The sequence below is a fragment of the Choloepus didactylus genome, chromosome 9 (genome assembly GCF_015220235.1).
Source record: "Choloepus didactylus isolate mChoDid1 chromosome 9, mChoDid1.pri, whole genome shotgun sequence".
NCBI classification, from domain to species: Eukaryota; Metazoa; Chordata; class Mammalia; order Pilosa; family Megalonychidae; genus Choloepus; species Choloepus didactylus.
Genome location: NC_051315.1, coordinates 105,662,384 through 105,950,741, shown reverse-complemented (window position 1 = coordinate 105,950,741; position 288,358 = coordinate 105,662,384). Strand labels below are relative to the sequence as shown.

General features: G+C 35.6%; 1 protein-coding gene and 1 pseudogene across 6 annotated transcripts; one reads left to right on the top strand and one right to left on the bottom strand.

Annotated features, from left to right (window-relative positions):
* Nucleotides 1–48,332: 48,332 nt before the first annotated feature.
* Nucleotides 48,333–214,684, top strand: IKZF2 (IKAROS family zinc finger 2). 6 transcript variants are annotated; one of them, XM_037848591.1, is made up of 9 exons: nt 48,866–49,057; nt 50,174–50,240; nt 51,798–51,846; nt 52,658–52,762; nt 158,391–158,579; nt 165,301–165,468; nt 192,412–192,549; nt 201,106–201,249; nt 206,362–214,684. In XM_037848591.1, the coding sequence occupies exons 2-9, from the start codon at nt 50,238–50,240 to the stop codon at nt 207,084–207,086; spliced, it is 1,521 nt and encodes a 506-aa protein (XP_037704519.1). In that variant the 5' UTR covers nt 48,866–49,057; nt 50,174–50,237; the 3' UTR covers nt 207,087–214,684. The 6 variants fall into 6 exon arrangements, with proteins under 6 accessions (XP_037704518.1, XP_037704519.1, XP_037704515.1 ...); XM_037848587.1 differs by having other exon boundaries at nt 48,867–49,057; nt 50,174–50,277; nt 158,391–158,657; XM_037848588.1 differs by lacking the exon at nt 48,866–49,057 and adding an exon at nt 49,867–49,881 and having other exon boundaries at nt 50,174–50,277; nt 158,391–158,657.
* Nucleotides 214,685–250,350: 35,666 nt separating this feature from the next.
* Nucleotides 250,351–250,883, bottom strand: LOC119543819 (annotated as a pseudogene).
* Nucleotides 250,884–288,358: the final 37,475 nt, after the last annotated feature.

Below are 288,358 nucleotides of genomic sequence, written 5' to 3'. Positions count from 1 at the left end.
AAAAAAAAAAAAAAGATTAGGCTGTTCATTTCAAACAGGTCAAATGTGTGTATTCAAATGTTCATGTTGTTTAATAAAGCGCACTCTATCAGGAATAAAGAAAAAAAAAACCTTTAGTTTGAAACCAAGGGTGTTTCCCCCCCCATGGCACTTTATGACATTTGGCAGCTCATTATCACACTTCACAGAGTCTTGTGTCAGCATGTCAGATTTCTCTAAATTTTGACAGCATTAAAGTAGTGCCATTTGATATAATTGATATTGTACAGTTAATCAGGCAGTGGCTCCTTCACAGAGGAACATTCTCAAAAGGCTTAATTACTGAACTGTGAAGATTTACTGCCATCTGGAAGTTCCTTTCCAAAGTTCTGTTCCTAAATTTTATGTAGGGTTCACAAAAATAACTTGGTCCATTTAGAAATCATGCCCTCAATTTGAAAATTAAAATTGTTATTTTTGGAATCTCATTTGGACTAGAGATCATAGAAGCTTTATGAAAAATAAAGGAGCAATGGCAAATGAGAAGGAAAAAAATCAAAGTAGAAGCTCTGGAAATTATTTTCTTCATGTAATGTGTAAGAATGCTGATTCTGGAGTCAGATGGCTAGATTTCAACCCCCAGTTTTGCCACTTACTAACCATGTGACATTGGGTAGTTCACTTAAATTCTGGCTTACAGAGTTTGTCTATAAAATGAAGATACTAAAAGCATCTACATTATAGGGTTATAGTGAGGATTAAATGTGTTAACACTTGAGAGGTGCTTAAAACTGTCATTGGCCCATTGTAAAAGCAATGTAAGTTCTTGCTGTTCTTGTTGTTATTGTTGTTGTTATTATTATTCAGATTTGAAAATTGCTTTCTCTTCAGGATTGTTTTCACCCTAAGAGACAAAACATTTGGAAAGTTCTTCTGGAGTAGTAAGCTACCTATGTTTAAAGACTAGTAAGTACAAACAGCACCATCATTTCTCCACTCCCTGCTGTAGGAGACACATTGCTAAGACTTGAGAAATAGCACTCCCACCTCTGAAGTCCAGAAAGCTTTTCACTCTTCACAGAACTGTCCCATCTATTGCTTCATCTGATGCCTTCAAGAACTCCAGGAGTTATGGCAACTGTGTACTGTTATCTGACACATGTATATCCCACTTTGTAGTTTACAAAACTCTTATCATATCCACTATCTTCACCTTAACCCACAAGACAAGTCAGCTATAGGCAGAGCAAAAGTAACTCATTTTACAATGAGATTCAAATTTAAGGAACCTACCTGAGATCCTACCAGTGATGTAAATATATGAACTTGTGGGCCAGACTCCCTGTCACACCGTTTGTTGCACCAGTAACTTAATCAGCTCAAAACTGTGACTTCAAGTAGGAATCTTACCTATAGACCAAATGATATAGGGGGAAATAAATTGGGCCACAGATGGGTCAGTACAATGATTTGGTATTTGCTGAAAAATGGACTGGTGGCTGCATTACAGCATCACTCAGGGATAACTTAAATGAGAGTGGTGAAGGGAAATTCTCCCAGTTGTCACAACTGTGAGCACTATACTTAGTTGTGCTCCTCATATTGAAGGAAAAGTGGCCCAGGGTAAGGAAACACATAAATCCCTTTCAGTCTCATCTTGCAGTAGCAAATGGTTTGCTAGTTTGTCAGGGACCAAGAAGGAACAAGGTTAAAAAATTGATGACAAGGAAATCTGCAAAAGCAGCATGCAATCTGCCCTATTACACTAGGCGCAAAGCATGAGGATTTTTGTCTAACACCACTTCCCCCAGAGCACATCCACCACAAAGAAGAGGATAACTCTTGCAATGGCTGTCAACTTGACTTTCCTTGTCCACACTCATGCTAGGTATGCAGTGGCCATGTGGCAGGAGTGGAGACTATGCATGGACCCAACAGCATGTCTTCCCACTCATCAAGGCTGACCTAATTACTGCCACTACTGAGTGACCAACTTACCAGCAGCAGAGATCAACCTGTGATATAGCATCATTCCTTGAGGAGATAAGCCAGCCAGTTTTCAATAGGTTGATTACATTGGATCCCCTCCCTCATGGAGAAGGCAGTGTTCTGTCCTTATCAGAATTGATGCCTACTTTATGTGTGGGTTTGCCTTCCCTGATTAAGGGCTCTCTGTCAGTATCACCATCCTAGAGCTTACAGAGTGCTGATGTATGGGCATAAATTGCTACATTACGTAGTTTCAGATCAAGGACTCATTTTATAACAAAGTTGGAGGCAAAAAATGGACATATGATCACAGTTTCCATTTGTTTTACATGTGTTTCATTACTCAGAAGCACTTGGACTAACAGAATGGTGAAATGTTCTTAAACACTCAACTAAGGCCCAACTCGTTGCCAACACTTCATAGGGTTGGGACATTGTCTGTTAGAATATGTCTGTGTTCAGATGATGGCTGGTGGAATGAATAACTAAGATTCTACATCTGAAAACTGAGGATAATACTTCAACAAAGCAATCTTATGTAGTGGTAAAAGGGCTGTGAAAACTGTAAATTGGTATACAAACACAAGTTGGGAACCAAAGAAACAAAGTTGTAGTCACAAATGATTAAATGAGGGAGTTATTACTTCATAGGTTAAAGAAGAAAGTTTAACCATTTACATATTGAATTTTGTTTAAAACTCAGTAATTCTCAAGAATAATTTTGAGTTTTTAGACATTTAACTTGGGATTTTTTTCATTGGTACTCAAACATGTGCTTATGATTTATATTCACAGTTATTTCCATCCAACCTTTATATTTTGTGACATTCTCAAGTTTAGAAACTTTCCTTTGTTTAAAAGGTTATATTATATCAATTTTTTTTCACAAGGCAATTTCATCAATTACCTCAAAAGAAATCACATTCTGAATGCAGGTCTGAAAATTTTGAATATGTATGTTCATTTGGGTTCATATTTAAAGGGCAAGTATACATTCTAAGTAACAAGTTACATATATTAAATGAATATAGTAAAGTCTGAAAGACTAATGATAAATGTCTAAAGTTGCTGACATTCTTATCACATAAAAAGGGGCATGCAGAAGAAAGTTGTAAATACTACCCATTAAAAAGCAATTTATAAATGGATCCAGAACTTATGATCTCCTAAAACTTAACAAAGTATTAGAGACAAGATTTTATGTTAGCAGCTGTACCACACTGATATATAGAGGCCATTCAATTCTGCTTAAGTCTTCTAAATCTTTTTCTTTAATAATATGTTTACATATGCATGCTTTAATATATATAAATTTTGTTTTGGAATTCTTTAACAGGTATTTTATTGCAACATGGTTATGATAAATTTATGGGGGACAAGGTTTCTGATGTTTAACTTAAGAAACAGGAGTAATGTTCTGAACCCTGTGCCCATTAACACATGTTTATTGATTAAACTTCCATCCAAAATGTTCAGAAAATTTTCATAAGAACTCACTCTCTTCTGATTTTCTTCAGTTACGATGTCCCAAAAATGTATATTTCTTCCCATATTAAATTTTAATTTTGAATTGTCTGTATCATTCCTATATTTTTTGCTTCCTTTTTAGTTTCTTAATATCTTAAGCAAATTGGCATTGCTTTGATTTCTCTTTTGAAAACCTTTGCTAATTTTAGATCTGCATACAATGTATTTGAAGCAACAGTTTTTATTTTTTGTAAAAGAAATACATCTATAATGGAATTTTTTAATGCCATGTTTAACTCAAAGTGTCATGAATTAAAATAGTACATTCTTCAGAAAAAGGCACATCTGTTGGATGTGTGTTAGGAGAAAGGATGGACAGTGGTTGTACTTATGAGGCTTCCAAGTACTGGCCTTCAATTTCTTACCAATCCCTTAAACCTCGTTTGTTTGTTTTCTCTTTCTGGCTCCCAGGGTTTGCAACTCACCTCTGGGGCCTGAAACTCTTACATACTTTATTCTCTTTCTTATTAATTCCCTCATGCAAAATTCCTGGCCCTTTCTTACTGCATCCTTACTGCCAAAACATTTTAGCCAACAGATACGAAAGAAAACTTGATCAAAAGCTAATGATTATTTCTTTCTTGTTGATTTCTTTTTCAATAATAAATGCAAAAGTCATACATGTTGATACTTACATGGACTCATCATGATCAATAAAGGATATTTTTCATCATTCTGCACAAAACTTGTTGAAAGTAATTCAATATGCTGTTTTGCTCCCATTTGAAATGCCAGCATGGAATTTTTAGTATCATGGCTAGGTTGTGGGAACACATGATTGAATATTGAGTCCATGAAAAGTGAACTTTGCATATTTTAAAGTCTACTTTTTACTTGTTAGGAAGAAAAAAAAATTTTAAACTGGCAAAATCATATAAAGTAAGATTTAACAAAGAACTTCCCAAACCATATATAGTATGGACATTTTGATCTTTTGAAATCCAATATGTCCTTTAAAAAATGAATAATAAAAAAGTTTGCTTAGTGAGCAATCTTTAATGTAGTAAGCAAACACTAGTTCATGTAGTAAGAAAGAGAAATTACTTGATCTTAATGGCTAGTGTTATCAAGTTTTGAAAATCTGATGCACACTTCTCCACATTAGGGATAGATCTCCACTTTAAAAGATATACTTTGCAGACAAACCCTTTGTTGGTAATTGAATACCTCCTCCTACCAACCTATGCTTTCCCAATAGTGTCAGGGGGTCCTTCTCAGTTACCATATTCCATTTATAGACAGAGTAAAATGTTCACAGGAAAGCTCTAAGCTGGTGTTTCTCACATTTTTAAACCCATAGACCTTAAAAGACTTTTTACTCTATTTTCTGAGTCTCCTCATCAAGCAAGACTATTTTATCTACTTGCATTTTATGTCTTTTAAAAAATGTTTTTGTCTATGTAGAATATGCTCTTATCATTTCTACCAATGGTTGATTTTTTAAAACAAAAATAGTTGATTTTCTGATTAACAGAATACTGTTTGCCAACAATTCAGAAACCACTTATAACCACTTTTCATCAAATGTACTTCTAACATTTTTTTCATAAATGGGAAAATATACATATGATCATGTAAACTACTTTTTTCACTTATCATTTGTTTTTGTTTCCTTGGCTGCTCAAGCTCATACCATGAAATGGGTCAGGTAAAAAAATGGGAATTTATTCACTCATGGTTTGAGGCTGGGTAAAAGTCCAAATCAAGGCATCATCAAGGCAATGCTTTCTTCCCCCAAACTGTGGTGTGCTGGGGCTGGCTGCTGGAGAGTCTTGGCCCTTAGTTAGGCACATGGCAGAGTCCCCTGGTCTCTCCCTTCTCTTCTACGTTCTGTTATTTTCAGCCTCTTGCTGCTGCAGCTTCCTCTCCTTATGTCTAAATTTCATTCTGCTTATTAAGGTCTCCAGAAATAGGATTAAGATGCATCCTGATTGAGGAGGCTGCACCTTAATTGAAGTAGCCTCATCAAAAGTTCTTACTTACAATGAGTTAACATCCACAGGAATGGATTAGATTTAAGAACATGTTTTTGTGGGACATACCACAGTGTTATATCTGAGAGAATCTATGTTCATATCTAAAGAGGAGATCTCCTATATATTTCTTAACTGCTGAAGAGGATTCTGTTGTATAGCTGGTATCTTAATCAGTTTGTCTTCATTTGATTGTAGGTATTTACTAATTTCATTATCTTGTTTTCATTATCTGAAACAATCTTACATTCTTATATATACATTTTTGCTCACTCACTGGACTATTTACTTAGGATAAAATCTAAGAAATGGAGAGGCATCAACACACATTATTTTAATATATTACAAATTACCAAATTGCTCTACACAGTACTTATAACAGCTTACTCTTCTAGCAACAGTGTATATGTGTATTTGTATCCCCATATTCTCCCAATGCTGGGACTTATTAGTATTTAATTAAAAAAAAATCAATGAAAAATGATATTTTTATTATTTTATTTGAATTCCTTTGATTCCTAGTTAAATGAATGACTGTTTTCTAATACTTAGAAAATACTTCCCCACCTAAAGATTATAACACTATAATGTGAAATTTCTTCTTGTACTTTACGATCTTATTTTTCAATTTAAATGTTTAGTTTTGAGTCTCAAAATAAATTTAGGATTAATTTTACTGTAAGTGGGAGGTAAAGTTAACAACTTCATATTTTCACAAATGCTAAGCCATTTATTCCAAAACATTTTTCAGAAAATCAATTCAATACACAGATTTGAAATGTTACCTATAGTAGTTGCTAACTTCCCAGGTACACTAGAGTCTGCTTCTGGACTCTTCTATTGGCCACCCATACAGCCTCACACTTTTTCAATTGTCACACTTTAATAATATGGTTTAACATGTTATAGGTAAAGTCCTACTTCTTACTCTTCGTTCTCAGAATATTTGTGGCTACTCATACATATTTAGTCTTCCAAATAAATGATGGTTATGTTTTCATGTTAAAAAAAAAAAAAAAAAAAAGAGTCCCTGTGTTATATATACAAATAAATTTGTAGAAAATTCATATCTTTACAATATCTGTCTTCCAAGGATACGCAATGTCTCCCCATTTTTTCTGATATTCTGCTATATTCTTCTTTTCATTGGTTGGTTCATGTTTTGTTTTATTCATATAGTTTCAATACATTTCTTGTCAAATTTATTCCTAGCATTCTTTGTCCTCAGGCCTCAACTTTGCAGGGTGCATTAGGATTCTCTGGGGAAACAGAACAAACAGGAGATATTGTAAATATGAGATTTTATAAAAGTGTCTCATGCAACTATGGGGATGCATGAGTTCAAGTACCATAAGGCAGGATGCATGAGTCCAAATTCCGTAGGGCAGGCAGCGAGCTGGCAACTCCAAGGAAAGTCCTGGATGAACTCCCCAGGAGAGCCTGGCTGACTGAAGAGGAAGTGAAAGTTCTCTCTTTTCCCTTAAAAATCTTCAACTGATTGGATCAAATCCAGCTGATTGGATTCTCTCATTGCGGAAGGCATGTCCTTTTTTGATGTAATCAGCCATAAATGCAATCAATTGACTGATGATTTAATAAACCAGCCTTCTGGTTTATTAAACAGCCATAAGTGTCCTTGCAGTAACGGTTAGGCCAGTGCTTGCCTGATCAGACACCTGGGCACCATCATCTGGCCAAGTTGACACATGAACCTAACCATCACAGAGGGGTATATAGGATGTCCTTTGGTGTCAATTTGAATCTGGAACATTCCTCATTCTCAGTCCTAGTTTACTTTTTAAAACACCACTCTTTACCCAGTGTATGGGTGGATGAGTAGAAAAATGGGGACAGGGACCAAATGAAGATTAGGGTGGGATAGAGTGTATGATTCTAGTGTTCCTTTTTACTTTCCTTTCTTATTCTTATTTTTATTCTTTATGGCGTGAAGAAAATGTTCAAAAATGGATTGGGGTGATGAAGGCACAACTATGATGGTACTGTGAACAGTTGATTGTATACCATGGATGATTGTATGCCATGTGAATATATCTCAATAAAACTGAATTAAAACAAAGCAAAACAAAAAAAACAAAAGACCAGTCTTGAAGAACTTTGATAGGCTTCTGATGAATTTCATTCTTGAGAACTCGGTGGTTTAAAATAGAGAACCAGATCCTGAAATGAGAGGCTTCTGTCTACATCCCTATAGCCACCTTGTCACTGATTCTCAATAGCTGCAAACGTGACCTGAGAAAGTGGCCTGCAAAGCTTAGGTCGCTTAGCAACAAATGGCACTAGCTCCTCCCCTCCCCATTCTTCCAGAAATAAAGGCTTAAACCTCAGGGCCCTGAAAGGAAACATCGATTACAGCTAGCAGCAAAGGGCCTTTCTTCCCCAAGCTGCCTTTGCTTACTCGCAAAGCCCATGCTGCATTCCACGCCTTGGTCACAGGATGGGTTTATAAAGGGGGCTCTCATCACCCCTGAGAGGGGACTTGCGCTGGAAATTGCTTCCAAGAGCCCAGGGACCCTGGGGATTCCCGAGAATCCCCAGCTCTGCAGGATATTCTACAGGATAACTGCTTCTCTATCAGGGTCCCAACTCTAACCACATAAACATGGCTCAGAAAACGCTGCTGCCGTCATTCAGTGGTTTCGAGGCAGAAACCAGAGGCAGAAAGTGCTTCCAGAAACAGGCACATGCAATGCCCCTGCATTTCCGGGTTCGCCTCCTGGCAATCCCGGACATGCGTAGTTCTCGGTGCCCCCTTTATAAAGATTGTACTTCATTTAAGGCTACAAAAAGTTACTAATTCATTCCAACATCTTTCCATTCGACCCCTTTACCCAGTTCCCCAACTCTAAATTTCTAAAAATAAAAAAATTAAAAAAAAAATGAAACTAATCCTCTCCCAAACCTTTTTTTTCAGTTAAATAAGCAGAGGCCACTGGACAGACCATGAAGTTACTAGGTGTTCATTGCTGGTTCTATCAGCTGTAGCCGGGGCAGGCCAGAGGCAGAGGATAAAGAATATGGCCTTTATCCTCTGGTTGGGATAAACATTACAAGGGGCAAATGTGACTGGACACCAGCCATGAGCTTTTCTAGCCTACTGTCCTTTTGTTTTTAAATTTTGTGTCACTCTGTTTCAGGTTAATTTGTCTCTCTCTTACTCACAATATATACTGTTATTTTGACCTAAAGCTTGTTTAATCCCATTTACATTTAGATTTAATAATAGTGATTATTTAATAATTTAAATTTAATTTATTGCTATTTGATTTAATGAAATCGATTAGCACTTATTGAGCAAACACTTAGTATATGCTAGGTGTTGTCATAATCCCTTTTCTTATAAATGACATATCATTTAATCCTCACAAAAATGCTACAATGTAGGTTGGTTATTATTCCCATTTAATGGATGAAATTTAGGCACAAGCAGGCTAAGAAACTTGCTCAGTAGCCCACAATGAATAATCAGTGAACCAGGATCTGAATCTGGGCTAAATGAGTGCACAGTGCAAACTTTTTTCTATCATCTTTGTTTCAGCTTTCTGTGTTTTATGCTGTTTCCTCTATTTTTAATTTTTTGCATTGGGTTGATATTTTCTTCTCCACCTCCTCTTTTCTCCCTAATTTCTGCTGCTCTCCACTTCAGACCTCCCCCCTTTATGTTACGGGGTTCTCTTCATCCCTTCATCCAAGGGAACTCAGGCAACTATCAAAGAGCCAGATCAGAGAAACAAAGTGAGTAGGACTGGGTGCTCACTTTACATTCCAGGGATGCCAGCCCAGCCTTGGAATGTTGTTGAACTATGGTGGGAAAGAGGCTCAAAGCCCTATCATTTGTCAGTGCCTGCCTGCAACTCCAACCTCTGTTCAACCAATATTAGCAGAGTTTGCCAGAATTTCCTCTACTTCCCACAGCACTATGCTACTCTCTGAAGAAAAGGCATCTTCCTTTTACTTGGTTCTAACCTCTACTATAGTTGAAAGAAATACTTTGAAGCCTGTGGTCTGTGTTTGGTATCACTTCCAAAGTCAGCCTTATCCCCCATCCCACTCCATCTCACCCCCATTGTTGCTTTTCTTTGATCAAACAGGTACTTTCTTTGGTTGGGGATAAAATATGTGCCATTATGCTGCCATCATTCTGGAATTAACTGTCTTCTGATTCAGCCTTTTTAAGGTAATCTTTAATTCATTTCTATCCACATAAGGAAAATTATTCAGCTATCCAATAATACCATTAAAACTATGCCTAAATATTTTAGGAATGAACCACTAGCAAGAATTTAGTGTTTCTATACACAGACTCCATTTAGTGAGGGTTCTAAAAAGTAACTTTAAAGAAAAATAACAATAATTATGATAATAAATGGTAATGTTAATATTTTATACAACAAAATCATTAAGTATATGTATATATTATCAATTAAGACTTTTCTGCCAGGAATCTAAATGTCATTATAAATGCTACATATTTATAAAAACATCCCATTGAGACCAGGAAAAACATTAAAAGAACATTACCCTACTCTATGGCACAAAGTTTGCCAGTTTCTCGTTTGTAGCTTGTATTCTGGGATGTAGCAATGAATTAGATTCTGGATGTCTGACAAAATTTCACTGACTCCAATAAAAGTCAATGGAAGTCTTGCATGAGTCAGATCATGTTCCTTAAGTTATTTAAACACTAAGTATAAATTTGGACTAATAGATAGAAGTGAAATTGATTAAGGTCAAGCAGTTTATAATTAATGTGTAGTCCAATAAACAATGCAGGAAGTATAATCCCAAAAGTAATGCCAAAGTAGAACAAATAATTTAAAGATTAACTGGGAGATTCCTCAGTGAATCTTACATTTTATTGAACAAGGTAAACAGACAGAGTGGTGCAATGATATCCTCTTTTAAAAGTATCATAAAATACAAGTTGAAAACTGCTTATACTCCAGGTGGAATCATCTGCCACAAAAATATATTCCCAGGGTTTTACTAATAAAAAGAGAAACACACACATACACACATACATATATTTCATTAATGTTTCACAAACTAGTATAAGAAAAACTTAAGTCTTCTTTCTGCTACAGAAATATGGCAGTAAAAATCACAGTCTAAATAAGATACTACTAAACCTCATAAAATACAGAATCTTTTCTCACCACTGAGATCCTATACGGGAGATGCAACACGGTCAGAATTATATCTGGATTTGGAAATATCGATTATGAAAACTATTAGGATTTCATCTTTACCAGCAACTGCTTACCACGTATCTGGGAATCTGGTATAATTTTCACAAATGAGGTTGCTAAGGCAGTTTTATGCTAAAACTTACCTAAAAATAGTACCATATATCTCAAGGAGCATACTAGGTCTTGGAGACAGATCACCACACAGGAAATTTTATCTACACTCTATAGGGAAAAAAGAAAAATATCACAAGATGTGACACCTTTGAAAGAAAAGAGAAGGAGAGCAGAGAGAGAGAATAAAGAAAGAGGAATGAAAATTTAAAAGGAGGCAAAATTATGACTACTATTTGGCTATAATGTGATGATTCTAGTTTTAATGTGAAATATTTCATTGCTTTTTAGTTATGCTTCATACTTCTTCCAGAGTAAAAAAAAAAAAAAATCACTTAAAAATTATGGCATATGTTTGAAAGCTAACCTTATGCCCCCAGCAAGAGGGCAATTAATTCAATGTTCAGCATTCAGTTGTAACCTGGTGATCCTTCCATTCACCTACTGACAAATCTGGTTCATGGCTATTCAGTGTATAATTTTTTCTACATTGAATTATTTCTATAATAAATTTTTGTGGCTCTTTTCATTATATCTTTTCATCATTTCTGAAATTATTGTTTTACTTTAAAAAGTAAGGTAAAATGAGTCTTCTTACCACATATTGAAAAGGACTTTCAAAATCTCTTTCAGCATTTCAACTTTAAGGGCTGACCAAAGCTAATATATTGATATTCCTCATATTCCAATAATGTCTTCTCCAATATGATAACCAATGCATATATATTATTTTTATAGGCAAACTGTTAATTTCCCTTTAAAAAACACAACTATTGAGCAACCCACACCGCAGCAGACACAAGTGGTTTGCAAGCTTTATAGTTCAAAAGAAGAAACTAAATAATTTCAAGATGGTGAAGAATAATCTTTACCTGCATTGAAAAACACATTTAAAAGCGAAGTATTTCTAGCTTGTCCTTTCACTGCCACAACTGACACTGAACCAAAAATAAGGAAGCTGGGACTAATGACACACGATTCTCAACAAAGATATAGCATTTGAGACAAATGGCATGTAACATAGCAAGGAGTGAATAAACAAAGTAGAAAGGACCCTGAAAAAGGATTACTACTGGTTAACAAACTCCAGTGTCAAAAGGGCCAGGCAGGTAATAAAGATGAGTTAATCAGACTCATGAAGTTCATAGGCATAGCTGAGTAGGTACTGAGAGCTGTGGCAAATTAGAGAGAACAAGTTTCAGGCCAGCTGATATAAATGTATACACATTTTTGAGTGTGTGTGGAGAGGTGATTGTTAAATATTTACTAGAACATTCCCAATCTACACTCGTTCCCAAGAATCTTCAGTCTCGTAGCTTTAATATCAATATGCAAATAACAGCCAATGTTATATCCCAGTCCAAACTACTCACCTGAATTCCATACTGTCCTATCCAGATGCCTAGGTATCTCAGACATAATAGATTTTTTTTTTTAACTCTGAACTTCAAACAGGATCTTTCCTTATTCTTCCATGTCTCAATGACAGATTCTGCCAATTATGCAGTTAATAAGATCAAAATCTTGAAGTTATCTGGAATTGTGGGAAGGTGGTAGAATAGGCAGCTCTAGGAATCAGTCCCTTCACCAGAATTACCATTAAATGTGCAGTAACTGTCTCAATCAACTATTTTCAAACTCAAGAGTCCAGTAGAACACTATACAACATCCCAGAAGAGTGGGAGAAAGAGGCAGGTAAAGTATGGTAAGTAGCAGTAAATTGCTTATTCTGCATTGTGGTTATCATGTGCAGCCCCACTCACAGCAGGCAGCAGTGGGGTCTGGCCCCTGGCCTAGCATGCTGCTGCCAGAGAGAGACATAAAAATCCACTTTCCCCAAATGTGTGCGTGTGTGCGTGGAGGGGGGGGGGGGGGGCGGAGCAGGAGGAGATCACTGATCACTGCTTTTGATTAGCTACTCTGGATCACTGGAGGCCCAGCTCTGAGGGCAGCCATTGTTCAAATCTGTCCTGGGCCAAGTTGGGAGAGGAGTCTTAGAGATGGTACACTTCCTCAGAGCTAAGGATAGTTGCAGGGGCTGCATTTGCTGGGCAGGTGCTGAGTCAAGAAAGTACAGCATTGGGGAGCCATGGAAGAAGCTCCTGGTGTCCTTCTTGGTCCCTCCCTGATGCCCTCCCTAGGGCAGTATGGAACCTGCTGGAGTTCCCTTTGCAGGTCCCTGGCCTTGTTCTGGCTGGGAAAGACTGATTTGTGAAACTCCTCTTTGGCATGCCCCTCCTCCTAAAATTTACCCTCAAGGCAAAAGCAGCTTGAGACAGTGAAAGCAGTGTAAGACACAACTGAGGCAGATGTCTTGGGGCAAATGTTTACCTGCTTTAAGTTCACAGTGAAACAACCAGGAGAGGGAGAAGTTCTGTCTCCTGGTAAGTAGAAGGGGCATTCAACCCCTGCAAACAGGGCAACTCCTAAGGCGACTATCGTGTACAAGCCTGGGACAAGGCACAGAATCAGAAAAGACAGGGAAAACCCACTTTGCATTCACCTTGGCTGACATTCTTGTTAGGAGGGCTGAATTCTAAAGGAGAGCAACAGCCAGTGCAAAGCCAATTTACAGACTGTGAAAAGTGGTTTTTGCTTTGGTTGCTTGGTTTTGTTAGCTCCTGATCAAGAAAATCTCTGCTGTGTCACCAGCTTGATACAAACTCAAGAAACAGACGTCTCAGTGAATAAATCCCAGAGCTAACATTTTAAAACATTAAAGTGCACAGTAAAATAAATAGATAAATTAATTAATTAATTAATTAATAAAGTGTACAGTAGGCAACAAAAGATTGCAGGACAAACAATGAAATAAGAAATGATGGCCCCTTCAAAGGAAATGGATAAAAATCTAGAAAATATCAATGAAGAAGACCAGACTGTGGACATTCCAGACAAAGACTTTAAAAAAATGATCTTTAGTGTGCTCAAGGATATGAAGGAAAATGCAGAGAAAGAATTAAAGGATATCAGAAAAACAAGGAGTGAACAATATGAGAATTTCAATAAAGAGATAAAAATCTTAGAAAGGAATCAAACATAACTATGGAGTTGAAAACCATACTAAATGAAATAAAAAATTGCCAGGAGGGTTTCAATAGCAGATAGGAGCAGAAAGAAGAAAGAATCAGTGAACTTGAAGTTGAGACAAGACAGTTGAAATGAGTCAGGCTGAGGAGCAAAAGGAAAAAAGACGTATAAAAAGTGAAAATAGCCTGAGACCTATGGGATACCATCAAGCATACCAATATACACATTATGGGAGTCCCAAAGGGAGAAGAAATAGAGAAAGGGGCAGAGGAATATTCAAAGAAATAATGACAGAACACTTTCCAAATTTAGCAAAAGATGTGAATATGCACATCCAACAATCCCAGAGAATGCCAAACAGGATAAAGTTGAAGAAAAATATGCCCCATCACATACTGATCAAACCATCAAATGCAAAGGACAAAGAGGGTTCTGAAAGCTTTAAGAGAAAAGCAATGGATTATGTACAAGTGTTCTAGTTAGCTAATGCTGCCAGAATGCAAAACACCAGAATGGATTGGCTTTTATAAAAGGGGGTTTATTTGGTTACACAGTCCCAGTCTTAAAGTGTCCAAGGTAACACATCAACAATCGGTACCTTCACTGGAGGATGGCCAGTGGCGTCTGGAAAACCTCTATTAGCTGGGAAGGCACATGGCTGGTGTCTGCTCCAAGTTCTGGTTTCAAAATGGCTTTCTCTCAGGATGCTCCTCTCTAGGCTGCAGCTCTTCTTCAAAATGTCACTCTCAGTTGCTCTTGGGGCATTTGTCCTCTCTTAGCTTCTCCGGAGCAAGAGTCTGCTTTCAGCAGCCATCTTCAAACTGTCTCTCATCTGCAGCTACTCTGTCAGCTTCTGTGCATTTTTCAAAGTGTCCCTTTTGTCTGTAGCAAGCTTGCTCCTTCTGTCTGAGTTTATATACTGCTCCAGTAAACTAATCAAGGTACACACTGAATGGGTGGGGCCACACCTCCATGGAAATTTTCCAATCAGAGTTATCACCCACAGTTGGGTGGGGGACATTTCCATGGAAACAACCTAATCCAAATGTTCCAACTTAATCCCCACTAATATGTCTGCCCCCACAAGACTGCATCAAAGAACATGGCTTTTTCTGGGGGACATAATATATACAAACTGGTACAACAAGGGAATTCCAATTATATTAAGTGCCAGTTTCTCATCAGAAACCATGTAGGCAAGAAGACAGTGAGTTGAAATAAAAGTGCTGAAAGAAAACAATTGGCAACTAAGAATTTTTGATCTGGCAAGACTTTCTTTCAAAAATGAAGGAGAGATTAGGACATTCCCAGATAAACAGAAGCTGAGGGAGTTCATCACCACCAGATCTGCTCTAAAAGTAATGTTAAAGGGAGTCTGACTCACAGGAAAAGATACTAGAGGGCTTCAACGTGACATAGAGAAATAAAGACCTTTAGTGATGATAACCATTTGGGAAATTATAAATGTCATTACTATTTATTATATTTTCTGGTATGTAATTCCACTTCTTACTTCCTACAGGTGCTAAAAAGCATATGCATAAAAAGTAATGATAAATCTATGGTTTTAGATGTACAATGTACAAAGACATCAGTGGTGAGAAGTACAAAAAGTATGTGTGTGGGGACGGAGGAGTAGGGCAACAAAGTATGTGTATACTATTGAAGTCAAGTTGGTATCAAATCATATATGATTGTTATATATTTAAGATGTTAAATTTTAATCCCATGGTAGCCACAAGGAAAATATATGAAAAATAAATCAAGATAGAAATGAGAAGGCACTCAATATGGTACCATATAAAAAATCAAATAAATATGAAAATAAGCATTAATGGAAGAATTAAGTAACAAAAAATGCATAAGACTTAACAATGACCAAATGGCAACATGGCAGAAGGAAGTCCTACATTATCAGTAGTGACTTTAAATGTAAATGGATTAAACTTGCCAGTCAAAAGGCAGAGGTCGACATAAAAAAGCATTACCCAACTCTGTGCTATTTATAAGAGACTTAAGAGACATCTTAAATTAAAAGACATAAGTAGGTTGAAATTGAAAAGATGGGAAAAAATAGGCCATGCAACTAGTAACCAAAAGAGAGCTGAGGTTGCTATACTAATATCAGATAAAATAGACTAAATAAAAAACTGTTATGAGGGATAAAGATGGTCATTAAATACAGATAGAGGTGTCAATTCAACAGCAATGTGTAACAATTATAAATATATATTTATCTAACAGCAGAGCCCCCAAATATATGAAATATATACTGACAATTTGAAGGGACAAATTGGTAGTTCTACATTAGTAGTAAGAGACTTTAATATACCACTTTCAAGAATGGATAGAATATCTAGACAGAAGATCAAAAAGGAAATACAAGACTTGAATGGTACTCTAAATCAATTAGACCTAACAGATGTATATAGAAAACTTCATTCAACAGTACAGAACACACATTCTTCTCCATTTGCAAGAGAATGAAGATGGACACCTACCTCACATCATATATAAAAATCAACTAAAAATAGATCAAAGACCTAAATATAAGAACCAAAACTATCAAACTCCTGGAATAAAACAGAGAAACAGCTCCAGGACATTGTGTTATATAATAGTTTCTTAGATTTTACACCCAAAACACAAGGAACAAAAGAAAAAATGGAAAAATGGGACCTCATTAAAATTTAAAACTTTTGTCAACAAAGGACTTTATCATGAAATTAAAATGACAACATACACAATGGGAGAAAATATCTGGAAACCACATATCTGATAAGAGTTTAGTATCTAGAATGTGCCAATTTGAATGTATTATGTCTCCCAGAAAAAGCCATATTCTTTGATGCAATCTTGTGGGGCAAGCATAATAGTGGGGATTAAGTTGGAACGTTTGGATTAGGTTGTTTGCATGGAGATGCGCCCCACCCAACTGTAGATGATAACTGATGGGATATTTCCATGGAGGCACGGCCCCACCCATTCAGGGTGGGCCTTGATCAGTGGAGCCGTATAAACGTGCTGACTTAAAGAGATGGAACTCAGTGCAGCTGTGAGTTACATTTTGAAGAGGAGCAAGCTTGCTAGAGAGGAACGTCCTGGGAGAAAGCCATTTTTGAAACCAGAACTTTGGAGCAGATGCCAGCCACATGCCTTCCCAGCTAACAGAGGTTTTCCGGACGCCATTGGCCATCCTCCAGTGAAGGTACCTGATTACTGATGTGTTACCTTGGACACTTTATGGCCTTAAGACTGTAACTGTGTAGCCAAATAAGCCCCCTTTTTATAAAAGCCAATCCATCTCTGGTGTTTTGCATTCTGCAGCATTAGCAAACTAGGACATAGAATATATAAAGAAATCATCTGACTCAATAACAAAAAGGTAAACAACCCAATAAAAAAAACAGATAAAAGATTTGAATAGATAGTTCTCCAAAGATGATATACAAATGTGAAAAGCACATGAAAAGATGCCCAACATCATTAGTGAAATGCAAGTGAAAACCACAATGAGATAACATTTCATACGCGCTAGAATAGCTACTAATAAAGAAAAAACACAAAAATTACAAGTGTTGGAGAGGATGTTGAGAAATAGGAACACTCATGCATTGCTCGTGGGAATGTAAAATGGTGCAGCCACTGTGAAAAACAGTTTGGCAGTTCCTCAGAAATATAAGTATAGAATTACCATCTAATCTGGCAACCCCACTTCTACCCAAAAGAATTAAAAGCAAGGACTCAAACAGATATTTGTACCCTGATGTTCACAGCAGCATTATTCATAATTGCCAAAAGATAGAAGCAACCCAAGTGTTCATCAACTGACAATGGATAAACAAGTGTGGTATATATAAACAAAGGAATATTATTCAGCCCTGAAAAGGAATGAAGTTTTGATGCATGTGACAAATGGATGAACCTTGAAGACACCATGTTGAATGAAATAAGCCAGACACAAAGGACAACTAATGCATGATCTCACCAACATGAAATTAAATAAAAATAAGCAAACTCATGGACAGAATCTAAAATATAGGTTACCAGAACATGGGGTTGGGGTAGGGAATAGGGGGCTAATGTTTAAATTATGCAGAGTTTCTATTTGGGTTGGATGGAAATGTTTTGGTAATGGATGGTGGCGATGGTTGCACAACTCTGTAACTGTAATCAATAGCACTTGAATGTGGTTAGAAGGGGAAATTTTAGGCTGTATATATGTTACTAGAATAAAACTTTTTAAAACACCTTTAAAAAAACCTAAAATTGTCTTCCACACTTCTTTTTTTTCCTATTCTCATGTCAAATCCATCAACAATTCCTGTGAGCTCTACTTTCTAAATATGTTCAGAATCACACACTGTTTCACCACTGTTCCAGTTTGCTGCAGCTGCCATTATGCAAAATACCAGAAATGGATTGGCTTTTATAAAGGGGATTTATTAGGTTACAAATATACAGTTCTAAGGCCATAAAAGTGTTCAAACTAAGGCATCCACAAGAGGATACTTTCACTAAAGAAAGGCTGATGGCGTCCGGAACACCTCTGTCAGCTGGGAAGGCATGTGGCTGACGTTTGCTGGTCCTTTACTTCTGGGTTCCAGTTTCAAAACGACTTTCTCCAAAATGTCTCTGGGCTTTTGTCTCTCTTAGCTTCAATCTCTCAGCTCCTGTGCATCTTGACTTGCCCCAGGGCATTTCTCTCTAAGCGTCTGGGGGTCCTCTCTTAGCTTCTCCTGGGCAAACTCTGGGTTTCATCTTTTAGCTTAGCATCTCCAAATGTCCTTCTGTCTGTATGTCCAAGTGTCTCCAGGGGTCAGTGTCTGTGTTGGCTCTTGAGCTCTCTTAAGTACTCCAGTGAACTAACCAAGAGCCACCCTGAATGGGCAGGGTCCACATCTCCATGGAAATAATTTAATCAAAGTTCTCACCAACAGTTGGATGAGCCACATCTCCATGGAAATGCTCAATCAAAAGGTTCCACCCAACAAGATTGCGTTAAAAGATCATGGCTCTTCTGGGGTCCATAACAGTTTCAAACCAGTACAACCACAATCACTATTAAAACTAGTACAAGACTGTTTCTCTCTGCCCTGGATTGTGGCAGTAGCCCCAAATCTCCCTCATTCAACTCTTGCTTCTTCATAGTCCCTTTTCTACATAGTAGCTAGAGAGTTAGAAATTGTTTTAGATAATAAAGTGAAAAAAATCTAAATACAAAAGGGCCCCAATTGCTTATGAGAGAGACAGAGAGAGAGAAGGGAAAGGAAGGAGGGAAGGAGGGAAGGGAAGGGAAGGGTGAAAGACAAAAGGAAGAAAGAAAAAGAAAGGGTGGAAGAAATGGAGGAAGGGAGGAAGAAATGAAGACAAGAAGGAAGCTAACATTTAAATCCAAGTATCAAACCTCAAAGCTTATGCTTCACCACTAAACTGGGATGCTTCCAGGTCATGAAGGGCTGTATGAGTCACAACAAAGAATTTCAATTCTATTCCCAGGGCAATAAATTACTGAAGAGTTTTAATGAAAGAGTAAAATGATTAGAGTCACACTTAAGAAAGATTGCTTTGACAGTATCATAGAGACTGTTTTGGATGGAGGGAAATAACTTAGAAAGATTTGCAATAATCTAAGCAAGAGACACTAGTGGCCTTGAATAGGATTTTGGCAACAGAGCTGGAGAGAAAAGAACCAATTAGAAAGTTATTTGTAAAATTCATTCAACCAGAACTGGTGATGGATTGGCTGTGGGAGATAAGCAGAGCAACAAGTTAAGGCAGATTCACTGGTTTCAGGGTGACTTTATCTGCAATAGGTACTAGCAGGTATGGGAGTGAGAGGGTATGTAGTTCTGTGCACATGTTGACTTTAGACATCAATAGAGCATCCGTGTGGAATTATCCCATGGTCATTCAGATATACTTGTAGGAGCTCAAGCGGGAGGTCTAGCCTGGGGGTTTAGATTTTGGAGTTATGTAGCATATAGATTATAGCTGGAACTATTGAAGAAGAGATCGTCCAAGCAGACCACGCAGACTGAAAGTTGACGAGAACTTCAGACAGAATCATGAAGAATAACAACATGCAAGAGACAAGCAGCAGACAAAATGCTTACAAAGGAGGATAAGGGTTCGTCAGAGGGTAGAAGTAAAACTTACTTTGCCCAGAAAGAACTAAAGCAGCTTACTGAAGTGCCTAATACATTCCCGAGAAGTTGTATGCACTGGCAGACTCCGAATCTAATTGCAACATCATTCAAAAGAGCTAATGTGTAAAACCATCAGAATAGATTAGATGGACAAGCTGGAAAGACATAATGGGTTGATCAATACAGTGTCATACTTGGTATTAAATATGGTATATGATAAATAAGCAATAATGGATAGTGAGGTGCTGGGAAATGTCGAGTACAGAAATGATGACACAGGAAATAAGAGGAAATGGAAGATCATACCAAGGCTGACAACCTATAGACCATTCTTCCTTAAGCTTCCTTCTATGCTTAACATTTACTTGTAAAATTTTTGCAACACCTTGAACTCTCTGGGGATTGCTCCTTATCAATATATGAGAAAAGAACTTCAGTTCTTTAGTAAAACTTGAAATGAGATTCACTGTAATTCTATTGTTTACAGCGGGTCCCTCATAGTTAACTCATGATGAAGTAATTCTATGGCAAAATCAGCTATTTTTTAATGATTGTTTCAGGGTTTTATTTCAAGACCTTTTGGGTTATTCTTTAAACAATTGTAAATTCAAAATTTTTTACTATAATTTTACATAATTACAATACTCAAGGTAAAATTGCTATTAGGAATTAGGTTTGTTTAGTAGTAACACATTTATTGAGCAAGTATTATGTACTTAGGAATCTTTTAAGTGCTGTAAATGTATTAACTAATTTAATCTCACAACAGCTCCATAAAGTAGATTTTATAGTTATTGCCATTTTATAAATGATGATGCTGAGGCACACAGAGACTGAGCATTTTGCTAGTTGAGTGGCAGAATGGGGAAACCATGCAGTCTGACCCTGGAACCATGTTCATTACCATTATGTCATTTTTGCTTTCAGTTATATTGACTGACTCCAATATTATCATGCTGGCCATTCACTTATCAACTTTTATTTTGTGGTTAGTGCTAAATCTCACAAACTGCAATGCACAAAATGACAAAGAGAGTCATCTCTGTCATTTTATATGATGCAGCATTAATTTTTTATGTTTATAGAAGAAAATTCTGTGTTGCTTTTTGAGCTGCACAATCAGACAGAAACTGAACTCAATAATGAAGCACTTACATACAGATTTTAATATGAAATAAATATAAAATTTTGATCAATATTTAATCTCTTACAAATAATGGGCTTATTTCCATTTCCTAGTGAGAAAACCTCCAGAGACCTGCTCAGCTGGCAGAGCCAATGACTGGGAAGAGAACACAGCTAGGTCAAGTATTCTCCAAAGTTGTTTCTGAATGCCTATTCTCTTTGCACTAAAATTATTTAAAGTGTTCACAACACATCTTCTGAATTCTTCTTCGTACATTTCCCCTTTGTTCCCACAAATGTCAACTTTTCTGTAATTCTCACACCTTGATTAATGCATTTTCTGGCTAATAGGCATTTCTGACTTTAGTTTTTATTTTTAGAGGATATTAATAATCCAGACATAATCTTTCTTTGCATAGTGTATGTTTTATTTTAACATTTTATATTTAAAATACATTTAAAATGTCTTTATATTTAAAAATAAAATACAGTATATATTTATAACTTCATATTTTCTACAAACAGACTTTAACATTCTGTACATCTAACAAGTGTGGATAAAATGCTATATATCAAAGGTGAAACTAGGGCTTGTAGTGATTAAGCCAGATAGCAGTCACTGCTTTGATTTTACGATTATTAGATATTATTATAAATAGACCCCATGTCATTCCAATAAATGACAATTGAATGTGGAGTAAAGAAATGAATGTCCTTGTATTCTCTGTTTTACTGTAGGCAGGGAGATAAACATGTCTAATGATGTTACAGAAATGTATATACATTCACAAAAATACATTCTTAGATGTGCCTGTTAATCAGTGTTGGTAAGGGAAATCTACCTCAAGGTTTAAAGTTAAATGTATGACTATTTGCCAGTAAACTCAGTCATTTGTAACCTGGTAGTGGAACAAACATGTGGTAGGGGTGCTTGAATCATAAAGGTTTTTTGTTCTGTTTTGCTTTGTTGTTTTATATTTATTTTTACTTCAAAAAGTAAGTATAGGGAAGGCAGGAGGGAGGTGGGTGTGGTGTTAGTGTTGAGGTGGCAGACACATAAACACAGGTGATAAAATTGTACAGAACTTACACATGCACATCCCTCCCCCACCCCCACCGCCCCCATCACACAAATGAGTACAAGTAAAAGTAAAATCGGAGAAATCTGAATAAGATTGTTGCATTGTATCAAAGTCAATATCCTGGTTGTGATATTATACTACAGTTTTGCAAAATGCTACCATTGGGGGAAACTGAGCAAAGCAGACAAGAGAATCTCTGCATTATTTCTTACAACTGCATGTGAACATATGCTATCTCAATAAAAATTTCAATAAAAAGTAATTTTATAACTTTAAAAACTTCATTGAACAGTAAATTAAAATGAAAATGAAATTAATTCTTTTAAAAACCTTTCTTCAAATAAAAAAAATTATTTATTATGTTTAAGTTCATTTTAAAGACTATTGTACTTTATTTTTAAAAGCTCTTTACAGTAACATAATTATTTTATTTTTGATAACTTTCCAAAATTCTGTCTTCTAGGGCAGATCTCATTTATTAGTTTTCACATATGTATACCTTTGTTGCACGGTCATGTGACTGAAAAAGAAACCAGCCAGATTTTATCTACAGCAGGTACGTGGAAAGATTATTTTTTACTGTGAAGCAGCAAATGCAATGTTTTATTGTATCTCAAAGTAGAAAAAATAATTCTTAGATGAAAAAATCTAAAATTGTTTTCCAACTGGGATGGTAATAATAATAGCAGTAGGATGAAAATAATACGAGCAAGAAAAATAGCTAGCACTTAAGTATTTCCTACATGTAACATTTTTCTAAGTGCTGTGCTTCTATTAACTAATTTAATCCTCATAACCATCTTATGAGTGTTACTGTTTTTATCCCCACTTTATAGATGAGAAACTGAGACCAAAGAGAAATGAAATAACTGCAGGTCAAACATCTAGTAAATGTCATGACTTGAATTAAAACCAGAGCAGATTTTTTTTGGCTTCTCAATATCCTCAATGTATCCAAACCCTAATATAAATCCCTCCTTTACTCAAGATAAGTCTGAATTAACTAAAGTACCAAGATACTCAGCTTTTGGCTAGAATTACATCAACAGAACTGGTAACACTGATTATTTCTTGCTAATCAGAACTTCTGACGAACTATCCTGACATCTTAAGAATTTCTGTGGTCCATGACGGAGAAACAGAAAGAAAGAAATCACTGTTAAGGATTTCTTATAGCTGAGAAGAGAAAGAAGCAAACAAACAAACAATAAACCAATGATGCTTTCATATTCAACAGTTTTATAATTAGTAATGTGTGTTAATTACAGCATGGTGCTAATGAGATCATAAGCACAGGTTCGTAAGTTTGATTTATTTATTCTGCAAATATTTATTAAGCACTGCTATATGCAAAGTGGCGTTTTGAAAGCTAGGAGAAATATGGAAATATGTAAATTACAATCCTTGCCCTCAAGGAGCTGAAAATCTGTGGGAAAAGACAAGAAATGTAGGCAAATAAATTCAGTACAAGGCAGCATGTGCTGAGATTCAAATAAATGGTAGATGAGTAGAAATGTAATTAGAAAAGTATCTCAGATATGATACATAACTGGCTTTGAGAATAAAGGGAATTTATTGGCTCACAAAACCAAAAAGATTACTTGTAGAGCTTGGTATCCACCAAAGATACTCCAGTTCTCTTTCTAGGGTGGAAAATTTATCTGAAGGCTGGCTGTCCTTGTAGTTACAAAATGACTATCAATAACCACAAGAGATAGGGGAGAGAGAATGAGAGAGTGAGAGAATAACTGAATGATGAACTTCCTTATCCCCCAAATCAACTAAAGTCCTAGTCTTCCTTCTAACTGAAGTCCTGTGTTGACCCTCAGCCAATCTCTCTGACCAGGAAAATTCCATGTATTATAATGGCTTAGGCCTGGATTTACACAAGCCATCCATGAGCCAGTCTCTGCTGTAAGGGAGCTGGTGACTATAACACTGGAATTGTTGTAGGCGATTCAGAAGTCAATCTTAGAGAGTTGGACTGGTTTAATTTTACACAAAATATGTGCCTGAATGGTTTTATTCTACCCAAAATATGTGGCTGCTATATACTGAGAGTGTTTAGAAGAATATCAGTGGCCAGTGGTCAACCAATCCCGTCTATTCCATGCATCTATGAATGCCTTCCTTCCCCTACCAAAACCTTCTTGGAAGAGGCAGCCTTTGAGGTGGCCATTGAAGAACAGGACATAAATGCACAAGTCATTCTCATCTTGGTGATTTCAGGAGACATTTCAAGATCTTTTAGTACCTTAAGGACAGTTTCAGGTAGAGAAAGTGGTTCCTAGAGGTAGAGTTGTTTTGGATCCCTACATCTTATCAGGAATTTCCCCTCCCTGTGCTCTCACAAGGAAGCTCTAAAAGCAGAGAGTTCCAAAACTGGAACCCAGATCAATTCCAGAGGTGGGAGTGGGTGGTTAATGCACATGAGATGTTCTATTCTAGATATTGATCCTGGTCCTGGTGTGCCAATGTGTGTAGAGAGGCTGGCCTCTGCTGGCTTCTCCTGACAACCTCTGCTTGAAAACATCTTAAATGTTCTTTCGAGACCTCTGAAGAAATTTCTTCCCCTAATTCCTGTTACTCACACCAGCTATTTGAGGTACAAATCTTTCCCTGCTGCTACTTCTCATCTCTCAAATTTGATTCTACCTTTCTATGTTTCCATTTGTCCACAGTGAGTCTGTTCTTTCTGCTGTGTCTTGTAAAACTTTGACTTCACTGTATATAAACTTCCTTTGCATAGTTCCTTACTTATAATTTTCACAAAGTAAGTATTAAACAGAGTGAAGTCATCATTTTCTGAGTTTATTTCACTGCCTATTCCCTTTAAAAGAGATTTGATTTCTTCAGAAAATACCACAGGACATAATTAGTCTCTTGTGAAGAGTACACTTTACTTGCCCTTTATCTGCCCTTCTTGTAGCTACTTATTGAAGAAAGGGAAATTGACTGATTCTTTGGTCTCCAAATCCTTAACTCACCATCATTATTCCATTTTTCATCCTTTGATACATAGAAAATTCAGACATACCATCTTTTAATCTTTTTCCATCATCTTCTTCCCTGACTCTTCCTTGTTATTTTCAGAATTTCAAAATCTGCCTGTCTTAGTTTTCAAGGGCTGCTGTAACAAAGTAAATTGTAAAAAATGACAGGAATTTTATTGTCCCACAGTTCTGGGTGCTAGAAGTCCGAAATCGAAGTGTCAGCAAGGTCCTGCCTCCTCTGAAGTGTGTAGGGTTCTGGCAGTGGCTTGCCAGCAATCCAAGTTTCTTTGGCTTGTGGCATAAGTCAATCTCCGCCTCCACCACACGGCGGTCTTTTCTGTCTGTCTGTCCAATTCTCCCCTTCTTATAAGGAAACCAGTTGTATTGGATTAGGGTCCCCCCTAATCCAGTTTGGTCTCATCTTAACTAATAACATCTTCAAAGATTGTATTTCCAAATAGGGTCACATTCATAAGACTGGGAGCTGGTATGTGACATATCTTTTTGGGAGACACAATTCAAACCATAACACTGCTTCACATTTTTCTCCTGGTATTTAAAACTGGGTGCCATCCTCAACAGTTTTAAACTCTTGGATGAATGTTCTCATGACAACCATCAAAATTTAGAACTCTTTGCTCTCTTCAAATCCACTAAACTATATGTCTTCTCTACATTGGTTTTCCACCAAGATAAACAACTCTTGGCAGATGGCATCCTCCCAGGGTTCAGACTCACCAATACGTCAGTCTTCATCCTTTCCTCTTTAACCATGAATTTACCTACCACTTGTCCCTCTCCCACTGAACCTGATCTTCCTCTCAACCCACAATGTCAATCCTTTGTCCCTCCCACTTCACCCAGTCCAGTTTACCCTTCCTGCTCCATCCCTCTAAGCCTGGACTTTATCATGCTTTCTCCATGCAGAGTTCTCTAAAACTCTATGTTTCCACAGGGCTAGTTCCTATCTTTAAATCATTGCCACTATACTGCTTCTCACCTCATTTTTCTCAACTCCCATCCTATTTACCACTAAAAGTCTTTTATTGGTAGTACTACTTGTTTTAATATTTTCCTCATCAAAGTCTTTAGTGATTTTCCATTACTGATATAACACTAGCTAGCATTTATTGAGCAATCACAAATAGATGGTACACCATATATAGATTAATGATAATCATCTACCACATAAATACAGGAAATCAAACTTAGGGAGAAGTTTAAATTTTGTCTAGTGTTCCACATCTAGTGAACCAGGGAGCGGAGGTCAGTCCCAGGCCCCTTCCACCATCCTCCACGGGTCAGTCATTGCCTGCTCTTCAAGGCTTTCCTTAATGTTTCTAATTTCTGATTTTCTTTCTTACTGTTCCTCAATATGAGTTATATATATTTTAGTTAAACTGGTTTAATTTCTACCTCGTAGACACAGCCAGTGATTATTTTCGTCTTGTAATCTTTGTTCACTCTTTTTTTGTGGGCTATTCCTACTTCTATATTTACCCAAAGCCTCCTCATTCTCTAAAGAATAATTCAATTTCCATCTCCATAAGACTTCCCCTTATCTACTCAAGCCCACAGTGGTCTCTCTCTCTTCTAAACTCCCTTGGCACTCATCTCTACAACTCACTTGAAACGTTAACACATAGATTTCATGATTATTTAATTTTCATAAGTCATATCATTTCTCATTCTCAAGAATGTAAGATTACTGAGGCCAGGGCTCTGTCTTATGCTTCTTTGCATCTTCTGCACAGTACTAACTACATGGCCAAGTCATAGTACAGAAATACTGAATGAAGTAAATGAAAACAAACAAACAAACAAAAAAAAACTTGGTTCTAAGGCTACCAGATGCCCAACTAGGCCTCCTATCATATGAGTTACTATTTTTATTTATACTACATTGCTTATTGATAGAATAATGGAACAATGTAAAAAGAAAGAACACAAGTTACTTAAGCCTTGTATATAAGATACTGGTCAAACTTACAAGCTCATGAATCAACAAGACCTGGGTTTGAATCTAAGCTTATTAGATGTTTGACCATTAGCAAGTTTCTCTACTTTTTCTAAGACTAAGTTCCTCACCATTAAAATGGAGATCATAATAATAGCAATAATGTGAGTTATTACAGCAATCAGAACAAAGTAACAGCACTCTGCTGAGTGCTTAGTAAGTGCCCACAAAATATTAATTATTGTTATTATCAGATATCCATGATATAAAGGGGACATATTGTCCATATTGTCCTAAGGGATTATTATATGGCTAAGTGACTATGCAAGAACTGAAATACTCTACAATGGTGCACACTGACCCTAAAGCATCCAAAATATTATTACATGAAATATCAACAGATATATTTTGCAAAAGATATCTTGAAAAGACCTAAAGGCCTATATCTAACAATGAAATTCTCCAATGTGTAGAATCATTTTATACCGAGGTTCATCTCCCAGTACGAGGAGCAGCAAAGCCTTTCTAAGTAATATGAATCCTCAGTGAAGATGTTTACTCATTCAGAAATGATTTCCCCTGCATTCTAGGCAGAGTTTATCGTTTTTTGTTTGCTTGTCTCACTATATGTGTATTTCCTTGGCAGAACCCAGAGGTTTAAAAGAGGGTGCTAGATCATGAAGCCATTAAGCCTTCTCTCCTCTGCCGGCAGCTCAGCAGTCTCTTTTTGCTCTTTACACAGACTAGGAATCACCAAATTTCTTCAGAGTCAGTGAACAAATATTTATTGGATGCTAGCTATGAGCCAGGCAAATCTGGTGACCTTCTTAGCCCTTCAAAATTGGTCTACTCTTCGAGATGTATTTCCCTTCTTGTCCTGGGGCTGAATAGGAACTCTAGTGGACTCCAGATTCACTCTCATTAAGCAATAAATAGTAATTGTCAGTCACTTGGGTATCCTGATGACAAGCAGTACCTTAAATGAAGCTGAATGAATGATCATTAGCCCCTAAGATATTTGCCCAGAGGGGCAGTTTTAAATACGCCTCTATTTACTTAAGGATGACAGACATCACAGCTGTGAATCCTTATTCTAACTAAGCAGGGTGTTTTTATTACCCTAAACTCCTAGAATACTGCAGCAGGTTCTTATGCAAATCTTGGTCTTATTGCTCCAGTCTGCTGAAGTGTCATAAAATGCACGATTTCAAAAAATAAAAAACAAAGCAAATTAACCATCCAACCAAACAAAAATTTTTAAAAATGTTTTTCAAACTGAGTGTGAGGTATACAGGTCACTGTGTACTATCTTTTTAACTTCTATATAAATCTAACACTATTCTAAAATCAAAAGTTTTTTAGAAAATTGTTTCTGGCAAGGAAAAAAAAAACAGAAGAGATCATAGAAGTAATTTGTCTCCCATTTTAGTCTGTCTGTTGCTTCAGATCCTCTTTTACCATGAAGCCATTATGCAGGAATATAAAATCCTATTCATTTATAAACTGCATCATAAGATGATCTTTCTTTTTCTTTTTAAAACCTCTTGCTTGATTTCCTGAGTCAATCAGATTTAAAAAAAAAACAGAAATAATAGTCATTCTAACCTTCATAGCAGACAGAGAAAAGATTTAAGAGCATTGACATAATGTGTTGTCCTTCATATTTAATCATAAAGCTGACATACTGTCAATAGCACTCAGCTTCGAGCTGAGTACTTGTGGCAGGTTGATGCTGAGGTACCCACAAAGAGCAGGAGAACATGTTCAGTGGAAGATGAGCCTCAAGCTTGGCTAGATATGGGACTGGGGCTAAACCTGTTTCTGGTACACCTGGCAAGTTAGAAAAGGGTTAGGCAGGCTTTGCTCAAGGTATAAATTTCTTCCTGACTTTTACAGGATGTTTGCCAGGAACTCAGCCAGGAATAAATTTGCCAATTGTGGTCCCATATTGTCTTCTTTACCCCAGTGGTGTTCAAAGTGGCATACAGACACCCTAAGATGTCTGCAGAGCAATCTTCTGAAGTTAAGGGATGACAATATTAGAATTTACATTTATTTTTCTATAAAAATAGATAAATTAAACTTTACTGATATTTGATATATGGACTGACCCTTAACCTTTCACAAATGTTTGTTAAATTATATTTTGTAGAGGGGAATGTTGTTTCCTCATGTGTTTTTTTTCCTATTAGAAGGGACTTTCCCTAGGCAAACGTTGCCATCTACCTCCAACTCCCATGATGTCAGTCTTACCTGGGCCAGCTTCTTTCTTGGAGGAGTCTGCTCCAATCGAGAAAGGCCTGGAACTGGATGGGTAAATCTGCTAATTCTGGGCTCAGTTAGTAGGCCCATTTGGCTCTCACCATAAGCTACATTCTCTAACCTAGAATAAAAATTATAATTTGTCTTCATAAGGTCACATTTTATTTCTCAATTTCTCCAGCACCTAGAAAGCCAAGAGGTCCCTTCAAAGACCCTGAACAGTCTTTTATCACATATGATAAATAATATTTTCTCACACAAGGGTAGGAATTCCACATCTTGAAGGCTTGATATTGCTTCCCCCATTCATTTCTTCACTTTCAGTCTCTTACAGTTCAGGGGTGTAGGTAAGTGATTTTATAGGTGTGCCAGATATATTTCATTGGCCCGTCCAAGTACATTCTTCCCCTCTCTTCGTCCCGCCTCTGGCCCTGTGAGACTGACCTCAATGAGCTACATCCAAGGGCTCCCTTAACCTTCGGCTTCTACTTGGTGACATTTTCTGTGATGACCAGTTGCTAAAAGATTAGTGCCTAGAAGAGAACAGCAAAATATAAACAATCTATCCCTTCATGCTAAAGGTAATGTTATAACAATGAGTAAAACAGTTTTATTTATTTATTTTATTTATTTATTTTTCTTTGCAGCTGCTCAATATTCTATTGTATGTATACACTAATTAGTTTTATTTTAAAAAAGAAACCTACTATGGAGGGTACATTTTGTAAAAGAATTTGTGGAACAGTTTCTAGTATAATGTGCTTTTGTGGCTGAAACAATGGAAGTCAGTCAGTCTGCAATCTTTAAAAACACCTCTCATATCCTGATACCTAGAAAATTTAAAAACAATTTTCTGACATGCTTAAGAAGGTTTTGGTGGTTTGAAGTATATTTATCAAAAAACATAATAGTCAAACGTTTGATTAATTTGCAAGAACAATTAATTTAGATCGGGAAAGATGTGGAGAAAAATTTTAACAAAATCTTTGCTTAAATTAGTGGACAGGATTGAAAATTGAGTATCATGATTTTTTTTGAGTGCATCTGGATATATATTTTTCCATTTGGTTCTACTTCTGACTGTGGGGATCTTTTTCTATGACAGTCATTAAATCTAAGTATTAAAATAAGCTCAACTTCTAAATAGACCTTTCACATGCCCATGAGGCCAGTTCTGACTGAACCTGAGGGAGCCACAACAGACATGACCTGGAGATTCTGGACTTTGAGCTAGATAAAAGAATAGGTTATTGTGCTCTTGCTCATCAAAACCTGTTTTTGTTGTTTGTTTTTTGTTTTTCCCTTCAGGACATACAGACTACATTTCCCAGCCTCCCTTTTAGTTAGGGGTGCCATGTGACTGAGTTCTGGCCAATGGAATGGGAGAAGTGATGCATAGCAGCCCCAGGCCTGGCCCATGAAAACTTCTGTGATCCTCTGCTCTGTCCTTCCCTTGTCTGCCAGGTAGATGCAGAGGACTCCGGTCCCCAAAAGGTGTGAGTCAATCACAGTCTGGAAAAGGTGCTAAAACTCACCAAACTCTTTGAGCAACAGAAAAACATCCAATTTGTTAAACCATTGAGATCTTGGGGCTTGTTTGTTTCAAATAAGAAACATCCATCCATATAACAAGCTATTTTCAAAGCAGGGACTAATCATTATCCAGGCTTAAGTGGCAACAAGACAAATCAGGTCATCTGACCTTGGAGACTGGACAGACATGAGGTAATTCAGGAATGCAGAGGTTTTGTAGGTAGAAATCCTTGGATGCAGGAAAGTCACTGGTTGATTACAAAACCTGTGACTGGGCTATCCCTGGATGTGTGTGTTAAGTAGTCTGAGTTTTAAATTTGGTGGGCCACAGTGGCTGGGGTTGGGGATGGAGTCAAGAAGATTGTTTAAAAATCAATGTTTATCTTCTCCAGAGGCCTTCAGTGATACCTAAGTAGTACCCATCCATTCCCCACTCTTATTCCTTATCATGACACCTTGTTTATTTCCTTCATAATACATGCCACATTTTAATTATTTATTTGCTGAACTACCTTTTCACTGTATTTCACCCAGTATTAATGTGTTTCATGAGGTCGACTTTGTCAGTTTTATTAACTTCTTGATCTAGTAGAATGCTTGGCACTGAGTGGATGAATGGAAAAATAAATGATTATATACATAAACCATGTTCACTCATTGGGACATTGAATACTTTAGATCCTCCTAATTAATTTTCTACTTTGTGCCCTGACACCAGTGTAAGCATATGCTAATTCTGAACATAATGCTTGACTGAGCCCTTAATTCATGCAGTTGGACCTCTATAAACTGCCTACCCTGCTGCTTATACCCCTACCATTTGCCTGTCATTTTGACCCTTGACTATCACTTGCCCTACCTCTGGGCTTTCTTCCTTTGCCTCCTTTTACCTTGGTATTCACACCCATCCTCTCATTCCTGACCTAATTTTAAACTCACAGTTTTGTGTGTTTGTCACTGGGATAAATGAAACTGGCCTCATACCCACGTCTTGGACCACATGTTCTATTGCTATCTTTCTGAATCCGAGTGTGCTCCGTAGCTGACTCTGAGCCCTTTCTCTCCAAATTTCCTTAGTATTCAACACTGAACAGCTTACTTGGACTCAGCTAACCAACTCCCCTGAACCTATTGTAGCTCATACAAAACATGTACACTTTAAAAAAAAAAAGGGAAGAGTCTGAATTAAAGAGAAACATTTAATTCAGTAGTGCTTACTGAAAAAAAAGGGGATACTAATGACATATTAATCTCTAAGAAGGGTTTAAGAGATCAGGGATTGTGTCTGTATTTAGATCTCACCTGATCCCCAGTACAGTGCTTGCATATACTAGGTACTCAATAAATATTTATGGATTATTTGGTTATTGTGACTAAAACTTCATAATTTTGACAAATATTGATGTAGTAGAACATGCCACAGTCTGTTCGTAGTTCCAGTCCTCTTTAGCAGCCTTGGCTTGCCATCCAAATGATTATGTTGGAGGTCTTTCATAGCCATATTTCATCACAGTAGTGAAAGCACTGAAGTGGCTGAGTGAATGTAGTGGCTGTTCATAAAATATTTTAAGTAAAGGACTTCAAAACCTTCCAGCTGTTATTCAAATCTATTATCATTATTTACTGTAGAACATAAAACACCAATGTCCCATATATTTTCTCATATATTACCCCAATGAAGTTAACACCAACCAAGGCAAATGACAGGGCACTGAGGTACAGTAAAGTTGGTTACTTCAGAATTTGTTTCCTTAAGCACTCTATTCTTTCACTAAATTGTGGATAACTAGAATTGACAGTCACATGGATTTACAGAAATTAAATGTAAGAGCTAAATAAAGCTTTGGTGCTTTGATATGAATGTGCTACATGCACTGGGTGGAGAACACTGGGAAGTTATCTGTTTTGAGATAAACACTGTGCAACAGTTGACATTATGTGGCTTTTTATTTTACACACTCACACACACACACACACACACACACACACACACACACACAGATATAAAGTAAGTCGAACCGGTTACTGCGCAAATGATTCTGATGTCACGGAGGAAGATGACTTCTTGTAATCTACAAGCAACAGCAGATGTGCTTGTAAGAAACAAGGATCTTGTTTCCATACAAATGTTCTCAAAATAAAACACAAAAGAAGAAAAATACCCAGAGCACATAGTGAAAGGAAAAGTATTGCTTCTAAACAGAATGTTTTATAAAGTTTTCCATAAAGCCTCAGCTGCTCCTCAAAGCACAACTAGCTTGAACATGGATAGCAGACGTGAAATTAAAGTATAATAAAATTAGTATTCAGATTGTACAATCTTTCTTTTCAAAGGCTTCAAGATAGTTTATGCATGCACAATTACAGAAGCAGGTAATGAGAGAAATTCTGATTCCTCCCTATTGTTGTTTTTGAACTGAGATAAGTCTTGATAAAATTGCTTTGTTATTAAATCTAAGCAATAATTTATGAATTCTATTGAAAATATTCTTTGGCTCTTATTCTAAGACATTGGATAATTTTTCTAAAACATACATTATTCTGTCCATGGAGAAAGACAGCAACATATCGACTTTTAGTAATCAAAGCTCAGTAACAATTAATAATCTGCAAGCTATAGAAATTTTTGCAATTTCATTATTCCACATCACAATTAATTTCACTTCAATTATTAGGGATTTTTAAAAAGGATATTCAAACTTTATGAGTCTGACCTCCTGAAATACATAGATATGATAAATAATATATCAAATGAATGAGTTGTGTCAGAATATATTACAATGCTTTCATTACATCACTTTGAATTTAATTTTATACCTTGATGGTCACTGATATCCGCTTTAGCTAATTCTTCAGATTTGCAAATATCTCCCTCAGTAACCTAAAATATTTCTTAAAATTAATCAAAGTATAAATAATCAAAATGAATTATAATAAATTTCTCACTCCCTGTAATAAAAACCCCCAACCAACCTGCAACATGGATTTGCCAATAAAATCTTTAAAGTTCTTACATAAATGAGAGATATGAATTGAGTGGAAAGGAGATACACTAGACAATTTTAACAATTCTTAACATATACTTCTCTTAAAGAAATCTACCATAGAATATAATCTTTCAAATGAAAATATAAAAGATTAAGATTGAATACACTGGGATAGAATTCCACATTACTATTAAATGATAGTGTATGAATCTAATTGTACTTTCAAACTAATGTCCAAATTAATTTTTCATTATTCATTAAGAAATGCAAAATACTAGAAAAATTACATAAAAAGAAAAACAGAATGAGCAAAGAAAAAAAATAAAAGCTCATCCTGTTTTCTAGCCTCAGTTAAAAGAAACTGAGAATAAGGAATAGGTGTTTCTGAAAGCTAGACTTTAATGCTAGTTTTAGTGCTGTGATCATATCGAAGTCATATACTATTTTAAGACATAAGATTGCTTTTTTAAAGCACATAATATGAATACAGTCTCTAAATGGACATCAATGATTAAGGTGTATAGCGAGAACTGAAAGACTATAATATAACTTCTTTAAAAGAGGGCTGTAAACACTTGAGAGGCTTTTTTTTTTTTTTTTTTTTTTTTTTTTTTTTATAAATACTGAGAAGATTTAGGAGAAACCAAAAAGATTTTTGCTTAATAACTGCAAAGGCCATAACAGCTTGGTTAATTTAGCCAAAGTGCGAAAGTCTAAATAAAAAATAGCATAGATATTTAAATATAGAAAAAGAGAAAAAAAGGCATAAAAGGTCCTTTTTAATGAAAGAATGACTAGACAGCATGGGAATATTTTATAATACTTTATTGATAAAGGATTCCATTTTTATTAACAAAGATAGTACCAAATCTGTATGAATCACTGTATTGAGATAGGAACATCAGGAAAAAAAAAAGAGAATGACCCAGTTCTTTCTTTAAAATTGCTCTAATATAGTAGGGGAGGTAAGATATACATGCATGAAAATATACTATATGTTTAATTGTGAGTTATATGGAAACATTATTGATGTAGACAGTAGGAACTACATAATTTAACTTAAATGGCATTACAAAGTATGCCTTTATAAATTATGATACAGTCCAGAGGCAGAAAGACAAAGTGTGGAATAATTCAGCAGAATGAAGGCTGTTTATAAATAAGATGTGATAGAATGTGTTGTCTTTTCACACTCCAAGTTTTTTGTCTAGACTTAGTTGTGTTTTTTTTTTTTTTTTTTTTGGTATCTGATTTAATTTCATTAAAAAAATGCTTAAACCAAAATTTTCATTTTGAAAGCCTTCAAAGGAGGGCAAACAAAAACTGAAAAGTTTTTGTTCTTTTAGGAGAGACAACTTAGTTTGCAAATCACATTAAACCTTGAACAAGAATGTGGGTTAGTTTAGCGGACTGTTGCTAAGTGAGGTTTTTCTAGGCAATGACACAGATGCTCTAATTTAGTTGAGTCTAGATAGAAAATTTTGATTTTCTATTAGGAGGAGTACATTTTGAAAAGCAAGCATGAGAAATAGGTACTTTGATTCATGTGGTAGAGATATTTTTTTCTGATTTTGCCTTTTTAAAAAAATGACACCAGATATTTGGAAAAAGATACAAATATTGGGAAAGAAAACAGTATAAAAATAAAGTAAAATGTGATGGTCAGCGTTTATGTCTCCACATTAAATAACAGTACTAACTGAACAATCCTGCTAATTTAAGAATATTTTGCAAAACTGCTCTTCAGAATATTTGCTTGCTTAATTTATTAGAGAAATATGATACAACCCTTTCCAGGGATAAGGCATTGTTTTCAGTCTTGATTGGGTCAATTACAAATGTTAACTCATTTGATCCTTATTAAAAACAAAATGCAAACAAAAAAACTTACCAGTAAAGTACCATTATCACCATCCCCTTTTAATAGATGAGGAAACTGAGGCACAGAGAGATTAAATAAATTGTCCAGTTGTTAAGTAACATAGTAAGTGGTAGAGCTGGGATTTGACCCTATACTTTGGGACTGAAAACTTTCAATCACTGTATCACCAATGACACTTTTGTCAGTAACCCCTGGGGCAAATTCCTCTTGGAGTACTGAGCTAAAAATTTTTGCTGTTTGGGCTGAGGATTTCAGTTAGAGCTATGTAATCTACAGTATGTTTTCTCCTTTGCCTGGTTGCTATGAATTCAGATGTAAGCTTTGTGTTCAACTGTGATTTTTCATAACCAAAATTTCCTGATATTTTTATTTTCCTTTTGTTTCTCTTATATATGTAATATATATATATGTATTTCTTTTTGTTTTCCAAATTTACTATGAGTTCACACAAATTCTTTTAGGAAGAATTGGGGGATCAATCAATCAATCACCAACTTCAAACAGTAGCGGAAGATCAGTGTTAAAGAGATTTCTTCCTCTTTTACAATTTATAAATCTGAGTCCTAGAGGAGACTAGATTTGGCTACCATCACTCATTTAAGAGAAGCCATGGCTAAGATCAACTGAGACCAGTGATCATAATTTATTTTAATATTTAACAATACACACACCCTACTGAAATTGGCCTTTTCAAAATTCTCCTTCTTTCCTTATGTAGCCTTAGGGAGAACCATTGGTTATAAGGCCCACTGTACATAGCGAAGATGAAAATAACGGTAATCTCTTGACCTGATCATCAAAGATAAAATGATGTTGTCCTTTTATCATTCATCAAAGATAGAGTAATATGGTAAAGAGAATGAAAGACTATGATTCCAGATGTCCAGATGTCCTGCCTCTATCTAGCTTGAATTCTGCCACTAACTAGCTGGTTAATATTGAGGAATCATTTAAATTCTATGGGTTGAATATTACATGATTAAAATATAATTTCATCATACAATTCCACCTCTCCTTCAAGCTTGACCGTTTTTTCACTCCCTGGTATAACCCCTTCCTTTCACACATGAAGAAACAAGGACCAGAGACATGAAGTGAGCCAAGGAGTAAAAGAGTCAGTTAATGGCAGTCAGAATTAGAACAAAAGTCTCCTGACTTCTAGAATTTTGTTTATTAAGAAGTAAAAAAAATGCAAATACATTTCAACCTCTTTGGTATTCAAATGTATCCTACCCTCCTACCTTTCAGCTGAAGTTACTGCAATTCTGAAAGTATTGCCTTTCCTTTCCATTTTATTATACTTTCACTACATATGCATATACAAATAAACAACACATAATATTTTCCCCATGTCTTGAAGAAGGACATTAAAAATTAATATAAGAATCCCTTTATTACTGGCTGGTTTCACTCAACATATTTTAGAGATTTAACCATGCTAATATACAAGGTAGTATACACCCCTCATTTCTTTTCCCATTCACTTGAACAGTGGCTTTCAAACTTTTTTGACCACGCAATCCATAAAAAATAAAATACATTTTACATGGTAACCTAGTACATAGATGTGTATCTCTGAAATAAAACCTTTACCTTTCTATTTATCCTTATTATGTGTGATGCACCCTATTCCATGTTTTAAGATGCTAGTTATGACTCAGTAAACTAAACTTACAACTCACTAATACTTTACTACTGGACATGTGAAAAACACTGTTCTAGGGAGATACTCTTTAAACTGCTTCCCACTTCCAATACTCTTTATTCCTCCAGGATGGGGTGGGAGGCTGGGGGTAGGAGGTGAGTCAGCTTAGAATTTTGCAGTCAGTGAAAGATGTAACTTAATAAGAATATGTTAAAACATGTGGCTTGTTTAGGGGCAGAAAACAAGTTTGTGAACCAAGGTTTTAGGCAGTGATGCTGATTCTCACTATGAGGTAATTCTGAAAAACTGTCTAAACAGATTTTTAAATAAACTGATTCATATTTTTAAACTGATGCTGTAAATGCACTACTTTAAGGATTCCTATGGACACCCATTTAAAATACATGTTTATGTATTTTAAGTTTATTTGTTTATAAGTTTATTTGTCATGGAGTTAGATGAATGCACATAGTCCAGGGAAACGGCTTTGACTACATCTTACTTTCCCAGATGTTAAAACAAATACCATACAATGTATTGACTTAAACAATGGGAATTTATCGGCTCATGGTTTGTGGACTAGAGGCCCAAAAACCCAGGCGTCAGAGAGGCGGTGTTTTGTCTTCAGAGTTTGTGGCCTTCTGGGGCTGGCTGCCAGCGATTCTTAGGGCTCCTGGGCTTTTCCATCATATGGTGATATCCTCTCCTCTCTTCTGGGTTCTGTTGACTTCTGGCTTCTTGCTTCTCCCATGGCCTTTTCTTCCATGCCCAATTTCCTTTGCTTATAAAGACTTCAGCCGTATGAGATTAAGGTTCACCCTCATTCAGTTTGGGCACATCTAACTAATTAACCATCCTCAAAGGTCCTATTTACAAACGGATTTACAACCATAGGACCAGGGGTTGGCACCTGAACATGCTTTTTGTGGGCGATATGGTTCAATCCCTAAAAGCCTACATTTCTGTAAAGTTACATCAGTGAACTCTATGCCTCAGTGGCATTCCAGGATAGTATTTGCAGAGTTACATACAAATGGCTTCATTCACTTAAAGGCCTCCTAGGAAGATGACGTATTAGGATATCTGTGTTTAGTGGAAGTGAGATTGTTTCTTTTTTAAAAAATGTAATCTTCAGCTCCAATATAGCTATGTGTCATATTGATCTTTGAGAGTGCATTTAAACCTATGGTTGTGGCTAGAGAACCAAGAATATTTTGCTTTGAACAAGGTTGGTAATTTCTATGTACTTTTTGGTACTGTCATCTGACTTAAGAATTCTAATCCTTTCACCATCATCTCTCAGTGTACAATGCTTGGCAAAATCTAGTGACTTTGATGAATAAACCAAAGTCTCCATATGATCCAGAGGATTTGAGTTGCCTTGTTTTCTTACCTTGATTTTAAAGGAAGAAATGGAAGGGTTGGTGGAAAGCGAAATCTGCCAAGGTTCAGAAGAATTCAGAACATAAGTGCAAGGTGAAATGAGTGTTGGGAGGTTATCATCCTACTGGAGTCATTGTATAGCAATGATCTATAGAAACTTGGACTCTGGTAAACTTTCATATAGCCCTTGTCTTAGTTTCCTGGCTGCTATGATAACACAACAACAGGGGCTGGCTTAACAACAGGAATTTATTGGCTCATGGTTTCAGAGACTAGAAGGCTTGCTTACTCCCAGGGTTGGTAGCATTCTGGCTGGCCAGCAATCCTTGGGAACCCTTGGGTACCTTGTCATATGGCGATGCCCTCTCCTTTCTCTTCTGGCTTCCAATGACTTCCAGCTTCTGTCTCCTCCCTTTGGCTTTCTCATTATAAGGTCTCTAGTATATGGATTAATACCCATCCTGACTCAGTTGGCCACACCTTAACTAAATATAACATATTCAAAAGGTCCTATTTACAATGGATTCACACCCACAGGAAAGGATTAACACTAGGAACATGTGTTTTTCTGAGGTACAAAACAATCTGCTGTAGGCCTCTTATCTGAATCTTTCACCTTACAGTACAATCACCACTGCAATACCTAGCTATAATGTAAAGGTGGTTCACAATTTAACTATAGATATATTTAACCTATGAAGATTTGGCTGTACATCTGACTCTAGATTGACATGGAAATGGAAATGGAAGATAGTAGCTACAGCTGAGGTCCATTCTTCTCTTCCACACTCTCAATTCCAGCACTACTAGGTAGCTTCTTTCCTCTGACCCAATATCCTACTGCTCTATCCTCTCCCAAACCCTCTTTTACCATGCCCCTGGAATTCCTCTCTTAAGCAAAACAAACAAGCAAGCAAATCCATCCTACATCATCCCACTTCTTTAAAAGATATTTATTTCCTAAATAAAATAGCTCTCCCTTGGGGCCACTACTTCTGCTCTAAGCTAGAGCGACCATATAATTTAACACAGAAACCACGGCACTTTTAAGAGTAAAAGGAGCCACTGTTAATAATTATGTCAGGACCACAGGTGTAAATCCAGCAAACCATCTCAGATCATAATCCTATCGCTCTCTCAAGTGACGGCAACTCATATTCCTATGCCTCAGCTAGGCTGGGGTTAGAAAGTAGGGTTAGCATCCCTTTTACATACAAAGGCACTTTCAGAAAACTATGTCTCCACTTCCATGTAAAACTCGAGTTCCTCTGAGGCTTAGGCTTTCCTGCTACCTCCTTAGTACCATTCCTCTGTGCTGTTATCTGCCTCCATAGACACGCCCCCACATTTTTTGAAGACTTTGTCAGCTCATTCATTATCTTCCTCTGTTCCCCAAGACCAACCACCTCTTGGATAACCTATCACTTTTCTGATAATCCAGCCTCTAGTGGCCATGGCTTCTCAATCCCCATTCTGGATACTGGCACCTTGCTCTCCATCAGAAATATCAAATTTCTGTTCTTAATCCTCTATGCTTTCACATCTTTTAGTATTCCCTCTTTCACATGTTCTTCAGCTGTGGGACCCGCGGGTTCTATTTCCCTCTATTTCTTCCTATCTGTCAGTATCCTACTCTATAGAACTTATTCGATGGTCCACTACTTCAATTTATTTCTTGCAATTAAATTCAACTTCTTTGATCCACCATCTTTCAGCTCCCCACCTGGAAAAATTGTTACACTCGATCAATCTAGTTGTCTTATTCTTTTCAGGATTATACCTGGGCTGTGAGTTCAGTTATAGTTACAGCACCATGAAGCATACTGATGCCTTTATTTGTGGTCACCAGACTCAGTTAGGTTTTCTATTCTGTTTGTCAATTTTTCCATATCTTTTCAGTTAGCATCTCTCACACTCATCATCAGAGCTATTTCAAGCTTATTCACTCTTCATAAACTTTTGATCCAGTCATTTTCCCCTGCAATCAATAAATAACATTGACAAACCCTTCCTCAGCTTCCCATCATTAACTAACAAACCTGCCTGCATCTGTACCCATTACTCTTGGTTGTCTAACAGTATCTCCCCTCCTGTCTGAAGCAAATCACTCCACTTGTGCTCTAGATCCTTTCCTTTCCTCCTCCCTAAGGGACCCCATTTCACCAATTTTTCTCTGTATTCAATCTCTTAATTGCTATTGACAACTTTCCATCAGCAGTGAGGCACAGTGAAGCCTTACTTAAAAAACAACAAGCACTTCCCTCAACCCTACATCCTCCTCCAGCTACTAGTTTCTGCTTATCTTTTTATGGCTAAATTTCTTGAAATTACTGTCTATACTTACATCCTTTGCTTCCTATTGTCTCAACAACTCTAATCAGTCCTCTGCTGTCATCACTCCAGGCAACTTATGATGCTGTTAATCTCTCACTTCTCCTTCTTAGGTCACCTGGCTCTCAGATCTCTGAATGGTTCCCTTTAGACAGCTTGTCTCAAAAATGCTGCCATTCCTCATGAATCTCCTTATATAGGCTCGTTGGTTTAAGGTAGAATGATACATCAAAGTTCTAAAGAAAGCAAATGGATGAATCCATGATATTTTCGAGGGTCAGCAGAGAAGTCTGGCCAGATGACAAGAGAGGTGGAACAGCATGGCCTTTGTGAGTTCCAGTGTCCAGGGTCTGACCTTGAGCTTTCTGCGGCTACAGAAACTCAAGTTCATAGTTGAATACTGTTTTTAGAAAGGACAACTAAAAAATCTAACTCATAAGAAATGGCTGTATAATAAGAGAAATGTCATTTATTTTATAAAGAGAAATATAATTGTCAAATATATTCTCTCTAAATAGGAAAATGGCACAGAAGGTGAAAATTTCAGAAAGTAGTTAATGTTGAATTTGAAACTGATCAAAGGGGCTCTGTGTATGATATGACTGTCTAATGGCACCAGGCCTTACCGCCCATGAGGTCCACTTCCACATCAGGAATGGCCTCTGAAGGCAATATTACCAAAGACGTGGGTGGGGGTTGGGGGGCAGAGGACAAGCCCCTAACAGCCATATAAGAATGTGAAGAAAGACAATTCCTGTTTAAATATTTAGTCTTCTGTCAAGCACTCATTCTCTAACATAAATATTGGGAAGTATTAAAATATTTTCAAAAGCATATTATGAATATACCTGACCCATGTTCATCTTATTTGTTGGCTATTTCTCAATGTTTTGTGACACTCTTCTGGATTCAGAATGGTTATTCAAATACCTTAAAACAAAGTTATCCCAAAGACATCAATCGGCTTCCTTCATAAATACTGTTCCTTGTTATCAAATAAAAGCTGCTGTTTTTAGTAAAAAAAATCCTGCTTGGAGAGAACAAATATGCAACTTCCATAGCTATGCAGAATGAGACAGTACGAAAACCAGAAAAGCCTAATTAAGATAATACAGTTGTGTTTCTCTACTCCAGTATATTTGTAAGTTAAAATGGAAAGAAAAATCCAATTCTCATGGGTTTCACTTAATGGATACTAGGAAAATGTTCTATATTTTACCATAATTTGAGAGCTGCTCTCCATTAGAAAAAATATGGCTTCTGAAAAATTCAAAATGCCATTTACAAATGCAAAAACCATTAAAATCACAATCTCTATCATACAAAAATCATTCATTCTTTGCATATATAGGTGAAGTAGATCTACAAAAGGAAGGAGTATGATGCATGTTTCTGGGAACAATGAATCAGAAATGATCTCCTTTGAAACAAAACATGCAAATATGCTTGGTGACCCAGAATTTAAAGTTCTTGTCTGTATCTCTCTGTCACCATTAATTGTTACTCATTTCTTTAAAGGATGGTTATCTTTTAATTTACTTAGTGACTCTCTCATGTCATTCACTTGTTCAGAAAAGCTCAAGTTAGGTGTTGATGAATATCTGATATTAAAATGTTAGATATAAGATAGGTCATGTATCACACATACACAGCCACTGTAGAGAAATCCATATTGATACCACATTTGATTAACCTTCTAAGAACATCCTGGATCTTTAGCTTTCCTTTCAAGTGGTCAAAATTAGACAGTGTGTTACCTTTTGGGCTAGATCTAATTACAGCATCAGGTTTGTATGAATAATACAGATATTTAGCTATTTAGGAGACAGTTTAGAATGGTGGTTATGAACATGGACTTTCCAGAGCTTAAAACATGTATTTGAGCCCTGGCTCTGACACGGTGGGACCCTGGACAAGTTAATAATGTCTTCAAGCCTCAAATACTTCATGTGAAAATGAGGAAAATATTATCTCTGTTAGGGTGTCTATGGGGTTAAATGAGATAATGCATGTAACTTGCTTGCCATGGTGTGTGGCACAAAATACATGCCTATAGTGTTGATGACTTTATATAAGGCTTTCCTGTCCTGCTGACCTGCCATCTTTGTTGAAATCAGTTACAGCATCAATCTAAAGTGCTATAGATTCTGCATGTAGATTTATTTCTTCATAATGGTATACTTCAAAAACTATATTCCGATGTAGCAGTTTCTGGAATATAGTTTATAGGACTTTTGATGACACTTTTAGCCTACTAAGAGGGACTTTCCCAGGTATCTAGTAGCTCACCATGACGTCAATTTTTAAGTACCCTTTTGAAGCATGAACACAGCTGCTAAGAGAGGATACTGCTGATGTTATTCTCTTCTTCATACATCATGGCTTCAGACTGTTCAGAATGCCACAATAACCTCCATATTAAGCTAACCTTTCTTTAAACCACAAGTTGTAAGAACTGAGGGAGGTGACATTTGACTTCATACCTGTAAATGATCTTTGATTCTTTTCCCTCTTCCCTAGCATACTCCCTCTTCCACAGTATCAAATGGGAAATGGTTTCTCAGTTTTGTTCCTATACAGCTTTTAATTCCCTAGATTGCCACCATCTGGCTATGGAAAGTTGAGGCCCTGGATTCTTTTCCTTCACTCTCCGTTGATGCTATGTTCCTCTATTTGGTTCAGCATATATAGGATTATTCAAGCACATGATTAGACTTTGCTGTACTAGGAAAAAAAATTGGTTTACAAAATTCTGGGCATGTAATTCCATGAGCTTTTCACAGGATTAAAACACAGGATCATACTGCTATTGATTCTGGTTTAACTACCAAATGTTTCCCTTAAGATGCTCCCTGTCCTCACCCTGCTTCAGACCATGGATCTCTTGAAGAAACAGACCATTTATACATCTTTAGGCTACTGTGTCCTATTTTCACCTCCCAATTCCCAAACCAGATGATCACTTTTGGTTTTCCTACTTATCCCTAGCACAATAAGGCTCTTTTCAATCTCCTGCGTTAAGCTGCTGAAAAACATTACACATTGCAGAGAGCAATCTCTCCCATATTTGAATTAGTGCTGACCAGGCAATGTCTTTTTCCTTTTACCGTTATCCTCCCCCTATCAGTAGGCTGTGTCTTCACAAAGTTAGAGCATATCTTTTTCTTTTCTTGTACTAATACTTTATTAGGGATTCCAATACCCTCATTGTACTTTTTGTGCCACAGTGTTCTATAGATTTATGGTTTCTTAGAAGAAATGCCTTTTAGAGTTGTTTTCTGAGCACCCCTATCTACAAGTAACCCAACTCAAAGTTCCTTCGTTTTTCATTAATGGAACTCATTTCTTCAAATGTAGAACACACACAGTTTAAAAGCAACTATAAAGAGTACTAATGACTTTTTGTGTGCTTTCATTTTATTCGTTAACCTCACATCCTTGGTCTAAGTTTAACTCCCACAATTTATAATTCTCACTTGAGATAGAGAAAGCTTATCATCTCCTTTATATCAAACAGTGCTCTCTGGAAGAAATCTGATATTATCCTATCAAAGGGTGAATTCAAGTCATAATGTTACCTTTTCAGGGACATGGGTATTTGCACAAGAGCCTTATCTCTAATTTGCAAAGTGACACTCTTAAGAATTGTTAAAAGAAACAACTGTTCAAGATGGATGTAATGAGAAGACCCTTACCACTTGGAACTTACATGCCAGCTGGAGAGACCCTGGACTACAGATGTACTCAGAGAGGCAAAGTTGGTAGGTATTAATATGCCTTACTTATGAACTGGATTTCGTATCTTAGAATATTTTCTTTGAAACCATGGCTCCATTTCTGGCTCCCTTGCTTCTGTACAGTGCCAATCCAGGTCGACGGGAGAAAGTGAGCCTATTGTTCTATATCCTGCTTAAGAAGAGAACACCACTTCAAAGAGGAGAATACCACCTGACAAAAATAAAACAAATCATCAGTTTTAAAACATTGTATCTGTGTATGCTTTGTTAATCTTAACTTTTTTCAGGATTCAAACTACTTTAGGGCACTGACTCTGGTGATTATGTTCTCTATCTGGAATAATAAGGCCACCTAAATAAAAGAAAGTAATATGTAATTAGTTTTCACAAAAATTCTTCTTTTGTATTAGGAAAGAATTATAATTTTCCAAATTACTCCCTCCTCCCCTCCCCTCATGCTGTCAAAAACCAAACAAAAACATAAAAACATGGATTTTAATTCCTTAAACAAACAAAAATAAGCTTTTATCCAAATTCTTTAAAAGGGTATTTAAGGCTTTTAAATTTAAAACAGGTAAAGCAAAACATCCAAGGAAGACCAAAACAATACTTGATAATGTACCTTTTAGCTACAATGCCTTTTAAAATTTTCTTGTATTAATTGCTCTTAGTAGTTGTAAAATTAAACCTGTTGCATTCCTTGATAGTCAATCTGATTCATGAATTATCAGGTATTAACATGTTTATGGAATAGAGGGGTAACACATTTTACTCTAAATTAATATTTTATGTACAATTTTAACCACCTTTGTTGTTTACATTTTAAAAACTTATTTCATAAAAGAGGCTCACTTCTTTTAGGTGGACCATAAGCCAGAGCTGATTGGTTAAGGATATTTGTGACACATTTCATGAACCAAGATCTGACCATTTCTTTATGGAATCAGAATGTTTTTTTGATATCCTTCCCTTTTGGTCCCTTGAAAATAGATTTTAACACATGGAAGCTAGGTGAGTATGCAATTTCCTCCATATTCATTCAGTGACTGAGTACCAACTTGCGCCAAACACTGTGTTTTTCTGAGAAAACAATGCAGGGCAGGACAGACATGGGTCTTGTCCTCTAAAAGATCATATTCTAGAGGGGAAGACATTAAAAAAAGAAACAAAAAACCTCAACACATGAATAAAATATTTACAACTTAAGTCATAAAGGAAATGTGTAGGATGCTAAGACAGATAAGCAAGGGGTTGGTGCTGGGAAGGATGGAAGTTTTCGTAGGATGGTTAGAGAAGGCCTCTCTGGGGTGACAGTGAAGATGGGACAGAAAGGATGAGAACCAGCTACGAGAAAAATGGTGAGGTTGGGCATATTTTCTCTTCACCTTTCCACCCACTTCCCTACGTAAACATTTAATTATGCAACTGAAAACAATGACCAAAGATCAATGACCAATGACAACGACCATTTCTCTGGTGGCATACATATATACATATACAGTATATCTATATATGTATTTGGAAAAATTGTACACTGTAGTTATTGTAAAGGACAAATATAAGTACATCCTCTAACCACTATCAAAGTACTGTCAAGAAAATTTTGAACAAAATTAATTGCCACAGCTTACATAAGAGTTCCTTCCTATGTGGAATTCACTGCATCTCAGATCAGGACTATCAGACTCCAGAAACAAGAAATACTGCCTCCAATTTTAACTTCCTTGGGGTGAGTTGCATATAACACTTTGATCTGCAAATGAGAAAGGAACATGAGATGTTACAAAGAGGGAAACATTTTGCAAGACGGTCCCAATTCTCACAGGTGGTCATGAGATCTTCGGCATTCTACAATCTGGGATCTACAATCTGGGATCCATTACCCTCTCAACCCCTTCATTCTTGGGGAGACAGAGTCAGAATCCAAAGTATCTGAATGCTTAGCCACTAGAGGGAGAAAGTGTACCTCTGGTAACCGTGAGCCAATGAAACGCCAGAAAAGGATAGGTTTACAAGGAAGCTAAATTAAGCACTAATCAGCCAAGGGTAAGGACTATGTCAAAGGTTTAGCTTGGGGGAACTTAAAGATGCATCCTTGAAGAGAACATGTTCTCTTCTACGAAAGGATTAAATTGCCTAAACTGCCTGGATATTTTACCTTAGTTTTGAATGTTTTAATTCATCTTTTTGAGGACTTCTACAACTTTGCAGATACCTAAACACTTAGACTTAGTTTTTAGGAAGCATTTATGCCAATTTAGAGAAGTTATATTATCCTTTATGTATTGGGTGTTTATTGAAGGGAACACCATTTTAATTTTCTGAGATAATTTAAGATTAAACTCTTCACTATCTTTTAGGATGTTTAGAATGATTTGTGGAATTCTCTGTTCAGTCTTTCCAAAATATGATTTTTGGAAAACCACTTTCATTTAGATAACTGGCAGAAAGTTTAAAAATCTACCTTACCAATATATAACTAACATTATAAAATTTAAATATATACAAGTTATATGGTATCCATTATTTGGTGAATATCGATGTGAATGAATTCCTCCTCTACCTCAACATCAAAAGAAAAGACATTCTTCAAAATTTCCCTGACACACAGAGGGGCACTTAAGATAGAGTTGATAATTTCATTTCAGTATATCATTTCTCTTTCCTCAGGAGGAAAATAGAAAAACAAAAAACCCAAAGACCCCAGCAACTATTTCTGGGATTCTTGAAAGGAGGAATGCTGTGCCTATTTCAGGAGCATTGATTTTCTTCACAATCTGTAAAATGGTTTCTCAGAAATGCTGTTTGGCAGTCCCGATTTCACATGTTTTCAAACTTAAGCCACCCAGACTACACAGTTCAGTATTTTCAGCTCCTTTCATTTTCCTTTTCCCTTTAATTATAGACGTATTCATTCCCTCTTTTTATAAATGTGGTCAAGAAAGACTAAATGCTACTATTTGTCGAAAGAAACTGCATTTGTTTTTCTCACGATTAAAAGTTCTTCCACAAACAAAAAAGCCGTGCTATAACTAACTGGTGATATTGATGGGCAATGCTGAACGCCTAACTTAACTTTTTGGACACACATTCTTTCCTTTGACTTTGGTGGATGTGGCACATACCGGGGGAATAAAATGCAAGCGAACACTCTAATTTTAAATTTGCACTGCAACGCATTTTCAAAACAGTAATAATGGAGCTTCATTTTAGACCCGAATTTTCTTCAGTCCATTCTGGAAGACCCATGTCTCCTGATTTGTGTCCTTGTCTATCGGGCGCAGTTTTCTGAAATTGCGCCGCACAGTTTTCAGCGAAACCTGAGTGGGTGGGTCCACGCGCACACCCTGACCCGGGCCAGGACACCGATCCCGGAGCTCTGCGTCCGGCGCCTGGATTGCCGTCCCGCTCCCTTCACCCGGCCTCACCACAAATCCCAGTTGGAAAGAAAACTTCACGCGGCCGAAATGCACCTCCCCTTACTATTCCAATTCTTCCACGCTGGCAGCAAACGTAAGATATTATTATGACTCGGGAACAGTGGAAGGGGGTAGCGGCAGCATGCTGGGAAGCGGTTACCTGGTCCCCCCTTTGGGGGCGGGGTCTGCGGTCTGGGGGTCGTCGGGCGGGGGGCGACGAGGCCGGGCGCGAGGGAGTGCGCGCGTCGCGGAGTCGCGGGGCAGCACTTGTCCTGTAATCGATTGCCGAGCGCAGCGAGCGGCCGAGCGCGTAGACACGCGAACACGCGGCATCGCGCGCCCGGCCGCGCGCACACACACACGCACACACACACACACGCACACGCACACGCACATACATGCGCTCACGCACGCCCGCGCCCCAGGTCCCGCCGCCCGCCACCCGCCACCGCCCGCCTGCCCTCCGCCCGCTGGCTTCTGCGCGAGCCGGGCCGGCGGGGGAGATGTGCTCGGCCTCCGCCGGATCGGTTTCTCGGGGTTTGACCAGCTGTCCCGGGCTAACCCTGCTTCTCGCTGAAGATGGAGGAAGTAAAAACAGGATTACCCTTAGCTACAGATCCACTGCCTTAGTTTCCACTACCAACTGCAGTGCACAAACACACGTTAGGCACAGGAAAGAAAGAAAGAGAGAGGACACACTAACAGTAAACACAAACAAAAGGGTGATGGGATTATTTTACTGCATGCACTGCTGAGGTAAATCTCCGCTTGGCTTTTGCGTGGTGAACAGCTCGTTTTATTTGTCTTCTGATTCATAGATTATATATAAATATGTGTATCTGATTTGCAAAGGGGGGGAGTGTTTTCAAAGTTAAGTGTAATTATATAGCATCTCGTTTTGCACTGTGATGTGATCAAATGACTTGTTGCTGTTAACCAGTAATAATAATAATAATAATAGTAATATTTTCTCTGGGAGGGATGGATTGTGGTTAATGATGAGGGCAGTGATTTCTGTAAAGGGCGCTCAGAGAATCGGTGAAGATGATATCCTCTGCCTTAATTTCTCGTAATTTCTTTCTGGGATGTTGATCGATTAATCAGTTCTCATCTCTATAGCTGTCATGGATTTGGTCTTGTTTTGCTTTGTTTTAACTTGAATTCCAAGAAGCTTGGGTAGCCTGGAATAAATCTCAGCTTTCCAGATAGAAGGTAATACCCAGATCCTGTCGGAATTAAAAAAGGAAAAAAGCTGGTATGACACATGTCAAAAGGCAGCAGTTAAATCACTTTGACAGGTTCTAGTATGGGCGAAAGAGATGGAATTAAGATTTTTTTTTTTTTGCCAAGGGCCAAAAAACTGTCCTGTGAAGTTGGCCTAGGTTCCTTGCTGGGTTCTGCCTGCCTGTCCCTCCCCTCCTACCCCCCGACCCCCCTTTTCTTTCAGTTTTCTTGTCTTAGCTTTTGGTCGATTCTTAAGGAACCGGTGGATCAAGTTTTTTCTCTTCTTGTTAATCGCATTGCTGTAGCACTGACTGACCTCTCTCTCTCTCTCTCTTTTTTTTTCCTCTTTCCTGAAAGTACGTGGTGCCATTCCTGAGTGACTTTTCCTACTAGACCATCCCAAAGGGAGAGGGGGAGGGGTAGAAGGAGGAGGAGGAGGGGGGGTGTTCCTTCTCTCTCATTTCTTGGTTTTGTTTATCAGCCGATCTGTTTGCTGGATTTGGGCTCCGAATGACCCACCTGTAAAGTGCTTTTCCTTCTCCTCGCCTTGAACTCTGCAGGGGGCTTGGCTTGGAGGGGGCAAGGGAGGGAAAGAGAGAAGGGGAAAACACAAAAAACTTCTTTCTTTCTCTCTCCGTTTATCTTCAGCCCGACATTGTCACCTCCTCTTTGAGGAGTTAGAAGAAGCTGAGATCTCCCGACAGAGCTGGAAATGGTGATGAATCTTTTTTAATCAAAGGACAATTTCTTTTGTATGTACATTTCGTTTCTCTTTCTCCTTTTCTTTTTCTTTCTTTCCTTCTCCGAGGGTTAATAACCATTTCATTATGGGGCAGACTTCTTTCCCTTCTCCCTGACGTTTCTTTCTTTTTAATGTGTGTGTTAAATGTGTACATTTTTAAAGAAATAAACTCATTTGTAAAATATGAGAAGAAACTGCTCCCCTTTTAAACTTTACGGATCCTTTTCTTTAAAGTCTTATGTAATCATAATTTGAAAGAATGTGATAACAGTAGAGCAGGTTGAAATTTAAGTGCTATGTAGTGAGTAATTTGGGAATTTGATCTGATTATTCCATAAAGAAAGAAAGAAAGAAAAGTTTTTTGGGGGGGGGCGCAGAGGGTGGTGGTAAAGAAGGGGAGGGGAGGGAGAAGGGAAGTGGTTTTGGAGACAAGAAGTGAAGCTGCCTGTTTTCCAGTAAGTAATGGAGAAATTCCAGGAGCCAGGGCTAAATATACTTGGCGATCAATACAGAAATGGCTCATTGTGAATAATTTAGCTGCTGGTGCAGTGAGAGTTTTGAAACTAAAGGCAAAAAGGACCAGGGCCAAAGGGAAAAAAAATAAGTAAAAATCTCCCCAGGTCATGTCCAATTCTTTAAACTTTTTCCTTCAAAGAAAACAGTGAGATTATTGATCTTTTCATTATGTGAAATCAAATCTAGGGGATGTCATCTCATGCAATTTACTTTTGGTTCTGAGAATTAAGTTCTTGTTTTGTGTTAAACAATTATTAAAACAGTTATTTCCCTAAACTTTAAAAAGTACCCCCCACCACCACCACACAGCACAAAAGTTTATGAAATTTTCAGAATCAGAATGTATTAAGTAGGTTTGGCCTCCACATCCATCCATGATCTGGCAGGAAATTAAGGTTACATTGAACAGGTGCTTACACAGAACTTGGGGTAGGCTAAAATGCCAATACAAGTCAGAGAGTTGGGTAACTGCTGCCGAAATCTTTTGAGACACACTTGGTCACTAAGTTTTTTTTGTTTTGTTTGTTTTCCTATGTTTGTTTGTCCTCCCCCCACCCTCCCCATTAGAACATGATGAACCAACTTGCAACAATTGTGAATAGAGCTATCTGTATACTGGGGAAGTACTCAAACTGCAGTGTGATTGTGGGAACTAGTGAATGGTAAAATAGTTAAATCCCAGTTAAGGTTGACACATTTGAGGTGTGCCCCCCCCATTTTTTTTTCTTTAAACCAAGTAAATTCTGATTAAGAGAGTCATTCCTTTCTTGCTACAGCCCATCTCACAGCACACTTATCTTTCCTATCCTATCTCCAGCAGGAATCAGATCATTTGCAGGAAGAGTTCAGTGACTTGCAAATGAGCACATACAGTACACTGTAGTATGTTTCTTGGGCACAGGTTGCAGCAGTAGCAACATGGGCTAACTGCTTGGAGCTTCAAATAAGTTAAGCATTTAATGGCAAATACTGAAAGGAATCTTTGTTATAAGGGTATAATCTTTTGTTTTCCAGCACTGCACTTTGACTATGGAAACAGAGGCTATTGATGGCTACATAACGTGTAAGTATTTATTTTCCTTAGATTTTTATTGTTAATAAAATTACCTTCATATTCCTTGTATTTTAGTACTTGAATTATAAAACTTTATCAAAAATGCTGGACTCTTATTTTCTCCTGTTCACAATTTCATCTTTAAATGAGATTGAGAAAATAACAGCACAGAAATGAAATCAGAAGGAAATACAGACATATACTTACTACTTACTGTATTAAAGATAGTATTTAAATCATTAATAGCCTAGCAGATCAACCTTTTCCTACTTGATTTTTTCATTTACTTTAATGTAAATTTAGAATAGGACAGGTTACATATATGTCTACTAAGAATGGTGTATACTAAATATTTACCACTCTGTAACCTAATTTTGCAGTCACATAATATGAAAGATAATTTTGCTTCCTTAAGATGACATTTTCCTAGTCAACTCTTGTTTCAAATGTCCACCTTTAATAGGCAGCATTTTGGAAAAAGCTCATTATAAACACTGTATGCTTAATAATTAAATTAGATGTTAAAAGGAAATTTTTTTGAAATAAAAGATACTTTAGAAATCAACTACTTTAATTCCCATTATTTTATAGATAAGAGTATTGCAATAATGTATTTTGTTTGTTTTTAAATTGTGGATTGGCTATGGCTTTTAGTTGTTTTGTTTCTAAATGATATTTCCTTATAGCTTCTTTTAAGGGAAAAATGTATTACATTAAAATTTCAGGGCTATGGATACCACGGCATAAATGAAGAAAAGTTAGTAATTAGATTTTATGTGACCGTGAACAGAGACCAAAAGATTTTATTTTGTGAAAGCAGGTGACAATGAGTTTTCACCTGAAAGGGAGCACTCCAATATGGCAATTGACCTCACCTCAAGCACACCCAATGGACAGCATGCCTCACCAAGTCACATGACAAGCAGTAAGTCTTCATTTTATGATTTTTTTCCCTCATTTCTCTTCTGACACATTTGAATTTGTTAGGTCTGTGGGGTCCTTTCACATTGTGGTGTAGCTACTGCTATAGATTCTACTAAAGACAGAGCAACACAGATTTATTTCTGGTCATTCTAAGTATAAAACATGAGCCTGCTTACTAGCCTGAACTATCCCAAGGTGGCATTTGGGAGCTGGTGCTTACCTGTATCAGGTAAGAAATGGTAGGATTTGCTAGTTATTGTTTTGACTTGCTAGGTTTATATGACTGTGTTTGTTGTTGTTAGATAAAAAATATGGAAACAGGTAATTTCCAAAGGACTCTTCACAGTAAAAGAAATGAAATAGTTTTATATTGCCTTAGTACAAAGCTAGTTCATCAGTAGTGGATTTACAGCACTACCTGATTTTTTTTTTCTATTTTTTAACATGTGAAAGTTTCTCCTCTAAAGTGTTGGAAGTGAAGGGTAATTGAAAATTTATGAAACTCGTATACATCCATTTGTCTAACAAAGTGAAAGCATTTTGTTTTACGTTGTTTGGAGAAGAATTGAGAAAATTTGGAAGGATATTTTGAGCTTGCAGGAATAGACAGTTTCGGCAACTATTTTTAATAAAGGCTCATTTGTTGATGTAGTAAACTTTGCTTTTGTGTATTAAAAGAGCAGTTTACAGGCTGTCAGTGACAGAAGATAAAATACTTTTCTTAAGCATGTGATTTGTTTTTTTCTTAATTGTAATGTTTTATCAGTTTAGTTGTCAAGCACAAATGCTCTATTACTTGTACACAAAAGTAATTTGGAATCTTGTGTTTCCCTTATACTTTTGGTATGTGTTATATAGAAAGGATACCCTGATTTATATGTAAATATAATCAAAAAGTTTTCTATTTGAGTGACGTGATGGAAAGGCATTTATTTCTTTTCCTTTTTTTTTTTTATGACATGGGTTTAATAGCAAAAGAAAACTGTATTATCTACTAAAATATGAACATATTGTTAAGTTAATTATGATTTTCTGGAGAGAATAACTTTTTCTTTCCACTTCCCTCTTACAGTTCTCAAAACTAAGTTATTATATATCTACAAGCTTTGTAAATAGTAAAGAATTCTGAATTATAAGCAAAATTATACTATTGATGAAGCCATCATCTTGACTGTATTTTGCAGTTCATTAACTTTAAATGATTCTATCTATTTACTTTAAATTACTATTGAATTATGTGAATTTACCTTATTTATTTAAAAGTTTTCTTTCTTTCTTTAATGGAAAGCGCTTCCTAAGAAAATTTCATTCTAGAAACAGTTGTTGATATTCCTTTATCATGTAGAAACAAAAAGCAACTACAGTTAGTGTGTATTTGTATACTAAATTAAAGTACATTACTGATCTTTTATAAGGGATCTTGTAGTATTAATTTTTATTTTGCTAATTGGCTGTTGATTTGCAAAAGTTATACTACTGCAATATATGCAGTAGAGTTTCTGCATTTAACAAGTTAATGTTATTAGTGCTTTGGTAGAATTGGGTTTTTATTTCTCAAATAACTTTCATGTAATTTCCTAAAAATAGATTTATATGCAGTTTCTATTAGTTAAGTCTTTAGCTATTGGCTTTAGAAACTTTGAATGTATGGGATAGATAGTAACTGCTGATCGAAGTGTTTTGACTGTCATTCCCTAGCCACCAGAATATCAGCAGGAAAATGCTTGTTAATTGGTTAATTGGCTCCTTTATTTGTGAATTTGATTTTGTTATTGTATGTACTTGCTTCAAAAAGACAGTTTACCCATTTATTTTAAATAAACATTTCAGAGTGTAGACATGATCAGTTTGAACAAATAAGAATTATGCTTTTGACATTCTAGCTTTTCTCACCCAACAACCGTAAAACTGTGTTTGGTAAAGAGTTTTGTTTTTTTTTTTTCTTAACTTATTAGCCTGTGGCAATTCCATGTTAATACAGTTTTTGGCTAAGCGGCGCATGTTTTCAGATTCTATTCCAAAAAGGGTTGCAGGTTAAATATTTTGGCTTTCACTTCAGAGCTGTCTGTTGCATCCTTTATGTAGCCTCTATTTACAGTATCTAGGTTACCCACTTAGGTGTTAGATGGAAAAGATACCCATTTTTCCTCTCTGTTAGATCTAGGAGAATATCAGCATTTTAGATTGCCAAAGCAAATAGTGATAAAGAAGGACTCTTGTGTGTTAATTAGAACAAGAGACCTAGAATCGGTCACTCAGGTGTTTTGCTATGACTTGAAATAATTTTTGTGTGTGTGTGTGTGACCTGTAAAATCACTTGTGTCCGTGATCACTTGTTTTCCTAAATCGTTTTATGTGCATTGTTGATTTTATTAAATGAAGGTAACTTATTTATTTTCTGCCTTTTTATATCTTTGAGTATACTTCCTGGAGGGCCACTGTTTTCAAAATACTTGATTATAAGTATTGAAGCCAAAAATAAATGTGAAAACCTTTATGATAGAATAAGATAATCTCCAGTAGCAGCAAGGAGAGTACAGGAGTATATGTGTAAAGAGGAAAAAGTTACTTTAAAATGGTTTAGAAAAAAATAAAAGCATTGAAATCTTTGATTTTTATGAAATAACTAACATTCCGGCTGTAAAATGTCAATAAGCTGTGATAATGCACTTATTTTGACTTTAGGGCAGTGTTCAGTATCACTCTAAGTTCCTAGTCATTTGTTTAGGTTATTTGGCAACTATTCTAAGATGAAGGATATCTGCACAACTTGCTGCCAGCCATTGTATAAAAAATAATGACAGCAGCTATCATTATTTGACAGTGCAAGAAGACAGTGCAAGTGACTTGGGAGAGAACTAGAAATGTTATAATGCCTGACACATTTTGGTTTTAAAATTCGGCATGTAAGATAATCTTGAAAGGAAGTAAGAAGTGTTAGTGATCTTAACATCTTATGATGACTACTTATGTTTTAGGATGAATTTTCTTAGAGAACTTTAGACATTTCTTCTGGAATAAGGAACACTTTGATAACAAGATAGGCATTGTTGCCTGCAATCATTAGTGTACATACTGAGTCTGCTGACAGTCTTCGGTGTCAGGGCTGACACTATATGCCTTGATGGCTACTGGAAATACACAATGTTAAGTGATTTTAAAAGTAGAATCTGGAAGTTAGAATCTAAGGCAGACAACTCAGACAGAACAATATAAAAATAATCCATATTGTATTTTGGCCCGCCAGATGAGATATTGTGATTCCTTCTGTTTCTGGGTTAGTTCATTTCCAATTCTTGCATCGTTGCTTCAGTATCAATTTCAAACTGTTCTACACTTGCTGCTGAGTATTGTGAAAAATTTTTAGGCTCAAAAAATTGCAGTTAATCTTACTTGTTTTATACTTTACTTTTATAATGCTAATCAGTAAATATTTTTGCAGATAGTTAAATAGTATGAAAATATGTCGTGACAAAATTTATTTCTATTACTTTAAAACCTTTCCATGGGTCAACTGCTCAGTCACTACTATTTATCAGTCAATTTGATGGGCATGTGGCATGTATGGAATTAGGAGAAGTAGTAATTCTAGTTTTACAAGGCTCTGACCAATAATCAGGTCAGGAAATCTAGTTTATTCTTTTCAGAGTGCTTCACATTCGTTTTCTTTTAGCTAGTTTCCATATTTAGCACCTAGTGAAGTAGAAGTATATTATGGTTCCTAATTTTCATATGTGAAAATTGAGACCTGAAGAAATCAATTGACTCTGAGGTCACTTAACACAAGGATAAAACTGTGAAGGCTGGAACATAAAAATTGTGATATTAACTTGCGGGTTAGTTAGATCACTGAACTGTTGTCTCTCTACAATGCCATCTTCTCAGGCTGCCTGCCATGCCCAACACTCACTCAAGTTTAGTGACAAAAATAGCATTTTAGATGTAGGAGAGTGTTATTATGAGGGTGGAGTGATATCGGAGAATCTTGTTAAGCAGGTGCTCTAATGTATTTTTTTAAAATATAGCTTATGTTATGGGACTTACCAACTTTCTGAGTTGTCTTCTGTAGCTTAGTTTGGCAGTCACCCTTGGTTGGATTTCCATGGGACACACCCTAATATAACACCACATGGGCTTGATGTAAAATCTTGCTTGTTTTAAATCATAGTACTAAGGTTTGTGTATATACCCAACATATTTTACGTTTTGTTCTCAACTATTGGAAAAATAAAACAAAAAAAAAATCTGGTTTGATTTCTTTATAGCTATCAGAGATGTCATAACTGTGTATCAAAATAAAAACTAAAAGGAGGAAAAGAAAGAAAAAGAAGTATGTATATACGGGAATTAACAGAAAAAGCACTGTATTTTTTCTCTGCCTACCCCTCACCTCTGGCCCCCATATTTTTTAGGCTGCTTAGAACTGAGAATAAAGGTCTATATTAGAAAAACAAAACAACTTATTATAGAAGGGCTATCTTTATTGCCTTTCTCTTTGTCTAAATTGGTCTCCCCACTAGAGGTACATTCTCTTTTTTAATGTAACATGATTGATTAGCTTCTATTGAGAGTCTCCCTGCAAGTCATAATGAATTGAAATCTCTGGGTTCCATGCTATTCTCTTCTAACTTTGGATATTGATGTATTTTGATGTTATGATGTTCTGAAAGATCATTAACAGGGTCACAGTCCTAAGATGAGGTAGAAAATGTTGTTTTTCTTTACAGATTTTTTCTCTATATATCTGAGTGTTTATACCAAATGTATTTATTGATCTGGTAGTCTTTTCCTCTCATGAATTAATTGAGACTCAGAATATCTCCATTTGAAATAGTAAAGTGTATTTAAGAACTGTTTCCCTTTTTATAAATCTTGTAATCACCACTGGAGTGAGAAAAGGTAGGGGAGGAGTGTAAATTATTTAGTAAACATTGGGTGCTTAGTATTATACTAGATGGTTTCCATATTGTTTCACTTCATCTCAACAACTCGGTGAGGTATACTCCATTTTATAGTATAGAAAATTGAAGCTCCGAAACCATATATTGTAAGCGGTTAAAACTATGGACTTGGGAGTTATGCAGACCTGTGTTAGAATTCCTGCTCTGCTACTAACTTGCTATGTGAACTTAGGTATGTTTCTTCACATCTAACTCCAATTTCCTTGTCTTTAGGATGGGAATAAGCAACACGTATCTCAAAGGGCTGTCGGGAGGTTTAAATGAAGCAATATAGGCAAAAGGCTTAGCACAATTCCTGGCACATGCTAAAACCTAATAAATAATTGCTGCTGCTACTCAGAGCGGTCAAAGTACTTTTTCATGGGGTCATGATTCATAAGAAAAATGGTCTGTTTTCAAATCTAGGTCTTTTGTTCTTTGGTTACTATACTAATTCCTGAAACAGAGACAGGGATTTCTAATAATTTAGGGTAAAATTGAAGAAAAAAGTCCTTTACTATTTATGGTATATATGAAGCTTTGGGTTAAGAAAGTAGAGCTTGTCTATATGTCAGAACTTCTTTTTTTAGGTTTCAGTGTTTCTGACTACAGGGTTGTAGTTTTGGTTATATGTAAAGAAAGTATTTGCTTGACATTGGTACCCTAAAGACATTTGTAATTAAGCATGAAAAAGAAAGAAGTCTTCCTGGTACAGTAGCCTGTCCATATCTAGACCCGTTGTTTCTTAGAGAGTCCCTGTCTAAAATTGAACGTTGACTCTTCTGGTAGTATCGTAAATTCTCGTTTGATAGTACCTAATCTAGATGTAGGCCTCACTGTTGTTAATTTTTCATTTTGAGGGTAATAGTTACAGTGTTTTACATTTGAAGAAAGCTTAAAATATAATTATTGCTTATGGACATTTGACATTTTGCTGTATTGTTCTAGTGGATTAATTCACCAGGTATTTATGGATGACCTTTTATGTGCCGGGCACTGTAAGGTGAATCCAAAGGTGTATAGAATACAGCCCTTGCCCTCTGGAAGCTCACACTCTAGTGTGAAAAACTAAACTAAAAGTGAACCAGCATTATATTAATGGCAGTGTTGCAGGATTCATGGGAGAAGTGGAAGGGTTTCTCGGTAAATGGCGCACACATCATGAGCAGCAGTGAGAATTATAGGAAACAATCTGGGAAATACAAGCAGTTTGTTATTTCTGGAGTGTAAAGCTGAAGTCTAGAAATTTGAGGCTGGAGGTAACTCTGTAGAGTTAAGCAGGGCAAACTGATGGAAGATCTCATATGAAGAGGAAACTTGAATTGCATTTTCAAGGGTTTTAAAGCGGGTGTAGTCTTTTGGTTGATATGGATCATACTGGCTACAGTTGTGGGGAAAAGATTGTGGATGGGGACCAGGCTGGAGGCAGGGGGGATAGTGATTGTGTGAGAAGTTATAAGAGCTAGCAGAAAAAAAAAGGAAGAGAAGAATTTGGGTAATATTTAATAGGTTAAAGTGGACAGGGCACGGATAGTAGGGTTAAGGAGAGGAGGGAGTTAAGGATGATGATTTCTGTATTACTGGATAGATGGTGGTAGGTTCCATCAGCTAAACTGGGAAATACTGGAGCAGATTTCCAGGAAAAGATTTAGTTTGGTTTAGTTCTGGATGCAATTTGAAGCCGCAGTAGAATTTGGGAGGGGATAGCAATCAGGCAGGTAGATAGATTAGTGTGAATTTTCTTAGTGAAAACTAGTGTGTATATTGTGGTTCCATTATTTTATTTCTGAATTACTTTAACAATAGTTTAGTATTTCTTAAAAATTCTTTCCTAGGTTATTCCCAGCACAAGATCAGTGATCTTATTTCCCCAGTTGCCCCATTACATAAAAATTCTGTATCGAAATGTATGAACACAGGCTTCAGTGAACTCTCTTTGCTTGAGTCCTTTTACACTAGTCTCAGTAGTTGAATTAATTGGTGTGATTGGCTCACTGACTTTTAAATGAAATGTATCAGTCCATCTCTTTGAAATTTAGTAGTGTATTTAGCATCATAACTTTTATGCTCATGTTTTAAAAAAAAATATAAGGTTAATATCTGTCATATACTTCAATGCCTCTATTGTAATGATTTATCTTTATTTAGTAGCCTATTTCTTTATAAATAAATATGTAATTTGAAATATGTGAGGAAGGCTTTAATTAAATGCTTACTGGTCAGGTCTGTGACATTCATTACCAAGGAATCTAATATTCTTAGATTCTTTTTGACAACTTTGAGATAAATGTACATACAAAATATATATTATTTGAAAATAATTTTGCACATTCTTAGTTTTTTTTAATTATATTGTACTTCTTGAGGTAAAATTTTATACAGGGGGAAGTATGGAATAGAAAACATCTTAAATAACATACTTACTGCCTTAAAATATTTTTGGTAGAATTCCATCTTCAAAATGTAAGCTTTGATTATCCAAGACATCATGGAATTACAAATGAATGTTAATGATGAAAATATTTCATCTCAGATTTCCTGAATGTGGAGATTCAGAATGCTCTCGAGAGATTTTTCATCCTTCAATCATTTATCCAGCAAGAGCTTATTAAACACTTCATGTGATGTGCTGTTGATGTTGGGGTACAAAAAATGTTACGATGTTTTATAGAGAAGGACGTTATCTTTGGGGGTCCAAATAAATTTGTAATTTATTTGAGAAAGTAATTATCCTGTTGCATTAGAATTAACTATGTGATGTGCTCACCGTGACTTACATAAAATAAAGTGTTTCTTTCCTGATACCTCTAAAAATTCTTCAAATGTGAGTAAATTTGAAGATGTGTAATGAAACAGAGAAGAAAGGGCAACCAGCTATTAAGTGGTTCCTACATGGTAACATTTCCCTAGGAAATTTTTTATAATACAGGATTTGGCCCTCAGCCTCAAAGTTCTGAAATGTGACTTTTCTGCAAACTGAGAGTGGATCCGTATCTCAGGGTTGACTCACATTAAACAAGTTTACAAAATTCATATTTAAAATCCGAATGCCAATTTATGGCTTTACCTTGCTTAAAAATGAAATCAACAACAACAAAAGACCTAACCAACTAACAGAGGATCTGGATCACTTCAGTTATCTTATGTTTTTGTGAAATGTTTTGTGAACTGACCTCTGTGGGTGATCTGAACAAAGGGAGTTAATTATATAATTCAAATGTTTAATGGCATCAGACTGAGAGGGCCTAATATGTTCAGCATCACAAGAGATAGCATTGCTATTTGGATCACTATGGTTGAAGTCTTTTGTGAAATTCCTTCTCCCCTGAGTGGACATGCATTTAGATCCCCAAGATAAGAGTTCAGCCAAAATACCTCTGAGAATCATTTTTTTTCTCTGCTTCCCCCAGATTCAGTTCTTAACTTATATTAATGCATATAATAAGGTGACAACCAATTATTGTTGGCCTGGGATCTGTTTGTTTTCTTTAATGTGTTTTTGCATTACCGATTTATATATACTTGATGTTGATTTTCTAGCTTAACTCTCTGAAAGTAATCTTATAATGCCTATAGAAAAATACCCTAACTTCTATTGCCATTATTTCAAACTTCCATTCACAGAAATGTTGACAAGTGATGTGGTCAGCAGTTTAAGAGTTCTTAATATCCATTTTACATGAAGATGGAAAACAGCACTGCCACCTGAGAAAGATACCTTAGGTAACTGGCGATCTAGAAAGCTTCCAGTTTATAGTCAGGGGGAAAAAAAATCACACTATTAAAATAGTCTGACCACAGCAAATTATATTTTATAGCAAAATTGTAGTAATTCAGATTAGTTAAGAAGGAAGGCTATCTTAATTATTGAGTGTGAATTAGAGGATTTTAAAAGCATAAAACTTTATTTTGGGACCATACAGTGATTACAGAGAATTTAACTGAAGATCTCTAGATGTGAATTTTTGAGAACCATGGCCATACCTTCTTTATCTCTTCATTTCCAGCATACATTATCATACTGGGACATTGTGGAAACCCAGTCAATATTTGTTGAATAAGGATGTATTTTCTTCACTGAATAGATAAGAATTATTTATGATTAGCAAATTGCATATGTGGATTTAAATGTGCTTATGACCTGTTTGAGGAAATTTGGAAACTTGATTTCTTAGATGCTGAAATAATTCTGAAATCCTAATTTTCTCTGTTTGGGTATGTGTTTACCGTTTCTCACTCTAAAAAGGATTTTGTAATCTTCAAATAAGAACCAAAAAGATGATGTTTACGGTTCTAAACAGCTCTTATGTTTTTTGATTCTAGTAATTATGGGTCTAGGGAAATCCAATTAACATAAATGTTTCCATGAATATTTTATAGTCATGATCATCATCATCTTCACTACTACTACTGCTATCTTTATATAGCACACATATAGTTTACAGAGTGAATTCTACATTCTTTTAACTTTAAAACCAGTTCTTTATGACTTATTTAAAACTGCTTTTAGTAGGGTGTACAAGATGGAATGCTTCAATTAACTTTTCTTATGCACTCCAGATATTTTGAGGAGCATATAATTAATCAGGGTAAAGTCACGTTCTAATAAATTAACATTCTGGGTGTCTACACCTTTGACATTTTTGTCCTTGCTCTCTTATTATCATGGAAGCTGTAGTTCTCTTTGCACCTGTCTGTATCAACTCTACCTCCTTGCTAAGACATCAGTATGCAGGGCTTGGTCATATTTTGATGTGCTGGGGTACTACGGTGCTTTGTTTCTGGGGTTGTTTTAACATTGAGAATTTCTGGTTGAATTCTCAAGAGGCATCATTTCTTTTACACATATATAAAACATTTTCTGCTACGGTCGTTTTCATAAATTTTGTTTTATTTTTGTTGTTTAAAGCATATACATTTTAACAAGTAATATTTTCATATGGAAAAATATTTATTTTATAAGACTTATGTTTTTTAAACCTTTTAATCTGTCTGTCTGCATCTTTATTATCCGGATGTTCTGATGTAGTTTGCTTTATTTTAAATATAATTGCTACTTTTTTTTTTTGGCTGATAAGCAGCTTTTCTATAGTTTTTAGTGCTGAGGATATATGTTTCATTTCTGACTGTAAAAGTTCCTTTTATTTCTATTAGAAATGATTGCTTAGATCTTTAGCTCAATATCACCTACAGCTTGGGAGTTTAGCTATCTAAGAAATACCATTTTTCAGTACTGCTTTAAAACTTAAGAACACATTAAAAATACTAATTTTAATATGGTATTTTGAATTATAAAATGAAATCTCTTACTTTGCTGGAAGTTCACAAAATATTTGAGAACAGTAATAGATTTTATTTGGACATAACTGAGAACTAGAAAGAGAAATATGAGATGTTTTCTGTGAGTCTGCTGTTTATAAACTCTCCAAGTCTGAGTTACATTCTGCCATTTGTCTGAATTATGACAAATTAATGACCTAATGAGAGTCTTTGGATTCAATTTTTTAGAAACAAAAACAAAAAGAAAGTACCCCTGCCCTCCAAAAAAATTAAATTATAGTTAAATAAATTGCTATCACAGTGGGGCTGTTTGTATAAAAATCTTTTGATGAGCTTCAGTAATTTGAGTTGGCACCACAGTTTGAATATAATAGCTGGTCAGAAAATTAAAGAGAGGTTATTTTTTTCAGCAAATCAAAGGAGCCAAAGTTATCTAATAATTGCTTGCATATAACTGTATATATGCGATGATGCCATTTATGTTTTTGAAAGCATGGTATGTATGTTTGTGTATGTGTGTGCATGTGTGTGTGTATATGATGATGCAAAGAATAAGGCCAAGGACATACTTCAAACTATTGGTAGAATTTACTTTGCAATATTTGAGAGTGAGTAAAGCCTTTTATATTTTATTCTCAATAAGTCTGTATTCTTTGGATCTTTCACAAAGAATAAATTAATATATTACTTGTATAATTTAAAAAAACCCAACACATCCAGTAGTTCACCTTTTCAAAGAATTTAAAGCATGGAGCTCTTTCAACAAGAGAGTCAGTGATAGCTATGATCAATAGGTTTAACCTTAAAATTTCAGGGATATTATAGATTCATGAAAAAGGGCAACACCATTGATGATAAACACAGAAGTCAGGAATATTTTCATATATAAGCATTATCTTCTGACTTACTATATACTTTTTTAGATTTAGTCTGAATAAAGATACTTTCTTAATTGGTATAATGCAGTGGAATTTCCAAATAAGTTACATATGCTGAATTGTTTTATGAATAATATTCATTCATAGCAGAAGATGCTATAAACTAAATAATGTATATATACATAATAAAAAGACTTATGGCAGTGGTTAGGAGACACTGTAGCATATGATGGCAAAAAAAATCTGAGTAGAATGAGTTATAACTTATATTTAGGTTTTCTGTTCTTTTCTTGTATATGGCAATCTAGTTTACTTTTTAAAAAGAGCCTTAATCTCTTTTTCATGTTTATCAGTTTAAACCATTGAGTGTTACTAATTTTTTACATTAAAAATTTTAAAGAGAATGTTTTTAACAAGACACCTGTGGTATGTTGCTAATAGGGATAGTGCCCATGAAAATAACTTGAGGCTTATGAAAGAGTAGAGGTGTGAAGTATAGAGAACATGGAAGAAAGCTGGCTCAAGAAGAAAGAGAGAATAAAAATGACAAATCCAGAACTAGGGGCAAGCCACAGAATCCACTTGAGTCACATAGATCAGTAGAACTAGTGATGGAATAGGGCAGAAGAAAAATACAATTCTTACTTCCTTCCCCACCCTTCATCCCTCCTTCGTCCCTCCCTTCCTTTCTTTCCCTTTTAGCGTAAAGAAAGATAAATCAGAATTTATAAGTTAAACATGGTACCCTCTGCTTGAATAACGAGGATGAGGCAGTAAGATTAGAATGGTTTTTGGTAGAAGCTAAATGGATAAATAATGGGATTCAACAGAGAGAAGCACAGTGCTTAAGACATCTAAAAGCCAAGGAGTGGAAGAGGGATAGAGTTGTTAAAATAACCAGAGTCCTAAGGGTTTGAGCCTAAAAGGTTGGCAGATTGAGGCAGTGTAAGATCAGTAGCACCCAGACTAGATTGGTTGCCTTCATCAACCATTGCTGTTACCCATGTCTACCTTGGGCTAATCTATTGCTTTTATCTTTTGCAAAGGTAACTGAGCAACATATCCTGTGGGAAAGAGATAACCTAACTGGTTGTATTCTTAAATTATCATTTACGCAGTAAACTTTTGTCTTGTCCCTAAGCTGCTTTTTAACTTCACTTCACTGAGAAAGGGGCTTGGGGAGTTAGGGAGACCATAAGCCTGCCAGAAACAGTAAGAAATCTCTCTTTTTTTCTTCATGGGAGATGGTAATAGACTAAAGAACTTGGTATCACTGAGCGTTTGAATTGAGGTTCTGCATCCAGTTTTTGTTCTCTGATTTGTTGTTTTTCCATTTTCTTTCTGAAGTGTCTGAGATATAGGCACTTAAGTGTTTTAAAAGACTTTCCTGAGATCATACTCTGTTAGAGATTCAGAATCCCTGGGTTGGCTCTTACCCATTGGAACACTCTTCTAAAATTAACCTTGTGATAATACTGCAGTAAAAATTTACCAGACATGAGGTGAAGTTTACGCTCATATTATTCTTTGCTTAACCCATAAATAATAAAAATGAGATCAAAGCATATGTTTAATTTGCTTACGAAAACAAGCTTTTTAAGCCTGTTAAAAGTGACATAGTTTATTTGTAAGATACTTCATGCTATTGAAAATACTTTCACATTGAGCATATAGTGTGCCAAATAAAACTTGAGCTCAGTATTCATGTAAACAGTTTCAGAGCCAACTACTCTTTCTGGCTGTATTTTGTTAGCATTTTATTTGTTACCAGAAAATAGTAAATATATGTTAAAATAATAATTGTAGAATTGAATGAGTTTTCTTCTTCCTTTCCCTCATAAAGAAATGGGCCCTGATATTTATCAAATGTATGGTCCCTTAAGAGACAGTTAATCTCTTAGATCCTCAGCTTTATTTGTAAAATGGGAGCATTAATATCTGTCTTGTCAGAGGAGTAGTGAGCATTAGAAATAAAATATAAAGCTTCCAAAGTGGTGACTGACGCTTGGTAAGTTTACCGGTATGATGCTTATTATTTTATGAGAAAAAAATTGGAACGAAGAACTAAGAAACAGATTCCACAGTCATATGTTATATCCAATAGTTTCCTAGGAGGCACCTGCCTTTAGTCTGCTTTTAATCAACAGCAGCAACAACAAAGTAGTCTAAGGTATTGCCTATAAAACACAAGATATCTGGATCATCTCTCTGAGTGCTGTCAAACAGATTAAAAAGTCCTTGTTTGAAAAGAAATGTGTATGCAGATATGAGGCTAATATAAATTCTGTTGTATTCAAATCAATTACCAAAGAAATGGAATGAAAATTACCTAATTAAAGCAAATCACAAATAAACCTGCTCTGTTTGTGAGGGGTATAATTGAAATGGTAATTATGCAGCGATAATGCATTTCGTTTGAAGATAGCAAATCCCAAGATCTGTTTGATGGCAGGATTTGACGGTGTGGTGTGCATTTCTACAGGACCTTGCCCAGAATGATCTTTTAAGAGTAACTTGTTTACTTGTTTACTAGACGCATTGGTGAGTGAATTCCTCAGTTGGTTCTGAAATCTCATGAATTTCCATACATGTGGTGCCCTACATTCTACCTCATAACTTATCTATCTATTGCATATCTGGAATTCTTAGGGCTATGTATCACACTCAGACAATGTCCTTGTTTTGTCTTATCCTGTGAACAATCAAAGAGAAAACTGGATATTCTTTTTAAAAAATTTTTCAGCTGAGTACATAAAAGCAGACTGCTATGTACAGGTCATTTGGTTAAAGGGTGCAGAAATCTTTGTAAATCTCAATGAGATATTTTTAAAGATACGCATTTTCTTCTCATGTCTGAAGTTTAACTTTTCTTGGGTTAGGGTAACTATTGGCATCGTCATAGTGCAGTCAATCCGGAAAGCTATTGCTCCTTTTCATCCAGGAGTAGTTTCTTCTCCAAAAACTTGGAAGCCTTTATCACTTTCTATCTTGTTTTACCATGATTTGATTACTTAGGCCCATCTTATCTCCCCTCTCTTTCTGGAAACTCTTTGAGGCTAGGGCAAATGACTGTAATCTCTGCAGCCTGAGGGTAGCAGACAGAGCATGACTTTAGTGCTTAGCAGACTTGAATTTGAATCTTGTCTGTGCTATATATTAGTCTTAATTTGCTCATTTGTAAAATACAGAAAGTTAGTGCTTATCTGTTAAGGTTGTTGTGAAGATTAATAGCTTTAGTAAAGTGCCTGTTACAGTGCCTAACATACACCAAGAAATAATTGAGGAAACATTTGTTGCCCTTTCCCACAGCAGCTAGTCAGCTCAGTTCCCTATACATAGTAGTCACTTGACTAATAAAGGTTGCCTATTAATATTTTAATATTATTATGAGTTACTATGTATTGCTTATGTGTTAGAGACATCTCTGATATCCTGGGATGTTATTAGTCAGATTAACCCCACAGGTTTGGTCACTTCAATTATGCTATCCTTGTTGAGGATGCCTGAGACCAAATTACCCAACTAGTCCTTTTACACACAAGGCAGTTTTAAAATAAATGCTTTAAAGTTAGCTCCAGCTTAGACTTATTTCTTAACTCTCTTCCCAACACTCATTCAAGCAGAATGCTACACTGGATTAAAAGCTTCAGGTATTTAGATTTTAGAAGCTTTACATGGCTTTTTAAAAATACGTCTTTTCAGGCCTGTGTCAGATACAGAGATGGATTTTACAAAAGACCTTCAGAGATCTAGAGAATCTTGATACAGTATAGATCTCTCTCTCTCTCTCTCTCACACACACACACACACACACACACACTCCAATTAAATTCACCCCCAGACATTTTGGTTATTTGTAGGTAAGAGATAATTGGTATGGTTGGGAAACTTTATTGTTATTTATTATTGTTATTACTATTGCTATTTTGACCAATGAAAATTTCTAATCCCCATGATCCAAGATCTCTCAAATCATAAGTTGACTGTTTAGTAGACACAAATAAAAGTGGAATTAATACCACTGTTGTTTTTAGTCAACTTCTAACCAGTAGCTAAATCCCAAAGATCCTTTAGAAATCTATAAATCAAATGATTCTTCCTTGAGGCAGTTCTGCTTATGCCAGATTGTTGGAGCCAGACCTTAAATTTTTTTAGAGCAATTGTGATAATTATCACATTCATCCCTGATATAAATATTATAACAGTATTTAGAGCAGATACAAAACATTTACCAAAGTGTTTTTTTAATCTCTGAACCCTTTCTTAAAATATAGTTTAAATGTGTTTGAACAATTTGTTAGATAGCATTCATTATATAGTTTTACAAACATTTGTTTGTAACCATTCCTGTTGCTATATGCATTTAATGGCCTGGGGAGTACCAAATATTCTCATTGTTTACATTGTAACAGATCATCTTCTTAAGAAATCTTTTTATTCCTTATTTATTCCTGGTTTTTCTATTTTTTTTTCTTGTTAAAGTTACAACAAAATTGTACATTATTTGGAATCTCATGAAATGTAGTTTGCTGGGTATAAGGCTCTACGGATTAAGCCCATAATATTGAACTGGCATATAGGAAGGGAATGTACTTAATCCTAACTGAACTGAGTGTTGATTCCTGTATATCCATGGTAGCAATTTAATGATGACCGGTCATATGCATTTTTTTTTTTTTTTGGCTGGGTGCAGTGTGCTCTCTGAGCCCCTTCCCCTTCTTCAGGGGGTCTGGGATTGAAGCTGTAGAGGAAGGGCAATTCTGTGTTGGGCGATTGAGTTGTGGCTTGGACTCCCCAGCAGGTGACTGCCTCTCTCTTCTTCTCATGCTGTTGCTGGGGCTGGTGATCCAGGGGACACTTACTCCTTGGAGGCCATGTAACTCTGTTGCTGTAGCCAAATTCATTGTCATACCAGGAAATGAGCTTTAACAATTTGTTAGATAGCATTTGTTTTATATTTTTACAAACATTTGTTTGTAATCTGTTAAAGTTGCAGGAGACAACCTGGTCTTCATTGTAGCCCAGGATGCCCTTTAGGAGGCCCTCTGATTCCTGCTTCACTACCTTCCTGATGTCATTGTATTTGGCCGCTTTCTCTAGATGGCAGGTGAAATCAATAGTGGACACATTGGGGGAGGGGATGTGGAAGGCCATGCCAGTGAGCTTCCCATTCAGCTCCAGGACGACCTTGCCCACCACCTTGGCAGCACCAATAGATGCAATGATGAAGTTCAGGACAGCTCCATGGCTGTCATACCACATTTTCCCAGAGGGTGCCATCCACTGGGTGGAAGTGATGGCATGGATGGTGGTCATGTGTCCCCCCATGATGCCCAAGTTGTCATGGATGACCTTGGCCAGGGGTACCAGGCAGTTGGTGGTACAGGAAGCATTGCTTGAGGGAGTTGTCAGACTTCTCATGGTTCATACCCAACACAGACATGGGGGCATCAGCAGAAGGGGCAGAGATGATGACTTTTGATGCCACCCTCAAGTGAGCCCCAGCCGTCTCCAGGGTCGTGAAGACACCAGTGGACTACAAAACATATTCGGCACCAGCATCACCCCAACTGATGTTTGCAGGATATCACTCATGGAAGATAGTAATCAGATTCCTATTGATGACAAGCTTCCTGTTCTCAACCTTGACGGTGCCTTTGAACTTGCTATTGGTGGAATCATACTGTGTGACATATAGTTGAGGTCAGTGAAGGGGTCATTAATGGCAACAACCTGCACTTTGCTGGAGTTTACAGCAGCCCAATATGGCCAAATCCATTTTTTCTGACCTTCACCATCATGTCACAGGGATGCAGCTGGCACTGCATGAAAAGATGTGGCTGTCTGTTGAGCAGGGAAGAGAAGCAAGCTGGTCATATGCATTTTTGTGCTGAAAAGAACCTTTTGTGGTAATCATTCTGTAATATTCTGTTTGACATATTTTTCCCTATAGCGTGTAAGTGTTTGGAGTTGAATTATTCTCAAACCCTCTGAGCTGTTAGCTAGGTTTTCTCTAACGACAATTCAACTGATTTTTTTTTTTTTTTTTTTTTTTTGCCTAGTTGGGTGGCTTTTTAGCATTATGGGGTACTTTGACTTGCCCCCAAATACTTGGTTTTCAAATGGGGAGTTCATGGATGTTTTGGATTCTAATGTGTTTTCAGGATCATATGTCTGGATGGGCACAACTCTGGTGATTGATTTTTATTAATTGTGTTAATCGCTTTCTGGTACATTGATTTAAAATGCTCCCATGTTTTTGGATTTGATTTTACATCTTTTCTGCCTATGGAGTCCTGGGTTTGGTAATTGGAGCTTATTCCTGAGTTTCTACTTTAAACACATTTTGATTTTCTAGATTACTGACTATTGAGATAAAGGAAATGATCCAGTCAGTTAACATCAGCAGGCTAGAAGCTTTTGATAGAAAAGTGAGATGCTTCTAAAGCATCTACTGCCCCTATCTAGGAGGAAAAAAAGAGAAAACAAAACTGGAGAAAGAGTGTTCCTATTAGAACTGTCGTATCAATGGCTGCCAATTATTCAGTGAACAGAAAACATCAGGTACTCACCTTCATCTGTTAGCAGCCCTTATGTCTCCATCTGTAGGTTCTCCTCTTTTTCAGTTTATTTCTTTAGATACCACCCATGCTTTGGTATCCATCTATTATCATTTTTTTCCCTTGAGAATACGGTATACTTAACTGCTCGTTTATTCCCAATGCACCTTTTCCCCCTATTTCTACCCTATTCTGTTCCCGTGCATGTCTTTCCCAATTCAGCGAATGACACTATCATCTGTTAAGTTGCTCAGGTCAAAAAAGGTTGGAGTTCACAGATTCTTCAAACCCCACATGCAATTCATCAGCAATCATTGGCTCCACTTCTAAAATACATCTTGATTTGAGCAATTCTCACCATGTTTATTGCTGCAACTTTAGTCTGAGCTACAATCATTTCCTAGTCCCCTTAACCTAAGTATTACAGGAGTTTATAAGTGGTCTTTCAGACCCCTCCTACTCCCCTGTGCCCATAAACCACAGAATAGAGCTGAACTCTCTAAACCCTAAGACATTACGAGAGTCTACTGCTTTGAACACAAAGGCTTTTCATTGAAACTAGAATAAATTTAAAATTCCTTTCCGAAGTCTACAAGATCCTAAAGGATATGGCTTCTGCCTCCATCTCTGACCTACTCTTCCTCTGTTCTTCTCTTTGTTCACTAAACTGTCACTACACTTTCCATTTTTCCTTTCCCAAGTACAGCCTTTGTACTTGCTGTTCCTTCTGTGTGAAACATAATTTTGTATGAAAGCCCACTTTTCTGATCTTAACTCCACTGTTGCCTCCTTGCTGAGGCTTTTCCTGAGCATTGTACATAAATAAGCTCCTCCCCAGGCATTCTATGACAATACCTTATTGTATTTTCTTTATTGTGCTTACCAGTATCTGAAATAATCTAATTTATTCGTTTGTCTCCCCTCTACACACGCACTTCAGGAAGAGTCTTTGTCTTGTTTACTGGGTGTAGTTCCACCACCTGGAATTGGGCAATAAATGTGGATTCATGGACTGACTGACTCCCTCTCTTTTCTATTCTTTTCTATTCTGTGAATAGAATTCTGGGTGAGCATGTGTGTCTGTATGGCAGTCACAGCATTTTAAGATGTAATATTCATTGAAAAGCTGTATTTTAGGGATGAGTATATTGAGACCCAAGGTCACATGGAGAGATTGTGGTAGAACAGTGGTTAAAAATCTTGTCTTCTGGCTCTTGACCTAGTGCTCCTTCCTTTACATGATATGCTCATTCCTTATTTTCATTCCTATGTTTACTCCATTTACAACAAACATTGGGAACTTGTTTATGCTGTGGCTTATAGTAGCCCCTAGGGGTGTGTAACTGGTTTTGTGTTTGGGGTGAAGCCCTGTGAAAGTCAAGAGATTAAGAATACTAACTTTCAAGTTATATAGATTTGAGTTGAAGTCCTGACTCTGTTCCTACTATTAAGTTAAACCATAGGAAATTGTTAGTATTTGGTTGTTCTTCAACCTAATAACTGTATTACCTTGGGAATTTCTTGGATTTTCTACATTTTGTTCCTTCAGCTGTAAAGTGGGTAAAATAATACCTCTGTCATAAGATTTTAAGAATTGTGTCTAGCAAAATTTGCTGCTGTTGTTTGTAGATTATAAACTGTTTGCATATGGTTTTTATACTTATTAGATATGGTTCCTAAGTTTTGAAAATTAAAATTAAATAATGCCAGCTCAGTCTAAAGTTACCTCTTGCCTCTAGAGAATATGTTTATTTTTCTGACTTATTTTTTTAAAAATAAAAATATTTTTAGAATATTTTTTCCATTAAACAAACAAACAAATAAGCTGGCCATCCCCAAATTTCAGTTTCAAAACTCTTATTTTATAATGATAACTTTATTTAGATTTTCTATTTGATTTTTATCATACTTAATATTATTTTAATTATTATGATTGATTATCATGGTAATTTAATAGTCTCTTTGTACTTAGGAAAGGGGATGCTTTATGAAAACAATGAATCTTCTTAGGAAATAGCATTTCTTTAATTCCTAGGATGCTTTGAGAATACGTCCTTTTTTTGTTAGTTAGGTAGAAAAAACTGCATGTTACAATTTTTACAAAAGAAAATTGATGTATCTAACCAAAAACTTTTATGATAGATTAGGACCTAAAGAGAAAATGAAGACAAGTATACAGTTGCTTTCAAATTACATTATCGGGTCAGATTAACTTGCTTCCTTCTATGACCATATGTGCATAATATGGATCAAATGAGATATTCAGAATGGGATTAACTAACTGGAAGGAAATAGTGTTATCTAAACCCAACAGCTGGAAAATATGAGAATTAGACACTTAATTAATTCTAGATTACATCATTGCTCAATGAGTAAAGATTGCTAGGTAGAAATGACACTGTTTTTTGTTTTTGGAAAATAATATCTTAATTGTACTGGTGTTCCACTTGGATTTAGTGAAATCACAATTTCCTGAGAACACACTTAGAGGTTAGAGAAAGACGTAACCTTTATAGCTTAGTGTTTTCAGAGCTTCTGATGCAGAATTGGGGAGGGGTTTGAAATTAAGATGTACTGTTAGAACAGCATGACTTCAGCTAATGTACTGTCTGTCCTTGACCCTTTCCCCACAACCTGCCAGTAATGAGAAGTCTTTGACAAGTGTAACTGCTTTATACCCATTTTATTTACAGTTTTCTCAGCTAATGAATAATAAGAAAAAAGTCCACCAGGACCTGACTGTTTACCTCTCTAATAGCAATTTACAGATGGTGCATGCTGTAGCTGTTACAAGCTTTGTCCTATAATGGCATTTGATGTAAGTAGCTGCTCACTATTCTGTATTGTGGTTGGAGCCAGAGAAATAGAAAATTGGTCATTTCCCGGCAGATAGCAGTAACTTTCAATTCAGGCAGAATGCTGTATGTACTGTGATAGGTTTATAATTATTACCCAAAGATTGATGGTTTTTTGGTGAGTGTAAATTTGTGCAGCAGTAATCCATTAAGAAATCAATAATCACTCCATTCTGATATGTAGTTCCTATTCACTGTTATAAATGTGTACCCAGAGCTGAAACCAATATCTTTTTTTTTTTTTTAAATTGTAGTTGACACTATTGGAAACTAGAGGATTATGATAATATTTTTTCTTTAGTTAAATTCCTTTTTCTGTGTCTTTGCTCTCTTGCCCTACATGGCATACCTCCCGAAGGGCTACAGACTAACTGCCCCATCTCTCCCCTATTTTATGCCTCTTTTTAAGTTGGGTAGTAGAACCAGAGAAAGATAGTGACAGGATGCAAAGATACAGCGGTCTTGTCTTCTTTTCTCCATCTTTTACTTACTTGTTTGATAATGGAAAATTATGTAGAAGTTTCAAGTACCTAGTTTTTCTCTCTGTAATGTAGAGGTGATTTATTACTAAATCTAAATGATTGGGAAAGTGGTAGACTCTTAACTTTTTAAAATAAAATTTTAACCCTAAATCTATCATTGACTCATCTAAAACAGATCTAATACTAATTACCCATACCTGTTAAGTAGTGTGCTAAATGCCACTGGGGAAGCCAAGATTAATACAACACTGGCCCTGCTCTCAGAAGAACTTATATTTTAGAGAGAGAGTGGGGTAGAAGTCAACAAAAATAACAGAAGGATGTGAAGAAAGGAGGAAAGTGGAGGGGGAAATGTCGACTGTGAAACTATCCGTTATGTAAGATCCGAACTGGAACATCAGTGCTATGGCCTGATAGTGCTGGGGATGGGGTGTGGGCGGTGAGCTCCATCCCACAGGGGATGTGGCCAGTGTTACAAAATTCTCCCAGGGTCTGGGGCTGAAGGGCAGTCTAAACAAAGAGTCTCAATAAAGTGCTATAGGAATATAGTATAAAGTTAAAACAGTGGAGAAAGATATAAAATGAAAGGTGTAAAAGCCCTACTACCCATGTAATCCCGTCCTGTTTCTCGTGTTACCAACTTAAGTATCTTTCCAAATTTTTTAGTATATACTAAATGCTTAGTGCCCACGCATGCACATTCTCTCTCTCTTTCTCTCTCCCCCCATATATATTTTTTTCAATTTCTATTAACAAAAATAGGAATATTTTTTTCTAGCATATTGTTTTCTAGCTTGATTTTTCATTTCGGGATTTTTTTTATTCAATAGAAACAGTTTATCTCATTCTTTGTTTATGACTGCATATAATTCCATTGTATGGATACACTGTGGTTATTTAAGTAGTCCTTCACTGATGGACAGTTAGATTGTTTTCAGGTTTTTGTTTTACATAAACAATGTTACAGTGAACATCCTTGTCTATATGTTGATCTTTTCATACATCTTTAGGATAATTTATCTGTTGATTCACTGCATCAAGAAGTCTGTGTGCATTGACCATTTTAATGGGTACTACAGTAGTGTGGGAGTCTCTGTTAGTACCTTTGATAGCACTGCATTTTATCAATTTTTGGTTAATCTGATAGGGAGAAAATGGTATCCATGTATATTTGGCATTTCTTAATTATGGGTTCTTAAACATCTTTTCATATTGTTGGTGGGAAAGTCTGTAATGTCCCAGAAGATCTTTCCTGTTTCAGTGTTGAGGAGAAATTATACTTTAAAACAAAACAAAACAAAAAAAAAAACTTGTAAAAACTAGGAGGAAAAATTATTTGAGGATGTTGCCTTGAGGCAAATTTATTAAAGGATAATGGGAGGATACTGATTGTATGATATTAGATAAAAACTTCCCAATATTATACACATTAGAACAGAAGATGTAGCTTTTATTCCTGGCTCTGCTTCTATTTTACTGGCTTGTCCTGGTTTGTCACATAAGGAACCCTTTCAAAGTATTTAGCGTAGCATTTCAATAAACTTCAGAGATTAACGAAATCTTAATTGTTATACTATGCAACCTGGCCATCCACGTAGCAGCTCTTTTAGGAGAAAAGAGTATGTATCTAAATAGTAGAAGCAGCACACAAATAAAAGAGAAAGAAGAATACAGCCCTATTTAAAAATTATTTGATGAATTACTTTTAAGTTGCCAGGTGAAGGGAGCCTCCTGTGAGGCAGGAGAGGACCAAATTTCTCCCTCTTACCTATTTCAAGACTGGTAGATATCTCTGAACCCACCGATTGATAAGCAGGTTGAACTGTGTGCAACCTCATTGGCTAAGCCTGCTTACGGGGAACTCCCAGGCTTGAACTCACCCTGTGCTTTCTTCACGTGGGAAATTGAAATAGTTAAGAACAGAGAAGGTTCACTGTGTGACATACATGTTTTTGCATGAGCAAATTAAAGCCAAGAATGTTGTGTAGTGGTGTAGCTTTTGCTGATAGTTCCCAGTCACACCTAGATACTGGATTGCTTTCAGACTGTTAAAGAATATGCTAGAAGGTATAGACCGGGGTTTTTTGACCTGGGCTTTTTTTTGTTGTTGTTGTTATTGTTGACCTAAAGGAGATCCTGGGGTAGAACAAATTTGTACTTCCTTCTTTTTCCTCCTTCTCCAGAATGGTGGTTTAGGGACATGACTGAGACCTCTTCCTTTTTGTTTTGCTTGTGAAACCACATTAAAAAATGTGACTTTCTAGTTCTCTTCTGGGGCTACAATTTTTTTTTTTTTTAATTTTCTTTAATTTTTAGTGCACCCATATCATTCATCTCACGACTGAAAGTAACCTAGATAAATCAAACATTCTTGGAAGTGACCGTAGAGGTCATTTAGAACAACTTCCTAAACAAAGCAAGAATATCCTTGACAGCACGCATGATAGGTGGTCTTTGGGATTTTGCTGAACTGCTTCCATTCACAGAGGAAGGAAGCTCTCTGTTGCATTGTTGATCAGCTCTAATTCTTAGAAAGCTCTTCCTTTTATCGAGCCCTCATCTGCCTTTCCGAAATGTCACTGCCTTTTTTCTAAGACACGGACTAAATATCTAGAGGCATTTAAGAGGCTCTGTTAGGTATTAGTGCTTGGGATTAGGTTTTGATATTGTCTTTTAGAGAGTTTTGCATTGGCCCTTTTGTTTAAAAAGACTGTCCTAATTTCCTCTGAGGAGTAATGTCACAGGTATAATGCTTTAGCCTGCGTGTCCTGTCTCTTTCCATCTTCCCCAGATAGCTACGAGTAAACCATGTAAATATGGTTAGGTAACAACCAAAAATAAAACAAAATTAAAAATCCAGATTTTTTTTTCAATAGAATACATCTTATTAAGGTTACTTTTAGGTGTTTTATTTATATATAATCTTTAAGTCTTTCATTTAGCAACTCAGGTTAAATTATGGTTAAAATGATATTTTGCCTGCAAATTATGCATGTTTTGAAGACAGAAATTCATTAGTTATGTTTCCATTTCAAATGTAACACAAAATTTTGACTTTGTACATGGAAGTTTGGGCAGTTACAGTGTTAACTCTAAAACTTGATGCTTTTGAGTTGGTTACTTTGGGAAGTAAAAGCGAAGAGTGACATAAAAGATATTGCAAAACTCATATAAAGGAAATGGAATCATCTTTCAGGGATTCAGTTATCTTAGGATGTGGGAAAAATTTTCAGCTGACATTTCTTGTGAATGATTCCTAGGTGAAAACGATAATATGAGGGCTCTTAAAAGGGGTTCTGGACATCCAGTTTATTCCTCTGAGGATATTAACAGTAGTTGGATTGGTGTACAACTTCACGTTTCTCCTTTGTCTGACTGACAGTTTTACTGTGCCTTTATTGGATTCACTATTATAATTGGTTATGGAATTGTGCCGGGAAGTATATATTTCAATATGTGCAACTTAGCAATCTGAATCATTAGAATGGTGACTCACTGACTTTAACAGGAAAATTGGCTGGCTTCCTCTCTGTGTGAATATTTGGGAGGAGCCGACCCTAGTTGTACCAGTGTTCCTGTGTTCCAGGTCAAAATCTCCATGTGTGCATGTGGGGATCTCTCTTGGTCAGCTTGGCTAGATTTGTCGGGCATCTTTGCTTTAGTTTAGAGAATTATCTAATTAGGAAATTAGCTACTTGACAAGTGATTGAATATAAGTTTAAGAGATTTGTTAGCCCATTTAATTATACCACTGCAGATTTGATAAGGATGTGTCAGCAAGTTCACATTACTATGAACCCCATGATTCTTCCGTCATGTCAAGGGACATTATAAAGTTCTGAGGAAAGAGTAATTCTTGCAACCAAATTATTTTAAAAATAGTTGTCATATAGCACCATGTCCCAAACTTACTTAATCATAAGAATCATTTGGGATGCTTACAAAAATAAAAATTCTGGATATGTACTGAATCAGAATCTTCAAGGCAGTAGTCTGAAACTCTGTGATTCTGACAACCAGGAAAGTTTAGGAAATACTATTAGTATATATGCAGAGAGTGGGGAAAGATTGTGTTGAGAGAAAAGATGACGGTTGCTCTAAGGAGCATGGCATTACTGCCTGTTATCATCTTCCAACACTAAATTGTCCCCTGCCTGCTTTTCAGCAGGTGGTAGAAGAACATGACTGAGCTATACCTGTAGGGGATGTGGGGTGGAAGGGGTGGGGAGTTCTGGCTCTTTTCCAGGAAAAAGTAAAATGCATAGTATTATTGCAGTATGTACAAGTCCTTTATACTCTTTCTTTTTTTCTTTTTCTGTACCCACCTCTGGTCATTTTCTTCTTGGCCTTCCAGGACATTTTGTTTGGAACAATTATAAAAATGTGTGAAATATTTTCATATTGCATTTTGTGAGGCTGAATATTTCCCCTCTCTACTTCTTTTTCAGTTGTATTCCTTCAGGCTGTCTATGCAAAATAGATGCTTGTTCCTATTTCTGCCAGGGAACTTGTGCATCTGTTGACACTTCACAAATAATCAGTTTAGATTTCAACAGCTGGTTAGTGCTCTGTTCTGACCAACCTGAGAAGAAGATCTCATGAAGGGTAACAGAGATTATTCTACCTAATTTTCTGTGTGAAAATGGAAAAACCAATAAACGTTTTAAACCAGTACTGTGGTTCTAAATGCCTTTGTTATAGTTAATGTTTTTCTTTATTATACCTCAAAGAAGTCATCAAAACACTTAGTGACTTATCTGCCAAGAGTAATATTCCACAAGTAATCATAAAAATTTCACTAGGGTCCCTTCATTTATAGTGACTCTGTGAAAGTTAGAAAGAATATTGGTGGAATTCCAGGAATATCCTACATGATCTGCTTAATGGTTTCACAGAGACTCTAACCTCCACATTGAATTACTACTGAATGTAGGAAATATAGCTAATGGTGTCACTGTGGCACCCAAGAACTGATTTGCCTAAGATAGGAAGCCATCTCCCCATGATCTGGAGCCAAATAGAAAGAAGAGATGCACGTTTTAAATGCACTTGTGCAAAAGCTTACCTGGTTGACCTTATATTTCTCCAGTAGTCTGCAGGAATAGAATAGACATATAATAAGAGAACAAAATAGAACTGGTAGAATAGAATAGATGGAATAAGTATCAGGAAGCACAAATCTGATTTCTAGAATAGATTCTGTAGGATAATTATTATGCATCTTGATCAATTAGCAAGTGTTTACTGAATACTGACTTAATGAAAAATATTACATGTAAGACAAGGAATAAGAATGCAGTTCTCCTTTTAAAGACAATGTAATTTAGCTGAGAGGAATCATAAATAAATAAATATCAATAGAATATTTTAGAAGTGAGTTTGAGACATCCAGGCAGACTTAATGGAGTTTCACAGTTAAATCCATATAATTAAAGCAGAAGATACATTATTGCTTAGGAAGAATTGGAGATAGTTTGCCCCTGGTTAGAGTCATAGAATTAGTCTCTTTATCTTTTTGTAGTCTTGTCACCTATTTAATACAAATCTGTGTATCATCCCCCTTCCTATAAACCTTCATGACTCTCTTTACCTACAGAATGAAGTATAATAACCTTCTTTTTTTTTGTATTTTATCCTATATTCTTGATTAACCAGCCCTATCTGTCTTTTTATTGTCTTCTCCTGAAATTCCCTTCCACATCATCTATGCTTCAGTCAAGTACATTTGCTTGCCTTGAACATAGTATGTTCTTTCATATTGCCTTGCCTTTGCATAAACTCCCCCTTTTCCTTGAATTTCTGTCCCCTTTTCTCAACCAGACAAACTCCCAATCCTGCTTCAAGACTAACCTAAACATTGCTGCTCCTTAATGCTTTGGTTACTCCCAGTATCTGTAGCACTGAGTATGCATATATCTCTATTATAGTATTTACCACATTTTATTGTTATTGTTTTCAGTCGTTGTCTCTCATGCTGGACTTGAGATCTTCCAGGGCAGAGGCTGTGTTTTGTTTATCTTTGTATCTGCATTCTTGCACTGTACTTGGCACAGTGTTTTATGAACAAATGTCTAAAGGGCAAATGGGTTTTTGGAAGTAGATGAGAATGGGGCTGCCGTTGAGGAGAGAGATGGGGGTGGCTACTTTAGCAGGGGGAAAAAAGAGAAAGATAGGGAGAGAGAGACCCAGGCTCATAAAACATATGGTCTACTTTCAATAGCAAATCTTTTTCTCAAGACAAATAGATGCCATTTCACTGAGGTCAAACAAATGAGACTGCCCCCTTCCTTCGCCATGTACTTTTCCTCTGTGGGCATGGTACTTATTGTGATTATTTACTTAATTAATTTTTCCTCTTCCAGATGCCAGTGAAGGCCAATTTTGATCTGGTTTTACCTGTCCTTATGTGAACTGGATGCAACTCTAGGTTCTGCAGTAGGGATGTATATAGGATGGTGACCTCTGGACCCTTATGTGTACAGATGGACTTGTACTCAGCATTCCAGTCAATCAGGCCTTGCTTCATGCTTATTCCTGTGATTTGGAGCTGACCAAGATGGCTATTGTCTATAGCTATGCCTCATAGTAGGCTAGAGTATTAATAAGCAGAATCCCTATGGACTTCCTTATATGTGTCATCTGTAACAGAATAATAGTAGTGGCACACCCTTTTTTCTGTCCTTCTCATATTTCTCCTCTCTCACACTTTCATCTCTCCTATTTGTGCTGGCTCATGATTTTAGACTTCTAATGAAACTTCCCTTGGCTAAACTTAGGGAAATTTGTTTCGGCTCAGTCATTTGCCCTTTGTCAAGCTGACCTATTTCATTAAAAAAATGAGGTTGTGGTTGGACCAGTACTTAGAATGCAGGAAGGGGCATGCCACCATGAGTGCCCCAGTGGAGGTTATGCAGATAGGGCTGACTGGAGAGAGGTATATGAATTGTCTTTGGGCCCCTTTCGCTATTCTTTCTTCTTTCTTCTTTCTTAGCACCCCCATTTAGAAACCCACTTCCCTTATGAGCACATTCTTGCAGCTTCACTGTCACACTCAGTCCTGTCCTTCCTTTCAAGGTTGCATGATTCTGTTGTGTCTTCACAATCCCTCCTCATCCAAATAAAAACCTGTCTATGGGCACTAGGAATCCTTCAGTCAGCTTACTGTCCCATCATAGAACAATTCAAGTAATCTAGTTCAGGCTGAGGTTTTAAAGATTGACGGTACTTTTAAAAATCACTGTCTTATAGTAGCATATATTCTTTAATAGAACTTTCTTTAGAAATCTGGACTTAAGTTGTAGTAGTAAATCTCTAATGGAGTTTCAGGCACCAGTTCATGGTGGGGGTGGGAGGATGGAAGAGAAGTTGGGAGTCATGAATATTATTCTTTTGCTTTATATCAATAATAACATTGAAGTAACTGTCTTTGGACCCCAACAGTAGTACCAGAGCTGAGTGGAGATACATATTTTGTCCCTGAGTACAGAATATCATCACTAAAAACACAAGAGACCAACTTTATTATTAGAATAAGTGTCAGAGAGCATCAGGATCTGGAAGTGACTCCTTGGCCATTCTTTGACCCTGTACCAAATAATTTTGGGAAAAAATATCTCAGATGGCATCTATAAAGGCAAACAAGAGCTTGAGCTAATAATGTTTGAAATTACCCTTTCCAGTTTGTTGGGCTTAGTGTGTTTTACTTTTGTTTTGTTTTGCTTTAATATTAGGGATTTTTAGGCATAGTTTAAAAATACAGAACATATTTACAAATGTTTTTGAAAACTGCATAGATATGTACTTGTTAACTTCAGGCTGGAGACCTCGACCCAGTCCTTCTTAATGGATAAACAGTGTTGCCATGTAGTGATGAAAAGATGTGCTCATTTCTTCATTTCCTTAGTTGTTGAAACTGTCATGGGCAAGAATTTCAACTCTTTTGATAAGTTGCCTACAAAACAGATTTGAAAACTTTTAAAGATGAAAATGCCACAGGTAAAAAAAATATGTGTGTGTGTGTGTGTGTGTGTGTGTGTGTGTGTGTGTATGTTTACAATATATTTTATTGTGGTTTCCAATATATTTGTCCTGATCAGTTGGAAGACACAGGGCAAGAAGTCTTTAATATAGCAGAGATTGTCTTTTGAAAGTCCGTTTTTAAGCCATTTTTCTTTTTTTGTTAGCACATTTTTATTCTGTTTCCTGATTATGGTGGTGGTTACACAAATCTATACATGTGTAGAACTGTATACCGAAAGGAAAAATAAGCTCAGTTTTTCTGCTTTATTATTTAAAAAGTAAAATAAACTAATGGAATAAAAGAATGCACTTTACATTTGAAACAGTGGTAAAAAAAATAGGGGTTAAATTCCCAGAATAGCCAATGAAAACCTTAGTTAATGTGACATTTATCTAATCTAGAGCATTAATAGTATTATGCAACATAATACCATTTATGAGGAAATGCTTTTTAAATAGGAACTTCAGAATACCTTTCTCCCTATCCATAGTCAAGAGTGGGAAACAGGGCTATGGCTGTGACAATGCCTGTGGCAGGGTGAAGGAGGTAGCATCTTCTGAAATTAGGGTTCTGGTGGTTGTGGTCATACATGCAGTCATGATGAATGCAGTGCTAGTTGTAGGGGCTCAGAAACAGAGTTGAAGGAAGATAGATGGAGAGTAACTGTTAGAGACCCTGGTCTTAACAGGACAGAAGAGTCTTGAGTATTGGGCAATCATCAGTTCCTGATATTGCTAGCATTTTACCTTGCACATTGTAGGTACTCAATAACTAGTGACTAAAACCCATTTCCTAGGTTTTGCCTAGGTTCAGATCTGGCTCTGCTTACCAGCTGTGTGATCTTGGACAAGTCACTTTACCTTTTTGTGCCTTACCTCCCTTAGCCCTCAAGAATTGGAAGAAAACTTCTCGTAAGGCTTTTGGGAAGATTAAATGAGATGAACCATTTAAAGCTATTAACAGAGTGTGGGGCACATAGTAAGTGTTCCAGTAAATGTGAAATGATATATTAATAACTCTTGAATGAATGACAGTAGCATCTGTGGCTTACTGTGTTGGGGAAGCATTGTTGAAAGACAGTTCATTCATATGTTGCTTCATTTTTTGGAATAAGGAACTTTTGTGAAATTGACTTATTTCATAGTACAGCACATAAAATTCAGATGCCTAATATTTTAATATTTGTTTCTCCTCTTTCTCATACACTTTAAATTCTGAGCTGGTTTTTCTATCAAATTTTTACTTTAAATGCAATTGATGAATAAAAATTATTAGGTACATCAGTTGCTTGAAGGATTTATAATATGGGTTAATTTTCTTGGATTGTGATTATTGGATGTGAAAAAAAGATGATTTTAGTAAAAGATATTTTAATGCTATTTGTTACAAACATTTTTATAGAATAAATGCAAGTTAATTAAAGGGAAAAGAAAATGTGCATAATTTGACAGGGAGAGTTTAGCACTTAAGATGTAGATGATATTTTTGTTTTTCCCACAAATAATGTTATTAACCAGAGAGTCAAGGAAGTGTAATCTGTTATTCCTTCATATTTAGAAGAGGTTTGGGCAGTGCTTTTATATATTTAAGAGTTGTACTCTGTTTTTGTTTACCTACAAAGTTCTTATGTTAGCTACTTTTTCCTTCATACTCCATACAATGAGATAGTGAGACAGATATTTCTTTGCTAAAATGTTTTAAAGTAAAATAAGACCTAGGTATTTTTTTATGCCATGTAAATAATTTGACTTTCTTGGTTCACTGACACTTGTGGTGTTTCGTTTCTGTTTCTTTTGGTTTTGATAGGGAAAGCATGGTCTAATGCCAATTATGACAATTCCGTAATAGTATATTGGGCATATTTGTTGAGATCCACATAGTTTGACTCACCTGGTCCTTTAATTTACCTGTCCCTTTAATTTATTTTTAAGGCGGGATTTCAGAGTGATGTATTAGTTTCAGGGTGTGACACCAGTGTCTGATTATAATTGGGAGATACATGGATCTGAAGTTGATTGGCAGGCCGCCTGGTTAGCCAGGCAAGCTTCTTTTATCTTAAGAACTTGCACTGATTAGTCTATCATTTTGAGAGACCTCACTAGCAATCAGATATTTTCCTAGGGTGGTGGAGAAATAAACAGAAATTTTCTCATATTGGGGTCTAGTCTTCTGTTTTTCAAGGGTATAGAATTTCATCTTATAAATAGTATAGCATGTTTATCCAGGAACTGATCAGAAGGGAATTTCTTCTCTGGCCACCATTCCCTTTCTTCCTACCTCATATTAGGACCATTTCATACCTAATAAAAGGCATTCATACCTAATAAAAATACTTTTATTTTCTAGGCCAGTGTCTTGTATAAACTGAATGTTCAAAAATTTATTGAATACTGAATGAATGAAATTAGATTAAGACCTATATAGCAGCATGAAGTATACTTTGTTATAATTTATGTGATTGTATATATTTATTATTCACAATTATGTAATTTAGCCTTGATTTTTGCCTTCTTAGAGCCAGATTTAACACTGCTCTTTTGTAACTCTTAAGCATTAACGTTTATTTGCCTTGATTCTAGAAAGCTTTCACCAAATAGATTTATACTTTTGTTTCTTAAGAGGTTTATGGTTTGATCAAAGTCATTTCTCTTACCCTGAGTTTCACATTTTCTGTCACACACTTTATTTTGGAAAGACATTTGGTTCAAACAGTGTCATATATCACATAGCCAATTAACATGATCACTAATAATTAAATTTCTCAACTACATGCAACAGTAATTAAATAAGTGAAAAGTGAAAGAAAAAAACCCTTGTTTTTCTTACTTAAGATTTTATTTAATTAAAAGTACCATTTTAGATTTTTTTCTGTAACAATATGTAAGATCTATCAAAGTAAACTATCAGAGTATTTGTTACAGTCGAAAACACCCCCATACACACGTCCACACACACACACTGTTTTATTTTAGAGGAAGAATAAATTTTAGAATTCTCTGGGAAAGATAACATTTTTTCAAGAAACCCTATTATCATTGTTAACAGATAACACTGAATCTATCTGAAACATTTCAGTCAGCTGAAAATATCTGAAACATTTCAGTAAGTTATTTAAATCAAAAATTCGGAGTTGAATATCAGTGATGAAGGAGTTCAGGAAGATGTTCAAGGGCAGAGAACCAGGCTCAAGCAGGTAAATTAGTCAGGGTTGATTGTTACAGTCCTATTAGGAGGAGGGTAGCATTGCAGTTGCAGTGGGAGATAAATGTTTTGCCAGGCTGCTAATACTTGCCATCTTGTGGTAAATATAAAAATATCCATTTCTCTTTATTCTGTTAAACTTGTGTGTACCTTTGCCTCTCCTTGCTGAATCGTTGCCAACTTTAAGAATATAATTCCAGTAAGATTTAGGAACATGTGAAAACAAAGCAAAGCAAACATCTCCTCTCCTCCTCTCACCACAATTGGGAACAACAACAACAAAAGGCTCCATATATCAATACAGGTACAGTTGAAGAGAAGAAGAAAAAGGGGAAAAAACACTTTTTTACCTTTCAAACTGTCTCTTTTGTTTTTTGGAGAAACGGAATACTTGCATTGTTAGGGGGTTTCTTTAGATTGTACATGAAATTAATGTAATGTATCTATCAGAGATAACCTGAATATTAATACCATTTGATATGTATGATGTATAAATCCCAGCAAGTTGACCAGACAGTGAAATTATGTCTAGTAAACACCTATTCTCCATTTGCCCCAAAGTTTACTTTGGAGAAGCTCTGGAATACTGGGAATTGAGGAGATAAGATCACTCTTCCCTCCAGGCTGGATTAAGGTGTTTTGACCTCTAATCACCAGAAAGATTAGGGTACAGCTGTGCTGAGAGCCAGTTGGGTGTGTGTTAGTCTTGGTGGATGAAACAGAAAGACTCATTTTTCTATCATTTGGGAATGGCCATTTTTATAGTTGTGGCTTTTACATGTCTTAATTACATGCCTGTCTCCACTCCATTTAGAATCCCCAAAGAATTAGTGTATAAATTTGGAGTAAAAAGCTCTCTTCTGCTCCCTAAGTGGATATTTATTTAAACTAACTTATTTAGTGTCACCAACCTCTCCGATGGACGTTCTGGGTAAGGGACATTGAACCCATGGATTGTAGGAACTTGGATATTGGGTTCCTTATAACATACCTATGCTTATTTTGTGGGCACTGTTACCCCTTTCTCTGATCATTCAGAATCAGTAGGGCAATAAGCCAAAAGGTTTTCATAAATTATTTGCAAGAAACCTAGTATTAAAGTATTTCTTTATCAAGTTTACAGATTTGAAAACCTGGAAAATAGGATTAAATATACCAGTAATGCTTATATGTTTTTCTTGAAGAGTTAAAAAATATATAATTAAGAGTTCTAATGTATAGTAACTTCTTCAGGATGTATTAGGTAAATTATAATTTTTTAGCAGGCTTAGTGGTTTTATAAGGCCCTTAAAAGGATTTAAATATATCTGCATATTTAAGGGGCATAAAAGAGTCCTTAAAGCTTATTTAATTCAGCAGATATTTATTGATTATCTATAAAGACTTGGAAGGGAAGACAGAGTTCCTGATGCAGTTTTAGAAGAATCAGACATTTAGATCATATTAGTATGGTCATATAATTATTTTTAATAGATGATGGGAAGTTTATACATTTAGTGATATTTTCTTGTTTCCATATTTTTCAAATGCCTTTTTTTTTATTTTGTTAACTGCAGGGTTAAGGGAAATATTTTATAAAACCAATCAATCATATAATGGCAAACATATGTTTACCTGTATCAACTCATTTAATAGGCATAAAATGATATGAAGTAGATATTACAATTACCTTCCTTTTATCGAAAAGAAACTGAGATACAGTTCAAAGTCATTAAGAGGTAGAGTGGGAATTCAAACCCAGGCTGTCTGGTTCCAGAATGCTTGTTCTTAGCTAGTATGACAATGTTTCCAAAAGTGCAGATTGCAACTTACTATGGATTGGAAAAATCAATATAGTGTGTTGAAGCCAGCCCTTTAATAAAAGTTATATGGATTAGGAAAAAAACAGAATGTAAAATATAACAGCATGTTGTGTGTAGAAAATTTAAGTATTACTTTATGAAATTATTTTTCATTTTTCATAAACATTAATATATACCTAGATACATGTAGATGTGTATGCATATATTGTATATTGAGTCATAACATAAAATGTGTTTCTTATTATGTTTCTAGGTCAGAAAAGTTTGAAAGTCCCTGAACTACACTAAAAATCCTTTCAGTGCCTTGAAAATAATAGTAGATGCTCAGTAAATATTTATTAAATTGAATTAATGTGTTATTAAATAAAATAATCATACACAGTGGTAGGCTAAGAGGCTTCTGCTGAGTATGTAATTTCCATGTGGAGAAGGACTCAAGATGTTATTTCCACAGTTCTAATAGAATTCTAACAGATCAATATACTCAATTAACTTATACTTGCTTCCCAACCTAAAATTAAGTTCTCTTCCCCAAATATTTCTTTCTGATTGGTGAATTTTATTGCCCTTTGAGGCTTGGCTTCTTGTGCTTTAAAATTATCAAATAATTATAGTCCAAAAATAAGTGACAATTTCTAAAAAAAATAAAATAAAATTGTAATTCAGATTCCATTCATTATGAACAAGTGGGGTGTATTTCATTAATGCAAGGATGGTTCAATAGTAGGAAATCTAGTATTTGTCATATTAAACTAAGGAGAAAAATCATATGATTATTTCTATAAGCATTGGAAAAACATATGACAAAAATACAACAACTGTTCTCCACGAAAACACTCAATAAAATAGGGAAAAAGGGAGACTTCTTCAGTGTGATAAAATATGTTTCTATTAGCCTAAAAGCCATTGTACTTGATGGGAAAGCACCTGAGGCATGCTTACTAAAGTCAGAAACAAGACAAATTTGTTCAGTTTCTTCACTATTATTTAATGTTGCACTGGATAAAATGGCTAATGCAGTTAGAGAAAAGAAAGAAAATAGAGATATACAAATTAAAGAGAGGTGAAACAATCACCATATACAGATGATATAATTTTATGCCCATAAACCCCAGATAATAAGTTGAAGTACTAGTACTACCACAAGCAATAAAATAATTCATTTCTAGCAAAAGTTGAAAATTAACATGTAAATTTCATGTAATTGAACAATATTTTCATTAAAGATATGCAAAATAATACTTAAAAATGTAAAGGCACAATGTTATTATTTGATTGGAGACGCAACACCAAAAAAAATGTAAACGTCAATTCTCCCTGTTAATTTTTAATATAACATGATTCAAAGAAAAATGCCAGCAGTTTTTATTTTGGGGGAAACTAAACAGACTGATTCTAGAGTTTATGTAGAAAAACATTTAAATAGGAATAGATGGAAAAATTCTGAATGAGAGTAACGAGAAGAGACTAGCAGTACCAGGGCACTAACTATATTATGTCTTCAGCGATTTAAAAATGTAGCATTGAGTGTGAATGGAAAGAACAGCGAAACAAAAAAGAAAGTCTAGAAATAGACCCAAATACATATGGGAATATGGTATATGATAAAGTACATACTTTCAGTAGGTGGAGTCCATACTGATTTTTCCACAAATGGTGTTGGCATGAACCAACCGTACAGGGGCATAGTCACAAGCTAAAAAAAAGGTAAAAATAGTTCCATATTTCATACTCTACATCAGGATAATCATCAAGCAATTATTATCCCAAAATGTGTGTAAGTGGCAGTTAAAAAAAAACCATTGTAACAAAAACCACGACTAATATTCATTTTAAAAAATCTGAATGTTTTCTACTCAAATGCATCTCTGAAACCTATATTATTTAAAATCCTTATATATATTTTACCTCATTTATTATCTCCTTGAAGTTAAATATTGGCAAGTTGCCATGCTGTAACATGATGGTAGTAGTAGTGGTAGTTAGGCTTTTATTTTTATTAAAGTGGAGTAAAGAGAACATCTTCATTGAAAATGAGGTATAGATGTAATTTTAAATGAAAACATTGAGTATCTGTTCAGATATGAGATTCAAGAACTACTTCTTAAGTTTTGATAGGATCCATTGGATTCATTTAACTAGCTGTGTGAATTATTTAACTTTTCAGAAAATTGGTTTCCTCTTTCTTCATCTGTAAAAAAGGGATACTAATACTTACCACACGGGGTTGTGTTTGGTCGAAATTGGAGTGAATGTCTGTAAACCACCTAGCATAGTGTCTTTCACGTAATAGATACTGAATACAAACATTTATTATTCCTGTGGTTATGTTAATCATGACATGGGGTCCTAAAATTCCAAGACAGAAGTTGACAAGGCAATATGCACAGTTCGCCACTACCTATAATTTTGATTTATTTGAATGAGATAAAGGGGGCTGATTATAAAAATTTTCACTCTTATAAATTTTTTCTACTTGCATTTTTCATTTACTGAGAGTTTGATGGGACCAACTGTTAAAGTCACTTTTAAAATAATCACCCCAAATTGAGTATTCAATACGGAAAATTAACTGCTTGATTTAATTTTTTTTGAAATATTTTAAATAATAGTGGATTGTTTAAAAAACTGGTAAGTCCACTGGATAGGATAAAATTATCATGTGCTGTAAGAATAATTATGGCATAGGATTTTTTCAAAATATTTAAATTAAAAAGTTTGCCTGTCTATATAATATGATCCCAGATTTATAAATAAAACATCACCTGACACAAATATATGTATATTTCATAGGGAAAAGATGGAAAGAATATATACTAAATATTAATAGTGGTCATCTTTGAGTGCTTGGATTCTTTGTAATTTTTGTTTTTGTGTATATTCCTTTGTAGATTTTTCTAATTTTCTATAAGGAACATGTATTGCTTTTATATCAGAAAAACAGCAGTTTGTTTTTAAGTCAAAGAAATAAGCTGTTTGTATGAAACTGGATTTCAGAATGAGTAGAATCTAAATATGTGTACCTCCTTTTAAAGAAAACTAGCTTAAAGCTATATTAACATTGTTAGTGGAATCTTGTTCCAGTAGAGTAGAAGTTGGCACCTGGAAGCACTCTTGGCACATTTTTGTATTGAGGAGGGGTTTATTTTGGTAAAGTAACACTACCACTATAGCCTGATGGCTCCTGCAGTGGGATCAGATCTCAGGTCACATCAGTTCAGTAGCTCGGCGAGTAGTTCAGCTCTCTGACATTGTGTGCCACGCTAAGAGTTTTTTAGAAGATGATCCCTGTGTCTTTTCATGCTTGTAAATCCGCTTATCAAGACCAAATACAGATCACACAGGGCATCGAGGATGTCAAAAGTAGCACACTAAGCTAATGTAAGCAGCTATTTTGTATTATGTAAATCTAGGAGAAATTTAAAAGAAAATGTGTAAAATCCTGCTATACTTAAAATCACTTACTTTTAATGAAATAATCCTACATCTTACGTATTCCTCATTATTTCATTTCTTAGCACTTGTTGTTATTCTAGTTGACATCAGACATAACACCCATTTTGGATTATTTGGAGAATCCTGCTAAATACTGAAAATAATAATGTCTTGTAGGTTTTTATATAGTAATTTTGTTTATTTTCCCCCAAATTATATTCAGTCCATCCTCCTGACAATTCAATTTGGTGTCACTGTTTTTTACTTTTTGCTGAATTTAGTATCATGCCCCTGATTATTTACATTTCATAGAATCATAGCTTTTGAGATGCATTCTCAACCCCCTTTGTTTTAGAAAGGTGAAAACTGAGACACAGAAAAGTTAGTGAATTGTCCAAGCCTACACAGTTAGCAAATGGATTTCAAGTCTTTTGATTTCATTTCAGCATGTATTATGTTCTACCATGTTCCAATATTCTTCACAGTTCATTAAAATGTCTATGTTTTTTGTGAAAACCTTTCCAAGGAGTTTAGAAATATGTATCTGTGATGTGTGGTTTGTGTTTTTTCTCCCCTAAGTATTTCCAAGAAAGATAACATATATTAGGACAAATGTATAAATTATCCCTGAAAACTTTGACACGTGAAGGTAGAAATGACAAAAGTGAACCATGATTCAGAAACAGTATCTAAGTCCCAATCAGGTTCTCCCTACAAATTTGCTCTTTCTTTAGTGAGAGAAACGTTTAGGGACATTTTTGTAATTCCACAATTAGAATTTTGAGATTCTAATGAACACTGGGAAAATGCATGTATACACATACATATTTAAAATGAGGCATACAACTGAATGGAGTTCAAAGATGCCTCCCTTCAAAAATTACAACCTTGAAGCCATGACATGATAATTATCATCTCTTTGTTGAAATAAATGGAATAAATTTTGCCCTAGTAAGAAATAATTCCTCATTTTTTTCTGCCTCACCAAGTTTTAAAGTTTTCTAGAGTAAAGGATTAGAAAGTATCTTCTGAAGACCATTTCTGATTCTTTCATTAACCATCTATGTGCTTTATGATGGCCTTTTTCAGTGTGTGCTTACAATTTTTGGTCTGAGGGAATCCGAAGTATTGTTTCTGAATCTGAAATGTGACTAATTTGTCCATAATAGACAAATGAACATATTCACAAATGGGTACATTCTCTTCACACCCTCCCCCATATGTGATACTATTACTTTCTAAATCCACGTGTTTTTGGTTTTCTTTCTTTTTTTTTACCAATATAATTAATCAACAACATGGCATGCCTATTCTTTACCACCTGTTTATTGTTTGATGGGTAAAATGTTAGTAATCATTTGAATTAAAATGACATTAACTTTTTTTTGTCTTCTAATGCTAACATATTTTTAAATTGGAGAGATGCTTTTTACTACCTTTGTCCTAGTATTAAATATTAACTACGTCCTAAATTTGTGTATTATTTAATATGCTTATCATAGTACTATATATGAACCACAGAGATATGAGGGTGAGACTTGAGATATTTCATTTTAAAAGTGACAAAGGACTTTCAGTTATTTGAGATCAGAAATGAAAAACTGCTGGAAACAAGTATTTTTCTCTTAAAAATATTTAGACTACTCATTTAAAAAAAGCAAGGATCTGTTAAAGAGGCAAATAGTTTGGTCTCTCTCTTCCCATAAATTATATATATGAAACACACAAAAGAAATGATGTTAAAAATATTTAAATACTAATTATTTTGATTTATTATTTTTAATCATTTAAACTTTTATTTTTTAAGAGGATTAGCCAATTATGAAGTTTAACAATTTAAATAAGGGCTGTTTAGGGGACTTTATATCTCAAAAAGAAAAGTGGAATCAATTATTATTACTGTATTTCTGGTTATAAAAATATATAGATTAAAAAGATGTTATTGAACAGATTGGACATTTATGCTTTGCCCAAAGGATGTTTTTATTATCTGAAGTAAAACAAAAATTAAATACTGTAAAAAATTTGTTTAGAGACTCTCAAACCTTAATGCAGACATTGCAATGAAATAACAGAGTTTTCTGATAGAGTTTGGTTAGGCAGTGAGTTGGAGCATGGCATTCTCACAACAGAGGTTTTGAGCAAGATGTCAACCCATCAATAGTTTTGGCTGAAGAAGCAATTTGTTTTGTTTTGTTTTTTTTTTTTTGTTTTGTTTTTGCCAGAATTCTGATTTCCTGTGTTTGATAGGCAGGAAGAATAAAAGGATCTTTCCACTTCAGTCTTTTAATTTTGGCCACATTTGTTTTTTTTTTTTTTTTATTAGTAGGCTCTTTGTAAGTTTTGTTATTTGTGTTAAGGGGGAAAATATACACACACATACACACACACATATGTCCTTCTGTAAATGTCCGAGATAAAATAATTTTATCAAGTTATTTGGGAACATTTGAGTGTATCAGAGGTGGTGAGTCGAACTGTGTATAAACAAAACTTTTAGTTAACAGAAAACAAGTTCAGGAAGGAGCATATCATTCCTTCATCATGTATATATATGTATTTTTTTTCCTATGCTCCAGTGGTATTTTCCCCCCAAATCTCTAGTGTATTTTCACTAATAGTGATGTCAGGTTCTTTTGGGAGCAGTTGGAAAGGAAAACAGCAAGGGAGAAGAGGACTGGATCTTTGGGGAATGATTGGGAGGGAAGGCAGACAAGGGAATTGGTTTCTATGGGTAGCTCATGGGAGCAGCTTTGCAGTAGGAGAGAAGTCAAATCTTTTGGGAGGTTCGGGGGAATAAAGGGTCAGGAATTGTACATTTCAGGGAGTCTTTAGATTTGAAAGAAGCAGTTAGAGCAATAGGGAAGTCTTTTGAATACTTTTCATAGGAGACCAGTGAGGGAAAGCAGCGAGTTCCTTTGAGAAAACTCTAGGATAGAATCAGGAGGGAATTCTCTCAACTACATCTGTTGTAGTTCCACTGGATCTCTGCTCCACTAATGTCCCTGGTGTGAGGAATGATCTAGGTAGCTGTAGTTACAGATGGGTTGGCCAAGCAAATCTATTTGTATATGTGAATGCAGTTCTGATTCCTTCTTCTTTTTACATGGTCTTATCTGAGTATGAGAATGGCTGACAGCTTTGTTGCTATCTGTGTGTTGCACGCTATGTGGATCTTTTAAGGCGTGACTTTATCAAAGTTGGCATCTAAATGCAAAGGAAAATGCAGGACAAGCTTGTTCTAGTTAGGGTTCCTGTCACCAGACCTTAGCAATGTGGAACAATGGATACATTACCTGAATTCATTGGGTGCAAGTAGAGTCCCTGCTTCCATGCATGCCCTTATCAGTGTTTTAAATAGTGACCTAGTACTATGTGTACTATCTATAAAGAGAACACCTCCTTCCCATTCTCTTCTTCTTTTCCCTGTCCTTTATGAATATTTGTGGGGAAGGCTTTTGTTTGAATAGTCAGAAAATGTGGAAAAACAAGATTACAAGGTCGGGGTGAAAGTACTACAAGATTGGAAGAATGAAACTCTTTTTCTTCACTCCGAGAAAAATGATACTCTTGGCTCAAGACCAGGGAAACCTAGGAGAGTTAGGATAGTGCAGACAGGACTAGCAACAAGTTTGTTAAGGAATGGGCAGAGAGCCTTGTCTCTACTCTGTGGTTACGGTCGTATTTCAGTTTTAACTCTTTGTTTTTTATCCTTTGGAAGCAGTGGTAGAGAGATTACACTAAACAGCGAAACAAAATTCATAAAACATTTGTAGGGTAACCTAGGGAAGACAGGTTAACTGCTTCTGTTTTAACTGTACTAATACTGATTTTTCTCAGGTTTTACAATACCTCTAGGCATGGAATAGTTAACTGTTTTTTCGCTTTCCATTTTATCTATATTGAGAATAGAATCTGAGGTTTGTGAGCATTAAAAAAAAAGAAACAAAACACAGTTTTTATCCAGAAAATATATACCTTTATGTACTGAAAGTCTTCTGAATGTACCGTTTATATACCATGATTAAACTTGCATTTATCCAGTACATTTTGAAATATATTTCTCTTTTCAGCAGATCCAGAGTAACTTTTTCCTTAAAAATCATATGGCTGTTTTTAATTACTAAAAAACTTTGCAATGGGACTATTTGAACTTTGTGTAGTCCTATAATAATTGTTCTGTTTTAACAATTAATATCTTAACAAATCTATGTGCATCCTAAAAATAGCTCATTCTTCATTTAAACCATCTTCAAATATTGTATTGCATTTTTATTTTCCCTAATTATCCACAGTTTGCAAAACAAACATTTATTGAAGATGAAATTTTTGTTTTGCATGCTTTGTCTTAGTTTCTGATGAGGAGATATTGAAATCTTATGAAAGATTTAAGGAATGATGATGATAATAAGAAAGGTTAAAAACAGATTTTCCATTCTTTCCCTAAAAAAAAAAGGCCTATTAATCTATAGCTTATCACCTTGTACTCATTCCTTCACTCATTCATTCAGTGTACATTCATGAAGTACCCACTAAACTTATATTAAGCCTTTCCTTTTTAGTATGTTGATTTGATAAATCAGAAGATTATCTTTTGTAAGCATTAATAAAATATTGTTATTAGCCTTTAATGATTGTCTCTCGATTAAGCTGTCAGTCCGTGCTTTGGAGACAGTCAGTCCTAGATTCAAATCCAAGCTTTGCCATTAGCTGTGATATGCATGTGTACATGTCTGTCTGTCTTATCTGTTATCATTTATCACATTCTGTCATCGTTCACCCAAAAGAATAGCTAGCTGCTAAGTGACCTTGTGTGAATAAATTAATACTATTGAGCCCCAATTGATACACCTGTGTAAAGAGAAGTGATTATACTTGTATGCTAGGGTTGTTGGAATTAAATTAGTTATATATTTAAGCTCCTTATATAAGATTTGGAGCATTATAGGAGCTCAGTGACTTATTGTGATTATTTATATTGTCATTATTGTGATCACTGTAAGGACTTGGGCCTCCAATCGTTTCCTTGCCTCTATTCCATCTTATTTCTCTTATTTCTCCATTACTGCTTATCCCATAACATTCTAGAGTGAAAAAGAACTGCTTTTAGTTGTCCCGTTTGTCCCAGTTGCTTCCATTTAGATGGCTTCATGCATGTTGTTCTTTTGCTTAGGATTCTGTTGCACCTCAGAAGAAAATGCTGAGGAAGTGCTCCTCCCTCCCACCCCCCTTTCACTGGTGCAATTGGGAATGGGACAGAAAGAGGTGTGGGTTATTGGATTATTAGTTAAATCTACAGCCTATTTTTCTGTAGATTCAATATTACTAAGATCCCACTTCCTCTAAATCTTATAGTTAGTCTTATTAAAACTCATTTTGCTATGCTGTGAATTTTTGTTTTGCATGCTTCTTCTTAGTTTCTGATGAGGAGTTATTGAAATCTTATGAAATTGACATCTTCTCCCTTTTATAAAATTTCATATTGCTTCCATACTGGAAACAAAAAAGAAGAGGTGAAAAAACAACCCGTAAACTTGTCTTGGTGAGTTGGTAACTTCTTTAGTTTATTTTTGTTTGTATTGTATTAATGGTCAAGTACTGTACTGCACTATATATTTTAACTGAGTATTGAAAATTCAATCTGCAAATTTTCTCTTTTTCCACTTTCTCTTTATGCTTCAAAAGAGCTTATTATCTCTGCTCCAGATGGATAAAAGTTGGACAAACAGGTACCTTGACAACCACCAACACTATTATGCATTCGCTTTCCTGGGTTCAGAAAGTAATCGATTATTTCTGGGATTACACATCCGTCCCATCTGAGAGATCCAGTCGCAAATTCCAATTACAGCATATTGTAATTGAAAAACTGAAAATGTTAAAATATGTATTGTATGTGCTTTTTTCCTGTTTAACCAAAAAGTGAAAGATCTATGAAGCAGATCCAGGTCTATAGCCTAGAAATCGCTTCCTTGTGTGCGTGCATGGTGACACTGTTTTTCTAAGTGCCAGTTTTAAATACTAGTAACTAGTCATGGATCAGTTATCTAAAATGACAGTTTTATTTGTTAAGGGAGGAATGCCATTATTTCCTGTCCGTTAGAGTTTAAATGAGAATAAAGTGATAAGGAAGACTGTTCTTTTGCACGTTAGGTGTGAACGTACTATCACTTGAACTACTGATTTGATTGCCACAGCTACTATCATTAGCATCTTGGACTAAACATGGAACAAGCTGTACTGTATCATTCCATGTATGATCGAATACAGAGACTGATTAAAAGTACTCGGATGGGAGCTGGATTAGTCATTTGACAGCAGATTGTGGCCTTATAAATGGGGATCTTAAAGTTATCTTCATTTCTGGAGGTTAAGCTTTTTTAATCATTGCTTTTTTAAATGAAGTATAAATTTAATTTGGACCTTGGGAAGGATTTTGTCCATTTTAAACTAATTTGTTTTTATAATCTCAGAAACATTTTAAGAGTAGGTAGTGTCAGTTGCTTGAAAAAACCTCAATGTGAAGTGATCTTCTGTATCAGAAGTCCATTTTCCAGGGCATTCTTAAAGCAGATTGGAGCAAAGATATCTATTCCATTTTGACTCTGGTGCCTTTTCTGGACTGACTTTAAGATATTTTTAGTTTGACATCTGAAAGAAGAAAAATTCTTCCAGAATGGAGAAAAAATGAGTAGTGCTGGTTTAAAGAGTACCTCTTATCTTCCTTTCCCACCCCAATAACTATCTAGTATTTTAAACAACCAGTGAAAGCATTTTCATGCTTTCTGAAAGATTTTTTTAAAAAGTACTCTTGAAAGATATGGCATGATGCTAACTGGTAAACCAAACTTTATTATCATACACACTAGAATGTTTTCTCTCCATCTCACTTTGTTTCATTGTATTGTTTTTCTCCTCTTAGGGATAGGGAATATAGAAGATTTTGTTTTACCAAAAAAGGGCTATGTCTCTGCTGTTTACTCTCAGCCCTAATAGGGTTCAGCTGTGTAGTTAGGCTCTGAATTGTTCACATTCATGCCCAAACTGATAAGAGGTTGTGTTAAAACATTGAAACAGGGGAAAAGAAAATAAAATGAGCAATTTATATTTTATTAGAAAAACTAAACATTTTAAGAGATTTTAAAATATTATTATCATTATTATTATTGTTCCTATTTAAGTTAGCATTGGATTTTGGTATGAATAAGTAAATTTGCTTGGTCTTTCTTGGCTTTATATTATTCGGACTGCTCTTTAACTCTATACAGTTACCTAGCACTTTTTAAAAAACACTACCTGAAGTAGCAAAGTACTCTTTTAAAGTTGCCAAGTATGCCAAAATACATTGCAGTTAGAGTAGTGTGAAGAATTTACTTTAATAATTTAAATGTAAACCTAGAAGGTTACTCTTATTGTTTTCAGTTTATTTAGTGACTAGGAAGTAATTCTATATGGCTCCATATTAAATTAGTATTAAGTTAAAATCCAGTTGTTTGATTAACTATCCTTTTGGGACCTTGTATGCAATTTTTATGAAGGGACCAATATGGCATATCAGCTATTTTTCTAATTTTTCATTGATACCTAGTTTGAATTGAAATCTATGTAGTTGAAACATCATCAACAGGAAAAAAGATTTTTAGGTTTTAATTTTAGTTTTATTTATTACAAAACAGTCTGTATTCATCATTCCTAAAATTAGGTATTCTTTATAACAGTTCTACTCAATGTGTGGTCTATGGACTGGAACGTGTTTGGTGTTTGTTACTAGTTTGCCTCCATATAAATATGGAAACTTAGTAAGTATTTAAAACTTCTATAGAAATTTGACCGAATAATATAAACTTGAGGCTTGTATTTTGTTTTTTTCAAATTTTATGTTTATGATATTACACAAAGGTATTTTTGTCTGTGACAAGTTGGAATTTTTTTGTTTTTTTAAAGGTCTTTCTCCACAGATAGTTTGGGAAGCACACAACCTCAGGAGACTTAGGAAGAGCCATCTATATGTTCATTGTCAATTAACTTAAATGCTATACATTAATATATAAACATATCTCAAATGAAGTTATATTACCAACCTACTTATATAGATAGATCATTTTTATAAAGAAAACTAAAGTGAAAATGAAAGCCAACACCTTACTGAATCTAAAGCAGCAAAGCTTTTACTCATATACCTAACTATCATTTAGTAAGTATTTACAATGTTCCAGGTACAACAGGACTGCTTTATCTCACTTAATCCTATTAAAACTTAAGGAGGTTGGTTCCCTATCACCCTCATTTTAAAGATGTGGAACTAAGGGTCAAAGAGGTTAAAAATGAGCCAGTGGTCACGTAGCTAGGTAGCAAAGCTAACATTAAAACATGCTTTTTCTTTCTTCATAATATGATTATACACCCATTCTTCTCATTTTTTCTTTTCTTTTCCTTTTCTTTTCAAAGAGGAGATTATAGCATGTACTGGGTAAAAGACATTGTTTTGTGTTTGTGGTAGAGGCTTTTTTATTTTAGTTAAAAGAAAAAATATTTATGTTCTTTAAAATTTATTGCTGTAACGTAATTACCTGCATAAATTCTGTTATTTTGTACTCTGAATTAGTTGATTTATTTTAGGCAGAAGACATTTTTAAGCTATTTTACATAGGTTGAGTTACATAATTAGTAGTAGGTTAAATTTGTAAATTGATTACGTAATTAGTAATTGCAAGTCCTTGCAGGCATTTTACAAATTTACCTCAAATGTTCCAAATGATCATTTAACTTTTTCAGGAAGTAAAGTTACCGTAATAGAGTACATACTTTTGCAGATCTTTTTATTTTGAAAATTTTTTTTTCTGGTTATAAAGGAATACCTGACCATTAAGAACAAAAAAAAAAGAAATTATTCTAGTTGGAAAAGATAAAGAAAGGACAGTGAAAAGCAACCATATTCTTACCTCTCAGAGGTAGCTACCATTAGTATTTCCTTATATAGCTTTCTAAACTAAAAACGTATATATTTAGATTTTTGCCAAAAGGGAATTTAGCATACCTACTAACTTATAATGTTTCATATTTTCTATTGACATATTTTTTCCAATAAATATAGATCTGTAGCATCAATATAATGGCTATATAATTATTGTAAATTAATTATTAATTAATTGTATAAATAATACATAACAATCGTAACCACTTCTGTGTGCTTAGTGTGCACCATGCTCTCAGTAACGTCTGCATTCATTTTCTGCATTTTCTCATTATAGTCTATAGGGTAGTTATCATTATTATCTCCCTGTTTTTGAATGAGACACTGAAGCTCAAACAGATTAATTACCCACAGTTATTTAGCTACTAGATGGTGGAACCGAATGCAAACTGTATAAAATACATTGTACAGAATTGTACACTTTGGAATGCTTGCTTAGCAGAGGTGATGGGGGATTGTTAAAAGGTGTATATATCATGTCAGAATTAGGGATCACGGTATACAATTTATATCCCAGATATTTAGAACTTTCTTTTTTAGTGATAGAAGGAAAGAGATATGTTACATTTTAGTCTCTGTAGATTTCAATATTTTTATGTGTATCACGCTATGAAATCAGTAACTCATTAGAGGCAGAAGAAGAAGGTTCAAGTATTTACAGATCTTCAGTGGTAAATTGGTAGGAAAATAAGATGAGGCTTCATAACAAATAGTGATTTTGATTTCAGAAACTATTACTAAAATTATTGATAAATGCCAAATTTTAAGGATAATGTGTTAAAGTTATAGCTGATAATGCTCATAAGGTAAATCCCTTTCCTAGAAAGCAGAGGAGATGTGATATTTGAATGGATAGCCCTGCTCTCCAAGTAGGTGTATCAGTTACTCGGCTCTCAAGAAGCATGTATATAAATATTTGTACCTAATAAAGTAATACTTAAGATATTCCTTTTTTTCCTTCTCTAATCTCTTCACTTATCTATTTTCTTTTTATCCTTACAAATAAGAAGGAAGGAAGAAAGGGAGGCAGGCAGACTGGCTTTTCTCATGTAGGGTCCTCAACTAAATCAGCCTTCTGATCTTCATCAGTAGACTAACAAACTCCATTGGTGTACTAGGAGCTTTTTTTCTCTAAAATTCTACAATTCAACTAGCTTACATTTATTTGTGTTTATATTTTTTGTTTTAATTTGGTCAATCCCACTGCTGATCATTGATGCCCATCTGCCTGATAACTGTTGGACAGTGTTTAAGGTTTGAGAATGAAAAATATCAAGAGCAAGACTGAAACAGGTGACTGATTCTCTGCTGCCCTTGAAGGCACTGGATAATGGAGAAACAAGTGCCTACATGTGTTGGATTTTGTTAGTTGGATCCAGCTCCAGCAAAGAGACTACTGAGGTCACGTCAGCACCTTGGAAGGTTGGGAAAGCTGGAACTGGAGAAGCTGAGCCAGTCCCCAGACAAACTGGTTTTAACCAGGACACAGTGAGAGAGTGCTTTTGCTTTGGAGACTCTGCCTATCACCTAAGGCAGTGAGGTCTATTCGTTTTTCAGTAGAATAGATTAGTTAGGAAGACTTATTTATCTCACACAGCAAAAGCAGAATTGCTAATTTTTAAAATCAGGCTTCGGCGTTTTTTGTTTTCTTCAGGGTAAGAAGCAAAGGAAATGTTAGTTGTGCAATTAAGGAAGCATGATGGAAGGACCAAATTGTGGCAGTGACCGTTGGTTGGCTATCAGCATTTATGCTAGACTGAATGCAGATTAGCAAATTAAATGTGATGCCTGCCTGAAAAATGTGTTTAAATATTTCCAGATTATATAATATCAGACACTCAAAATTTTTTTTGACTCTAGAGTGAGATTTTCTTACAATCCTAAAAAAGGTGACTTGGATTCTGGTCTAAGCTTCTTTGTTGATTTCCTTTATAAATTTTTGCAAGTCACTCTATTCCTCTGTAACTTATTTCCTCTTAAGTAAAGCATAGATCAGTGGTTCTCAACTGTGGCTGCACTTTAGAATCATCTGGGATGTTTAAAAAATACTGACCAATTTTACACAGATTGGTTCAATCAAAATCTTTGGGAGTGGGGCTCAGGTATCTATCATTATTTTTTAATTTCTCCAGATAATTCTCATGCACAGTGAAGGTCTAGAACCACTGATATGGAATGATATAGCTGATCTAACTTCTAGGATTTTCTGAGGATAATTAAGACATAGTAACTGTTTTAATTTCCTTTGTAAAAAAGTACTCTAATTCATACTGTCTTTTGTTTTTCAATATTGAATTGAAACAGAGGTCTTTTGATGTGATCTTGTACTTTGGCAGATTGCATTCAAACATTAATAGAATGTAAAAATGTTTCAAACAAATTGATTTGTCAACAACTATATTCTGATAAAGAGAGGATGGGGGAGCGGAGAGTGAAGGGAATGGAAATAACATTTATTGAACACCTCTGCATGCAATGTACCACATTCTGTAATACTCCTAATAATCCCTAATTTAGGGATCTCTGTTCTCCCTCATAGATGAAGAAGTCAGTGCTTAAAGAATTTGTTAATTAAGTTTAATTTTACTAAGTCATGAAACTCATGGGTAGGAGTGATCTTAAAAGTCATCTGATGTAACTCATCTGCACTAACTGTGGAGGTTTCTGGATACTTTAATCATGTGAAATCAGGAATGAACCTTGGAATTTAAAACATTTTCTGCAGGAACAAAGTAAACAAAGTAAAGAAATAGTCTAGAGAGAGATATTTGGTAATATTTTATACAGATAACTATTTGCTTAATTATTCATGGTTTAATTTTTATTTTATCTGTTTGGTAATTATAGCAGAGGTGCAATTTTACTTTAAGTTCCTTGGATATGAATATTCACTGATAAAATGTTTTAAAATATTGTGTGTCAATTTACATTGTAAATTTGATTATTTCCAATTACTGCATAAGTTTTACAACTACAATAGTTAACTTGAACATCTAAAATGATTCCATTGTATTAATTAGAACAATAAGCCGTGTAATTATACGCCAAAGGATCTTATAAAGCATGCCATCAACGTTGATTTTACTCATATTCAATATATTATTTCTTAGTCTTAAGACATAAAAACAATAATAGTTTAGTCTTTCAGTGACTTATATTAAGTTGACGTTTTTCAGTTTTTTTTTTAAATCTCAGGAGTTAATAGCTTGCCTAACAAGTTCATCTTTATAATGCTTTAAAAATAAGAAAAAAGAAATGTTCATTTCCATTTGCAATCTGTGAAATACACATTAAAACAATAAAATACTTTGTTTCACCCATGATATTAAAAGAGATTAAAAATACTGAGATTATTTTGTGTGATGTGGGTTTTGTAAGATTGATGCTTTCATGCAGTATTCCTGGAAGAACAAATTGGTGCCTCATTTTGGAAGGAAATTTTATAGTATGTATCAGGACCTTTATAATATGCATAACATTTTACCCAATAGTATCTCTTTTAAGACTTCAGTCAAGAAATATAGGCATATATGTTATATTTCACAGTAAGGAAATAACTGAAACTTTGGAACTGTAACCCATAGCATTCTTTGAAACTTGCTCTCTAATGACTTGTTGAATTGCACTTGGAAAGTTGTCACTTCTATGTAAATATGTTGTATTCTACACACACACACACACACACAAATATTGACAGAGATTTATTCATAAATATGTTCACTGAAGCATTATTATTGGAAATTATATTTTGGAAGCACTGCTTAAGATATTATGGTTATTCCATAAGATGAAGTATTATGTAGCATTAAAAAATTATGTTGGTGACGAGTTTCTTAATGACATGGGAAATACTTAGACTGCTATAGGATAGATAATATATATCATGTTTATCTGTAGATATAATTTATTTATATGTATATGTATATAGTCTCAACTAAGCTTGAAAACAATAATATATAATTTATTTATTTATACATATATGGTTTCAAGTCTGCTTGAAAAGAAAATGAACCCCAGAAAGGGACATACTAAAATGTTAGAAGTAGGAGGAAGTTTGTAGGTGTTGGTTTATATATTGCTGTATTTTCCAACTTTATATAATGAGGAATTGTTGTTTTGATAATCAGAAAAAGAAAAAAAAAATCAAACTTTACTTACGATTATCAGTAGTTTTATTTGGGGGTGAGGGGTTGGGGAGGGGTTGGGGGTAAGCGTGCAGGCCTGATATCCGAGAATGGAAAAGTAACATTTTTAAAGCCAATTCTTTGTATCAAATCTTTTGGCTATTAAACTTCTGTCATGTGAAATTCCTATCAAGTTTAGAGTATGGGGCTCTCTTAAGCAACATTATCTTCAATTAATGACTGCTGCTTCTTGAAATTTAAGCTATACCTTCCTTTCCAGTACTTCTCCTAGGTTCTTCTGGGCATATCGTCCAGGTTACTTTATCACAGACTGTGTGATACTTAATAGTCATAGTAACCCAGAGATGGGTTACTTCTGAGTATCATCTGCTAGTTAGTAAACTCCAAACGGGAGACTTTATTCCAAATCATGGTATTTAAATTTTATTTCAAATACCTATAATTCTCTCTTTAGTAAATGGAAACTATATCCTTAAGTGAGCTAGAAATACTAAGTTAGGGATTTTTCTTGAGTTTTTCTTCTGCTGAAATAAACACAATAACTTATTTCTCGTTAGATCTAGTGAAATAGCAAAGTGCACCCCTTAGCATAAACTGAAATGTCAGTTTTTTCTTCAACCTTTCATTAATAGATTTCAATAAAATGAGATAAAAAGCCATCTCAAAGTTACATTATTTCCATACAAATATTTTCGTTAACAAATTAATCTTTAAAATGTTTCTTGTATACCACTGAACAATTAGAGTTCATTTATATAATTAAAATAACTAATATATGCATGATGTTTAAATTTATGACCCTAAATATTTAAACTGTTTGCATTGTCTAGATGAAGCTTCATTGTTGTATACCTCTTCATTAAAGATCATTAAGTTTTTGTATTTTTGTTAAGTTTTTGTATTTTCTCAGCTTGACTTTTTGTATGTTCTCATACAGGATCATTTTATTCGATCATGCATACATGCATACATGCATGCATTTCTCATTCATTCATACATTTGTCCATGCAACAAACATTTATAGAGTGCTTACTGTGTGCCTCTAGACACCTTTTTCTTAGGTCACAGATCTTTCTATTAAAATAAATTAATTAAATTAGTTGGATGAGTTAATTAGATATTGTCTTACTGTACTTTATGCAATCTTAGAATATATTTTAATTCAGCAGTTCTCATTTAACTGGTCCAGTATCAGTATAATTTTTAAAAGTCACCCACATTATTCTAGTGTGTACCCAGGATTGAGGATCACTTTGTAAAAATGAATCTAGGGCTTGTTGAATGGTATGGTCAGTACACTATTCTATAATATCCTAATTTTAAATTTAATGTCATATTTTGGTCAATTTTAATTTACTTTTCCTAAAATCACTGTCTATCTCTATATATCTACTTATCGTTTTTCTGTCTTCTATGCAACATTCATTATAATGTTTTCTTTAAAGAGCTTATCTACAACTATCACATTTATACCAGTTTTCCTTAGTTTTACCCAAAGTCTGCAATTTTTAGTTCAAATCTGAACCTAAGGTTTGTATTTCCAGCTGTCTGTAGGATGTCTAGAAATAATGATCAGTAACATTTTAAATTCAACAGTTTAAGATCCCAGAATTCTCATATATGATAAGTCAAATTTACTCTTTCCAAAATGGCTTATGTCTGTCATTCATAACTCCTCTCCCACACATGGTTTTCAGGATCAAATCTTGAAATCATTCCTGTATTTCCTTTAAGTTTTCTCTCTGTTTTACCCTTTCTTCTCTTTTCTTCCTATTGCTGCTTGTCTCATCTAGGCATTCTTCACTGATATTCACCCAGTACTTATACGTACAAATTATTCTGGTTGCTAAAATATTAAAATAGTTTTGTACAGGTTAGAGAAATAGCCCTTTCTCCAAGTCCCCTCCCTGGTGCCTCCTATGCCATCAGCTGGCTCATGCATACCAGCCTCTACCTTCCCACGGAGCTCCTTTCCCAGGACAGTGGAGACCCACATTCCGTCAGGGAAGATGTCGCCTCCAGGACAGTGCTGGCACCTCCAGCAGTTGCTGAGTACAAATCTAGGCCTCGGAAGCTATGGTAGCTTCTTGCCAAGCTCTCTCCTATTTTTGTTTGTAGGAACATTAGCCTCTTTGCTGTGTTACCAATTTATGTAATTGTTATGTAGAATATCACCCTGCCTTTACTTAAAGCTTCATAATTATTATGGTAAATTAGTAGCCCCTAATTGGCAATTTACCTCTAGCACTTTTTCCCCTAACATATTCAGCATAGCCAGATGAACCTCCCTAATTTCATCACCCCCCTGACCAAGAGATGGAAATTAGAACCCAGCTCAAACCCAGTGTCAGCTGACCTTACCATGTCTGCTTAACCTGTTGTTTGATGCCTCTCTTCTATGAAGTCAGGTTGATCTTCTCACACAAGATGTTTTCATTTTCCTTTTTATACTTCTCTCTGTTCATTGTATGCCTCTGAAATTCTGTCTTGTGTCATTTCAAGTGAAACATTTCCTTCAAGTTCTATTTCAATTATATGTGAGATAATTCCACCTTGAAACTTTTACTAACTTCCAGATTATAATGACCACCTCTTTTTAGAATCCATATATATGCAGCCTATATCTTACAAAACATTACTTCAAGAACTAGAAAGTTAGAGGTCATGTAATTGATGTTTCTTCCTTAGTCAAGAATCCTTTCTGCAAAACCTCTGAGGTACAATGAAGATTTTTTTTCAAGATGTAAAGCTGGTGATTCTATTGTTGTAGACTTCTAATTATTTCTTCAGTCATTTAATAAAACATTTCCTGGGTGCTTACTATGTGCCAGGCACTATACTAGCTATACAGCAATGAACAAAACAGACATGGCCTTGTCCTTTCTGAGCTTGCAGTCTAATGTGAAGGAAGATATTAAAAATGTATGCACATACATAAATGTGTAATAATGATTTATGATAGGTGCTGCAAGGGAAAAAGAACAGGTATATAATGAAAAACGGTCTCAGGACTTGTATTTGTATTTAGAGGGTTTATATTTAGAGGAGGTGAAAATTTAAGATGAAGAGTAGGAGATTTTAACACAGTACTTTTGGCAGATAAAAGATAAGTTAGGATAAAAAAAGATTTGAATAACACTGTTTACAAATACCAAAATAGTATGAGTTTATCCAATACATAATTTCTGGAGTGCACGAAGCACATAAGCATAAACAGATCATGTTCTAGGTCACAAAAGAAGTCTCAAAATCCAAAGAATCAAAATAATATAGACTATGTTGTTAGATTAAAAATATATGGATATAGGAAGCTAAGATAGCAGCTAGGAGAGACAGGGCAAAAAAAACATCTCCATGAAAAATACTAGACAAAAGCCAGAAAGTGACCCAGAACACGAGTTCCAGTGATGCAGCAGCCGGATAAGGTATGCTAAATCCACAGGGACTGTGCATTTGGTGAAACTGGGAGTCTGTGTTCTGAAACGAGTGAGTGAGCTGGCTGAAAGTCTGGTGACCACATTGTGGTGTGGGGAAACTGTGGGTTGGCGTTTGGAGATGGACTAGTTCTTTAAAAACAAAAAACCTGGGAGCTGCTGCAGATATGGCGGTGAGAACCACACAGTGAAGCACGGCAGGAATGGGCTGTGCCACGCCTCAATATCTGGCATGGAAGATAGCCCTTCCCATACCCGCTGCTAATTGTCTGGGAGCCAGGAGGGCAGAGGGGAGCCAAAAGGAGAAAGAAACCATGCCCCTTGCAGCCATCTTTCTGGCGGGCTGGGGATGGTCCTGCCCAGGGATGGAGCCACAGCCCAGAGCTGCGCCAAGGGTCCCAATGTGATGGGGAGTGTTTCTCGCAGCACCGCACACATGCCACAATACTGGCCATGGACAGTGGTCTTTAGTGCATCCACAGCTAATTGTCCTGGAGCTGGGAAGGTGGAGCTATGCAAAAAGGGGGAAATTAACACGCCCCATTCATCCATCTTTACAGCAGGCTGGGAATACCCCTGCGTGGCCCGGTGGCCTAGGGCTTCCCTGGAGGGCCGGTGCGCACTTGTGACGTAGTACAGCCTTCCCTCAGCAGAGGTCCTGGAAGAGCACGGCTGAGAAGGGGGACCCGCTCGGAAATCCCAGGGACCCTATGCCAATACCAAGGACTTGTGGGTCAGTGGCAGAGACAATCTGTGGCAAGACTGAAATGAAGGCTTAGACTCTTGCAACAGCATTAAACCTCTGGGAACACCTGGGAGGTTTGATTATTAAAGCTGCCCTGCCTCCCTAACCACTCAGACACATGCCCCACATTCAGGGCGGACAGCACCAACAACACACCCAAACTTAGTGCACCAACTGAACCCCACAAGAATCAGACCCACACACACCACAAAGACAAAGTTGGGGAGAACTGACTTGAGGGGAATAGGTGACTCGTGGATGCCATCTGCTGGTTAGTTAGAGAAAGTGTATGCCACCAAGCTGTAGATCTGACAATTTAGAGATTGGTATTTTTCATATCCTGAAAGAGCCCTATCAAGTAAAGCAAATGCCAAGAGCCCAAAAACAACAGAAAATTTTAAAGCATAAGATAAAACCAGATGATATGGAGAACCCAAAACAAAACACCCAAATCAAAAGATCAGAAGACACACAGTACTTGGCACAATTAATCAAAGAACTAAAGACAAACAATGAGAGCATGGCACAGGATATAAAGGACATAAAGAAGACCCTAGAGGAGCATAAAGAAGAAATTGCAAGAGTAAATAAAAAAATAGATGATCTTATGGAAATAAAAGAAACTGTTGACCAAACTAAAAAGATTCTGGATACTCCTAGTACAAGACTAGAGGAAGCTGAACAACGACTCAGCATCCTCGAGGTCCACGGAACGGAAAATGAAAGAACAAAAGAAAGAATGGGGAAAAAATTGAAAAAATCAAAATGGATCTCAGGGTTATGATAGATAAAATAAAACATCCAAATTTTAAGACTCATTGGTGTCCCAGAAGGGGAAGAGAAGGGTAAAGGTCTAGAAAGAGTATTCAAAGAAATTGTTGGGGAAAACTTCCCAAACCTTATACACAATATAAATACACAAAGCGTAAATGCCCAGCGAACTCCAAATAGAATAAATCCAAATAAACCCACTCCTAGACATATTCTGATCAGACTGTCAAATACTGAAGAGAAGGAGCAAGTTCTGAAAGCAGCAAGAGAAAAGCAATTCACCACATACAAAGGAAATAAGACTAAATAGTGACTACTCAGTGGCCACCATGGAGGCAAGAAGACAGTGGCATGACATATTTAAAATTCTGAGAGAGAAGAATTTCCAACCAAGAATACTTTATCCAGCAAAACTCTCCTTCAAATTTGAGGGAGAGCTTAAATTTTTCATAGACAAATGATGAGAGATTTTGCTAATAAAAGACCAGCCCTGCTTCAGATACTAAAGGGATCCCTTCCAACAGAGAAACAAAGAAAGGAGAGAGAGAGATAGAGAAATTTAACAGACATATATAGAACATTACATCCCAAATCACCAGGACACAGATTCTTCTCTAGTGATCGCAGATCTTTCTCCAGAATAGACCATATGCTGGGACATAAAACAAACCTCAATAAATTTAAAAAAATGGAATTTATACAAAGTACATTCTCTGACCACAATGGAATACAAATAGAAGTCTAATAGAGACTTAGAAAATTCACAAACACCTGGAAGTTAAAAATGAGGGGGAGATGAAAACAATCCCAGATAATCAAAAGCTGAGGGACTTCATCACCAGTAGATCAGTCCTATAAGAAATGCTAAAGGGAATTGTGCAGGCTGAAAGGGAGGGACACTAAACAATTGACTGAAACCACATGAAGAAATAGAGATTTCCAGTAAAGATCACATGGTAAATATAAATACCAATACTACTGTATTTTTGATTTGTAACTCCACTATTTACTTCCTACAGGATCTAAAGTACATAAATTGTAATGATAAATCAATGTAAAATATGTAATTTTTGGCAAGAACTAAAGGTGGGGGAGTGGAGGAGTATAGAAACATAGTTTATGTGTCCTTTTGAAGTTAAGTTGGTATCAAAGAAAAACAAGATTGTTATAGATTTAAGATGTTAAATTTCAGCACCATGATAAACACAAGGAAAGTATCAGAGAATATGACCATAGAGATGAAAAGTAGAGTATGGGTTATGAGAAGTGGGGGAAGAGGCAATGGGGAGTTAAGAAATGAATGTAGGGTTTCTGTTTGGTGTGAAGGGAAATTTCTAGTAATGGATGGTGGGAAGGTGATGGCATTGCAACATTCTAAATGTGATTAATCCCACTAATCACTAATGGAATGCTAGTGAGGGGTTGGAATGGGAAGATTTAGCCTGTATATATGTTTCCACAAGTTAAAAAAAAAAAAAAAAAAAAAAAGTCTAAATAGATAATGACAATTAATTGCCAAGGATGATCCTGGATGGGATCTGAGGATGGAGGAGAGGAGGCTCAAAGGGACACAGCTGGGACATAAGAAAAAAAAGACACAGGAAATATAGAATGTGAGCTTTGTATCAATGTTGAATTTCTCGAACTTCTTAGCTGCTCTTAATGGGATTGCATAAAAGAATTTTCTTGTTCATGGGAAATATATATGTGAATTATTTTGTTTGTTCAAGGATGTGTGCAGCTTGCTCTCATGTGTTCAGAAGACAGAGCAATGGATGATGGATGATAGGGAGGGAGGGAGGGAGGGAAAGAAAGAAATGGTGGTGTGACAGGAAGTTAAAGTTGGTGGATCCAGGTATCGGGGAACAGGGATCAGGGTATGATGGAGTTCTGTTTATGGGGTTTGTATTGTTTTTGCAACTGTTCCTGTAAGTTTGAATTTATTTCAAATAAAATTAAAAAAAAAAAAAAATATATATATATATATATATATATATATATATATATATATATATATGTAGATTTAGAGGAAGTGAAAATTTAAGGTGTTGAGTAGGTAAGGAGAGGGATACTCAGCAATAGCATCCAGGCAACCAATGTATGTGTGCAAAGGCCCTAAGGAAGGAGAAAGTTGATTTTGTATTTGCTCATCAAAGAAGTGAAAGAAGGCAAGTGGGTCTAGTCTGTTGTGAGTAAAGTGAAGACACATTAGGTGGCTGGAGGGGTAGAAAGGAGCCATAGAACAGGGGAAGAAGTTTGGATTTTTATCCTACGCGCAATGAACAGCTACTGAAAGAAATTTGAACACTGACTTGGCAGAATTTGATTTATTTTTGGTGGGGGGCAGGTTTCTAAACCTAGAAAGGCAGATTTTCTTTCTTACCTAACTTTCTTAGTTAAGCAAATGTACATCTAGTATACAGCTATTATCTTCAATCATAATGTTTTCTGACTTCATTAAAAGGCTGCATTTCCTGAAAATGCAGTTGTGTTCTGCTCTGTAAAGCTGGTTCCTAGGGCTGTCTGAGAGAGAAAAAACTAATACCTTGTGTGTGTTGGGATGAAGCTATGTGCATCTGACCAAAACCCAGTCTCATAAAGGAGGGCAATGAGACTCCTGAAATAAAAAATACCTTGAGGAAAATTTTATATGAGGCAGAAAGAGGGAACCCAAGCTGGGAGTCAACATTCTGGAGAAGAGCTTTTGAACTCATGGATCTGATGCTGGAAAGTTCTACAGATTCTGTCATTAGTGTAGTTTATGCTCTGAAGAAGAATAGCTGAAAATGATAATATAAACCATAGAGGAAGCCCTGGTGTTGAGCACCTTTGGCTGAGCTGGGCACCAAGTGAAATGGGTTCATCAAACCACTGTGGCTTGAATAGGGAGCCAGGAACATATCATCAAAGAAGGGACCAGCATTTCCAGGTAATAAAAAAAACAGTAGCCTTGGGAGCAGCAGACTAATCGGTGCTTACCACCCCTCCTTGGGATATGTTACTCAAACTCAAGCCAGTTGCAGTGAATGTAAAAATGTAAATATGACTATAACTATACCTTGAAATGGTAGTACAGGTCATTATGGTTACAATTTGTAAAAGATGGCTTTAGCTGTTTGGGGGAATAGGGATTTGAAAATGAAAGAGAGGAGGACTTCAGGAACTACTGGATATGAGGAGACCAGCAGTAATTCAGGAAAAGACCATGGTAATTTGAACTCGAATGATAGAGGTAGAGGGAAGTGAAATAGTTTTTTTTTTTTTTTATTAAGCTCAAATCTTTCCTGCAATAGGTACTTTGGTCCTCCATCATCCATATCTCTAGCCTTGAGCTTCATATCTACCTTCTCTTGTTCCTCTTCTTTCCCCAAACACCCCAATTCCTTCATTGATTCCTCAGTAAGATGATATCTGGAATCAAAACTTGGCTATTCAGAGGATCAGGTATCCTTGTCAGCTCTGTGTCATCCACAAATTTGATAAGCTTGCCTGGCATATTTCTTTCCAATCTCTTTAAGTAGCATTACTTATGGAATTACAACTTGAGATCTCTCTTCATGCTCACTTATTTTCATTACTCAATGCACTTTGGGTGTGATTAATCAATCTGTTATGAATGCACTTAATTGTCATATTATTTACTGCATATTTCTCCATTTTGACCTTAAGAATATTATGAGAGGGTCTCCAAATGTATAATTATATTCAGGATTAATCAAGTCTACATTTTTCTTATCTAACAGTCTAATAATTCATTTAAAAAAATATTATTCTTAGCAAATCCATATTGGATCATGCCTTTTTCAAAACTGTTATACAAACATTTGCCTACTTATTTTTCAGGGGGTTGCTATAAACCTACTTACCTGAGACGTACGTAATTCACATTCTTTGTCTCCCCGAATTATAAAATTATCCCACCTCAACCACCTTTCTTGTCCTCAGAGGTATTTCAAAAGGTTCTTACAGTAGTCTCTTGATCACACCTGCATCTCCTTTGAGGTCCCTGGAACATATCTCATCTGAGCCTAAATGTTTGAACTCTTTTTAAGTAGCCTGGTGCTCTTTTATTATCTTCTTTCCTATCTTGATTTTATGCTCCATATTGATGATCTTTAGTCTACTCTTCTATGCTTGCCTTATTGGAGAAAATGAAAGCAAAATTGGAGATAAGTACAATAGTTCTACTTTCCCTCTTCTCTTAATATTACCCCACTGAGTATAGTGGAAAAACAAAAAAAGCCTATCAAATCTTCCCAATTATTTGCAAACTCAGTTCTTTTTTAACTTTAATCTTCATTGCATTATCACTATTGATATTTATTATTATTTTTTCCTTCAACTTTAGTTATGAGCCACTGCTGTTATGTTTTTTTACAAGGAATATTTACATCTGAGTTCATCAATGAGCTACTAATATAACATAAATTTCTTGTGATGGTTCTACTTTTTTTCTTTTTCATGCATTATGATTATTCAGTCAGTCCAGTGAGAATTTCATTTGTGGAACCTCCCATTTCAGCTAAGTCCTAAGATCTTTTAGACTCTTTGTCTAGTTGAATCATGCCTTCTTTTATTGCAATAAATTTTTTTTTAAAGTACCAAGATATGAAATCATTTCTTTAATTTCTTAGAATTCCTAGATGTTGTAGTCACTTTCTCAAACTTTCTATTAGCAATATAAAATCTGATACTTTTCTTTGATGGTAAGCATGATTTACCGAGTTAACCATTTTCTTATTTTATATGTTTAAACAGAGGAATTTTCACCAAGTCAAGTCAACTGTGTAAGTCCTCTGTTTTTAGCATAATGAGATTTTCATGCAGTTGAAATCTCCACTGGTCACTATTGATTACCTTTGGGTCACTTTTAAACCTGCATTTGAAATCATTATCTATATTCTTTTTTGTGACTGGATTGCTAATTATCCCTTTTAAGATTAATAAAATCTTAATGATACTTAAACCATCATGTGTTGATTTTCATACATGTGTAAACCTTCTTAATGTAATGTAGCCTTGGGTTCTTGCTTTGTTCATTATTCTTTTTCTCTCCCTCGTCCTTTCTCTTTGATTGTCTTGTTGCTAGATTAAAAGTATTCCAAGAGTACAACCATGTTTAGTCTATGCTGTTTTTAGTTTGATCTTTCTACTGGTAACTGAGCTCCACTTCCATCCCTTCCTTAGCCTCTGCTGACCTTTGAGGATTTTTCTATAGTATTCTGTTCTTTGGTGTGGGTGTGGGTGAGTGTGTACTTTCCCTCTCTGTGACTTCACACAACCTATATCATATCCTCCCTGCTAAGTTTTATGAAATATTTGGTCATTTCATTTTTTCATTTCCAGATAAACTGGAGATTCTTATAAGACAAGACTCTATCCACATGTGTGCTCTTGTGTTGAAGGTGTTTGTGCATTTTAAATTTTATCTAACATCTTTTACACATGACTGGTAATCCCTTTTAGGAGGACTAGATTGAAAATGAAAGTGAACGTAACCTGTTTCTTGAAATTTGGTGTATAATAATGTTGTTTGCTCCTTGTCAAAATTAAAATCCTAGAATTTGTTTTCTTATTTGTGTGACATTGGCTCTGGATATATTTCTACTTTTGACATCACATTGTCTTCATTTGAGCAATGATACTTTAGAATACTCTGTGAAGAAAAAAGTAATTTTCCTTGTATGTCAAATATATATCTAGAATCCTTAGATAGTTTTTTATGTTTACATACTAAAAGGGACAGAATATATATATTTGAAAACTTTGATTTTCAAATTGTCCTATTTCTTGATGAAAATGGAGTATGATATAAAACCATTTCATTGTATTATTCTCTTCTGCTTGTGTATGGTCAAATAAAAGTGTGAACATCCAAAATAAATGAGCCTGGAGTTAGGGACACACAGGACTATGTTTGTTTATTCTCCACTAGAAAGCTTAGCAGAAAAGAAAAAAAGAATGTTTCATATATAGGCAGACCCTGGATATTACAGCCTGTGACTTCCACATGAAGACACACATTTTTTAGTGAGCAAATTAAGGTAGCTTGGGCTCCCTGCTCCCAGCCCCACTGGTCTGATTCATGGAAATTAGCCTTCTTCACCCTGTTCCCATTATCTTTGGAAGTCCACTAATATTTTACGTATGTTCAGAAACCATTCCCTTAACTATAGGCACTACCAACATTGCCTGCCATTCCTCCCTGTGCTTGTTTGGAGCTGTTATGTACCACACAAAAGGCCGTGTTCTTTAATCCATCCCTCTGGGGGCAGACCTATTGTTGGGTGAGAACTTTTTATTAGGTTGTTTCCATGGAGATGTGCCCCAGCCCATTCAAGGTGGGTCTTAATCCTCTTGCTGGAGTCCTCTATGAGAGGATACAAGACAGATGAAACTCAAAGAGCTGAGAGAAGCTAAGAAAGAAAACACCCCAGGAGAAGCAAGAAGGACCCACAGAAACAGAGAGCCATTTTGAAACCAAGGCCGAGGAGAGAAGGACCAGCAGACATCTCCATGTGCCTTTCCATGTGACAGAGGAACCCTGGATGCCAGCAGTCTTTCCTCAGAGAGGGTATCCTCCCATTGATGTCTTAATTTGAACATTTTCATGGCCTTAGAATTGTAACTTGTAACTTAATAAATCCCCACTGTCAAAAACCAATCCATTTCAGCTATACTGCATGCCAGCAGCTTTAGCCAACTAAAATATGCCCCTGGCTCCCAAATGTCCACATCTACAGTTCAGGAAGTTCATTGGCAAAAGCACTTTTTCACCAGCCATCAGGAGAAAGCCAATGTCTATGTCAAGGATGCCACATGTGGCTTCTGAGTTTTTTTGTAAGAGCCTTCTCCCCAACTCTGGGTCACCCTCATGTGGCCCTTAAGCTCTACTAGTGCCCAGAACATCAGGAAATACTTCTTGATCAGTTTCTGGCCATAATCTCTTTTCCAAATTTTCATTTCTCATGAAACACAATTCCATCACTTTTTGGCCCTCATTCCTGTACTACAATCATTTATCCCCACGCAAGGACCAATGGAGAACTGACGCTAGGCTTTACTTTTGCTTCTGTACTCATCTGTTCTAACTCTGAGTTCCACTTCCTCCCTCTTCTCTTTCCGAAATAAAGGATGTCATGCATATGATTTCTTACAAACAGAATTGGGGGCAAGAGAGTGGAGATTAATTTTTGGGCTCCATATCTGTCAGCCAAAAATGTCTTGATACATAAAGTATCAGATTTATGAAATCAAGATGTATTAGGATCATTCTTGTGAACTGTAAATCTGTGCATATTCAGTGTATTTGACTAGCGACAAGACCAATGTGGTCTGAGAGGTGTGAATTAGAGGAAGGGTTGTAGGGGGTGATATATATTTCAAAGGGAAATCTCTGGATACTCTGCAGAGAGTGGATGAAGGAAGCAATAGTGCAAGCAAAGTGGCATGTTTGAAGATCTGTGTGAAAGTTGTCTACATGTGTTCCGGTTTGCTAAAACTACCATTATGCAAAGTACCAGAAATAGATTGGCTTTTTTTTTTTTTTATTTTATTTTGAAATAAATTCAAAGTTATAGGAACAGTTGCAAAAACAATACAAACCCCATCCAGCATACCCTGACCCCCCTCCCCCGATATCCCAATCCACCAACTTTAACATGCTGTCACACTGAGATTGGCTTTTATAAAGGGGGTTTATTTGGTTACAAATTTATAGTCCTAAGGCCATAAAGTATTCAAACTAGGTCATCAACAAGAGGATACCTTCACTGAAGAATGGCCGATGACATCCGGAAACTTCTGTCGGCTGGGAAGGCACATGGCTGGCATCTGCCTGTCCTTTGCTCCCGGGTTGTGTTTCAAAATGGCTTTCTCCAGAATGTCTCTGGGCTTTTGTCTTAGCTCCTCTCTCACAGCTCCTGTGTTTCTTGCTTCCCTGTGTTTCTCTAAGAGTCTGGGGGTCCTTTCTTAGCTTCTCTGGGGCAACCTCTGGGCTTTTCTTAGCTTAGCATTTCCAAACGTCCTTCTGTCTGTATCTCCAAGCATCTCCAAGCATCAGCAAGCATCTGTGTCAGCTGTTGAGTTCTCTTAAGTACTCAGTGAACCAGTCAAGACTCACTGAGTGGGTGGGGTCCACACCCCCATGGAAAAAAGTTACTCAGAGGTATCACCAACAGTTTGGGTGAGTCACATCTCCATGAAAACACTCAATCAAGAGGTTCCACCCAAGATTGGATTAAAAGATCATGACTCTTCTGGGGTCCATTACAGTTTCAAACTGGCACAACATGCAAGAAGGTGGTTGATTGAACTAGAGCAGGAGCCAAGGAGATGAAAAGAAGTGTTCAAATAATATTTTGAAAGTATAACCTGTTGGACTTGCTGATGGATTGGTTGTGGCATTTGAGGAAAAAATAGGTGTCAAGAATGACTAAGAGTCAAGCCAATGAATGGGTGAATAGTGATGTCATTTACTGATACGGGGAGGATTAGGAGAGGAATGAATTAGAGGAATGAAGAGCTCTGTTTTGAATATGTGAAATTTGAGATTCATTTCTATAAGACATGTAGATGCAGATGATTGAGTCTTAATCAAAGGGTCTTAAAGCATTGGAGAGCCAGAATGCTCTTGAAGGGCAGTGCAGTTATGAAACCCTGCCAGCTGCCAGACATTTGAACATTGTGCATAACTTTCTTTCTGACATGTTTGGCAGATCTTTGTATACCCTCTTATTTTTTCTTTATGTGTTTTCCTCTTTCCAAATTTTTACTCTTCAAGACTTTCACTATTTATTGACAATAAGATTTGGCTAAGTTACTTCATTTTTTAAGACTTTATGTCCTCATTTGTAAAATGGGGATATTACTTATTTCACTGGGTTGTTTTGAGAATTATAGTGTTATGTTTGTGAAACTCTTAACACAGTGCAGAGCATGTATTTACCACCTAATTTCATATCTTCAATTATTATTTTTAATGAAAAGTATATTATTTTTAAGAGGGGGAGCAAGATGGCAGCATAGGGAAGTGTAGAATTTAGGTAGTCCTTTGGAACAGCTAGCATATAGTCAGGAATAACTAGTAAATAGTCTGGAAAACTGCTGGAGGACATCTGTGACTGAACAGACATCATACTCCAGTCTGGAACGGGTGGAACAACTGAGATTTTAGCATAATAACTGTAAGTAAAGCTCTCCAAACTGTGGACCTGGCACCCCTCCCCCACCAGCACGGTAGGCTGAGCTGAAACATTTCCCTATGGGAGAAAGAAGTCATCTACTAGGAGGAAGGGAAGGTAGCTCAACCAGGATCCAACTGTGGTTTTAGTTAACAAATTTGGACTATTGAATACAAGCTATGAGCACAGATAAACTCGGAGCAAGCAGGAAAGGAACCTGACGGTTTCTCCCGGCAGAGAGGAAGTAGGGCTGATGAAAAAAATTACATAAATAAATAAAAACAGAGGCTTTTGGAGTCGTCTGAGCTCAGAATACTGAAAAAAAGGGCTGTGTGCTGAGAAAAGGGGTACACAGAACTGGGCACCAACTCTGGTTCTTGACTGGTAACTGTGGGGCTGGGGACTGACTCTGAAAAGGGGATTTCTTTCTTTTTTTCCTCTTGCTTTCTCTCATTCTAAGTAGCTTATTAGAGAAAGCTTCAGACATTTTCAGTTGTCAGCATTAATCCAGGCAAGGGTGGAGTTAAGATAGTTAGAGAGACAAAGGAAGAAGTCAAAAGTAGGAGGTAAATCCCTAAAGGGCTTATCTTCCCTCAGAAAAGGGGAAGGTGGGGCCCAGCTCTAGTGGCTGCCCTCCATCAGAGAACTCAGACCCCAGGACCTGGGGATAAACAACAAACAAACAAAATAACAGAAACAGCTTAAGTTTGGCTTCTGGCACTCTCAGATGCTGGCAGGGACAGGGTCTACTGAGAATTAAAGGCAACTCACCTCTTTATGCCAGTGGGGGGCTGTGGGCTTAAAAGTGCCACCTGCTGGGCAGGATGGGAAAAGCACAGTGTCTAGGGGCCTCACAGGAAATTCTGACAACTTTCTGGGTCTCATCCTCAGGGAAACTTGATACTGATTACACTCACTTCCTGAGATCTGGGCCTATCTAGTCTGGGAAAATCTGATTGGGTTAATCAAGGAAACCAGATGCCTAGAAAACAAAAAATTACAATTCACACTAGAAAAAATGAAGATATGGCCCAAAGGAACAAACTTACACTTCAAATGAGATACAGGAGTTGAAACAACTAATTAAATATCTTCAAACAAATATGCTAAATCAATTCAAAAATCAAATCGACAAATTGAGGGAAGATATGGCAAAAGAGATGAAGGACATAAAGAAGACATTGAACATAAGGAAGAATTTGAAAGTTTGAAAAACAATTGGCAGAACTTAAGAGAATGAAAGACACAATAGAAGAGATGAAAAACACAATGGTGACATACAACAGCAGATTTGAAGAGGCAGAAGAAAGGATTCAGGAACTAGAGGATAGGACATCTGAAATCCTACACACAAAAGAACAGATAGGGAAAAGAATGGAAAAATATGAGCAACGTCTCACGGAATTGAATGACAACATGAAGCATATAAATGTATGTGTCAAGGGTGTCCCAGAAAGAGAAGAGAAGGGAAAAGGGATAAAAGCAATACTGGAGGAAATAATCACTGAAAATTTCCCATCTCTTATGAAAGACATAAAATTGCAAGTCCAAGAAGCACAGCGTACACCAAACAGAATAGATCCAAATAGACCTAGTCAAAGACACTTAATCAGATTATCAAATGTTAGAGACAGAGAAAATTCTGAAAGCAGCAAGAGAGAAGTGATCCATCACATAAAAGGAAATTCAATAAGACTGTGTGCAGATTTCTCAGTAGAAACCATGGAGGCGAGAAAGCAGTGGCATGATATATTTAAGATAGTGAAAGAGGAAAACTGCCAACCAAGAATTCTTTATCTTGCAAAACTGTCCATCAAAAATGAGGAAGAGTTTAAAATAATTTCAGACAGACAGACTCTGACAGAGTTTGTGAACAAGAGACCTACTCTACAAAAAATGGTAAGGGAACACTACAAGCAGATAGGAAAAGACAGGAGAGAGAGGTTTGGAGAAGAGAGTAGAAATGAATAATATCAGTGAGAATAAGAAGAGAGAAAGACAGAAAATAAAATAAAATAAAATAAAATAAGGTTAAAATAAAATAAAATAAAATAAGGTATGACATAGAATTTCCAAAATTCAAAATGGTAAACAGTAGACATTACATTGAGTGAAATTAGCCAGAAACAAAAGGACGGGTACTCTATGGAGTCACTAATATAAACTAACATTGACAAGTGAAATTTAAGAGTTAAGGATGAGAACACAGGTTATCAGGATATAGAAAGAGGTTAGAAATTGGGCATTTGATGCTGAAGGAGTACATAAGGGTAAACAGAATAGATTGTATAGATCCAAAAATGGATAGCATAATGCTGTGTGATGGTAGCACAATACTGTAAGTACTTTGAACAAAGATGAGTGTGAGTATGGTTGAAAGCAGAAGGCTAGGGGCATGTATGATACCAGAAGGAAAGACAGACGATAAAGACTGGGACTGTATAACTTAGTGAAACCTAGAGTATACAATGATGGTGGTTAAGTGACAAATATAAGAATGTTTTTAAATGAGGGAGAACAAATGAATGTCAGCATTGCAAGGTGTTGAAAATTGGATGATACAAGGGGAAAATACAATCAATGCAAACTAGAGTCTGTAGTTAATGGTAACATTGTAAGATGCTTACATTAATTATAACAAAGGCAATAACAAAGCTAAATATCTGTAAGGGGTTATAAGGGAGTGATATGGGATTCTTGGTGGTGGTGTTCTCTAATCTTTTCATTTTATTTTACTTTATTTTTATTTTTCTTCTATCTTTAATATTTTTATTCTTCATTTTTTCCTCCTTTTCCTCTTTCTTTGTGGAAGAAATGGAAATGTCCTCATACAGGTTGTGGAGGTGAATGCATAATATGTGACTATACTGGGAATCATTGATTGTTTACTTAGAATGGATTGTATGGTGTGTGAATAAAACTGTTTAAAAAGTAAACAGAGGGATCAAGTGCTGGAGAAAATGAGGAGAGAGGGATCTACCTATTCTCTGTTGGTAGGGAAGTATAACAGTGCAGGCCATCTGGAGAACAGTGTGGTGGTTCCACAGGAAGCTAACTCTGGGGTTGCCATATAGTCCTGCATCCCCATTATTGGGTATATACTTGGAAGAACTGAGAGCAGGGACATGAATAGACATTGCATACTGGTGTTTGTGGAGGCAGTATTCACGATTTGTGATGGGTGGAGGTGACCTAAGGGTACATCGACCGATAAACGGAGTGGTGAACAGTGGTGTAGACATTCAATGGAATATTGAGCAGCAGAAAGAAGAAATGAAGTTGTGAGGTATGTAACTAGGTGAATGGACCTTGAGGACAGTATGTTGAATGAAGTAAGCAAAATTGAAGAGATAAACATTATAATGCCTCACTAATATGAGCTAATTATAATGTGCAAACTCTGAGAATTGAATCTGAGAGTATAGGTTATCAGGGGAAGGCTTATGATAAAGGTTTCTAGATTGTAAGCTTTTACAGCAGTCACATCTATTCATGAGTTGTAGTGTTTATTTCTAAATTCTGAGATGATGAGCTGTTTGTGTATAACCTGGTCAGTCCCTAGAACCCATGGGTATCTGTATAACACCTGAGACTCAGAGCCAGAGTTCAGCAGCTGTGTATGTCAGCATTACCCCATACAGCAAATGTTAGAAGAAGCTGAAGAAGAGATCAGACTTTAAGTAGAGACATGAACAAAATAGACATGGTTAGGACTAAGGTAAACCAGACTAAAGGAAAAAGGATGATACTGACTGTTTTAAAACTTCAGCTATGTGAAACCAAAGGAAGAGGTGTTTATTTGGTGCAAAATCTATATTTTCTGTAGCACGCTATACAGTTTATCTTGTATGGTCAGTTTATTCAAACAGCATAATTACATGGAACCTTGAATAGGGGGTGAGATCTGGTTGGTTTGTACTGGTTAGCGTGAAACCCTGAAACATCCCAGAATAATTTGGGCAGAGAATAAAAATGTATTCGCAAAGCTCCCTTGAGGGACTGGGGAAAAACTGGAAATATTAAACTTCCCCACCTGGGGAATTCTTGATACTCTCACAAGCACTGGGGACTACCATTGTAACAGGCCACGCCCTTATTCTTGGGGCATGCCCTTAGGAAGCTTGTTTCTGCAAATTGTGTGTAAGTGTCGCCTCCAGAGCACCTCTTTCCTTGCACAGATGTGGCCTCTCTCTCTAAGCCAACACTGTGGGTAAACTCACTGCTCTCCCCACTATGTGGGACCTGACTCCTGGGGATGAGCCTGGACCCAGCATCATGGGATTGAAAAAGCCTTCTTGACCAAAAGAGGGAAGACAAATGAAACAGAATAAAGTTTCGGTGGCTGAGAGATTTCGAATGGAGTCGAGAGGTCATTCTAGAGGTTTTTCTTATGCATTTTATAGATATCCCTTTTTATTTATTAGTATTAGAATAGTTAGAAGGAAGCATGATACTGTTGAACTGCAATCCTGTATCCTTGATTCTTGAAGGTAATTATATACCTATATAGCTTATACTGTGTGACTATGTGATTGTGAAAACCTTGTGGCTCACACTTCCTTTATCCAGTGTATGGATGGATAAGTAGAAAAAAGGGGGACAAAAACTAAATGAATAATAGGGGGAGAAATGGAGTAGGAGATGTTTTGGGTGTTCTTTCATATTTTTATTTTTATTTTTATTCTTATTTTCATTTTTATTTCTTGGAATAAAGAAAATGTTCAAAAAATTGATTGTGGTGATGAATCCACAACTATATGATGATACTGTGAATGACTGTACACATTGGATGATTGTATGATATGTGAATATATCTCAACAAAATTGCATTTAAAATGTATATATTTTTAAAGCTGTATGTATTTTTAAATGTATATATATTTACATATATATTTAAAATATTTTGAAATTAAATACAGCGTATATAAATAATAATGGATATATATCTATATGGCAAGTGATTTTTTTTCATATTTAAATGAGTTGCATTTTTGCACTTCATAGAAAGAATTATAAAGTACTAAAATCAGTATTTTAAATTTTATAAGCACATATTGAGAAGTTTCCTGAATTTTAAATATAATTAGTAATGTGAGTTAGTGTTTGTTGCCTCATAAAGTCCTCCACACCTTTATGCAAATCGAAGTCCCCACAGAAATAATGAGTCAAAAATGCAGCAACAGGCATTCTTGGATCACATTGTTTTCTCTGCTCTACTAGGGTTGACCTTATCATACATTCCATAGAAGACCTTTAATTTCTGCAGGTGTTCTGTTGATTTGACTTCCCCTACTCCTCAAGGATTGCTGGTTTTGCTTGTTGAGGGCCAAAGCCATCCATTTACATTCTTTCTGAACTATTAAAAAAAAAAGTGTACTGGTGTTATGGAGGTTTTTTTCACAACAGAGAATATTATGTTGAGTCTCTTCCTAGTGCATTGAACAGAGAGATCTTTCAGGAGCAAAGGTTACATCACTTAATAAAACCACAATCTCTTCTTTAGCAATAGTGTTGAGCCTGGAGGAAAGATAGATATGGCCAGAATAAAGTTAGATTCTTTTCCATCAGTGTAATAGTTAATAATAGTTGATTGACAGGGATGTGAAGGGTGCCTTCTTTTCCTTCCCCCTCCACCCCCATTCGCACTAACCTCTCTAGGGAATGTGCCATTCCTTTCCCCATTCCTAAAATTCTTTGCTTGAGCACAGCCAGGGGCTCCTGGACTGGTGCCCGAATGTATAATTGTGGGGTGGGGGTATCTCTGAAAGAGTTGTTAGTCGCTGTGTTTACTGCTGAGAAAGCCCAGCAATCTCCAGACATCTTTGGGGATATGAAAGAAAGGTGAGCTTCCCTTCTGTGCTTAGCGTTTATGTGTGAAAAATAACCCTACTCCTGTCACTCACCTGAACTAACTTAATACCACATCATCAAGTTCACTTCTGCTTCCTGTCGGCCACATGTGACATTGTTGTCCACATAATTTTGTAGCTATTTTAAACAGTGGGCTTTTTAATTGGCTAGTAGAGGACATAGCATGAATCATACCTTATGTTGAATATTATTTTGCATTGTTAAAACTATGTTTTCAGGGTCCAGTACTGATAAATCAGTAACATTTGCAGCATTTTTCCCAGTGTTTTTTTTTTTTTTCTTTTTTTTGAGTGCAGGTATTTACAGGATGAGAACTATTCAAACAGCTACAGCATTCCAGAGATTCTTTCCCTGGATTCTCTTTGCTTACATTCAGAGTTATATTTAAATCCTGTGGAGCATTGCTGAATATTACTGAACATAAGGGTTACAAGTATAGTTTTAGGTGAAAAGTCAAAAGTTTTTCTAAGTCCAAGTAATTCCTTTTCTTAGTGGGGCAATAATTCTATATTGAACAGTTTCATGTTCTATTCTTTGGTGAAGTTAACATGTGATGTTGCCTGCAGTTTGGCTTAGCAATTATTCTTTACCCCATATCGCACCACTACAGAGCCACTTGCTAACTTTTAATCACCACCTTCTCAAGTTTAAGAAGTTGGCCAGAGTGATCCCGGAAAGTCTCAAGATTTTCCAGTGACTAAAGTCCATCTCTTTTGGAGATCTTGACACTTATCATTAACAAGCCTGCAACCTCCTTAAGGATAATCGAGAATGGGGATCTGTTCTGTATACATAGCAAAACATACAGAGCTTATATACCAGGATAAGATCATTCTTAGAGTACATTGTATTGGCTAGTAGGCTGACCCGACATTATGTTGTCGTCCTCATTCCGCAGATTATGTTGTGGGTTTCAGGTGTTTTTCTCAGGTCAGTTTCCCTATCATTAATGCTGCAACACCTTTGCTGAGTAGATATCGACTCTCTCTTTCTTTCATTACACCACAGTGAAACCAGCCCTGCTGACATGCATGGGTTGATGAATAAACTCCAGTTTTACCGGCTTTAGTAAATAAGCTTTAAAAACAGATTCTGGAATAAGAATATGGTGAATAAAGTCCTAAAGCAAATTTTTTTAACAAAGCCCCATTTAAATGGAATCTTATTTAATTATGTTAGTATTTAATGTTAATATACCATGCATACACTAAGGTATCAGTCTTACTTATTTACCTTATCTTACCTTTCTTACTGGCAAATTTTGCTAACACTAGCATGTGTCCAAAACTTTTGTATTTGATAAAATACAGAATCTGGAAAATATGTAGTTGCTACTTAGCACCTTTTAATAAAACATTGAACTCACCTCTTTATTCTAAAAATGCTTACTAAAAATTGCCTTTAATGGCACTTGTGTTTCTGAATTTTATAACAAAAAAAAAAGAAAGATAACTTGGATTGTTTGATTTGGTAAACATTTTCTGACTATTACTATGTACCAGTCACTGTGTTAGGTCTCTGGAATGCAGAGATGAGTACGTTTTTAGATCACAGTGCACAATTTAATGGAAGAGAGAGACAAATCACATCACTCCCCTTACAGTTAGGGCGTAGATTTAGTGTTCTGATAGGAGACGTTGATTTTGCCAAAATTGGTCAGAAAGGGATATTCTCTTAGGAAATAAAATCGGGGCGGTTCCTTGAATGACGAGAGCTGGAAAATGTGGGCAAACAAGGACATCCAACAGAAAAGGATTCTGTATGAGCAAAGAGATTGTTGTAATACTGTGTGGTGGGAAAACAGTGGAAAGCTGCAAAGGTTGCAAGGCATGACTTCAACCAAGGGGAATGATATTGCTGTTTTTCAGATTAGAGAAGAAAAGTCATGATAATATTTTTTTCATGTATGAAAGGTTTTAATATTTTTTTCATGTATGAAAGGCTTTCCACCAATACCCATCACAATGTCTTGGGACTATGTAGAGCTCAGAAAATATTACAGAGGAGAGAGGAGGGAACCTGTTATCCTCTAAATTATATATATGTATATATATGTATATGTGTGTGTATATATATATATACACACACACACACACACACTGGATAAATGAATAACAAACAGGATTTTCTGTGAGTAAAGCCCCTTAATTTTCAGTGGGAAAAGTGGATTATTTCATTTGCACAGTCATTCTTTCATTTTTTCATGCATAGAACAAAATTAATTGACCTCCTACTATGTTCTAAGAATTGTGCTAGGTGGTATTAGGAACACATGAGATGACTGAAATAGATATGGTTCCTGACATTAGTACCTTAAGGTTAGGGGAAAATCCTGCTATTACCGTCACTAGTGATTTTTCTTTTTGCAGGTATATGCCTATCTTCGTGACATAGATTACTTTTTCATTCATTTATCAGTTTTTTGATTCTTTAAAAATATTTTGTGTAGACTTTGTTGCTTCTGCAAGATCTCATATATGTTCATTACCTTGACTCAAGTTATAATACAAATGATTACTAAGCACTTTTCAGCCATCGTCTTATTGGAACTAAGTTCATATTTCTGTGAGCCAACTTGAGGAGGATCCTTTGGAAAAGTGGGGAGGAATGGAACTAGCATTTATTGAGCACCCCCTATGTGCTAGGAACTGTGTAAAGTATTTTTTTGCATTTTATGCCATTTAATCCTTTAATTATCCTTGTGAAATAGCTTTTATTATCTTAGTTTTTTAAAAGAGGGAAACATTTTACACAAGGGAAACTGAGGCTGATTAACTTGCCTTATGCTATACAGCTGCTCAGTGGCAAATTTGGGATTTGAAATCAAGTTGGTTGTACTTCACAGGTGTGCTAAATTTATTGTTGTTTCGAAAAGGTGTGCTTGAATAATTGGTAAGTGGTAAGTGTCAATTTGGGGATTTAAAACAAGGCCAGATAGATATACTTCAAAATTTGTGTTCTTTCCACTAGAGCTTATTCAGGTTATTTGAACTTCAAATAATTGTAAATGCAGAGTGTTTTCATTCCTTAAAATAATATTTAATTTTAATATTTCTCTGCTATAGTTTTTAAGTTTTTTCACCTATTTGCCTTATTTTAATTGAAGTTTGAAAATTCTTTATATTGTATCAGAGGTTTAAAATTACTGTCATATAAGCAGATATATGTAGGAAAATAAATATGAAATGCTTTTCTAAGATTCTAAATGAATTGCTAGTAATTCTGTTCTAACATTAAAAGAAATACCAAGACAAAATAAAACAAAGCAAAGCAAAACCTCTCTGTTGAAATTGTATTTTACAAACACATTACAGAATGAAAAAAGGAGAGCTTGAACTGAAAGATTGTGAAAATGTCCCCATTTTTTTAATGGATGAAATAAGGCAATTAGGTAAAACCTCCTCCAAAACAATTGTCAATAAACTTTCCGGGCCCTTTTTGTATTTCTGTAGAGTTAACAGTAAGCATTTCTATTCACTTACTCAGCAAACTTAACTCTTGCTTCATAATATATAAATTCAGGTAGTCTAAATATTCCTTCATCTCTCATAAACTGAGGACTTTGAAATAATTTGAATGACACAGGATATTGCCTGTGAATGTGTTAAGATCCAACCCCTATAGTCTTGGAGTTTTAGAATTGACTTGGTCAGAGGATTTGCTTCGTTGCCACAACTAGCACAGATTCCATAATGGGCTTTTCTTCTTTTTATTAGGATTCTTATCTTATTTTAAATCTTATTGCGTCTGTCGTGAATGTAACATCTCAGGATAAGGTAGTGAAAAAGTACATTGCTAAATAAAAGAAAGCACTTATTTGTCACTCGTTCTCCATTTTTGTTCATATTTTTAGATATCTGTTTTTATTTCCTTAATTTGGCTGTTAAACTTCTTGAAATTTCTTGAAAAGAATGATTCCGTATCATTTCTTTTATTCCCCGAACCTAGAACCTCGCCCAGTGATTTTTAAATAGCAAGCCTTCAGTATGTATTTCTTGTTGCTAGATTTGGCAATAAATTGTTTCAACTACATTGAGTAGTTGAATACTAGAAAAACAAATTCCCATTTGACATCTTACCAAAAATCCTAGATTTCACAATTATTGGGTAATTGTAGTCAGCGTTACTTGCCTTTAATTTGACCATGTTAACTAGTGTTCCACTAGTTCTTTATAGACCTTTCTTATATTAGGTCTGTAGTTTAGTTCTAGTTTAGTTCTTATTAAAACGTATTTAATGATTTCCTGGCTCTGCAGCCTGGCCTCTGACCGTAACAGCTGAATATCCTTAATGGCCTCAGATTCTGTACCCTAACCAGGGAGGCGATTAGGAGCTATGTGGTGGCTCACTAACTTAGTGTGGAGTTACATTTTATGTTAGTTCTGGTTTAACCTTGGTACTTCAGTTCCTCAAGTCCTGAAATTGTGGTTTGCTCCCAGGGTTTTGAGTTTCTTGCCTTTAAAGCTTACTTTTCCCAAACAATTCCTGACTACCAACTGTTTGCGCTCCATTGTTTCTCACTTCATTGCATTTGTACCTGATATTCCCTCTGTGGATGTCCTCCTACCCAGTTAGCCTGACAAATTCCTCCTCATATTTTAAGAAGGTGTTTAGTCATCTTTGAAAAGCCTTCCTTAACCCACCCAAACTGTTTTGGTCATCCCTTCCTTTATAGCTCATGTATCTAATTCCACATATTAATTAGTGCACTTATCACACCATAATCTCATTATTTTTTCACTTTTTGTCTCTGCTAGACTTTGGCCTCTTTGGAGTTTAATAAATGTTTAAAAGAATGAATGGCTTCTGCTACTTTATTTTGGATCATTGCCAATTACCTGTCTTGTATCTGCTTTGAGGATACAGGGCATGAATTGAATCTATTAATGACATACTCAAAAACCTGTTCTTTTTTTCTCTTCCGTAACTGACTGACACCTGATTTCAGTGAAGCTTTGTGCTCCAGCCTGTTGATTGCTAGGATAAGCACTGGCCGACTCTACATGCATGAATCTTCTTGAACTACCCCCCTGTGCTCTTTTCAGTCTTTGTATGTCTCTACTTGGGTATCTTGGGCAAGAATTCTCTTACTCATCTTTCTAGCCTCTGGGCTTATGACTCTACCTGGCTTAATAAATGAATAAAAACTATAATTGCTTTTTAATCAGGTTAAATACACTTACACTAAAAAATACCCAGCCTAATACTAAAAAAATACTCTCTATAAAAAATTTTAGTGATTAGGACCAATTTAAGAATAGAACGTTAAGACTGTGCCAAACATTCTATCTCTTATTAAATGGATTCTGGTAAGAACTTAGTAAGTGGCTTTTTTTTTTTTTTCCTGTATGTGTGGCAGTTATCAAGACTTTTAAAGTTAGGTTAAGATTCTGAGTCAGTGATAAGTTTGAAGGAATGTAGTTTAATTACCATCAGACTCTCTCTTGTTGTGGCTGACCCATGAATTTATTCTTAAATTCCTCACTTTTTTGAAAATTAATGTTGTTTCTTTAAAAGGAGTCATCAGATATATGAAAATTTACTAAATTTAAGAAATTCATTGAAACTGCTTTCTAAACTATTAGTTCTTCTGATTTGTTTTACACATATTCTTAATCACTTGCATTTTACCCATATCTATAATCATTGTAATACTGTTAGAATTTATTCTTTCTTTTGATCACTCATTGTCTATTCCAACCATTTTTAAAGTTCTTCCTGAATTATACTTGTGTTTTCATAACTATTGCTCCTGGATGGATTGATTGATTTTCTCTTCTCTCTTCATTTTTCTTTTTAATATGGAAAACTTGAATATAAACAAAAGTATGGAGATAAGTAATAAACCCCTATATATGCATAACTCAGTTTCAGTAGTTATCAACTCATGGTTAATTATTTTTTTAGCTAATACCCAAGCCATTTTTCTTACAAGACTATTTTATTTTTGAATTTTTTTCAAGTTTTATTTTGTCACGTGTATTTAAGTATTAGGTACTTAGTTAGTAGTGCATAATAAATGTTTATTGATTTAAACTGAGTAACTAGAATGCTCTAAAATTTTAACCAAATATGTAAACTTCATCAGTGGGCTTAAAACCTAAAAGATAGTCATACGTATTTTTTAATCTTTTATTAAAGAATTTGTGAATTTACTGAACAATTGTGCATAAAACACAGAATTTCTATATGCCAGCCTGTTATTAAAATCTTGTGTTGGTATATTTGTTACATTGATGAAAGCACATTTTAACAATTTTACTGGTAATTAATGTCCATTGTTTAACTTAAGGTTCACTGTATTATGCAGTTTTATGGATTTTTTTTTTTTAATTATTCTAGGACCATATATGTAGCCTAACATTTCCCCTCATAACCACATTCAGATATATATTTCAGTGCTGTTAATTACTTTCACAGTGTTGTGCTACCATCACCGCCATCCACTGCCAAAACATTTCCATGGTTTCAAATAGAAATTGTACATTTAAGCATTAGCTCCCTATTCCCTATCCCCACCCCATCATCTGGTGTTCCAGTTTGCTAATGCTGCCGTTATGCAAAATACCTGAAATGGATTGGCTTTTATAAAGGGGATTTATTCGGGTTCAAACTTAAAGTTCTTAGGCCATAGAAATGTCCAGATTAAGGCATTAACAAGATGATACCTACTCTGAAGAATAACCGATGGCATCCAGAACACCTCTGTCAGCTGGGAAGGCACATGGCTGGCATCTGCTGGTCCTTTGTTCCTGGGTTGTGTTTCAGCTCCTCTTTCTCAGCTCCTGTGCATCCTTGCTTGATTCTCTGGGGTAAATTCTGGGCTTCATCTCTTAACTTAGCATCTACAAGTGCCCTTCTGTCTGCATCTCCAAGTGTTTCCAAGTGTCGGCAAACGTCTGGGTCTGTGTCAGCTCTTAGTTTCTCTCTTAAATACTCCAGTGAACTAATCAAGACCCATCCTGAATGGGCGGGGTCCACATCTCCTGGAAATAATTTAATCAAAGGTTTTGCCCACAGTTGGGTGAATCGCATCTTCATGAAAACACTCAATCGAAAGTTTCCATCCAACAAGATTGGATTAAATGATCATGGCTCTTCTGGGTCCATAACAGTTTCAAACCAGCACACCTGGTAACCTATATTCTAGATTCTGATCCTATGGGTTTGTTTATTCTGATTATGTCATATCAATGAGATCATACAATATTTGTCATTTTGTGCCTGGCTTATTTCACTCAACATGATGTCTTCAAGGTTCATCCATGTTGTTGCATGTATCAGAACTCCATTCCTTTTTGTGGCTAAATAATAGTCCATTATGTGCACATACCAAATTTCGTTTACCCATTCATAGATTAATGGACACTTGGGTTGCTTCCATCTTTTGGCAGTTGTGAATAATTCTGCTATGAACAAACAAAATATCTGTTTGAGTCCCTGCTTTCAATTCTGTTGGGTATATACCTAGAAGTAGAATTGAAGGGTCATATGGTAAATCTGTACTTAACATTCTGAGGAGCTGCCAAACTCTCTTCCACAGTGGCTGCACCATTTTACATTCCCACCAGCAATGAATGAGTGATCCTATTTCTCCACATCCTCTCCAGTGCAACACTTGTAATTGTCCATTTTTTTAATACTAGCCATTCTGTTGGGTTTGTGAAATGGTATGTTACTATGGTTTTGATTTGCATTTCTCTAATGGCTAAAGATGTTGAACATCTTTTTATGTGCTTTTTTTGGCCATTTCTTTTCTGTTTTGGAGGAATGTCATTCAAGTCTGTAGACTATTTTTAAATTGAGTTGTTTGTCTTTTTGTTGTTGAGTTAAAGGACTTCTTTATATATGTGGTTTCCAACTATTTCCACTCATTGAGTTGGTTTTCATTTTACTTTCATAACAAAGTCCTTTGAGGCATAAAAGTTTTTAATTTTATTAGGTCCCCTTTATCTATTTTTTCTTTTGTTGCTTGTGCCTTGGGTGTAAAGTCTAAGAAACATTACCTAACACATGGTCCTGAAGGTCATGTGAGGGTTGATTTCTGAGTTCTCACTTTGATTTTAGTAGTCCTGTATGCCTGACCTTTGCTAGTACCATGCTGTTTTGACCACTGTTGCATTGTAGTATGCTTTAAAGTCAGGAGGTGTGAGTCCTCCAACTTCTTTCTTTTTCAAGATGTTCTTGGCTATTCATGGCCCCTTAATCTTCCAAATAAATTTGATGAGTGGCTTTTTCATTTCTGCAAAGTAGGTATTGCAGTTTTGCTTGGGATTGCATTGAATCTGTAAATCAATTTGGGTAGAATTGACATCTTAATGATATTTAGTATTCTAGTCCTTGAACATAGAGATTGTCCTTCCATTTATTTAGGTTTTCTTTGATTTTTATTAACAATGTTTTGTAGTTTTCTGTGCATAAGTCCTTTACATCCTTGGTTAGATTTATTCCTAGATATTTGATTCTTTTAGTTGCTATTGTAAATGGAAATTTTTCTTCTGATTGTTCATTGCTGGTGTATAGAAACATTACTGTTTTGGGGGTGTTGATCTTGTACAACACCACTTTACTGAATACATATATTAGCTCCAGGAGCTTTGTTGTGGATTTTTTTCTTTTTTTCAGGATTTTCTGTATATAGGATCATGCCGTCTGCAAATAGGGAAAGTTTTACTTCTTGTTTTCCAATATGGATGCTTTTTATTTCTTTTTTTTGCCTGATTATTCTGGCTAGACCTTTCAGCACACTGTTGAATAACAGGTGACTTTAGTGGGCATTGTTGTCTTCTTCCTGTACTTAGAGGGAAAGTTTTCAGGCTTCCGCTCTTAAGTATGATGTTAGCTGAGAGTTTTTCATATATGCCCTTTATCATGTTGAAGATGTTTCCTTCCGTTCCTAGTTTTCTGAGTGTTTTTAAGAAGAAGGGGTGCTGGAATTTGTCACATACCTTTTCTGCATCAATTGAGATGATCATGTGTTTTTTCCTTCATGTTGTTAATGTGATGTATTACATTTATTTTTTTTTCTTTATGTTGACCTACCCTTGCATACCTAGGATAAATCCCACTTGGTCATGGTGTATAATTCTTTTAACATGCTATTGGATTGGTTTGCTAGTATCTTGTTGAGGATTTTGTATCTATGTTCATAAGATGTATGGGTCTCTGATTTTCTTTTCTTGTATCCATATCTGGCTTTGGTTTGAGATTGATGTTGGCCTAGTAGAATGAATTAGGGAGTATTCGCTTCTGTTCAATTTTTTGGAAAAGTTTGAACAGAATTTGTTTTAATTCTTCTTAGAATGTTTGGTAAAATTCACCAGTGAAGCCATCTTGTTATGGACTTTTCTTCGTTGGGAGAGTTTTGATTACTGATTCAATCTCTTTCCTTGTTATTGGTCTATTGAGATCTATTATTTCTTGAATCATTGTAGGCAGTTTGTGTTTGTAGAAATTTGTCTGTTTCTTTTAGATATCTAGTTTCTTTTTGTACAATTTTCCTAGTATCCTCTTAAGGTCCACTTTATTTCAGTGGGTTTGGTAGTAATGTTCCCATTTTTATTTCTGACTTGTGTCACTTGAGTCCTTTCCCTTTGTCAGTCTTGCTAAAGTTTTGTCAATTTTATTGATCCTTTCAAAAAACCAACCTTTAATTTTGTTGATTCTCTGTTTTTGTTTTTGTTTTTTTAATTCTCTATTCATTTATCTCTGCTCTAATCTTTGTTATTTCCTTCCTTCTGCTCATTTTGCATTTAGTTTGCTCTTCTTTTTCTAGTTCTTCCAGTTTTGAGGTTAGGTCTCCATTTTGAAATCTTTCATCTTTTTTAATGTAATAATTTAGAGCTATAATTTCCCTTTCAGCACTGCCTTTCCTGCATCTCATAAGTTTTGGTATGTTATATTTTCATTTTCATTTGCCTCAAAATATTTCCTAATTTCTGTTATGATTTCCTCTTTAGCCCATTGGCTTTTTAAAAGTATATTAGTTGCCACATATTTGTGAATTTCCATTTCCCTCTCTGTTATTGATTTCTAGTTTCATTCCTTCATGGTCGGAGAAGATGCATTGAAATTTGTTTTGTTGCATAAGTTACGGTCTGTACTGGAGATTGATCCCTGTGCACTTGAGAAGAATGTGTATTTTGTTGAGGGTGATTCAAGTGTTCTATATATGTCTGTTAGGTCTAGTTGGGTTTAGAGTGTTGCCAAGTCTTGTATTTCCTTATTGATCTTTGTAGATGTTCTATCCATTCTTGAAAGTGGTGTATAAAAGTCTCCTACTATTAATGTGAAACCAGCAATTTGACTTTTCAAATCCATCAGTATTGGCTTCATATATATTTTGGGGCTCTACTGTCATAAAAATAAACAAATAAAGAAAGAAATATATATAATTGATACTTCTTGTTGAATTGACACTTTCATCAGTATAGAATGACGATTTTTATCCCTCATAACTGTTACTGACTTAAAGTTTATTTTATCTGAAATTAGTATAGCTAACCCAACTCTCTTTTGGTTATTACTTGCATGGTATACTTTTTCCATCCTTTCACTTTTAACCTACTTATGTCTTTGAATTTAAGGTAGGTCTCTTGCAGACAGTCTATATTTTGGTCATTTTTTTTTTATCCATTCTGCCAGTCTTTGCCTTTTGACTTGCAAGTCTAATCCATTTACATTTAGAGTCATTACAATAATGCAGGGCTTTCTTTTGCCATTTTGATATTTAGTCTTTGTAAGTCTTATATCTTTTTTGTCCCTCAGCTCTTCTGTTAATGCTTCTTGTTTATTTAATTGATATTTTATGTTGTAACATATTGAATGCCTTCTCATTTCTATCTGGATATATTTTTCATATATTTTCCTTGTGGTTTCCATGGGATTAAAATTTAACATCCTGAATATATAACAATTATATTTGGTGTGTTACCAACTTGGCTTCAGTGGCATACATATGCACTGTTTCTATATCCCTCCATCCCTCCACTTTTAGTGTACTTCTTACCAATTACATCTTTGCACATTGTATGTCCCAAACCATACAGTTAGCATTAATTTTTATGCCTTTGCATTTTGTCATCTGTAAGAAGTAATAATTGGAGTTATATACCAAAAACTACAATACAATTGTACTGACATTTATAATTATCCAAATGGTTACCTTTATCAGGGGTCTTTACTTCCTTATGTCTAGTATCCAGTGTCCTTTTCTTTCAGTCTTATTAATTCCCTTTAGCATTGTTTGTAGGGCAGATTTAGTGGTGATGAACTCCCTCAGCTTTTGTTTATCTAAGAATATCTTAGTAGCTTCCTCATTTTTGATAGTCTTGTTGGATATAAAATCTTGGTTGGCAATTGTTTTCTTTCAGCACTTTAAGTATTTCAACCCGCTGCTTTCTTACCTCCATCATTTGTGATGAGAAATTGGCATTCAATCTAATTGGACTCCCTTAAACATTACATGTTGCTTTTCTCTTGCAGCTGTCAGAACTCTTTCCTTGTTTACATTTCACAGTTTGAGCAATATGTCACATGGTGTATTTTTTTTTTTTCCAAGTTTATCCTGTTTGTTGTTCTCTGGGCCTCTTAGATGTGCATATTTGCATATTTTGCTAAATTTGGGAAGTTTTTCTCTCATTTCTTTGGATAGTCCTTCTGCTCCTTTCTCTCTTTCTTCCCTTTATGAGACTCCCATAATGTGTATATCGGTATGCATGATGGTGTTCCAGAGATCTTTTAGGCTGTTTTTCTCTTCTTATAATTCTTTTTTTTTTTTTCCTGCTCCTCAGACTGACTCATTTCAATTGTCTTGTCTTTGAATTTGCTGATTCTTTCTTCTGTCTGCTCCAATGTGCTGTTGAAACCCTCCCAGGAATTTTTTATTTCAAATATTCTGGTCTTCAACTTCAGTAGTTCTGTTTGGTTCCCTTTTTTTTTTGTTGTTTTTTGTTGTTGTTGTTGTTTTTTAATTTTTTTTTTAATCATTTTATTGAGATATATTCACATACCACGCAGTCATACAAAACAAATTGTACTTTCGATTGTTTACAGTACCATTACATAGTTGTACATTCATCACCTAAATCAATCCCTGACACCTTCATTAGCACACACACAAAAATAACAAGAATAATAATTAGAGTGAAAAAGAGCAATTGAAGTAAAAAAGAACACTGGGTACCTTTGTCTGTTTGTTTCCTTCCCCTACTTTTCTATACATCCATCCATAAACTAGACAAAGTGGAGTTTGGTCCTTTTGGCTTTCCCAATCCCATTGTCACCCCTCATAAGCTACATTTTTATACAACTGTCTTCGAGATTCATGGGTTCTGGGTTGTAGTTTGATAGTTTCAGGTATCCACCACCAGCCACCCCAATTCTTTAGAATGTTTGGTTCCCTTTTAAGATTGCTATCTCTTTATTGGGATTCTCATGTTGCTCATTCATTGTTTTCCTCATATCCCTTAGGGCAGATTCTGGGAGGGGGCATGCTGGAGTGATTTTCCAAGTCAAGTTTCCTAGCTGGGTCAAGGCCAGAGATTCACTAAGGGAACACAGGCTGGTTCTAAACTGCCCTGGACAGCGGGGTCAAGAAGGGCACTAGAAATTACTTCCATCACTCCCCAAAGCTATTCTTTCTTGACCTGCCCAGCAAATGCAGCCCTTCCGCTGTCCTTCACAGGTCTGAGGAAGCATAGCATCTGTAAGTCTCCTCCACAGCCTTTGTCCAGAGCAGGTTGGTTCAGTGCCCACCCACACAGCCAGGCCCCTCTTGATCCAAAGTAGTAGTCTAAAGCCATGACTGGCAATTGATCCCTGCCTATCCTGGATCTTGGGAAAGTGGATTTTTATGTCCTTTTCTGGCACCAACATGCTACAATAGGGGTTGGAGCCCACTGGGGCCTGCCACAAGAGTAGAGTCTGGGTGCTGTTAACTGCAACATAGAGAAAGCAGTTTACTTTCTTTAATGTAATTTATAAGCCTCTTCTCCTGTTCCTCCCCAGATTCTGTATAGTGTTCTTCTGGACTCTGGAGTTTCAAAATAGTTTATTCAGACAATTCCTGGCTGTTTATTTGTTGTTTTGGTGGAAGGTGTGATTCCTAGAGCTTTTTACTCTGCCCTCTTCCTACAGTCCCTTTTTCCTTCCAAGATTATTTTCAAGCATTATTTTGATTATTATTATTTTAGCTGCTTTGGAATTAACTTTTACAATGTTTACAAATTACTAGTTGAGCAAAAGACTGTCCATTTCCTGTTATGACATCGAATCATACCAGATATTTTGTGGTGCATAGTAGTTTAAGCTTGGTGTTTACTTCTTTTTCTCCTAAGAGATATTTAAATTCCTTTTGTTTCTTTTAATTTTCTAGCTCTAAGTCAAAGTAAATGGAGTTGGGGTACACTTGGTTTGTAAGTGTTAATCAAGTTCTTTGCTAGAAATAGCTCATCAGTTTATCAAATTAGATAATTGGTTTCTTGAAAAGCTTTTGGCAAATTTCCAGGGAACAGGAGAAAGGCTAGGTGAATTTTGATTGGGGATGGTGTTAAGAAAGTGTAAAAAGTGTTCTTCATTTAGGACATTTCCTGAATGGCTAAGCTTGACATCAGAGTGGAGAGTGGAAAAACATACAGGCATTAATTCAATCCCTTAAGACTGCTAATATTTTGGAAAAATGGAAGTAACTGCAAAAACAAAGAAAAAACAAAGGAAAAAAAACAGGTGGTGCATACGTTGCCTATTTTATTCATATATTGCAGTTTTACTTGGGACTGGCAAAGATACCTACCCATTTTGTGGTGAGAAAATATGACTGTCCTCTGCTGGTGGTATACAAGAAATTTATGATATGGTTTATGAATGTAAACTGTTGTCAATAGACAACTCCTATTCCCCCATTTCCTACCCCACCCCCCAAAAAAGTTAAATGAAGCAACAAAAAGATTTGCAGTGTCTGGAGTTCTTTAATAAGTTTAATCTCATGATGATGGGCTAGTGTTTTCACATCCTGATATTTCAGAGTTTTTGCCCACCATGTAACTGTTGTCCTTTATATATCTGATAACAGAAAACACTTAGAGGAACAGTTCAGATGTGAGGTTGACTTGGAAGAGAAAAATACCTTGTTATGTGCAGGAAATGACAACAAAGTTCCATTCTGTTTGATGGGCTTTCCATTTAGCCAATGCTCTTGGGACAGATGATTGAGAACTGAATGATCAAAACTAGTTAGTTACTCACTTTATTTCACCAAAATGTAAAATTCCCTTTTTTGGCTTCACTTTTCAAAGAGAAGGAAAAGCACAGCATTTAGAGCAAGACAACCAAAATCTTAGCCCTTGCTCTTCGATTTAGTAGCTATGTGATTTTGCTTAAGTCAATTGATTTTTCTGGGATTCAGTTTCCTTATATGTGTATTGGGGATAATAACACCACCTACCTCATATTGTTATAATGAGATGGTGGATTTGAAAATAATTTTTTTAGTAAATAGAACTAAGAATGAGTTACATTATAATATAAAATCATACACAAAATAGAGTGTTTCTCATAATCTCTTTGAGGCACAGATTTTGTTTCTGAAAAGATCATAATTGTTGCTATGGAGCAAAGAAATAATGTAACATTAAGTAAATGTTTCAACAAAAGGTAATTTATTACTTTCCACATTTCCTAGTTTCCTTAACAATTTCAGGCAATTGTTTCTACTCTTCTAATTATGGTTAAACATTCAGGTATTTGTGAGTTGTTGTTGTTGTTGTTTTTTTCTTTTTTAAGCTTACATGGATAGTCTCTTTAGAGTTGAAGTTTTTGGAGTTGAAGGTTTGAGGATACAAGAATATATGGATTAATATATAGGATCCCTAATGTATTGATAAAGCTTTAAAACTGGACAGGATTATAAAATCTCCTTATCCAACTTCCTGTGTTATAGGTTAAACATTTTTAAAAAACACAATATTTCAAAACAAAATATTTGTAATTCCTTCATTTTTGCTAGCTGTGAACATGATTACTTTATAAATATATATAATAAAATCACAACTGAGAAACCCAAAAGTCAGTTTAAAAAAAAAAAACAAACTAAGGATGCTAGACCATTTCCTACATTTTGTAGTTCATATTCATTTGCTATTTCCAATTATTTTGTTATTTGTAAGCATTCATTGTGGATAAGAGATAGCTAATGGCATTGGTGTAATATAAATTCTTAAAGAAAATTTGAATTTAGGAAGTTCTAGAAATTGATTTTGTGATTAAGAAAGCCCAATATAATTTTACTTTAGATATGGAATACTTTAGCTTATGGAACACTTGTGCTTTTTAGGGGCACATTTTTAAGAACCACTAATATAAACATGTTATAAATTAGTACTCATATTTGTCTTCCATTATGATGTGCATTTGGTGTTAGAATTCTAAAAAATGAAGAATTAAATCATTAAAATCAGCCATATATGCTATGTTCTTTGCTGTATGCCATTAACCTCAATTTGTTAAAGTCCAGTGCCTTGGTGATGGGGGGGGGGGGTATTTTTAATGTATGTTTGTGATCATTTTATGCCCTTGAATCCCATGATAATTTTCTTCTCAGCTGAAGAAAAATAAAAAACCTTTTCATATTTTTCAGGTTGTAAATCAGAGTTTGAATTATACCAAAATAGAGGTCACATGAAAATATTTCACCTAGATGAGAATGATTAAAATTCACTGAAGATAAGTGTTTAATATAAATTACTTAATAGTTTTTTTGCCAGTATGTATCACTTAATGAAAAATTAATCAAATTTTTCTTTTGAGGATACTAGTTTCATTTTTAAAGACTTTTACACTACTTCAAAAAAGCAATATTTATATTAGAATTCTCAAGTGAGAGTTGATCGATAGTAACATATTTTAAATGGAGCAAATCATGTGTCGCTTTAAAAAAACCAAACTACTAATTCATAGTTATTTGTTGAATTTATAGCATTGCAGTAACATATACTTTTGGGTTCCCAGATGGTGTACGGTATAGGTATATATATATTTTTAGTAAGTATAAACAAAAAAAATTACTTAGCATTTTCATCTGTTTTTTTGGCTATTTTTTCTAGCTGATCCCAAATTTTGAGTATTTAAATGATCATTTTGCTAATGGACATAAACACACACAGCATGTGCCAACAGATTGTTTTGCTAATGTATGGTATCACATTTAGAAGGCTTTTTCCAGTGAGAGTAGCTATTTTATGTTTAATGTTAATGAGTGGGGTGGGATATATATTAAAATACTGGTAAGGCTGTATTAAGCAAGCAGAACATAATACAGCTTTGACTGAACAAAAAAAAGACAGTATAGACTTCAGCATTTCTCTTTAGGTGAGACTGTCTAAGTCAGGTTAATAACGGGATAGTTTAGTTAGATAGCTATAGATGAATATTTTTGCTGGGGAATAATAGATTTATATGCCATGTTAGAATTGTTTTCTAGAATGGTACACACACATAGGTCAGATGTGAAATAACTAAACAAACTCCTGCATTATGGTCAGAATCCATGCTGGTCACTCTTGCTTGAATGGATTAGGGTAACAATTCATTAGTCTTTAAGTAAAATTGTAATAATTCCCAAATCACCATATTAATGTGCTAAAAAGCTAATGAAAGAGATTTTTACAGAGTATTTAAGGGAAGTTTTTTTTTTCTAATTGGCATAGTTCCAGAAAATTTGGTGTACTATTATTCTGGCAAAAGTTTGTAGTACAGCACTGAATCTAGATTCCAAATGAAATTTAAATCATATGTGGTCACTAATATATAATAATTAAAAAAAACTAGATAAGCATAACTAGTCAATTTAAGAGTTTTGTACTTTTGTAAATGGTAAGTAAAGTTTAGTCTGGATTTTAATGTTTGATATACATTGTTTTTATATAAAACTTAAAAACATTAGAATAATTTATTTTCTTTGATTTAATTTTATATTGGGTTATTAGTGAAGGGAACGCAGGAGAAAGAAATGATTCTTTGTTGTGTTCATGTTTTAGCTGAACATGGATCTTTGTCTTCAAAATGATTTTTTTCTTAATTTTTGTTGTTTTATTACTCCATACATTGGTCTGATATTTAGATCAGGGTACTGGCTGTTTGCAACAAAATAATGAAAATATTACTACATTTATACATTTGAGAGGATATTCGAATACCTCCAAGAGACTGGAGAAATGTGATTATAGAAGCTAGGTCAAATGGGTACAATGTTCTGAAACCCAGCGATTAATCAGTATAATTGAAATTCACTTTTTCTCAACTTCCTGGATTTTATTTATTTTAGAGACAATTCTTTACCTCATTCTGAATTTCTTTAATTGAGGTTTTTATAAGTTTGTATAGACCTGTGGTTCTTTGGAATGTAACATGACTTTCACTTCTCTGATTTGCATGTCATATATGTAATATGAGCTTACATTTTAAAAAGGTAAAAGCCTATGTCGATTTTTTATGCTTTACTTATGGTATATGAAAAGGTAAACACTTCATGGGTACAAAATGCTTAAAATGAATAATTTTGATATAACTGTAAAATGTTATTATGATTATGAGAAAACAGATAATGCCAATAATGAATAACTTTCGTTTGTATAATACTTCTCTGGAAGTGTTTTCTGTTTTACTTTTATAAGTTCTTCTGTGGTAAATATGGAGTTACTTTATTTCCATACACTCATTGGAAAACTGCCATATATAATATTTTACCCCATTTTTGCTCACTGAGGTTCATCATTAAACAGCACTAGATTTAGGCATCTTCTCGTGCTGTGCTTGGTTAATTATATCTCAGTTCCTAGTACCACATTAACATTAATTTCCTTTATCAACTTTTATTTGTGATGTTTTTCAAAGAATGGAAAAACGTCTTCCCTTCGTTCTTTCCCCCAAATCATAAAGAAGGTGAACTTACGACATATTATTATTTAAGTAGATTTTAAGGTTTTTAAGGAAAATATTTACATCTGTTCCTTTAAACCTTCTGCTTATTTGCGTCCAGAACAATACTGTACTTGTATTGAGTGATAAGTATTCTACCTTAATATTTGTTGAATTTATGCATTATTAAATGAATGAATAAATGAAATATTGATTGGACATCATTTGAGAGTATAGAACAATGTTAAACAGAATAAAATGTGTAGAATAAAGTCTCCAACTTAAAGGGTTTCAGTGCCTTGGTACCTTATCATGTTCTTGTGTCATTTGAGTTTAATATCACATCTTCTTCTAGTATATACTTAATTTTTATTGATTTGCCATGTTTAACAGTTTTCAGTTAAAGCTTAAAATAAGAACACTAGAAAATGTAAAGCCTAATGTGTTTAACATACATTAGGCACTTTATACTGGACTTGAAAATGTGCCCTATAAATGGGGATAAAAAATAAATAAGAACCCTTCTCTTATCAGTCTTATTTCCAGGAGTATTGAAATTCACTAAGGTTTATAGAAGCTCATAATTAAAATCAAGATATATGTACAGATATCTTTGCCTTCTCTGTTTTGGAATGAGCTGCTTGATGAAATATTCCACCACAGAATGGGTTCAGTACCCAATGAATGATGATAAAATCTGCAACGGGGGAACAAAGAAACTGTAGACTATCTACTGCATTTGTCCTTACCATTGTATAGCACTACATATTTTCAGGTAGTTTTACTGGATATACTTGCTGGTGACAGAGTTAAAAGAAAAGAAGTAGCTAACTGGTAACATTTGGGAAGATCACCAGTGGAAACAAAAAAAAAACAAAAGAAAGGAAACTGAAAATTAATCTTTTCTTGACTAATGAGTGGCAGAAATTTCTGAGTTACTCCCTTTTTCTTACTTTCATCATTAGCTGATTTGTTTGGGAAAAGAGAAGAGACTTTAATTTTACCCTTGTCATACAGTTAAGACTTCTCTTTTTGGGCGAGAATTCGGTGTCTCAAAGTGGAACTGACAAGTAAATTTCTTTAAGACTAATAAAATGGCAGTTCAGTGAAGTTTGCAACTGTTATCAGCACATAGAAATTTTAACTAAACTATTGCTTTTTGACCAGATGTTCTATTACTTGTCATGGCGATCTTGTATTTAATGATGGTGAATATTATGGCTTGAAAAGGTTTCATTTCAGGTTTTTGTTGAAATTTTGTGACTTTTTTTTTAGGTTTTTTGTGTTGTCAGTCTACCTTCATGATGAAAAAACTGAATTAGGTATTTTTGTTTATATTTATGGTGGAGACAACCTAGGAATTATTAGTGAGTACTGCCAACAGATACATGTATAATTTCAACTATAAATATTGTCTCTCCTGTCTCCTTCCTTTTCCTCCTTTCAAACTCTGTGTATTTTGTCACAAAGACCTGTGTTCCCCTTGCACACTGTACCGTCCCCGTCAGAGAACTACCAACATTGTGTGAATTGTCTGTATCCCCAGCTGGACTGTAAGCCTGCCTGTCTTGTTCACTCCTGTATCTCCAGCACTTAGCACAGTGTCTAGTGTATATGTTGTACTCTATAAATAATTATTCAATGAATGAATGAATTTATCTGTTTTTATGTGAAAGGGATGATGTGAATGGGGCATCAAGAAAGCCGATGAATGCCTTGATCCTGGAGTACAACCCCACGGCTTCCCAGGGCAGTAAAGTCCATCCTAAGTACACAGTCTATATATTAGATTTAAGCAGTATCAAGAGTTTTAATATAGAGGAAAGAAGCTGAATTGTCAGTAAAAGCTATCAGGATCCTGGGTCGTGATTTATTTTTCCTTTGTATGTTACAATATACTATTTAAACCTTACTTGATCTTTATACAACTCTTTCTTAATGTAACTCCCTTTCCCATAGTTAACTCAAATGTCTATATCACTTGAAAAACTGTATCAGGACTTTATCATATTCCCATTAACCTTGTAAATCCATAATTCTGGTGTCACCTGGAAGTTTAAAACCTTAGGAGTTTAGGAAGTTAATTCAAATTTTGCAGAGGTAGTTTTTTCTCTCAGTATACAAGTTGAACCAAATATTTGAAAATAAATTTAATCCTGACATGCACAAAAGTAGTAGAGTTTGCTGGACATATATTTTAAAATATATATTTGTACAATTAAATGAAAGCTATTTTGCCATTAGTTAAATTTAGTTGTGCAGTAAGTTTAAACTACTTAGAAATAGCACTATGAGGAAGAAAAAATCAATTCAAATGATAGTGTCAGATCAAGGAAAGAAAAAAAGTAGCTTATTCTCGCTAGGCAGCTGTTGTTAACTTTGTTCAGATGGCAGCTTTTGTGGTTTGTTTTCATTTCAGCTTGTCCCAGAAGGTGCTGTTACACTGTGAAGGTGTTAAGCAGCGTAGTAATGGAACAGGAGACAAAATGGAAGGCTCATAAAATGTCTTATCATTTGTTTTTTCCTGGAGAAACCTAGCTTGAATTTCTGAGTGGTCAGCTTGACATTTTAGAGCAGTGAGATATTGTGTCATTATTTCTAGAAGACTACGGTAGTTAGAGGAAAAAGATTTAAAGTTCATTGCAGTAATTGCTGACAGCTTCTGCGGAATGAGAGGCACTTTTCGTTAGCATGTGCTACCTTGGAAAAAGGCAACCTACTAGGAAGGTTGAAGGGAACAGTGAGTTTTGTAAAATGAATGAGAGGGCACAAATGTAGATGTGGGCATTCTTGTGCCCCTGAAATAATTTCATTCATTTTGAAGATGGAAAAGAAGTAAATTGACTTTTAATGGTTGTTTGTATGTTTATGGTCTTCAAGCAAGAAAGAGTCTAGGCTTCTGAAACTGACACTTTGTATATTTTCAGCAAGTAAAAATACAAGGCTGGTGACGGGTGCATGGTAGCTCATATTACTGGGCTTGACACAGTCCATGTGAAGTGCCGAGGTGATCCCCCTTGTAACAGCATTCCCCTCCCTGAAACCTGCAATTTGTCTCTTGGTCCCAGATGGGGAAACTTGCAAACTGCTGCAAGCCATACATAATGGTAGGGTTCACATCCTGACAGACGAAGAAGAAAAAGGAAGAATTCAAAAGAGTCTGCATAAGATCATTTGAGCCAAAGACTTTATAAATTTTTATGAAGGTTGTCGTCCTTTTTTTGTTTTTTCTTTTATTTTTAAAGTTTTGAGTATGTTGCATTTGTTTTAGTGTTTTTTCCCTCCTGGAAGCCAGCAAGTTTCAACTGAAGGAAGCACATGGTGGGGATGGCACACTAATCAGATTTCACTATCTTCTGCTTAAGTAGCTAATATTTATTGCTTAATAAACATCTTGCACATATACCATCCAGATTTCACATACACTCTACATATGTGTAAATGTACATTCACATTTAAATATGCTCTTACCTGTGACCTTCAGGAAATCATTAAGACACAGATTTAAGGAAGCTGTTTTTAAGCCAATGGTTTTAAATATGATCAAAAATTACGTTTTTATCTGAACCCCAAACCTAGAGACAGGTTCTGTATAAAGAAACCTAGGAACAGATTCTGTATAAAGAAATTGATATCAAGATACTAAATGGCTAAAAATAATTATTTCCAATTACACAAATTGTTATTTACATAAAATTTCAAGCATAATCTGATTGTGTCCTTGAACCATGGATATCACAGACTGCAGGGACCTCAGGAACCTTCACATCAGGCAGGTAGACTTTAGTTATTTTATCTGCACAGATAAATAGCATTACCTCCATTTCACAGATATGGAAGCCAAGTCTCTTGGATGGTAATCTGCCCAGTTACAAGGGACACAGATGAGATCCTCAGAACTAAATCAGAAATTGATAGAAGAAGAAATAAAACCCAGTTTGCATAACTTTTAGTCTACTTGTGATCTGCCCAGAAAACATCAAGTATTTTCGAAAGAAATATTTGTTAAATGAATAAGGAACTCTTTCATATCTGATAAATGTAATTACTTACCTTCACAGACTTTTTAAAAAAACCGTTTGTATGCCCTTTAACTATATGGAACATGTCTATTTAATTTGCTTTCTGTGATAATAGAATCATGTCATCAGCCTAGATATGTTTCAAGTACTTTAGTTATGAGCTTTAGAAAGCTGGCTAAAGAATGAACTGTAAATGGAGATAGATAACTCATTGAATAATTGAAACTTCAGTTCACAAATAGATGGATGACATACTTAAAGTAACTACTTACAGTTCAGAAGTAATCTTTTGGAAAGAATGATCTTAGGAGAATATTTCTTGATTATTTATGTTCTACATATTGCATTGAAATTTTATAGTACTTGCATATTCTGAGGGACCACTGAGACATTTTATTTCCCCATCACAATATTTTATAGTGCATATTTGCCTATAAAAGCAGAAAAATAAGTATACATATATATTTTTATGCACATATCTCACTTTAGTATAAATAAATATTACCTTATTGGTAAGTACCAAGCAAGCTCTTACAGAAGCTTTTTGTGGAGGGTGGGTAATATGTTTATGTTGATGGTATGCTTTGCTTGAGTGATTAATTTTTTAAATTTTTGCTTCAATATATATCATGTTTCCAAAACCTTTGTTTTATTTTTGTATCAGTGCCCCAGAATGTTGCTCTAAGGTGAACAATTGTATATAAAGATCACCAGTAAAACAATTTATTTGATATGGATTTACATATAATTAGCAAAGAAATAAAATTAATAGCTCTTCCATTTTATCTTCTTTGCACTATCTCTTTCTTCAGCTGCCTTTGGAACCACATGGTTTTCTTTTAAACTGGAGACAACATTAAAAATAAAAAATTTGTAAACATTCTCTTAATATGTACTATCTCTGCATAATTTTTTTGTAATTTCACTTGACTTATTTCAGGTTCTTAATAAAGTATCAATATCCAATTTTTTTCTTTTTTCAAGAATCATAGGGATCCTGAAATAGTCATGAAGTATTTGCTCATGAATTTGTCCTTTACCTGTATTTTAAATAACTAAACAACCTCTAACATGTTCATTCCTTTGGCTTAATTGCTTATTTTTTTGCCTTTCTTCTTGGGCAAGCACATTATTTTCTTCTCTGAGTACATATATTACTGCTTAATGATTTGGCCCAAGGGCTGAAGGTACCTGTTTAGTGAAAGAAATTTCTGCTTGCACTCTTGGCTCTGTATTGGCAAGTTGCACGAGCCATTAATAGAAAATGTCTGCTTTTCAGCTTTTCACTGTGGTTTCCCTTTTTAAGCTCAATTAATCTCCATTCCTTCAACTATATGTAAAACCCAAGATTAGGCATACCCTATTTTGTTTCCAAGAATATGAAACAAAACTCTTTGATATCTCATAGTTTATGGCTCGTTGTAGTTTACAGGTTTCTCTCATGTACAGTGTTCTGTTTAAATCTCCACCATAATCCTTTAAGTTAGATGTTATTTGCTTTCCCACAATATTACAACTCAAACTCAAATCCAAGTCTTTTAATTACTGCTCTGGTATTCTTTCCAGTACACCCTTAACTGCCTTTCTAAGGCAGGCTTTTACTGAATAGTAACACAAGGTAGTGGTCAGCTGCTAGTTTACCCAAGAAAGCATTCTTAAATGGCTCCATTTGTATAAGTTTAGAAGAGACCTATGTTGTATGTTGTCAAGAGTGTAAGATTGTAAGACTGTAATGTTTGTCATAATCAAGTTGCCTAAACAGCAACATTTGCTATGGTGCTGACACATCACAAGGGCCATGAATGCAAGGACCATTATCTGTTTTGCTCATTGCTACATTATGGTGCCTGGCACAAAGCAGATTGCTCAGTCAGTATTTTTAAATGGATGAATGAATGAATTCTTATAAGTTCCATGATTTACCCTGTGGTTGTTGAATCACAAGTTTGCTAATAATTTGACAGAATTTATCTTTTGAAATTACCATCACTCAAGCATTAAATTCTCTTATGTCTTACTCTACTTTAACTCTCTTTGATTTTAGAACATCTTCTATTTATATGTTACCCATTGGATGTCTTTGCCCTAGAAAAAAATGGTGTGCTTGGTGTCACTCAAACCCAACATGCACTCAGGCCTTTTTCCTATATGCTTGTCCCTGATCTTGAGTGCCATGAATTTTTTTATCTTTATATCAGTCCTATCCAGCTTATAGTGTCTAAAATGCCCCTTGCTTCATGAAGCTCTCTGTAACTTCCCTAACCTGGAGTAAACATACCCTCAGTTATATTTGTTCTACATTTCATGAAATGATTTCATATGGTAGATGTAATAATAAGTGAAGTTGCTCCAAGGGCGCTGTATATGCAATCTTATTTAATGTTCAGGACAACCCTATGAGGCAGTTTTTATCATTGTTTTGACTTTATAAATGAGGAAATTGAGACTTAGAAATATTTCTGAAGTTTGTGTGGCTAGTAGATGAAAGAACTTGGCCTTAAACTCCAGGGCACTGGATCAAGATCCCGTACTCTTAACATGACCGCATGTTTTCCCAGTGTTATGATTTTTATGTAGAGGATATTATCTCCACTTTACACAGGAGAAACAGGAGTTATTAGGTGACTTCTTAACATTGACAGGTGTAAAACTAAGCCAGTGTTTCCATTATTCACCCAGTACCTCATAGGTTAATTTGTAATTATTGTTTACTTTTTAATGCATGCACTTTGTATGCCCAGCTAGAGTGTCCATTCATTAGGGGTAAGAAGAAACTAGGAAATAACATTGTAAAAGTTAATATTCGCTGCTACTACATTGTGGAAAATAAATATCTGGCACTAATGTGATAAAATTTGCTATGTGGTTGTCCAGATGCATTTTCCTTAACCACCACAAGTACTCTCTTCTTTGTTACTATATGATACACTTTATTGGTTATATATTTTCTAACTGACCAATCCTACATCTCAGGACTAAAGTTGACTCCAGTTATTTAACTCAGACAAATAGTGAAGTATTTTTGGCAGAACCACAGGGAAAGAACTTCTGTCACCTTGATCTCAGGATGTATGACCCAGATTTCAGCAACCAAGTATAGTTGAATCCAGGGAATAGGATGCTGTTGGGTTTTCTGTCACTTCACTTCAGAGACTCAGTGAAGCTGTATGTCTTTGGCCTCTTCGCTCTGTTGCTGCTGCCCCTGTAACAAAACCCCTTGTCTCTCTCTCTTTAGAAAGCCAGCAGCACTGCCTTCTGATCTGGTTTAAGTGTCCTTGGTGACCTTTGGCAATCCTATGATGGGTAGGGGGAGGGTTCTTCAGGAACATGGCTACCCAGCCATATTTCATAGTAATTATTTTATTTCTTACAGAAGTTTGGATAGTAATTTTCTGCTTCCCTTATTAAAGAGTTGATTTCACAACGTAATTTGCTTCACAGACCTCCTATAGTTATGTTAAGCAGATGGTTGCCAAATACCAGTTCAAAGTAGATTGCTCTTACAGGAAACAAAATTCATGCTCAGAAAATCTGGCCGAGTAACCTGGTCTTCTTCCAAAACAGACTCTCAGACAAATTTCTCTTTACCCAAAACTGGCAAACTACTACACCTGTATTAGACAGGCAATAAAAAAACATCAGATGGCACACATTGATTCAAAGTTATTATCCTTTAATATAGTGACATCCCTTTTTTTTCCTTTACTGATAGCTCCATTGCTTTTGGGGGCATAGTGGAAATAGCAAGACGTTGGTAATCAGGGTAGTTCTGGGTTCCAGGCTCAGCTCTGTCTCTGGATAGCTGTGTGAGTTTGTGCATGTTACATCACCTGTTCTGAGCTTCAGTTTCTTCTTCTGTAAAATAAGGATAATAACTACTTTGCAGGGTGGTTGTCATGAGTAAACCAGTTGATACACCTAACATCCTGTCACACAGTAGTTGTTTATTAAATACTATGTTGATGTTGATGATATTTTGTGTTTAAAACCTAACTATGTAGAGGTATATTTATGCATAGTCTGAGTATATAAAAAGAAAAGTATGATAGGTATCAACAATAACAGTTCAACAAATATATTTTGAATTCTAATATATGTAAGGATAGGATGAAGATTTTAGCCATGAATAAAGACAGTGTTTCTCTTCAAAGATCTTACACTATAGAAAGTTTAGAGTTAAGTCACTTTAATGAAATCACCCTATTGTAAGGTGATATGTTACATAGGAAAAGTAAAAACTGCTCAGGAAGCACTTCATGAAAAAGGGTAGCAGATAAGTGAGCCTTGAAGGGTGTCCAAATTTTAATAGAGATAGGCTAAGATTTCCAGAAAATAATAACAGGAGCCAGGACAAAAAAGTAGAGAAGTATAGGATGTATTCCAGGAAGAGTGAGAAGCGCAGTTTGACTGGAAAGGGAATGAATAACTAAGGGAATACTAGGATATGTGGCCAAAAGATGTGATGGGACTGTGCTGTGGAGGTCCTTCATACCACACTGATACCTTTGCATTTAATTTGTAGGTAGTGGCAAGTCACTGAAGAATTTTAGAAGAGTAAAATGAGCTCTGCTTTAGGGAGATTAATCTAAAACTGAATATCAGATGAATTGGAGGAGTTAAGTGGGGTGTATTGGCAGAAAAGTTGGGTGTATGGAGAAAAGAGACAAGTTAGAAAGCTGTTGAAATTGTTTCTGGTGAGAGATCTTGGGGATCTTAAAGAACTTCTGTTGCCTATAAAGAGGCAAAAAAGGAGTTGGATATGCAAGACATGGCAGATATTGAATCTGTAGGACTTGGCAAATGAAATCATTCATTTAAAAGATAGATAAACAGGTAGATTGTTGTTTGCCTTTGTAATTTCTATTTAAACCAGGCTATTATTCTCTATTTTGTACAGTTCTCATGAATTGATTTTCTGCCACAAAATAGAAGCTTCATCTTTGGCCTACAGTGGTACCACTATGCTAGGTAATAAAGGTATATGGTTTGATAACGGACATTCCTTTTTATAAATGGAATAATGCATTGTAGAAAACTATCAGGGAGTCAGATGTTTTGTCCCCCTTTGTTTTATATTTACAAAGGTATGATTTATCTTACATCAGTAACTGACAGAAGGCTGTCAAAACATGACTACCAAGGAGTCCAAAAATGCCATTTTCTGTAAACTTGGTTCAGAGATGAAAATTATTAATTTTGACTTATTCCTCAGATTCCTGCTCTTGCCTACCATTGATAATCATAGTATGACAAGCAATATTGGAGTTACTGAGAAAAGGAGAGGAATGAAAGGGTTGGATATTGACAGATCCTTCAGAAACTAGGAGTTTTACTTGGAATTCCCTTTACCTTAAGACCAAAGCAAATTAAAAAATTAGGAGGCAGTTCTTTTGATTGAGTATATGTTTGAGTGAGTATTCAGACTTGATGAGATGGATGAATTCAATAAGTACACTTTATGGAGACTTAAGTTACTTTAATCTTATCTGAACTTTCTGGACTTGAATTCCTAGTGTCCTCCTAAACTGATGGACATAGTTTTATAGCAGTTGAAATATCAATTTGCCCATGACTGATTTATGCCCTAAATGTAATACTAATATCAGCTATTGTATAATTGGAAAGTCAGTATCATGGCATTTAAAAAAAATGGTTCAGTTGAAAGATAGTGTATCTTGATTTGAATTCAGGCTCACATTTACTAACTTTGTATCCTTGGGAAAGTCAATAACATTTCTCAATTTGTATATCTGTGGCTGCCCTCTCTACAATTCACAGTTGTTTTGAGTGTCAAATGAGAAGGGATATCTAAGCATTTTATAAAGCATGAAGATATATAAAAATGATCCTAAATCTTAGAACCCCCTAGTCCTGAAGAGATTATCTTCCGTAGCCTGCTGTCTTCATGAACATCAAGTATTATTTCCCTCAAATTTCAAATGGTGTAGCTGGTTTAGTCGAGATAAACAGATTTCCCAAGGTCCCACAAACAGTTAAGTGGCAGAGACTCTGGTTTCCTGACTTTCTACTACACTAGTCTTGGAATAATGCAGTATTTCAGAAATCAGTGTTGTCTTTATCTGGAGTTATTCCAATGTATTTTAAAAATGCATAATCTAGCTCTGTATTGGAGAGAAGACACAGAGAAGGGGGAAAAAACAAGAAAATAAGGTGATGTGATGTACAGACTTAGAATGCTACCCACTAATGGCTCAGCTGCAGTTCAGTGATACCAGTGTCTGGACTTCTCTGAGTATTTATAAAAAGGAATACTTTAAGGTTGCTGTGAGAGGAGTGATTTTGCAAGACTTTTCCATTTATTTATCGAATGTTAATAGAAACAAAGGTTTTATATTGGGTGAAATTTTGTTGATGAAATAAAAAAGTGATTGCACAGTGCATATATTAAAATAATTTTTGTTGTGGTGATTTTTACTTTAATTGTTTAGACTGTCAGTAAGTTCTTAGTAAGTAATTGTGTTTTACATCACAGTTTTGAAGGCAGTTTGTTTTATTAACACATTATTTAAACAGCTGCTGGGCTGTTAACACAGATTTAATCATGTTTAGAGTTTCTGCTTCCAAAGTTTAAATGAGAGAGAGTTATATTAAAGCAGAAGCAACTTCAACAGATTATTAGATAGACATATTGATTCAATTAGTGTGTATAATGCCATTTCAAGTATCTAACATAGCCTGGGAGAAATTGATGCTTGTGAGTTAAAACAACCCTTAATTCTTGAATTCTCACACAACAGAAACCAAGCATTTAAAAGTCCACTTACTCATCACACTTGAAACATATTTTTTTCCCCAAATGCGTAATTAAAGAGTGGTATTTTAGCTATCTTTTATTCAGCACTGTGAAACAAGTATTTCTTTAACTCCCATAGTATTTACTCCTTTCAAAAATTAAAAATATATAATTTGGCAATCAAACAAATAAATCACCAATTTGATAGTAATTAATTAGAAAGCCTGTCTTATACTCCGTAAGATCAATACCTAGTGTATCTTTTGAAATGGAGCAAATAAATTATAATCCCTTTGCATTATTTTCCTGGCTAGGAAACTTGAATAATCAGTTCATAGATTAGTAGAATCGGGTCATACTAATATAAAGTTTTAGGATGTAGGAAGTTTAATTTAAATGTTCAAAATACTTTAATAGTGACATTTTCAATTCTGTTTATTACCTTATTTTCAAAACGTGGCATTTAAAAATTATAGGATGATTTGTGGAAACCAAATTCTAACAGTGAGGGGAGAAATTTATTCCCTTAATTTAACATTTGGAAATTAGCTGAATATATTTCACAGTATATATATAAAACAATCTTTTCCCCAAAAACTATGAAAATGAGAATTTCATATTATTCCAGGTACTAAATTGCAAATCAAACTGTTTTTTATTGGTGGGTGACTTGGTGAAGGTACTGAGTAAAAAAATAGTAAATTAAAATGACCAATTTCCAAAAAAATAAGGCTCTCTACATTATTTATTGTTCAATTCAACAAATTTATTATGTAACCAAATTTTTTCTGTGTATAAGTAAAATAATTCAAGGACACTTAAGCTCATGAACTCTCAGGACTGATGTTTGAGTACATACTATCTTGCTAATATGGATTTCTTATTTAAGTCAATAGTAATAATAATATTCTTCAACTTTTAGTATTAAACCTTTACAGTCATGTTTAACACTGTTAGACAAATATCAGGAACTTTGCTGTCTCAATGATTTTTAAGTAGAATTCAGTTTTTGTCCTTGTTAGTATTGGTTGAGGTATATGAGGTGTATGAGTGTTGAGGTCTATGAGTGTATGTAACAATATTGTACATTTTATTTTCCATTTCATTTTTAAAGAGTATACATTTGGGTTTTAAATTGTCTTTTTTATTAAATTTGAAGTCTGAGAGTTGGGGCAAAGAAAATTTCTGTTATTACATAGACTGAGTTAAAATAATTTGTTTTTTACAGCTCCATAAAATACCATAGTTTTGCCCCATCCAGTTTTAGGTTCTATGATTTTATTTATAAAATATACCCGTTTACCTTTGTAGACACCATTATTTGGTTAATCCTTTATTTAATGCCGTATTAGTGAAATAAAGTCAAGGCAAGTGTAACTTCTTCCATTTCCTTTTATGTATCCTGAAACAATTATAATCATGAAAACCTTTGCATGTAGAGAGCCTAGTATGGTTACTGAAGAAACTTTTATAATTGAAAATGGTTTGCTATGGGAGCACTTTGAGAATTCCTGGATGTGTCTCTTTACTTCTCAGGGCATTTGCTATGATCTCTTGTAAACGGAGATGCTTAAAATACGTGTTCTTATAGTGTCTATAAGCATAAATTCTAATAGTCATGATCAGTATTTTGAAAAAATAAAGAAGGGAAATCTTGAATTCATAAGTATGCTTGAATTTTGAAGAAAAAGTTTTCCATAAATATTTATGTGGAACTTTTATTCCTAAATTATATTCAAAGCTTTTTCTATATAATTGATCATAAACATTTTTTCTATTACTGTACTTTTAATGTGTACACAAACCCGAGTCTACAAAAAAAAAAATGAATAGTTATAAATATAAGTTCTAAATGGAAGTGCCATTACAAATTTCCTTAAGAACACCAATTCTGGTTGACTATGCACAGAATAACTTTGTCTTGATCTTCGGTGCTTCAAAGATTGACTTCTCATTTGTTTTAAAATGTAATTAAGTTACAAATGCAATAGATACTTATATTACTGACATTTATATTCAACTTATAAATGCGTAAATACTTATATTAAATATCTTTATTTTGTCCATTGAAATTATTCAAACATCTATATAATGTAGTTGTTAGGACCTGAAGTATTGGATAACAGAACAAATTGATGAATTAAAATCTTATTTAACCTCTCTTTTTCATTTCTAATAATTTCTTCTAACTAAATACTGTTTTCAGTAAACCATTATTGTTTGTCAGTATATAATGTGTGTAAAGTCTCAAAGATTTGCCTGAATTTTATATCCTGCATTTTATGTCAGGGAAACAAGTTTGAGAAATAATTGTGATGTTGAGATTTGTAATAGTAAGACCTCATTACACTCATACTAACAAATCCTCATCTTTTTTAGAAATTAGCCCATTTATGAGAATGTCTTCCTGTTATCAAATAGCAAAATAAATTCCATACAATAAAGAGAAAATCTGATTTTAAAGATTTAAAAACTAAAACACTGTGAATAGCATTGTACAATGATTAATAGTTATAACAGCTTTATTTATTAATGCCATAAATAATCATAATATACTCTTATTAATATGTAAAATTGTAATTTGGAGTGCACCTAAGTTTACCAATCACTTGAATTTAATCATTAATGAGTTTTAAAAGACTAGATGTACTGAATTAATTAGAAATATCTTAAACAATGAAAATAAACCGTGGGAGAACTTCTTTTATATTCTTTGAATAGGGTAAAGTTTTCTATTTAGCACTTCAAATTTAAAGACTACTTAGTTTAATTAATTGCCTTCTATCTAAGAAATTGCAACCTAATTTTAGTGAAATGGACTAAAAGTTAATTTAATTAAAATGAGGTATGTTTGTACATAGGCCACAATATATATGAAAAATTTAATCTATAATTTGTTTATATGAAAATGTGTTGTATTTCATTGATTTACTACATTGGTACAGAAATAGTTGGGACAATTGATAGAAGACAAATAATTCTTTAGAGTATAGTATTGCTAGATAAAAGATTGCTGCAGTTTTACTATTTCTTCTGGGTTTCAGTTTTGTCAAATGTATTCAAATTTTTAAATTCATTTCAAGTGTTTGCTTCTGGGGATACAGAATTCTAACTATATTTGTAATTGTTGATGATATTTAAAATTACTTTTTTTACCCATATTTGATATTATGTTTTGATATCTCTATTCTAATTTTCTCACTATGGGAAAGTTCAGCATCAAGTAGTATTTGTCATAATACTGTGGTATTTTGAAATTTAAAAGAGCTCATAGTTTCAGCTTCAGCTAAAAACTATTTCTTTTAGTATACTTTTCTTTAGTTGCTAGAAATAGAATTCTAGTGACTTTAGACTCATCAAATGTAGCTTATTAGATGTTGGCTAGTTCAGGAAAATAAAATGATGACAGTGCTATGAAGTTTCTAGTCATTAGGATATCACTTAAAATAAATATGTGGATAATATGTTAGTATAAACTCAGGCTAGAATAATTTTGTTTGTTTTCTTTCTTCTTAATTTGTCTTTAAAATGAGAATTATGAATGAACTAGAGTCCCACACAGGGTAAGCAATAGTGTTTGCATTGATCAGAAAAATCTTCCATACAGGAAAAAAATATCATGGAAGAATTTCTTGAAGTGTGGAAAAAAATATTGAAGCAAGATACAGAACACAGAAACCATAATTGAAAAGCTTAAGAAATTCAACTTTGAAAATTAACATTTATGCAAAAAAAAAACAAAAATAAACCAAAATACTTGCAAAACATTTTATAAACAGAGGCCTAATTTCCTTAGTATATAAAGACTCCTTAAAATCAGTGAAAAAAAAAATACTGACAGCCTAGTAGATAAATGAGCAAGGAACTCTTTTTTTTGTCCATAAAAAAAAAAAAAAAAGACATCTAAACATAGTAAAAGATGCTTAACTTCACTCCTAATAAAAAATGCAGATTAAAAACTATAGTGCAATACCAATTTTTACCTATCAGGTTAACAGTTCTCGCTGGTATTATAAAATAATATCTGTAATTGCAATAAACCATAAGTCTTAAATTTCAAACAATATTCTGGATTAATAAATTATAATACATCTATGAATTGGAATTTTATGCAGATATTTAAAAGAATGATGTAGGTTTTTATGTTAACATGTAAAATATTAAGCAGTTAAAACAAAGAAAGAAAAATTCAGGTCAGGTGAATTGTACAGTCCTATTTGTGTAAAAAAGACTATTTAAATACACACGTGCATATATATACACATGCATACACATATGTACACACACATACACACACATCTGAATTGGAAAAATATTGGTTGCTTTTAAGAAGGGGACTGAGGCATGGTCATTCTTGGGTAGAAAAGGACTTAATTTTCAGTTTTTATCCTTTATGTCATTTGTTTTTTTCCTTATGATGTTCATAGATTCTTTTAACTTGAAAAACCAAAATTATCATGAAAATTCTTATTTAGTAAAACATCTCAGTGACTACTACTTGATCATCTATATACAACACATTTTTTAAACATGCTGAGAATACAGAGATGAACAAAATGTCCCTCCTCTTCACAAAAACCAGTGAGGCGGTGCTGACTAGTAAATAGGGTTAAACTTAATGTAGAGACACAGAACACTGAGAGGGCCAAGAAGGACATATCTCTTTTATAGATCTCACAGTGGGTTATATATACTGTAAATTAATTGATCTTCACAAATATCTTATGGAATAAATAGAACACCATTATTTCCAGAAAGAAAGAATAGTTGTTCCTTTTTGAGTGTTTACTTTGTGTTCCAGTTAATGTTCTAAGCACATTTCCTATGTATATTCATTTAATGCTCACATCAGCCCTATGAAGTGAGTACCATTATCATCCCCATTTTATAGAAGACATAGAGAATTTAAGTATCTTTCTGAAGCTGATGTTGCTTTCGGTAAATGCCAAAACTAGTATTCAAATCCAAGCAATTTGGTTAGAGGATGTCTACGCTTAATAGCTCAACTATTCTGCTCAAACTTTATTCAGTAGTCTAAATTCATCTTCAATTTGCAAATGAAAGACATAAGATTTAAATTTTAAATAACTAATTTAAAGATAATACTGCTAGTAAATGTCAAAGCAAGTACTGGAGCCAAGGTTTCCTGACTAAATCCAGTGATCTCATGGTATTTTACAGCCTTTAGTTAACAAGGCAGCTCCAAGCAGAGAGCTGGGGAGCAGGAGAGAAGCCATTTTGATAGCACTACTTCCAGTGTTAAGTACTAATGACAAATCACAGAATGTGTGGTTTCTCTAAGAAAACAGTTGCAGTGAAAAGAACTTACTTCCTTTTTGTGAAAATATTTCCTCTATTCAAGTAGTACCAAATAATCTATGTTTTGCTCTGTAACTTTTATATGGTTTCTTAAGAAATGTTCAAGATCACTGGATTAAAAAAACACTGATATTCATTTAAAGCTTGCTTCTGCTTTGCAAAAAAACTCTGTCAGCAATCCAGAATGAGGGCTGTGCTAACAAAATTCCAACTTTTCTGTGGGATGATCCAAAAACAGCAAACAGACGGCATTAAATTTCTTAACAGTCACAAGTGTGTGCATGCATGCTAAGCCGTTCCTGTCATTCACTGCTTTTTGGTGTATATAGATTAGAGTTGAAATACGTTGATTTGTGGCTGTTTCATAAAGTAGTTTCTTTGTGTAGAAAAAAAAGCAGGGTAACTTAACAGCATGCAAGGAAAGGGTCCATTTACTCTACCCTACATTTATACGGCTCTAAACTGAATATGTGTGTTTGGTCAGATTTTAGGGCATTTGCTTTGCCAGTGTGTTTTCATATATCTAAGATATTTGCAGGGTTAAAATCCCGAGCTGTTTCTCTTACTCTCTTCAGAAGCAGGTTTACACAAGTACTGTGATGTGACAGAGAGAATATGAAGTAAATATAATGATTGTAAAATTAAGAGGCATGGTTCTGTGGGTTAAGTAATATTTGATCTTGTCTCTTCCATAACCTATCTCAATCTCAGTGGCCTCACTGGCAAACTGAAGAACCAATACCAGAATGATCTAAAGACTTGCTTTAAAAGTAAATGAATGATTTAAAGAAATACCTGTGTGCAGAAATAAAGGGTCATTCTGTTTACCTAGAGCTTTCCTGACGCAGCTTCACTTTCATGCCAAAGGCTCACTAAAATATATATGGTGAAGTAGGTATTCATATTGCATTTGGCAATGTACTATATTCTACTCAATATATCATTTCCACCTATATTAATAGAATAGCTATAGGTAGAAAACAAATGTAGATGAGAATACTTATCATGTATTTAAAATTTCTCATTTTTTTCTTTTTAAATTACAGCAAATTCAGTAAAGTTAGAAATGCAGAGTGATGAAGAGTGTGACAGGAAACCCCTGAGCCGTGAAGATGAGATCAGGGGCCATGATGAGGGTAGCAGCCTAGAAGAGCCCCTAATTGAGAGCAGCGAGGTGACTGACAACAGGAAAGTCCAGGAGCTTCCAGGCGAGGGAGGAATCCGGCTTCCGAATGGTAAACTGAAATGTGACGTCTGTGGCATGGTTTGCATTGGGCCCAATGTGCTTATGGTACATAAAAGGAGTCACACTGGTAAGCAGCCGAAAGAATAACCTGATGACTGCCTGTGACATCTGATGTTGATATTACCTGACATCTATTCTCTTTCCTTTTCATTCAGGGGTGGCAATGGTGAAACTACCTTTTCAGAATTCTGCTAGTATTGGATTGCTGAAAAGCAGAGAGTAGCCTGGGTCTTGACTTCCAGCCTTCAAATCTGAATAGCATATCAGAAAAGAAGTTTGGGATTCAGTTTCCACAGTTCTTAATGTAGCAATAATATGATAAGGGTTCAAAAGGTATAGGAGAATTTCATTGTGTAACTTAATCTTTTTGTATTTCTATACATATTTTACCATACCCATGGGCAGGTAATGTAGTTTGCTAGCTGAGAGTTTGTATTATTAAATGGTACTCCTCCATTTATATAGGGGTGAATAATTTTCACTTTATCTAGTTAACGCCTTAGAATACACTTTCCAATAAATCTTTGCCTGCCACTCGCTCTGTAGTAGGCAGGAACTTTCCTTGTTCGGGGATTTACCAACTTTCTGTAATAGTTTATTATGACTCCTGCAAGCAGATGTGTAAGGTGGAATATGAATTAGGCAGCAGTTGTGCAGGTAGGGATGTATAATTATAGAATGGGGTGAAGAAAAGCCCTTGGATTAATTTAATGTATACTTTTAGACCTCTGAGTGATAGACAGTCTTTCATGAAAACCAAATGAATGGAAGGCCTTATTTAAATCTCTTCAAATCCTTTGTAAAAAAATTTTTAAAAAGCAACAGAAATGAGATTGTGGTAGAATTCATTATGAAATTGGTTTAAAGAAACGATAGATTTAACTATAATGCAAATAGTACTACGGAACAAAATATTACTAATACCCTCAGAGTTTTAAAATGAGATACTCCTTTGAAAGAGAGATAAATCACAATAAAGAAATTGATTTTTAAGATATATGTCTCAATAATTGATCATTTGTAGAACATGAGAGATAAAAAGTACTTTGAAGGCTTTTTAGTCCAAACCTCTCATTTTTTACGTGAAGAAATGGACACCCAGAACAGTCAACTGATTTGCCCATTACCCATTATGTAGTTAAAGACATTTCTGAAACTAGGACCAAGGTTTCCTGATGTCCAGGCTGGTTTTGTTTAAATACACCAACAATTTATTATGAGCCATGACTATAAAGTAAGGCTGATGTTTTAAAAATTGTAGTGAGAACTTACATGTTAAATCAGTATTATAATCAAAATCATGTTTAGAGCATATACACTTATTCCAACCATACAGACTATTAAATTTTTGTTTTGTTTTGAATTCCCTTTGTAAACAATACGATGTTTTAAAAATATTTCTATTTAATAGTGAAAAATTAAATTTTTCACTTAAATTTTTTAAAATGTCTCATGGAAAAGTTGAAAGATCAACTTGGTAGTATCATATTTTATAAGAAACAAGAAGCAGACTATAAAATGAGTACTTTCCTCCTGTGCTCATGAAGTAATTCTAATTGCAGTTATAAAAGAAGAGTTCCACAAAGTTTTAATATATTCATTCTCTCAGTGTGATTATTTTGAGGAAGATACTCATTCAAATCTGTAAATTCTCCCATCTAGTACATACAAGCTAAACAAAATCAGTCTAATGATTTTTTTGTTGGAAAGTATTCATATTAAGGCTGAAAAAACATACAAACATTTTTGGAAGATTTTAAATAAGCCTTTTGGGTACTGAGTTAAGAAAATTCAAAGAACCACTGTATTCATTCTGGAAAATTTAGTTTAATCTGCGTTTCACTATATGACAGTGATTTTCATGAAAATTGTTAGTTTGTAAACACAATGGTATTAAATAACTGCTCTGCCACATTTACTACTGTGGTGGAGTTGAATTATTTTAATTTTGAAAATGATCTTGGCATAGAAAATGTTTCTAAATAGTTATACAGATTTCCACAAGTGCTAAGCATACAGGATTCACTCACTGCTAAAGGCTAGAATAGATTAAACAGCCATTTAAAATACCCTTGTAACACTATGAGCATTTGGGGGTGGTGGTGGTGGTAATATATTCATTGAGGTATTGTGAAAATTATTCCGTTTTCCTCCTATCTCGAAGATTTTTGTTAGAGTTAATAGCTGTTCATAGAGAAGCTTGTGATACATGCTGTACAGTGATGACCTTGAAATTTTGGAAGTGATACTTTTCAATTAGCTATATTAACATGTATTTCTGATGACCTAGTTTATACATCTGAGTGGGTCATAACATTTTCAACTCCATTTTAGTACTATTTGAGAATAGAAGGTCTATTTGTGTTTATTTTAAACTAAGTTGAAAACATGTGGTCAGAATTTAGTCATTAAACAAATATACAAATCATTTTAGAACTGCCTGCTCCCAATTTAAAGCTAGTATAAAGCCACTATCTTAAATCCTTATAAAGCTTTGGGAAACATTTTTTTGTGTGTTTTCAGCTCATAGAATATCTAATATAAAATTGCAGTGAAAAATGATGCACAACCACCCAATTTATTACAACATGGAGTATCAGATCTGGTTCACTTCTTCTTTCTCTTTCATATTCTACTAAAGTGCCAATTCTGGAGTTTTATTTAATGGCTTGGTGCTGTTTCTTTGGTTTTGCTACTTTAGTAGGTGATCAGGTAATATTTTCATCGGATACTCCAGGCACTCTTCATTGGGAATCTAAGAAAAAGAAAATAAGTAAGGGTAGTAAATCAATTCATGCACAAACATGATGGAAACATTATAAATATAGAATATCCTTATCTTTGCCCCTCCTTAGGACAGAGTACTCCCATCTTTGTAACTAAGTTTTCAGCACCATATTTTGAACATTGCTGCTTTGTGGAGCCATTCTCTTGCTCCAAGACCTTCTCTACAGGTGCTTGGGATTTTGCATATTTGTAGATTGTTCCATCTAATACAGGAACATCCTCTGTCTTTGATTCACCAAAGCAAATTCATGCATGTACAGTTGCTTTTCAAATGAATAATTAAACATTGAAATGTAATTTATTCCATAATAAAAATGATAGATTACCTCATGCTGTGAATAACTAGAAATTGATCACTGAATAGATTGATAGATTTGGTTAAAAAATAAAAACAAAACAGATTGAGAATGGAAATGAAGGATAGCCAGTGGCCACATTTAGTAGTTCTCCCTGATCTAGAGTTGTACCCTTCCCAGAAGGATTAGCTATCACAGAAACAATAACCTTGTTTGTTTGAATTAGATTACTCTGTAGTGTCATTAATGTATTAATAAGTTTGTGGAGTTTTCCTAAAATTTACTTTATTTACATATGAAGAACATAATTAATGGTTTTTTTCAGACAAGGTCTAAATTGACTCCAAAGAACATAGTGATTCCTCCCATTCAGTTTAAAGAAAAAACAGGCAATTTATTAAAAAGAAGTAACTGAAATGTGTTATTTGAAGTTGCGTAGACAATTAGGTAGTTAATTGAATCTTTTCCTGAGTTATAAGATAAATATAAATATATATACTTAATATGTAAATATATATATATATTTTATATATCTGTAATACATAGGCCAGACAGTATCCCACATTTGGTTAAAAGGATTGCTGATGTTTTGCAGGGATGGGATTTTCAAAAATTTAGTCGATTCACTCATTTTTTATTTGTTATTAGAAATATTTGGCTATGACACTTGTATTTGGATTGGTTCATTGCTGAAATATAAATATCTATACTAAAAAAAATACTTCCTAAATTAATCCATGTTTTCATCCTTGTCTTCAGCACAAGTGTTATTGGGGGTTTCACTGTAATCCCAAAAAATTTACTGTGGAACACAAAAAAGTAACAAAGGTTGCTGAAATCATAATTATTGTTTTATATAATCAAGACATCAAAAGTAGTTAAGCTGATTTCAAACCAAATTAAGAAAGCCATACAGTTAGTTTCTAAAAGTAAAAAGCATTGATCAAAATTTATTCATAAAGCAGATCAATACTTTTCAAAGACCTTACGTGGTTAAAATCACAGTTGACGGAAATGCCCTTTTCCTCTTATCATAAAAGGGAGTGTGTCTGTTTGCCTTCATCATGCATGTTTCTTTACTTCCCATGGGCATGGGAACATCAATAGATGCTTCCACACAGACTCATGCACTCAGCAACACAGCAACATTTCCTGATAGACTTAGACCCCTTCTTATTTCATCTACTTCCACTGAAGATAATCATATAAATTCAGAAGTAATTTCTTATTAAAAATATTTGAAGATACCTGGAGTATTTTGTAAAGATAAAAACTATGTTATCCCGTCATTGGTTTCATAAAAATCAATTAGGTAATTGGCCATCTTGTGAATTTAAAACTTCTTTTATAAAAGAGTTAGCCGTATTGTTTCTCTCCTTTACCATTAGCATTACTATAAATAATGCTGATGTATAAGTTAATTCTCTAATTTAGGGATTTAAAATATTCTGACTCAAGATTATATAGGAGGTTTAAAAAATTGTCAGCATGCTAATTGGGTGTTTTCCAAAGTCAAACCTGAATTCAATTTTTTGTTGTTCATCTCACTTACTAATTTAATTACTTCATTTTTAAAGTTTTTGGTCACTGGTTTGTTACTTGGCTGGGAAACTCTACATAGATTCCAAAAGTAAAATAAAATATTGGGAGGTAAAGTATAATTTATGTTTGCTATTTTCCTACTCTCTTTAAAAAGTTAACTTCCCTTCTATTACTGATTACATGGCATAGGTGATGAGTAGAAAATTCTGATTTTAAAAGGTTGTAGACTATTAGTCCATTAAAAAAATAATCAAGTTAAGTTGTATATGTCTGTGTGTGTGAATAATGAAAAAGATCTGCTAAATTAGATTTTTTAACAAACTATTTTGTGAGACTTCGTATGAGGGTTTTAGGTAAAATATTTTTCTTTTAAGCTGCATTTAGTGCTGAAATAAAATTTAACTTTACCAACTGAATCCAACAAGTTAAATAAGATAAAATTTAAGGTAAATTTAACGTGATGGATCTTGTTTTTTTCCAATCTAAACCATCAATGTAGTACCTTTTTGTAGACTTAGCTCATTAGATCTCCAGATTTCTTAAGAAAAAACCTGAACCTCACCACACACATACACAAATACACACACAGATTACACATTTTCACTTTGTACCTCATTAAGTTCAAAAATGAGAAAGTACTATGGGATTTTAGATAGACTTGATCTAGAAAATTTTCAATCTCTTTAGGTTTAATAGCAAACCTATATGCTAGAATTTCAGTGGCATGCTGCCAGAAGATGATGGCAGTTTATCTTCTTTATGCCTTCTGGTTTTCTTTAATAAAAAGAAACATTGAACCTTGCATTTTTATCAAAGGACCAAAAACTATATGGGACTTTCATTATTCACTGTTACTATGAATGTTTCAGTTAAAGATCTACAAAAAATGACAATTCAGTGTAAAATTATTTAAAAAAATTAAAATTATAATCATCCAAGTACAGAAATGATCCAGTTCAACCAAAAGAATTGTTTTTTTAATTTTATCTTTATTCTAAACTTAGAGCTTTAGTATTACACATTTGTTCTATTTATATATATTTGTTCCATCATTAAAGATAGACAAACTTAAAAAATAGTAACTTTTTTGTGGTTTGATAATGTTAACAGGTTGATCCTACTTGCCAATTTTATTACTTCATTATCTATATATCTTTATGTTTGATGACACTGGTGAAAGCCAGTTGACAACAACAGACTGAAACAAGAATCCCAGCTTAAATAATTTTTTAGCAATGCCATTAACAGGGGAAAAATTTCCATCAACAAATATTTTTCACAACAAAAAGAGTATACAGGAAATGTCTGGATGAATGATTTTCTTTGGGTTTCCCCTGATTTATGAGGAAAATTTGCCAAAAGTTTCACTCTTAGTGACCAGGAAAATCAAGACCTGGACCATATTTGGAGATCTTGAGGCAATAAGCACTGTGACCTTCATTCTTCAATTCTTTGGCCCTTTTTCCTTATCATCAAAATGAGGGAGTTGGACTAATTAATCTTTAAGGCCTCTTCCAACTCAAAATTTCTGTGATTTGTAAAGAAATAGCATGGTAAAATAAATAAAGAGAACAAGATTTTGTAGTCAAACTGTGCAAGACTCAAATTCTCATCTCTAATACTTAATAGTTCTGTGACTTTAGTCAAATAAATTGATACTTTTGAACTTCAATTTCTTCATTTGTTAATTGAAAGTAATAGTACCTAATAATATCTAATAATACCTGGTAATGTTACTGTGAGGCTCAAAATAATGTATGTAAAGCAACTGGTAAAGTCAGTAAGGTGATGGCAACTAGTTGTTCAACAATGGTAAATACCATTATTGTTATTCTTTTGAGTCAATGACAGGTATCCTGTCAAATTTATATGAAGATGAGAAATGGCCACTCTGAGTTAAAGCTTCAGAATTTGATATTATTAAATCAAATTCAAGGAAGATATATTTTATTATAGACTTATAAGGGAATTAAAATCTACTACATTCTTCTAGCACACAGAACTGGCTCTAGATAATAGAATGTAGCAAATTAGTCAGTGGCACATAACTTACTTGATCTTTCCGATGTCTTTCCTTTGCTGCAGGTGAACGTCCCTTCCACTGTAACCAGTGTGGAGCTTCTTTTACTCAGAAGGGCAACCTGCTGAGGCACATAAAATTACACTCTGGAGAGAAGCCGTTCAAATGTCCTTTCTGCAGCTATGCCTGTAGGAGAAGGGATGCTCTCACGGGACACCTCAGGACCCACTCTGGTAAGCATCACCACCTCTTTGAGAAGAAAGCTAAAATATAAGAATTCAGGACAGTGCTATAGATTACTACAAAAAAGTAGCTGGAAGCTTTGTCATGTAGTAAGGAATGAACTAGCCAATATTTTTATTTTTGTGTATTAAATAACTGATAAATCTTGCAAAATGCATATGGACCTTTTTTAGTCTCATCTTATAAAAAAGGAGCACTGTTAACTGAAGTGTCTCTTATTTCAAGCCACTGTAAAAAGAAAAACAGATGTGATATAAATTTTCTGATTTTAAAAATTTTATCACACTTATTAATGCAGTAATTATGGTTAATCCAGTACAATAAAAGATCTAGTGAAATATCACAGTTATGTGCTCTAATTATTTATTATAATACAGGAGATGAAAGCTGTGATATTTTTTGATTGATACAGTGTCTAGGCTGGGGACCTCAGTGGGAAATCAAATATTGCTATTTATTAACTTGAAAAATAATGCTCATTAGAAAATTGGCTGTTAAGAGTATTTTTTATTCCATTTCAGCTCTTCTTGTTTCTTTAGCTTTCAAACTATAGCCATTGGATATTATCTGAAACTATCTCTGCTTCATAGATCATCATTAAAAAAATCTAGAATAAGTTTGATCCAAAAACATAAAAAATAAAAGTAAAGACAATATAGCACATAAAAGAATGATTAGAAATTTAAATGAATCTCATTGGGCTTTTAACATGAATTGCCATAACCAAGAAGTTAAAGGTGGAAAATTAATATGGAACACTTGCAAGCCAGTTTTATATGCTCCCTCTGTCCATAATGACATATTAAAATTTAAATTTAATATGAAGATATGATGGAAGTGATATTTCCATATCTACATTTACAAATTGGATTCGAGTGCTGTGGATTGTGAGGTAATGCTTATATTATCTTTCTTTACATTTTCCTGTTAACAAGGCTGGGTTTAGTTTTTTAACATGAATATGAAATATGTAAAACTATTTTAAACATTAACTCTTAAACTGGGGGCAGTTACACAAAAATTAAATCAATGCAAACATTAAAACAAAATATTTTAAGTATATATTTTACTTTCCTTCCTGACTCAAAATATGTCAAGTACTTGCAACTGTAACATTTTGTTTTATTTTAAGTTTATGGTATGATTTTATTTTAAAGTGATACAGTTTTATTACAAAACATACTCTTTACTAAAAGATATTTTTAAGACATGATAGGTATATTTCCTTCAGCTAACCATGTACTGTGATCTATTAAAGTATTATTGAGTTGACCGAGGATTATGTAACACATAGCTTTTCGTGAACAGATCTGTTGCATCAAGTTGAGGCAAAATATAATTTTAAAATCTCCTATTTCATTCTTTATACTCTATATTGTTTTTAATATCATGGTTGAGTGTTCATAGATATATTACCTTTCTGATCATAAATTAAGACATAGTCCTTTTAACTGCTGTCATGCTGGTTTTGCAATTTGGTTTATTAACTCATGATTTTTGCAGATATATAAACAGATGGCATACTCAAATTAGGTAACTACAAGTTTAACTCAGTGACTATTTATAAGAATGCAGGCAATATTAAGGGAGAGCAAACAGGATGGTGAAACATGTCATAGCTAGCAACACTGTGGAGCGTTACCAGCCCTTGGCCTGATGAGGAAGGGCACAGAACAGTAACTGGAACCCGGAGAGAGAGAGAGAAAACTGGAGTAAGAGAGGCTGCTAAATAAGAACTCTGCTGTTAAGTAAAGAAATGCAACCACTGTCAATGTAGGATTTGGCAGACAGGGAACTAGAGAAATAAATTCCTGATTACACTCTTTCCACCCTCCCATCTCCTGCGAGGTATCCCATTGGCTGAAACTAACCAGAAGCCAGAAAAAAAAGAGAGTCTTTGATGCAGCCATAAAGGCCAGCTTCTTGGGGGCAAAGAGAAAGATGGAGAAGGGTAGAGAGTAGATCTAGAAGGGCAAAGGGAGAATATCTAGCATAGTCGATCTCTTTGTCCCTCAGCATCCATTTTTGTCCTTTGTCTAGTTAAAATACTTGGGACCCCTACATGGGGACACACGAAACCCCATCCAATTACTGCATTTTCAAGGGAATAGCAATCAGTCATACTTTCAATTGGAATCTAAAATATTAGTCCTCACCAATGTTCTTCATAGTAAATAGTGGAGCAAAAGGGGGAGAAAAAGAAACAAAGAACAGCTGCTGAGGTCCGTGCTTCTCTACTTAGTTGGAAAGCCCAAGTTGATCATTATAGCTTTCTTCTTTCACTTCAAATTCTGTCTTCCCCTTACTGTCTGTCTTTCAGCACCTGGGCTAGACAAGGTTCTTTACCTGATGGGCGGCCAGACCTTAATTCCAACAAGTTTTGAGTCTTTGGTAGTCCTGTGTCTTTCTTGGGCTTCTGCAGTTTTTTAATGACCCAGAAGTATTGGATAAATTTATTTTAAGAGGTGGCTCAGTCCAAACATAGTTCTCCTTGCTCCCATTGTATAGTAAGTAACTCAAAATTTCTTGGTTCTCTGGATCACTTACTAGCCAGTAGCCAGCTTCTCTTCTTGTTAGTTCATCAGCTTGAGAAGCCCAAAATAGCAAGGGAGGAATCTAAGCATCTAATACATCAGATCCAAGATTCTGATCACCTGGGCACTGAGATCTTTAAAACCACCAATTCCAAAGTTACAAGACAGGAAGGAAAAGTCATATAAATGAGATATTTGATATAGTAGTTAGAGATGTCGCTTCTACCTTCACCTCTTTGTTCTCAAACTCATGCATTCTGGCTAAGGAAGAGAGAGCTGTAGGCATGTATCATATGCTATTGGACTCATCCAAACTTCTCCCAACTGGCAACCAAACAAGAACCACTACATTGGTAGGATTTGATTACTCCATTTAATCAGCTGATTCTGGATGACAAAAAATGAGTTATAGCTAGTGAGTTCTGTGAGGTTGAGCCCACTGCTGTATTTCTTTTGCCATGCAATATTCCCTAGTTGAAGGCAATATTGTATGGAATGCCAAAGTAATTGGTAAGACATTCTATTAAATCCATGCATGGTAGAGCTGACAAAGGCATTGAAGGAAAGAGAGGCAAATCCATATCCTGAATATCTATCTATTCCTATGAGAATAAATTACTGACTCCTCCATATTGGAAGGAGTTCTATGTAAACTATCTGCCATCGATTGACTGGTTGGGGAATGGTGCCATATCAGGGTCTCAGCATTGGAAATTTGGAAACTCAGAAGTAGTGGTAGTTAAATCAGTCATGGAGAGGGAATTCCATGTTGTTGAATCAGTACATAGTCTCCATCCCTGCTTCCATGGTCACTTTGTACATGAACCCACTGAGCAAGCACCAGGGCAGCCAGGTAAGGAATCTGACACCCATAAGATAGACCACCTTGTCCAGATTACTAACAGTCTCTTCCACAGTGGATGGCATCTAAAAGGTGTTTTCATAGAACATCATGTTGGCACACTTTGTCCCAATTCTGAGAGGTACATCCACATCTCTCCCCCAGACCTTCTTGTCACCAGTCTTCCAGTCTTGTTATTCCAAGTCATTGACCATGTGCCATGTCATGTTTCATTACCATGGCTATATTTCCTTCCATGCAAAATGTGCAATCAAATATATTATCTAAAGTTCCATCTGCTGGCAGGAAGGATATCCTTTCACTTTGTCTTGCAGAGCCAGACACCTTAAGTGGAACTGTAACACAGCAGTCACAGTTGACACCAGATACCAAGAAATCCCATCAATAAACTAGGTCTGCATGTTTTCATCCTCTATTAACTGGTCATTGAGAACTCCCCATGAGGTTATTGGTATGAGTTGAAGGAGAGATTATGAAGTAGTAGGAGCAGGTACCAGGGACATCTGAGCTACTTGCACACGCAGTGTTCTTGGCCTTCTCAACTTGTGTGGTCCCAGTTTCATTTATAAATGCAATGCTGTTGTGTATATCTTATTTTATGAAATGGTGAATCAGATAATGTCTAGCTTGTGATGCACAGTTTGGGCCACCTAGTCATTTGGAGTCCCATAGTCCATAGACGTAACCAGTATCCATAGCAAGTCAGGAGCTGCTTTTCAAATAGAGAATAGTTACTGGGAAAAGATAGTGTGCCCTTACTCCAGAAAACCTTATGGATCTGCAGTCTGATGCTTCTTTTGATGGATATGCTATATAGCATCTCTATCTGCCATAGCCATTTCCAAAAATCACTGCATCTGCTGGGTCTTATGCCAAAAGTAGAAGGGGCCTTTCATCACAGCAGGGACATGCTGCAGAGCCTTTTCTTATGCCCTAGGCCCCCCTGAACATGGCAGTCTTGTGGCTTATTAAGGATATGTTCAAAGTATCATATCCAAATATGCTGTATGTTGCTTACAAAATACAAAGGGCCACCAGGCTTTGTGCCTCCTTTTTAATGGTGGAAGGTGCAAGGTATAGCAATTTAATCTGTTACTATAGAGGGTCAGTTTTAGTTTGCTAAAGCTGGTGAAATGCCATATACCAGAAATGGGGTAGCTTTTGCAATGGGGATTTATTAACTTAAAAGTTTACAGTTCTGAAAATGTGAAGCCCAAGACATCAACAGGCAATGCTTTCTCCCTGAAGACCGGCTTCTGGTGAGGTTTGGCTCCTCTGTCAGATAGCAGGCACATGGCGACAGCTGCTGGTCCTTTTCTTTCAGGTTTTACTGCTTTCAGCTTCTGACTTCAGTGGCTTCCTCTCTCACATTCTCTGTGTCTTTTTTTCTGTCTTTTACCCTCTTATAAAGGACTCCAGTAAGAGGATTAACACATACCTTGATTGAGTTGGGTCACATTTGAATTGAAATAACCTAATCACAAGGTCCTACCCACAATAGGTCTATACTCACAGGAATGGATTAGCTGATCTTTTCTGAACATGATCTTTTCTAGGGTACATATAGCTTCAAACCATCACAGGGTCTGTTTCAGCAGGCTCCAGACCACTGGGCTACTACAGACTTTATCATTGCTTCAATTCTCTGAACTTTCCTGGTGTATATCTCCCATCCTCTAGCATGCATACATATTACTGAGGCATCTTGGTTGTTTACTACTTCCTCCTCACCAGGTCCAGTCATCAATGTAATGGTCCAAGTTGATGTTCTGTAGATGCTGGACTATATTATGACAGAGGGGAGGCTTGACCTAGCCTTAGGGTAGAATAGTTGACGTATAATAGTGTTCCTGCAATGTGAAGGCCAACTGCTTCTGATTATTTTTGCTGACAGGAATTATTTTAAAAAGAAATCACAAAGTCAAGAGCTCAATACTGGATGTCAAGGGCTATGTTGATATGCTCCAGAAACGATACTACAGCTACAAATGCATCTGCATTCATCCACAGAACCATATAGATCTTGAATTAGCCAAATAGTTTAAATGGGTATATGCTAGGAATCACCACGTTTTTCAGTTCTTTGATGATATCACACTAATTTTTATAATTCACCCAGAGATGCTTTTAGTTTACTGTCTTGGCAGAGACAGTAGTCTTAAGGCTACACAGTCCACTATGGTAGCCACTTGCCACACTTAAGCTCTGTGAGGCTAACAATAGCATGAAACCATTACCAACCCCATGTCTGAAACAGCAAAGGAATCAAGAGGTCAGTGGAATTGAAAGAGCTGTGGAAGTAAGAGAGAGTCTTGATCACTGACCTTCAATAATGAAATCCCACTGCCAACCTGTGACTTGGGAAACAAACACTCTTACCTCACTTTCTTTCCACCCTCCAGTCTCTTGCTGATGCTTCCCATGAACTGAACCTAACCGGAAGCCAGAGGACAAAGGTGCCTATTGGTAAAGCCAATAAAATTAGCTTTCTGCAGTAGCAGAGCAGAGCAAATAAGGGTAAAAAATGACTATGATGGCCAAACAGAGAATATTCCACACACTGACCAAAATTTAAGAATTAATGCTTATGATTACTGGTATAGGAGTTAAGTTTTGTGTAATGATTCTAATTCTAATTTCTGTTGGTATGAATATTATTTATAGGAAGTATTTCCTTCTTTGTTTTACTTTTTTTAATTTCTTCTTTATTATTGTGTGTTATTAATGCCGCAATGCTGCCTCGTATATTGAAGGCTTGAAAATTTTCTATCTGAATTTCCATTTAGTAGCTTGATAAAATGAGCCCAGCACTGGTATGCATTTATGTTTCTTATATCTGTGATATATGTATATATACACATACACACATTTATATACTAATTTTTACTTTTTACAGTTTAAGAATGCAAAGCACTTAGGAAAAAAAGTCTGTAATACAGTATCCATTCAATAAATACTAGCTGCTTTTTTTGTGTGTGGTCCCTATACAGGCTGATCATTTTCTATTTGGAGCTCTGCTTGCAGATTCTACATGCAGCAGAAACCAGTAAAGTCTTGTTTAGTTGTATAGTCCCTATAGTTAGGTGATCTACAGATAATATTTGGTATCTCCTGAACTCTCTCTAGACTCTAGACACTGTACTAAGCACTTGCAATGAATTATTTCTTCTAATCTCACATAACCCAATGAGGAAAGTGGGTACCACAGTTAAAATCTTTTTATTGGGTCTGAGCAAAACCAGGTAGTTAATTGATTAATTCTGAAATATTGTTCATTCAGGAAAAAAAAAAAGATTCAAAGTGAAATGATGCAGTGTAAGTTTTGCTCAGATACATGGCAATAGTCAATTTTTTGTTTAATAAAAGCATTTCCATTTATTATGGGTTCTTCAGAGATAGTCTGTTTGTTTTAAGGCTGATGTTTCATTTGAATTCTTTTATTTTATAGAGGTATGTTTTCTTGGCTAAATTTTAAACATATGTAGCAATTGCAACCCTCTTTCTACTTTTGTCTTTTTACAACATTCAAAACAAAAGGAATGAAACATTATTTTTTTACATGTGAAATTTAAATGACATTTTAAGGGTAGGTGAGGGAAGGTGGTGAGAGAAATAAAGAATTTGAATATGTGAGCAACAACAGATCAGCTGAAGATCACAATCAAATTTTTAGTCCAATGAGAAAATAAACTGCACTTTAAAAAACTATGTCACAGACATGCCATTAATTTAAGATGTAGGAAATAAATGCGACCGGTCTGTACAACTTATCCTATTTGATAACCTTGAAATTTACCACACAAATCATCGAATTTGCTTTACATAAATTTATAACATAACATAGTGTTTATGTGACTTTTTAATGGTGAGTCAGTGAATCAGGGCCCCTACTACAGAAAGAATCTTTATTGGTTTTTTCCCGTAGATTTTCAGTTTAACAAGTGGTTATATTCCTTTCATTCCTAGAAATTTGATTAGTATGCTTTAAATGTTATTCATTACTCCCTTTAATTCTCTTTATTATACCCAATACTTTGGAGAAATAGTATTTTAATTAAGCCCTGAACCCCTATTAATCAAAATAATTCTTAGCATACTTGTTATTAAAAAAAAATCCAGAAGGAACTAGAATTGCATATTTTTTCTAATTAGCATTTCATTTATACTTTTCACATACTTTAATGCTGTTCCCAAATTAAAGATTAAAAGAGAATAGAATATAGATTTTAATCTTTGCAAAATTACATAGTGTGTATGTTATACATTTCTTTTCATAAACTGTAAAGATTAAAAAAAATAAGTACAACACTTCTCACATGGTCTTGAATGTTTTTAATGACATGTTGGAAATTCAGCCTTGACTATGGGATTATATTTGGATATTCATCTATAGTAGAAAGTTGTACCAACCAACAGGCATTTTTAAGGTTTAAGCTATGTTTCCTCAGAAAAATTGTAAGAAGAGCTAGCTTTCTCCTCATCTTCATATTTCTTGAAAATAAAGTTCAACGTAGTATCTGTTTGGATTGTGATGGGGCTAATCTTTAGCCATACTGTTAAAGAAATAATTTAAAATGCTCTGTTTTTAAATTTACTCACGAGACAGTCTATCATGAGGATAGTATGCCCGCAAACATATTGTCATTTCTTACTCAGCTGTTCATCCCCACAGCCACATCAAAATCCTCCTTTACCTTAAATTGCTGGCCAATCAGGAATTCATAAATTGAAATGTGTTCTTACAGTACATGTAGCATTTGTAATCATTTTCTTTCCCAATGCACCCTACATCCATCTTGTTTTTTTTTTTAATTATCTTCCCTTTCTCTCTTGCTTTGCCTTCTCTTCAGTTTCTTTTGTTCTTCTCATAACCTTGTTTCCCTAATTATTCAACCATTTGTTTCAATATTTCTTCACTTCATTTTTTGTAGTGACTGAAAAAAATGCATAAGTTCCTTCAGTTTACATAACATACAACAATTTATAAAAATGGGATTGCTGCAGGTTCTAGCCCTTTGAATATAATAATAGTACCAATCATTTTGTGAAATGAATGAAGAACAAAAAAAGTTGAAAATTGGCCATATGATTTTTGTAATAAATTATTTTCCCAGTGACAGTAGGTTAAAACCAGATCACCACAACTCTATTCTACCCAATTTACCTAAAAGATCAATTTAAAAAAAATACTAATCCATGGACCAGCATAATGATAGACATCATTGGATTACATTATGCTGGTTCGGAAATTGAATCTGGGGTAGCTCATTCATAGTAGTAATGGTGCCGTAAGTATAATATAATTTGTCCTGGAGGCTTCCCATGAGAAGGAACTGCTTTCACCTGATTGTAGACCTGGCACTTGGCCCACTTTCTATGTGATCTCCCAAGTGTGGACTTTCCCCATTCTCAACCCCTCCTTTCCTTCCTGGAGGTGGTTGATAGAGGTGGATTACACTGATAATTTCACAAGCAGTGTCAATTGCACACATGCTTTGCATAACTGTGCTGTGCTGATTTCACCCATCAAGTCCTGACACTGATGCCCTTGGTACCTCTTGTTATGCTTTGCTATAAACACTGAAGAGGGGGATGGAATTAGTACCATCACTCCTGACCTTTAAACCACATTTAAGGCCCTGTCCATTGAAATTTGACCATCAGGGAAAAGCCACTTTCAGTGAGACCATCGGGTAAGACAATACATGTGATTTCCACCCAGTAGAAACCTTTTTTTCCAAGCAAATAATCATTATATATTGACTCTACCTTATTATACTTATTATATGTTCCTTATAAAAAATTTTTTTAAAAAAATCTAATAGCATATACAATCTCATCTTTTATAAATAGCAATAGTCACACTTCTTTAAACTTTAGACTTATTTCTAAAAGGAATTATTAAAGAGAAGTCTTTTTTCTGTACCCCATAGTTATTTGATGTAGCTCTTTTCATTTTGAAGAAAGGGCATTTATTATATCAGTTTACTGTTGGAATATTTCCTCCCTACCTTTCCCTAATCTCATAGTCTCAAGAGTTCCAGAGAAATGGACAAAATTCATTGAATTTCTTTCTCATTCTTCTGAATTTTTTACAGTCATTGCCCTCATTCCAAAGTTTATGCACCCCCAAGTGGATGTTTCTGTGGACAGTTGTAAAATGTGTCAATTTCATGTACATGCTTTCTCTTCCAAGTTGCTGTATCTGCAGAACTGGCATGTTTGGAATACCATAGCAGAAATGGAGAGGCTATATGCCAACTTCACTATTCACCCAGTATCCAAAAGGGCATGTCACACTGTTTCTTTCTTTCTTTCTTTATGTGTGTGTTTTGGAGGGAGGGGGGTAAGCCAATCTCCATCCTCCCCTTTTATCTTTTCTCCTTCATCTGTGTTGGTGAGTCTTGTTCATCCTCAACTTGTACTCATCTTGCCAGATCTTGAAAGAAAATTTCCATATGGTAGAAAATCGGGCAAATAAAAACTAAGCATTTTTCATTATATGCATATTAAATACATTTAGAATATAATTAAATTTTTATTTAAAGTATCATAAGTCATCTATCAGGATGGTATTCTTTTAAACTGTATAGAAATATGGTGATAATAAGTGTATAGACATGAATATAAAAGACACTAAATTCAGCATCTCAAAAGTAGAGATCTTGGTATATACTGTTTTGCATCTCCATCCCTTACTACTGTATTAAATGAATGAAGGAAGGAGTGGATGCTTCAAGTTGAATATTCTTACATTGACTAGAAGGTTAGTTTTTTAAGATTAACAGAGACCAGTGTGGTTATGTGTATCCTGGTAGATAAGTATCTGTCCATTATAAAAATGTAAAATAATGACTAATATTTAATATAATCTTATTTTGAGCCAGGTACTATTTTAAGTACGTTATTTTCAGGTTTAAGAGACTGATGTTACCTAACATCCCCATACGCAGCATAGAGTAAACCTGGGGTTTGAACTCAATCTGTCTCACTTGAAAATATATATTTTTTCATATGATCTCTTATGTAAAGCTTTAAGCCTCATACTTTTACCTTATTTTCCCTTTTTTCTGTTTGTTATATTTGCATTAGATATGTGCGCGCACACACACACACACACACACACACACACAGAGAAAGGTGCTTCACATAAAACTAAAGATTTGTACCCTGCTTTAATAAAGAAACGCATGTTCCATCATGCTTGAGAAGATACAGTACTTAATAACAATAATGCTAAAAATAATATAAATTATCTTTTTGATAGTACTTTTAAAAAATTATGCTCTGATATAGTAAAATCTTTCCATTTTGTCTGCATATGCACATTTTATACAACTTCTGATATATTGAGGAAAACGTGGGATATAAGCTTAGGTCTGCCTGGCTCCAGAGCCCATGTTCTCAATCACTGTACTCTTGCCAGAATGTTATTTTTTTAAAACAACAACAATATCAATTTAAATCATGTCAGTCTCTGCTTACAAATTTAATGATTTTCTGTTACACATAATAAAATCACGTACTTATCGTAGCCTATGTAAGTACTTCATGATTAGGCCTGCTCACCTCTCCTGTCTAATCTTATACCACTCTACCCTTCATTCTCTGTCCTCCTTGCTACCCTTAGGTCCTTTTGTCCTTTCCTACCCCTGGGCTTTTGCTCTGGTGAACCTTGAAGTCTTTACCTTAATCTCTTTCCCCAGTTTTTGGCATGGCCACCTCATTGTCTTTCAGATATTAGCTTCAGTGTCATCTTCTTGGAGACAGTGGCCGTCCACAAGCACCCTACTTAAAACGCTCTCTTGGTTTCTCTCCATCTTGCTGTCTTTATCTGAATGTTTTTGCAAAGCTTGAATCAGAATCTGTGATTATCTCAAATGTAAGCTCGGTAAGGTCCTGGATGTTCTCTGTCTTATTTATTAATGTGTCCCCAGCTGCTCCTGGAACAGTTTCTGGCACATAATAGATAATCAGAAACTATTTGTTGAGTAATTGAATGGAAACATCCTTGAGATACAATGTATTTCTTCTAAAATTCACAGAAAAGGAAAGGAAAAAAAAAACTGATTTTTATAGGGTCAGCTAATGCATATTTTTCAAGTTCATGAGTCACAAAAACAGTATGCATTTAGATGTTTTTTCTTAAAATTAGATGTGGCTCAAGACTGCTCTTTTAACTCACTATGGACAATAAACATAGCAGACCTGAGTCATGGCCTCTCTTAATTGTAAATCTTAATACCATGTGGAGAAACCCCAAAAAGCTCGTAATGAAATGACATTTATTCATTCAACAAATATTTCTTGAGTATCTATGTTCCAGGCATTCTTCTAGATGTTTGAGACAGAACAGTAAAGAAAAAACTGATCCTACCCTTCCTCTTGTGTAGCTTACAATCTAATGAGGGATCATAGTGAGCAGTAAACATAATAAATAAATTTATAGAGTATGTTAGAAGCTACGTGTTACAAAAAGTTGCCATTTTTTGAGCATTTACTATATGCCTCCTTGTTAAATCCTTCATATGCCTTTTAAAAAAATTTACTGCAAAAATGTTGAGTTAGGTTCAATTATTTCCTCATTTGATTTAATCCAGATTTCTCACACAACTAGTAAGTGTTAGTGCTCATATTTGAAATCCAAATATTATGGATACATATACATATATTCTTTATGTGAATACTCCATACATTAGAGGTTATCTGCTTCCAAACTGATTAATTTTGGACCTTTTTGCTGTCCAAATTTCTTGCTTACTTGTAGCTGGGTTATAATACTGGGAAAGTCAGATGTGGAAAAAATAGTCTGAAGAGAGAATACAAATCCTATCAAAAGGGAAAAGTTTATAGAGATGGATTACTTTTATGATGAATGTTTTGCACATTTGTAATATTGAAAAAATACCAAATATATTTTTTGTCTTGTATCTTCTTGGATTTCTGCTGCGGTGTCTTTGTTCCTTTATAATTTTTTGCACATTTTTAATTTCTACAGCTCCTTTTTTTATACTCATCAGTCAATCAGTTAGTTAAATTATTAATTGTTGTATTTGCCATGAGAGAAGTGGACATCCCTCTGAGTTCAATATTTTATGAAAATTGTGTTTATTATTATGGTTGTACCTACTACATTGTAGGCACTTAGCAAATATCCGTGGTATGAAAAAATGAATTGGCCTATATATCTTTTTAACACTGTTGAGAAAACTCTGTGGGATTTAAGCATTGTATTTGAAATTATTTTATAAACAAATATAAAAATAGCCAGTAATTATGGCATTTTAGGTGATAAAAAGAATCTTGAAAGCATAACTGTTACACTATCAAAATATTTTAAAATGTTAATTTTGTTTAACTCCATTTTTATTTTAGCTTACTTATTTCAGGAGTTCAGGTCAAGAAATCTGATGAAAACCTATTACTTAAAGTGATAGAAAAGTAGATGCTAGCAATCTACACTCTTATGAAAATAACCTTATGTGAGACTTTTCTTTATTGAATTGTGCCTATTTTTTTCCACAATGAGCTGAAAATAGAAAGTACATTATTTTGCTTTCAAATGCCTTTGATGTTTTTTATTTAAAGTCTATCCTATTTATGAAGGTTTTTATTTAATTAAAAAATTCATGTTATATTATAAAGCACATGGAAATGCTTGAATGTTAAGTAATGTAATTTCTGTCTTGTTCACTGCCATATCCATAGCACCTAGAACCTAGTACATAGGACACTGTAGTGCTCAATAAATGTTTGTTAAATTAGTGTTATAGGGATTATATGTTCTTGCGCAATACTTGGCAAATTCTATAAAAGAACAGTACAGTGCACCAATGCTGGCAGTGTGTACCTGTTTTATTATGGTACAGTGTATCCACAGAAAAAATATTTACTTTGGAAATTAATATTTATTAAAAAGGAAAAATAGTTCTGTAGTGAATATAGGGAAACATTGGGTTAAACAGGTTTGTCTGCTTCCTTTTTCAGTTAATCTGAAAGCCAAAAGAACCTTTGATATGCTCATGTACTTTGTGAATCTCTAAGAAATCCACATTAAATATAGTGTTTCACAGACTTATTTGGGCATTTAATATTCATCCCAACCCCACCTCCACTGCTGTTGGTAAACTCTGTCTAGTGATATAAAAGTTATTTTACTACAGTATTTCTTGACAGACACCTAATGATACTAAACTGAGTATAACAGAAGTTCTTTGAAAAAATAACTCATTTTTCAAGAAGGGTTCTTTTTCCTCTCTAAAATGTTCTCTTATCACTTAAATATTTTATCAGAAAAATTCTAGAGTTATTAAGAATCTAGTCATAAAGATTGTGAGGAAAATAGATGTAGGTATTTACCAAAAAAAAATCTGTATCAGGCAGAATTAAAAAAAAATAGAACAGTAAAATAAATCACAATGGGAAAAAACATCAACAGTTTTGATCTCATGAAAATTTAAAATCTTCAAACATCAAGAAAGCATAACAAATTTAATATTTACATGAAATAAGTCAGACAGGGTTATTAGCATTAATATATATGAAGATTGAGCAAATTGATGAGAAAGCAGCAATGTGGTCATAACTGATAAGTAGGAAAATGTAATGAATAAATACATTGAAAGGAAGGCATATAAATGTCTAATAAATGTGTTTGTTTAATGATGTTTCACTAATGCACATTTAAAGAAATACAAATTATATTATATTGTCTAGCACAGAGGTTCCCAAACTTCCTTGATTCACAATACCCTTAGTGTCTCAATAATTTTTCATAGTGTATTTTGGCCAAAAACAAATACCCAACAGTTTTGTTTATTAAATAGTTAGCCCTAACCTACTTAATAAGTATTTCTGTCCTAACAATTTAGTAGCCATTTAAAAAATAATAATCACAAGTTGAAAGTAAAATAGTGTTTTGTTTTGTTTTTTATTCTTCAATAGCCACAATTATTTACTAATGGGATTCCACATCTTGTCGGGCACTGCACAACTTCCCAAATGCTGGAATCAGATTGAATACCACCACCTCATTTCCTGCTGCGTATTGTTTTTCACACAGTACTTGCCCTGTATCACAGCAACTGCTATAACCCAGCTTCACCAAGATATGATGTCATTGAAAGTAATGTAGTGTGATCTAATGTTAAAACTGTATGCAAGAACTTTTCATGGTTTTCTAACAAGGACCAAAATCATTGTCTCCCTCAAAAATTTAAAATACTCCGCAGTGTCCCTCAGAGTTTCCTTCAGTGCCCTATAGTTTCTTGGTACAGTTCAAGGACCACAGGCCTAACAGATTAGCAGAAAATTTTATTTTAATGAGACTGCTTATTGTTGGTGAGGGTCTGGTCAAGTAGCTCTCTCATGTACTACTTGTGAGAATATAAATTAGCAAAATATTTTGAGGGGAGGCACCAGTATAGCAATAAGGATCAAAAAGCTTAAAATAGCTCATACTGAATTCATATAATAAAACAGCTCACTAATTCCAACTATATCTTATGAGTTCTAAAGTACTGAAAAAAAATTATGTCAGTTGCCCTATATGTCAGAGCTTATCTTCAGATTAGTTTATAAGTCTATAAACAATTGCCAGTAAAATCAGATATCAGACTCCATTTTTTGCACAAGAAATATCTGTAGAAAAAATAGATACATTTGATTTTATAAAAGGAAAATGAATGTGATATATACATAATATTCTATTGCTGATTTTATATATGCTAGGACAAATGGTAAATATATTTTCTCTATATAGATATGTGTATCATTGTATGTTTCTATATGTGTAAACATACACACATCTATTTAAAGGACAATACATTTGCCCTGTGTATCAGTGCTATTGCAATTTGTTTTATAGGTTTCATTAGAAAAACTCTTGAAGTGACGTATTTCAAGAAAATGTAAGAAACCAAGACTTGGTCATACTATATACTTTCATAACACACTCTGCATTGTGGTAAACTTTCCAATTTCAAAATTCTTTATGGCTCTGCAATTTGCTCTTCTTTTTATGTACACATATGGGGTTTTTATGAGGAGTATAGGATCAGGTATTTCTTATTTCTAATTCCTTCTAAAGATAGATGGAAAAAATACCAACAAATGCAAGCAAGATTTATTGTAATGGAATAGTTGGTAGGATTGTCAAATTTTCTTTCCTGAATCTTCAATGTGTAAATCATTACTTAGGTCAGTAATGTATATCTACATCTTTGACAGATGATATCCATAATTTTTCCTTTCTTGCTAGTGTAGCATTTTTGTGAGGAACAACATGTCAAAGAAAAGACTGTATGTTAAATGTTCATGTAGTTGGTAATACCCTGCTATCTTCAGGGTCCTTAGTATTTTATTTTAGCTCATTTTCTAAGAATCATATTTATAACAAACTTTATTTCTGTTACCTGAATCGCATTGGTAATAAAACTTATGAAGTTAGTGTAACTTTCTTGATATTCAAATCAATTAAAAGATATTAGTGAACTTTTGCTTCCAACTATGGTGAAGTATCAGGATCAGATTTACTTTCCTGCTTTACACACAAGAACACCAGACAATATATATTAAATGATTTTTAGACAGTTAACAGACAGTGCAGGACTATCATCCCTGAGAGAAGGAGAACAAAGGTGCTGAGTCTTATAATTGCCCCAGTTTATTTTCTGGAGGAGTTTCCAGGCCATAGCTCAGGGACAGCAAGCCCAAACAGTGCTGGGCAGTCTTGCTGAATTGAGGAGACAGAGATCAGAGTCCAGAAAGAATAAGGTGGTTAGAGTTTGCAGGGAAGAGTATCAGAGAGAAGGCTGCTGCATATAAAAAGCTCTGGATATTTACGGAGTCCCCTTTACTCTTTGGCTAAATACTGGTCTACTTATATTTGAGAGGAAACTACCTTAAGCTAGTAAAGGAGACACCAGAAAGCAGTAGACCAAACAATTCCTGGGGCTCAAACAGGACTAGGAATAGTTCATTTTTACCTGCCAAAGTAGAAAGAACTTGCAATGTTTGGGGCATTGAGTAAACTCCTGAGAAGGGTATTGCCTAAATTAGCCCTGCATACTCTGGGCCTGCCTTAACAAAAAATAAAAACAAACTTCAAAAGGATCAAACTGATCCCAAGTAATATAATTGCATACTAAAACAAATATTTTAAAGGAATACAACAAAATCTAGAATGCACTAATGCAAAGTTCACAATATTCATCATCCCATTAAAAAATTTACAGATATTCAAATAAGAAATAAAATATTACCCATAATCAGGAGAAAAATCAGTCAGTAGAAACAGACCCAGAAGTGATCAAATGATAGGATTAGCAGAGAATAGCATGTTCCATATGTTCTAGAATATAGAGAAAAATGTAAACATGATGCGAGTAGAAGTGGTGCTTAGAGGAAAATGTATATCATTAAATGCTTATATTAGAAAAAAAGAAAGGTCTCAAACTAATGATGTAAGCTTCCTTTTTAAGAAATTGTAAGGGTAGAAAAAATTAAACCTGAAGCAGGCAAAAGGAAGGAAATAATAACAAAGAAAACTAGATCACAGTGAAAAAGACAACAGAAAATAATAGAGAATAATCAATGAAATCAAAAGCTAATTCTATGAAAAGATCAGTAAAATAGATGATCCTCTAGCCAGACTGACCAGTATAGAAATAGCACAGTTTACCAATATCAAGAATGAAAATAGGACAACACTAAAAATCATGTAGCTATTGAAAGCATGATAGAGCAGTGTTATGAACAAAAACTTCAACAACTTAGATGAAATGGACAAATTTCATGAAAAGTAGAAATTATCAAAACTTATTCAAGAAAAAATGGATACTCAGAAGAGCCCTGTATTTATTCCAGGAATTGAAATTGTACTTAAAAAATCTTCCTACAAAGAAAACTCCAGACAGTCTCATTGGTGTACTATGTCAAACATTTAAGGAAGAAATAATACTAATTCTTCCAGAAAATAGAACGAGGAAGAATGCTTCCCTATGAATTCCATGTGTCCTGCATTATCCTGATACCAAAACCAAAGCTATTACAAGAAAAGAAAACTATAGCAATAGCCCTCTTGAACATAGATGACTTAAGATCAGGAACGAGGCAAGAATGTCTGCTCTCAACACTTCCATTCAGCATTGTGCTGCAGGGTTTAGTCAATGGAATAAGGCAAAGAAAGAAATAAAAGACATGCAGATTGGAAAGGAAGAAGTAAAACTGTATTTTTAGGTGATACAATCACCTATGTAAGATATATTAAGGAATCTACTAAAAGAACTGAGTGAGTTTATTAAGGTTGAATTTACAAGGTTGATATAAAGATATTAAGTGTATTTTAAATGCTGGCAATAAACAATGGCAAATTGGAGATAGAAAGCAATGTCATTAATTACAGCATCCAAAAATATTAAATACTAACAGATAAACTTAAGTATATATGTGCGGTTGAGGTGGACATGTGTGGAGGAAGAGAATTGACTGCAGAGGGGCATAAGGAACCTTTTTGAAGTGATGGAAATTTTTTATTTCTTAATTGTGGTGGTAGTTACACAACTATATACACTTTCATACTCCTTAAATTGTACACTTAAAATGAATGGATTTTATTTTATGTAAATTTTATTTCAATAAAGCTTTTTCAATAAAGCTTTTTGAAAAATAAAAATCTACATGTATTATCACCCAAAAGAATTCAGGGACAGAGAATACTTGTGAGGAAGATGGTTGGTTGGAAGTGACAGTGTAAAACATGTGATTGAGCCCTATTTGAATCTTAGCAAGTCAGGAAAGTGACAACTCTAAAGCAACTGCTTTCCCTTTCCACCTCTCTTTCTGTCGTTTTTCCAAGAGTTCTCAAAGTTATAGCTGAAAAAAGATGAATCAGTGGATTTAGCTGTCTTCTGACAACGTATTCCAGTTGGCACTTAACGTGGTGTGGGAAGTGGAAAAGATAGTCCAACTCCCACAATCAACATCCTGGCAAAGCATTTATCTTTTATAGTGGAGATTATTAGTTCCCATGCTGTTATTTCTAATGTGAAATAACACTATAGCTCTCTGAAAAAAGCAGCAACACAATTTACAATCTAAGGGAAATTGGTCAATTACTTGCATTTTACAATTCAGACACATAGGTCAGTTTGAAATAGAATTGATGCAAAGTTTAGGTGAAACTGGATTGCTCCTCAAAATAAATGATCATCATTACAATAATAAACTCACATACTAAAATAAATATTACTTTTTAAAAATTATTATCAATAGTAAATTTAAATGTAATTACTTCATCCAAGGGTTTTTCAGATTTTATTCCCCAAATTACAAAGCAAAGTTCATTTAAATTTCTCCAATATTAAAATTAAGATCAGTATAGTAGGGTTAGGAAAGATATTCTTCACCTTAAAAAGAATTTTTAACTTGGTTCCAGACTTAAGAGACCATAGTAATTTATGATTTTCAATAGAGCTATTGTTTTTCAACTTCAATATAGAAGCAGTCCCTGAGAAGCTTGTTAAACATGAAGACTTCAGGATACCACCCCCAGAAATTAGAGGACCAGCATTGGTCCCAAGAATCTGCATTTTAACAAATGCTCTAGCGAATTCTCATGTGGATAGTCTACAGTCCACATTTTGAGAAACACTGCAAAAAAGTTATGCTAAAGTATATGTGGTGATTATAGGTAGGAAATTTTGTATTACCATGACCAGTTAAATAAATATAGAATAGAATAGATAAGAGGTGTGCAATTTTACATTTCCACAAACTACACTGGCTTAAAAATACTGAATTTATTTTTTGGTGGCTAGGCTTTCTATTTCTCTCCATGCACCTATGTCTACACAAGTATAAATCTATAATATCAAAGAGAATGGGAAAGAATAGAACAGCATCCTGGAGGAAGATGTAAAGCAGATAGCATGGTAACAGACTTAATAAAACAGAGGAATCTGGAAACTTTAGTAACCACAGAAGGAAATAAAGGATGAGTAGCAAGCTAATTTGTACCAAAGAATCCTGAAAAAAATCTCTGAGCTTGGAGTAAAAAGGACTATTGAAGGCAAGGTTGAAGTTCCAAAAAAAGTATTAAGGAGCTGGTCAAAATCTGTATTCAAAATAGACCTACAGAGTCATTCTCCCAGACTTTGTGGCAAACCAACGAATCTTCCCTCACCTTACAGGAAATAAACACTTATTCCTTGGAGAAATTGATAGGTTCTGATTTAGAGATTCTAGCAAAGTAGAGGGTGGGGATAAAACAAAAGATTTAAAGCAGGGAGATTATTAAAAAAAAGACTGTGATTGAAAATGTAAATCCCTGGCCATAGCCTTACTTCCAGAATACTGATATCCAGGCTCATATTCCCCTTGAGGCTGGAAATTGGAGGCATCTCCTCTAAAGAAATCAAAAGGCACCAGAGAAAAGACCTATGGATACTAATATTTGGGAGTCTGATGATAATAAGGTTAGTTCATTACCTACCCACCCTACAGTGCCCCATAGATCACAAACATCACTTATACTTCCTGAGCTTCCATTGAGCTTTGTGGTGCCTCACGCTTAAGTGTGAATGGACAACAAATGTTCAGTCACCAGACAGTTGAGGAAACTCCCCAATACAGAGAGCAATATAAAAAGGAAAAAATAAATCTGAGGAAACAGATGTTATACCTAGAGAAAATAATAGGTTTAAACTTAAAATCATGGTCAAGTAGATCAAAAAAGTCATTGCACCCATGAAATAAGAGCAGGGATATTTTTTTAAAAGAATAACAAAATAGGAAAAAGCTTACACAAATTAAAATGTAGATAGCCAGAAGGAAGCATTCAGTAGAAAGATTCAAAGATAAAGCTGCAGAATTTTTCTGAAAGTAAAACAGAATGACAAAAGAATGGACAATATGAGAAAAAAGAGAAGAAATTTAGAGACTCAATCCAGAGTCTAACATCAAACAACAGCAGTTCCAGTAAGTGAGGACAGAGAGAGGTAGAAAAAAAAATTTGACAATTGTAATAATTATGTATATTATCTCTATATATTATCTGTATACATGTGTTATATGTATACATATAGAAATTTTTATATGATGTATGTGAAATAGTATGTAATATACAACCATTATATATATAACACTTCTCAAGAACTGAAGGGCAAATATCTAAATTAGAGACATTAGACCAGAGACACATAATACAGATTTCAGAATTTTCAGAATGCCAGGGACAAACAGAAGGTACTAAGAGTTTTCAACTAAATAAGTCACATATAGAGTTATACTTGCATCAGACTTTTAAAAAACAATTTTGGCAGTTAGCATTTCAGTGGAACAAACCTTCAAATTTCTAAGGGAAAGCTGCACTGCTATGAGTCTGGATTATTAGGAGAGTGTTCACACTAGCACAGAAGGGTAGTGAGAATAAAAAGACAGTTTTGTGGAGGAAGATCATTTTGGATATCTTGAATGTTGGATCTCAGTGGGCACTTGGAAGTATAACTTGAACCGCATTCATTCAGCAAATATATATTGTCTCCTGTAACTACCTAAGTATTGTTAATTCACAATTGAGTAAAACATGATCTCTGGCTTGGTGGAGCATTGTCTGGTATTGGAAAATAGATTGCAAGTAATTACAATGGAATTATAAGTAATATATCAACAGGGTACGAACAGAGTGCTGTCAGAGTCCAGAGGAGAAGGTTGTGTCCTTATTCTCTTTTCTTGATTATATGGAAAGGATTTACCATGATCATGTTTAATAGGTTTGAATGATGAGTAAGAGCTTACAAGAACAGGAAATTATTCCAGGCATTATGTGGACACTTGATAGAAATGAGATCTTAATCTAGAGAAAAATGAGGAAGAGTACTATACCAACAGAATCTGGTGGATCGTATATATTTACAAGGGAGGAAGAGGTTGAGAAATCAGTGTAGGTAGGAAACAGAATCTTGTATCCCAGAAGCTAAGAGAGGAGACTAAAGAAACAGAAGATTTGGTAGTGACCAAGAAATTAGGAAGGATTAGAATTGAGAAAATTCCACTTGATTTAGTGCTTCTGAGACTATTGATAACTTTGCAAAAAATGTTTCTATAATATTAAAATAAAGGTATATCACATGGTGAGATTGTGTAATAATAATGATGATAATATTGACCATTATAAAATAAAATTACTTGTGTCCTTTTCTGTTAATGTGTTATATATATTAGCTCCTAATTTATATATATATTATAGAGAGCAGCTCATCATATATAGGCAGCAAGTATCGACAATGTTTTCATGAACTTAAATTTTAAGAAATATTGTCAAGGATCTGATGGAAATGAACTTATGAGTATCGTAGAGCCATTGATTTTGACAGACATTGTTGCTGGTCTTTGAAAACAATCTTTGAAAGAGTAGTAAGGCAGACTTTGAAGGAGCTAAACTAAGTGAGGACAAATAGATAGAAATGATGATATTTTCCAGGAGTCCTGAAATAACACACAAACACACGCACACATACACATAAGCCATGTTCTGGCTAACTTCTATTTCTTCTTCAGTTACCAGCCCAAATGTTCCTACCTCAGACAAACCTTCTGGTCAAAGTTTCTCAAACTAAATTATGTTCTCCATATTATACTAGCATCTCATTATTTTGCTTTGTAGGCCTTAACACAATTTGTAATATATTGTTTGTATATTTTTTAAATTTCTATTTTCCTCACAAAACTGTCAGTTGCATGAATTCAGGAACCATGAGAATTTGTTTTCAACTTTTGATTCCAGTCTCATCACAGTGTTAGTCCATAGGAGGCTTTTATTAAATGTGTACTGAATAAATGAGAAAGGTTGAAGGATAAAGGGGAGCATTTCCAGAGCAAATTTCTTGGAGATAGAAGAGATGTCAAAATCTAACATGTCGAGGCGGGGCAAGATGGCAGCATAGAGAGGAGTGGAAGCTAAGTAGTCCCCCTGGAACAACTACAAAAAACCAGAAACAAGTAGTAAATAATCCAGAATAACTGCGGGGGGACAAACGAGACCATCCACTCATCATACACCAACCTGAATTGGGAGGAATGCCCGAGAACACAGCATAAAATCTGTAAGTAGAACCTGCGGATCCAAGTCATGAGACCCCCTCCCCCATAGCCCAAGCTGCAAAGCCTCGTGGTGCCAGAGAGAAGCTCTCTCCCAGAAAGCGAATATAGCTCAGCTGAGCTCCAACTGGGGTTTTAAGTAGCGAGTGTGAACTGCTCACTACAGGTACGAATCCCCAAAAAACAGACAGAGGCTTTGGGTGACAACTGACCTTGGAGAGCCGGAGGGTCGCCTTGGACTGGGTCTGAAGGGGACTATCTGTTTCTTTTTCGGCTCAGTGGAGAAAGCCCCAGTCATTTTCAGTTTCCAGGGCTGTGACTCGGGGAAGGGTGGAGACAGCACAAGTAGAGAGCAAGACCATTGAAATGCTAATGACCTCCACCTGGCGGGTCTGTCTTCTCTAGGAGGAAAGGGGTAGGGCCCTTTCCATTCAGAACCAGACCCCAGAGCCTGGGGGAACAGGGCTACACCTCCTCACACCAGTCAAGAATTAGAGGCTAACAGGCATCACCTGCTGGGCAGAAAAGCACAGTGACCTGAGGCATCAAAGGGTGGAGCAATTTTCTAAGACACACCCACAGGGAAACCAGATACTGAATATTTCTTCCCTCTGGGACCTGAGCCTGTTCTGGTCTGGGAAACCCTGATTTGGATAACCAAGGAAACCATGCCTAGACAACAGAAAATTACAACCTACACTAAGAAAAACAAAGTTATGGCCCAGTCAAAGGAACAAACGTACACTTCAACTGAGATACAGGAATTTAAACTAATGCTAAATCAAATCAAAAAGTTTAGAGAAGATACTGCAAAAGAGATAGAGTCTGTAAAGGAAATACTGGGCATATATATGGCAGAAATCAAAAGTTCAAAAAAACAACTGGTAGAATCTACGGAAATGAAAGGCACAACACAAGAGATGAAAGACACAATGGAAACATACAACAGTAGATCTCAAGAGGCAGAAGAAAACACTCAGGAACTGGAGAACAAAACACCTGAAAGCCTACACGCAAAGGAGCAGATGGAGAAAAGAATGAAAAAATATGAGCAACGTCTCCGGGAACTCAAGGATGAAACAAAGTACAATAATGTACGTATCATTGGCGTCCCAGAAGGAGAAGAGAAGGGAAAGGGGGCAGAAGCAATAATAGAGGAAATAATTAATAAAAATTTCCCATCTCTTATGAAAGACATAAAATTACAGATCCAAGAAGCGCAGTGTACTCCAAACAGAAGAGATATGAATAGGCCTACACCGAGACACTTAATAATCGGATTATCAAATGTCAAAGACAGAGAGAATCCTGAAAGCAGCAAGAGAAAAGTGATCCGTTACATACAAAGGAAGCTTAATAAGACTATGTGCGGATCTCTCAGCAGAAACCATGGAGGCAAGAAGGAAGTGGTGTGATACATTTAAGATACTGAAAGAGAAAAACCGCCAACCAAGAATCCTATATCCAGCAAAGCTGTCCTTCAAATATGAGGGAGAGCTCAAAATATTTTCTGACAAACAGACAATGAGAGACTTTGTGAATAAGACACCTGCCCTACAGGAAATACTAAAGGGAGCACTACAGGGTGATAGAAGACAGGAGTGCGTGGTTTGGAACACAATTTTGGGAGATGGTAGCACAACAATGTAAGTATACTGAACAAAGATAACTATGAATATGGATGAGAGAGGAAGGTGGGGAGCATGTGAGACACCACAAGAAAGGAGGAAAGATAAAGACTGGGACTGTGTAACTTGGTGAAATCTAGAGTATTCAACAATTGTGATAAAATGTACAAATATGTTAGAAATGAAACAAAATAAAGTTTTAGTGGCTAAGAGATTTAAAATGGAGTCAAGAGGTCATTCTGGAGGTTACTCTTATATGTTATATAAATATTCCTTTTTAGTTTTTACTGTATTGGAATAGCTAGAAGGAAATACTTGAAACTGTTGAATTGCAACCCAGTAGCCTTGATTCTTAAAGATGACTGTATAACTATATAGCTTACACTGTGTGACCATGTGATTATGAAAACCTTGTGGCTCACACTCCCTTTATCCAGTGTATGGACAAATGAGCAGAAAAATGGGGATAAAAATTAAATGAATAATAGGGGTGATGGTGGGGATGGTTTGGTGTTCTTTTTTATTTTAATTTTTATTCTTATTTTTATTTTGGGGGGAGTAATGAAAATGTTTAAAAATAGATTGTAGTGACAAATGCACAACTATATGATGGTACTGTGAACAACTGATTGTGCACTTTGGATGACTGTATGGTATGTGAATATATCTCAATAAAATTGAATTTTAAAAAAAAATCTAACATGTCACCAAGTATGTGGATTTTTGGAGATAAAGGTTTGGAAAAACTGTGGTTATACTTTTAGAACAATTACTGAAATCACTGTTAAACTCACAAAGAAGAAGGATGGGATGAAGAGGAAGGAGTGATGTTTCAGAATAAATAGATAATAAAATGAGAGGAGCTGAAGTAAAACAGATCGGGTAGACTTCAAAAATGAGGGTGGTAAAATAATGAGTTGAAAGCAGTAAAAGTACACTGTCTTTTCCTCCTTATCAGGTGAGTTGGGAGTTTTTAGAGGGTTGTGAGCCAAGGGGAGTTGAAGGAAATCATGTTTCAATTAAATTAAGAAAGTATAAACATTGCTAGTAGGAATAAAGTAGAAGAAAGTATAGGAAGATATTTTCACAGTAAAACAAAGGTATAGGACACAATGCAAAAGACTAATCTCAGGGAAGATGAGAGATGACTGAACTATTTTACAGTGGGCTAATAACTACAGTATAAGTGCTTGATACATATTAATGGTTAGTTGACTTGTTCAGTGCAAATTCATCACTATTTCTAGAGTAACGGCACAGAATAATTCAAAATTCAGTGATGGTAATAGGTAATAGCAAGAACTGCAATATGAGTCTTAGATTGCAAGTATGTGTAAACATATTAATGTTATTTCACTAAATGTTTTTGGCTAAAAATATTTTATTGTACTTTTCTATGTTCTCACATAGTGATTTAAACTCTACACAATATATACAGCTGCCTGGTTTCTACTTCCCCAAAATTCTTGTTTCTGAAAACTAGAGAGAAACAACTTTGCCTAATATTTTAAAATAAGACTAATCGTGACCTAAGTAGCATTTGTTTAAGATAATCTACAAAATATATATACATATAATGTTAGTTTTATGTATAACTCAAATATAATCTAAAGTTTCTTTTTTAATCAACATAGTGAAACTTTTAGACAGTTATGAATACCTTGCCTTGTTACAGTATTTCAGTTCCTCTTGTGACCAGTATTATAGCATGGGTTTGTAAGTTGACTAGACTTAGGGATGCTATCCCTGACTCTAGGGATGCTATGAAAAAAGAGTTTTCTGTTCTCTGAGCAAACTGATTCCTATGGGAATCTACTAAGAAACATTGGCCTGACTCATATCTGGCCCTGCAACTGAGAGCTTTAGCACATACCATCTTGTGTTTATGTTGTTCTATACCCATTCAAAACCAAGAATCAAAGCACCCTGTGATATTCTTACAATAGTCATACTTTAAAACATGCCTCTTTCCATACAGGTGACTGTTTTTTTAATCAAAACTTTTAGGTGTATGCATGGGTATCATAGTATTTACCAAGAGTACTAAGATAATTCATTTCCTGAATGTGAGATGTATTGGAAAATGTCAGTATCAACATTGTGTAACTAAATGTCTAGGGCTTCAGTAGTTACTGTTAATAATCCTGACTCAGAGCACCTAGTAGGTTAATTCTTGGTGTTAGAAGAGCAGTGCTGATCAGGGAGAATCTACTTAGAGCTGTCTAAAAATTTTGCATGTATGAAGAGTTGTTAACAAGACGGAAAGGAAAGAGAAACTCTCTGCTTTTATCTGTACTTCATCTCATCACTTCAGTGTTTTTTAAATTTAGTGTCCATGAATAATCTCTTTGTATTAAACAGTAGTATTTTGAGTTATTACATTTTCTTCAGTAAAATTCCCTCCCCTTACTAAGAAAAAAAAAATCATTCTCATCATGTATCTAGGGCACTCCTGATTTGTCTTTTCAATGAGTCAAAGCTGAGAGAGAGAATTGTGTAAGAGTAAATGTTAGTGTTAAGAGTCAGATAATTTGAAGATCAATCATCAGTCCCTCATGGTTTGGGATACAGTCAGAGCATGAATTTGATTCAGTATTTCCTCTATTGTCAGAGATACGATCTGCCTGTCTTCTTGCTGTGTTTTAGTTTTGGTAGAAATGTGTTATCTTTTCTTACCTAAATCGGAGTTTGGAGAAGGAAGAGATTTAAGTCTAGAAAGCATAGGAATGCTTCCTCCAGACTCTGAACGTTACTTTTTAATTTTGCTGAGGATGAGACTGACAGCACACTAACTCTGAGTTCTCTTCACAGTTGGTAAACCTCACAAGTGCAACTACTGTGGACGAAGCTACAAGCAGCGCAGTTCACTGGAGGAGCACAAGGAACGCTGCCACAACTATCTCCAGAACGTCAGCATGGAGGCTGCTGGCCAGGTCATGAGTCACCATGGTGGGTAAAAACGGCATTCACCATTTACATTCATCCTATATTACCTTTTTTTTTTTTGGTGGATAATAGTTCCCTCTACCCTTGAAGCTGAAGATAAAATCATATTCTATTTAAAACAATTTTAGATCACCTTAACTTTCTGTGGGATTATCTTCTTATGGATTAAAAGGAATTGAGCTTTGAGATACTTTGCAAACAAGCACAAAGAGTTTTTGTGATACTCCCAAATTATTTTTAATGACATATGTTTGAAATTAATGTAAGTAATGGCAGCCAAACTTAAATACACCAAAGGAAGTGGTACTGTTTACTAACTTCTGTTCGTTTGGCTACACCAAACTGTTAGAGATGGTTCCACATAAGTCTAAAGGTTTCCAAAAAAAAAAAAAATGAATGGTTTATTTGCATAGTTTTTCATCTCTCTTATGTTAGTGATTGGTGATACAAGTTAAAATTTCTCCTGTCTGTCTTGTGATTATCTGTGAAATTACTGATGTCACTTTCTACATGTGTGGGGAAAAATGTAACCAAAATTAGGCATCAGTGCTACCTCCCTGTGCAAAAATCAAAACCCAAGCAAAATTTCCTGATATTCACAATACACAGTGACAGGAAGACAGCTCCTAAGGTTTATTGACTAATAATTCTCTATATCTGAAAAATTAATGTTAGTAAATCAGCCTTACAAAGGGAAAGTAATGTATTTCAGTTCTTTAGATCTGGGGAGTCTATCTTGTTGTCCTAATTATATTTTTACACTGATTGATTTTATTATTCATAAAAATTCACACAAAAATGTTAATTTACTGGTATGTTTATATATTTTTTCATTCAGGACTGAAAAGTTTTGACCAATATTAAATGGTATATTTGGGGATTGTTACAGTCACTTTTAAAGTATACATATCCATTTAGTGACTTATAGACAGTCGGCGCAAGGATTTTTTTGTGTTTTTTTTTTTCTCTTTTCTTTTCTTATAGTTCTCACTGTAGAACAGTGTTTATTGGGCAGCTACAGATTATTTGTTGTTGACTTGGAATTTTTTCTTTAATTTAAAATATTTATTGTGCTATCCTGAATAATTGAAGTTTTGCCTTGTGTTAAGGATAGTTTATATAATCTAAATAAACAAGTTGAATTCCATTTACTATAATTCAGTCCATATATTTTTGTATTGTTCTCATTATTAGATAACATTTTTTGGAAATCTGTCTGTGTTTCAAGTCTTAATAAATTAGATCTTGCAAGCATGCATTACCTGGGCTTATGCGGGTAGCAAAGGGTGTAAAGCAAAGAGGTTACAACAGTGGACTTTGGAGTCCAAAACACCTGGTCTGGCAATATGACCTCATGTGTCTGAATGTGTTGCTCATAGGCTTGCTGTGAAAATTAAATGTGACTGGGTGTGTAAGTACCCAATAAATCATTCTTTGTATTATTACATTTGAGGGCATTAAATTTTGAGAAACATTAAATGTTCCCTCCCCTGTAAAGTTATGTTACTTATCATAATTGACTTAGGCGTTAGAGAAATTCTGGTCCTGCAAATTATTTGACTTCCTTTATTTCTCATACACTTACTTAGATACTTCGAAATGTTGGTCATCTTCAGAGAAGATTTTCTAAGGTTTACAGAAGACTTTTTAAAAAAATCCTTTTCCATGGGAAAACTAGGAACTGACTAGCATAAAATTGATGAGATGATATAATGAAACAAAATATTTTTGTCAAAAATAAGTCCAGCCTTCTTACGTTTCTGTAGAAGGTCTGAGGAACTTATAATGAGATTCTTTTTGCCTACCAAGCACACTATATTTGTTTGAATTGTTTATTTTAGAGTCGGCTTGAGTCAGGGAGCTAATGGAATTTGGGGCCATGCCTTAGCATCCCAAAATACCTGTGGAAGTACTGTTAGTTTTTCTATGAAGTGTTCTACATAGCAGTTCTGACATTCGATTGTATTGTATGTGTGTGTTGATTAATTCATTTTCTATTCACAGTTATTTATGGTACTCTGTGGTGCATATACACATGAATAAGAAATAGAGTCTCTCCTAAAAGAACTTATATTGTTATAGGGAAGGTAAGGTGTGCATAAATAATTATCATCAACATTTAATTTTCTGATGGCAGATTAATCAATTAGAGAATTAGTGCTGACAAAAAATTAAAACAGGTCTAAATTTGGGTGGTGGTTGGTGAGGGATGGCAACATGTCTTCCAAAAGGTGGGTCCTCAGAGTCAATCCCTTTCTCAGATTCCTTAGTCCTTGACAAGCAAAGGCCCTTTACAGGTGACCCTGAAGCTGGAACAGAGTGGGGGAAAGTAGGGAAAGAGACTGGGACACTGGGTAGAGCAGAAGACAAAGTCAAGGACTGGCGGTTGAAGGCAGGTTTTGATATCATTTGTAGACCCCAAAATTTGTTCTTAAATATTGGCTGTAGTTTTAACCACATAAATTTATATTAATGCCTTTTCATACTGTACATTTTCTAGGTGTGTTGTATTATCAATTTGAGATTATCCTTAATCTCTTCTTTCATTTATTAACATGTCTATTGGGAATTGACTATATGAATAGGAATGGATACCTGCTATTGAAAAAAAATGTTTGGGTAAAATGCCACTGGAGTTCATCATTTACCTTCATATACATAGCCTGGCATATGTCTTCTAAACAGAGCCACAATGAAATTCAGCTTTCCCCCCATTCCCTCTTTTTTCTATCCTGCTACATCTTGCCTAATTAATTTCTTTTATTTAGCAGTAGGTTGGGGGTTGCCATCACTGTCATTGCCATATTTGAGCCTAATTACTATTTTTTTTTTCGTATCTTAGAGTATTTGTATTTCCTAGCCTTTTTTTCCCAAAACATATGCTTCCCCATGTTTGCTCTTCTAGTGAGGAAATGTTTGAAGTAAGAGAGTCATTCTTTTACTTCATTCAAGAAACATTTATTAAGACCTTTATATGTGCCAAGTTCTACAGAATGTTCAGGAGATATAAAGATAAACAGATCCAACTTATTCCTTAAACTTATGTTAGGAAATATACACATATTCTTAAAAGATAAATAAACTTAACCAAGGCTCTAATAAAGGTGTATATGTAATTCTCCAGGAGCACAGATGTAGAAGTGACTTCTCTGTCTGGAAAACTTTTGAGATACAGCAGTGTTTGAACTGAGCATGAAGGATGAATAAAAAATGCCTAGATGGGGACAGGACACAGAAATGTGCTTTCTAGGAGATAAGTTGCCTTAGGCAAAAGCTTGGAAGTATGAAATAACTTTCACAGGCTCCTGTATATTGAGCATAGTTAAAGGTAAAGGAGTGGTAGGAAATGAGACTGAAATAGTAGGCTGTAATATAAAATTTATGTTAACCCAGTGTTTGAAAGTGTAACTATTGAAAAGCTTCGAGGTAAGTAAATTTGTATCTTCTAAAGAAAAATGCCACCAGTATTGAATACAGGATAGATGCCTTCCTGGGACAAGAGGTGGGATGTGAAGAGACTGGGAGTGAGAATGCCAAGAAAAGATGAAAAGACAGTGGCAGGACAAGAGAACAGAATTAAACACTGAAGGGATATTTAAGAAGTGGTATAAAAAGTTCTTAGTTAATGTTGATGTGGGTTTTGAGAGAAGGGGAGGAATTTCATGCTTCATAATTTTGGAAATAAAGATAATGAATTGGGTTTTATGGCAGATTATTTATATTATTTGAAAGTTATCTCTATGCTGATTTTTCAGGTCTGTTCAGCTTGAAGTAAAAGCTTTAAAAATCCAACTATGTAATTACCTTTTCCCTCCTTGCCCAAAGATAAAATGAAAGTGTGAGCCCGAAAGACAGTGAACTTTAAAGCAAGAATATATCTTCTTTGGCTTATGCTTTGGATTATTTTTTGAAAGGGAAGTTCTTTATCCTAAGTACAAACTTCCTAGTAAGCATCTTTGACTTATTTCCATAGGGTGACATCATTTCCATCATTAAATCTTTCTGTAAACATGTATTGAATATTTACTTTTGGTTTCACAGCATAAAAGATACTAGACATGAAGTCAAATAAAATGTAATCCCTGCCCTAGGTTACTAACTAACTATTGGAAGAATAGAAAAGTGAATCAACAATTAGAGACTCTGATAAGCATTATGGGAGCATAGAGGGGAGACATCTGAATCTGACTTGATGTCCAAGAGGAATTTCCAGGGAAAGCATATTTGGGTGGAGTTTTGAAAGACAGGGTAGCCAACTAAGTAAGTATAGAGAAGGATGTTTCAAATAGAGAGAACAGCATGTGTGAAAAATTGGAAATGTAGAAGAGTATGATGGGTTGAGGGCCTGCAATGAGAATTTTTGCAGTTGAAGCACAGTTTGTAAGGGCAAGAGAAATTGGAAGGTGATAAGGCTAGAGAAATAGTCCATGAACAGAGCAGGAAGGGCCCATGTGCTAAGCAAAGAATTTTCCACTCTTTTGTGAAAAACATGTTTACCATTACTTTTTATTGATAGAAATGTGGGAGATGGGATTAGAGGGGGCAAGGAAAAGTCAAGTTGACCAATCAGGGGATTGTTACAATGATTCAGGTGGAATATAGCCTGGAATATACATATAAGTTGTGAAATTGAGAGCAACTGCAGGTATAGAATATAAAACTTGGAAACTTTATGTGAATATGTAGAGAAAGGTCATAGGGAAGAGGAGGGGCAGGAGTCTGAGTGAAAAACATGCTACAGGTATCTAACTCTGATGACTGAATAGATAGTGGTGCTATTCATTGTGATTGGGTTTAGGAAAGCAGGAGAAAGTTTGGGGAGAGAATAGTTCAGGTTTTGAACACATGTTTTTGCCGCCTATGAGGTAGTCAAGTCTAACTGTCCAGGAGGAAGCTGAAATACAGATCTTGAGCTCTTGTGAGTGGCCTGGGTAGAAAATATACAGGAACCATCATTATATAGGTAGTAGCATGAAGTAATAAGTTTTAATAAGGTTATATGGGTGAATATAGAGTGTAACATCTAGATGGTCATAGTAACCCCAGAAAGAAAAAAAGAAAAAAAGAGTCATGAAGATGAATAAGGGCAGGGTGGGAAAATAGAACTGATTTCACAGAAGCCAAAGCAAGTATCAATGCTGTCAAATGCTATAATGAAATGTTCTAAAATTGATTGTGATGAAGAATGCACAACCATGTGATGGTACTGTGAACCACTGATTGTATACTTTGGATGGATTGTATGGTGTGTGAATATATCTCAATAAAACTGCTTTTTAAAAAAATCTGTTATGCATACACATACCTGCTCAAAAATATTTAATGGCTTCCTGGTGCTTACTGATACAACTATAAATCTGGAATTCAAGACTTTCCAAACTTTTTTCAACTTTATGGGACCATATGAAATCTGTTCCAGCTAAAATAGATCCAGCACACTTTTTTCTAGTTGGTCAAGTTTAACCCTTTCTTCACGGTTCATGTCAGGTTCTATGCAGCCCCCTTAAGCCCAGTCCTCAGCAAGCAACCACTTCCTCTGTGGAGCTTTAGTAAAACTTACTGTCTGCCCCAATCACTGATAAGTTTTGAATATGTCTTGTTTTCCGAACTTCACTGTAAGGCTTCAAAAACAAAAAACAAAAAAACAAACAGCAAACAAAAAAAAGATAACTGAAAAGTTTTCTTTAAATTCAGCAGCATGGAAAACATTTATGACAATATGAATGTATATTTTTAGCCTAGATAAATGTCTCACACATTAATGCATTATTGAGTTTAACTAGCGAACTTGTTTGAGTTTCAAGCAATATATATCCAGAAACATTTTGATGGGTTGCACCTGAATCCATGAAAGCAAAAATTCTGGTTAGTTATGTATTTGAGAAAATGTATCAGGTCTTTTCTCAATGGCAAACCTTACAGATATGTAATCTAGTTTATAAAAAAGTCAACACTCAAATTACATCTACAAAGAACAGTATAGACTGTATACTGTGGTGATTGTATGATTTGTGAATATAACTCAAAAAAAATTGAATTATTAAAAAAAAAAAAAAAAACTTCCAAAAAAGAAGAAAAAGAATTTGAAAAGAACAGTATAGCATAGTGGTTAAAAGCCCAGGTTCTGGAACCAGACCACCTAGGCTCAACTTCTATATTCCGAACTAACTAAGGTGTAAGTCCTCAGGAAATCACTTAATGACTTTGAGTCTTGTTTCCCCGTTTGTAAAATGAAGATGTTAATAGTACGTACTTCATGGGGGCTGTTGAACGGACTAAATGAATTATTAAATACAAAGCCTTAAATAGTATTTAGCACATAGTAAATGTCAGATGATGATGATGATTTTTATTAATTATCACTGCTGATATGGTAGAAACAGGATCATTTTTTTTTTTTTTTACATCTGAGGTGCTATAGTAAAGTACAAATTAGACCAGAGCTCTGCAGAAGTCAGTGTTTTCAGTTCACATGAGCTTCATTGAACTTGGGCCAAATCTGAATTGAGTGGATGTGGTGTGGGGCAGTTCCCACACCCAGGTTTCGTTTTGAGTGTTAAATGTGTGCAAATATGAAAATTGAGGGTGAGATTTAGAGCAAAACTGCCAAGTTTTACATTACTCATTTCAAAACTAATTAGTATATTCAATTTGGGGCAACCCCTAGTAGCCAGTTTTGCAGTTTTTTAGCAAAATTTACATCAACAAACGTCTTGTTTTTTCTTTCCTTCTTGCATTTTGGATCTTTGTTCATGTCATATTTTCATCTTTAGTCCATAATGGACTGCTTTTTATTTAATCATATAGTTAGTTATTTTTAATAATGTAGCAAGTGTCTGAATCCATCACCCAAACAAAAAATTTTGACAACAATCTATATCTAATTACATAATTTCCCATCATCACCACCATCACATTCCATCCCCCTTATCTGGAATCTATGGTCAAACTTTCTTTGCTTTCATTTTAATACATATTTTTTTACTTATGCGCTTTTTTACTTTAGCTGTTGATAAAAGAGGATATAATGTTTTATGTAATGTCTTGGGACTTACTTTTGGCACTTAATAAAATCATTAATTGTATCAGTGTACAAAATGCCTTAAATGTTTCTGTGTTTCTGAATCTTATCTTAGAATATTTACTACCAGATTAATATTCAATAATTGCAGAATCCCTTAACACTCATAGCCAGAGGAACTCTTATAAAATGTAGAATAACATTGAAATTTTTCAACCTATCCACAAGGGTACACTAGGTTAACCAAAATTTAGACTGAAGATGGATTTCTTTAAACATTTTTCCCAAGTTAGGAAAACTTTTCCGATGCCACTTTCAATTTCCTCAGAATCAGCAACCTGTATTGGTTATTAAATAGATCACCTGAATTGTTCCCTGGATTTTCTTAATGGTGGTCTCTTGCTTTCTCATTTTATTTTAGCATCAGCCAATGTTAAAGTATTTATTTTTAGGAAACTCTTATAAATGAAAATGCATTGCGTTTCACACAGTAGGGCTATCCTGTACAAACGAAAGGAGCAGTGTAATTATTTTAGATGTGCACACTGAAACTGAAGATATGAAACCCTTAGGTTTCTAAACAGTACTGACACAAGTACAATTGAAGAAAGCAACCATAATCAAGAAGTAATAAGTTATAGTCTTTCCTATGCCTCTTCTTTTAATCAACTGATCTTCTCTGATGTGTCTCAGATGTCACTCTATGCATAAATGTCCTTTGACAGTATTTCCATTCAAAAGCAACTTTTTATACCTTTTTTTCAATTTTATGATTGTCAATGTCTAAGTCAGTATCTATGGGCTAATACATTTCATCCCACAAATGGGATGAAAAGGAAGCAGCACTGGAGGGTTTATGTCAAACGAATAAGGGCAGTAGTTTAGTCAGTCAGTGTGCCAAGAGCTCTTTTTAAAATAAATTACAATCATAAAGCTGCCACAATTTACTATGCATAGACATATTCAGAATTGGCGCTCCTTTGCGAAGGCTGCTTTATGCAGGTAGCAGTTAGTAGCAATTGTGCTAACAGCTCACTCAGCTCATCAAATAGAAAACCCGCTACATGAAAATACCTGGGTGAAAAATCTGATTAAATATTGTGCTGTTATTCTGTGTGTCTGTTTAAGCTTTCCTGCAAAACAAGATGACTTACTTAAATTGTTTTTGAAAAATAAACTCCAAAAGCCTTGAGAATAGGGCAGTCTTAAAGTCATATTGATTCTAATCAATGTTGAAAACACTTTCAGAGTAGTAAGAAACTAGATGACAATGTTTGCCGCCAATAGAGGCAACAATTTATGTCTTCGATCTGAGAGACACTCGGATAAAAACAAATCCTTTGTGTGTGTATGTATGGGTGTGTGTGTGAATAACATTAAAGATATTCTTTCACACTAGAGGTTGTTATTTCTACTTGCTTTTATTCAAGCCTGCTAACTTATATTTGTATAATGCATTGATAGGGCAAATTCAGCTTTGGGTCTTTCAAAATGTTGAAGAAATTATCAGATTGCATTTTTTGTATGGTTTTATATAGTACCTCCTATGGAAGATTGTAAGGAACAAGAGCCTATTATGGACAACAATATTTCTCTGGTGCCTTTTGAGAGACCTGCTGTCATAGAGAAGCTCACAGGGAATATGGGAAAACGTAAAAGCTCCACTCCACAAAAGTTTGTGGGTAAGCATTACAAACGCTTTTATTTTTTTAAAAGGTGACTTTAATGAGCAAAGGCATGTTCACATATATTAGAAAAATTGTGTATTTCAGTTCATTAAATAAATACCGGTCTCCTTCTCCATTATTCTTTTTCACTCCATGCCACTCCGTGTGCAGCACACTTACACTCCATTGGGGAATGTGCAAAGGAAAGAGAAAGAAAAAGAGGACTGAGAGTAGGAAGTCACTATCTCAAAATGAGCTGATATGTAAGTGAAATGGGGTGTAAAAAATAAAATATCAGGTTATGAAAAAAATAATAATACTTAAGGAAAATGTTATAACCTATTGGCAAGTTTTGTAATCTGTTTTTCATTTGCATTAGCACCAGGTTTTTAATTGTTGTCTTTACATGATCTTAATGTTTTTAGTATTTGATCTCATGTAAAGGGAAATAATCTTTTATTCCCCAATACTCTGCATTATGAATATAATACAACTCATATTCAAGATGTTTCATATTTGGATCTATGGGTCCTACTTTGTTTTCATCCAGCCTATGATTTTGAACTGAAAATATTAAAAATTATATAGACTTCCCTTTCTCATTCCTGAGCTCTTAAATAAAGCAACTTAGCTATCCTTTGATACAATCAGACTTTGCATCACTCCAAGTGTATGCTATAAGTCATGAAGTGTCTTGGAGGATACAAAAGCCATCTAATTTTTAAAAGAATGTATGAATTAATAGAGATTCAATATAGAGTTATCACTCATTATGTATGTGAATATCTGTTCGTTTAGACTAGACTGTATATGGCAAAAAAGTAAGAAGAAATAAAAAATATTCAAGAGTATTGTGACACATTCTGCCATGGGTTGAGTAGGGATTGAGAGAAATCTTTTCTTTGGCTATTTCAGGGAAGAAAGGGTAATAAAATTCTCTTGGCCCAATAAAAACTTAGAGAAGACTTCCTTTCAATCTAAAATTTAAGAACTAACAAATCACCAAACTATTATTTTAAGACCAGTTGAGATATTTATTGAGAGAGATCAGTGAAAGAAGGGTGAATCTAAGGGTCTAATTTATATGAGGTCAGTTTTTAAGACCCCTGAGATTATACTCAAAAGCCTGCCTTGGGCCCTAGTAATTTTTCTTCCTTCCTTTCTTTTTGCAGGTAACTCATTTTAAAAAGCCAGTTCATTTATTTTAAAATTGATTAATTTGATGGATGTCTATTAAATGCCTATATCTCAACTAGACCCTAGACTAGGTGGAAAAAATGTGAAATTTATTACCATTATTCTTTCTGTCTTCTAAATTGATATAGTTAGCTCTTTGTAACATTTTTATCATGTTTCCTATGACTTGGAAATGATAATCTCAGTTTGATTTGATTACATTCCTTAGAAAAGAATGACAGATTTTTAAAAAATTGCAATATGACTCTAAAATAATGACATTAGGTTTTCATTAAGAATTTGAGGGTATTTTTTTTTCTTTTATTTGGATTCTGCCCTAGGAGTAATATTTAACAAGCAATAGCTACAGTAACTCTTTCTATGATGGCTTTTGGAATGAAAGATTTCTTCATTCTGCACTTAATGTAAATTCCTTTCTACCATATTCCTTAATTAAATACTGTAGTTTTTCTCATCAGTTTCTACAGGCCACTTGTCTCTGACTTATCTATATATCCAGTTATCTCTTCCTATCCAGCTTAGATTCCATGGTTCATTACTATTACCACTCGCTTGTCAATATTCTCGACTTCCTTGCCTTGTTGTGGTCTATCACTCTCTCCTGGAGAAACTCCACTCTCTAGTGAATTACACTGAACATCTTATCCATATCTGCATCTCAGCTGCTGAGTATTTTTAGAAAAAAATCCCACAGCCTTATCTATTGATATCACTATAAATAAGTGAATAAATGGTCTCAAATATTGATTGGCCTGCCCATGCTATGTAGCAACACACCTTTAATCCATCCCTGAGCAGTCTTCTCTCCTACTCTCCTCTATGGCCATTTCAAACTTTCTCTACTGTCTGTACACATGGTCTCTAGTTCCTTGATGGTTTAACATCTAAATTCATGGAAAGAAAAATCAGTTGAAAATCATTCCATTGAATTATCACCGACCTTATAGGATTATGTGCAGCCACATAAATTTTTCATAAAACGGTTTGCCTCATTCTGATAAAGGTTTATTCCTCTTCCTGTGCTCTGAAATACTCCTCTCTTGGCTCTCAGATACCTCGCACTATTTTTTTTTCTCTTTCTCGCTTATTCATTCATCCTCTCCCCTCTATTGGCATTTTCTTTCAAAATTTAATGTGATAAGGTTTCATCATTAAAAAAATTCCTCAATTAAACCCAAGTCTCCTTCCAGCTACCTCCTATTTTCTCTTTTTCAAAGACTGAGTTGTTGAAGGCATTCTCTGTTTGCTTTCTACAATTTCTTTCTTTCCTTCCTCTCATTCCCCATGCTCCACTGAAATTATTCTCATTGAGATCACCACTGGCTTCGATATTGGAAAATCCTGTGGACACCCTGTAGGCTATATCTTACACAACTCCTAGTCAGCATTTACCACTGTTGAGTAGTCCTTTCCTTTTGAAACATTGTTTGTTGGGTTTCCATGACATTGATCTCTTCTGCATTTCTTGTAGCTTCTCTGCCTGCTCCATCTCAATCTTCTTTATGGGCTTCCCCTAAAAGCTATGCAAATTTTGTACCCACATGTGTAGATACTGCAGTCTGCAAGTTATTTTCACACTGCACCTCCCACACAACACATAACCCGCTGTGCCTTGGTCACTCCTCAGGTGTACAGGTGTAGGTGTGTGCATACCAGTTGCTACTCAGGAGGTTGGATCCTATGAAAGAGCCATTTCAGCAAGAAATTTTTGGATTCTGGGTATCCAGTGTGTGGTCTGGGGAGTGAGCTCCATATCAGCACAATCCTTGATCCCATAGACTCTTCATTCCATGGGAAGCAAGACCCAGGGCTCTCTAAGCATAGACCTCTTGCCATGGTCTGTGGGTAGGCATAAAATTCTTGGTTCTCTTCCAGACTCAATTTTTGGCTCTCTCTTCTTCACACTTCCACCTATGTCTTGGTGAGATCATACATTCCTATGGCTTCAGAAGTTACTTTTTATCAACTGGTGACTCTTAGTTTTACATTTTGAGCCAGATCTCTCTCCTGAATTTGAGGCTGCATCTAAGTACTTACTGGACATGATTATTACTCATTGCCTTCCCCCATTTGTTTTCATCATCTTTTCTATCTTATTGCCATCCACTCAGTTTCCCAGGTCTGAAACCTGGCTTCATGCTTAACTCCTTTCTCTTTCTCTTTCCTATGCTCAGATAATCACCAAGTCCTAGCAGTTCTGTTTTTCTAAATTTCTAAATCTTTAACTAAACAGGCAATTTCCTGTGTTAAACCCTTCAATCCTTATTGCTCTTGGGAAAAAATTAAAAATTCCTTATCTGTTGAATAAAGGCCTGTATTATCTGACCTCCTTTTTTCTCATCCATTTCCACTCTCAGCCATACTGAAGTATAAATAATTCCATGAACAAGCCATGCCCTCCTGCCCATGAGCCTTCTTACCAGCTGCTCCAGCCCCACATTCCTTTTAATGATTGTTATTAACGTTTACGATCAAATCCATACCTACGATGCTACTTCCTTCAAGAAGACTTCCTTTATTCCCCTAGTATAAGTATTCGTCTCATTTGACTCCATAGCACATATCACACTTTGTTATAAAAGAACCTTAAATTGTTGCCACTCCCTCTAAACTGTAAGCTCTTCAAGAACATAGATCAGGTTTGTCTCACTTAATTTTGAAACTCTTGACATAGAGATATCTTATATTGGATGCCATGCAATAATTTCTCTTCACTTTTTTCTTCCATTTTCATTACCCTGATCCAACTTTGGTGCCCTTTCTTCAAATCTGAAATATTAAACTATATGAAATTGCTTTTCTGAAATGTAGTTCTGTGGGTCATCACTTCCTTTCAACATTACAGTTTAGACATCTCTACAAAACAACAAACTAAAACATTTATGAGAAGTCCAAATATATTTTTAAGAAACATTCATCTGTGAGGTTTACATACCAAAGTAACTAGGTAACTAGTTGGAGACCACAGTGTTTTAATGGCAGGACTTTAAAAAGATGAAGTATTCTGTCCAAAACTGGCAATATTTGAAGGAAAAAAATTTAAATTGCTTCTCCTGTTTTAAGCACCAAAAATCTTTTCTAGTTAATGTTCAGACATTTATGTTGAAGAAAATTAAATTTTAAGTAAATATAAAAGAGAACACTACAACCATTCATCAATGAAGGAAAAATGGCAAACTAACAATGAATACACATACAAGCACCATCAGACACATGACTGAATAAGAAAGGGATGATGTAACAATGATGGTTAATTTCAAGAAACAAAACAAAGACTGATGATATTTTCGAAGTTTATTTGCAAATTCTTTTATAAATAATTCCTGTTTTTATTTTCATTCAATTTATCAGGTGATACAATTTTTAAAGTATCTTAATAATGACCCTTTTTTAATATTCCAGAGTGACGTATATTGACTTTATAATTTTTTTCTTATATAGTAACTAAATCAACCAAATTAACCCTACAAAATGGCAAGGTGACAGATGTTATAACCAGATCACTCTCACTTTTATGATCTTTGTAGATTTGGTCAATGATTTTTTAAATGTGCAAAAACAAGCATAGTCCACAACTTATTTTCCCCTGGTAGTTCTTTTTCCCTTGGTCCCTGAGTCCTAGACAAGTAGGATTTTAATTGAAAATGAAAATAAGATGATAACACAATCAACCATACCTTTCAGGCTAAATGCAGTCCTACGATGGCATGAGAAAAAGTGCCAATCACTTGTGAAATTTTTGTGACTAATCCTCTTTGCTTGTTAAGAGTATTTGTATTTCTCAGCAGAGTTAAAGAACCTAAATCCTTGATCCCATATTATGGAAAATGGAGGTCATTAATTAGCTTTGCACCTTTTTATATTTTCATCCAGTCATTAATTTTGTTTTATTCCTTTTTCTTTTCTTTTTCTTTTCCCCCTCCCTTTCAGGGGAAAAGCTCATGCGATTCAGCTACCCAGATATTCACTTTGATATGAACTTAACATATGAGAAGGAGGCTGAGCTGATGCAGTCTCATATGATGGACCAAGCCATCAACAATGCAATCACCTACCTTGGAGCTGAGGCCCTCCACCCTCTGATGCAGCACCCACCAAGCACAATCGCTGAGGTGGCCCCAGTTATAAGCTCAGCTTATTCTCAGGTCTATCATCCAAATAGGATAGAAAGGCCCATTAGCAGGGAAACCTCTGATAGTCATGAAAACAACATGGATGGCCCTATCTCTCTCATCAGACCAAAGAGTCGACCCCAGGAAAGAGAGGCCTCTCCCAGCAATAGCTGCCTGGATTCTACTGACTCAGAAAGCAGCCATGATGACCGCCAGTCCTACCAAGGAAATCCTGCCTTAAATCCCAAGAGGAAACAAAGCCCAGCTTACATGAAGGAGGATGTGAAAGCTTTGGATACCGCCAAGGCTCCTAAGAGCTCTCTGAAGGACATCTATAAGGTCTTCAATGGAGAAGGAGAACAGATTAGGGCCTTCAAGTGTGAGCACTGCCGAGTCCTTTTCCTAGACCATGTCATGTACACCATTCACATGGGTTGCCATGGCTACCGGGACCCACTGGAATGCAACATCTGTGGCTATAGAAGCCAGGACCGTTACGAGTTTTCATCACACATTGTTCGAGGGGAGCACACATTCCACTAGGCCTTTTCATTCCAAAGGGGACCCCTATGAAGTAAGGAACTGCACATGAAGAAATACTGCACTTACAATCCCATCTTCCCCTCGGATGTTGACATACATTTTATTTTTTTTAATATTATTATTGTCAATAATTCTTATTTTGTGGATGCAGTGTCATTTGCTCTGCCTAATTACAATAAGGAAGAAACAAGAGAGAAGGACAAGGGGTATTGTTTCTTGATAACTTGGCTTGTTTATTTTGTGGAAGTTTAAGAGCAGTTCACTCCTGCCATGCATAGATATAAGGCATATCATGTTTTGGAAAAATCACTTGATTCATATAGATTCACCTAAGAGATTCTAATTTGCCACTGATATTCAGGATTATGATCAAAGACAGGAAAGTTTAGAGCTTTCTGGGTAGGACTTTTTGCAGTTTAAAAATGATGTAATTAATTTTACTCTTCAAAGAATTTGTTTCAAAATGTAAACTTCTTTTTTTTTTCTTTTGTTCTCTAGAGCTCATGGAACACAAATCAAACACATTGTTATTTGTTATTTTCAATGATAACTCCCAGGATGAGTTGTGGGTTCTATGTTTACTTCCCCTATGGAATTTATAATACAGTATGTTATACACTGTACCATAGAGCAAAATTCTTAAACTACAGGTAGTTAAGGGCCACCTACAAAACATCTGAGGTCCTATGATCTTATTTTTCTAAACTTAAGCACTGTTTTCCATAGTTTTGATGACTGGCATTTTATAGATACCCTGGCAGCCTTACTTTTAACACCTTTAATGAATAGTATTTTTATCTACTTTTCAGAATAACATATGGTCTAAGAGTGGCTAAGAGGCACAGTCAGTAGTATTCAGGAGAGACTTCTACTTTTCATGTATTTGTTTGGGAAGTTTGTTTTCATTTTTTTAAGCTATAATGTGATGGCAGCATATAGTATACATATTTGTTTCTAAAAATACGCTTATGATTGTCACCTTATCAACAATTAATCAGTGTTAAACAGTAGAAAAATATTATTAGGGTAACAGTAGGGGGGGAAATTACTTAATAATCTCCTTTCTGGTATTTCTCTTTTCACTGGTTTTTTCAAGCTGTGACTACCCAGTATTCTGTCCATAGTCCATTCATCTTCTACTCTTTGAGTAGAAGGTCTTAAAAATCTTGCTATAGGCTGTTGCTATCAAAACTCCTCAGAGCAATTGCTAAGTTGACCTGAATATGGTAACTTGAAGCCTGTAAGGTTTTTGAACTAGGGCTATTTATTTTAGTGTTTCTTCAGTGATAATATAATGAAACATCTTTGTAAGCTGTACATTGGAGTACAGATAAAAGACAAAAGCAACAACAAAACAAAGTTTACTTTTACCCTTCTTGGAGTCATTCTAGTGACTGAACCCCCAGGCAAAAGTGTCTGTGTCCTGCACATTTCTGTATTTCAAACACGTGCTCCTATACATAAGTCCTTCTCAGAAGTGAATCTCAATCCTTTAGTACCGAATTTCCCTCCTTGTAATCCATACATGGCATATGTTGCCATATTTCATGTGCAGATTTTAATTTCACTTACGTAGGTGCTCTGATTTCTTTATACTCCAGTGGCATTGGAGGGGAGGAACTGAGTGGCACTGATTGAAGTCATTTGAGGGACACGCTTGGAAGGCAGAACTCACTGCTTGTGTTTAGTGTGTTTAGTGTGTCTCTGACCAGATTATCTGATAACCATTTGGGTATACTGAAATTCTGTTAAGCTGTAACTGGTAATTGCTCTGAAATACCATTAAATAGGATGCTATTAGGTTTCTTAATAAAGTGTGATGTGAGAATTATCAAGACTAGAGAACTGTAGACAGATAAGCAAATCTGGCCCCAATAATGTTCTTAATCCATTTCCTATCTGCTTATTTAAGCACTGATATAGCAAAAATGATTACAACTCAGCTCTCTTCTACTAGTCCTGGTCGTAACTGTTTTTGGATAGATGACCAAACGATTCCTTTAAATCTAAGAGACTGCACCAAAACAGAGACGTGAAATGTATTAAATAGAATGTCAACTGTTAGTTTTTTCCTGCATGCTTTGGTACATTGTGAACATACGATTTTTTCATAGGTAAAGCATGTCTTTGAGAATCCCTTACCTCCACTCTCCATCACCACTCCCAAATAAGATTGGAATTCCTTTTTTTTTTTTCTTCTTTTGGAGGAAGGCAAATAATTTTAAGGTCAAGTGACTTTGTGTTTTACTGGAATTTCAGGAAAAGTTTGGATTACAGTCAATATGCTTGTGTGTGAATTTCTGCTGGCGTCATCTATGAATATTCTCTCTGCTTACGTTTTTTTTTTTCTCAGTATATGAAAAATCACTTCTCTACCTGCCCTGGGATGAAGCTGAATTTGGGTAGACCTGAAGGGTTGTGTAGTACCCTTATGAAAACAGTACTGATGCACTTGCTCTACTTTTCTAATTTCATCTTTTTTGAGAATCTGTTTTGTTGAAGAGAGTTAATATTTGTGAGAGTGTATTTGCTACAGGTATATACTTGTATTTTGTTAGCTTCAGGCTATGAGGAACAGAAAAAGGTAGAGATGGCTCAGGGTGTGGCAGAGACAAATGAGGACAAGGTCAATTCAGATTTGTAGGATAGAAAGAATTCTTGTGGACATAGTGCTTTCTGAGAAACTCTGGTTGACTATATTTGCATGCTTTTTCTTCACAAAAGGAAGTATACAAGGTGGCTATACCTAAAAGTAGACATGAGGGTAAGACACCAAATAAATCAACTTCTACATAGCAGTTGTAAACCCAGTTTATTTAGGTGAGATTTTACATTATAGAATGTATTTAAGCGGCAGGAAAATGGGTTATCCTCTATTTTTTCCAGTTAGACAAAATTTCAGAAGTGCTTCTCTTTGTTTTGCCCTAATTTTGCCAGAATTTTATCTCCGGCTCTCTAGAAGTCATGAATCACTTTTAAAAAGTTATTCTGAAGGGACATTTTAAAACAATAAAAGTTTCCAGTAGGCAGATTAGAAGAGATTTCAGGTTGTTAAAAAGAGGGATAAAATGGAAGAATGAGAGACTGGGATTTAGACTTGGCTACAAAATAGGAAATATCTCTTCCACCTACATACATGCAATTTTTATGTGTGAGTGAGTCACAGTGTGTGTGATGTGTCTGTGTGTGTACACACACACAAATATACACATTCTTTTAAAGAAAACTCATGAAAAGAAGCAATTAGAGTGATCACATATGTGCAGGAGCATATAGAAAGTAAAAATTACAGTGAATACCTGAGCAATTTAGTGATTTTCTTTACCAGATTATATTAAGAAATGCTAAAGTTGTTAAGTGTGTCCTTAGGACTAGTAGCAACTACTAAACTTAAACCTTGGGTCTTCAGTATCTACTTTCAGAGCAAAACAAAACAAACAAGAAGAGACAAGAAAATTTCTCAACATTTACTTGTTGGCAAAAAGAGAAAGACAAAAATATTTTGATAGGTTTTTGATAGTTTTTTAATTTATAGTTTTTGTCTTTCCTTTGTACATCTCGCAGAACCATGCTGTTTATGATATTTTATAAATGTTAGACAAAATTTACATCACAAAGGCATTTAAATGGAAATATTTTACTTATTTTCCAAATCTTATTTAATCCTATCTCCAAAATGATCCCTTAGGGCAGAAAAAAAGCAGAAAAAGCTGGAAAAATACAAAACAAAAAACTGTATGCCCTTAGTTTCAAGACAGAACTTAGATTGTAAGAGACACTGGCTACATTTATTTTTAAACTTTGAATTGTTCATTTTGCAAAAAAGGAAATGTTGTATTTGGGATCATCTTTATTAGATTTTATGTATTATTTTAGCAAGTACTAGTTGTTTGAAGATTATTCTAAAGCAGGAAATTCCCCACATCCCCCCCCCCAAAAAAGTGAAATTGAGGTTTGTATATAAGAAAATTATCTTAAGAAATGTTTTTTAATCCTCTAGTTTCTGCAAAATAATTAAAATATACAGTAACTGGGCTCTACAAGATCCTGAATTTAATGTATTAAATAATTCTGAAATTTCTTTATATTGGTGCCTTTTTAAAATGCATTCAGAGAGTGTTGGTTAGCTATTTTAGCCATACAACACTTTTATTATGTATTTTTAAAAATAATTTAAAATTGAGTACTATATAATTCATCATTTTTGTTCTTAGGGCAAAACTGTTAGAAGAGTTTCCAGTATAGAGACTTTCAGCTCAGCTGTTTAAAGTAAAAAGAAATTTAAAACCAGTTTTTAATATCTTTTTTAATTTGATAGTATTTCTGAATACCATTAGAAGCTTATACAGTTAAAATTTGAAGTAGAATGAAATTTTAGCTGTGAATTGCATTATGGTATGTATTTTTATTTTGTTTTGTTTTTAAGGAAGAATAAGTTCTGTGTCATATAAGAATTTATTAGTAGAATTTTTAGATCAATAAAATACAGTATTGTTTTGCAATTTCATCCAAGACTAGTGTTGTTCTAGTCTTAGAACATCTATCTTCTAACCTGTTAATGTTTTATGGAATAATGTAAAAAAAAAAAAAAAGGAAAAAAAAAACAAACCAGGTGATTAATCCTCCTTGAACAAAACAAAACTGAACAGTCATACCACGTTGCTATTCTCCAAAGCATAATCTCAAATGGCTTCATACCATGATTGTGTATTACTTGCGATGGATGTGTAAGGATATGACAGCTTTTAAAAAAATGAGCTGCTGGTTATACAAAGCAAATGTCATATGACCAAGAAGCTGTGATATGCTAGTGTTTCTTTTTATCATAGTGTATTGCTAGGCCAAATAACGGCACCTTGAATATTTTTACACTTATTGCAGAAACCTAAAATTTTGGAATTTCCATAAGGTTTTTATGTAACTTTCTATCTCTAGCTTTTTAGTTCCATCTTGCTGTACTGTAAGTTTGTGGATATTTTTCCCACACACTCTTAGAGATAAGTTCATAATTCTGTTTATTGGGTTTTTTTCTCCCATAATGTTGCATTTGTATATTTTCTGTATAAATTTGTGAATTAACCTTTATCCCATACAGAAAGTGGTAAATGAATGACCAGTTTTCTAAGATGTCCTTTTTATTGTGAATACAATATACAACTTAGAGGCCCTCTGATAAGCAACAAAAAGTACAGCGTATAACTTCATATAGGTACAAATAAGCCAGTTTGCAGTGGATCGGGCCCTTCAAATTACCTCAAGTGACACACAGTAAAAAAAAACTTCTTGAACAGGTGGAGGTCACTGAATCCCTTACTATGCACTTATCAGGATTTGACTTAATTTAATTTACTGGAAATGGAATTTTTTAAAAAATGAATATATTGTAACAAGGGAAGGATCTGGGTTTTGTTTTTTGTTGTTTTATTTTATTTTTTTAAGTAGCTCAAATTGTGAAACTGTGATAAAAAGATTTGACTGTCAAGCACTCTGAGATTATGAACATAAATCACTTTCCTTTCTGTGTAACAAAGATCTTTGTTATCTTAAATGTTGTAAACCCTCCTTGTTTCTTTTCCTCCTCTCTGTCCATCTCCCTTTCATCACTGTTTCTGAATGTCTCTGCCTCTCTTTTCCCCCTCTACAAGTTTGAAGATTAGGTCAACTCTTATTTCCTATTCATAAGTCTTAAGTCGTAATTTTTCAGTTGTGTTTTTGTTAACTGTATAGTCTGCTGCCATATTTTTTTACTCCAATTTTATGTTAAAGAAGGAAAATAATTGGATTAAAAATAGTAGGTATAGAACCTTTATGTTACTTTCCCTTTCAAAATTTCGATACCTAAAATATGACTCCAGAGATTATGTAATCATAATATCTTATGTTTGCCTTCCTTTCTGTTGGATTTTGCATTCTGATTTAGTTTTCCTCCTACACTGTATATCATGAGAGATTAGACAATTTTTTCAAATATTTAGAAAGATTTAAAATATAAAGCAGAAAGTCTTAACTTTCTCTCAGTTGGGAGAAAAGTGCTTTAACATTATTATAATTATATTCCAGGTTTGGAGGGAGCTTTCCGGGTCCTGTATTTGCTCTTAACAGTTGGACCTTTTAGACCATGTGTTATTTGCAAACCCAATGTTTGCGTCTGCTATTTAGTTAAAAAATATATTTTTCTTTTCTTTCTGTACAAGTGCAATACTTCTCTTGAAGTCTTAAAAACTATGGTATTTTTTTTTCTTTTGTAACCTATTCTTTCCTTAGTTAATGACAAAGAGAAGCCCTTAAAAATCATGACATTTTAAACGACACAACTAGCAAAGAGATAAATACGTTTCAATCAAAAGGTTAGAGGGTATAGAAACCAGAGGTCTAATCTCGTGGTGTCTTTATTTAGGCTAAATTTCCATTTAAATTAGCAATCTTTTGCCTGACAAATGTACACTAAAGTTGAAATTTTTTAGATGAATTTTCTCCTTTGACCCTTACCCAGTGCTCTAAATTAAGAACTTAAGTTTTTTATTTTCATTTCTCTTCTTTTGGAAATGAACTTTAAAATAAAAGCAAAGCACTTAGCTCAATTTCAAACACTTATATTATCACCTATCAGAGAAAATTTTTTAAAATATTTGGAGCTAGTCCTGTTTTCATACAAATTTAAGTAAGAAGTATTTTTCGTATCATACTTATTTATATGTAATGTGCTGGTTTTCTTTTTTTATACCTGTGTCCCTGTAGTAAAACTGCTGTAATGTAAATACATGTTTTGTTAAAAAATAACATTTCCTTGGCATTTCTCTTAAAGGCAGTTACTGCATTTGTACAGTAGCTATGTGTCTTGACTGTTTTAGATTTATTTTTTCTTTAACAATACCAAAGGTAATTAGACTATTTTAAAGACTAATTGCTTGACAGTTTCTAGGATATTTTGAGTTTTAGAAGCAAAAAAATAATAATAATAGGTCAAACCAGTAAACCTCATTTTTTTCCAACTAATAATTTGGGGAAATAAAAACTATTGTTTAAAAAAGAAATATATATAAATATATACATAAAATTTAAGTTCCAAACCTTGTATGTCAGATTTCCTCAGTGTAATGTAGTTTTTTAAAGTCTCAAATACCATACCTCAGAAAATGAGGTTTACTATGGAAATACTGAAAGAGTTTTTTCAGCTGTGTGACAAGTCACCCTGCTATATACCAATTTGGAGACCTCCGCTAAAAAGTTTTATCACTGCAGACTAAAATGTGGGACTTGTGTTTTCCTTGTTTTTAATGCACACACGTACATGTTATGTGTATGTATGTGGGTACTGTGTATATGTGTATGAGAGTTGTATATGCATGTGTGAGTGTGCATCTGTATGTGTGTACAACTAAAGAAGCTGCAGAAACTTTGTAATACTTTGTGAAAAGGATTATATTATAAAGGTTTGTACTGTCTGAGTGCACAGCTACTGGAATAAATTTAGGGAATCTCAGGAACAAGCATATAATTTGTCCAAGATTTATTTCTTCTCAGACGTGTAAGTGCAGTTTTTAATTCTGTATATTATTTAATATTTTACCAATAAAAATAAACTTCTGACATAAAAAGTTTGCTATAAAAACTTTCTGGTGGAAATTCTGTACGCAAACACTTCTCCCAAATATTGAAGATTAAATTCTTGAATAATATCAGGCTTATTTAACTTGTCATTGCCATGGTTTATTTATCATTTCCTGACACAGAAATTTGGATTCATTTGAGAACAGTGATCTCCATCTCCATCGTTCATCAATATCCATCATTACCATGTAATCCACCAGAGTGAAAAACAAAGTATTTTAAAAAACAAAGTATTCCATGATTTGTTAAGGATGGGATGACATCTCATGGTGCTTCAGACAGTTTTCATATGTATATTATATATATATATATATACAGTTTTACCCTTAAAACAAATCTAAGAGGTATGTATTTCAGATCTATCCCCTTGTTTTAGAAGAAAATGAGGCTTAAGGGAAGGAAGTTGTGACTTGCTCCAAAGTACACAGCAAATTACACAAGTGGTCCAAATCATGGTCAACAGGCATATTAGAAACCGGATAAAAAAAGGATTAAGTCACGGAGATTGTTTAATCATGTTGGCAAAAAGTTGCCTCACTGTTCTGCATATTGTACTGCATATTGTCACAAACTTCTCACACCTGATTTTATAAATGTGATATATCTTTTGCCGGAACAAGTTTGTCTGTAACAAACATCTTCATAACCCAAAATGTAAGAGGCCATATATGATTACTTATCCCTGATGCCAGTTTAAAGCCTACAGTCACATTTGAGATAGCTATTTTAGAGTTTTTGTTCAGGGATAATTATTTACGAAACTTCATGGATATTTATCACATTCCCCAATAATTTGACTTCTAAATGCCACATAGAATGAAAAATATGACAATTTGAATGAACTTCCTTAACCATCTCTTAATTCAAAGTCCTAACCAAACATAAGGGGAAAAAAGTGCAAACAGGGATGGAGAGAGAGACAAAAAGAAAAAAAAGGCTGTACATATCAATTGCTCTCTAGTATTAATTTTATGGAGGATTCCTTCAAAATCAGCAAGAAATATTTATCAGATTCTCCCAACTTATGATATTGACAAGAGCCAAATAAGAAAATTTTTTGTAAAGCATGCCATATACTCTTGATTTTTCCAATGAAATAGGGTCAGAGAAATAATAAATAATTGAAATCTTAATATGATTATAAGATTTTTATCAATACACTTGAAGCAAAGAACTGTCCTTGGGGTGTGAGCCACAGGGTAAAGTTCAATTAGCATTTCAGGAACCCTTGCTAAGGGGTTCTAAATGGACACATTAAACTTCCAAAAAAACACCATGTTTTTGTTAATAACCCTACTGAAAATTCCCTATGTGGTTTTCTAATTTCTCTCTCAAGGTACAAGTAGAACAACTGGTGTATTTGCATTTTGCTGCTTTTCAAGTCTTTGACATATCATCTGAGGGAGGTGCTTCCATAAACTAGCCTAACAGGCAGACAGGAGGAATTGATGAAGATAAAGTAATCTGGATGTCTATAATCCAAAAATATGACAAAACGAGGTGAAGATGGGAATGGGAGATCCTGGAAAACATGATATGCTCAGCCTGAAGAAAATAAATGTGTCAGCTTTTTTCTTATTGTCCTTTCTGCCACTTTATGTCATGGATCAGATAAACTGCCACTCATTTGAAATTTGTCAGGCACATAACAAATTCTTCAAAACAGTTAAATACTGCCCATATTGGTATTGAGTTGTTTGTTCTAGAACCCTCAGAAGAGCTCTACAAACATGATCATCATATCAGTGGAAACATCTGGGAAGAAACAAGATTTTTAAGTGCTCCAGGAAGACACAAAGGTAAGAAAGAAATAAGGTATGGGTGTTTGTGCTGGGCTCCACTGGACCTTAGCTAAGTCTCTGACTAAAGAGGGAAGAGTCATTCAGTGTTGTCATTTTACCTCAACAGATGAAAGTTGAGGTCACAATCAACTGTCTTCAATAGGAGTACTTAGCCAAATCCTGTTGGGAAAGTTGGAGAATTTTGAAAGGGTCCGAATTATATCAGTATCCTGAGCCCAAATATTGGCTCTAGTTTGGTGGACGTCAGAACTTAAAAATCTCTAGCCAACAAGCTTTTGAAAATGATCAAAGACTCTCCAACTAATGATTCTAGCATAACATCCCTTAGTCAAGAGAGGGAATGGAAAAACCTAGGATATATGGCTATCATGTTAGCAAAAGTGGATGCATGCCTTGAAAGTAGAATATCTGAGCCCAGATAAAAGTTGGCCTTTTTTGTTTTTCCTCTCTTCCCTTCCTTTTTTTTTTCTTCTTTTCTCGTCTCATTCATTCACATTTCTTTCCAGCTCCTCTCTTTCCTCCCTCCTCATCTTTGTGCCTCCACAACCTTTTTTCTGTTTCCCCTCTCTCTGCATAACTTGTTTTTATCATTTGCTATCTATTCTCCTTAACTTTCGGTCGCAATTCAGTGAAAATACAATCTCTTTTCTAAATGCAACCTGAGTATATCAGATTTAACCATGCATGCCCTTTTTATAAAAAGTACTTTACAAATTAGCGTAATTGTTCCTGACTATCTAACTCTCAAAATGCTCATGAAAAGTGTTGGGTGTATCTTATATTTTATCTTTGTTTTACTTGATAAGAAACAGGTTCAGATTGTGACTTCATTCATAAACACCTCAAATCATTGAAAAAAGCTAAAACAGACCCTATTCCTGGCATATTTATTCCAATTTTTTATTTTCTAAAGCAGTTTATATAGCATTTGATTGATGAATTCCACTAATAAAGGTGAAAAGCTAATATTACAAATAGTGAATAACAAAAAGTAATTTGTTCAGCAAATTATAAGGGATGTTTTGCTTCCTCTAATTTTTAAATAGAATGATCCCAAATGAACTGGTTGGCATAGTATTTCTTAGTACTGAGAAATACAGTGTTAAGTAGCAGGGGAAAAAACAATCTGAAATTAAAATTTTGCTGCAGAAATTTTTAAAATGGATAAATTATCCTAACTTATTCTTCTAAAGACTGCTTTTGCACTTAATTTAAGTAAGTGTGTTTCTCATTTGTTTCACTAAATGTCCTCCACCGTTGATGGAATTCTTTGCATTTTTCCAAATTTACTTTATCCTTATCTCCATACTCATTTTCTTTCCTTCTTTCATTAGAGTGTAATTTCCAGTATATATACTTTGTTTTCCTGATTTCACTTGTGCTGAAAAAAAAAAAAAAATTGTGCTGACTCATCATGAATAATATGAAGTTATCAGTACTGGAAGCTCTGGCCATGATACCCAAGTGTTTACAGTGATATGGTTGTCATTTTAGTATAGCAAGTTCAGTGAGCAGCCTGGATGCTGTGCTTGTACTTTTCACGAGCTAAAGCCTGTCTACTAGCTTATCACTTTATTGTTAATTCTATAACATAAGGGTGTTTCCAAGATTCATTCCTAGCTCCATCTTTATCCTTTGTGAAGTTATATGTTTACCTTAAAATCCTATCTCATGTTGTCTACCCTTAGGGATGAGACCTGGCACTACCCTTTCAAGTTTATTGGCTTTGACCTGAGAAGTTTCCCCAGTCTTCAGGGATGGTTTGCTATCAATACACCTACCATCATTTTCTCCATGTCTTACTTCTACAATGTAAGTAGTAACTTGAGTTTTTTGGCCTTCAAAGAGTCTATTCTTTGTCTCCCCACCCCACCCCATATCACTTCACTATTTTGTTGTTGATCAGATTGTAACATTCATATATTATTTTCATTTGATAACAGTCAAGGGGGAAAAACTGGGATAGCAAATGGCTCATGTTTTTCCAAACTCTTAGCCAAATTACTTTTTAATCATCCCAACAAATGTTAGTTTGTTTACACCATTTTCCAAGCTGCGAGTTCAATCCCTGAGTCTTCTGCTTTCTTCTTTAATGTTCTGACAAGTCTGATTATATCTGAGAAAGCTGATCACTTACTTGATCATGTAATAAGCATGAGAAAACTCTGCTGTGTGCATGGATAAAGGGACAACACCAGTAAGAACTCAAGTAGCTTTCTTGTGTCTTTGAGATATTAAATGGGTCATTGCCTGATTCTTTTGTAATAAATATGAGCTCTGTGGTATATCTCTTAAGCTTTTTTTCCTTTTTTTTTAACTTAAATTCTAAAGTGACACACTGATTTTATTGATTTAAATTATAGCATGCTGAAAAACGTGATATCTGACTTATTTATAAAAATGTTTTTGACTTTTTTAATCATTACTAAGGATCATCTTGACAGAACAACCAGCATCTTTGATATGATATTTCTCAGCCTTAACAAAATGTCCATTTGTTCTAACATATTTTGAGCCCTTTTTAGTGTAATTTATACTGGTTCAGAGCATCCAACCCAGAGAACACTTAACACTAAGTGATGTAGCAACTTCGGAGCTATATAAAATTCACTAACATATCTTTCCAAAGTGGAGTATCTTAATGACTTGGTGTCGTTTTTAAAATAGTAAGTAATCTATCATGTGTATGTTAGAATACTCTGTACACTTGGAGGTTGATATGTTAAAATCCTGTATCTGACTGGTAAAAAACATGGTACCATCAGCCCAGTTCAAAAAAAAGCAGTGAACTCCCAGATGACCAAGATAATGAAGGGTATGTGTTCCGTTTCTGTGGTTTCATGGCTTATATTAATATCAGTAGGCCTTGCCAGCCACATTTCCAGTGTGCATATAACCCAACTCACTTATTAGTCATCACATAGAGGTCTGTAAATAGCTTTGAGAAATGCTAGTGTCCATGGTAACTCGGCACATCCAAGCATTACAGATCAGTAATAGCAATCTATCAGCCTGCTACTGGACAACAAATATCACCCATTATAATACACAAGCACAGGTTGGGTACTGCTAGTATAATCTATGCACTTATTGCTTCATTTTAAGTATGTGGACTCTCTAGTTTCTAGTTATCTGCTGTGTGCTTTAGTTTTCTGGGGGCTGAGTTATAAGTAACCATGTATTTTTCAGAAGCAAAGCCTTTTTCTACTTTTCTTATTTTTAAGTAAGAACTATTTTCACTGTTTTGAGACCATTTAAATGACAGATGCAGTACTCTGAGAGAACTGATCCAGTCCCTGTTTTACCTTTCTAAATTTGTTTTGGTCTATGAGATCTTTATTCTTTCCATTTGTCCAGACTATTATGGCAGAACTCCATAATAAAACTAATTTGGAGAAACAAGGGCAGCTACATCATTGGCCGTCTGACTGACAGTAGGAGTGAATAACATCCCATCCCATATATCACTATTTGATGATGCAGGCCTGATTTATAGGTAGTAAAATCTAATTCATGACACAGCAAGGCCTTTTTATATTTTATTTTAAGTAGTCCTGTATGTGGCTCTATATATGAAAAAAATATCCTTGATCATTTTATTGTGCAATATTAAACATGGAGTATTTGGAAGATATAGTTGTAAAAGAATATACTCATTTTGTAAACATAAATTTAAGTCTGATTCTGTCAAGGTGAGGAGAATAAATTGTTATCCTTTGGAGACATAATACTTTTTTCCCCCGAGAACATGAAAAAGTTACTTGGTAAAAGGTACTAAAGGAACAAAAAATAAGTAGGGAACAACATATTCACATTTTCATTCTAGGATTCTGACCCACTGAACATTATTTATTCTGAAATTCTTAGCAAGGTCACTTTGCATCCTTGGAGAAATTTGCTTTAAGTGGATAGAATGTGGAGATGATTTAGTTCTACAATAAATTTGAATCCATTTGGAAAGTTTGGAGTGATCATAAGCTCTGTCTTTCTCCTTTCTATACTATCCCTCCCTTTCTTCATGGTTGGTTCTTGTTAAACTATTCACTATAAAATCATCTAAAATTTAAGGGATTAAAGTGCCTACTGCATGCTAAGAGCCATAGGGAGTTCATTCGTTTAATTATTCAGTGCTTCTGATGTGCCACACTAGGTGCATAGGACATAATATGGAAGAAAACTGTAATCTTACAGTGAGTAAGCAAATATATAAATAGGCATGTATAAGAAAACATGGCAGTTACTACTATAAAGATAAAAATAAAATGCTATGGAAACAAGTGGAAGGGGAGCCTAATTTAGCCTTGGAATGAAGAAATACCCCCTAGTGGAAGTGACATTAAGTCCTAAAGGATAAATGGAAATAAACTTAGTGAAGAGAGAGATGTGAAAAAGAGAGAGAGAGAGAGAATATTCTAAGCAGAAGAGGCATATCTGCAAAGTCCTGGAGGAGAGAGGGAGAGATAAGGGGGAGAAAGACAACAGAAACAGAGAGAGAATAAAGGTGAAAGATTACATTATGGGAATGTAGTATCAGTATTACTGGACTATAGGATACTAACAGGTACATAACAAGAGATGAAGCTAGACAGATAAGTTGAGACAGATATTTGGGTTTGTTTTTCTAAATCAAAGAATTTCAAATTATATACCAAGGGAAACAAGGACCAATGACAGTCTTATTGGGAGGTGATATGATTAGATTTGCAAAATTATATGGGCTTCAACCTGAGATTAGATTAATGTGATGCCAGAGTGGAGGTAGAAGCCTCTGCAGTAAATCCCAGAAAAAAAAGATAATGATGGCTTGTGCTATAAGAGTGGTAGAATGTACTAGACTGGTGATTGTAAGTTTTATGAGGGATGATACCTAAGTTATGGCTTGGAAAACTGGGTGTATGGTGCTGCCATTTACTGATATCAAAAATACATGGGGAGAAAGAGATTTGAGGGGTGGAAAGATAATGGCAAACATGTTCCACATGTTAAATGTAAAGTAGCTGTGTGACATCCAAGTGGAGATGCCTAGTGGGAAACTGGATATATCAGGTTAATATTAAGAGAAATACCTAACCTCAAAATGTATAGATGTATGTGTATGTGTGGTGTGTGGTAATTGAAGCCATAGAGTTAATGATATCATCTGGGGAGAGTTAGAGTGGAAAAGAAAAGTTTAAAGTCAAACTCTTGGGGTTTAAAGTATAAGAAGAGTTTTTTCAAGGAACTCACAATTCAGTAGAAAGTGTAAGACATGTATAAAACTAGCGATAATGAAAAGCAGTTGCCAAGGGTTAAAATAGAGGTACAGATTACCTGAGTGCTCAGAGTAGGAGAAGGTTTTGGGGTCAGGAATAGCCTCATGGAAAACGTGGTATCCAAGAGAGATTTTGAAATTTGGGGTAGGAAATTTTCAGAGATGACTAAAGAGTTGGTTGAAATCATGTTACAGAGGAATTTTAAGGTAAATGTGCCTCAATTTTTTAGTTCCTTTGACTTTGGATATGTCTGAAAAAGAGAAAAGAACAGCAAAACCAGAGTCGAAACCTCCAAAAATAATGAGCACTGCCTGGTCCATAGTGTCTCCTTATACCTCAGCTGGGGTGGGGGACTTGCAGGGGAGTCTAGTGATAAGTGTTTCTTTAGTCATGTGCATTTGTGTAGTTTATTTCTGTTTGTGATGTACAGGGTAGATTCATTTAAAATTATTCACATTATCAATTTGGCATTTATAAATGTAAAAAGTAGGCATATGTTTGTGCTCACTCATCCAAATGTACCACGTATTATCTTCCTTTGGGCTAGGTGTTATCAGAGATCATCTTAATTGATAGAGATGGAAACTGAGGCACTCATCATGAGGCTTTTGCCCAATTTATTAATAAGAGCCTTTTTCTTCCCAACTAGTTGATTGTGTGACTGGGGTTTCATTATAGTTAGACGATGCTCAAGGTCACACTGAGAGGCAGGATGTACAGTTTTAGAACAGTCCTGCATACCTTACACAGCTTTTAGACAATCTCCTTTATTTACATAGGCTTCTCTGGGACCACTTTCAAACCACAATCTATTACTGATCTTCTGGTAAACTGCATGTCTTAAAGTAATATTAACTAAGTTTTCCCATTTATTACTGTACAGGTCTTCAATTACCCACACATATATAAATTAACTTGAGACATAAATATATGATGCCCAAATTAATCTTTATTTTTATTTTCATAGGCTATGTAAGGAGGGCATTTTAAAAATATGATATAAAAAGAATCCTTCAATATTAAGTTATAATATATTGGTAGATCCTTTAACTATAATCCTAATAGAGAGTGTCTTCCAATAATAAAAAATTTCAAAATATTTTAAATTTCTCTATATTGTAAGAATTAATAAAAGGTCGTTATGGTAACAACATTTTCCCTGAGAGACAGAAAATTTTGAAAGGACTACTAAGTCAAACTTAATCCACTCAGGAGTTTGTGGTTGTCATTATCTGTAAGTAGTATTGTGCAATAGAAATATGTTGTGTGTCACAAATACAAGCTACATATATAATTTTAAATTTTTTCCAGTATCCACATTAAAAATTAAAAACAAACAGGTGAAATTAATTGTAATTGTTTTTCTTGGCACAATATATGTAAAATATTATTTCAACATGTAACTAGGAAAAAACATATTGAGACACTTTACATTCTTTTTTTTTCGCATATAGATCTTTGAAATCTAAAGTGTATAAATTTATAGCCTATCTCAATTTGGACTAGCCACATTTAAGGGCCCAATAACAGTTCTATAGTCTACCCTATTAATCAAATTCAATTATATAAATACTCCTGTGTTATAATAATGACCACAGATACCTTTTATTATGTCTTTATTATGTAACAGTCACAGTGGAGGTTTCCATGTTTTTCTTGTTTCATTCTCATTGCAATCCTATGACACAGATACCATCATTAACCCTACTTTCTAGATGGAATAACAAGAGACTTAGAAAGATTTAGTGACTTGTCTAAAGCTGTGGAGTTAATAAGTGATGGACCAGGAATTCAAACATGAAGATAATATTGAAACGAGATGTATAATTATTTTATGTTTTTACCTTATTTTGTTATTAAAATTTTTTGTCAGTGAAGATAGCCAACTTGGCTCTTTGTGAAAATAAATTATGTGGTAAAGTGATTGAAGTGGCTTAACAGTTGGAAAAGTGAGAGACTACTGGCCCACCTCACTTGCAGGATAATGGGAGAAGTTATAAATAGTTTAGAAAAATAAAGGAGGTGGTGTTACAAATGATATTGAAAAAAGTGGCCATGGGGCCTTATATCTTTGCTGAATGAAACAAATAATGAGTAGACATAGGAAGGATAATAGTATATCCTGAATGTGTTTTAATAAGATGATACGGAAGAAAATGAATTTGTGAAACACAAAATTAAATTCAAAATTGTTGAACCTCTGCATTATTAAGTATGCAGGAAGAAAATCAGTGGCAGAAAAGAATTAGAAAATTGGAGAATTGATTTTGTCTGAATTTTCTAAAATGTGAAGTTATTGACTTGAAAGTCAAGAGTTTTGGCACAAGATTCGTTTCCTGAATAAATGAGTGTTAGGTCAGTCTGATTTAGACAAAGTAAAGATGAATGCAAGGTCAATGGTATGGACTTGGAGGTCCAGTAAAATCATTAATAAAATGATATTTTGTCTTTCTGCTCATGATTCTTATGGAAATTCTCTACTACTTACTGTTCCATTGAAATGGTTCTTTCTTCTTTCTATCCTTAATCATCTAGATTTGCCTGTTTTTTCTTTGTGTCAGTTCCTTCAATCTCAGTCTGGAAATTAGGTCTTCTGTTCCAAACACTAAGCTGTATTTTTCCCACCACTGAAGATACCACTTGAAATCCATATACTCCAGGAAGCTTTCCCAAATCACATATGGGAAACACAGTATCCTCCATAGAGGGAAGTAATGGTATGCATAATTTATACAATGCTCTCACTCCCTAGGTTAAGTAATTCCATAGAGTAAATCTGATTCTTTAGGTCTGCTTTTGCTTTATAATCTCTTTCTTACCTCATTTTCTATATACCTCTAGTTAGCCCACAGTCTTCCTTATCTCTCAGGTTTGTATCCTTTTTCCTAAGCATTCTTCTCTTGCCCTTCCCACATGCTGTTCACCTATCAGTCTATAAAAAAATTCAAGCAAAAAGAATATTAATATTCACAAATAGCTGGCAAATAAAAATAATTGATTAGGGCCAGGAAGTACTTTATTTCCATTCCTGGAAGAGGTTTTAAGTTACTAAGTGATTGAAAGAGATTTATTAGAATTGAAAGCAAGCATAGACCAACGAGACCCCAAGATTTATTTGCTTTCTAATATTGCTTAAGCTCTTTAATCTTTCTAAGCCTCAGTTTCCTCATCTAAGGTAGGGGCAAAAATAACTATCTTGCAAAGCTATTGTATTTATTCATCATTTATTAGTGAATTTTTGTTGGACAAATAGCATGTGCCTTTTAATATGTTAAATGTAAGAGAGAAAATTAAAAATAATCTCTGCCTGTAAGAAACAATTAGATTAAAGGGAAATAGAAATAAAGTCAAATGTTATTAAAAGTATTTTAAAGTGGTGTGTTGAGAAGAAGTTCAGAGCACAGTGGAGGCAGAAAAGAGAATGTTATAAATTTTACTCTGGAGGATGGAGAGATCATTCAGGAAAGCTGTATTAAGCAGGTGACATGAGCTATAGTGGGGAAAGGATCAAGAATATAAGGGGGTGTATTTGAGTTATTTCTTAGTGTATTCATTCATTCATTTCTTCAGCAATTTTCTTTCTTTATTAGAGAAGTCGTGGGTTTACAGAACAATCATGCTTAAAATATAGGGTTCTCATATATCATCCTATTGTTAACAACCTTGCATTGGTGTGGAACATTTGTTACAATTGATGAAAGCACATTTTTACAATTGTGCTATTAACTATAGCCTACGGTTTAACTTAGGGTTCTCTGTTTGTATACATAATTCCATGGATTTTTCTTAAATGTTTTATTCTGTTACATATATACAATCTAAAATTTCCCCTTTTAATCACATTCAAATATATATTTCAGTGCTGTTAATTACATTCACAGTGTTGTGCTAGCGCATGGTAGGCACACAAAAAAATAAGATATGGTCCCTTTCTAAGACATGATTATTTTGCCTGTCCTCACACTTCCTGCAGTCATGTCAAAGGGATACAACTATGTGAGCCAAAGCACCCTTAACAGCTCACCACTAACTAATTTGGCAAATTAAAATTATCTATTTTCTTTGCAAAATAAACTGATTAATATTCAGGAATCCGTAAAAACTTCCAGCCAATAGGCTATACTCCAGTAAGCCTATGTACTTCTCTCATTGGTTGAGTTGCGTGCTTGCCAAGAATTATTTGTTTATTCCCAGTTTATGCCAGTTGACTTATTATTGTAACCATGTAATGTAATTAAACATTGCCTACATAATTCATTGAAATAAACAGAGTGCAAAGTAAGAGATGATGGCAGCCTGGGTTAATGTAACAATGGAACTGGAGAGGTATGGATTTCAGAGATATTTGTGAGGTATAATCAACACGATATGGCAATTTGTTGAATATAGGGGTCAAAAAAGTGGGGGAGGTCAAATATATCTCCTAAGATTTCTGACTTGAGGAATTGGATGGGTGCCATTTATAGAAGTGTATAACTGTAGTGAAAAAGAAGTTGGTTGGTACGTGGGATCTGACAGCCAGGAGTGTAAATCTCCCTGGCAACGCAGGATATGACTCCCAGGGATGAATCTGGACCCGGCATCGTGGGATTGAGAACATCTTCTTGACCAAAAGGGGGATGCGAAATGAAACGAAATAAGGCTTCAGTGGCTGAGAGATTTCAAATGGAGTCGAGAGGTCACTCTGGTGGACATTCTTAGACACTGTATAAATAACACTTTTTAGGTTTTACTATATTGGGATAGCTAGAAGTAAATACCTGAAGCTACCAAACTCCAACCCAGTAGCCTTGACTCTTGAAGACAATTGTATAACAGTATAGCTTACAAAGGATGATAGTGTGATTGTGAAAACCCTGTGGATCGCACTCCCTTTATGCAGTGTATGAATGGATGAGTAGAAAAATGGGAACAAAATCTAAATGCAAAATAGGGTGTGAACAGTTGATTGTACACCAAGGATGACTGTATGGTATGTGAACATATCTCAATAAAACTGAATTTTAAAAAAATAAAAATAAAAATAAAGTTGGTTGGGGAGGGTGGGGAGATGATGAGCTCAGTTCTGGAAACATTATGCTTATGTCACAAGAGCATCAATTGGGAAAGTCCTTTGAGCAGTTGGATATATAGGGTTCAGGGAGGAGGTAAGGTTAGAAATAGAGGACTGGTTGATACCTGCAGGTAGATGGTAACCGAAACCATAAAGAGTAGAGAAGCTCTCTGAAAGACAGCTAATAGAATGGGGAAAAAAGAAAGAGAACAGAAGAAAACTGCTTAAGAAAGAGTCCTGGGGGCAGAATTTTGAAGGTATGGGTAGGAAGAAAAAAAAAAGCTCAAGATGAGATTAATAATGGAGCAGCCAGAGAATTAGGAGGAAGGAAAGTGTTTAAAGTGTCCATTGCTGCTAAGTAAAAAATATCCAGTGGATTTAGCAGTAAATAGGTCATAGATGATCAGGATCAAGGGCACATTTAGGGAATGTTTGGAGCCTGAGGTAGACTTAAGCAGTGAGTGGGAGGTGAGGAAAGGGAGATGAAAAATGTCATCTGTTTGCTGTAGTTCAAGAGTCATTGTGCAAGGTGGACTGAAAAGGAAACAACCTGAAGAAGCTGAAAAAGACCAGGCTCAGGAGGGTTTTGTATGCCAAAAGGGGTTTAATTTTGTCCCATAGGAAAACACAGGGCATATGTAAAATCTATATAATAGAAACTAGCTCACTTTGACATTATGTGGAGGGTGGAAATAGTGGGGGGGTGACAGGATTGGTAAAGGAAGCTAGTTAACACAAAAGCTCCTCAACTGTTGTGGTGCACAGGTGTGCTGCAAAAACAATTTACTACTGAAAATACAGAACCCAAATATGCAAAAGATAACAAATAAACTGGTGCAGATTCAAGTTAATCTCTTTAATAATGTCACTCTAACTTGTATTCCAGTATGTTTTCTAGTAGAATAGGTTAAAAAGGAGAAAGAGTTACAGCTTCAAATTCTGGAATTGTCCTTAACCTTGAATACACTGTGACACTGTGAACATCATCTATTATGTGTGTTGATTCCAGGAAAAAGGGTTGGGAACCATTGAGTTAGAGAAAATTGCAACCATTATAGCAGATATGACTAGATTCTGATTAATGCCTAATTATCAGCAGGCATGGTAGAGAGAAAGAACTGTTGGAGATAGGTTACAGAATCAGAAAATGATGAGATTTAGAAAATGATTGGAGATGAGAATGGAGAGATCATCCCCCCAAAAGCAACACTCTTTATTGATTTTTTTTTAATATATCAGGCTCTCCACTAAGAACATACGTATAGGGTACATCAACCCATTACATCTTCTCAATAATCTTGCAAAGTAGGAATTTTTATCCCAGTTTTACAGATAATAAAACTGGAGTTGAGTGAGCTTGAGCAACTTTCCCAAGGTCATCCAGAGTTTAAGTCACATAGCTGTGGTTCAAACATAGATTTGCCTAATTCGAAATTGGTGCTATTAATCATTACCCTACACTGTATCCCAAATCTGGAATGACTCTCTGTTAGGTGTTTGTTTGTATGATGGTAACACCAAATTCACATGGCAAATATAAGATGAAGAACAGATTTGGGAGAAGAAACAGTGAGTTAAATTTTAAACTTATTCAGCTTTTAAAATCCTGGACAATATCCCTAGTGAAGACGTCTAATTGACAGTCGCATAGATAAGTCTAGAACTTAGACAAAATACCTGGGAGGAAGATAAAGACTTCCTGAGGATTAGCATTTAAATTATTTCAAAGTCACAGGAATGAATGAGATTTCCCTGGGAGACTGCAGCAAAAGAAGAAAATTCAAGGAGGGAGCTAAGAAGCCAAAATGAAAAAGGAGGTCATAGAGAATTATCAGCAAAGGAGAAAGAGAAGGAACGTTAATACAAGTTAGAGGGAAGTAACAAAAGGGTGATGTCACACCAAAGCAGGAGAGAGCTGCATAAGAAGGGAGCGATGAATGGTATTAAATGCTATGGAGTAGTCAAATGAGATGAAAACTGAAAAGAGTCCATTAGATTAAGGGGGCTGTGAATGAAAACTACAAGTTAAAACAGCATGAGATTTACTTTTTAATTATAACACTCAGTATTGTCAAAAATCTGGGAATGGACCCTCATACAACTTGTGAGAAACAGAAGTAATACAGTCTTGTGGAAGGACAATTGTCAGTGCATTTCATAAGCCAGCATTTTCATTTTACAAACCATAAGAAATGAAGACATTCATTGTAGGATTTCTTATGATAGCAAGCATATACAGTAGTTAAGAGCACTCATTTGGAGCCAGACAGCCTAGGTTGGAATCCCTATTCCAGCTACTTACTAGCTCTGTGACCTTGGGCAAGTTACTGAACTTTTCTGTGACTTAGTTTCTTTACCTGTAAAATAGTATCTTTATCTCAATTTCTTTATCTATAAAATCTGTAAAAGGATTGCTATCACTATTAGGGTTGTTACAGCCTAATTGGGTTTTAAAAGAATTAAATGAGTAAATACTATAGAGCAGTGCGTGGCATGTAGTAAGAACTATTTAATTGTTTGTTAAATGAATATAGATAAAATTACGAAAATATTCAATGGCAGGATTTATTAAAAGAGCATGTCTTGTGATACCATGAAACCATGAAAAAATTATGTCATTGACTATTTAAAAATATGTTAAGATATTCATATATTATTATTAATTAGAAAAAAGTTACCATATGAATAGAATGATTCTATTTGTGAATAAACAATGTTTATGAATATACTGGATATGCATAATGATTTTTAGAAGGATATATACCAAAGTATACTTATCTGTGAGTGGTCAGATTAGGGGTTTATTTTATTTTACTTTTTGATGTTACACGTTTCTAAATCATCTATAGTAAATATGTTATTTTTATTATAAGGAAAAGAAAAAGCATCCTGGAGGTCAGGTTGTGGCATAGCAAGTGGTAGTTATTCATTGGCACAATTTCTCTGTGAAAGGAAGGAGAGTAAGGGCCTAGTAGCTAGAGTACATGTATATATAACCTATGGAGAAGCAGCATATATACAATAGTTTACAGAGTCCTGCCACCTGGGAGGCTGCTAATAAATGAGGGGGTGGTAGTGGTTGTTATTACAATTTCCTCAGGCCATGTAGACTTCCAGCCCCAGTACAACTCTACTGAGTAGCCAAGGGTAGAAGGTAAGAGAAGAAAAAATAAAACTGGGAGCATTGCTAGATACTGATGGAGAGTTCTGCTCCTGGTAGTCAGGATAGTGGCCAAAGCTAATCATCTCTAGGGACTGCATTAGGACCAGAGAGAAGACTCAACCTGCTAGACAATTGATAAACTAGCTTTCAGTAAAGTAGTAAAGTAAGAATGTTTTAGGATGCTTTCTTCCCACCTGTCATTTATGCAAACTTGTTTTAGTATGTAACCATTTGGGCTAAAAATGCTCTGGTTTATCTACAGAATCTTTAATGTCTATAATAAAGATTATAAGCCCCAATAGGTTTATGGTTTACATCCATCCCATAATGCTTCCTCCTATGCTAATCCTCTTATATGTTCTATAAATTCTACATGAGCAACTAATGGAATGAGAAGCACAAACACAGCTCAATTAAAATCATTTCAGTTACTCATTAAATAATTTTACAGTCCTATTCTTTAAAAATAGACTCATTTCATTTTGAATTTCTGATTTCTTGGTTCTATTAAAGACTGAAATTCTAAAAGTAATAGCAAATAAAATCCCAGGAAAACTGCTAGTTTTGCAACCATGGCACTTATCAGAACAAAACTGGGTGACCTTAAAACTTTCCCAATTCTAATAATTATAAAAAACTACACTTCTTCACCAGTTATATCAAATCTGAGCAGTATGAATATGGAAGCTCTTATATGATAATTATATTCTGTAAAAGAAAGGCTTGATGTGAAATAAGAACTTTAAAGAGAAACTCAGAGCATATTGTACGTATGCTTCAGAATAAAGAGAAACATTTAAAAAGGAGATTAAATTCAGATGTCATTTCCTTCAAATCCTGAGTCAATGGCACAACCAGTTAGCCATTGTGTTACAATTTTAACCTGAAATTATTAGCCCTTTCAGGTGATCTAAACTTTCTAGATATTTAAGTCTCCACGTTTGAAAGAAACATAGCTATGTTATCTGAACAGAGAAGTCTAGCAATTTCAAAGTTCAGGTAGACTGTAGAACACAAAAGAGGGACTTATCACTACGTTAGTGGTTTGCCACAACTCCATAACTAAGCCCCCCACTTCCCTGTCCCCTTTCTTCAGCTCCCCTACTCCTCCACCCCATCCTAGTCTATAGACAAACAAGCTCTCCAATCTAATTCTTATCAAGATGGAAACAAGGCCAGACCTGCTGTTTTAGATAAAATGCTTTGGCTTCTAACTGTCTGGCTGCTTATCTTTCATCTTGCAGTGTTAACCATAACCCCTTTCCTGACCTGCTCTACTTCTTGTTTTCAGATGAGCAGTAAGGACCGGGGGGAAAACATACTTAAATGGACAAGTTTGCTCTCACACATCCCTCCCCATTCCTTTAAAGTCTTTTCAAACCTCTTCATGTTCAGAATCTCTTTCTAAAATTACCGGAAATCACTTTGCATGCACTACAGGTAATTTGATTTCTAAACTCCTCTCTTCCAATTTTTACTCTTCTTAATCTATATCAGCACATATATCTTTAGTTAAAAAGTAAAACTGTCCTGTTGGTTTGGTTTTGATAGGCAGATGGGATTTCTGAGGAATAGTAGATCTTCTCCTACCCCCCACCCCTTTTTTCCTCATTTGCCTGCCCAGGTTCTAATAAGCTGAATCATCTTCTCATCTAAGCTGTTTGGTTTGGCTCACCTGAATTCTTGTATTTTCATCCAAAACACTGCACTTTCCTGCTCTTTTCTGAGCAGGTGAAAGTTAGCATGATATAGACCTTTGGCAGTCAGGAAACATAGCTAGTAGGTTTGGGGCAACTTGTTGTCTGATGCTAACTGTGACACTACCCTTTTTGACCCTCTTACCTTACATATTATGGCAAAATGAAAAATAAGCTCATCTCCTTCTCATTATAAGAATCCTAGGTAAGTCATTTCTCCTAGATTTTGAGTGGTTAAGTTGAACTGGGTGAGATTGCACAGAGCCCAGTGTTGTAAACATTATGTCCTGGTTTATAACCCATTTACCTACATAAACTCGTGTACCTGAACCTGTATGTCCTTGAAATATGGAAGTCTTTCCAAGAAATTTTGAGATCCTTGGAAGAAAATCATTCTACTAATACAAGGTGCTGTTTTTGTTTCTTAATTTTTATCTTTTAGCATTTATGATTGTCTACATTATGCATCAGAACATTATCTCATAAGTGCCCTGCTGATTCATGCCTTCCGTTTTATTTTCTTAGTTTAGTAAAGAATGAATCCTGGAATTATACTGTCTCATTTTTCATATTTTCTATTTTTCCTGAATATTAGGAATCTAATTGTCACTGTGAAATAGATTAACTGTGTCAATATTATCAATATTGGTAAAATAGGATCATTAAATTCAATTTGATAAACATGTATGTATACTTACTATGTATAAGGTATTTCCTTAGGTGCTAATGGCAAAAAAGGAAAAAAAAAAGATAAATACCCTGTCTTAAAAGAACGAATGATGATCTTTTCCCCAAGTGTAGCGTTCTCATAATTCCATGCTTGGGACGCTGCATCCTGAAAACCAGGAGAAGGCACAGTCCCTAGCTTGTATCCCTCTGTCTCCACAAACAGGGTTCTAAGGTTTCTTTTATTCTCAAAATAATTAATCTTCATATATTACTTTCCTTAAAGGAGATTCATACTTATTAGAAAAGATTCATACTTATTAGGAAGATTTCTTAAGTCTTCCGTAAAATATCTTAAGCAAGTAAACTTCTATAGCTTGTTTCATTGCAATACGTGTTACTTTCCTGTGACTCTCAGGACTAGGACCTCTAAAGGGTGATTGGGCATTTACCAAAGTTGGACTTAAATCCAACTGTTGCCTTTTAATGGAAGAAGGAAATCTTCATTAACTTCTCACTTCTGAATATTCTCCTTTAGTTGCCCATTGTCATGGGAATTTGTCCTCTTTACCATAAGATGCTAGTCCAACTGGTCCATTTCTTATCTTAGAGATATGAGAACACTGATTTTCACTAGATCTTGTTTTCGTGTGTGTGTGTTTTGTTTTTAACCTAAAATAAGAGCACCTTAGGACAAGGGACAAGTTTAAATAAATGTATTCAGTTTCAAATGTTTGGGTGTTTTTCAGTCCACTGACAACTTGCAAAGTACACTTTAAATGGAGTGGTAGGATTGGGAACCAAATGGTGTGATGGTGCACGGATTTTTATAGCCTTTCTACAAAATCTTTAAATAAATATTGCTTAAAGTGTCTCTTTACTTAGAGAATACTTTTTCTAACCTATACAGTTTCATGTGTAAGTGAAAGTGAAAAAACCAGCTAGACTGGAGCAATTTACAAAGGAGGGAGGGGAAAGCAAGGCTAGAAAGGAAAACTTTTGGGCAGGGGCATGACTTGAGCATAAATTTACTTTAGATAGATAAATCTGAGAAAAATGGCTTGGGGCAGGGCAAGGCTGTAAGTGGGATGGTCATTTGGGCTTTGCAGCCATTCAGGCATGAGAAAATGAGAATATGAACTAGTAACTGTGAGAATGGAGAAGAGAAAAAGTAGGTGAAAGATGTTTTGAGTGAAAAAAAAAAATGGTTAGGGTATGGTGATTTATTAGATAAGGGGAAGAAGGACAGAGGTTTCAAGTATGGGTGAAGAAGAATGGCAGTGGGGCTGTCATAATGAAGTTGGGAGGGAAAGCGGATGGGGACTATCAGAAGAGAAATTCAGAACTTGAAAAAAATGTGATTTCCAGGTTTATTAGAGTTACAGGCCTGGAACTTAAGGGAAAAGCTAGGCCTAGTGGTTCTGCTGTTTTAGAGCATTTAGCATAAAAGTGTTCACAGAAATGGGGAGAAACTTTGCATAGCTCACTAAGGCCAGTCATATTTGGAGAGAAAAGCTCAAATCCGCAACAGTACTTACAAAAATAGCTACAAATGGGGGTTTAAAAAGGAAGGGGAAGAACAAAGTTGGGGGTTTAACACTGCCTGATTTCAAAACTTATTATAAGGCCTATAGTAATCAAAACAATGTGAGATATATATGTATATATGTATATATATGCAACCGATTTTTGACAGAGTTTCAAGGGCAATTCAATGAAGAAAGGACAGTCTTTTCAACAAATGGTGTTAGAAAAATTGTATATACATTTGCCAAAAAAATGTACTGATCCATACATCACACTATATATAAAAATTAACTAAAAAGGAATCATTCACCTAAATTCAAAGCCTAAAACTAAAATTGCTAAAAGGAAACAAAAGAGAAAATTTTGTGACCTTGGGTTAGGCAAAGATTTCCTGGATATGACACCAAAAGCATGATGCATCAAAGAAAAAAATTGATAAATTGGATTTCATCAAAATTAAAAACTACTTTTTGAAAGGCAGTGTTCAGTATAAAGTCACAGACTGGGAGAAAAATATTTGAAAATCATATATCTGATAAAGGACTTATCTCCAGAATAAATATTCTCAAAGCTCAATATAAGAAAACGAACAAACCAATTTAGAAAACAAAAACAAAAAACTGGCAAAAGATTTGAAGACACTTCCCCAAAGAAGATCTACAGAGGGCAAATAAGCACATGAAAACATCACTAGTCATTAGAGAAAGGCAAATTAAAACCAAAATGAGGTAATGCTCCACATCTATTAGAATGGCTAAAATTAAGACTAACCATACCAAGTGTTAGCAAAAATTTGGAGAAACCGGAACTCTCATACATACTGGTGGGAACGTAAAATGTGTACCACTTTAGAAATAAGTTTGCCAGTTTTTGAAAAGGTAAACCATACAGTTACCATATGATCCATGCATTCCACTCCTAGGCACTTATCCAAGAAACTCCTAGGCACTTATCCAAGAAAGAAAGAAAAAAAAGCATATGTTCATAGGAAAACTCGCACACAAATGTTCATAGAAGCTTTATTTGTAACAACAAAAAACTGGAAACAATTCAATGCCCATCAAATGAAGAAACGACTTGTATATTCATACGAGATACTACTCAACAATAAAAAGGAATGACTTATCTATACATGCAACGACATGATGAATCTCAAAATCATGCTGAGTGAAAAAGGCCAGACCATAAAAGAATACATATTGTATCATTTCATTTCTTTAAAATTCTAGAAAATGAAAACTAATCTATAGTGACAGAAAGCAGGTTAGAGGTTCCCTAGGGATGAAGTGGAGTTGAGAAAAGGGATTTCAAAGCATCATGAGGAAACTTTTGGGGGTGGTGGTTATGTTCACTATCTTGACTGTGATGATGGTTTCATGGGTGTACAAATATTTCAAAATCTGATGTACAATTTGGCAAACAACATCAAATTGCATACTTTAAGTATTTTTGGTTTATTGTGTCAGTTATACTTCAGTAACGTTGTGGAAAATGTTACTGAATAGAAGCCCTAAAATAAAATGAAAAGAGGAGGTGGGGCAAGATGGGAGACTGGTGAGCTGTATGTTTTAGTTACTCCTCCAGGAAAGTAGGTAGAAAGCCAGGAACTGCGTGGACTGGACACCACAGAGCAATCTGACTTTGGGCATACTTCATACAACACTCATGAAAACATGGAACTGCTGAGATGAGCGAAATCTGTAAGTTTTTGCGGCCAGGGGACCCGCGCCCCTCCCTGCCAGGCTCAGTCCCGTGGGAAGAGGGGCTGTCAGCTCCGGGAAGGAGAAGGGAGAACTGCAGTGGCAGCCCGTATCGGAAACTCATTCTGCTGATCCAAACTCCAACCATAGATAGACGGAGACCAGACACCAGAGAATCTGAGAGCAGCCAGCCCAGCAGAAAGGAGACAGGCATAGAAAAAAAAAAACACGAAAAACTCCAAAATAAAAGCGGAGGATTTTTGGAATTCTGGTGAACATAGAAAGGGGAAGGGCAGAGCTCAGGCCCGAGCTCAGGCCCTGAGGCGCATATGCAAATCCCGAAGAAAAGCTGATCTCTCTGCCCTGTGGACCTTTCCTTAATGGCCCTGGTTGCTTTGTCTCTTAGCATTTCAATAACCCATTAGATCTCTGAGGAGGGCCCTTTTTTTTTTAATCCTTTTTTCTTTTTCTAAAACAATTACTCTAAGAAGCCCAATACAGAAAGCTTCAAAGACTTGCAATTTGGGCAGGTCAAGTCAAGAGCAGAACTAGGAGAGCTCTGAGACAAAACACAATAATCCAGTGGCTGAGAAAATTCACTAAACACCACAACTTCCCAAGAAAAGGGGGGTGTCCGCTCACAGCCATCATCCTGGTGGACAGGAAACACTCCTGCCCATCGCCAGCCCCATAGCCCAGAACTGCCCCAGACAACCCAGTGTGATGGAAGTGCTTCAAATAACAGGCACACACCACAAAACTGGGCATGGACATTAGCCTTCCCTGCAACCTCAGCTGATTGTCCCAGAGTTGGGAAGGTAGAGCAGTGTGAATTAACAAAGCCCCATTCAGCCATCATTTCAGCAGACTGGGAGCCTCCCTACACAGCCCAGCAGCCCAGAACTGCCCTGGGGGGACGGCACTCACCTGTGACATAGCACAGTCATCCCTCAACAGAGGACCCGGGGTGCACAGCCTGGAAGAGGGGCCCACCTGCAAGTCTCAGGAGCCATACGCCAATACCAAGGACTTGTGGGTCAGTGGCAGAGACAAACTGTGGCAGGACTGAACTGAAGGATTAGACTATTGCAGCAGCTTTAAAACTCTAGGATCACCAGGGAGATTTGATTGTTAGAGCCACCCCCCCTCCCTGACTGCCCAGAAACACGCCCCATATACAGGGCAGGCAACACCAACTACACACGCAAGCTTGGTACACCAATTGGACCCCACAAGACTCACTCCCCCACTCACCAAAAAGGCTAAGCAGGGGAGAACTGGCTTGTGGAGAACAGGTGGCTCGTGGACGCCACCTGCTGGTTAGTTAGAGAAAGTGTACTCCACGAAGCTGTAGATCTGATAAATTAGAGATAAGGACTTCAATTGGTCTACAAATCCTAAAAGAACCCTATCAAGTTCAGCAAATGCCACGAGGCCAAAAACAACAGAAAATTATAAAGCATATGAAAAAACCAGACTATATGGATAACCCAAGCCCAAGCACCCAAATCAAAAGATCAGAAAAGACACAGCACCTAGAGCAGCTACTCAAAGAACTAAAGATGAACAATGAGACCATAGTACGGGAGACAAAGGAAATAAAGAGGACCCTAGAAGAGCATAAAGAAGACATTGCAAGACTAAATAAAAAAATGGATGATCTTATGGAAATTAAAGAAACTGTTGACCAAATTAAAAAGATTCTGGACACTCATAGTACAAGACTAGAGGAAGTTGAACAACGAATCAGTGACCTGGAAGATGACAGAATGGAAAATGAAAGCATAAAAGAAAGAATGGGGAAAAAAATTGAAAAAATCGAAATGGACCTCAGGGATATGATAGATAATATGAAACGTCCAAATATAAGACTCATTGGTGTCCCAGAAGGGGAAGAAAAGGGTAAAGGTCTAGGAAGAGTATTCAAAGAAATTGTTGGGGAAACCTTCCCAAATCTTCTAAACAACATAAATACACAAATCATAAATGCTCAGCGAACCCCAAATAGAATAAATCCAAATAAACCCACTCCGAGACATATACTGATCACACTGTCAAACACAGAAGAGAAGGAGCAAGTTCTGAAAGCAGCAAGAGAAAAGCAATTCACCACATACAAAGGAAACAGCATAAGACTAAGTAGTGACTACTCAGCAGCCACCATGGAGGCGAGAAGGCAGTGGCACGATATATTTAAAATTCTGAGTGAGAAAAATTTCCAGCCAAGAATACTTTATCCAGCAAAGCTCTCCTTCAAATTTCAGGGAGAGCTTAAATTTTTCACAGACAAACAAATGCTGAGAGAATTTGCTAACAAGAGACCTGCCCTACTGGAGATACTAAAGGGAGCCCTACAGACAGAGAAACAAAGACAGGACAGAGAGACTTGGAGAAAGGTTCAGTACTAAAGAGATTCGGTATGGGTACAATAAAGGATATTAATAGACAGAGGGGAAAAATATGACAAACATAAACCAAAGGATAAGATGGCTGATTCAAGAAATGCCTTCACGGTTATAACGTTGAATGTAAATGGATTAAACTCCCCAATTAAAAGATATAGATTCGCAGAATGGATCAAAAAAAATGAACCATCAATATGTTGCATACAAGAGACTCCTCTTAGACACAGGGACACAAAGAAACTGAAAATGAAAGGATGGAAAAAAATATTTCATGCAAGCTACAGCCAAAAGAAAGCAGGTGTAGCAATATTAATCTCAGATAAAACAGACTTCAAATGCAGGGATGTTTTGAGAGACAAAGAAGGCCGCTACATACTAATAAAAGGGGCAATTCAGCAAGAAGAAATAACAATCGTAAATGTCTATGCACCCAATCGAGGTGCCACAAAATACATGAGAGAAACACTGGCAAAACTAAAGGAAGCAATTGATGTTTCCACAATAATTGTGGGAGACTTCAACACATCACTCTCTCCTATAGATAGATCAACCAGACAGAAGACCAATAAGGAAACTGAAAACCTAAACAATCTGATAAATGAATTAGATTTAACAGACATATACAGGACATTACATCCCAAATCACCAGGATACACATACTTTTCTAGTGCTCATGGAACTTTCTCCAGAATAGATCATATGCTGGGACATAAAACAAGCCTCAATAAATTTAAAAAGATTGAAATTATTCAAAGCACATTCTCTGACCACAATGGAATACAATTAGAAGTCAATAACCATCAGAGACTTAGAAAATTCACAAATACCTGGAGGTTAAACAACACACTCCTAAACAATCAGTGGGTTAACGAAGAAATAGCAAGAGAAATTGCTAAATATATAGAGACGAATGAAAATGAGAACACAACATACCAAAACCTATGGGATGCAGCAAAAGCAGTGCTAAGGGGGAAATTTATAGCACTAAACGCATATATTAAAAAGGAAGAAAGAGCCAAAATCAAAGAACTAATGGATCAACTGAAGAAGCTAGAAAATGAACAGCAAACCAGTCCTAAATCAAGTACAAGAAAAGAAATAACAAGGATTAAAGCAGAAATAAATGACATAGAGAACAAAAAAACAATAGAGAGGATAAATATCACCAAAAGTTGGTTCTTTGAGAAGATCAACAAGATTGACAAACCCCTAGCTAGACTGACAAAATCAAAAAGAGAGAAGACCCATATAATCAAAATAATGAATGAAAAAGGTGACATAACTGCAGATCCTGAAGAAATTAAAAAAATTATAAGAGGATACTATGAACAACTGTATGGCAACAAACTGGATAATGTAGAGGAAATGGACAATTTCCTGGAAACATATGAACAACCTAGACTGACCAGAGAAGAAACAGAAGACCTCAACCAACCCATCACAAGCAAAGAGATCCAATCAGTCATCAAAAATCTTCCCACAAATAAATGCCCAGGGCCAGGTGGCTTCACAGGGGAATTCTACCAAACTTTCCAGAAAGAACTGACACCAATCTTACTCAAACTCTTTCAAAACATTGAAGAAAATGGAACACTACCTAACTCATTTTATGAAGCTAACATCAATCTAATACCAAAACCAGGCAAAGATGCTACAAAAAAGGAAAACTACCGGCCAATCTCCCTAATGAATATAGATGCAAAAATCCTCAACAAAATACTTGCAAATCGAATCCAAAGACACATTAAAAAAATCATACAACATGAAAAGTGGGGTTTATTCCAGGCATGCAAGGATGGTTCAACATAAGAAAATCAATCAATGTATTACAACACATTAACAAGTCAAAAGGGAAAAATCAATTGATCATCTCAATAGATGCTGAAAAAGCATTTGACAAAATCCAACATCCCTTTTTGATAAAAACACTTCAAAAGGTAGGAATTGAAGGAAACTTCCTCAACATGATAAAGAGCATATATGGAAAACCCACAGCCAGCATAGTACTCAATGGTGAGAGACTGAAAGCCTTCCCTCTAAGATCAGGAACAAGACAAGGATGCCCGCTGTCACCACTGTTATTCAACGTTGTGCTGGAAGTGCTAGCCAGGGCAATCCGGCAAGACAAAGAAATAAAAGGCATCCAAATTGGAAAAGAAGAAGTAAAACTGTCATTGTTTGCAGATGATATGATCTTATATCTAGAAAACCCTGAGAAATCGACGATACAGCTGCTAGAGCTAATACACAAATTTAGCAAAGTAGCGGGATACAAGGTTAATGCACATAAGTCAGTAATGTTTCTATATGCTAGAAATGAACAAACTGAAGAGACACTCAAGAAAAAGATACCATTTTCAATAGCAACTAAAAAAATCAAGTACCTAGGAATCAACTTAACCAAAGATGTAAAAGACCTATACAAAGAAAACTACATAACTCTGCTAAAAGAAGTAGAAGGGGACCTTAAAAGATGGAAAAATATTCCATGTTCATGGATAGGAAGACTAAATGTCATTAAGATATCAATTCTACCCAAACTCATCTACAGATTCAATGCAATCCCAATCAAAATTCCAACAACCTACTTTGCAGACTTGGAAAAGCTAGTTATCAAATTTATTTGGAAAGGGAAGATGCCTCGAATTGCTAAAGACACTCTAAAAAAGAAAAACGAAGTGGGAGGACTTACACTCCCTGACTTTGAAGCTTATTATAAAGCCACAGTTGCCAAAACAGCATGGTACTGGCACAAAGATAGACATATAGATCAATGGAATCGAATTGAGAATTCGGAGATAGACCCTCAGATCTATGGCCGACTGATCTTTGATAAGGCCCCCAAAGTCACTGAACTGAGTCATAATGGTCTTTTCAACAAATGGGGCTGGGAGAGTTGGATATCCATATCCAAAAGAATGAAAGAGGACCCCTACCTCACCCCCTACACAAAAATTAACTCAAAATGGACCAAAGATCTCAATATAAAAGAAAGTACCATAAAACTCCTAGAAGATAATGTAGGAAAACATCTTCAAGACCTTGTATTAGGCGGCCACTTCCTAGACTTTACAGCCAAAGCACAAGCAACAAAAGAGAAAATAGATAAATGGGAACTCCTCAAGCTTAGAAGTTTCTGCACCTCAAAGGAATTTCTCAAAAAGGTAAAGAGGCAGCCAACTCAATGGGAAAAAATTTTTGGAAACCATGTATCTGACAAAAGACTGATATCTTGCATATATAAAGAAATCCTACAACTCAATGACAATAGTACAGTCGGCCCAATTATAAAATGGGCAAATGATATGAAAAGACAGTTCTCTGAAGAGCAAATACAAATGGCCAAGAAACACATGAAAAAATGTTCAGCTTCACTAGCTATTAGAGAGATGCAAATTAAGACCACAATGAGATACCATCTAACACCGGTTAGTATGGCTACCATTAAACAAACAGGAAACTACAAATGCTGGAGGGGATGTGGAGAAATTGGAACTCTTATTCATTGTTGGTGGGACTGTATAATGGTTCAGCCACTCTGGAAGTCAGTCTGGCAGTTCCTTAGAAAACTAGATATAGAGTTACCATTTGATCCAGCGATTGCACTTCTCGGTATATACCCGGAAGATCGGAAAGCAGTGACACGAACAGATATCTGCACGCCAATGTTCATAGCAACATTATTCACAATTGCCAAGAGATGGAAACAACCCAAATGTCCTTCAACAGATGAGTGGATAAATAAAATGTGGTATATACACACAATGGAATAGTACGCGGCAGTAAGAAGGAACGATCTCGTGAAACATATGACAACATGGATGAACCTTGAAGACATAATGCTGAGCGAAATAAGCCAGGCACAAAAAGAGAAATATTATATGCTACCACTAATGTGAACTTTGAAAAATGTAAAACAAATGGTTTATAATGTAGAATGTAGGGGAACTAGCAATAGAGAGCAATTAAGGAAGGGGGAACAATAATCCAAGAAGAGCAGATGGGCTGTTTGGCGTTCTGGGGATGCCCAGGAATGACTATGGTCTGTTGATTTCTGATGGATATAGTAGGAGCAAGTTCACAGAAATGTTGCTATATTATGTAACTTTCTTGGGGTAAAGTAGGAACATGTTGGAAGTTAAGCAGTTATCTTAGGTTAGTTGTCTTTTTCTTAATCCCTTGTTATGGTCTCTTTGAAATGTTCTTTTATTGTATGTTTGTTTTCTTTTTAACTTTTTTTTCATACAGTTGATTTAAAAAAGAAGGGAAAGTTAAAAAAAAAAAAAAGAAAGAAAAAAGAAAAACAAGGAAAAAAAAAAGGTGTAGTGCCCCCTTGAGGAGCCTGTGGAGAATGCAGGGGTGTTCGCCTACCCCACCTCCATGGTTGCTGACGTGACCACAGACATAGGGGACTGGTGTTTTGGTGGGTTGAGCCCTCTACCACAGGTTTTACCCTTGGGAAGACGGTTGCTGCAAAGGAGAGGCTAGGCCTCCCTATGATTGTGCCTAAGAGCCTCCTCCCGAATGCCTCTTTGTTGCTCAGATGTGGCCCTGTCTCTCTAGCTAAGCCAACTTGAAAGGTGAAATCACTGCCCTCCCCCCTACGTGGGATCAGACACCCAGGGGAGTGAATCTCCCTGGCAACGTGGAATATGACTCCCGGGGAGGAATGTAGACCTGGCATCGTGGGACGGAGAACATCTTCTTGACCAAAAGGGGGATGTGAAAGGAAATGAAATAAGCTTCAGTGGCAGAGAGATTCCAAAACGAACCGAGAGGTCACTCTGGTGGGCACTCTTACGCACACTTTAGACAACCCTTTTTAGGTTCTAAAGAATTGGGATAGCTGGTGGTGGATACCTGAAACTATCAAACTACAACCCAGAACCCATGAATCTCGAAGACAGTTGTATAAAAATGTAGCTTATGAGGGGTGACAATGGGATTGGGAAAGCCATAAGGACCACACTCCGCTTTGTCTAGTTTATGGATGGATGAGTAGAAAAATAGGGGAAGGAAACAAACAGACAGAGGTACCCAGTGTTCTTTTTTACTTCAATTGCTCTTTTTCACTCTAATTATTATTCTTGTTATTTTTGTGTGTGTGCTAATGAAGGTGTCAGGGATTGATTTGGGTGATGAATGTACCACTAGGTAATGGTACTGTAAACAATCGAAAGTACGATTTGTTTTCTATGACTGCGTGGTATGTGAATATATCTCAATAAAATGAAGATTAAAAAAAAAAAAGATTCAGAAATAAACAAATACTGATTTGGCGGGAAAAAAAAAATGAAAAGAAGAAAAAAAAAAAAAAGGATGCGAGGCTACTGTAGATTTAAGAAGAGACGAAAGGTAACTAAGAATGAAGCCAGTATTTAAGGAAGAGTGAGCAGTTAAAATAACAAACAGAAATATCAAGAATGAGGACTGAAAGGAGTCCAATGTATTTGGCCCAGAGAAAGCCACTGGGCAGCCATGAAAGGGTAATGCAATGGAAACCAGGATATCAGAGGTTGAAGGGAAGCTGTATGGAACAAAGAGATGATGGCAGCAAGTTTTAGACCCCTTGTTTAAAAAGCTCAGCAATGAGAATGAGAGAAAGAAGTAGTTAGCTAGAGGGGACAGTGAAGCAAACTAAAAGTTTTTGGTGAAATTTGAAGGCAGAAAAAAATAAAAAAGGAATGAAGACAAACTGAAGATTCCAGACAAAGGCAAAACGTGTGGGAACAAGATTCTTGAGGAATTTGGAAGTGATGGGATCTGAGGCACAGGTGCCAGAATGAGCCTTGAAGAGGAGAAATCAGTAATTAACTCCTGACAATCCTTCTAAAATGATGGGTTACAGGGCACCTAAGTGAGTTATTTTAAACTCTGAGGAAAAAAAAAAGGTCATTCTTTTTCTTGGAAAACCTAGATGACTGAATGTTCTGACATTTCTTAAAACTGATCTCTGGCAAAAAGAGACATATGTTAACCATCACCTCTCACCCCCAAAATGTGACTTTGCCCTGCTGTAACCTACTGACTGCAGCCCATAAGTCTTTGTCCCAAGCCCCAATACATGATAGTACTTCAGCTTTGTTCATCTCAGTGTCTTGCTGCTTCAGGAAGATTCCTCTGAGTCGGTGTTTCAGAGAGAGAGAGAGACCAAGAGAAGACTCAGGGATAAGCTGTGAGTTTATGTGTATTAGGCAATGAGGGAAGTCTCCATAAAAAAAAAAAAAAAAAAAAAACGACGACATATAACTGGAAGGTCAAAAGGGATTGCTAAGATTTTCAGAATAATGGAGAGGATGTGAGCTTTAGAATTAGACAAATTTGGTTTTAAATTCTGGCTGCTCCTCCTATATATACTGTGGGATCATGGGTGAATTACTCAGTCCCCCCATCTATGTAGTGGGTATACTGTCTACCTCACGTGATTGCTCAAAGAATTAATCTCATGGATTTAAATACATGGTGAAAAATAGGCAAGCAATATAGGGTAACTGTGATTCTTATATCAATATTATATAGTAGATATTCTCAATCCATAAAAATACCCCCAAGATGTTTAATTCCATAATTTGTTTACCATGGAGGTTGAATTAATGCCTGTTGACATTTAAGCAATTGATTAAGCAGTCCTTTGAGTACAACAGTGGCAAAATGATTAAAGGTCAGATAAACACATCAGCATGCAAGAATGACATGAAAATGCAAGCAATTGGCCCTTCTCCCGTTAACATGTTTCTGTCTCTCTGGTGCATACTGTGACCTAATACAGCCGTTGTCTTCTCTTTTATCACCTGATATCATCTGTTATCACCTGTTATAAGGAGACATAACTGACAGGGGTCCTGTGACCCTACTAGCTGAATCCCCAAGGAAGAATGGAATTCCTGAAGTGCTGGATATTTTGTAAGGCCTGTACAAAGTAGGACCCATGTTCCAGCATATGTTCATGCTTTTAAATTTCTGATATAGATCTATCCGGAAGTGAGACAAAGTAACTCAACTATTCTTTGGAATCAAAGGAAATATCTCTTTAAAGTAAATTAATCCTTTAAATGCATACCACATAGTACCTTGAACCCACTTTAATTATGTATTAGGCCCACTGCTGAATTGTTGCTTTTTGATATAAGAAAACTGAGCCTTTTTAGAACAACGGATAGTATACTTCAGACATTCTCTGTTTGGTGCTTTCAAGGATCTAGAATCCATGGACTATATCTCTTCTCCATTTATCAAGGCAGAAGAAAAATTTTATGATAAATTCTCAGAATGATGCATGAACTCAGTAGTAAGATCTTTGAATCATTACTGGAAATTCAAATATATGGTATGAACATATCATGATATTCTTAATCATTGGTGATTTAAGGGTAAATCAGCTTTTTCTCTAGTTTTGTGCTATAATCAAGAATTGGTTAAGATGCAAAAATGGAATGTAGTTGTAGGGATCAGGATACATTTGCTAAGGATAGCACACCCCCCACCCAGCAGATCCTCCCGGTGGCAGTTCCCTGCGTACTGAGTCCTATGACTTAAGAGCTGTCAGGGGTCTGGCATGAGTTTTTCCCTGCTTTATACCATGGCTGGACTTGGGTGAGAACCCAATACTGGCCTTTTGGTTTGGCTCTGAGCACTACTAAATTGTCATATATTACCTCTGGAGAAACTACCACAATTTTTTTTTCTTCATTTCTTGGGTCTCTGGAGAACACATGATCAGACAGAACATCACTGAAGCAAATTTTTCTTTGAGTTAGAAGGTGGAGCACATGCCACATGAGTCAAACCCACAAAACTGTCCAAACTTGAACTGAGTTAATAAGGAAAAGTTAACATTGCAAAGCCAGTATTGTAAAGTTAATTTGACACATGTTTAATGATACATATTATTGTGCCACACAGTAATCAGGCATAAATGGTAAGCAATTATTATATATGGCTGCAATTAGTAGAAGTTTTACACAGCCAAACCAAGTTTGAATCGAGTTTTTCCCTTCCTGCTCTGTTCATTTTCCATTATCTGTAAACAGCATCAATGTTGACAGCTTCTCTGACACCTTGCCTTAGGAATCTCATTAGAATATGATTGTGCTGGTTGAAAAATGCTCTCTAACTCACTCATTACAGGTTTGTGCTGTTTAACCAACCCATGTTGACTGCACAGATATTTAGGATAAAGTTTTTAAAGAGGGCTGAATAAATTCTCTTTGCCTCTGTGGATCTATGCTGCACTCTTTGCTCTGTGACCTGAGCGGTTGAAGCCTGGTCTCCATCGGCTTTTCCTCACTCTCCGACTTCCAGGCAGGCATGGGAGCAAGTGAGGAGAGGGCCGGGTTGTGCATTTTCCAGGCTCCATTCCCCTGGGTTTCCAAAGGTTTCAGCTTCTGTTGGGAGGCCTCTGCAACAGCACCCTTTCTGTCTGCAGGTTTCAGTAATCACCCCTTGCTCATTGTTCCTTCAGACCTAAGGGTTGGCATAGAGCTCTGCTCTTACCCTGCTCACCGCAGTGGCTGCAGTTTCCTTCTACCCAACTCTTAAAGGCGTCATTAAATTCTTCCCATATTTCCTAATTTGAATTGTATTGCATTTTTTATCAACATTAATGTGTGGACTGTTGATTGAATATCTGCTTGTTGATGATTGAATGAATGAATCTGTGCATTCTATAATATTTCCTGAGTTACAATTTCTAACATCAGGATTATTCCAGTAATACGAATGGTCAAATTATTTGTATATAGGGTTGAAGAAAGAATTTTTATTTTTCTGTGGTTGCTGATAGAGCAATGAACAAAGTGCATGCTCCAGTTTGCAGTCATCAGTTATGAATTTAGGAACAGTCTACCTATATTGTACTGAAACCTTCCTAACCTGGAATTCTTACTCTTTAAATTGCCAGAGCTGTGCCTTTTCACTCTGAGCATAACATTGATACAATTATTTGAATCACCAAGGTATTTTTCCCTTGTACAAAATACATGCTTAATAAATTCAGTTAAATAACTGACTATTGAGTGCATAACATATGTAAAGATTATATAAGCATTTGTGTGGAGAATAGATTGGACAGGAGAGACTGGAAGCAAAGAGGTAAGTTAGAAATCTATTGCAATAGTCTAAGACAAGCTAAATATTTACCAAACTTTGTTATGGCTTTGCTTCTGGCCATTTCTGTCCTGCTTAGTTCTTAGGTGGGGCTGGTGGAGCAAAGCTGGTATTTGAGGTGTTCTGGCAAATTCTTCTGAGTTACAGTGTTTACTATATTTTCCTGCATTACCATTTTCTTTTCTTCTTTTGGTCTGCCAATTAATTTTTTTTTAAAGGGTGCTTTCCAGAAACATCAAGTTATTTACAATCTAGTTGAGAAACAAAATATACACACAGGTAAAGTAATATCAAAACATTGAAGCAGCAGAGGGGTTGACAGAGACTGGCTTGGGATTAATATTCAAATCTACAGTAAAGACAACAGGTGCCAGAAGTTTATGGAACCATGAGGTTGCTGTGGGCTGGGTACCTTGGGAACTTTTCATGAGGAGATTGGCCTTGATGGAGAGGCAGAAAGCTAGAAAGAGAAAAGGTGGCATTCCTGGTATGAGAAATTATAAGAAAGGCTGAGTTGCAAGAAAGTCTTTTGTTTTTATCCTCACCTTTTATGTCCCTACCCCTTCCCTTCAACATGCAGAGCTGTCAGGGTTATGAGTAGGGTGGGATGGTGTTATCTTTGAATACAGGTGGCTATTCCACTTCCTTTTTTCCCATTTCTCAAGGCTTAGCTAGACCTGAAATTCTTGTCCAACATGTTGAGTTACTAAATGTTTTCAAGTCTGGCCTAAGTTCATGCTACAGGCCCACTTAAATTTCAGTTGAACGGAAATGTACTATAGTTTTTCCATTTTAATTCTAAAATGTATAGGGTTGTTATTTCTTCCAGGAATGTTGTATAAATGGAAATGTCTGTATAATCTTTGAATTACTCTAAAAGTCATGAGGAAAAATTAAAATGCCTCCAGTCAAGGAAGAATTGTGGAAAGAAGTTTATCATTTATTGAGTGCTGTGTTCTAAATTGAGTGGTTTCTATGTATGTGTGGGTTCTTTTATTCCTTACAACAACCTTATGAGGTAGAACTATTATCAACCTAGTTTTGTAGATGAGGAAACTGTGACACTGAGAGGTAAGGTAGCATTCTTTATGCCTCACAACTGGTAAATGCTGGACCCATTATTAACCTGACATAGTCTGACTCACAAGCCTTTGCCACTAAATGCCTTGTGAAGTTATGTAATTGATATGATCCCTTATCTGTGAAATCTGGGAGGTTGAATTAAATAATCACTAAGGTTTCCATCCAGCCCCAGAATTACCTGATTTTGTGATGACGTGTTCCTCATCGCTCACACATGCACCTTGACATGTGCCCTCATTTTAAACATTAAGTGATGGAGTCACATCCTCAGTTCCTATTCTTCTTATGTGACTCAAGTTTGAAGCTCTATATCCTCCCTCCCAAAGGAGTGCTCCCTTCATAGAAACAGATACAAATTGTTCTGCGTTTTAAATGACTTAAAGAGAATAAGATTTAAGGTCAATGATGAATAACCCTGACTTAGATTTGCAGTCTTCTCAACTTTCTGTGAGATAGAGGTCCTAATCTCAGGATGTACTGTTAGCAACTAAGGGGAACTTTCAATTTTTTCATTGACATTAAATGGCTAATCTAGTTCAAAAGAATATACCTACTCCCCAAAAGACCCAATGAAGCTTTTCTCATGTTGAATTTTTTTTTTTAAGTGACCCATAAGCAATTTTATATTTCTTTTTCCTGATTGGTCTAAATGAAAGAGGCATTTTCTCTCCCTTGCACTAGCTCATGGGTCACCAGCCTTGTAGGATGCGTGTACATTCCAGATCTTCTCTGGTTGCACCAGTACCTATGGGAAGCCAGGCATCTGACACGGAGAGAAGAGAGGTGAGGCCTAGTCTAGAAGCAGACATGGTGAGCTCATGTCTCAGACTTTTGACTAGTAGCGTTTCAAGCAAGGTCCAAGTTCCATTATAGTCTGTACCTCTTCGAAATAGGTGATCATCAGTGCCCTTGGGGCAGCCTCTAACACTGCCTCCAGTGCAGAGGAAAATGGGGGATGGGGTAGAGGCCAGAGATTGACCATCGCTACTTTGTCCATCTTAAACTTAATAAAGGTAGTTAGTTAAGAGCCTGTCCCGTAAGTAAACATGGCACCACAACAGAAATGTGTTAGAGACAAAGTTTTCTTTATATTCCAGAATTGGATGCAAAGGTTTAAATGTAAACCCCCCTGAAAAAGAATAGCACACTGATTGGACATCATAGAAAAGAGTAAATGAGAGTGGAGTGGGCAGAGAATTTTCTAGTTGAGGTCCTCATTGGAGAAAAGAGCACAGAATTGAGATTGGGAGTCTAAAGATAAATTTTATGTACTTAATTATGTTTCTTTATTAAACTAAATAGATTCTGTGCATTAGTATTTTCTGTCATAAAATAGCAATTGAAGAGGCAACCAAAGTAACCAGTGATTGACTCTATAAGAAGCCTACAGATTATTCTTCACTTCATTCTCCAAGTTTCCCACAATAAATATGAAACATCTGATTTTAGAATAAAAATTCACTCTTCCCTTTCATTACATAAAATAAATCATATTTATTGTATATTTATAGCTATAACCGGTAAAAATCATTTCTATATCTTATAGAAAACAATCTATAGGAAAGAAAACTTGAAATGGAGTTAGGTATTTGGGGATGGGAGGGCTCAATTTTCAGAACTCAGCACCTCATTTGTCCAAGCAGTGGTGCTCACAATACATAGGGGTGAGAGAGAAGTGTGGTTGGAGTGGTGACCTGGGAATTTAGGTAAGTGCTATTGGGATGTAGGAAGGATGGACCAAGAGGTAGGATTATTTTTCCTGAAATGTAGTAAAATTGAATGTTGATGAAGTCCTCAAGTTAGAAGCATCAGAATATCTTTTTTTAAGGTTAAGATATGATCTTTATTGAGCTTATCCACCGGAGTGGAAATCATGTCTGTATAAAACCAAATGTTCGTTACTTTAACTTCTGCATCACAATTAAAATCCAAACAGTGTTTTAAAAACAGTCAACTCAATCAAAACCCACTACTTCAGAATCAGTAGCTTCTTTGAAGCTCAGTAACACTTGAATATGTTTAAGACTCAAATGCAGAAGTCTGGTTGGTTGGAAAGCTAATTAAACTTCCAACTTGCTCAAATAGAATTAGAAAAAGCAAAGTTGTGTTGTTAACAGAGATAAAGTCCACTGGAATCACCAGCACTGGGCAGCTGTTAGATTATATGGAATCCTGAGTTAATAAGGAACCCAGGCAGCCTTTAGGCAGTCTTCCGTTGTCCTTTCTTCCCAGTCACAGGTTTGTGGCTGCATGGAATGACACCACCACCAGCAATCGTAGCCTTGATCAGAGAATCCAATCCTTCATCTCCACGAATAGCAAGTTGCAAGTAATGAGGGGCAACACTCTTAACCTTCGAATCTTTTGATACATTTCCTGCCAGTTAAGGTACCTCTGCAATGAGGTACTTACTCCAGGATGGCTGCATTGTACACAGCAACAGACGCACCTACACACCCATGGCTGGTCGTCCTAGATTTCAGGTGTCCATGAATATTCAGGACCCACCAGGAACTGCAAGCCGGATCTCTGCGAGCAGGAAACTGCCTTTGTCTTGCTCTTTCCAGAGTCCTTCCCAGCCCCCCGCCAGCCATTTTGAGTTCTGCTGAAGCTCAAATAAGCAAGGCAGAGAAAGGGCCAAACACCCAGCAAGAGCCCACCACCTACTCCTTCGTCGCACCATGATTCAGACTGCCCAGAATATGTTGATATTCTTCTATATTTTCTCTTCATCTTTTTTCTTCCTTTTCCCAGCAACCTAAAAAAATTCTATACCATTTCTATCACCTTTATACTTTTGTTTCTCTAATGAGTATGATTTAGCCTCCGTTTTTGAAAGGTAGTTCCTCTTTCTTATATTGTAGAAGCTCTGGAAACCATTTCATTTTTGTCACACAGTCCAGTTTGGTTAAATATAAAAAATCCAAACTGAAGTCCTTTTACAACCAGTGGTGCCTATGGGTTTGCCAGATGAAATGCCACTTTTAGATACTTTTTAGAAAATGGCAGGATACTTCTGCTAGTTTGAAAAACTGATGTTTGTTAAATAGAGTTTGTCTGGGAGATTCCTAGGCAATGGGTGAATATATTTATTACATTTGATAGCACTTTATGACTTAGCCAAAAAGTCAAGAAGCAAAGTATGAACTTATTGGTAAAAATGTGAAGTAGTACTAAATACTCCGTATAGGAAATGGGTAGTATAGCAGCTCTTTTTGTTGCTGATACATTAAAGAAAGTTGAAGGGAGAAAGAAGTAGTATTTAAATTGATTTATTTATTCACTGGATTGCTTTAGTTCCCATAACTACATCTATTGTGCTAAATATTTTGAATTGCAGCCAGACTACTAAAGAACTTTAAAGAGTTAAATCTGAAGTACAAATACATTGAAGCCCACCATGTACATTTGGTCTTTTAGCTTAATGTTATATGGTGAGTATCTTCCTGTTCACCTGTTAGCATGCAGTAAGATTCCCCTGTGGCCTTTTCTCCAGAAGCGTGCCTTCTAAGGATAAAAATACAGATAAATAGATGTACATTTGCTTAATTTGCCTTTTATGTTGTTGTCTTTTCTTTTCAAAAAGAGATCTTCTTTTATGTTGGTTTTAGAATACATGATTGTATATTTATTCTTTACTTTCCTACAGGCCCTTCAGCATTAAGGCATAAAGATGGCTCATAGATGGAAAAATACCACACGAGTGTAGGCTTCGTCTCTTACCAGTTTTGTGATCTTAAGCAAGTCATTTAACTCCTCTTGGGAGTCTTTTTCTATTACGTGTAACATGAAGGAGTGGAGTGATTTCTACAATTACACTTCTAAATTTCTAATATTTTTATCTTAGCTAAAGTCTGCATTTTAGAAAAGAAATCCAAGTGAAGAATTGAAGGAGTTTCTTTCTCAGTGGTAGCAATTAGATTGGAATAAACAGATCACTAGAGAGTCCATCCTGTCTCCTCTGATGAAATGGGAAAGATTTGGAGTCTCAACATACCACTTTTTGAGCAGGAAGAAGCACACCACAAAGAAATTCAGTTCTGTTAGCTTAAGCGTCGTACATATTTAGGGCAAACATATGGAGTCAAAGAGCAATTCCGGGTTCTTCTTAGGTAGAAGACACATCTACCCTAATCTGGAAGTTAGTTTTAGTCAATCTACATGGTATCATCCCTACATGAATCAACTTTTTCTAAATCTTGAGTGATGTGAAAAAATGAACAAGTTAGGTGGAGCTCAGAAATAAACAGAGAAAGTACATAGCATGTACGGGCATGATTTAGACGGGTATCAGTTGACATGAATTTTGAGAGAGGAGACATATTTGTAAACAATCTGCAAATCTGCGAACAATCTGCAAGCAAAATGAAAGGTGCATTGTAAGTGATGTAAGTAAACTGTGTAGAATTAAGATTTTTATGTTAAAGAAAAAGAAAGCAGAATTATTTGCTGTCTTCTGCACTTGCAATTTTCTCTTGAATCTAGAGTTCTGTACTAAGGGTGGGGTGTAAGTTTTGTGCTTTTCAGAGTCTTCTTCTGGACTTCTTTTTGACATGATTATTTTGACTCACCATGTGAATTCTGATTAATTGCTCAGTATCTCCAGGCCACCAGCCACCACTAGCAGTATAGAAAGTGCTTATCTGCAAAAATGCTCGTGTATGAAAATTTACATAAAAGACTCACTTAAAAATAACTCATAACCATTATTTATTTTAGAATTATAGATATTCTTCATATTAATAAATGCATTTAAAAGTTTTGGTTTTCACATGGACTGCTAAACAAATTGCCCCATGACCCCCAGCTTTTGTTTCCTCTTCTTCTTAGTAGGTTAAATTTATGATAATCACATGTAAAATCACATTCAGAATTTGAATAGATTTCTGCAAACTGTCTGCCAGTTCCTAGAGGATAGGATAATCTCACTCTCACATTTATAACACTATGATGTTTTTCACTGATCTGTTTGATGATTCCAGATTTATTACTCTAATTATGAGCTAATGAGCATGGTGCTTTGCAAGGAAATTAGCTTTACCTGTTGAAGTAGGACAGATTATCAGCTTAATCAAGATAAGACATCTCTTCTTGTTTGAGACTCTAACTCGCCAGAGTTGTCTATGATCAAGCCAAGTTAAATCAGATTTCAGAGCAAAGCCTTGGCTGCTACCTTGAAAACAACAACTGTAGTGCGAGTTTAAGGAGTTCGGCGGAATCCACAAGTCTTTCAGAGCCCTTTCATTAGCGTTCCCTTCTAGACACTGCTATACCTGTTCCCTGCTATTTTTAAGGCAGAAGAATATGAGGGAAGCTATTGATGTCTCCAGACACCCAAAACAGGAGTATAGGGATAATTTAACATAAAGAAAATATAGTACAGTTATAGTTTTATGAGGTAACAAATATTAAGCTTGTGTTAACAAAATGCAAATTATTACATTTTAATTAATTTCTTTTGAAGCCATAAAAAATAGTGGTGCACCTTTTACTTTCATTTTTCTTTTGTTCATTCTTTTCATTCAGAGAAACATCTTTGAGATTTGTTTTGGAATTAGAAGACCATCAATGTATTAAATAAGTTAAAAGTCTTATTTTTAACATTTACTTCTACTTTCGAAGTGTATCCTTCTAAAATCAATTATTATTTTGAAAATCTTCTGAGAAATGACTTAAGGTATAATATAATGGGACTACCAATGTCTCCCTAAGAGATTAAGTAGAAAAAGTGAGTAAGCAAATTAGTCAGCTAAATTAACAGTTTAGAAGACATGAGATCTGTAGTGCCACTGCGTTCCGCCTTATTAGCTCCATTAGTTGCTTGACATTGTCATTATTTCTATACATGTCTTTCTATGCACAGTTCCACTGTGTCAGCCTTGATTTCTACTTTACTTTTTTTTTTTCTTCCTAGCTTGAAGCTATTATATCACCTTCCAGGAGCATTGATTTTACATCAGGTGTCACAAATTTCCCAGTCATCATTTCCTTGCAAGCCTAAAACTGACTGTTGATGCTACTACTGCACCCTTTCATTATTTCAGAATTAATCACTTGTTCTTATTGGCCAGTTCTAGCACTGGCCAATTAAATGCAATGTTTAATTATTAAATGTCTAAATTGAACAATTGAAGTAACCCCCCACCACCACCAATGTGCCTTGGTAAAAACAAAATCATGGAATTAAGAAGGCAAGAAAGCATTAGATACACAAGCATTTTTTTAAATAATCAGACATTTGTATAGCAACTATTGATTGTACAGAATTGTAATAGATCATGCTGGAGAGGTGACAGAAATATAAGGTATCACCTCTCCTACCCTTTAAAGTACTAACAATCTTGCTATGTGAAGCATTTTGAAAGGATATTTTGAACCTGAGCTAAAACTTAAGCTTAATTTTAACTTGCCTGGATTGCTTTAAAATTTGGTAAACTCAGTAAGTCAATAACCAGTGAAGGAAGTTATATTGTTTAACAATGTAAGTAGCAATAATTTTTAGAACTTCAAGCAGGTAACTCACATTTTGGAAAGAGAAATAAAAAGTGTTGCCAATTGAAATTTTAGTCTAACTCTCACTGGAGTTGCTTATGTACCTGTACAAAATATACTATACTTCTCTTAAAAACTGATAAAGCACACCATTGCTTCATCAAAAATTTTAAATTGAAACTTTTTTTTTCCTCTAGTAGAATAAAAACTAAAATGACCTTAAGCAAAAATTCCTTAAAGTGCTCCTATTTTATAATATGTATCTTTCTTAACTGGCATAAAGACAATCACTCTTTAAGAAAGGATTGTAAAAATTTACACAACATGGCCACCTAGAAGTCATGTCACATATGGAATAATATTTCTAACAAGGATGTTTTGGTTTCCTAAAGCTGACAAAATGCAATATACCAGAAATGGACTGGCTTTTAACAATGGGGATTTGTTAGCTTACAAATTTACTGTATAAGGCCGTGAAAATGTCCATATTAAGGTATCAACAGGAAGATACCTTCTCTGAAGACCAATGAACTTAGGCTCCTCTGTCAGATAACAAGGGATATGGCAATGTCTGCTGGTCCTTCTCTCCCAGGTTTCATTGCTTCTAGCTTCTGGCTTCAGTGGCTGCCTCTCTCAGCTTCACTGGTGCTCTTTTCTGTGAGATTCTCTTAATTTCATCTCTCTTAACTTCTGTATGTGTTTTATCCTCTTATAAAGAGTGCCAGTGAGAGGACTAAGACCCACCTTGAATGAAGTGGGTCTCATCTCAATTGAAATAACCTATTCTAAAAGTTCCACCTACAGTAGGTCAGCATCCACAGGAATGGATTAAAAGAACATGGCCTTTTCTGGGGTATATAACAGCTTCAAACTGCCACAAAGGACATATGGGATATTCGAAATATAGTTGTTTCATTTGTCAGATGTCACACACCTCCATGTTGTAAGTGATAAAAATTGTGATTTGAGGGGAAAAGGATGAGGATAGAGGCCAGGAGGACTTTGTACTATGACTCATTGCAATTTATACATTTTTAAGCTTCTCTTTGAAATACGTGGTATAGAATACATTTAAAAGCAAGTAGTATGTATTAAAAATATGGTAAGAGAAAATGTTATTTCTCCAAGGCACAAGCAAGGGGTTAGACTGCAGATGCTGACCAAACCAACTCCAAAGATTATAATACCTTAAACATTTAAAGGGTTATCAGATAATCAGTGATTTGTTACATCATCTTTGTCTGCCAAAACTCCTGAACTTTAATCTTGAAGTCCATCCTGCTTCTACTTCTGAAAGGCAGCAAGCTTTCTTAGAAAGAACATCAAGGTGATAGACTGGTGGCCTGAATACAAATTCCATACTTGTTTTCCTTGGGTAGGTAGCAAGTTCATTTCCTGCAGGAAAATGAGAATAATTCTAAAGGCCAGATTTACCCATATCATAGGAACGATGTTAAAATAAAACAAGAAAATGGATTTGAAAGTACCCTGAGGAAAATCATTTCATCTAAATGCCAAGTTATATTCTGTTCTCTCCATAATTTGTGAACTTGTACTTCTTTACATTTCCAAGTCATGAATTTTATGCTCACATACTGTATGTTGGAGCTCAATTAAATGTTAGGGAACAATGGGAAATATCATTAAAAAATAATTGTATGCATTACAGTAAAGGAAAACTTAACAGGCTTTTCATCCAATTGCTAAACATGGGTAATGCTTGATCAGACATTTCAGTAGAAGTTTTCTATGTAGATACTCTTGTTTGGGATGCTATTTTTAGTTTTAAAGTATCTTGAGTTTGGGAGTTTGTTTTTGACCAAATTTTACTGGTCGTTATAAATATGCCTTGTTACTCCCAATACTTCATTTGACATTCGGGGAAATGACTCCAGAGTTTCCTTGTATTTTAGTTCCATTGATTCTAATACACAATGTAGAATACTTTGGTAAACACCTATCCCTCTGCAGCCTTCCCTTAGGGGAATTTCCAGCTTACACACATATTACCAAACTATTTATTCTGTTATATAAAATGGGCAAAGTATAAAAACCTGCTCTACAAATAGTAATACAATACGAGAATATCATATACCTAGAGTGGGTAAGATTTTGAATTGCACTTAGCAATTCTAGAAATTCCACATTAGTTTGCCCTGTTACTTAATACAGAATAAAGAATAATATTGGGCAGTGTGGTGGTTTGACACTGTATGTACCCCAGAAAAGCATGTTCTTAAAGTTAATCCATTCCTGTGGGTGTGGACTCATTGTAAGTAGAATCTTTTGACCAGGGTACCTCAGTTAAAGTGTGACCCACCTCATTCAGGATGGGTCTTAATCCTACTACTGGAGTCCTTTATGAATGGGATGAATACTGAGAGAGAAAGCCAGGGAAGTAAGAAGCTGAAATCAACAAAACCAAGAAGAGCAGGGGGAGATCAGCAGATACCGCCATGTTCCTTGCCATGTAGCAGAAGATATAAGCATCACTGGCAGCTGGTTTAGGGAAGAAAGTCCTGCCTTGATGATGCCTTGATTTGGACATTTTTCTCAGCCTCAAAACTGTAAATTTGTAAGCTAATAAATTCCCATTGTTAAAGCCAAAGCATTTCATGATATCTGCTTTGAGAAGCCTAGGAACTAAAACAGATTTTGGAACCAGAAGAGTGGGGTGTTGCTATTGCAAATACAAAAAAGGGAAAACAGCTTTGGAATTGGGTAATGGATAGGGACTGAAAGAATTGTGAGGAGTTGGATAGAAAAAAGGCCTAGATTGCATTGAAAAGATTGTGGATAGAAATATAGACACTAAAGCTTCTTCTGATGACGTCTTAGACAGAAGTGATGAATGTGTCATTGCACACTGGAAAAAAATAGACCCTTGTTTAAAAGTGGCAGAGAACTTGGAAAAATTGTGTCCTGATGTCAGATAAATGGCAGAATTTGAAAGTGATGAATTTGGGTATTTAGCTGAGGAAATTTCCAAACTAAATATGGAAAATGCAGCTGATTTCTCCTTGCAGCTTATCGTAAAATGCAAGAGAAAAGGGATAAACTGAGAACTGAATTCCTGGGCACAAAGAAACCAGAAATTGATGCTCTAGAAAATTCTGAGCTTCTAGAAAGCAAGTCCCCAGAGAATAGTGTTCCATGTGAGGGTTTAACAGCATGGACCCAGTCAGCAATTTCAGTCAAGATTGGAAATGCAGTTATCCAGAAAGGATTTGTGGAGAGTTCTTTGGTCTCATGGTTTGTAACTCTGGTGCACTACATGGGAAACTGACAAGTTTTTTTGCAAGATCTATATGAACAGAACCACTGCCAGCCTAGACCAAAAGGGACAGAAAAGAGAAAGATTGAAGGAAAAATGACTTCAAAGGCAGAATCATGTAAGCTGAGGTCTGGACCAAAAACATATTCTCAGGCCAAGAGAGCAAGCCTACCCATGCATGTGGAAAGGGTGAGTCTGCTCCAGCACTTGGAGAGGATGATCTTTCCACCCCATTGTTCAGGAAGAGTATTACCACACCGATTTTCTCAGATGCCTGGGTGACTGCAGAGAGTCTGGCCACCCTCTTACCCCACCCCCAATTTTGACAAGGGTAGAACCTAGAGCCTGACTACTGTCTTAATTCTTGACAAGGGTGGAACCTTCATTCCAGTAATCAGGAAGAGCACGGCTGCAGTGCAAACACTTGAAAAGTGTGGCGCACTGCTCCAGCAGGCCTGGAGGACAAAGCGTTGTTCTTCAGATGGCTCTATGACCTGGAAATCTAAGGGAATATGCCCTTCAGAGTTTTGGAATTAGGGACCCATGACCCCTGTTTTCCTTCCATTTTCTCCTTATGGGGATGGGAATGTTTATCCTATGCATGTCCCTCCTTTGTATATTGGAGGCAGATAACTTGTTCTCAAAGTTTCACAGGTCCACAGATGGAGGGAAACTGTGCCCCTGGACAGACCACAAGTTTAACCAGTTTTGATGGGACTTTGTATTTAACATTGTTACCAAAATGACTTAAGGCTTTTGGGATACTATGATGGAATGAGTGTATTTTGTATGTAGAAAGAACATGTCTTTTGGGGTCCAGAGGTTGGAATGTGGTGGTTTGAAACTATATGTACCATAGAAAAGCATGTTCTTAAAGTTAATCCATTCCTGTGGGTATAAACTCATTGTAAGTAGGACCTTTTGATGAGGCTTATTCAGTTAAGGTGTGACCCACCTCATTCAGGATGGGTCTTAATCCTCTTACTGGAGTCCTTTATAAACGGGATGAATACTGAGAGAGAAAGCTAGGGAAGCAAGAAGCTGAAATCAACAAAACTTAGAAGAGAAGGGAAAGACCAGAGACGCCACCATGTTCCTTGCCATGTGGCAGAGAAGACAGAGATCGCTGGCAGCCAGTTTTGGGAAAGAAAGACTTACTTTGAAGGTGCCTTGATTTGGACATTTCTCTCAGCCTCAAAACTGTAAGCTTGTAAGCTAATAAATTCCCACTCTTAAAGCCAAGGTATCTGCTTTGAACAGCTTAGGAAACTAAAACAGGCAGGAATTGAGATATTCAGTATTTTTGCAGCTGCAAAACCTGACAGTACTCGGCAACTGCCATTCTATTTAGTTTGAAAGAAGCAAAGATTTCTTACTCACTTATCCTGACTTGGAATTACTGTTTTATGTAATTCATGTAATACTATGTACTGTGTTAGAGAGACCCACAAAAAGGACTAGAGGACATAGAATAATGAATATATTGCCATTTCTCCTTGAAATAGCTACCTTGAAACTTAATATGAAGCATTTTAGAGAAAATTCATTTTCAGGGCTTTCAGTTTGATGAACATGCATAGTGACCTACACACCGTGAGTACTAAATACATGTTTGTGGACTCAAAATAAAATTCCCTTACAACTAGTGAATGTTCCAGTCAAGATATCTGATTGGATAAAGGTCATGCCTAGCTTTGCCAGTTATGTGCAGAAATAGGAGTCTTGCCTAAGACAGTCTTGCATCTATGCTAATACTGCCCAAGATCCCTAATCTTCCACAAAATTTGGTCATCACCCCCATGGAAACAGGAGTAAAGTCATTCCATTAATGCCTCAAAACTGCAGCAAATGATTCAAATTATTAGCTTTTCTATCCCACCATTACTCTTGAAATCCAACCATATATCTCTAAGGAACTTTCCAGTCCTAACAGTATGAAACTCTTCCTTTGCTGGATCATTTTTGGTTTTGTTTTAGTTTTGTTACAAAATCTCTATCTAGATATCCACCCAGATATCTTAATGCTAAATTTGTCAACAAAAAACTAAATTCTTTAACACCCCTACATTAGTTTTGGAAGGCTACTGTAACAATTTACCATAAGCTTGGTGACATAAAACATCAGAAATTTTTTCTCCCACAGTTGTGGAGACTAGAAATATGAAATTAAGATGTTAGCAGAGTTGATTCCTTCTGGAGGCTCAGTGGGAGAATCTGTTCCATGCCACTCTCCTAGCTTCTGGTGATTGCCAGCAATCCTCAGCATTCCTCGGCTTATAGACACATCCCTCCAATCTTTGCCTCTGTCTTCACCTGGTGTTCTCCTCCATGCATATTTCTGGACTTCCTTCATTAAATTTAGGGCCCATTCTAATCCAGTATGACTTTATCTTCACTAATTATATCTGCAAAACCCTATTTCCAAATAAGGTCACATTCTGTGGTTTAGGATTTGGAGATTTGGAGAGGACACTATTCAACCCAGTACAACCTCCATTCCCACATGGCTGCCATTCCATATGGTATTTGACCTACATCACTCCTTTCTTCAAACAATTAAGCTGATGAATAATATTATGTATAATATGCAGTAAAGCTTGCTATTTAAAATGGAAAACAGATTTAACTGAAACACCTATAAATATACAGATCAATAATTATTACATATACAGAATAACACATATAAAGTCTCTAGCATAGCACCCAAAATAGAAGATGCTCAATAATTGTTAAATATCTTTCCTCTGTACTCTCCCTACTTATCCCAACATTTGTAATAATACCCTAACGCATTACAAGAAATTGAATTTCCTTTTGAATCAGAAAATAATGGGATTGTATTCCATAAAACATTGTATGTTATACTTTACATATTTAAAATCATAACAAAATAAATTTCCAATGGTTCAGGGGAGAAGAGGGAAAAGAAGGTAAGGACAATGGTAGACAGAGCCAGACTTTGACTTCCCCAGCAACAGTCTTTCTTGTTCCCAGAACATCCCATCCCCTAATAATGCCACAGTTTAATGCATGTACCATGTTTTGATCCTGTTTTGTTTTACTGGCATTCCACATCTGGATTCTGATTACCTTTGGTCTTTAGCTACTGTTTCTTCATTCACCATTCATGTTCAAGACTCTCGCCTTTACAGATATGTTCATCTAAATGCTACTAACTTGTTTCCAATGCTAGGATCATACTATTCTTTTCTGAAAATCCCTTAAGGGCCTGAATTGGGTTTTGAGGCCATCTATTAACATTCCCTTTGTACCTAGCCATTGCTTTATTTCTCCTTGCATTTCCTACTTGCCTATCCATATCCTGGCTCTAAGCCTTTATCTACATACACTCCCATTTACATTCATTTCTAAACTTTCTTCAACACTCAGCTCAAAATCCACCTTTCCCATTTTAGTAAAGGCAAATGGTACCCTCAGGAAATTATTAGAGATATTACACACTTGGTTTCAACTTAAATAACGTACTCTTTTCCTTACCTAAAATGGGTTTAGAGTTATATTTGTATACAAGCATGTGAACACAATCACATTTATTTAATCCAGTCTTTGTTTTATTGGATTTCTCAAGTGTAGAGACTGCCCTGTAACACCTCATGATTTCCTCCTCCCTCACCTTGAATACATGGATATAAACAACATATACTCAAACATAATTTACATGATTCATAAATGAAGCATATGCTAATCATAATGAATCCAGATTCATAGATTCACAGTTGAGATGGCAAACACTAACCTCCTATAACCTTCTCCTACTCTCCATATTAATCCATATTAATTCAGTCTCCTTCTGCCTTTCTAAAGGACTGGGAAAGATGACTAGCTGTGTAGGAATATGATGCTTTGCATTGGCAAGTAGGACAGTGAAAACACAATCTAAGGAAAAACTCAGTTTTTATATGCCCTTTTATATCCTATTTTTATTTCTGTAACAGGTGGCAATGTAAAAGCTTGTATTGTTCAATTTACTTTTTCCATGGTCTTTCTAATCTTTGGTAACAAAGTCATACCCATTCCAATACCAGGTTATTAGGTTAGCCAAAGGCAGCTTTGCACCAAAGCCCAGCTTGGAATAAAACCTCAAGTCCTGAAGTTTTATTAGAAGAAATCACTTGAGTTGCAGAGAGGCATGCTAGTCACAAGTTACTAACAAGGATGACATCATTATTACCAGTTTGTCTTTGCACAAGAGACAGTTTCTATGTCCTTTGCACACCACAGGATGAGTTCTTTGAATCCCTGTTCATTTCAGTTTTCTAAGGGGGAATAACTTCAAATAAAGAGACTTCAAGTGTTCAAATGAATAAACAGCCAAGATGACTGCAGAATTGGGAAATAGGATGCTGAAGTGGAGTAATTTAAAATATCATAAACTCCATGGATAACATCAAAAGAAGTTCCCTTTTCAGTTGATACCACTTCTGGGGTAGGAAATGGCATCTTACTGTGGTCAGTATCTATTGTCTGTGCTAGCCTAAGACAATTCTTATCTCTGATACCATGGCATGAAAGCCTTTGAAACAGACTGGGGTTACCCAAGAGACTGCTGAAGCACAGGAGATATCGGGATGGTGGCCATCATGTCAGTTGAGTAGTTCTAGTTAAGGATATGTCAGTATTGTATATAGATGGCTTAATATAAAGTAGGAAAGTTGGTTCTGATTCATGCTTCTGAATTAGAGAATTATTTGTAATATTCTGTTTCCAATTATATGCCCAGGGAAAGGTTTGTTTAGAGAAAGCTGGTGTCCAATGGCTTCAAAGAAGTCAAAAGTCTCCTTTTCACTTCATGTGTCCAAACCCTTCTGATTCCCTCATTCAGACAATTGCAGTCCTTAAAATGCAGTTCCCTTACTTTGGAGATTTTGCATGCAGTTTCCTAAATGAAATACCATTCCTCCTCCTTGTTTCCACCATAGGTTCATTTTGTCCTTTAAAATCTTTCCAGGTACTCATTCTGTAACTTTCTTTCCTATTCTGGTGACTTCATTCCTGAAAAGTAGACACTAAGCAAACATTGAAGAAGACAAAGTACCACTCACCTGTAAAGGACTATAAGTAAGAAGTATGAAACAAAGTTTTAATATTCATGGAAAGAGAAGATAGCGCCCTCCAAAACAAGACATTGAGTGTATTTTCATCAAAAATCCATAGAATGACAACATCAACAACAACAAAAATGTGTGAAGTCTACATCATGGGTTTAGATTTCATAGAAACCCAATGTGTCTTAGCTTTCATAGCTAGAAGGGACCTACTATACTAAGTAGATCAACCTCTTCATTTTACCCGTGAGAAAATGGAGGCCCAGAAATACCAAGGGATTACCCCCAGGCCACACAGCTAGTGAGATCTACCTCCTCATTCAGTAACCTCAGTTTAGTCCTATTTCTAATCTACTACAATATCCCTCCTAGAAAAGCAAAAAAATAAAAAGATATAGTGGCTGCAAAGGTGAGTATACATATAAGTTGGTCATTTGGGAGTGAAAAAGACAAGGATAAAAAAAGTGAAAAATTGAAGGATGGAGATCTATTTAATAACCTGACCTAGATTCTAATTTTTTAAAAGAGTTTTATAGAATGTTTTAAATTAAGTTACACAGGCCCATTGTTCCAATTCACCACAATTGTGTACATTAGAGATTAGAAATGACTTAGCCAGTTTTCCAGCATATTATTTTCTTCACATAAGGTTCAACCCCAAATTATTATTTTTCAGTCTTTAAAACCTACTTTATGTCTCTCTAAGCTGCAGCTGCTCTGAGCTCTTATAGGGCTCCAGTAAACTAATTAAGACCCGTACTGAATGGGTGGGGCCACACCTCCACGGAAACAATCTAATCAAAGGTATTACTCACAATTGTGTGGGTCACATCTCCATGGAAACAACCTAATCCCAAGATTCCAACCTAATCAATACTAATATGTCTGCCCCAACAGGATTACTTTAAAGAACATGGCATTTTGGGGACATAATACATCCGAACTGGCACAACTACTAAAATTTTAATGATACAATGCTAATAATAATTTTTCAATAAAATTTCATAATTGTTTTTTTAAAAAAAAAAAAAAAAACCTACTTTAATTTTAGACCATTCAAATGTAGGACTTCCTTCAAAAAGATATTCCCAATGAAATCCATCTTGGGAATCAAAATAGAATACTTGGGAAACTAATGCTGCCCACAGAAACTTTTTTGCATGGCATCTGATAAGGGGGCCACCAATTGCAATCTTAAGATATGAAGTCACCTGGGAATCTTCACACATCACGTAACAAATGACATATAACCAGGGCAAGGAACACTATTGCAGTCCTCATTAACCAACCAGGGTCATTTGGCAATTGGGATATTTTCCGGAAGGGACAGACTTTCAGGTTGCCTGAAATGTAAAGTGTATTCAGGCTTGCTTGCCTGGACAAATCCTTACCAGAAGAAAATGTATAGTGCAGCTACTTGTATGCCATGTAAGGAGTTATTAGCCAGCTGGGCAGAGTTAGTGACATTTGGTTTAGGCAGGGTGTGGGCACAGTGCTCCAGCCAATCTGGCTTTTGTCTTCCCTAGTATTTATTTGGCAAACTCAGTCATCGTTCACTACGCCCCCTCTTATCTGAAGCACTAATCTTGGGGTGAGGTGATTGATTATAAATTTCAATTTATAAATTATAAATTTCAGGGTATGGTAGCAGCAACCCTGACCCAGCCTGACTGACCTCAACCATTTCTGGCTTCCCTGTGTTCCTGAGACCTTCGTTTGCGCTTTTAGATTAGCCCTAATCAAGTTGCAACCTCTTTAGATAGGGGACAGAATAAACACTCTATGAGACAGAGGCTCCCTTTGCCTCAATAAGCTGAGGAGCAATGAGGGCGAATGGTAAGAAAGGCATTCAGTTATCTCCTTTGTTTACTTCTTCTATTTGGGGGAAGGTCAGGGTTTCCTTATCCTGATAAAGGACCATTGAAGATAGTGCCTATTCCCAGATGAGTCTTTAGTTTTCAGCTTTCTTTTTTCTTCCCATGTCTGACCTGATTTATTCAAGCCAAAGTTAGGGAATCAGCTGTAAGTGGTTCTCCAGTGCAACGGAGTCAAATGGAAGAAAGATGTGCACACACATACACACAAATAAAAGGGGGTGTTTTGTTCCCCCAGTGTCAGAGTCTGCCTTATGATTTCCTTTGTGCTTTAATCAGGACCTTAAGTAGGGCATGTGACTAGGACAAGGAGGTTGCCGTTTGAAGGTGGTAATAGAATGGCTTACATTTGTTCCATTTCCTATGCTCTTTACATTCATGAGATCATTATCAGGAAAACGGATTTGTGCTGTGCCATTTCCTGTTCTTGTTACAATCTATTATGACAAGAAGGTATCAGGTTTTTAAGCTTGTTGTTAATTTTAACTTCTTTCAGTAACTGATGTATAGTTTGACCTTTCTTCCCCTATCATGTTGTCTGCACAAAAAGTAAAGTTAGTGCTGTCCCAGAATTTGAATGATAGTATCCTGAGTTGTCTTAAAGCTCTAAAATATCAGGGTTGGGATGTGCTTCTATATTCCAACCTAACCAATGGGCAAACTTTTATGAGAGGCTCTGACTTGCTCCCATACCCTCCACTTAAACTTCAGATGCCCACTTTTCTTATCCCTGGCTCTTTATTCACTAAATAAAACTCCTAGTGGCAGTCAAGTTGTATAACTTAAGGGGAAAGGCGGTTCAGTTTCCAATTATCGCCAAAGAATCTCCCCGGCATTACCATGCTGAGACTTCAGGCTGTTGATGTGGATTAGATCAAAAATAGAACATGATATAATAAGAACCTTTGCTTCCTGGCATGGACTAGAATCAGAATAGCGAATGGTACAACACTTTCAAGATCTAATTTTTTTTTTTTTAAAGTAGGTTTAGTTCTTGTGAAAGCTGCTGAGTTGACAGCTCAGCTCAGGATACTATGGATAGCAAAATGATAAGCTTTCTCTCCCTGCTTTATACCTCCAGCCTGCCCTGGAGGGGATGTCTCAAGAAGAGAGAGGTTAGTTCTTTCTCCAGTACTTTTAATCTTTGTATGCAGGAATAGGAATATTATCCAAGCTGCTTAGTATGAAGAATGTTGCAAGATGTGGTTATGTTTTCCCTAACAGCAAAGCTGAAGTTGACAGATAATTTCATACAGACAGCTGCAAAACCACCCAGCTAGAGCCAGTTTTGAAATCACGTGTGTCGTCTCATAAGTGAACTCCTGAGCTCTCCAAGTGGGTTTTGTAATGCATTGTTTGTGGTTGAAGTTTTAAGGACTCAACCTTTAGAGAAAGACAGGGCAGAGCATTTGCTTCATATAACCTGTAGTTATGAAGAACCCTGGGGCAGCCCAGTCCTTGCTACTGCTGACCTATATGTGTTTTTTGATAGCAGCAGAGCTGAGAACAATGGGGCTGGCTAGGAGGACCTAAAGATAAAAGACTTCAGCTACAGATTGAGAGAGGGTGGGTATCCAAAGACTTCCCAAACTTGGTAGAATAGAACTAAAAAATTACACTCCTCTCTTATACAGGACTTCTTTACCTGATATTCATGAACTTTGAGGTAGGGAATCATTGATGAAGGTCCAGGGATTTCTGAAATTCCTGAAATTCTGTATGAATTCTATTGTGCGCATATGAACACATTTTTCTCTCTAGGGTGTGCCTTCCCAGCTTTTATCGAATTTTCAAAGAGATTTATGTCACCCCACATTCTAAGAGTCACTGCTTGAGATAGTCAAGTTTTCCTCTTCGCTTTTCTCCAATTCTGAGACTAATCACCCCCAGGACATCCTAGAAAACACTTATTTAAAGGAAAAGGGCAGTAGGTTGCCAATAACACAAGTTGATTTTTCACTTCCAAAATCTTAACTCCTCTCTCGTTTGAGCTGTTTTCTTGTTTGCTAAATGTATTTATATCTTTAACCTTGAATCTTTTTGTTGAAACAATATATGTATATAATGTACTTGGTGGCAAGAATAGTGTCTTTATAAAAAGTCAGCTATTAGAATGCCATGTACAATAAGCTGTTTGTCTACCAGCATCACCTTAAGGAAAGAAAGACTTTCCTTAATGCTTGCAAACTGTAACAGCTCCATCTAGAGAAAATGAACACTACCTTCTTAGGAAAGGGAAACGAAGAAAAATATCACTCAACTTGTAAAGGATGGAAATCCATTATCAAATATAGCAATTCTCTCTCAAAGATAATCTCTGGGTGCCAATAAAACATAAACCACATTGCCTGTTCTTCTTCTTATTTTTTTTTTTAATAGAAAAGAAGCTAAAGTGAACAGTTCCTCCTTTTCCACCTAATATTGTTCTAGGGAGTTCATAAGGTCAGGAACTTGACACTGGTTTCGAGTGGAAGCCAGTCAAGCAGGGTTTCTTTGCCCTCTGGACAAACGGTTGGCCTACTTCAGGAATTTTGAATAATTATTGCTGTTTCCTTCAGCCAGGAGAAATCTACCTTTCATGAAGAAAAGAGTTTGTGTCATTAGCTTAATCCCATTGCCTGGGTGCACAAAATAGACATTTTGCTCTGCAGCGCTATTATTCCTCATTCGAAGTACGTGCTTATTTTATAACACTCCTTGGCTCCTTGTGACAATGAAGCACGCATGGCATTGTTTAACCTGACTAAATGCCTAGCACCCTGTGCTTCCTGGAAGGAAATCCTCTCATAGAGACAAAATAGAGGGAGGAGTATATTGGTGTTCCTAGTGGGTTGAATGTCATTTTCCTTTAAACAAAACGGAAGCAGCAATTCTGTGCCTGCAACCATGACACTCGAGAGTTTTTCATCTTTGTTCTTCCCCTATCACAAAAATCACTCCTAATAATTCTTGCACAAACAACCTTATAGTAGCTGAATTATCTGTAGCACCACAGAGAAAAGAGTAAGAAGTCATTTTGTGCACTGACATCATTATTGCATTGTTAGGAAACAAGTAGTTGAACAAAACTAAATTCTTCAATAGCCACGCTCTTGAGAAAAATTAGCATCATTGATTTGAAGAGGACACGGAATGGGCAACCACTGGTCAAAACTGCCAGCAGTTTTATATTTATCAGAAAAGTAAGGTTCTCTTCATTTTCAACTCCCTCTTATTTTCCCTTGGTGATTTCTATTGTTTTGGAATCATTCTCTCCCATACATAACAAGGACTATTAACCATATGGGATTACACATCTAAATTCCCAGGGAACTGAGAGCTGCTGTGAATATTTTTGTATGCCTGTTATATTATTGCCTTAATGCTGCCTCAGATTACTAGAGCAATTTTCACCAGGAATCCCCGAGCCATTCGTATCTCTGGAATTATTCTGTGGAAGAATATACTGAGGCATTGTATTGACTCAAAAATGTGTGCACACTTTAGTGTAGTAACATCAGCCAACTTAAGGCATTTATCTAGAGTCTCTGAGCCTAGGGAAACAAAACAGAAATATCTCTAACTTTTACGTGACCTATGCAAGTGACCTTGAATCTAGTTAAGCAGGCAACCAGCTTAGTATTTTGCAGAGAGTAGTTTCATAATACTTTTTGACTCATGCTTTTTTGACTCATGGCTTTATTGCCATTTCTGTATCAAGAAGGGTTTCTGGATTTTAAAATAAATAAATAAATAAAAGTTTAGCTCTCTTCTCTTACACAGTTTGCCATGATGTCTCATCTCAAACTTTTCATTTATATCTTTATGTCACCACTTCAGGGACAGAGAGTAAGAAAAGACAGGTTTAATGACTTTTACCTATTTACCAAGTGTTTCAAGCTCTTTAGTTAAATACACACAAGGCAGCATTTCAGGTCAGTATTTGATTATATGATTCAGTCATACTTTTGAGATGTGACAGAGCTAAGTTTGTGAGCCTGTTCTGCTTCAGAAATTTGCTTCTGATAGCCTGTTTGGCCTTGTGAATTCATGTGGGCCAACATTGAGGAACCCTCATTTATGAATCTTTACTTTGTTTGCCCAAACTTGAGCTCCCAGATTTGATATTCAATGAGGTATCTCCTGGGATAATGATTTTTATGTACTTAAAAATACTTTTGTTGTTGACATTTAAATGAACTCAGGGAAAAGGTTTTCTTTTGCCAAAAGTGTTGGTTTTAGTGGCATGCATGCAGAAAATGTTAAGTCCTGTGCTAACTTTTTTTTAAGCGATCACAGTAACTCTGTTGTATGTTGATTCCATTAGCATACGAACATATCATAGAGTTCTCATATTTAAAACAAATTACTCTCCTGTGATAGCCATGGAGGTGTGCCACTCAGGTATCTCTTTAAGGAAGAATTTGCTGACCAGCTGTGAGGAGTACAGGTAGCTGTAGCAACTTTGGGATGCACCAAAAGGATTAAATCAAGACCAGGCTTTCCTAGATAGCTCCCGGTTAATGACAGTATAGCCAGGGTCCTGATTCCTGGCCATTTCTGCCTCGTGAGGAACTCCTGTCTCAGCAGTTTTATGACAAAGCTCTCTGACTGAGCTGGCTGAGACTCTCAGAGCTGCACTGTAGTGCAGATGCTTTTTCTACCCAGTCCTCCTTCCTTCCCCCTCTCCTTTCACAGGTGTCAGACCCGTGCACAATCTTAAAGCCTTTCTCTGCCTGCTCCCTCTCTCCATTATCTTTCACAGGCATTACACCAATAAATCTCTTGTATTTCTAGCTCTATCAAGGGGTCTGCTTCCCAGAGGACCTAACCACCAAACCTCCCTCAAATTCCAAATCCCTCTCTAGCTACAGCCCCATTTCTTTGTTCCACTCTACAATAACACTTCTCACAAAAGCTATCTGAATTTGTCATCTCCCTTTTCTACTTCCTGTTCACTTGTTATCCCCCATCTATCTGTCTTCTGTTGCCAGTGTTCCACTGAAAAAGCTATTTTCAAATCACCAACTACTAACCTCCATGTTGCAAATCCAATACAAATGACAGGATTGCCATCTTACCTAGATCTCCTAGTGACATTTGACAGAATTATTTTACCCCCTTTTCTTAACAATACTTTCCACTCACTCATCAGAGAGGCAATGTCAAGTCCTAGTTAAGATCAGAGCCTCTGGAATCAAATGGCTTTGATTTGAGACCTAGCTGGCCACTCACTAGCTATGTGAACTTGAGCAAATTGTTTAGCCACTCTGTGCTTCAATTTCCTCACCTGTAAAATGAGGTAATAATGGTAATTACTTCTTGAAATTGTGAGGATTAAATGCGTTTAAGGCAATTAGAACAGTATACCTGGCCAGCAATTGCTAGCTGAATAATCATCATTATTCAGTGACATACTCTCCTGGTTTTCTCCCTACCAGAGAGACTCTGGGTGCTCCATCCATGTCTCTGCTACCTCCTCCTTACAAATGAGACCTCTACGTGTTGAGGCATTCCAGGGCTTGATCAGTGGCCCACTTCCCCAGCTATACTTTCTCCTATTCCGGGGAATTAAATGGCACCTAGATGCCTATAGCTCCCAAATGTATCTCTTTTGCCTTGACCCATATCCAACAGCACATTTAAAATTTCCACCTGCATATTATAAACATGTCAAGTTTAACATATCTAAAACAGAACTCTTGATGACACCCCATCTTGCCAATCTGTGCTAAACTACCCCCCCACACACACACACAGAATCCCCACCCCAATTTGCCTCATGTGGGCAAGCTGAAAATCTAAGACTCTTGGATTTCTCCCTTTCTCTTATCCCTCATATTTAATCTATCTTCATCTCTACTACTACCGCTTTGGTATAAGCCACCAGCCTCTCTAGCCTGGATTACTGAAATAGCCACCATCCTGGGCTTCTGGCATTCACTTTTATTACCCTCTGTGGTTGATTAAACACAGTTATTAAATTTGTAGCAAAATAATGTCACTCCCCTCCTTAAAAGCCCTCTTTGGCTTCTGAGTGAATTTAGAATAAAATCTAAACACTCTCCTTTGGACGACATGGCATTACATCATCTGGTCTCTGTGTACTCCTTCTAACTATTCTCCCAGATTTGTTTCACTGATTATGCCCCAGCCACATGGTCTGTTCACTGTTCTTTGAATGCACTGAACTCTCATCTGCCTCAGTAGCCTTGTGTTGCTGTTTCCTCTAAATGCATTGCTCTTCCCTGGTTCTTTTCCTGGATGGCTACTTCAATTCAAATTTCAGATTTCAGTTCAGACAGCATCACCTCTGTGAAGCCTCCCCCCACCAGTGATTTAAAGGAACATGCCCCGTTCTTGTTTGCTAGTCCCCGTTACAATGACCTTTTCTAACCCTCATGAGAATCTGAAATTGTCTTGGTTGTTTATTTGTTTGCTTGTTTATTATCTGTCATTCCACTTTAGAATTTAATCTCCTCAAGGCAGAGAACTCTTCTGACTTACGCACCTCTGTATCCCCACCACCTACAGCAGTACCTGGCACACAACCAGCATTTATTAAATATTGGCTGAATTAATAAATAAGTGACTGAATCTTGGCAGAGAGTGAACACTTTAGTCACCGTTTTATTATCTGCACTAGAAATTCTAGAAAGCGGATCAACAAAGTGATAACATTAAAAATGTTAAAACTATTTCAATATCAAAATCATTAAAATGCTAAACTCTTTGTCATGGAATGCTATAAAATATTTAGGTTACATCAAAGTTTATGTAGATTTTGGGGTGATGGGAAGTTAACGTTTCTTAAACATCTCCTATATGCCTGGAATTGGGAATATAGAGTGTGTATTTGTGTATTTGTCATATGTTCACTTTTTACTTTTGTATTAGGTCATTTAAACATAAGCTACAATATTTATGTATAAATATAAAAGAGAATAGAATTTTTACAATGTAATTTTTTATTTCCTTTTATGTTTGTAAAATAATATTTGATAAGCCCCTTCAGTAATATGGGAATTGGTAACTTAAGATAGCTTAGGAACCTATAAAGCCAGGTTTATAGGGTGTAATTCATTTTACATTTTAATACATTATAAATCACAAAATACATAAAAATTATGCCATATTTTATTATAAGTGAGGATTACATAAAGGAAGACATTTAAAAGATGAAAATGGCAGCTAGCATCGACTAAGCATTTGCTCTGTGCCAGGTGATTTGTTCAGTACTTTACCAATAGGACTTTAATGAGGTAACCTACTGTCCATTTTATAGATTTAAAACATTGAGGCTTAGGAAAGTCCAGTACCTTGCCTAAATCCACCCAGCTGATAATCATCTCAGCCAAGATTTGAACCCAGATCACTCTGACTTCAAAGCCCTTAACAATTGTGAGGCAGTCTCTGTATTTGTTCTATAGCATGAAAAGGAAAATCACTTTAATGAGTTAAAGCTGAGTACTTAACTGCTCCAGCTTTAACAGAAAAACCCACAAGGGATTTTTCTCTGGGTTCAAATAATATTTTTTTAGAAATTAAGTTGTAAAGGTATCTGATGAGCTCCATCACCAGAGAGACCTGTATCTATCTCTGCAGTGTGTGGTCGAGGCTCTGTGGGATCCGTTAGTCTATTAGGTTAGGCTGTAGCAAACTCTCTTGGGTGTCTAGCTTTCATGAGCACTAAAGCCTGCAGGTGGATTGAAGGGAAGACTTGAAAGGCCGTCTGAGCTGACCCAGAGTCTGACTGCTCCTTGCCTGGGCTCCCTAGTAGCAGATTCTGGCTTGATCAATCCCAGATTTTCGTTCATAGCCAGCAGCAACTGTACATGCCGTGCAGGCAGTACTTTAAGCTCCCGGACGGATGAAATGCTTCATCGCTCAGCAACCGCTTTGGCAGACTAAAGGGTGACATGGATTGGCTCTGAACAAGTGAATAAGAGAAACAGCATCCAAATCTCAGAAGGAAAATATGATAGCAAAGGAAAAAAAAGAAAAAAAAGCATCCTGCTGACTAAAAATAAATAAAGCCCTTTTTACCCCAAATCTTAAAAAACCTCACATACTCATAAAATAAATGCAACTCCATTTGCAGTGGAAAATCCAGGCAATAAAATGAGGATCCCACCAAATCCATCCTTAGGAAATGACTTATCACAGTTATTTTATTCATTTATTCATTCAGTATTTACTGAGTACCTGTTTTGTACCAAATATTGTTCTAGACCCTGGGGATATAGCTTGAACAAAAAGTCCTTGATCTCAAGGAGAAAAACAAATAGATAATATATCGGGTGGTAAGTGCTAGGAAGAAAATAAATCAAATAAGATTCTATGAGGAGACAAAAGGATGCTGTTTCAATATGATAGTCACGGAAGGAAGGAAGGCCTATTGGAGAAGAGAACTGAAGGAAATAAAGGGATGAGCCATCCTGATATTTGTGGGAAGAGGGAATAGCATGAGCAAAGGCCCTGAGGTAGGATGGTTCATAAGCCATTCGAAGGACAACAAAGAAACCAAAGCAGCTTGAGCAGAGTGAAAGGGAGGCCAGGATGAGCAGGGGATAGTGTGGGGCCAGGCCAGATCCCACCTGATAGGTTATGCTAGGACTTAGGCTTTACTCTGAGCAAGATGAAAAATGATTGGAGGGTCTTAAGCAAAGAAGTGACAAACTAATGATTGACAATTTAAAGGGACCACTCTGGATAATAGGATATAGAAGGCAAGGGTGAAAGCAGGGAAATTAGTAGGAGGGTACTCCAGTTGTCCAGCCAAGAGTTGATGGTTTGAACAGGGTAGATTCAGTGGGAATCATAAGAAATAGTCATACCTGGATATATTTTGAGGGTAGAGCTGACAGGCTTTGCTGATGGCTTGGATATGGACGTGATAGTACGAGAGACGGTGGTTTAAGGGTGATCCATGGCCATTTAAGGGGGTCAGGAGGATTGGAGAAGAAACAAATTGGTGAATGTCAAAAAATCCAGAGTTCTTTTGCAGCCATGTTTGTTTTGAGATGCCTTTAAATATCAAGGTGGAGTCAACAGTTGGATATAGACATCTGGAATTCAGGGGATAGATCCAGGATGGAGATAAAATTTTGGAAATTGTCCCAATATAGAAGACATTCTAAAACTCATGGGTTAGAGCGATCACCAAGGAAGAGAGGCACAATAACAGCTAACACTAGAGAGTATTCAGTATGTGTCAGACAATATTCTAAGTGATTTACTTATATTAAATTCACCTAATCCTCATAGCAACCCCATGAGGTAGATACCTTATTCACCACTTTACTCGTGAGGAAACTGAGGCTTAAATAATTTGCTCCAGGCCATACAGCTAGATATGTGGAAGAGGCAAGATTCAAACATAGGCGGACTGGTTCCAGAGCCTTCCACAGAGAAGGCTCAGGCAACATGTCACCGCTTTCAGACCATGTTTCTGCTTCAAGTACCATGTACTCCCCAGTGATGGTTGGTACAAAGAATAAAAATAAAGTTTTGCACTATTTAAATTCTAGACTCACACAATCATTAACACTAGAAAATGGATGATTCATAAACAAGTTGTTAAAAACAAAACAGAAAATTAAGCAAACCTTCCCTTAAAGGGAAAGCAAACAACCCCAGGAAGGAAACGAGCCACATTTTTCTTTATTTTATTCACCTGATTTCTTCTATAGCTTGTAAGATGGCTTTCAATTTCAGAGATCTAAAAAGGAGAAAAAACACATATCTTGGAATTGATGAAATATGGCATTTTAACTTTTTCAGCAGCATGGCTTATTTTGTTGACTGAGTTCTGAGCATCATTTTGCCAGGAAAGCATTGTTCTTAACATACTCTCCATTGTGTTGACCACAATGCCTCCTCTTTAATTTAAGTGATTTTCTTGTCTAGGAATAGGTGTGAGCACCAATAAAACTTTTGATTTTAACCCTTCAGTTATCTTATCAGATATAATGTTTCAGAGTGATGTTCATAGTGCTCCTGGCCATAAGAAACCAGGCTTACAATTTTCGCATTATTTTCTATTGAGGCCAGGATCTTTGCCTCTCTCCTTGGTATCACTAATACAATAGAGGCTCAGTAAATCTTTGCTAAATTAAGAAATAGAAATTTAAATGATAATAATTCCTAGTGTCAGAATATTGCTATGTACATATGCAGAATGCATCCATAAAGCTCTCCTTTTGTCACTTTGAATTTTGTTGATCTGCTCAGGATCCAATACTGAAGAAATTCAAAACTTTATTTTTGCTTGGCTAATCTTTGCATAAATCAAGGTTTCTCATCTCACGTACCTCTGGGACTTAACCAAACTGAGCATTCCACTCTAGAGAAGTTGCTGCCTTTATCTAGTGGTGACAAAGAGGAGCAGTGTGTGAAAACAGTAGGGCAGCTCCGATGGTACATTTGCCCATTTTTGCTTAAGTGGTTTTCTAAAGGCATGGCAGCAAATCAGGGACTGTTTGTATCCACTTATAGATACATACGGGCACACACCTGTGAGCAGGCATACCCTTGTTTCCGAGTAGACTCCCACTTCCTCCAAACCAGTTGTCAATCCAAAAACTTAGTTTCAGTTTACTTCAAATTATCCATTAATTTTAGGATAAGTACTTGCTTACAGACCCAAGAAATGAAGGCATGAATTTGCCCTGGGTTTGGATGGGTAAGGGCTCCTTTGGAGTCATCTGGCTATATGCCCCTGGGCAAATTACAACTGGACCTCATCATCGAATATGAGAGGCTATTTGCAAAAGTCTCAGAGACAAGGTTTCCCAGGAAGGGAAGAGGGTCCAGCTGTTGAATACTTTGAAAAATATTGTTTAACAGCTTTTTCTCTTACCCTGGGGTGTAATGGAAAGGGCCCGTAGCTTTGCCTGCTAGCAGACCTGAATCCAATCCCTGGCTGACCTCCTTTATCCATGTGATCTTATCCAAGTTACTTAACTTCTTTGAACTCAGCCCCATTATCCATAAAATCAGGAAAAATAGTGCCTATTTTACTTTGTTGTTGTAAACATAGATCTACCATGCTGCACATGAAGTAGATAACTCAAGAAATTGTAGTTTTCTTTCCCTTCCCTAATTAGTGTCTGAGATTAAAAGTGTGGGCAACCCTGAGCTGGTCCCTAATCCAAGCTATATGGAGAAGGCTTTGCCTGTGATCCCTTGGTAAGAAAGTGAAATAGGTAATACCCAGTATAATGGAGAGAAAGCAAATGGTTATTTACAACCCAAAAAGCTATAGCTACTAAGCCTAATATGGGGAGTGAAAAACTCATTTCAGTAGAAATCAATGGAAACTTCTCCCTTCCTTGGAGTGTCTAATGGGGTAGAATAAAAGAAAGACTAAAATTTCAACACATCTCTTTGGTTCTGCTAAAGGGAAAAAGCAGGAGGAGATAGTCCATTGTTGAGGCTGGCACATTGATGCCTCTTTGGATATGCAAGGGTGGAGAACCCAGTTTCTGCATAATAAAGTGAGAGGAATAGAAACTTGAGAAAAATTTTGAAAAGGAAAAGCATTATAGACCTAGCTAGGTAAATTCCCTTATCCTCAAACTTTTAGTAAAAAGTGTTACACACTCACATGGCTAGTTTGAGTGATATTTTTTGTAGCGGGCAGAAATCTAGGGAAAATTTCTATATTCTGCTTCAGGGGTGATGTGGAAAACTCTGGACATACCTCTTGTGGGAGAGCCTCTCAATCCATAACCATAAATTTAGAAGAAGTAATTCAGAGCCACAAATCATCCCCGCTGTCCCCTCCCCTGCTGGAATTTCTGGAAAGACTGGAAAGACACGTGCCTTTATTAACTACACTTATGGCATAAGGCTCAAATCCTTTCGATTTGATTGGGAAAAGACAAGCACCTCAGTGGATGCCTGGGTTACTCTAGTAATGAGCTGGGGAAAAAGTAGGAAGAGAGTTTGTGCAAACTCAAATACTGTCATATTTCCCTGTTTCAAAGAAAGGATGAAAGCATCTCTGGAAAACAGATTTATTTATTCTAGAGAATTTTTTGTTCTATATTTACACATAAAACATACTTCCAGTTTCATATAGGGAACTGGCTTTAGAAGAGAATATTAATCAAAATTCCTTTCAAAGTTTTTGTTAGCTGGCAAGATCTGTATCAAACTGCTAAATTCATAACTTCTTTTAGAGAACCTTATTTATTAGAGGAAAGGTGTGCAAGGGCACAGGCCTGCTTTTAGATACAGTTTCCCTGTAAAGGGAGACAAATTACCTTTATTCATTGTATTCTCTTTCACAGCTTGCTTTTTTATTGCTTAGAAGCTTTTTTCTGTACTATGGTTTAAGTTAGGACTAATAGAACCCCAGATGGATACCTGTAATTTAAATGGTAGCTTTGCTTCACTACTCAGTGTTTTTCTCCTTTACAAAAACAAAGCAAAACCTATTACCATTTTTGTTAATGAAGCATACTTAGGTGTATTTTAGTTATTTCCTCTGTAGCACTCATTTTTCCAGCCATACTTGGAACATAGTAGTTTCTCGGTAAATACTTTAAAGGGAATTAATTAAAGATTGAATGAATCAATGAATGAACCCAGTGAACACATGAGTTGGCCATCTTTGAAAGTAATTGGCTAAATGCTCTTAACTTATATGGGATCCACTCTCTACCTACCGTTTTTACCAACTTCCTTCAACAACAAACCAACAACATGAAAACACACACACAGGCACCAGTGTTTAATCAAGTGCTTTCCTCTGTGTTCAGTGAGTACTTGTTGAATAAATGAATAGGTAAATGCTCAACTCAGGATATTACTCTCTTCTATTTGAGTTCTCTTGACTCTTTCAGGGATTTTTACAAATGGGTGTAAAATAGAGATTTTGATTTTTAATGAGACCTGTGCCTTTGTTAATTACATTATTGTTTTATCACAAAAATGATGTTAAATATTATAAATATGCAACTTTATTGGAAACCAAATGGAAATCCCCCCTCCCATCCCCAAACTATTTTCTTCATAGGCCTATGTTTGTGATTAAACAGTTTACAACACTCTGCCAAATCTGGAATTCACATTATGTTGTGAATTTACAATATTTCTTTTATTTTGTGATTAAAGATACTATACTTAGCACTAATGGGATTTTAGAAGGTAATATTCATTGTATTACAGGAATGAAAGGTTATTAATACCTGGAGATTAATGAGATTTCTATTAAGGTTTATACTTTTAAGCTCTGCTTGGCTTTGCCTTTTTCTTTAGTGCTATTGGTACAATGAAAGTATATGCAGTGAGATCGTTTGCCATCAAGTCATCAGGTACATGAGAGCTGGGAGTGCAGAAGGTACAGCTGGCAGGGACACATGAGCAGGAAGGCTCAAAGAAGCCCTTAACAGAAAAACACTATAATGTGTTCAAAAAATTTAGTCTGGAAGATTGATAATTTCATTAACCAAATAAACAAAAAATCCTAAATATTTTTGTGTTATTATATTTTTAAAGGACTCAGTTTATGATCAAATGATTAATGCATAGTGATATAAAATTTATTAAAAAATAAAAAGACATACCAAAAGTTCTTGGCATTTGCAGGTTGGCTCAAGTAAGTGCCAAGTGCCAGTGACTGAAGACGAACTCTGATTCCTTCCCAGTTTCTCTGCTTTGTTTGGGATTAGAATTGTCTAAATACCGTGAGTAATATGGAAGTTCTCTAGTGCTCTGATTAACACTTACTTTCTGATAATTGAACTGGAAACAGAATTGAGAATCTTTGCCATGGCAGTTTCTTGGAAATGGGAGAGAGATGCAGAGTCACTCTGGTTGGAACTTCATCAGTTTATTCCTAAATCCTGGCAGAATAAATTCAACACTTGCTTGGTTATTGCCATTGCCCTTTCATGCCTGGGAGACAAGGCCTAGTCCTTAAATACCCACTGTCATTGCTCTTAACACCATATACTCTATCCTCTTCCTCTGTGCTTCCCATTTCAAACTCCACAGAATATTCTATTCAGAATACTTCTAAAAGATAAGTGATATAGTATGCTGTACTTTTCTCTGAAATATACAATTGTATTTTAGAAATTTTGGTAATAAAAATCCCATTGTATTGCTGTACATTCCAAATCTTATGAAGTTAGTGTTTGATAAAGTGTTTTTTTGATAAGATTTAATCCTACAGGCTTTGGTGATTAACAGCAACACAAATTATATGGGTATACCACTTAATATTTACCATATTCCTTTGCAGAGGGGTTCAAAGTACTTTAAACCTTTCCTTCTTTATGTCAAAATGCTTTCATGTACTACCACAAGCTTAATTTCAACTAGTTTATTTTCATTATTGAAATATCTGGATAGTCATGTAAAATTAAACTAGCTTCTCTTAGAAAAGAAAAATTACAAAAATAAGAAGGACAATGTTCACCTCTTTCCTATATTCTCCTTGGAATCACTTAATAAAGTCCTTGACTATTGGGCCCCTGAAATAATATCTTGACCTCACTTCATCACATTGGATGGCCAAATAGATACTGTGTTTTTTAATCAAAGGCTGATAGAAATCTATTGTAGACTAACAAAAGTCAAAGATGTTACAAATTAGTAGAAAAAATACCAAATCATAACTAGGTATTAGCATGATTTAGAACTATTTTTACTAACTTTTCATGATTCTGTTTAGCTTTTTCTTGGGTTAGGATTTATATTTTGAAAAAGTACATCTTAATCACTCTTTCTGTAGCCATGCCTACAGAAAAACAAAATCAATGATATATTCAAGGGGCTTCACCATCTCAGATTTCAAGTAAAGGGATATTTGGGGTAAAGATTTATGACACGTTTAAAAATATACAGAACAGAGACTTTTGGGCTACCCCCAGAATGTCCATTTTTCCTGATGCAATAATAATAAAAACAAATTCCAGTAGCTGAACTTCCTTAATAAATAGCAGAAAACTTCCTTGTCTTTTCCACTTTTATGTGATACAATATTAAAAAGATTCGGAAAAGATTCTATTAGAGTTTAAAAAATAATAATGATAATAAAGTCAAGGTGTACTTTCTTTTACTGCAGGTTTTTAGGCCTTCAGCTCATTTGTGATAAAATACATGTATGGGTATTAGAATCTAATAATCCTGCCTGGTTTAAAGTTTATTCTCTAATTTTTGATGAGTTATTTAGAAGTCTTGATATTAAATCATTCCAAATACGGGCAAATAGTTCAGTAACATTGCTGGGAGCTTTCTATTTAATTAAGAGGAGCTTTCTATTTAAATAGGAGGAAGATTATAGGTTATGTCATTTTCCTGAAATTTATAGTGGTAAAACCCCCTCACTATAACTAATGTATCTGGTTTCCAGTATGGAAGTTCACAGAAAGAATAATTAGATATACTTATATATATATATATATAGAGAGAGAGAGAGATCCTAACCCAAGAAAAAGCTTTAAAGAACCATGAAAATTCACTAAAATTACTTCTGAATTATACTAGTATCTGGTTACAACTTGGTGCTTTTCTCACTAATTTCTAACTTCTTCAATTATTTTTACCTTACGATTCTTTGTTTTTAGTCTTTGATTAAAACGCCATATCCATTTGGCCACCAAACCTCTTGCGACTACCATTTTGCTACCTCTTGTATCCATTTCTCTATTTCCAAGGTCTTTTGAATGAGTTCTCAAGGACTTTGGAGCCTATTAGCTTTACCACTGGCTATAAAAGCTGAGGCAAATCATAAGTGACATAGAAGCTCTGTGAACCTGAACTTCTTTATATTCACAAGGCAAGAAAGAGGGGATTAAATTATATCGAATATGCCTCTGTACTCTAAAATTTCATTTTATAATTCCAGTTCAGCATCCTCTTATACAGGGATCCTGTTCTAGCTGCTCTTATCTACCTATAATCTGAATTCCAGCATTTAAGGTTTGTTCTAGCAACTTAATCACTGTCAACTTTTGGGAAATCTTTTCTATTATCTTCATTTGCATTCAAAGTTAAAACCATAACCTAACTTTTTTCAGATATTCCTGCATTGTTTCCAAACTTGAATAAACCACCCTGAAAGCTGGGACTATTCTTACACTTCTTGGCAGAATTCTATGCAGGCATCTTGTCTTGTTGGCCAGAGGTTTCTTAGTCACAGCCACAAGTAATCCATTTCCTTCTTGGCTGTTAGGGAAGGGCCTCATTAGCCAATCCAACAAATTCCATTCCCCACCCCCTGCTTCCATGGGTTAGTTCTCTGCTCCTGCCAGCTTCTTGCCAGTCTGCAGAGTGTTATCAAGTTACCTTTACAGCCCAGCCAGCAACAAACAGCATAATGCTATTTATTTATCTCCCTTCCACCCCACTACTGTCTTCATCAAAAGTCTGCTTCATTTGAATCTTAGCTGTTCTTTTTCTTCCTAAGGAACCCTACTTTTCTATTTGTTTTTGATAAACCAATGATTTTATTACACTTTTTAATCACATAAATAATATAACTTTACCTTCTTGTTCCCAGTAACACATCATTGAATTTCAGATTTGGTGAGATTTAACTTTAGGAACAAATGAAATGTCAAAAAAAAAAAAAAGAGGGTCTTTTTACTTATCCAAAAAGTCAGGTGCTAAACATATTAGAGAAATAGAGAAATATAAACTGGAATGATTCAGAAAAGTTAGGCATTTGCTATTTTCACAAATATGAAAACTTTGATTTTTCATTTCATTTTAGTCATACACTTTCACTCAAAACTGATCCTCTCTTATGATTGTCTTTGCTGAGATTAGTATATGAAAAGATAGCATGAAGAAGGAAAATCTCTAATATGTCAAGGTACATTTGGCAAAAAAAATAATTCATCTTCATGAATTTTGTGTGAATCAGAGTTCAGTTGAGTGGTCAGGTGATCAGTAGGAGTGGATTATTTACCTGGGAGGACCTGGAAAGCTTTTTACACAGTGTCAACAGAATTGTTGTTAAGCAGCAAGTTGGCAAATATGGGAAGGTTGTCATTAAACAATGTTGGGATTCAGAATCGTTGACGTTTATTTGCTTTTCAGCTCTTCAGCAGCTCATGGAGAAATCCAAGCTATCTAAAAACAGACACATGCATCGTTACATTCTCTCTCTCTCTCTCTCTCTCTCTCTCTCTCTCTCTCTCTCAAGCTCTTGGCAACCCCAAAACAGGATGAAGCCACCAAAATAGGCTTCCATATATGGGTGTCAGGGGGTACACGAACTCCTGCAAATATATGTTACATTTGGTGTATAATTATGTGCATATATATGTTCTGTTTGGGTGGAAAGTAGAGAGGCATATTTTTTATTAGAGTTTTTAAGGGGTCTATGGGTCTGTGAAACAATATAATTTAAAAACTACTGCTTTGGGTTCTAAGTTGAGCTGCTTTAATGATATGGGTGAGGAAGGAGAAAAAGGATGATCATGATGCATTTTAATTAAAGCATGGCTAGCTCTGTAGACATGTGTTCCGGTTTGTTAATGCTGCCATTATGCAAAATACCAGAAATGGATTGGTTTTTATAAACGGGGTTTATTCTGTTACACAGTTACAGTCTGAAGGCCATGAAAATGTCCAAATTAAGGCATAAACATGAGTATACCTTCACTGGAGAAAGGTGATTGGCATCCGGAAAACCTCTGTTAGCTGGGAAGGCACGTGGCTGGTGTCTGCTTTCTCCCAGGTTGCATTTCAAAATGGCATTCTTCAAAATGTCAACATCGGCTTTCAACGGCCATCTTCAAAATGTCTCTCTAAGCTGCAGCACCGAGCTCCTTCTGTTTGAGCTCTTATAGAGCTCAGGTAAACTAATCAGGACCCATGCTAAATGGGCGGGGCCACACCTCCATGGAGATAATCTAATCAGGGTTATCACCCACAGTTGGGTAGGTCACATCTCCTTGGAGACAACCAACTCCAAAGATTACAACCTAATCAACACTAATACACCCGGCCTTACAAGATTGCATTAAAAAACGTGGTGTTTTGGGGACATAATACATCCAAAGAGGCACAACATGGAAAGAGGAAATGGAGAACGCTTGTAACCACCACAAAGATAAGAAAAGTACTTTGGGAGCTACTGAGTGGAAACAGAGAAAATGAATGCAGAACCTCCAAGCAAGAGAATCAGGACACCCTAGTCTTATTCTCCTAGACAGGAGTTGCTAGCTTTTGATACTCGTTGGAAAACTGACAGCAACACCTGCTTTTCAAAGGGTCTCACCATAATACCATGCTAAGTAGATATGGGGCTCAGGACCTATCTGCTATTATACTTGGCTCATTGTACAGCCCTGACACTTACACCCAGAGTCCCCCCCCCCCCATAACCTTCTATTTGCTGGGATGGAGGCAAAGATAGAAGTGATGCAACTACAAACCAAAGAATGCCAAGGTTTGTCAGGAACCACCAGAAGCTGGGAGAAGAAAGGAAGGTTTCTTCCCTAAAACCTTCAGAGGGAGCATGGCCCTGACGATACTTGACTTCAGACTTCCAGACTCCAAAATTGTGAGAGAATAAATGTCTGTTTTTTTCAGCCACCAAACCTGTGGTAATTTGTAGTAGCTGCCCTAGGAAACTAATACACTAAGTTAGGTAACATATTGAGACATTCTGGGATTAGGATGTGGATGTCTTTGTGACTTATCACAGGAGGTTAATGGGTACCTATAATAGAATACTTACTCTAAAGCAGATATTTATTCTTTAAAATTTGGATAGGAATAAACATACTTACTTTGAATAGACAAACTGCAGCCAGGTCAGATCTGTTAAAGTAAATTCAAGTAAGAAACCTTGCAATGCGACTCCACAAGTATGTTTTTGGAGAAAGTATAGACTAGAACATTAAGAAATACAACTCTTTGGGTAAAAGAAGTTTTCAAAATCATTTCTTTCTAGTCCCTGGTTTTTCTCCACAGGTCCTACGTCAGATCAAGCTGTAGTAATGGCACATGCATTTAGTATTCTACAAACTGTGCTGAAAGCCGAAGTGGTTTTCTGTCCCTATTCTCAGTAAAGGAGTTATGTAGCTAGTCTGCCCTGAAGTTCTGATGTTTCCAAATTTTGCAACTTTATGCCTTCAGACATATAAACCAGCTGAGGCCGTGCCCAGGCCTTCTGGTACTAAATGATCCTCTTTAGTTGTCCCCTCTCAATGTCTTCTCCCCACCCCCATGATGAGTGACATGCAAAAAAGGTGGAGCAGGTGTGCGGTGTCTGCCGTTGGCATGCTGAATCATGACTTACAGGAGGAAATTTGAATTTTTCTGTTTCTTACAGGAGAGGGGAACCAAAGGAATGACAGATTCCCATAGGAAATGAACACACACCTGTTTTTTTTGGATTTGGTGCTCGAAGCAGTTTCAGAAAACAAACCCTAGAGTAAAACCATCAACATGAGAATGCCTTTGTGCCATTTGGAATTATTCTCAAAAGCTAAGTAGTGCTTTCTGACCAGGTGCATGGTAAAATTTTTTCCCCTTCTTCCTAAACTCAGAGCTAATTTTTATTACCTTTCTGGGCAATCGATCATTCTTTTAAAACCACGTTTGTATAAAATAATCTGGGAGAAAATACCAACAATTTTTAAATAAGTTTCTTGCTCATAAGCATTGAAAACAAATCTAAAATAGTTTTGGACAAATAGATATCAAAGGGAGATCTAGATATAAGTATATAAATTGTGCTTATGTGTGTAAGGAGTGTGTAGCATAGTTAGAAATTAGCTTCATGAAGTAAGGGGGTGACATCTGATATTTTTGTCCATTTGGGCCTAGGCATGGAGTATACTGGTAAATTTTTAACAAATGGCTCTCCAGGGGAAGGCAAGCCCTGATTTGTAGTGTTTTCCATGATGTTAAAAAATACTTCCACGATAGCTGATTTCAAGCGACTGTTCTGAAATCACTGAAGGCAAGGTTGGGAAGAGATGGTCCCAATCGGTTCTTCTGGGCTGGTACGAGCCAGCTCCAGCACACCACTGCCTGTGTTAAGTATCCATTAATATAATGACTTAGAGGATTCAGAAAGATAGCAAAGGGGTATATATATACACACATGCTTATATGTGTATATATATATATAAAACATATATAATGCTGAACAGAGAAGTATTGTGCCAGTTTGAATTCATTATGTCCCCCAGAGAAAGCCACATTCTTTGATGCAGTCTTGTAGGGCAGACGTTTTGGTGCTGATTAGATTTGCATGGAAATGCGCCCCACCCAACTGTAGGTGATAACTCTGATGAGATATTTCCATGGAGGCGTGGCCCCACACATTCAGGGTGGGCCTTGACCAGTGGAGCCATATAAATGAGCAGAGGGCACTCAGTGCAGCTGAGGGCAACATTTTGAAGAGGGGCACTTTGAAGAAAGCACAGGAGCTGCAGATGAGAGACAGTTTGAAAATGGCCATTGAAAGCAGACTCTTGCTCCGGAGAAGCTAAGAGAGGACAAACATCCCAAACACAACTAAGAGTGACATTTTTGAGGAACTGCAGCCTAGAGAGGAACGTTCTGGGAGAAAGCCATTTTGAAACCAGAACTTTGGAGCAGATGCCAGCCACATGCCTTCCCAGCTAACAGAGGTTTTCCAGACACCATTGGCCATCCTCCAGTGAAGGTACTTGATTGCTGATGTGTTACCTTGGACACTTTATGGCCTTAAGACTGTAACTGTGTAGCCAAATAAACCCCCTTTATAAAAGCTGATCCATTTCTGGTGTTTTGCATTCTGGCAGCATTAGCAAACTAGAACAAGTATATACATTTTACTCAACAGCAAACCAAAAGGTTATATTGTCAGATCTGTCACCAACCTAATCGCTGCCTTAGTGTGGTCTAGATTCTTTTTCTTCTAAGTTCTGGGAATCCTCTTCTCTATGTCCCATCCCGGTTGAGCTGGGGGTCTGCATCTTGCATCGGGGGCTTTGTTAAAAATCACAGGAAGGTGATAAACATTTAACTCCAGGTATACTTGTTAAATATGTAGTCTTTCTCAATTGCTCTGTGTGAAGGACTTGAGTGCCTTCCAGTATCAGCTGAAAACACTAGATGCCTGCTGGTGTGGAAATTCCCTGAGACTACAGCTTTTAACTCTCTGAGTAGTTAGTGTGTGTGTTTTCCATCGGGCTGTATTCTCTGCATTCTCTCTGCTGTGTAACAGCAAGTTTTTCATACTAATGGAAGCCCTGCCCTGTCTGCCCCCCTCTACCAACCTCACTACTGCCCCCAGACCAGGGCTAGAGAACCCTTTGCCTTGGGCTTCATATATTAGAGATTTGACTCTTTCCCTTTCTGGCTGTGCCCTTACTATAGTATCTGTACTCCCCTTCAACACCCCCTCTGAGACCCCAGAATTCCCTGCTCAAAAGGCTCTGAGCCTGTTGGACCTGCATGAGCCTTTTTGCCTTGTTCATCTTACAAAGGGTGGACCAAACAATCTCATGAGATTTTGATTAAGGGCAGCTGTATAGAAGGAAAGTCGTGAACAGAGTTGTACCTAATGGCCACAATGTCCACACAATGAGGTCCCTTTAGTGCAGGACAATATGGAGACAGAAGTGAGAAGAGAAAGGGCCAGAGGCCAAGGGCTGGGTCTCCCTTACTTGCCACATTTCAGTGTCATCCTCCAAGCACTTGGAGCAGTCTATATTTGAACCTGGTTTTTTAGGTCAAGGAAGTAGGATAGAACATACTTTATTAAGAGTTTGTTAACATAATTTAAACTTTTAAATATTCAAACATATGGTTTATGAACCTCCATTTGTACTCTTATTCTAGACACAGCACACGTAGGGCAGTCCCTCTACACCCAACATCAATTTTTTTAAAAGGGGTATCCTCTTTTTAACCTTCAAGCATGAGTAGTCTAGGTAAGTACAGATGAGGTTCATAAAGGGGAAACATTACAAAAAAAAAAATAAAATAAAATAATGGCATGGGCATGGGAATAAGTATAAAAGAATAGAAAGCTAATGCCCCAGTGTCAACTGCCAAAGAGCATGTGATCTGTCTAGCCCTGGGAGCTGCCATCAGGACATATATCAACGCCCAGACCAGCAGCAGGACTAGTGGGTGCCAACACCCAGAAGGACTGTAGACTGAGCTGAACAGACACCCCCTCGTTCCTCCTCACTCACCTCCCCACTCTGGACTCACCCTCTACTTTCCGGGCTCTCTCCTCCAGGTGTGCTCAAGGGGCTAATGACCGTCTGGGGGAGGAGCTACAGGTCCTCAGCGTCCCAGTCCCAGCGGGACTCTCACAAATGTGCTGTGTCATCTTGCTTTCATCTCTTCTACCTCAGTCGGTATTTAATTTGCTGACGTGAATGAGTGGGTAATTTAAACCCCTTTGGGTGGGAAGAACTATTTTCGGCTTGGACTCTGGGCTGAAAACAAACCTCATTGCGCAGCACGGTGGTCCTTTCCCAGTCACGTCGGGGAATTCCTTCTCCCAACTGCCCGGCGGCTGAAGCTCTAGGACAGGACAGTGTAGTTGCTTCCTACACAAGATCGTGTAGTCTCCATATATGAAAACACTATTTCCTGAGGCTTTTTCAGCAAAACCTTTGTCAATGAGGGAATTCAAGTTAAGGCAAACTTTAAATTAGTGTCATTTATGAACTCAAAAAAACTGGTACTATAAAAATTCCACATCATAGCTACCTCCAAGAAGTTCCCAGTTAGTGCCTGTGGAATATAATGCTCGAGTTTCAGAATATAATGCTCAAGTTTCAGTGACAATTACTTTTTGCAGAAAGGATATTTTAGTATCTTCTAATTAGTAAAGATATTAAGAGAAACATTTTTGTGAACTTCATTGGGAAAATACAATACACAAAGTAATAAATTAGCCAGGATTTGGAGAACAGCTGAGTACTCTGAGGTTTGCAAAAAAATATGACCAGATTCCTGTCTGTATGATGCTGCCAGTTAGGTAGAGACAAGTCTAACACACCAAAAGCAAGAGTAGAAAATGAAAATAGTAGATAGCCCTGGACTGGCATGTGGTATTACAGACAGTTAAGGCAAGGAGGAAATCCATCAAGGGAAGTCAGGGAAAGCTTCTTGGAAAACAGGGGTCTTGAGCTGTGCCTTGAAAGCTGTGTGATAGAAGGGGAGGATTCCAGGGATGGAAACATGATAAATAAAGACACAAAAAAGGTGATGGTGGTATATTTTGCATGACAATGTAAGGACTGATCAGATCAAATTAGAAAGAATGTATTGTGGGGAAATTCAAGATAACGTTGATTTGACAGAGTAGAGGGAGGTGAGCAGTTGAAAGAGTTTCGACTGGGGTTACATGGCAACTATAATACTCCTCTCCAGAGGTAATTGCTCTCTCTGTTGTCCATTCTGTCACTCTTTTCCACTGAACTCAAATTTGAGGATTTCATCTCAAATTTGTATCTCCCTGTAATCACTACCAATTGTTTACAGTAGGTGCTCCAGATTCACTTGGGAGGGTCTGGTTAAAATGCAGACTCCAATTCT

Coding starts and splice junctions, on each gene's coding strand:
- IKZF2 (XM_037848590.1), top strand. CDS start 51,813: ATGGAAACAGAGGCTATTGATGGCTACATAACGT. Junction 51,847..52,657: donor TATTGATGGCTACATAACGT/GTAAGTATTTAT, acceptor TTGTGAAAGCAG/GTGACAATGAGTTTTCACCT. Junction 192,550..201,105: donor CCAGGTCATGAGTCACCATG/GTGGGTAAAAAC, acceptor GGTTTTATATAG/TACCTCCTATGGAAGATTGT.